We start from the raw sequence: 288,358 nt of genomic DNA, 5'->3' as shown, positions 1-288,358 counted from the left end.
CTCATTTTCTGCATCTTTTAGAGCATTAATGAGCATATCCATGGTTCCAGAGTCATCCTTGGAATAGTAGTCACTTATGTATGTAATGATAGCATAAAAGTCAAGGCACAACTGAATGTCCATGTTTCCATTCCATGTAGATATCCATTCAGCATTGTAGCTGTTGACCATAATTTTCAGCAACATCTCTTTTATAGAAAGGCATGTATCCACGATTGTTGACAGATAAAGCATTTTCATATTCTTCCAATTTGGAGCATACATCAGAAAACTTTTCAATTGAAAAGTTAGCTTGTTCAAGCATAAATTCAATTCTCTTTTCTAACAGCTCATCAATTTTAATTTTGTTGTTTGCCATTGCATCATGTACAGCTTTGATTTGAATAACATCTGCCATGCCATTTTCCTTGATTTTTCCTTGAAAATGATGATGTAAATTAGCTGGAACAGAACAGTGTTTGTTGTTGTTATATTCTGCATTTTGAATAATCTGGCTTATTCTCCATTTGTCTTTGTCAAGATTAACAAGTGTTTGTAGTTCTTTCTGTTTGTGTGAACACACTTTTTTCATCTTATCATCATCCTCTAGGATCTCTTTTACGGCATCTAAGACTGTTTTGTACCTTGTCATTTTTGAGTTTTTCTCTTCTTCACTGTTAAAAGCATAATTAGAGGGTGAACTTATCATAGTTTTTCTTGTTGGAAACTTAGGAAAGTTGAATCTGCAAGTTGTTCCATACTTTCGGCAGGCTTTATTAGTATGGTGATGAACTTGCACTTCTTTCACTATTTCAGACACAGAGGAATCTCTCAGTGACACAGATATAGCATGATCCGCTATCATTGCCATAGAATCTTTGTGTTGATCAGACAGTTCACTGTTGGATCTTATCAGTGTTTTGGCTTGTTTGAAATGTTCAACATGCTGTTTTGGAATCTGGGTTACTTTGTTCCAGTCCACCCATAAAAACTCCATGTGTATGTGGAGCTCCTCTGAACTGGAATTCAATTCTGTAGTTGTAGTGGTCAATTGGCAGCAGTGCATGTTTGCTCATAACACTATGCTTAATGAACATTTTTAGCCGATGATTGAAGTTTAAAGTTGAGTTTAACAAGTTTGTTCTAATCATAGACTAAGTTGTGACCATCTAATATGGATGTAAAGTTTTCAGGCCACCTTATATCAGCACAAGACAATGTAAAGAACATGTCAAAAGGTCCAAGATTTTCAACTTTTGCGTTCAGCTCATATCTTGCCTTTTGCCAGTATTTGGGAGTGTTTTTTATTCCATCAAGAACCATGTGTGGATCATCTAATGTGTAGGTTAATTGACCACTACTAGAGAGTCTCTTGTTTCCTCTTTGAAAGGCCAAACTGATATTGTTGTTGATTTGTTTCTTTTCAGTATAGGCTTTAGCTGCAAAGATATAAGCTGGATCATTTGCAAATCTGGGGTCATAATTCATTGCCCTTTGAGTGAAGTAAAATGGATCTCTGAGCTTAACTTGTCTTTCCTCATCTTTATCATTTCTCCCATTAGGAAAATGAGTTGGAAATGATAAAGCTTCCCAGTTTTCAGGAAAATCTGTAGGAATTTTTCCCTCTCCTGGGGCTAAGACAAGAGGTTTGTAATCATCAACTTTATTTTTAGCGCTGATTTCTGGCATATTTTCCCCAAAGCAACTGCTGGAGTTATAATTGAATTAGTGCTTCCTGATGGAGTCTTTTTCAATGAATTCTTTTTCTTCTTTATTTTCCTGTTCATCTTGGCCATCTGACACTTTCTCATTGCCTCCACTAGGGTTCTGGTCACTGTTATCTTGATTGTCACACTTAGGCTCAAACAATTCTTTTTCAAATGAATCCATATCACTGAAAGCCTCTTCTGCATGAAGATTTTTTTTACTGGCATCTTTTTCACTTTCTGATGAGAAGAGAAAGTTCTCATCATCTGCCTCATGACATTTCTTTGTGTATTCTTCAAGATTTGCATTTACATCCTGATAGAAACGATTTCCCATGCTTTTCATTCTTTCAATGCATTTAATGATTTTTTTACAGTTAACATATTCCTGCTTATGAGTGTTTTTCATGCTCTTTTTTCTTTTCAGCTGCACTGGTATAACATGAGCCTCTTTTGGAGTTCGAGGGAGGTGTTCAATTGTGTCGCTTATTTCCTCTTCTGGTATAGGCACATTGACAGCTTTGTCAATCATTGCATTTCACCTACTTTTTGGCAAAAGTTTTATCTTTTGAAAGATTAGGTTCCGAGCAAGCAGCTGGTTTTCCAAATCTTTTAATTTCAACTCGGGATGATTGCTGATGTCTACTAATTGTACATTGTTTTGATTGGACATCGGAGCCATTTTGCCTTTTATCATATATGTATGGCAAGTGAAACAAATAAAGTCAGAACTTTGATCATCAGGAGAGATAGGTTTGTGAGGACGGGGCATTTTCTTTCTTATTATTGGTCCAAGGCATTTCTCTTTATATCCGGGATGATGATCTTCTAGCTCAGATTCCCAATCACTTCTTAAGGCATGAACACCATTCTTGTATAACTTGCGGTGACATGAAATGCATATGTATGTCCTACCATCTCGAATTGATTCAAGAAATGCTTGTTTCCGTTTGAATGCTGAATCAGCACTTTTCAGTCTACCTTTTTGTTTTTCATCTCCACGTTTCAACTTGAATGACTGTTCATCCTTTTGTCTCTCTGTCTCTCTTTCATTTTGCTTTTCTTCTGCCCTTTTTTGCTTAAAAGCTGTTTCATTTTTTTGTCTTTTACAATCTCTTTCTTTTAGTTTGTATTTCTTTTGCCCTTTTTTGCTTAAAAGCTGTTTCATTTTTTTGTCTTTTACAATCTCTTTCACTTTGATTTTCTTCTGCCCTTTTTTGCTTAAAAGCTGTTTTATTTTTTTGTCTCTCAGATTCTCTTTGCTTATGTTTTTCTTCTGCTAGTTTTTGTTTAAACAGAGTTTCATTCTTCTGTCTCTCAGATTCTCTTTGCTTGTGTTTTTCTTCTGCTAGTTTTTGTTTAAACATAGTTTCATTCTTCTGTCTCTCAGATTCTCTTTGCTTGTGTTTTTCTTCTGCTAGTTTCTGTTTAAACAGAGTTTCATTCTTCTGACTCTCAGATTCTCTTTGCTTATGTTTTTCTTCTGCTAGTTTCTGTTTAAACAGAGTTTCATTCTTCTGTCTCTCAGATTCTCTTTGCTTATGTTTTTCTTCTGCTAGTTTCTGTTTAAACAAAGTTTCATTCTTCTGACTCTTTGAAACTCTTTCACTTTGCTTTTCTTCTGCCCTTTTTTGCTTAAAAGCTGTTTTATTTTTCTGTCTCTCAGATTCTCTTTGCTTATGTTTTTCTTCTGCTAGTTTTTGTTTAAACAAAGTTTCATTCTTCTGTCTCTCAGATTCTCTTTGCTTATGTTTTTCTTCTGCTAGTTTCTGTTTAAACAAAGTTTCATTCTTCTGACTCTTTGAAACTCTTTCACTTTGCTTTTCCTTTGATCTTTTTTGCCGAAAGGATTGTTCATTTTTTTGCCTCTCTGATTCTCTCTGGTTTTGTTTTACTGCTGCAGATTTCTGTTTGTACAGACTTTCATTTTCATGTCTTTTTGCTTCACGATAGTTTTTCTTATTTATTTGTACTTTTGTTTTTCTCCTTGACATTGATTCACTTTTCAATTTCTCAAGATCATAATGGTTTCTGCATGTGGATTTTTGTTGCAAATGTCTAATGATTCTTTTAAATGCTCTGTTGCAGCCAATGCACTTTTCCAAATTTTCTTTGGTTGTGAGTTTGTTAGATAAGTCATCACTTTGAATTCTTTGTCCTAGGTTCACAGAGCAGGCCTTAATAAAGATTCTTGTTCCATGAATATCAGTATATGCGCCCAAGCCATTCCTTGGCTGTGGTTGGAGTTTGGATTCAGAAGAGTTTGCAGCTGATGAATTCTGTTCTGAGTTTTCAGACGAAATGCTGATTGTTTCTGTGGAAGATGAAAGTTTTGTCTGTTCATCAACTCTTGAGCCAAGTTGAATGAAGCAGCTTTTCACATTGTGACTGTAGATTCTTGTTTCAAAGTCATCTGTATATTGGCTAATATAATTTTTAGACTTGTTATCAGATATTAAGGTGGATATTTTTTTTGAAGATTTGGCATCAGATGCTTTTTGTATAACTTCACTTGAAACATTTGAAATGCTGTCTGGCTCAGTTTTTCCATCATTGAACCAACTACTAATATCTTTTGGCAAATTGGAAAAAGAATGTTGATTTTTTTTAGGAGGATGAGTGATGAAAATGAAATCCTCCTCACCAGAGTCTTCTGACAAAACATTAATTGTAGTCTTAACTTTTTTGTGTGTGTTACTTGGTACAAGTTGTGTACTTGAGCTCTTTTCAGGAGCATCAACAATTGAAGCCGTTTTAATAAAAATAGTAGAGTGTTGTGTTGTAGTGTTTGATGATCGATTTTGGATTGCTCCGAGTTCAGAAACTTTCTCAAAAATGTAAACATAATTGAGAACAGAGAAAACTGAATTTTCTGCTATTCTCTCAGGAAACTTGGCATCCTCACATTTATACCATCCTCCAGCACACTCCAGCAAAGAATAGTAGTGTCCACTATAGAATAGTCCTTGGTGATTGATGACAGCTATTAGTTTGTAATTTCGCGATTTCAAATGAACCCTTTACAAAATGATTCATTTTTTTAAGAGCATTGTTGAACCTTAAAAGTTCAATGCACAAGTATGGTCCAGACTCTGCGAACTGTTTATGAACAGTAAAGTTCTGTTCAGATGGATTTGAACATTTACTGCAGCGCTTATTTACAGTGCTTGTACTGAAATAGTGATTTATCATTTCTTGGAGTCTTACTGGTGTTATTTCTTTTTCATTCTCAAGAGGCAGATGAAGAGAAAACGATCTGTCACTTATTGGGTCTTGAACACAAGAAGAACAGTGAGAAGTTCTTAGTGCATGAAACTGATTTTTCATGGTGAATCTGAAGGGATTTTGGTGTGAGGGGTAACACCGTTGAATGAGAGTATCCATGAATTCCTTGGCATCTTGCTGTGTGCCTACTGCAAAGTCCCCACCAATCAATTTCCGAATTTTAGCAGCACTTTTTATTTCTGAAGTTCCTTGAGCAAGAAAAATATCTTTCAATTCACATTTGAGAGAATGACTAGTCATAGCTTGCACAATATGGTTTCTAATTGAGTAAGTTCTTCGTAGAACTTGAATTATGCTGTTGCAGAAGCAAGCGTTTCTATCATCTCCATTTGCTGTGTTTATGAGAAGGAGTGATTGGAGAGCCATTATTAACTGGAGTTGAAGTTGTTCCTTGAAGACGAGTAAGAATATGATGTTTACATCCACGTCAAAAAGTAGTGAGCCCTCAATCGGTCGTTTGTTTTACCTTATGCGTATCCCCCGCGACTAAAAGTTTGTCTCATGATGCAACGGCCCAATAGAAGCGTTTCATTTCGTTTTTAGACGTGCACGTGACTCTATAGTTCACTATGTCGGTCTGTCTGTCGGTCGGTCGGTCTGTCGGGTATCACTTTGCGTATTTCTGTACTTTTTGAACTGTTTTGATGTACATAAAAGTTTTAAAGTACATTACTTTTTGAAAGTTTATTTTTTTCTGAGAGCACGCGACTTATGGCTGTTGGCCTTGTTATTCTTTGTCTCTCTCTCTCTCTCAACTACCGACCGTCGAACAAGCAGGACGTATTTGTTTTACTTACCGTTGTTTGTTAACTCAAGAAACTTTGCGTATCCTGTACATGTACAGAAGAAACTATATTATCGCAATATATTATGTGTATATAATTACGGAGCCAAGTATAAGAAGCTACTAATGATATTTGGACCCAATGCATGCTCTCACAACACAGTATAGTGGGTAAGTTGGATCTCACTAAAGTTGTGTCCCCGACGTGATCTAACGAGAGTGCTTGGAATATTTAAATTTTTTTTTTTATCGTTGTTGCAAGATTACTTTGAGTTGTCGTTGTTTGATACGTGAATTGAATTATGGCGAGACCTTCTCCGGTAAGAGATACACCGATCAAAATGGCCTCTAAAATAGATGAGGCACCACCTGTGGCGGCTGCTGTAAGTTTAAAATTGCCGCCATTTTGGCCGAATGACCCACTTATTTGGTTTGCGCTGAAGAAGGAACAATGATTAATTTTAAAATGTCGAGCGGCGAAAACCAGTGGGCCTACAAATTAAGTTGAGTTAGATAATTATTTATTAACGATTAAAGCGAATGTACGTTTTCGCCGAATAGAGGTTTTCAAAAATTGTTTTACATTATATAAACATATACAAATAAACTTTATTATTCACAGTTGCTTCTTTGTATTAATTAATACTGTAATTACAAAAAATATAAAGGTTGTAATGTTTGTACTGTACTATTTCAATCGACTCTGACGGTGACAGTTTCAATAAAGTATTACATCGCAATGTTTACTGTGTTTAGTGGTATATTATTTGTAAAACATGAAAACAATTAATAATGTTACATACAAAACACAAATTAAGTTTGTTTAAATTTAATTCAAACAATTGGTCTCAAGTTTCCCTTTCGGAAGTAATTCCCAGTGAGCTAATTTTAGTTGAGTACATAAATCACCGTGTCTATTTATTCGTTCCATGTATTATTGTCCTGCGGTATGTACATTTAAAATCGCCAGTTTTTTAACGCTGAAATTATTATGTATTCGAGAACTAGCACGACCTAGATGGTATGCGAGCGAATTTAAGGGTGAATAAACCCGACTCATATGGTTCGTTGCCACTATGTTACAGCGGCTCCAAGCACAATTACCAAGACCTACTGGCAATTATTTTTTTCAGTTTAGAGTTACGTTACAGCTCAGTTTGGTTAGCGTTAGACTTAAATACTTAAAGTATATGTTTCAATCCTGAGTTTTGGCATCAATTAGTGAATCGTTTAATAATTAATTTTTCATAATTATTGTTGATGCCAACGCTTTTTCGATCAAGAATATCACTTGGATGTCATTACATCTACCTATTTACACTAATATAGTTAAACATCGTATACTGTATTTTTCTAGCAAAACAGTTAAATCTTCGATCAACTAAAGCTGAAGTATAGTCATTGTCCCAGGGACCATTCTATAGTCACCACCACCGGATAGCTATTCTTCATTAGAGCTTCAATGAATGGATGACTAGTTTGGAGCAGGAACGCTAGTAGATCAAATCCAGTACCGTTCTGATTTGACGATCATTCGGAAAATTACCTCATGACAGTGTAAGTCCCCGAATACAGACTGGTATCATAACACTAGTAAGTTATTGTGAAGGGAAGATTGCGTGATTGTAGTTGAGCAGTAACGTAGATAAATCTTTGTTGAAGTGAAACTCATGAACCGTGTAATCCAAATGTATGTTTAGTTATAACATTGAGTAGAAATAAAAATAATTTTATATAATAGCTGATACATACCCGGATGAGGTAACATGATATGAGTGCCTCCATTGTTGTCACCACTTGCAACCAGATTTCCAGTCAGAACTTCTTCTAGTTTATCGTTAGACTGCACTGACATTTGTCTAATTTCATACCAATATCGCTTGACATCAGAATCAAGATCAGTCCACCCTGACCAACTAACAGAAATGTTTCCCTGAAAATTGAAATGTAAATACTTACTAAATAAAAAGAATGATTGATTCACTACACTAATTATGTAATAAAGTGTGTATTTGTGGTGTGTGTCAGGGTGACATTAAACAATACCTGTTTTGTGATATCTTCTCCACAGTTAAATGTTTGCGAAGAACAAGATGACGTGACTGCGCAATGAGCTGGATCAATGAAGTCAAAAACATAATTCCCGGTTCGTCTGAGAGTGCGTCCATTGTAATAACGATTGGACCGTCCGTTTGTGTCACGGTTCTCAACAGTTACATAACCACCATTTTCTACATCTATATCAATTGTGATTCTACAAAAAAACATAAATATAAATTACCAAATCAGTCTCACACACAAACAAGAAAATACATAGCTTACGTTAAAATAAATATGATATTTGGTAAAGGAAGGTTTTTTGTTGAATGGGCCATTTTAAGGTCACATAACACTTATTCAGTTTGACCAAAAATGGGATCGGAAAAAGAATATATATATATATATATATATATATATCTGATAAAACCGTAGTTTCAACAGTAACAACCAGAAGCACATTGTTCAGAAGTGTGTTTGAATGTTCAAAATTTGAAAAAAGGAGTTTTTTTGCCGATATTCGTTAACAAGATAAATTGTGTCGTCTGCTTGTCAATATTTACCTATCACCTGTAGTTAGTGTCCATCCTGTTAAATCCAACGTATCCACACCGCTACATTGGTAGACGCTCTGTTGTGGAGCAGTTTTATCGGCTGGATCACTGCATGGAATTCTGGCAACCTCTTTAGAATTGGTATTACCTAAGGCGTTTTTATAAACATGATTCAAAAAATAAAAGCAACACTGTTTCAGTTAAAATTCCAAATGTAGGGTCAAACCACACATAACCATGAATTACAGTATACTAGATGGTACGCGAGCGAAGCGAGCGTACCATCTAAATTAGCACCCTGGTAATTACTCCCGAAAGCGAAACTTGTCAAAAAATGAGTCCACATTTTTTATTTGGACTCATTTAAACAAACCCAATTTTGGGATGGGGAAGAGGATAGGTACAACGAGGAACAATTTTTAAATATATTCTTATCCACTAGGTCGTGCCTACAGTTGGTTATCGAATACACAGTAATTCCAGCGAGAAAAAACTGAAAATTTCAAATGCACGTACCAAAGGACTATAATACATTGTCGTTTACAGAAGCGAATAAATAGACACAATGATGTATGTAGTCAACCAAAATTAGCACCCTGGGAATTACTTCCGATAGAGAAACTTGTCACAAAATGAGTCCAAATTTTGTATTTGGACTCATTTAAACAAACCCAATTTGTGTTTTGTATGTAACATTAGGGTTGAGGGATGGGGAAGAGGATAGGTACAACGAATTTTTCTAGCCCGCTACGTCACAATAGATGACTCATTTATAAGTTGAAAACAAGCAGCAGTTATAGTACTAAAGACAGACGTTTTTGCTAAAAAGGTCCCAGCTGCTGGACCCCAAAAAAAAATCTATGAGGGCTCACGATTGAACGATTTTGGATTCTTGCCCTTTGATTGGTTGACGCGAATCAACAGATTGTGGAAGAATTTCCACTTGTACCAACTTTTAATTATTAATTAATGCAAGCGTTGAGGAGCAACTGTCAGTAATAAAGTTTATTTGTATATTATATGTTTATAATCTAACAGTAGGGCCTAATCACACTTACAGTAATAAAATTAATTTGTATATTTTGTTTATATTATATCTAACAGTACCAACACTCACAGTAAGAAATTTGCGATTCAAAAGTGGTTAATACCTATTTACAGTATTGTATAGCATTGCAATACTATTTGTGTTTATTCTTCAATGGCCCATAAATTTACCTACTTGTGTTAAACCATGGAGGTAGGCCTATACCTCTATGGTTAAACCAAATAATTTGGAATGTTCCATTAATCGCAAATCAATACATTTGTACAGACGTATATTAAATCTATCAAAATTGTATTTGTTTAAGACAATCGGCCTGTCTTTAACATTATGATGCTGTACTCGAGCTGTTCAACCGGTTTTCAACTATTTATAACAATTGTCGTAGGAGGAGATGTGAAAATGCGAAGCATCCTCGTATTATTGTGTGCGGGTATTTTTTAAGATTGACATCCATTAGACAGTGTATACCACGATCGGAAAACACCCCTATTTGGGGCAAATCGTTGGACCTAAATTTGTTTTAATTGTCAATACTAATTATCTACCTCAATTTCATTAGTAAACAGGGTTTACCATCAACTAAAAATTCTAGAAGAAAGGCGCGATTTAGCGAATTTTCCCCTTACGTAAATGTATATATAGATAACATATCCTACATTTACATTGTCACTTTAGTTTTTCTTTTCATGACTTAGATTGTGAACTCCACATAAGTAGGATAATATAAATCGTGTGTTGTTTAAATGTATATTAACAATATGGAGGTTATTATTATTTTACCTACCTTTATTATATATTGTCGCTACAGTGACACCTCTAATCATTCCAAGCGCAAAGCCGGATATATACGATGGACGTACTACGTTTGTTGGTTGAATGTAAGAACTTCTCCAGTCATTCTCTATATTCGTTAAGGTTAACTGTCCAACGAAAGATGTATGTCCATTATCTACACATTGAAGATCTATAGTTCCACCAGATGTATCATGAATCTTTGAAAGACAGTAGTCCATGGTGGGATCTGCAAACGATGTCACTGTTGAAGAAATATGCATTAAAGTGAAGGTTATGGTTCAATTTATGTTTAAAAATTAAACAAGATGTTCAATCTTCCCAGAGGTAGGGGTTCATGAAAAAGTACAAACTTAAACGGTCTTGTGTCACATGACAACCTTTAAAATTGAGTCTCGGGGCCTAATGTGAAATTATATTAAATGCATGACTTTGTGATTACAACAAATTGTTTTTGCCAGATAAACTGACGGTAAATCAACGTAGGACGTTTTTGCAAATACATTTCTTGAATAGTCTTACTTGTTCTACAGTCAGATCCGGAAAAGCCAGTTGTACATGTACAACTCTTCTCTCCATCTGGACATGTGCCTGGATAGCAAAGTGTGCTGCTGCTTCTCCATGAACAATTTTCTATCAACATTATAGATTAAAAATTGGAGTGGTTCTAGCGGTAGTGGTTGTGACTTGTTTTATTGGATTATTATTGGTTCAATATCAAGGTAATAATAGAGGTTGAATTAATTTAGGGTTGTCATCTAGAATGTGTTTACCAATAGAGAAAACACATGAAACATAATCGTAATATTATTAGAGTTATCGAATTTCGATGACGTCACACTCATAATTAGGATATAGCATATCTAGACGATGTAAGCCTACAGATTAAAAAATAATAAAAACAGTACCTTCACAAAATGTATTCTTATTTAGGTATGCTTGTCCATTTTGCGTTCCATAGTCACCATTACATTTCGTACATACTTGATTAGAAGATGTTGTACAATGTCTTACATCACAATTAGGTATACCGGTACATTCTGTAAACATACAAACACAAATCGAATATCATAATGATTAAACATGGAATGGATGGCAAACCAGCTTAACTAGAAACAGCCTGTTGTGTTTTAAAATAGCTATTACTAATAATGCTTAGTTCCCACTAGAGACGCAACACAATTACCTAACGCAACGCAAGTGAATTGACCTATCACAAGCAATGGATTATTCGAACTGTCGGTTGTCATTGGTTAACACAATTTCGTTGCGTTTACGTCCTTGCGTTACGTTCTAGTGGGAACCAAGCTTGAGCAAAATGTTGACGTACAGTTTGTCTGTGTGCGGTTGTCTGACGATTTATTTTCGATTTGCATTAACGCACGATAACACATTTTTCTGAGCTAAAATTGATTACTTAATTACCTACCTGAACATGGTGTTACGGATGATGACAAAAAATATTCGCTGTCACATGATGAGCAACTGCAACTACGGGGTTTTAAGTTAAACGATAGAGATTGACAGTTATCAATGGAACAATCTGTTAACAAAAATATTAACAATAATAATCATAATAATTTACATTAGTAACAAAGCACTCTCAGTTGAAGCACAATATAGTATTAGAATATAAATGAAAATATATACTACAAAAACAATAAACTATCCTGGCATGAATTAGAAAACACAAATAACAAAATAATGAGAACAATTCCACAGTTTTGATGAAGTTATTCGGTGTGTGCGTGTGCGGTGGTTGTGCGCGCGTGTGTGTGTGTGATGCGTTTAGTATTTTTGTTTAACATTTAATTAATTTGATGGAATGTATTAATAAGTAAAATAATCACAATATCTCTGCAATTGTTGACGTTTTGTAAAGATAATTCATATGTATTACTTTAAAACATTAAACATGGTCATTCCTTGTCATACACGTAAGTTCTATGATTCATTATCATTAGAAAACAAATGTACTACCAGTTCGCGTCGTATGTTCATACCGTAGACGCGGTTGGAACTGGAATGGAATCGAATGGAATGGAATTAACCACTAACGCAACAACAATCCAGAGGCGGATCCAGGGGGCGCACCCTGTGGTCTCTAGGCAGTAAAATAGTTTTTTGTTAGTTGTGACCTTAACCTATGACCTTTTCCCCTCAAATTCGAACTCGTCCGAGATTTTTGGTCATAGATCATTGTTGCCAAATTTGGTGAGAATCGGATAAAAACTGTGGCCTCCAGGCTGTTCACAGACACACACACAAACACACACACAAACACACACACACACACACACAAACATACAGGGGTGAAAACATAACCTCCTTGGCGGAGGTAATAATAATATAGTACACTAACTAACTGTAGTAACTGTGTACTGTAGTATACAACCATGGTTGGGCTGAGTTGGTGTGGACTCTCTACAGTCTAACCACTAATCTAACAATCCATTAACCACCAACGTAACAACAGTTTAACCACTAACGTAACAATCTTCATTAACCACTAACGTAACAATCTTCATTAACCACTAACGTAACAAAACTTAACCACTAACGTAACAGCCTCTTTCCTATTTTAAATCATCTGTCTGTCTGTCCGAGTGCCCGTTGTAAACATAAGACATAACACACTATTTTCAGTATTGCAGCCTTATTGTGATGAAAGATGTTCCATTTCCATGCTTATCTGCCTGTCTAATCTCATCCTACACTACGGAAGCTTAAATTGACCTTCCGAGATTCCAAGTTACTGAGATAATTATCTTGGAAACACGGAATAAAGAAATCGATATGATGGAATTCCAAAATAAATTAACTCAGAAAGACGGAATTCTCAGATAGTTTATCTCGGAAAGACGGAATTCTTAGATAGTTTATCTCGGAAAGACGGAATTCTCCGATAGTTTATCTCGGAAAGACGGAATTCTCAGATAGTTTATCTGGAGAAGACGAAATTCCAAGATAACGTATATCGGAAAGATGGAATTCCAAGATAACGTATCTCGGAAAGATGGAATTCCAAGATAACGTATCTCGGAAAGATGGAATTCTATGATAAATTTTCTCGAAAAGATGGAATTCCAAGACAACGAATCTTGGAAAGATGGAATTCCAAGGTAAAGTATCTCGGAAAGACGGAATTCTCAGATAGTTTATCTCGGCAAGACGGAATTCCACGATAGCATGTCTGAACTTGCGCGCTCTTCCGAAGATCACACCATGATGTCATGTGACGTGCGGCGATCAGCAAGCGCGCGATTACTTCTCTGGCTATCCCCCTCATCATCAGCCCTGGCTCTATATCGAGTACAACAAAAAAGAAAGATGGAGGAGGAAGAAGCTGCCAAGTTTAAAATGTTACTTGAAAGAAATGGCCTGTGTGAGGTCCATTTTGTTAAAAAAAAACCCGGCGTGAAGTTGGTTACTTATTCCTTATTCGATATTCAATTTTTTGTGTTAAGTTGGTTACTTATTCGACATTCACATTCACATGTATGGGGCGCAAAAAGTGTAATAATTTAATTCAATGATTTTATCCTTACGGCTTGGACTAACTAGGGCTATGATTTATAGGGCTAAAATTACGTTATAAACGGCATGGACCGGGATGGCTATACATGGGTTGGGGCGAGTAGGGTCCAGTCATTTCAGAAATATACCACTTGCTCCTGTCCATGCCGTCTAGCTTCCATTTTACGACATTTTAAAACGTTACTACAATTTAACGTTTTTTTTTTAAATACAATATAACCGCATGATTTATAGGGCTATAATTACGTTATAAACGGCATGGACCGGAATGACGATACATGGGTTGAGTCGAGTAGGGTCTAGTCATTTCAGAAAAATACCACTTTCCCCGGTCCATGCTGTCTAGCTGCCATTTTACGCCATTTTAAACGTTACTACAATTTAACTTTTTTTAAAAATAAAAAATGCAATATAAACGCATGATTTATAGGGCTATAATTACGTTATAAACGACATGGACCGGGATGACGATACATGGGTTGGGGCGAGTAGGGTCCAGTTATTTCAGAAAAATACAACTTGCCCCGGTCCATGCCGTCTAGCTGCCCTTTTACGCCATTTTAATACGTTACTAAAATTTAACTTTTGAAAAAAAAATGCAATATAAACGTATGATTTATAGGGCTATAATTAAGTTATAAACGGCATGGACCGGGATGACGATACATGGGTTGGGGCAAGTAGGGTCCAGTCATTTCAGAAAAATACCACTTGCCCCGGTCCATGCCGTCTAGCTGTCATTTTACGCCATTTTAAAACGTTACTTGTATACAATTTAACGTTTTTACTAAAAAGGAATATAAACGTATGATTTATAAGGCTATAATTACGTTATTTTTCTGAAATGACTGGACCCTACTTGCCCAAACCCATGTATCGTCATCCCGGTTCATGCCGTTTATAACAAAATTATAGCCCTATAAATTATACGTTTATAATGCTTTTTTTATTTAAAAAAATAGTTAAATTGTAGTAACGTTTTAATATTGCATAAAATGACAGCTAGACGCCATGGACTGGGGCAAGTGGTATTTTTCTGAAATGACTGGACCCTACTCGCCCCAACCTATGAATCGTTATCCCGGTCCATGCCGTTTATAACGTAATTATAGCCCTATAAATCATGCGGTTATATTGCATTTTTTATAAAAAAGTTAAATTGTAGTAACGTTTTAAAATGGTGTAAAATGGCAGCTAGACGGCATGGACCGGGGCAAGTGGTATGTTTCTGAAATGACTGGACCCTACTTGCTCCAACCCATGTATCGTCATCCCGGTTCATGCCGTTTATAACGTAATTATAGCCCGATAATTCATTCGTTTATATTGCATTTTTTATTTAAAAAAACCTTAAATTGTAGTAACGTTTTAAAATGGCAGCTAGACGGCATGGACCGGGGCAAGTGGTATTTTTCTGAAATGACTTGACCCTATTCGCCCCAACCCATGTATCGTCATACCGGTCCATGCCGTTTATAACGTAATTATAGCCCTATAAATCATGCGTTTATATTGCATTTTTTATTTTAAAAAAAGTTAAATTGTAGTAACGTTTTAAAATGGCGTAAAATGGCAGCTAAACGGCATGGACCGGGGCAAGTAGTATTTTTCTGAAATGACTGGACCCTACTCGCCCCAACCAATGTATCGTAATACCGATCCATGCCGTTTATAACGTAATTATAGCCCTATAAATCATACGTTTATATTGCATTTTTTATATAAAAAAAAGTGAAATTGTAGTAACGTTTTAAAATGGCGTAAAATGGCAGCTAGACGGCATGGACCGGGGCAAGTGGTATATTTCTGAAATGACTGGACCCAACTCGCCCCAACCTATGTATCGTCATCTCGATTCATGCCGTTTATAACGTAATTATAGCCCTATAAATCATACGTTTATAGTGCATTTTTTATTTAAAAAAAAAATTAAATTGTAGTAACGTTTTAAAATGGCGTAAAATTGCAGCTAGACGGCATAGACTGAGGCAAGTGGTATTTTACTAAAATGTCTGGACCCTACTCGCCCCAACCCATGTATCGTCATCCCGGTCTATGCCGTTTATAACGTAATTATAGCCCTATAAATCATGCGTTTATATTGCATTTTTTATTTTAAAAAAAGTTAAATTGTAGTAACGTTTTAAAATGGCGTAAAATGGCAGCTAGACGGCATGGACCGGGGCATGTGGTATTTTTCTGAATTGACTAGACCCTACTTGCCCCAACCCATGTATCGTCATTCCGGTCCATGCTGTGTATAACGTAATTATAGCCCTATAAATCATGCGGTTATATTGTATTTTTAAAAAAACGCGTTAAATTGTAGTAACGTTTTAAAATGTCGTAAAATGGAAGCTAGACGGCATGGACAGGAGCAAGTGGTATATTTCTGAAATGACTGGACCCTACTCGCCCCAACCCATGTATAGTCATCCCGGTCCATGCCGTTTATAACGTAATTTTAGCCCTATAAATCATAGCCCTAGTTAGTCCAAGCCGTAAGGATAAAATAATTTAATTAAATAATTACATTTTTGGCGCCCCATACATGTGAATGTGAATGTCGAATAAGTAACCAACTTCACACAAAAAATTCCGTCTTTCCGAGATAAACTATCTAAGAATTCTGTTTTTCCGAGATAAACTATCTGATAATTCCATATTTCCGAGATAAACTATCTGAGAATTCCGTCTTTCCGAGATAAACTATTAAAGAATTCCGTCTTTCCGAGATAAACTATCTGAGAATTCGGTATTTCCGAGATAAACTATCTGAGAATTCTGTCTTTCCGAGATAAACTATCTAAGAATTCCGTCTTTCCGAGATAAACTATCTAAGAATTCCGTCTTTCCGAGATAAACTATCTGAGAATTCCGTCATATCGATTGCTTTATTCCGTGTTTCTAAGATAATTATCTCAGTAACTCGGAATCTCCGAAGGTCATTTTATGTTTGCCATCCATGTTGTCTTTAGTTTTCCTTTTAGTCTTTTGGTCTTTCTCTGAGCCTCTCCGAGTGAGATCTTAGCCATTTAAACGGATCAGGTGACCATACCATGTTAGCCTTCTTTTCTTTACTTTCTTACGCCACTCAATTTCTTTTGTATAAATATTCATTTTTTATTTTCTCCGGCCACCTTATACCTATTATTCTCTTTATATTAGGAATTTTCTTTGAAAGACATCGATTTCGCTCTGTAGTGATACTGTCATTGTCCACAGTTCACAATTATACAAAAAGATGCTTGTAATGTTTACGCTAAAGACTCTCATTTTCAGGTTTATTGTTATTTTTCTATTTTGGAGTATGTGATTTATCTTGCTGAAAGCTGCTAATGCGAGACGTTTTCTGTTATTTACATACTCTCTGGTTCCCAACTTGCTTCCAAGGAATTTGCAGTTTCGCCAGTCTTCATTTCCTTTCCATTTTACTGTAAAATCTTCTGTTTCTGATGGGTTAACTTTTAGATTATAGTCTTGTAGATAGCGTGGAATGTCTGTATTTAATTCATTTATGTATTCTTGTGAGGTAAATAAGAAGGATATGTCATCTGCATATTGAATGTTTAATGTGAATTCGGGTGTATATTGTTTTGTTGTTGCTCTTGTTCATATTTTTGTAGTATATGTGCTAGATATGTAATGAAAAGGATGTCTAATAATACTCTAACTTTCAATGACGTGTCACGGTGTCATCTTTGTTTGCATAAAAGTTTAGGCTTTGATGATTTTCTGTTAAACATTTAGTTTTTTTCATTTTTTTTCGTTAATAAAAATCGAGGAAGACCCGGTATTTTTGCTGAAAACTTTTCTTCACGATCGATCGAAAGTGAGTGTAACACACAAGCAAAAAAAAAATATAAATCAACGCGGGATATGCTGGTATTTATAGCGGGACGCTACCTATTTTTGACTGTTAAACAGGCCAAAATAGTATTTATCTTTAAATATAATGCATTTTGCGACTTTAAATTAGATCAAAAAAATGTAAGGATAGTGTATTTAACTTAAACCCATAGCATATCATACAGGAAGAGCATATGCATAACCTGAACAAATTGCTTAGGGCAAAACAAATTAATTGTTTACACAAATTAAAATCGCAAATTATCACTGACGCAAGGCTACTTACATAGTGTCTTACATACATAGCCAATTTCAGTGTCACATTCCATATCATTCCATCGGGCGTCAGCATTTTGCATCCTAGCACAATCAGGATCGGCAAAAATGCCGTTCCCAGTAGGTTCACCTGGACCCCAATAACTACAAAAAAAAAAATGAATATGATATTCAGCATAACTGCTGTTCATTCTGAAAAGTTTATACACTGTGTAAGTATCCTATACCACCTATAAAAAGAAACATACAAAAAGAAAACAATAGGCCACTGTTATATCTTAAACCAGATCGAACAAGGTTTACATTTTGTAAATGTCTAATTCATTATGAAATAAGGTACACCTGGAGAATTACCACCCGGACAAATACCCTCCCCTCAGACGTTTTTATGTAGACCACACACATATGTAAACCAGACACTTACGAATAAGATGATGATGATCCATCTGCCCAACGATAATTACCGTCATCATCTTCGAAAAATCCAATCCATGTATCAGAACTTATCAAACTGGAAATAAAACTCTGAAAAACATAACACAACGAATAAGAAACAGAACCGAATATGAAATCCAAATAATCCTAAAGCCCTTAATTATTTATAGAAGCATAGGTGATTTCGCAAATACTAGAATATGTGGAGTTATCAGTACAGAATGTTACTGGATATTTCGTAAAGAACTATTGAACAAGTATTTTGTTGTAGCATTGTGTAGATTGTTGTCGGTGTCCATTACTTACGTTTTCATTCGATGAATGTATAGATACAATGTTAACATTAGATCCCTGTCCTTCACAGTCGCTTCTAGCTGATCCCCACTTCTCATGTGATGCAATGTGTCTGTAGCAATATGAACCATAACCATTCCATCCAGACGGGCAAACAGATTTGCAATCTAATGTTTAAAATATCTTTTGTATCATCTTCACTATTTATAATTGTAATTTCCAAAGAAGATACACGCTTTCATTCATTCATTAATTAAATTAATTACAATAACAATAACAGTAACAGAACAATATAACAGCAATATATTAGAAATAGGAGTTAAAAAGGTATAAACCTTAAATTAAAAGAAAAAAACATGAAATAAAGATTAACATTTAAAGACAAGTTTATAAAAGAACTGTTAGACAATATTAACTTAAATATTTTGACCAGGATAAACCGAAATTTTGTTTCCATTGAGGTGCAAACAAAACAATTACTTTCCTTATTTCCTGTACACATATTAATACATCTATATAACGCTCTTATCTTGTCACATCTTCAATATGGAAACATTGTATGGGGAAATGAATACTCAACACATATTGAAAAACTACATAAGTTACAAAAATTAATAGTTAGAATAATAACGAACTCGAAGAGAGATACTAGATCACGTCCCTTATTTAAACAATTTAACCTACTCACAATTTATGATTTAAATAAGTTACAGGCAGTATGTTTTATGACTCATATCATCCTCGACAATTACCTTCTCCCTTGTGTGAAATCCTTGATCAAAGTAAAAAAGTGAACGCGCAAAAACCGTTAGAAATTCAACGAAAATGTGCATACCATTCTCCAGACTTGCAATAGATTCATATTCATTCACGGACCAAATACTTTAAACGCGCTCTATAAAACCAATAGAATAAAATATCTATACTCTGTTAAAAAAGAAACTAAAAAAATGATATTGAGTACATACTAAAAAAAAGATGAGAAAATAAACAAAAACATTATGCCTATTATATGCCTACTGATGTAAAATTGTAAATTGTAATAATTGAAATTGTAAATTGTAATTGTGAATTGTGAATAAAGACTTAAATGGTGTTTACCAACTTTCTTAATAATTGGTTATCCGCACTTGGCGGATAACCCCTTGTTATTGTCAGGATCTTTTTTTTTTCTTTTTTTTCTATATTCTTCTTTCTTTCCACGAATTTTATTTGCAGCGTAGGCCTATATCTAATTCTGGCCGTCATAAAAATTAAAATATTTTGAACTCATGCGAAAGATAGTTGATTGACGTAGACAATATTAAAATCTTAGTGGAAATGTAAGCGAGATGCGCTCTGTTGAATGTGATGAGCAATAATGAAAGAGACAAAAATCCTATATTTTACATTCGTGTGGCCAGACGATGATGTCATAACATCCGAGAGGTAAACATTCTGCATGAATTCATATCTACAACTTATCTTCTTACATAATAAGTTTTAAAAAATGGGGGTCACCTGTGATACTGAAGAGTTATAATAGATTCAAAATTGGCATTATTTTGACAATATTTTTAACTTTTTCAACTGAAATGCGCGCAAATGGTCTAAATCAACGTGTTCGTATGACGTCATTTTAATTTGAAATGATGTCAATCTTATTTAAAATGACTAGGAAAGGCTGTAAAATCATAATTCAAGAGAAAGACACATGATTTTCATGCTCCGTGCGCACCTTACGCGTAAATGTTTCGCGCGCGTGGGAATTTTTGACATGCTTATCATAAAACAAAAATTGCTTGTCATAAAAATTAAAATATTTCTAACTCATGCGAAAGACAGTTGATTGACCTAGACAATATCAGTGTAGATGCACTCTATTAAATGTGATGAGCTATGACGAAAGATACAATAATAATCAACAAAAATCACCAAAACACCAGCAAATAAGGTGGGGTTCTGATCTAATACAATTTCACTTTACAAACACACCGCATAAAAAAAAACAAATGACCATTAAAAAAACAAGAAAAACAAAGAAGATTTGAGGGACAAATCCCTAGAGGTCTTGTAGTTGTATCAGCGCCCTCAATAGCTGAATGGAGAGAAACACGCAATGCTATCCAGAGAAGCATTCGTTCAGCAAAGAAAATGTTTTATGATAAATCAATGCGAGGCCTTAAAAATAATGATCCGGCAACATGGCATCACAGTGTACGTAAACTGTGCAATCTAAAAAATCGAACCATGCTAAAATTCCCTGGCCACTTAAATCAAGATCTTGCAAATGATATCAATAATCACTTTGCATCTGTGTGCCGACAGCTTCCCCCAGTTGATGTAAATGCTCTTCCTGCATATTTGCCTTCACCTGAACCCCCGCCAAAAATTTTTCCTGGACAAGTCAGACGATTGGTTAATAAACTAAAGTCAAAGAAGTCTAGTCACCCTGATGACTTGCCAATTAAACTTATAAAAGAATTCGCCTTTGAAATTGCTACCCCACTTGCCCATATTTTTAATTGTTGTCTTAATGAAGGTGTATTTCCCGAGTTATGGAAGTTAGCAACAGCCATTCCTGTTCCAAAAGTTTCTAATGTGACATCATTTCAAGACCTCAGGCCAATTTCACTTACCCCCATCTTTGCCAAGTTGTTTGAGTCATTCCTTACTGATTGGGTGACTAGTGACATTCATCAACATTTAGATATTAAACAATTTGGTTGCCGTAAAGGCTCATCTACTAGCCATTATCTTGTGGACATGATTCAGTCTGTAATTAGTGATATTGAAAAAGGTGATTCTTTTGTGGATATTTGTGCCGTTGATTTTACGAAGGCCTTCGACCGAATTGACCATACGGTCATTGTTAGAAAGCTTGTCGACATCGGAGTGAGAACATCTATTATTCCCACCATCTGTAGCTTTCTGACGGATCGTAAAATAAATACTAAACTTGGTTCATCCTTTTCCCCTTATGCCAACATCACATGTGGGATTCCACAGGGTACAAAGCTTGGGCCAATTTTGTTTCTTATATTAGTCAATGATATCTCTATGGAAGGCTGCAGATGGTGGAAGTATGTTGATGATCTCACTCTTGGTGACACTGTTAAACATGGTAATGCCCCTAAACTTCAATCTTGTCTTGATGACCTTACTGAGTGGTGTGATACAAATCACATGGTCCCTAAACCCTCTAAGTGTCATATCATGAGAGTTAATTTTTTGAAAAGAAATATTCCCCCTCCTAATTATTACCTTAGCGGTACAACACTTAATGTTGTTTCGTATATGAAGCTCCTTGGACTTATAATCCAGGATGACTTGAAATGGGATAATAATGTCAGTGACATGGTAAAAAGAGCATCCAAAAGGTTGTATACGTTATATATCCTTAGAAGGGCCAATGTACCAGTTCATGATATGATATCCGTTTATGTTTGTTATATTCGCCCAATCTTAGAATACGCCTGCCCTGTGTGGCATGGAAGCATCAATAAGGCCCAAATATCGACCATTGAAAGAGTGCAAAAGAGAGTTTTACGTATTATTCTGGGTCCCGCTTTCCGTACGTATGATTCAGCTCTTGAGCTTACTGATATGACCACTCTCGCATCCAGACGAGAGACGTTGATTCAAAAATTTGGAGAAAGGCTCTTGAAATCGGAATTGTACAGAACTATTTTGCCCGACTACCGCATTATTAATAGAGAGCTTAGATCAACCACGGTAGATAAACCCCTAATTAATATACCTGTTTGCAGAACTAACCGTCTCAAGACTTCGCCTGCCCTTACCATAAGTAGAATCCTTAATTCAAACAGTACCTGATCACGCTGAAGATGGCTATGTTATAAATATTTACATATATTGGCCTATGCATTTGTATATAAATTTTGTAATCTTTTTAACATAACATAATTTTATTTTTTTAACTGATTTTTTCAAATTTTTTAATGTTTTGTATAAATTTTTGTATTTTTTTTAATGTTTCTGTTTCCATATATTTATATATATATTTTTGTAAATCAACAATTTCAGCCTTCGGGCTGCATGTTTTTTATTGTATAAACCTGAATAAATAAATAAATAAATAAATAAATAAAATAAATACAAAATCCTAAATTTTGTATTCGCGTCGCCATACGGTGACGTCACAATGTCCGGTAAGCCATATTAATGCATGATCCGATATTTACAACTCACAGAATATGCAATAAAAATAACTTTCACCGTTTAGTTTAGAAACTACGACTGTTTAAAAAAAGGTAAAATTTTGACGAATTTTTGAACTTTTTCATCAAAAACGCACATAAATTATCCAACTCGACGTGCCCGTATGACGTCATTTTAAGTCGAAAATGTTTAGAAATTGGTAAAATTACTAGAAAAGGGTGGAAAAACATAAATCACGCATAAATGCACCGCACGCGTAAAAAAATGCGCACGCATGGGAATTTTTGACATGCTTAAAATGACATGAAGCGCGTAGAAAGTTGATTAGAAATTGATTTTTGAAATTTTAAACGCGCGTGCGCGCGTAAATTCGTTTGAAGCATTCCATTTTTTCCCACAGTCAGTTAGCGCAAGATAAGCGCAACTTTTGTTAAGTTTCAATTTAAATTGTTTTATGGTTTTTGATCTATATTCAATACGCGAAATTCGTAAAAACGCGCGTATGTCATGTTGCGCAACTCTGGCGTCATTCACAATAGGAGGTGCACAATTTCACGTGAATGCCCACATGTTGACAAAGTTATAAAATGTTATGTTTACACGTTTTTGAGTTACGCGAGACACAAAATTGACAGAAAGAAAGAACTAGACATGTAACTCGTCACTTTGACGAGTTACTTATCCGCACGACAAACGCCACGTGCTCGTCATACGACGTTGAAATTTTGCACACAGAAAAAGACTATGGAATTATGACCTGAACTGAAGAATATGATATGTTGTTATTGCTGAATTCTGTTAATTTGTGTCATATAGTATACACAGTACAATCTGTATACATATCACATACAGTGTAGAATAGGTGAAATTATGGGACCCGCTATTTATTCAAATTTTTAACATGTTTCAAAATGAAAAACTAAGATAGTAGTTTCGGAAGGAAATTAGGGAGGTTTCGCAATCTTACGAATACGATAACGAAAACGGATACGTCACACACACGTATTCGTTTTTCGTAAATCTGTAAAAATCTGTTTCGCATGGCAACGAAATATTGAGTGCGCCGTCCAAAATATGACTGCGGTAAATTTGAGCGAAGCCAGGTACGTGTTGCTTGGTGCTTGGCTGCCTAGGCCTAGCGTAACATCAAAGCGAGTGAGAACTTTAAAAACTGCTATTTATCAAAATTGACCTGACATTTTAGTAAATTACTTTAGTAAATTACTTTCAATAAAAGTATAATTATATTATAATCATGAATCATTCCTGATTCAAATGCAAAATGTGCAAAATAGATCAAAAACTATACTCGTTTTGTAGTTACGAATATGAAATGGGGATCAGCTCAAAAGTTTCACAAATGTGTGACGTATCCGTTTTCGTTATCGTATTCGTAAGGTTGCAAAACCTCCCTTTATCTCAGCAACAACATATTAACGTGTTGAAGAAATTTGAATACGTGAACTATTGATGCGCGCTCTTTTAAATGTAATGAACTATGACGCAAAAGATGAAAATACGACTTTTTTTTTATTTAACTGGCCATATGATGACGTCACAACATCTGATTGGCAAAATGTTCACATGAATTCGTATCTACAATCCAATAGCTTCCTGAAAACATTATAATCATGATTATCACTTTTTATTGTGACGAGCTATAACAGATTAAAAGTTACTGTAAAGATGAATATAAGTGACCCACGCTATTTACATTTTTAGACCTGATGACGTCATAAAAATTACAATATTTTTAATTCATGCGAAAGATAGTTGATTGACCTAGACAAAATCAAAATCGGGGTAAAAATGAAAAACAGATAAGTGAAGACGCGCTCTATTAAATGTGATGAGCTATGACGAAAGATACAAAAATCTTATATTTAATATTCGCGTGGACAAACGATGACGTCACAATGTCCGGTTAGCCATTTTAAAGCATGATCCGATATCTACAACTCATCAACTTCCAGAACATGTAATAAAAATAACTTTCACCGTTTAGTTTAGAAACTACGACTGTTTAAAAAAGGCATGAATTTGACGAATTTTTGAACTTTTTCATCAAAAACACGCGCAAATTGTACAATTCGACGTGCTCGTATGACGTAATTTTAAGTCGAAATGGTTCCATATTTGGTAAAATTACTATAAAAGGCTGGTCAAATATGATTTACGCAAAACATTGACGTATTTCACGCTTTGTGTACACCGCGCGCACAAAAATTTGCGCATGCGTGGGAATTTTTGACATGCTTAAAATGACATGAAACGCGTAGAAAGGTTATTAGAAATTAATTTTGCGCATTTTGAAACTTTAAATGCGCGTGCACGCGTAACTTCTTGTAAAACATGCCAGTTTTAATCCACAAAAAGTTTGCCCTTGATATGACTTAAATTTTCACAAAGTGTCAAAAAAAATTATGCTTGGTTTTTAATCTATGATCAATCATTGAAATTCATAAAATCGCACGTAAGTCATGTTGCGCAACTCTGACGTATTTAAACTGCTGCACAACTTCATATGAATGTTCATATGTTGACAAAGTTAAACACATTTTAGAGATACAGGAGACACAAAAAAATTAATAAAAGAAATTGATCCAGGACAGTAACAAGGAGTTATTCGCTCAATGCGGATAACTAATAATACAGAAAAAAAAAAGATGATTTCATACAGTTACAAGGAGTTATCCGCTGAATGCGGATAACTAAAAAAAGATCGTGACAATAACAAGGGGTTATCCGCCAAGTGCGGATAACCAAGAAGATGAAGAAAAAGATATTTACAATCACAAGGGTTATCCGCAACTAAGTTGCGGATAAAAAAAAAAGATCGTGACAATAACAAGGGGTTATCCGCCACGTGCGGATAACAAAAAAAATGATCGTGACAATAACAAGGGGTTATCCGCCAAGTGCGGATAACCAATTAAAAAAAAATATCCTGACAATAACAAGGGGTTATCCGCCAAGTGCGGATAACCAATTAAGGAAGTAAACACCATTTAAAACAATATATTAGGCCTATATGAATAATGTCAGTGTTTCTACCGTTCTCTTATGGTAGTTGCATAGAATTTATCGTGTGGATTTTTTAGATGGATTGAAATGTACACATTTTGTGTTATAGTCATGTTGATCACTAACTTTGTTAAAGTTAACATTTAAGTACGGTGTAGTAGGTCAAGTTAAGTATAATCGTATAAACAGTATTCAATTTAATTTTAACAACTCTATCTTTAACTTTAATTGTTGTTTATGTGTATTGTCCTACATTATATTTTGGCCCTTCATTAAGTATATACAAAACCATATTAACTATTGACTTGTAATTTATTTTTAACTTGTAGATTAACATGATGAACATGAAAATGATGTTAAATAAAAGCAAAATATAACAGTTTTCCAGCGTATTCATTAAAAAATGATGCTTGTCTATACAAAAACTTTTGTCTTGCACAAACTTGTTAAATAACTGTATTAACAATATTTTCACTCAAATAGTAGGCTCTCAGAAAAAATTAGAGATCATTAAGTACCGTTTTGTTAGAGTGTTATTTATTATTATAATTAATTGACTTACCAACAAGCAGGCATCTCAGTGTAATTACAATAAAACCGAGCAGCAGTAATTGCCTTGCCATAGTTAATAACATCACTAATATTGTTTCACTGTTTCTACTCGTAATCTCGAAAGGCTCTGTTATAAGTCCATAGTTCTTGATAACCGCCAATCTTGTTGACACTTTGTGTTTAATCAGCGACGATGGACTTTTAACATTAATAATGTCTTTTTAACAACAAATACAAAATTGATACAGATTACAAAATCGTGAACTATTAGTTTAATGAAAATGAGTATAATATATTTGTCTCAATTTTAACTGGAAGAACACATCCACGACAGACACAGCACTGTTCCATGCAAAGTAGGACAAATACAGTATTTCTACTCACAAGTAATATGAAACTGCTTTTAATTGTTTTTGTTTACGTTTGTTTGTGTGTGGGTGTTTTTCCTATTATTTTAATACATTCGCATTTTTAGTCTCGTGTAAACGCGACTCTACAGCTCACTCCGTTGGTCGGTTGGTCGGTCGGTCTGTCGGTGGGTTGTTCGGTAAACACTAACTCAATGTGTGCACACGACTGCAGCCATGTATATGGCCTTGTTAAATAGAGAATATATAATTATTTTACTAAAACAAGAAAAAGTAGGTCCACAATTGAAGTGATTCATCATAGGCAGATGAAAGAAGGAGTTTTGCATCAACGACTAAATTATGTATAGTAGCTGATATTGTTACATATAGGTAAAAGAGAAAGAAATATTGGCGATTTAAACTCTGTGCGACAGACAGAAGAATCACAGTGATTCAAGCGAGTCGACTGGCGATTTGGTATAATATCATATCGTGAATAAACCTAGCGAAAGAAAGTTAATTAGGAGCATTATTATCTCAATGATAGACTTCAAAAAGACTAAATAAAATCAGGCTTGATGGAGGGCATTATGCTAATAGCCCCAATACGATTTACATTAAAACAAAAAATAGAGAAATTAGTCAAAAGATAACTTAAATAAACGAGTTTTTAATAATTATTTGAATGTTTTTGACATGCTTAACATTACATGAAACGCGTAGAAAGTTGATTAGAAATTGATTTTTCCCATTTTGAATTTTTAAACGCGCGTGTGCGCGTAACTTTTTATGAAGTATTCCATTTTTAATACATAGAAAGTTTGCACTAGATATGACTTAAATTTTTACCAAGTGTTTTAATCTATCATCAATCATTGAAATTCATAAAATCGCGCGTAACTTACGCTGCGCAAATCGCATTGGACCGACAACCTTATTACGACATCTTCAGATAGAGGTCAATCTTCTGATAAAGTTATACAATGTTATGTTGAGAAGATTTAGAGATACACGCGCAACAAAATTCGTGGAAAGAAAGAAGAACATAGAAAAAAAAAAGATCGTGACAATAACAAGGGGTTATCCGCCAAGTGCGGATAACCAAAAAAAGGATCGTGACAATAACAAGGGGTTACCCGCCAAGTGCGGATAACCAAAAGAAAAAAAAAAAAAAAGATCGTGACGCCAAGTGCGGATAACCAAAAAAAAGATCGTGACAATAACAAGGGATTATCCGCCACGTGCGGATAACCAAATAAAAAAAAAATATCCTGACAATAACAAGGGGTTATCCGCCAAGTGCGGATAACCAATTAAGGAAGTAAACACCATTTAAAACAATATATTAGGCCTATATGAATAATGTCAGTGTTTCTACAGTTCTCTTATGGTAGTTGCATAGAATTTATCGTGTGGATTTTTTAGATGGATTGAAATGTACACATTTTGTGTTATAGTCATGTTGATCACTAACTTTGTTAAAGTTAACATTTAAGTACGGTGTAGTAGGTCAAGTTAAGTATAATCGTATGAACAGTATTCAATTTAATTTTAACAACTCTTTAACTTTAATTGTTGTTTATGTGTATTTTGGCCCTTCATTAAGTATATACAAAACCATATTAACTATTGACTTGTAATTTATTTTTAACTTGTAGATTAACATGATGAACATGAAAATGATGTTAAATAAGAGCAAAATATAACAGTTTTCCAGCGTATTCATTAAAAAATGATGCTTGTCTATAAAAAAACTTGTGTCTTGCACAAACTTTTTAAATAACTATATTAACAATATTTTCACTCAAATGGTAGGCTCTCAGAAAAAATTAGGAATCATTAAGTACCGTTTTGTTAGAGTGTTATTTATTATTATAATTAATTGACTTACCAACAAGCAGGCATCTCAGTGTAATTACAATAAAACCGAGCAGCAGTAATTGCCTTGCCATAGTTAATAACATCACTAATATTGTTTCACTGTTTCTACTCGTAATCTCGAAAGGCTCTGTTATAAGTCCATAGTTCTTGATAACCGCCAATCTTGTTGACACTTTGTGTTTAATCAGCGACGATGGACTTTAAAATTAATAATGTCTTTTTAACAGGTTACAAACAAACACAAAATTGATACAGATTACAAAATCGTGAACTATTAGTTTAATGAAAATGAGTATAATTATATTTGTCTCAATTTTAACTGGAAGAACACATCCACGGCAGACACAGCACTGTTCCATGCAAACTAGGACAAATACAGTATTTCTACTCACAAGTAATATGAAACTGCTTTTAATTGTTTTTGTTTACGTTTGTTTGTGTGTGGGTGTTTTTCCTATTATTTTAATACATTCACATTTTTAGTCTCGTGCAAACGCGACTCTACAGCTCACTCGATTAAGTGCAAATTGTCCCTTCTAAGAACTATTGTAAAGGAATTACTTAAATAAGCAAAATATTTTTTCATTTCTGAAGATATTGGTTCGTCCAATGATTTCAGAACTTCTTTTTCGTATTTTTCATCCACATATTTAAAATATTTTGAAATTGAGTAATAATTTGAGGCCCTATTTACCAACCAGGGTTTCATGAATTTGTAGCATTCGGACCTAAAAAACTGATAGTGACAACTCTTGTCATGTGTAAATACTCGTTTGTCCTGATTTTCTCGCATTCCTCAGAATCTAAAGTCTCAATTTTGTTAGACAAGTAAAACCCGGCTAATGCCTCTGACAATAGCTTATGTGGAAATCGGTAAGTATCCACAAGACTATCTGGAATAATAAGATTTTCTTTGTAAATAAATCTTATTTTCAGTGATAAGTCAACTACAGTTTCATCTCTTCCTAGTTCTTTAAATAGTGTGTCATCAAAATTAAGTACATTTTTCTGTAAATTAATGTAACTAATGTTTCCTAGTATTAAAATTGCATTTTCGTAGTCAGTTGGGATTTGGTCAAATGTTGATATCGGTTTTGTAGTAGATTTATCACTTCTGTTAATAGACTGATTTATTACAGACCGAAACATTTCTTTTAAATATTGTTTCAAATCTTTTGGAATTACTGGCTTGTATTGCCATAAAGTACACATTTTAAGTAACAAAAATGGTGATGAAAACAGTTCAAATATGTTTTTGTGATCACCACCCCAAACTCGTTTATCATGAGAATCAAGTTTAAATGTTTTGATCAATGACTGACCCAGATCAGGCTTATCAATAAATTTGAAATACCTGGTAATATAATGCTTTATACTTTCTGAAGCGAATCCTTATACTTTTACATGTACGTCATAATATGTATGTGCAGTAAATCCCGGTCGTGAAGTAAGAATAACTGTGCTGTTTTCCAGTTCTTCACTTTTTGATATTATTGTAATGTCAACCCCAGAGTTTAACTCATCGAATCCATCTACTAGAACAACTAATTCTTTGGCGTGTCTTCGATAAAACGTCTTATAGTTTCATCCCCTATATAGATACCCGTTTTTTCACAAAATGTATTCAGCTTAACAGTAGTATTTACAATTATATCTGTAATTGTTTGTCTCTGGCGTTTACAAAAAATAATATTTTACCAGCAAACGTATCATCAGAATCGGTTGCCCAGTTATAAGATATATATCGAAGTAATGCTGTCTTACCAATTCCCCCATTTCCGATCATCAATACTTTACATGAGTCTCTGGATTTTATAATGCCCAGTAAATCTTTGAATGTATACGTTTCAATTTTTTCTATAGTGGTATGTAGTATTGGATTGGTGAACAGCTGCGAAATATTATAACTGATCTCCGTATAGTTTACGTTCCACGTTGGTGGTCTTACTTTGTGGTTTTTTAATTTGTGTTTCTGGTGTGCTGTTAGATAGTTGCGAATAATCTCATCTGAAATCAAGAATGGAAAGATTATAAACTGTGCCTACCATCTATTAAAATAAATATAATATACATTAGAAACAATAAAATTAACATCGGGCCTACTTACCATGTCTTAATTCATGGTTGGAAATGTAGTGCACTATTAATATATGAATGCGACTGTCGTGAAGACCAGAGCTATGCCTACTATAAAAAAGCAAACAAAACATTTTAATTTCATGACCTAATTTTATTAATTACAACTATTTTATTTAAGGTTGCAAACAAACAAAAGTACGGTACCTTCCAAACTAAAGAATACAGTTCCCAACCAACATACGATTTTGTTTTGCGGTTTAAGATCACCTTCGTTTGTCGTAAATTAATGTTTGCCCTTTTCCTATTGGTAATGTGAATTAATTTTCAGAAACGTTTTGGAAATAACTTTAATCAATCTTTTTTTAAAGGGGGAGACTATTTTTAGCGACCAGCCATAACGGCTATGTCTCTAGGAAACACTTCCCATTGTTATAAAAATGTTTTAAAACACTTACCTTTAACTTTAAATATCCAGTTATCTTGAATCAACACTGTAGGTTACAAAATTAGAGTAAATATATAAATTGTAAACCATAAACCCGTGTTGCTTAACCACACCATAGCAATGTCTACTTCAACAACTCAACGATATAGCCGTCACTTATCATCGAGAACATTTTCAATTTGTCTTTATGTTATAGGCCTAAGTACAATTTTTCATGAAGCATACCGTTTCACAGTTACTTGGGCCTACTACTAATAATTCTTGATCACACGTCTATTTGATTTTATTGAATGGTATTTACTACAGTTACCCGTCCCTTTCATATTGTAAAAGTTCAAAGTAACAGCATTTAGTGTTCGTATAATCGGCCGATTAATTTTTGATCTCCAGTGGATTAATTTACGTTTATTAATACCTATTTTAAATAAAAATAATCGAATGTGAGTTTAAAACGGACAAAACAAAATAAATGTCTAATCTCCAAACATAATTATTTAGTCTCATAAAATTTACCATATTATGTAATCGTAACCTGACTAGAAATTTCCAAGAGTCCATTGGCAGCCCTCTATCCCCTGGCCCATTTCGTTCACTTCACACATTTCAATTCAAAGAGATAGAAGGTGGATACAAAATATTAATTTAAAAACTGTTTTAGTGAAACTTTTTTCTATCTTAATGTTTTAATCTTTTTATTTAACTTTTATGTATTTCATATTGTAATATACAATCACAATTAATTGATTTCAGTAAAATAATTTTAATTTTAAGCTTTGAACTTTGACTCATGATTAATTATAATAATAATAATATATACTAATAATAATAATAATTATACATACCATCATCAAATATTTTTCCTTTTGCAATTTTTCCAAGACAATCCGCAAACATTTTTATTTGCCCTGGATTATCTGTTAGCCGTGAGTCAAGTCAAGTCGAAGCACTAGGTCCCAAACATTTTTAAAATCATATTCGCTTAGTTCGTACTTATCAATAAGTTTTATGAGAGCTCCTTTGTGAATATGTACCATGGCTTTAAACAGTCGCTTACGAAACGATGAAAACTTAGTTTTAGTATACTGAACATTATTGTCCATCTTATACCCTCTTACCAACTTTTCAGCACCCCTAAGATCGGTAAGTTTCGTAATCTCTAACAAAAGGTTAACTTTAGTAGGTGAGATTAAACCTTGGCTTTTAAGATCATTGAATAAGTCATCACCACTGATTTCTGTATTGTCAAAGTGACTTCTACCTAATTGTTCAAAGAGGCAGAATCGTAACCATAGGCATCTAGGCTTTTCACCGTCAACATAGCATTTACTGAGATCAGCTATCAAGCTTTGAAACTTCCCATTAATATCATCTGCAAAGCGTAAATTACATTACTGTACATTAATTTCACTTCTATACCAATTGAGTTAAAATAATCATGGAGGAATAAGTTTAATTCGTCCATGCTATGTTAAACTTTGGATTTGTGTTGTATATCGTAAGATACATAACCAAACAAACGTTGAACTTTGTTTAGACTATTGATTAATCAACGAATGTGACAAAATATAGCGTAGTTAGGCCTACTGTCACCCATCGACCCATCGTATCGTTTATTTTGTGATATATTTTGTAGAGATAGTAGTATAAAATACATACCATTACCAAGTAGAATGTCTTTTGCAGTTTGACTGAGACGGTCTGCAAACCTTTGTATTTTCTCTGGTTCATCTTCGAGCTGTTTGGCAATCTCCAGACGAAGCACTACGTCTCAAATATTTGTATAGTTATATCGGCCTATTTTGTAGCAAGCAATAACTTTTCGCAATTCACCTCGACTGACATTTTCCATTGCTTTAAACAGTCGCTTGCGATAAGATGACAACTTCGGTGCAACTGTGTTCTGAGTGTCATTGTCATTCATATACCTTTTAACAAGATCTTTAGCCTTCTTATTTCCAAATAGTTCCGTAATCTCTAATAGTAAGTTAATATTAGTAGGTGAGATGGAACCTTTTTTTTCCAGTTTATTGAATAAATCATGTCCGATAAGATCTGGATCTGTAATAGCACCCTTAGCTAAGTGATCAAATAGGATGCATTTTAACTGAAGGCGCATGATGTCGCCGTCGTAGCAGTCACTGAGATTAGCTGTCAATATATTTAACCTTTCTTTTGTTGCAGAATCTGCCATTTTTTCTATTCTTGGATTATTAGAGTGATGTTTAATATCTAAGATGACAGCAACATCAAAACTATAATGAAAAAGGTTATTTGGAATGAATTCGTATTTATACAGTAACGTAGGCACAGTGGAATTGTATCTCCCCAAACATGTTGGGTGCTACCACCAAACGGCGGTCATTCGTCTGTCCACGACGCCACGGGGACTACTGAGGTCGACCAATAGGCTACACCAAGGTAGTCCTACTGCTCTTTCGAAATTTTAGATAATCTTGTTGCCTTTTATAAAACACAGGGGCCAACTTTACAATTTGTTTCAAGTCTTTAAAAGACAGATATAATAATATTATAGTTATACCATGGAGGTATAATACCTCCATGGTTATACCCATATTATCACTGACCTATTGCAGTTTATTGGAAATACAGCCTTATAAATTAAAATTCCATTTTCTTCAATACATTATAATATTCAGGAATCAACAGTATTTCGTATAACTCTAAAACCCAGTTGCATTAACGTACTATATTAGATTCTGTAAACTTTAGGATACTGGACGTATGTCAATGTTTTCTATAATGTACTGATTTATACTTTACCAGTTGTTGTTTCTTCTGGTGAACAGTAATGGTAGGCTGAAAAATCAATGAGTTTAATGACAACAATGGTTGCTGTAGCCTACACTGAACCGTAACATCTCAGTGCTTCTAGTGTCTGTTAAATTCAAGAGTTTGCATCAAAACCTGGGTAGACACTAATATACTTGTCGTGCTAAGTACATTATCTGGGAATAGTCTATACAGGCCCGTAGCCAGGGGGGTTTTTATAGTTCGGGCGAACCCCCCCCCCCCCCCCCCCCCTTTACAGCGAACCACCCTTAACCGACTGCAAACCCCCATCCCGACATGCCCAATACCTCACCCTCATCTCTGATAATCCACCAAATAAGTGCCCCACACAGTACAAAAGGTTATTCGTAAATTGAAAAATTCGTAAACTCGTTCGTGAATAACTTGATACATTCTTCGCTGTATGAGCGTACGTCGAGCGATACGTGTCTGTAAATTTCCAAGAGTTGCAAATGAATTTTCACCTGAAATCCCTGGATGTAACATGATATTGACGCGTGTATCGCACTCATACAGTGAGCTGGTACGTGCACGAACGATTCGTACAAAGGACACCGCCAGACAACCGCGTACCTATATTGTTTAGATCACGGCCAGTCAGCATGCATAAAGTATACCATAAATCTTCTAATTGTAACCCTGGGTTATTATTCTTTTTTACTGTTTTTTAGTAGTGGGTTACTATTACTAATCCTAAATTAGGCACTTGAAAATAGTAACTCACTTTAACTATTTCATTCAGCAAATCATAGCAAAATAATAAAACAGTACGAATAAACAAATTTGTTTGAACTCTAACTTTATTTTATAAACTCAAAAACACTCAATCCTCCCCCACTCCTGAGATCAACATGCATTATCTCCTTATTTTCAAAATACGGCTGCATCATAAATGACCAGTCTTCAATTCATAATGTAATTTTGTCAATAGTTTTTGTGATTCTAATATTAACCCATGGGTTACTATTAGAGTAGTGAATTATTATTATAGATTGACTTATAAGGTTGGTTACTATTAGAAAGATTTACGGTATAGCCTTCCGACGTACATAAAAAATGGAACGCTGCGGTTATTTATGTGTGGCTACGAAGTATAGTGTATCATCATCATAGAGGATTATAGTGAATATTAATATATTACCCTATAATATCTATGGTATCATATACTGTAGTTTATATTATTATAGCATCCGATTATTTTTTTCTAGGGCTACCAGCCGATACGTACTGAACTGTATCAATACCATACCACCTATTTACGTTGATTAGTAATTAATTTCCTCAAATTGCTGTGAAAATACAAGTAGAGCTATAATAAGCATTGAATTTGCCTTCTTTCACTCAAAGTGTGCTTTTTTCGGGGATTCCCCTAGGCGTAGGCCTACGTTCACATTGAACTTGAACGTAGAACAAAATACCGAGTGAATGATCAAACAATCGGCGGTTAAATAGTCCACGTGTGTGAGGAGGAGGAAGAAGTGCGAATACGATCGTTTTGCTCATTGGTAGCATGCTGCATGAGAGTGTCTTTTCCGACCAATTAGAGGTGCCATTTATCATGAATGTTATGTGCGAGAGTGCCATTTCCGGCCATCTAGGGGTGTCATTAAACAAAGTTTTCCCCCTCAAGGGTGGGGGGAGGGGGGAAATGTCCTGAATACTTAGTGTCCGACTTACCTACTTACTAACCTGTTTCAGTGTCTTAGATAATAAATTTACGTAAAGTGTTTATTGTAGATATGAAAAGTGGTAAAAAAAGAATAACAAATGCTTGGTAAATTGTAGATAACAGTCCGATGAAATCTACTAAAAATAGTATACTTGTGTTATAAATATAATACAATATTGTGTGTATAAATGTGGATGGGCGTTTATTAGATGGTATTTGGAGGGGGTGGGGGTTGAGTGGCGATAATTATTTTAAGTGATGTTTTATTGAGGAGGTGTTCCGGGCATTTATTCAAATAAATACCATCCTAATTGGTATAATTAATACATTATTCCGCGACACGGTGAGCCGTTTTGGCCTAAGAAGGAAGACGTTTTAGACGGCTTGCAACATGGGCTGAAGTATCCCAGGGTCCTGACGGGACACAGATAGCGCACAGTATACATAAAGTCCTGGCAGCTTCTCAACAACTCAGCTATCGGGGTTTCATTTGATTTCAAACAAAAGACATCAATGACATCAATTCTCTCGATGTCATTTTATATAATTATTTCCCACAATTTACTCCTATGTTTTACGAATATATTTAATTTGATCTTTATGTAATTACTATACCTTCACACGCGCGGTCCGAAAACAAACAAAAAACCAAAATGGCTATCGCCACCAAACACCAACGGCCAACTTAGTTGAAACAGGGAGTTGTTTTATAACTCCCTGGTTGAAACCAACGATGCAGGGAACTTGCAAGGTGATTAAAACACCTTACCGTGAACCCGGAAATAACTTCTACCGCGCGTAGAGTTAAAATTTACCGATTGAAATCAGAAAATTTCTTATAAAACCCTTTATAATATCTTCCTAAGATAGAAATATGGAACAATAGCGTCGATGTGAAAACTAATGTTATCAAATCTACGTTTCGCGGTACATCTGAGATAGATAAGGTAGGTATCCATGGCGGAGATTTGTACCGAAGTTTTTGCATTGTGCTCGCCTATGTCAGAATTAACCATAATTTATATATAGATTTAGTGACTACACACATAATCAGCAGCTGATTGCCAGCGGAGCTAGTAGAAGTATTCGTAAAACACTTAAAGCCCCCTTCCCTACGTTTTTTAGATCTAATTTAAGATCACAAACTATATTTGATGTAAAAATAATACTATATGGTCCTATTGCGATAACTTTTTTCGTCTTTAAACGGTTAAAAATGTGAAAAATAAGTCGATTCTAATAATTATAGCGGCCCGCTATAAATCCCAAAATGCATTGCGCGCGGATTGATATTTTTGTTTTTCAACTGTAATTCGCCCACTTTTCGATCGATCGTGAGGTCAAAACAAATGGAACACTCCTAACTTTTTAGCGAAAATACCGGGTTTTCCCCAATTTGTATCAACGGAGTCTGGCAAAAATAGAAAGACAATTAATGCAGCAACTATACAACGTCAGGCTAGGTATATAGCTAGCGTACGATGTTCGTACGTTACCGATGTTTACCAGCTAGGCCTACAAAACTAAGCCTAGCTAGGCTAGGCCTAAGACCGTCCACGAGAGGTCGATCGCCGCGAGCTACTTAGGTAGTGCATTGTTTCTCACTTTTTATCATAATTTACCATAAAACGTACATTTAAGACATGGAATGACATGGTTTAATGTTTTTAAAGTGATATATATGTATTATTTTCCAGAAAACGTCCAAAATTGCAGGGAAGGGGTCTTTAAGCACTACATAAAACGAAAAATGGGGCCCTTGTTGTGCCAACGTTTTTTGTATTTTGTCTTAATTATTACTTTGACGGATGCAACCCGAGTTTTTAATTTTCAACCGGGACTTGACTACCAATATGATGTTGATACAGCTACGCATTTAACTAATGTGGGACGAATGGATGCAAAGGCAAAGGTAGTATATTGTATAATTTGTAAGAAAAAAAACTGTTGTAGGCGTAGGTTCGAATCATGTTTAGATCTTCTTAGGTTACGAGGTACAAATACAATTTTAATGTTGAATCATAATGGAATCTTGTGTTGTTAAAATCGGATTGTCCATGTTTTATCATGATAGAATTTTATCATTATGGTTATATAATACTTTTGTTTGTTAGCAAATTTAATTTGTTTTGTTGTTTCTCAGATTGGTTTTCAGTGGATTGGAGAAACAGACGATGACTGCCATGAAATACACCTCCAAGTCAAATCGTATTCCGTGTCATACAAGAGCAACACAGGTATGCCTACAGTACACAGTTTTTTTACACTTTTCGTCAAGAAGAATGTTGGCAACGAACATAGAGCCAAGTTTGACACGTTGCACCTTGTGTGTGTGCGTGCTCTTACGTTTCATGTACGCACTTGACATGAGTCTTCTGTATCCTAGTGGAAACCAATTAACAGTGTGTCCACACCAGGGAATCGTGAAATTACAATTCACTCTTTCCTGGTGTGTCTAATTATTAGTAGGCCTATTACTATTTTTTTTTCTTGTTTCTTTTTAAAAGTTTCTGACGATGAGATGGAAATTGATTTTGAAAAATGGTGAGTTGGAAGAAGAACCTACTTTATTTCCTTTCATATTTTAAGTTTTACTAAATTCTACCGTTTGGCATGTAAGACCTATTTGAAATTAATTGCTAATAAAATATTGCTTTGCCTACTAGGCCTATACGTATAATGTTTAATGTGCGGCTCATAGGCCTAGACTTTTAAAGAAGAATTAGAGAACAATTTATTATTATTTATTGTTATTAAATTAACTAGGTTTTCCTTTATTATGGATCACAATGGTGATGTTTTGCGAGTCATTCACGAAGAGGATGATGATATGAAATCAGTTAACATCAAGAAAGGTTTGGCTGGAGTTATTGCTACCAGACTTCACCATGAACATTTTGTAAGTACAGTATGCTACTACAAGTAACACATTTAGTGCAGAGTAGAGACAGTATTTAAGTAGAATATTATTATTAATTTTCTAAATAAATTGACCTCACTTGAGAAAACAAATGATGAAATGTGGGCATCGTAAACAAGGCAATTGACAAACAAAAAAATGAATATTTTAAAGATGTATTGTCCCCCAAAAACATGAAAAATGAAGATTAATTAAATCAGACTTTGAATATGTTATTTTGTAGTTTTAATAAAGTTAATCACTTCCATAGAAAAAGAAACGAAAAAGATCATGTTTTCACTTATAAAATGACAAAATAAATGGTTAAATTCAACCAAAAATACATTGGCTGGCAGCCAATTTGACCATTTTTTGCTTTAAATTACATTTTTTTAGGTAAATACATTTTTTTTCGATCCAATTTTTGGTCAAAGTGGATAACTATTATGTTACATTAAAATAGAATATTCAACAAAAAAATTTTTAAGAATTATTTTTTCAGGGGGACAATACATCTTTAACAGAATCTAAAAAAGTTTGGATTCTGTCCAATCAACGAGGTGATTGATGTGACGTCAACAACTTTATTAATAATTGTTTTAAAAAGTGTAAATTTATCACCTACGACAGCGAGACGAGGCCTTCCTATATTTTAGAAGTTGAAGTTACTGTATAAAATTGTACGAAATTACAGAAAAAAAGCACATGAAAATTATTAGAGACGTACTCATGAGGCCTTAGGCTAGACCTTGGCTAGGCTAGACAACAATAGGACAAACTGCTGTCCATTACTTGGCGCCTAAGCTGAGTTTGGTATAGGCCTAGGGCCCAGTAGGAGTAGACCAACTAGGCTAGTAGGTAGAAATTTGATTTTCGCCAGGTATGGCTAGGTTGGTACACAGCTGTACCACGGAGGTCAATATAATATTAATCTTGATTTTACGTGCCAAAAATTCTTCAACTTTTTATGACTAGCCTAGCCTATAGGGCCTAGCCTAGGCCTAATTTATTTTTATTTTTTTTACTTTTATTTTATTCAATCTCATTCAACAGCGCCGCGGGAAACCCCTTACAGAATAGAATAACATACAATATATATATATATATATATATATATCTAAAGAACTATACAATACAAAGTTATACACTTTTACTAATTTTATAACAAAAACAATTTAGGTTAGGCCATAAAGCAGTAAATTCTAACGTTTCATCTCGTTCCGATGTCATGGATCTACAATTTCTTTACATATTTAGAATAATAATTTTATAAATAACAACATCTCCATAATCGTGTTAGACAATTTTGAGAAATGACTGTTTTATTTTGGTACTTTATTTTAATATACACCGCGTGAGTGATTTGGTCGGGCCGAACGTTACATGTTCAAATTATCCTCAACGTCTTAAAAACTGTACCACGTGATCGTATTTCACCAATCATGCTCTGGTTACAGATGAGGGAATCCCCAAAACTCACACACGGCAACGTCACACGTGGACAAAAATATTCAATCATGAATGGAGTAACTAGACGTGGAAGAAAAGGATTTCCCCACCGAACAAATGCTACTGTAAACGAAGAAATGATGCATCTTATGATCATCCTATTGTATTGAAATAGTCTCCTGCTGATATAGGAAATGGGATTTTTAGAATGTTACCACTTAAACCAGTGTGCTATATTAATATTCGTACAGAAAGGCTAGCCTAGGCTAGCTAGCTACGTCTTTAGGCTCTAGCCTAAAGGCTTAAGGTAGCACACTACTCTCAAGATGGCATAGGCTAGGTAGGCCCAGCAACAGCACAGTACAGTTAGGCCTGCTACTAAACTATAACTATGGGCTATTATTAAGTTAAAACGGTGACAAACGGAATACAAAGACACAGGTGAGGATAGCATAATTTTAGTACATTTTGAGCAAAGACAATAAATACACATTAAGATTAATATATTGATTGTTATTTATTATTATTAATAATTACTGTTGTTTAATTCTGTTATTGTTTGAAATAATTAATTTGGTCTGGCCTAGTAGGCCTAAGCAGGCTTTCCCTATATACTGTACCTAGGCTATCCTATTTAGTATTTTATTATGCATTCATTCATCCTCGGACCAGGCCTAGTATTCATACATCAGCCCGGTATTATTTTTATTTATAAATGCTTCATTTTAATTTAAAATAATATATCTCATTTCAACTGTATCTTTTCAATTCAACAATGCTTAACATGTTCACTGATTCTGGTAAGTTTTGGATCATTTTTTAATGTAGAGATGAGAAATGCCAAATGATTTATGTTTTGATGTAATTATGTACAATAGTAGTAAAATTAGTAATGAAAGTTAAAAATAGTAATGAATGCAATAAATAGCTGAAAAACATCCATTACTTTAAAAATGTTTTAAATGCCAGGTTGCATTGTCAATAAACACTATATAGTAATGTAAAGTGTGTGGTAGAGTAAGTAAAGTTGAGAATGTTTCAACATTTCTGTTTATGGTTTACCACAAATCTGAACTAATTTTTAAATATAAACCAAAAAGATTCATTGTAATTTAATAATATTCAGTTTAACTAAAATATTAAGTAATCGATATAAATTAGATAATCTATTCTTGATTATTTGTTACAGAAATGATACCAGCTTCAAAACAATTGTCATCATCTTGAATTTTTCATAAACTTCACAACCATCAACTGGCTGAATGTAAAATACTTACTGCAAATGTTGCTGAATCTCTGTTGATCACATTTTATTTCAACAGCACAATATTTAATTGTACCTACCTACCATGTAGTATGTACATACTGTATATGAAGGATATTCTACATAGTAATTATTACTACATAGTTAAGGTATATTTGCTATTTCCATTGTACACTGGCCATGCCGCACCTGAAATTGACAACTTTTCTACTTGACTACTAGTTATGCTGGTACAACATATCTAGAGAAGAGTAGGATTATATACATTGTATATTGGGCAACATGTAGGGTTGTAAAAAAACACAAATCCAAAAGAAACAAAAAATAAAAAATAAATGAAAATACATGTACCATGAGGTACATGTGTACACAAGGTATTTGTTTTTATATTGTGTGTATATATGTCCAGTTCATATCATTATCAACAATAATTCTCTCCACAAGAGTTACATTTATGTTATCAATATAACAACAGTAAAAATGGGATGGCAGGCCTACTTATCTGGTGTTTCACAGAAAAAAGGGGTTGTTTTTATGGAAGCTCCTGGCCTAAATTGGCACTAAAAACTCCCAAAAAATGCAATATTTAAGTTACAATAAATAAGTTATTGCATAATCATTTATTTTTTGTGTTGAAAATTTACTCGGGTGTCACTAACCTACTAGCATCCATTGCATGAATATAAATATTATTATGGCAAGTCACTTTCTAAGAAATCACGTAGACTTACGTACTCCTCAAAACAAATAAAACATCAAAATTATCTATAAAATTAGCAAATTCTCAGCTGGTGCAGCACATCTTCCTATATAAAAACAAATCATCAAGCTGGTTTCAAAAGGTTGTTTATCAACCCTCTCATGTAGTTGAACAGAAAAGGGATAGTATTTATGCAGGCGCCTTTTACGGTTTGAGTCGAGTTCACACAATATTGGCACTAAAAACAAAAAAAGTGCAATGTAAGTTACAATCATATTATTATTGCATAATAATTTCTTTTGCGTTGAAACTTCACTTGTGTGTCACTAACTCACTAGGATACCCATTGCATGAATATAAATACATAGTGAGGGTTGATTATCAAGATATAACTGCTCAAAAAACAACTAAAAAATATTAAAATTATCTATAAAATTGGCCAAATCTCAGTTTTTGCATCTTCATAAATAAAAACTTCCTGAAGCTGACAAGTTAAAACTTTAAATGTTGGTTAACAACCCTCTCAAATAGTTGGGCAAAAAATTTAAATAGGGTATGTCAATTAGTTACGAAGATATTGTGTCTTAAAAATCTTGAAAAGTGCATTTACAACTAAATAATTGTAATTTTTTAGTTTTTCTCACATACAAAATACTTATTTTTAAAATTTAAAATTTTGGATAAGACAATTGCATTTGGACAAATACTTTTAAGGATATTGGCCCATAAAAGTACCTCCAGACCTCAAAAAGTGCCTTTTTTGCAGTAGTGGGGTACCTTTGAGAGGCCATTCCTCAAAAGTGTACAGGTATTTCATGGAGAAGTTTTGATATAGTATGGGTAACATATTCATTTCACAATATCAACTTTCAAAATGTAGATCCAAGAGGTGGGAACGAAATCCATGTTCTAGGCATCTTTTGAGCTACTGCTTATGGCCTAATAATAACGGTCAATTATTTATGGTAGATTATGCTCTAAAATTATTACCTTCATGTTTCATTTTGATGACATCATCATGTTAAAAATTAAAATAAAAAATGTGTCTCACAATTTCTTCGTCTACACTGTACTGGTATATAATAATATACAGTGTATTCGGTAAAAATAATGTGTACTGTATGACACAAAATAGACACTTTGTCACTGTAAACATTCACTTCATGTGTACATCAATGAGTGTACACCTATATTTTCGCTGCTTGTCTTTCTAATAAATATTTCATGAACCTGTCTTTTGTACTGATTATATTGCATATCTAATTGGAGCTTATTCTTTCTGGATTATATGACATCAAGGCTTGTTATCATTTCAAGACAACTTTGGCTGCTTTTTGCATTTTTCTGTAAGTTCTTCCTAGCCTGAAGTGTTTCTTCGCTCGGTCAATAAAGCTACCAGACTGCTGGCTTTCAAGCCTGTTTCTTCCTGAACAATAGTTATTTATCAAGATTAAACTTGGAACATCCTGCCTAGATTACTAGGCCTATTGTCCAGTACTTTCTTTGTTTTACTGAACAATGATGACAAAGCCAACCAGGAAGTTTGCCACCCAAGCCTACATGGCTTTTGCTGTAGGACTAATTGTTCTAGCTAATGTTTCTTCATGTCAGTTTGACTTTCAACTGATTTTAAACGACTCTGTGAACAAACATTCACTGCCTAAATTCAAGCTAAAGTTTGGAAAATCGCCTACTGCATACTACTCTAATCATACCGCTTGTCTTAACATTCTACTTCTTGCTGCTGGAGATGTTGAATACAATCCTGGACCAGATGAAACTGAACATTCTACTATTACGATTTCGGATACCAAAGCTCATTCAGGTTTGAAAATAGCTTATGTTAATGTTAACAGTCTTACTAGTAAGCATCATGAGCTTTTAAATCTATTGCAGAACAATCTTCTACATGTATTATGTCTCTCTGAGACCAAGCTATGTTCAGCCATTCATTCAACAGAAATCAGTATACCTGGCTATACAATGATCAGGCGAGACCGAACAAGACACGGTGGTGGTGTGGCAATGTATCTTCTAGATTCAATTGTTTTTGAAGAGATCAGTCAACCTGAAAATGCTAGCATCGAGTCAGTTGCTATATTAATCAAACCTCCATCTGGCAGTTCCATTCTCTTAACCACTATCTACAGACCTCCTAGTGCTCCAGTTGAGTTTTTTACGGACCTAGAGTCCTGTCTTCATCTCTGGTCAGACAAATCAAGTAATTTAATTGCAATTGGTGACTTTAACATTAACACTCAAACTCGATCAACTAACCATAACCATCTTAATGATATTATGGATATTTTTGGTCTTAAACAGTTAATTTTAACTCCTACAAGGATCACTGAAACTTCTGAATCAACAATTGATCTTATTTATAACAAACTGTGAGTATTTACATCTTCACACTTCTGTCTTTCCTTGTGGCTTTAGTGATCACGAATATGTATACACCTGCTTATCATCAAAAACACCAAAGATGAATCACTACACCAAAACGTTTTTAACGAAATTAATTTTTTAAATGAGCTTCAACACCAGAATTGGCAAGATCTCTACAACTTAACGAATGTCGATGCTGCACTCACGTTTTGGACCTCCAAATTCTCGCATATTTGCGACAAGTTTGCCCCTTATGTCACTAGACGTTTTAAAAGGACATTGCCGAAATGGCTCAATAATAGACATGACATTTTTGATATGTTTCACCAAAGAGATGCTTTAAAAGTCAAAGCTTATAAAACCAAAAACGATATTGACTTTAAAAACTACCGTAAAATTAGAAATTCTGTAACTAAACTATGTCGAGATGCTAAAGCAATTTACTATAAGTCTTTCTTAAATAACAACAAAGGTAATACTAAAAAAATCTGGAATGGCCTGAAAGATCTTCTTCCTTCTAAATCTAATACCTTCCCTCCGTCTTTTTCAATTAATGGTTCAGACATCTCTGATCATTTAATTATTGCCGACTCTTTCAACTCTTTCTTCACTAACAATGCTGTTAAGCTTTCTTCTCTTATTGACGCCTCTAATTGTCCTGACCCGTCTTCTTATCTGTCTTTTTGCAACTCTTTCTTTTCTCTGAGCTGCATCGATGAAGACTTTGTCCAAACTGAATTAACATCCATCAATCCCTATACTTCTACCGGACCTGATTTAATTGATGGTAAATTTCTTAAAGCTGCTTCTGCTATTATTGCTCCTCATCTTACCTTTATCTTTAATCTTTCTATCAATTCTAATTGCTTTCCCTCTGCCTGGAAAACATCTAAAGTTATTCCTATCTTTAAATCAGGCAAAAGAAATGACCTTAACAACTACCGGCCTATCTCTATCCTTCCCCTTTGCTCCAAAATTATTGAAAAATCTATTTCCCAACAAATCTATTCTTACCTTGACTCTAATAACTTAATATCTACTTCTCAATCTGGATTTCGTCCCCAACATTCTACCCTTACTGCTCTTACCAACACATATGATAACTGGCTTCACAATATCAATAATAAGAAACTTACTGGCACTATCTTTATCGATCTCAAAAAAGCTTTCGACACTATTGACCATAATATTCTTCTTGCTAAATTACCCTACTATGGATTTTCTCCTTCAACTATCTCTTGGCTCCGATCTTATCTTTCTAATCGCTCTCAACAAGTTCTTTTTGAAAAAACTCTTTCTTCCTCTGGTTTTCTTCCTCAAGGCTCCACTCTTGGTCCTCTTCTCTTTTCCATCTACATTAACGACCTTTCATCTTCTCTAATCTCTCATAACTCTAATCTACATGTTGACATGTATGCTGACGATACCATCATCTACTATTCTAACTCCTCTTCTAAACTTATTGAACAGAATCTTAATAATGCTCTAATTCATCTCTCTACCTGGCTAAAATCTAACAGACTAACACTCAATATCTCAAAAACTAAATCTATGCTCATTGGCTCTTCTCAAAAACTTAAATCTAACTCTATCACCCTTACTCTTAATGATTCTCCAATTCAATCTGTTACTTCTCATAAACACCTTGGAATCATAATTGACAATACTCTAATCTTCCCTCTGTAAAAAACTCAATTCTATTATCTACTTACTCAAACGTACCTCTAAATTTACAAACAAATCTTCTCTTCATCTTCTGTACAATTCACTTTTCCTTTCTAGACTTGACTACTGCTGCTCTGTCTGGGGTTCTAAACCTTCTTCTACCACTAAACTTAAAAAAATCCAGAATAAAGCTATCCGTCTACTACTCGATCTATCTCCCACTACACATCTCTCTCCTCATCACTTTTCCAGTGCTAAGACTCTCCCCTTCCATGAACGATACCTCTTTCAGCTTGCATGTCTATCTTTCAAAGCTCTACATCACTCTGCTCCTCTTACTATCTGTCAGCTTTTAACTAAAGTAACTTCCAACGGCTGTATGAACACCAGGCAAATTACTAAAGGAGATCTTCTTATCCCTCGTCCTTACCTTGAAATCTTTAAACTTTCTTTTAGTTTCAATGCTCCTTCTTTCTTTAATTCTCTACCTTTAAGCATTCGTAACTCTTACAATTTCTCCTCCTTTAAATCTCTTTTGAAAAAACACCTGTTTCTCTCTCTCTCTGATTTTATTTCTTTTTTTCCTTCTTTCATTGTTGGCTTTCTGTATATTTTTATATATATATATATATATATTTATTTTTTATATCTTTGTTAATTTTGTGTTTTTATAGTTTATTTTGTATTTACTGTTTGTTTGAGGGTCCCTAATGATCAGCTGATGCTGGATGGACCACCCTCATAAAATATTGTTGAAATAAAAATAAAATAAAAATAAATAGGATGGCATAATCATTTTTGGCGTTCACATTTTAACGTATGTTCATATTTTAAGATATGCTTATGTTGCGTTTGCGCAGATAACCCGAACTCGAGTTCAAATCTAGTTCATTTTATTTTCAAAACAGAATGTTCCAGATGGTTCATCCACCTGGTCATTTAACTCGACAGAGCGTGACCATACAGGTGATCATCATGCAAATTATACAGTGTATCAAAATAGTGCAGGTGATTTGCATATAAGAAAGAAAAGAACAGCTCACGTACGGCCAAAGAAAATCAACTTCTATCACAATAAGGTATGTAAATATGTAGATAATATTATCATCATCCAGTTAATTGTCTGCCCTGATAAGATGTTTGCCCTGCGATTAGGAAGCTAGTTACATGTTGATATCGGTTTTAATAAATAGCCTATAATATAACAGTGATAACATTAGGGTAATTACACAAGGGGTTGTCAATTTTGTTTACAGATATTGTTAACAACTTTAGTACAGCCATTGTATAGTTAACTTTTGCATACATATTTAATGAATTTTAAAATATAATTAAATCACACTATAATTTGTTTTCTAGACCTAGTTCATTAATATTCAAATGCATTCATGTTCTTAATTTTCTATTCCTTTCATATGAACAATTTAACTAAACTGAATCATTCTTTTTTTGTTAGGAAGTCTATATTAAATCTGGCATGACTGTTCCTCATTTAATAGAAATAAGTGAAGAGATACCATTTGGTGGACGAGACCGTAGTAAACAACTTTCTTTTAAATTGTCGTTAGTATTATTCATAGTGAATTATACCAAATTGTTTGACCAGTTTTTATCTAAGCTCCATTAATTTAATATAAAAAACTAGCTCTAGATTAGATCAATCCTCTAAAAAAAAACAAAAATACAGGCTCCTCTGTTTGTTAAGTTATGCATGGGCAGAGGGTACAGTGTTTTCTTTTATTTTGCAATAATACCAAATAATATCATATTTTATTATAGTGAAGGTGCTGGAACCAAAGTCTTTGAGCCTTTAGAAAAGACAAAGCAACAGAAGTCATGTAAGTAAACTTATTCTTTTCACAGCTTGGGGTAGCCTACAAATATTTTCAAACGCTCTTTCATCTTTGCAACATGTGTCATTTACATTCTTTTAATACTATTTAATTTCTGTGAAGAAGTTTATTTGCAATTTAAAATTATGCTTTCATAAAAATTTAATTAATCAATAAATACATCAATATTGCTATTTGTATACAAATTTGTTTATTGTAATTTCTATGGAAATATAAATGTTTTTACCTTCTTTAGTACCGGATATGAGTGTTTATGCAAACAGTAAATGCAATTCCTTCTATGATACATATGTCAAGACCATACAATTTAATAGATGATACAATAGAAGTCAAAGAAGTAAGAACCTTTTTTTCCTATTTGAAGTATAATAACAGAATTTGACACAAATGATGATCAGAGGAAAGTGAATGTATATAAAATGATGAAGTTAGTGTAAGAGATGTTTGAGATGACAAAAACATTAATTGTTATAGTACAATGTATTTTATGTTTTCAGGGTTTTGATTTTGATGATGAGTATGTACCTGAAGAAGAAACCATGACACATATCAGAGGAAATCTGACCTGTCTTAGAGAAAACAACAATGCAAAACGTAATTATTACACATCATTATTACAGTAGTTTTAAGTAGAGATTTTATCCAACTTTGAATTAAGATATAATTCATGTAGGCCTGTCAATCTTGTTATTTTTTCTCAGTTTCAAGTAAGATTAGCATGTGTTATGGTGGACTTTGCATGGCATTAGAGAGGTTATCATACAAACAAATAAAACAACTTGGTCATCCGTATTTTGACACACCGCTAAGGTATTTGCAATCTGATAAAAAACATATTGATTAATACTTTGTTGCTACCTACATAAGGAATTTTGGAAGAATATTTAACTTGCATTAATAAGCCTCTGGATTCTGTACTCACTTGTGAATCTGTGCACTATTTATTAATAATTATCTAACATCCAATGAGTACATTTCTCAAGTGTGTCCAATACAAATGTATAATTCATGTAAACGCTTGACATTATTCATTTTTTAAATTTGGTAGTAATTATACAAATACTTATACAATGTTTTTTTAAAATTTCAATCATGTTGAATAAATACATTACAATATTTTCCCTGTTAATTAATTTAAAAAAAAATGATTCTATTGATTGCAAAAAAGAAAGATAAATGTACTAAAAATGTGACTTAACTATAATTACAGTACCCACCACGTATAATATGAGCCTTATGTTTATTTGTTTTTAGTAATACTCAAGATGAAATGAATAGGAACTTTCTATTGGATGGCATTACTGGGATTCATGCCAACTACAACCATGACCTGTTAAATGACCTCGTTCTCACCTCCCCCAATCGGAATCCAGAGTTGATGATTTCGTGTACCATTCTTTCAAACCATAAAGTCACAGGTATTATACATAATAAAACATAGAAATAAAGTAGAAGAAAATAAACAACTCAATTCGCATGGGCCTTCAACTTTCTCCTTAATTAGGTGATCATTTAGAATAAAATGATCAACTTAGTCCTAATAAGCTTTTCAGCGTGATCACTCATCCATGACGTCATTTATACGCCATTTTGTGAAATCACATTATGAATCATATCTCCATAATTCATTATCACATATTAATGAAATTCACTACACGTAAACTTCAGGTCAAGTGTAAAAATATTAGCAAATAAAAACGCACGCGCACGTAGGGTCATGCGCGTGAAATCGCACGTTAAAAATTTAAAAAGCTCAAAATTACGTTTTGATCAATTTAGAGCATGAATTAGTTTTTGCGCGTGCTTACATAGAAAGCGTAAAAAATACAAATTTTTTGTACAAATTGCATTCTACTCATCTTCCTTGGTACATTCACCAAATTTAAGTCCATTTCGACTTAAAATAGTGCTATACGAGCACGTTAAAAATGACAAAATGCGCACATTAATTGTACAAAAGTGCTAAAAATGGTAAAAAATAAGGCCTTTTTAAAATGAATATAACTCTTCAGAATGGAAGGTGACCCCCAATTTTTTTAACTTATTATGGTAGCCAATGAGTTGTAGATATAAATGTATATACACATTAGACGTACAAAATGGTATGACGTCATCATTTGGCCACATGAATTTTTAAAATAGGGTTTTTTCCCCTTTTGTCATTGACCACCATATTCAACAGAGCGCAACTCGCTTATCTGTGATCGATTTTCTTTAAATTTTAAATATACTTACCTCAACCAATTATGTTACTTATGAGTTTCCAATATTTTTATTTGGATGATGTTATCACGTCTTAAAATTTAAATAACGGTGGTTACGTAATTTCACCTACAAGGTATATTTGAATAACTTACAGCTCTTCTGAATTGGTTATCCACAACGAAGTTGCTGGATAACCCCTTGTGATTGTACGAAATCATATTCTTCTTCTTTTTAGGTGATCATTTAGAATAAAATGATCACCTATTGTTATTGTATAAAATCTTTATTATTTTTTTTTTTCTTTTTATTGTTTCTGTACACTATTTTGTGTAACAATTATCTCAAAAAGTTTAATGTCAATGATTACAAAAATTTCAGAATATCTTTCAAATAATATAACTTAATCCTAATAAGCTTTCCAGCGTGATCACTCATCCGTGACGACATTTATACGCCATTTTGCGAAATCACATTATCAATCATATCTCCATAATTCATTATCACTTATTAATGAAATTTACTACACGTAAACTTCAGATCAAGGGTAAAAATATTAGCAAATAAAAACGCACGCGCACGTAGGTTCATGCGCGTGATATCGCGCGTTAAAAATTTAAAACGCTCAAAATTAAGTTTTGATCAATTTAGAGCATGAATTAGGCCATTTGCGTGTTTCAAAAAATTACTGCGCAAAATGCGTTTTTGCGCGCGCGATACTTAAAAAGCGTAAAAAATATGAATTTTTTTTACAAATCTTATTCTACTCACCATCCTTAGTACATTCACCAAATTTGAGTCAGTTCCGACTTAAAATAACGCTATACGAGCACGTTAATAATGACAAAATGCGCACATTAATTTTACAAAAGTTCTGAAAATGGTGAAAAATAGGTCTTTTTTTAAATGAAAATAATTCTTCAGAATGCAAGATGACCCCCGATTTTTTTAACTTATTCTGGAAGCCATTGAGTTGTAGATATGAATTCATGTACACATTTTACGTACAAAATGTTTTGACGTCATCAAATGGCCACTTGAATTTAAAAATTAGGATTTGTTATCTTTTTGTGTAGATTATCACATTCAACAGCGCATCTTGGTTATGTGTGCTCGAATTTCGCACAACTTTCAGTATGTGCTTGCTTAATTAATTATCTTTATCATGAGTTGACACTATCTTCATTTTAATGACGTCATCACGCGTAAAAACTTGAATAACGTAGGCCGTGTAATTTCACCTTCGCAGTAAATTTGAATATCTTACAGCTCTTCAGAATTGAAGGTTACCTTGATGATTATAATTTATTATGAAAGCTGATGAAATGTAGATATTAATTCATATAAAAATTAAGCCTATCGGATGTTGTGATGTTAACATATGGCCAGTTGAAGTGAAAAAGTAGTTTTTTCATATTTTTCGTCAAAGTTATACACAATTCAAAGAGCGCGCACAGCGCTTCTACGTGCCAAATTTTTTTCCAAATCTTATATTTTTTTGCTCAATTAATTATCTTTCGAAATTGTCATTTTAAAGTTTAGTTTGATAACGTCATCATGCCAAAAAATTAGAACATGTGTGTCCCGTAATTTCACCTATGCTACACTGTATATAGATATACAGTATATACTGTACATATTGTATATGGCATATAGGCACAACTCAGCACTATAAGCATATAATGGGATGGCATACATCAACATTTTCCGATCGTATGTTAACGTACGTGCATGTTTAAAAAAAATTAATTTCAGTAAAATGATAAAAATGATCACCTATAATTCGTCAAAGTGACGAATTAAATTCTAGTTTTTTCTTATTCTTCTTTCTTGAACGAGTAATCTTTCTTCGGATTTTCTTCAGCAGGTGCTCATATGGCTCGATGTGTAGTGCAACCGCCTTTGGTATCAGAGGTACCGGGTTCGAATCCCATCAGGCGAAAACAATTAAGTAAAAGGATTTATTTGGTTATTACACCGAAAGGGCAGTTTTAATTTTGAATAGGATACTTTTTGGAAAAGTCATAAATGAAAAGTACTTGAATGCGCAAGATACGTTTTGTTGCGGGCGGATAACCAAACTCGTCCTCAAGTGACGAGTTCCATGTCTAGTTAAAGTTGACCTTGATGTTTATAACTTATTATGAGAGCTGGTGAAATGTAGATATGAATTATTATAAAATCTTTCGTCAAAGTTATACAATTTTTAAAGAGCGTGCACCGCCCTTCTACGTGCCAAATTTTCTTCCAATTGTTATATTTTATTGCTCAATTCATTATCTTTCGATATTGTTATCCACAAGTTTATTTTGATAATGTCATCAGTGCCGAAAAATTAGAACATGATACGTGTCCGTAATTTCACCAATGCTACACTGTATATAGATATACAGTATATACTGTACATAATGTATATGGCATATATTAGGCACAGCACTATAGTATAGACGTATAATAGGATGGCATACATCAACATTTTCTGATTGTATGTTAACATACGTGCATGTTTAAAAAATATTAATGTCAATAAAATTATAAAAATATATATTCGTCAAAGTGACGAATTAAATTCTAGTTATAATTTGTTATTTTTTTTTTTTTATTTTAGAAAATGATTCGAGCAGTTGAAGAGTTAGCAATTACAAATTCAAAATACAGAGGTACGTCATTGTTTTTCATACTAATATTTTATATAAACCATTAAAAATGACTACAGTAGTAATGACTGCATTAAAACCAAGTTATTTGTGTTAAGTTTGTTATCTGACAATTTTCTTATCTTAACCATAGTACAACGTAATCTAATTGCGTGACAAATACATTTATTAATGATACTACGTGACATAGGGGTATTTATATTGTGTATCTTTTTTAGATAAACTTTCAACTTGCATTGTATTGTATCTTAGCATTAAGTACAACATATCTAATCGGGTTAAAAAAAGCATTAAAGAGGAGTGCAAAATATTGTGCAATCTATTTTTTTTTTAAATAAACTTATACGGTGCAAAATATTGTAATGTTATATTTCAAATATTATATTGTAAATATTATTTGTGCTAGACTTTTATGAATTTTAGCAGAGGATAAATTTGATTAAACCAATTAATTTCAATCTTAGACTCTCCGGAGGAAATACGATTACGGGAATTGGCTACCTTCATTATTGGTGCAATTGCTAAAATTCTTAAAGGAGAGGGTCGAGATGATGAGGCTGAAGAAATAGTTGAGAAAATACATCAGAAAGTTGGAATATTTGGTAAATTTCTAAATTTAAATTTAGTAATATACACTCACATACTGGAGCTCTGTATGTTGTGATCGCAAGCTTCATTGTTGTAAAATCACATTCATAATGTCAACAATAATTCTTTTTATTTCATTTGACAATAATTTTTTTTTAAATCTTTTTTTCCTCCTAGTCTCTTGATAATGATCTAAAATCACATTTAAAGTGAAAATAGGGGATTGTTAAGCAATCTATATTTAATTCTGAAAGAGAATGAGGTTTAATGTGAGACTTTCCTTTGAATCATGTTTTTTAATATTGTGTGCCTTCTTTTCATGAATATTGAAGAAACTTTAATACAAACAAGAATTGGACCAATCAATAGTATTAAAAAAAGAGTCAAACCCATCATCATAAAAATCATTTATTTATTTAATTTTATTCTGATACCCTTCAAAATATATGGATTATCATTTACTGAAGTAAAGAATGAATAAATGAATACCACATTATATTATACAATGGCATTATATGAATAAATTATTTTATATAATTAAATTATTTACCTAAAGACCCATGGCATCATCGACGAAGAAGATCAACAATCTCACATGTCAAGTTACAGCGTTACGAAAGAGATGTTGTAGTCTTACTCGGAGCTTTAGGAAACGCAGCTCATCCAAAATCAGCCGATTACATCTTGAGTTTTACAAATTCAACAGAAACACCTAAATACTTCCAAGAGTCGGGGTTGTATGCACTTGAGAATATCCATACACCAGAGGTGAGATTCAGTTGTTAATGGCAAAACAATAGACAGTATTACAATTTAATAATCAAGCTCCAAACTGTACTTTCGCAAACTTTTAAAATATTATGGTACTTACTGTAATTTAAGTCAAGAAATGGAGCTGTAGCTTGGTGGTTAACATGCTTGCTTTCCAATCGCAATCCAGACCTCGTTCAACTCCACTCGTAAGCCGCAAATGAGACTTAGTTAGTTTATAAGCATGATAAATTATAAAATAGTTTATCCATCATGTAACTGGCGAGTTACTCGTTGTTGGATGCGTATGAAATAAAAAAAAAAAGGGAAAAAAAAGTACATAACCTTTCTGTTACCTTTTATTGGTGCATTGTTGTATACCACAGTTCTTAATTTAATTTTAAATAGTAAGAAGTACTAAAATGTTACCATACTTGTACGATCTGACATCACAGTACAGCATTGATATGATACTCAGATTTGAGCTCAATGCATTCTCCCCATATTTCTATTGGTTCAAAACTGTAATTCAATCAGAGACTACCATATGTGAGTTTTGTGTATTTGTTTCTAAATTTGAACAGTTACAGTATACATATGATGTAGTGACAGTTTCACCGTAGAACTCTATAATGAATTTAGTTGGTGCCAATTTTTCAAAATGCATCGTAATATCTTCAGATTGCAATACCCTTGTTTGTTTAGGCTGCTGATGCACTTGTTAAGGCATGGAAAATGGAAGAAAACCCAAACTTTAAATGAACCTACAAGAAACTTTGTGAAAAGAACCCTGTGGCATCTAACCTAATACTATCGTAAGTAAATGATCAGTTAGACCGGTTTCTTTTTATTTTTTAGTTGTACAATTTTATTTTCTTGTGTATCAGTGCCATGCTGAGATCGTTAGAAATGATGCTATACAAATGATTGATTATGAAATTATTTATAGCATCATTTCTGCCAAGGAAATGATTTTTTTCAAAATTATTTTGCATTGTTTATATTGAATATTCAGTAAATTCAAATTTTGTAGGACAGAGACTGATTTTAGCGACAGTCTTGTCAAAATGCAACCCGGTCAATCACTTAACCGGACAGGGTATGTTCATAGCAGAGGTAAACGATCTGCTAGAAATGCATTTGATTTGTCAATACCAGAGGTGAATCATTTAACAGATGGTACAGAAGGGGACGAACATATTGGTGGCAATTATGGTGGGACAGTAAGCAGTGCAATGGATATAGTCTCATGTATTAAATTATTCTGATTTAAATTACTTACTTGTAATATAGCCAAAAATCATATAGTAAGCTGGAAAACAGTAAGTTGTTTGTAAAGAAAGCATCATTATAACATGTTGGTTTATATCCTTTTTAAAATAATTTGACAATAAAGGAGAACAGTACATGTTAATACAATATGATCTGAACAAGTAACACTTAATTGATTTGGAGGAGTATGAAAATATCATACATTAAATATTTCCTATAATATAATCCAAAGGCAAATTACTGAAAATAATGACAATGCTGTGGGTTTTTGTTTTATATTTTATAAATTTATCTAGTGGAAAAAAAAAAGATTATTGCCATGTTTTTATTTACCCCCAGATCCTCAAGAAACCAAATGGGTAAACGATATATCTTTGACTGGATATTTTAAGCTTTTAGTCAAGATGTTTGAACCAAACGAGAATTTTGCAGTGGCATATCAAGAATCTCATCTCCATTTGGAATCATTGTATAATTTGAATGTACTAGAGGCAAGCAAATCACTTTTTCACTTTCTTGGGGTACAGATAAATAATGGTTTAACACTTGTTGTATTGCCTCTATTGTTTTAATCTTGAGTCTATTGCCAGGCTAAGCCTAGTGTATACTATTGTGCTAATACTGGTTTTGGTTAAGATATTTTTATTAGTTTTTAGAATCTAAAAACTTAATCTTTTTTAACTTTAATCATATTTCTGTTTAAGGATTACGGAGTCACTGCTTTACCAAACGCCATAAAACGACTGGATCAGTTACTATCATGGTTTTTACCAGAACTAATAAATGCCCTAAATAAAGTTATAAGCTCATTAAATATGGGAGTTGATGAATCCGCTTTAGAGCTTGTAGATTGTTACAAGACCCTGTTAGACGATATAACGGTAAGAAAATGTCAAACTAGTAAGTGTATTGTACATTTTTAGGTTTTGATTTATATATTATGGTTATTCAGCAAATATTAATATTACATTGGCAAATTCACCTAACACACACAATATCACACAGCTACCCAACGTAAACTTGGTCACATAATATTTACAGTATCAGGATAGGCAGATAGTACAGTATATCAATATTGACTTGATACAGCCCATACTATATCCCTTGACTTTATCTTGAGATATAGTATATAGTCTCCTTGTGATAAAATTTGAATCTGTGTCCGAATAAAAACCAAGTCAATAGTACTATATACTGTATGCCTAATGTGTCTTATTGATTGAATTAGTGGACTATTCCCTAGTAGTAGGGAATATTTTTGTAAACATTTTGAACATTTTTGCCAAGCGACGTTGACTGAAGCGTTCGGAAATCAACTTGTTGTGCGCGCCGCCTATAACTGTTCTATTCCGCGTCTAAAATTGGAGCACTGCCTTTTTTAATAACATAGCTTCCCGGCCTAGCATTCGTCAATGATTTACGATGGATAACTTGAATAAAAGTAGGTGTGTTATAAAACAAATAGTTTTGTATTCGTTGAATGGGGAGAATATTTCATTAGTTAAAAATTGACTGCTCTATTTAACTCGGTTCCGCCTCGTTAAATAGAGCAGTCAATTTGTTCAACTCATGAAATATTCTCACCATTCAACTCATTAACATTAATTATTTGTATGATTGCCGTAAGGCTGAAAACCATATTCAAATCAAAACAATCAGGATCTTACTGACTTACTGTACTAATTTCATTGTTTCAGAAAATGTCAGTTGCTGATATTATTGATGAACTTTGAGTTATAGATCTTAACGCTGTTCCTGATGAGATTTCAGTTGCTATCTGCATTATACGAAATGGAGATCAACTTATTGCCGATACTAAGGCGGACCTTATACAATTTCTTGAGGTAAAATACCAAATTAAAAATATTTTTTAAATAGGTAGTTCAATTCTTTACTATATATATACTGTATATATATATATATAAAAAAATCAAGATCAAATAAGTTAAAACTGCCTCAATATAAGTTTATTTTTACGACATGTTTCGGGCATAGCCCATCATCAGGTGAAGAGAATTGTAACAAAGGATAACATATATAAGTTACAAAATTACATAATAAAACAAATCAGCCAATCAAAGATGTTAACAAACAAAAGGCATAGTTATAAAGGCACGCCTCCAAAAGCTATGGGGTACAAAGCAGAAATGGTTGCTTATAAAGCAGGAAATTTTAGCTCTGCTAACTTTTCTGGCTGTTTACTTTATCGTTTGATTTAGCTTTTCGCTTTTTTTTTTGTATCTCCATTGAGATCCAGCCAACCCACAGCATTGTCATTTTTTTCAGTAATTTGCCTTTGGATTACTGAAAAAAATGACAATGCTGTGGGTATCAGTGGCTGGATCTCAATGGAGATACAAAAAAAAAAGTGAAAAGCTAAATCAAAACGATAAAGTAAACAGCCAGAAAAGTTAGCAGAGCTTTCGGGCAACACTAGCCCTTCATCAGTGCAAGTGATGATATATTTGACTAATTAAACACTCATGCTTGTCTAGTATTTCTATGTTTATTTTATTATTTATTAACACAATTTAAATAATTATATGTATTGAATATTTGTAGGACTATATAGGAGATGTGCTTGTTGAAATTCCATGGGATGTACAGCAAATTTACCAAACAGTGAAAGCTATGAAAGATGCTGTACACAAGTTCCACGACAATCCTAAAGAAGCTATAGCTGATCTATTAGAGATGTCAGACAAGTATGTATTAAAAACATACCTATTTTACTAGTACAGTACATTACTAGTAGATATTGTGGTTTTTGTATATAACTACCAAACTACTAAAACTTTTTAAGCATTTTAAATATCCAGGTTTTCATCAGAAGGGATGTTGAACCCACAAATGTGAAAACACATCACCCACAAATGTGAAAACAACCACAAATGTGAAAACACATCACCCACAAATATGAAAACAACCACAAACGTGAAAACGCATCACCCACAAATTTGAAAACAACCACAAATGTAAAAACGCATCACCCACAAATGTGAAAACAGCGCCCACAAATGTGAAAAAAAGAGAGATGTTGTCGCCCACAAATGTAAAAAAAAATCCAAATCAAATTTAGTGCTAGACCCAAACAATTTTAATCGAGTTAATGTTAATGTATATACATTGTATTGAGTTGTTTCAATAATTGTGTGTTCACGATACGTCTGTTAGGGTCGTCGTTAACGCGTTGGATTATTACAATTTACTGCTCGTGCGCGCGATATTTGCATGTTAACTCGTTGGTGGTTTAATGTACGTATAGTTCAAGACGATATTTGCTGCGCGCATGCACGATACTTTCTTCCAGATCAAGGCCATGTTATATCATTGTTGCTTGTAGTTGTGTAGTTGTTAACTGGTTGACTTACTATTATGTACGTATAGTTCCAAGTCGATGCAAAAAACATAGAACATGGTAATATTCCAACGCGTTAATGACGACCCTAACAGACGTATCGTGAACACACAATTATTGAAACAACTCAATACACATGATATAATGTATTTACTTGATCAAACTTGTTTGAGTCTAGCACTAAATTTGATTTGATTTTTTTTTTACATTTGTGGGCGATGGTCGTTTTCACATTTGTGGGCGCTGTTTTATTACATTTGTGGGTGATGCGTTTTCACATTTGTGGTTGTTTTCACATTTGTGGGCGTTTTCACATTTGTGGGTTCAACAAGGGAATATTAAAGTCATTTAACAATACTTAATCTGATTTAGAAATGTTTTAAGTATAGAAATTAATATTGTTGTAGAACCAAGCAAGCATTGTATAAGTTTACAAAGTCAAAATCAAGAATTAGAAAAAGAATCGCTAGTTTGAAAGGTAAGAAGTTTCAAGTAATTCAGATAAACAAAATCCTCTTTCTAAACCAAATGGTCAAGTACTAGTGCGGATTTCGTCTGCGACAAACCAACATGCTCTCTGACTGTGTCAAAGACTATCTTGCAATGCGTCAATATACTATATGCACTGCATAACAGTTATTTATGGAAACCAGGCCTTATGTAGCATTTCCTGTGAGTTAATTTCTATTTTATGTTTAAAGGTCTGCAACCAGAATGGTACAACAGTATTGGTAAAGTTGTAGAAGTAAAGAAAGCATTAATAAAAGACATCGATGAAAAGATTAAAACAGATTTAGAAGATTGGGCAAATGAGGTAATGTGTAATTTCTAAATAATAATAATATTATTAATGATATGATATTGATATACATATCTATATATAAATTATGGTTAATTCTGACATAGGCGAGCACAATGCAAAAACTTTGGTACAAATCTCCGCCTTGGATAGCTACCTTATCTATCTCAGATGTACCGCGAAACGTAGATTTGATAACATTAGTGTTCAGATCAACGCTATTGTTCCATATTTCTATCTTAGGAAGATATTATAAAGAGTTTTTTAACAACATTTATGATTTCAACAGTAGATTTTCTACTCAATTTCAATTCTTCGCGGTCAAGTAATTTCCGGGTTTATGATGAGTTCACCTGCAGCAACATGGTTTCAACATTTATACACAAGGGAGCAGTTAAAATAATAGATTTGACCCTAAAGGTGACTGGAAACTGGCACTTTCCATCAATCAATACAGTGTCCCTTTGGAAGACGGAAGAAAAAACAGATAGTAGGACTGGAGCTTAAGTTGGCCATTAGTCATAGCCATTTTAGTTTTTTGTTTATTTTAGGAACGAACCGCGCATGTGAAAGGTACAGTAGTTAAAAAATAAAAATTATACTGCAAATTAATAAAGATCAAATTAAGTATACGCCATAAAGAATCGGAATATATTGTGGGGAATAGTATTATAAAATTACAAGATTTGATGATAAGACATTAATCGAGTGAAATCCCGATAGCTGAGTTTTATTATGTAAGCTGGCAGGAATAACTGTAGGCTATCTGTGTCCCGTTAGGACCGAGATGTCTGCCCATGTTGCAAGCCGTAATGTTTTCTTTCTTGGTCTTATTAGGATGATATTTATTTGAATAAAAGCCTCTCCAATAAAACATCACTTTGAATAATAATCCCCCTCCCTCCCCCCCCCCCCCCCCCCCCACCACCAACCCAACTATCTAATGAACGTCCATCTCATCCACATTTATAATAACACAATTATACTATTTGTAGTAGAATTCATCGCACTTTTATCTACCATTTACCAAGCATTTGTTATTCTTTTTTACCACTTTTCATATCTATTAGAGGATTTCATTTGATTATAAATGTTACCATATTATTAAAACTAAAAAATCTATCCCTCAAATAAGCACCTCCCTCAAATGAACTCTGCCTCCCCACCTCCGCCCTATAAGGGCCCTACCAAACAATTAAGACTATACTTTAAAACGTTATTAATCATCTAAGACACTGTGAAACAGGATAGTTTAGTTTTACAAATGTCAAGCATTTTCAATAATGGTAACCATCGTCTACACTTCCTAGAGGGGTAGCGAGCGAAGCGAGCTTACCCTCTAGTAAATAACAATTACAATACAAGACTTGTTAAATTAACTTATTATAAAATAGATTTTTTGGTCTAACAAATTAAAAAATAAAATGTGGATTATACAATATTTGTTTTAAGCAATGTCTTCACTGTTTACACATTTATTATTATAATTTAGAATGTTCAGCAACGAAAGATCTTGAATCTTGTAAGAGATGCATTACACCAGATCAATGAAACACTTACAAAAGTCACAGACATTTCAAATCCTTTCAAGGAAGCTCTGAGTCATGTTACATCTCGGATGGAACACCTAAACGAAACAGTTGTAAACATCTTACAAAGAGTGTAAGACTTTCTAACATATTAAATATCATTGGAATAATGTATGCTGTACATATATAAATTGTACTGTAAAATACAAAAATTAATTGGTGGTTATGTGCATTTTGCAGTTCTTTGTGACTGTTGGCACAAGTTGGGTATTTATCATTACATGGCCACATTGTTGGAGCCAAGGGTGGAGGTAGAAATGGATCCTGTGCCGGCAGCCCTCTAGTCAGTACTGTTGCGTAAATGATAATAACCTCCTTTGACTAAAAAAACATTGCTCCTCATCTAACGACCATAGCCACCCCACAAATAAGATCCTGAATCCACCACTGGGCCAACATGATTGTTCTTGTTAGTGATTCCATACTTTTTAAATAATGTTTAATAAACAGTACAACATTTTTATAACAGCATTGACAAAGGAAGATTTGAAATCGAAGAGATATTTGGTGTTCGATTTGATGCAAAGTTTCCACGAGTATTCCGTGAAGGATCTGATATTTGTCCAGATGATGGCTTTTATCCCACCACAAACTCTGATAGATTCAGCGACTATGGAATCGACCTAATAATTGGAAAGAGTGAACAAGTAAAATTGAAAATAATGTTACTATTTTAATAAATTCTTTTTAAATCAATAGTAAACTTATGTGAGGATAAATATTTAATTAATAATACTTTTTAATAATGCTTTTTATTATGATAAGCAAAATGTTATTGTATGGTATTTTTTAAATGAACAAATAACAAAGAAAAAATAACGGTTGTCGACTATACCACCACAAAAGATCATTAATTAACCTTCCACTTGATATTTTAAAATCTAATATTAAAATTCATCCTGACGGATGACTGCAATTGCTATTAATGTAATGCTAGTTTTTTTTATAGATTGTTGCTCCATTTTCTGGCTTCCTTACGCTGTTAAGTGAAGAAAAAATTGAAATTGAAATCTCTGGTGGATCATTATCTGACACTATTTTAACAATTGACAACATAATTCCACAGCAATGGGTATCAGACGACCCAATTATGGTATGTATAGTGATTTTAAAATATTAAAATGTAATGAACAATTTTTTTTAAAAGCCACACTACTCAGCATTTTTTATACATTCTTTGTATATTCTTTTCTTTAAGAAAATATTTTGATACGAAACATTTGATTGCTACCAACAGAATGTGCTATACTGTTTTCATATGAAAAATCATTTTACTTAATTTATTCAATTTTAGGTCTACAGCATTCAATTCCTACAGCTTTTCTGATATTCCAATGTGCTCAGTTATGGAAGCAATTGAGCTTTTGAAAGAAACAAACTTAAACAGAAAGTTATTGATACGTTGATTGACTTTAAGGTAAACAAGAAATAATAGTTTTATATATAAAGTGAAAAGGTGTTATTGATGTTTATAATTTAAAAATATCAAATTTAAGATTACTTTACCAATGTAAATGCATATGTGCTTATTTTTATAACCCAGTCTGAAATTGATGGACTTAAGAACTTTCTACCAAATCACTTAACTAATGATTATCTGAGAACACTTCTACAAGAAAGAGGCTTACCTACAGGGGGTAGTCGGGAAGAGCTATTGGCCAGATTTAGTCAGCCAGATCCCAGTAAGTTTATTGATATTTTTTTCCTTAATTTTACTTATTTTTATCCATTCTAACACCTTAGTTTTTAGATAATATGACAATTAAAACAATAAGAAATGCATTTGCATTGGGCTGGGAGAATACATCATAGCTAATATTATATTATTTCCTTTTGGTAAGCAAATTTGAAACAAACTAATTAATTGTTTACTACTTTTTTTTCTACCAAGAATTCAATCTATTGATGCCTCTCTTTTCTTCCAGTTTTATCATTTCTTTCAGTTGTATCAGAATAAAATTGTTTTGCTATATTTATATTCAGATAAAGATGTCACATTGATTCTATGATTATATCAACAGTAATATGCATAATAGTACTTTAAAAAAATAAGTAAAACACTCTTTAATGTTAAACAGAAATTTCAAAAGAAATAGTTATCGTAGAAAGTGGATGGAAACAATTTGGAATGGAACTTATTATTGGGACACTTTTATTTATAAAATGCCTAGGTAGGTTATTTTTATTTGATTGAACGTTGTGGGGTCATATGATATAAAATAAATGTGATGTAGCACACTCGAGCATGCCTTGTCATTATGGAATACTGCAATTTTGTTTTGCATGTTCTTTTTTGTTACACAGTGAGTGAGCAAACGCTCACATGTTAGGCTGTTGTTGACATTATATTTAACTACGGTATGATGATACAGGTTAGTTGCTATTTCTAACAATGGTTATTCAAATTTTAACAATGGATTTACATTTTTTGTAACCTACAGTAAGTAAATAATTATCTTCACATAAAACTTTTGTTATGACCAGGAACCACATTTATTTATTTTTATGCTTAATTTTAACAGATATTCGGCTGGTTTAGAAAATGGTGAACTATACATAGATATGAAGTGTCAGCTGTGTTCAGTCTCTGATCATGATGATTGTGAGCCTGTCAAAGACATACTAAAGACATACTAACAGACATGCTCATTCCAATACCATTCCGTTATCCTAATGGGGCTTTTGGATGGAAAGATAGTAAGTCAATTTATTTAATACCATAGCAAACAAAATGTTATTTTTACTCTGAGTATAAACTATATAAATTTGTGATAGCACACTGTATAGTTTGATATGCATTCATAAAACCTGATATTTCATTATTTGCCATTATTTTAAAAAATCCATAGCTAAAAACTGAAAATTCTTTTTTTTTTTAGAAATGAATTTGCATATATTTAATATAATTATGTTCATTTGATTTATAATTGTTCTTTTTTACATTGCAGTAAATATTAAAAAATATTTTGCGCGATCCGCCATGCAGTGGTTATTTAGCACAACAGAAATTCTCAAAGACGGCGCCATCATATATATAAAAGATAAAGTGGTAAAGTTCTGGCAGGGTCAGCTGGATAATGGAGTGGAGTTTATTAATGGTTATTTGAACATTGAATGGAAGCTTGATTTATCTACAATGTCTGTCAAAATAACTGATGAAGAAGCAAAAGAACAAGGTGGGTTTTTAACAGATGAGATTTTACTCAATATTATTATTAAACATTATAGTACACCTGATTGTTTTGCAGTGCAATTTGATTGGTTGATTACGTATTACATGTCATTCAGCACTAGCTCATTTTGAGAATGTTTGCCATGCGGCATTGTTGACTGATATGTGTTCAAAAACAACTTGTGTGTTATGTTTCGTACACGTTAAAGACACTAACAACAGTACACAGGTATAATAGATACGACTCAGTCAGGTGTGGATTCCAAGTGACCGAGGCATTTATTAACAACAGCCTATTATACTATTCTACCCATAATATCAATGCCCGTAGACCAATCACCCATGTCTTAATACACGACATTTCTCCCTTTTTAATTTGGAAACCTATTTTCACATTTTATATATTTTTTTTTTTTTTACAGATTTTCAATACATTTTATTAAAACTAACAATACACCAAAATATTTACGCAGAACTTATACACTGGATAGTCGAATAGACCAATGAAAGTTAGTTATTACATATGTACAACCGATCAGAATACTACAGTAAATACTGCAAAGATGACTGTCTATAGAGTTATGTTTTAAAATGACAAAGTAAAGTCAATCATGCTGCTTATACAAACACTACTACAAAAACATTATCATTCAATATTTTAACCGATCTGGCGCTTTGCGCACTCTGGTTGACCTTCTTAACACACTTGGTTCAGTAGCAACATTACTTTTGACATTATCATTTACACAATTTTCTTTAGTCTGTTCAGTAACATTACTTTTGACATTATCACTTATACAATTTTCTTTAATCTTTCTACTCAAAATTTCTTCTACTCTCTTATCTACATATTCCGTATCCATATCCTCCCCTTCTTTATTTTCAAAATCTACATTTACACCTCTATCTTTAATTTGATCAACATGTCTTTTCCAAACCATTTTATTTCCAACATCAATTTTATAGTTTAGAGGACCCTCCTGGTTTACAACAACACCAGGGACCCACTTAGTTTGTTCTATATAATTTCGCACATAAACCAAATCGTTTATTTCGTATAAACGCAACTTTCGATCTCGTTTATGCATGGCTTTGTGTAAACTATTTCTCACCGAATCATTAATATTGGGTCGAAGGATATCTAATCTAGTTCTTATAGAACGGTTCAAAAACAACTTTGCAGGCGTCTCTTTAGTCAAAGAGTGTTCTGCATTTCTATAAGAAAGCAAAAACCTGTCTAATTTAGTTTGCGGATCACCTAAATCATTTCGAGCAGCCCTTAATCCTTGTTTTAACGATTGAACAAAACGCTCTGCTTGTCCATTCGTACTAGGATGATAAGGTGCAGATAATTTGTGACTAATACCATTCATAGCCATAAAACTCTTAAATTCCCCAGACGTAAACTGTGGTCCATTATCAGACACTAGAACTTGGGGCAAACCATTTCTACTAAACAAAGTTCTTAATACCCCAATAGTTTTCTGTGAAGTTGTCGATTGCATAATAAAAACATCAGGCCATTTTGAAAAAGCGTCCACCACAATAAGATATGTAAGACCCTCAAATGGACCCGCGAAATCTACATGTACACGTTCACCAGGGTTAGAAACAGGTAACCAAGGATGCATAGGCGCGATGGTAGGATTATTTTGTATACGCTGACATGAGTCACACTTTTTCGCAGTTTCCTCAATTTGCGCATCTAACAACGGCCACCAGAAATGAGACCGCGCTAACCCTTTCATTTTAACAACCCCAATATGGCCTACATGCAATTCCTCTAAAACCTGTTGTCGCAATTTTGGTGGAACCCCCTTCAATAGTCAGTTCGTTTCGTCTGTTAAAATAAGGTTTCAAACTCTCATCGCTTTGGGGCCAACTTCCATCCATAAGATAACGCATTACTCTAGATAATATTACATCTTTACTTGTATTATTTCTTATTTCGGCGCTAGTTACCGGAAGAATCTTACTAGAACCAATATGCGCAACCGAAATTTCGCTATGACGTGGGGAACCCTCAACCGGTAATCGGGATAAACAATCCGCGTTCGCATTCGCTTGACTGTTCCTAAATTTAATATTATAATCAAACCCAGACAAATAAAGAGCCCATCGCTGGATTCGCTCAGCAGCCAAAACTGGTAACCCTTTCTTCGGACCAAATATAGTAGTTAGGGGCTTATTGTCAGTTATCAAAATAAACTTTCGGCCATAGATATAGGAACAAAACTTTTTGCAAGCATACACGATAGCCAAGGCTTCTCTTTCTAGTTGCGGATAATTTCTTTCGGTCTTATTTAATGCACGAGATGCAAATTTAATAGGCCTTTCTTTCCCATTTACAATGTGGGATAAAACAGCACCTACCCCCTCACCTGAAGCATCCGTAGCTACTGTTAAAGGCAAATTGGGATCATAGTGAACCAAAAACCCCGAATGTCTTAGCATTTCCTTTGATTTCACCCATGCATTTCTAGCCAATTCTGTCCACTTAAATTCTTTACCCTTTTCTAACATATTAGTTAAAGGTGATAATATTAATATTGTGGCTAATTGAGGTACAAATGAACGGTAATAATTCACCATTCCCAGATACGATCTTAAAGTAGTAATGTCGGAAGGCAACGGCATTTGCAAAATATGATCAATTTTGTCTACGGATTTATGAACACCATGTTTATCAACACAATGTCCCAGATATTCAACAGACTGCTTCATAAATTCGCACTTTTCCCGTTTTAGTCTCAATCCATAATCCTGCAAACGGACAAGGACCCTCTCTAAATTACTAAGGTGCTCTTGATCGTCTTTCCCTGTGACTAAGATGTCGTCAAGGTACACTTGTACCCCCGGGAGATCCTTCAAGATCACATTCATTGCGTTTTGCCAAATTGCTGGCGCGGACGTTATGCCAAAAACCAATCGATTTTGCTGAAACAAGCCCTTTTCAGTAATAATTGTGAGTACCTTTTTAGACTCATCGGACAACTCCATCTGATTGTAGGCTTGTGCCAGATCTAATTTGGTAAAGGTTTCACCACCCGCAAGATTAGACAGAATGTCGTCAACATTAATGTTAGGTGGGGCAACAGATTGTAGCACTGGATTAATTGTTGGCTTATAATTTCCACATAATCTAACAGACCCATCCTTTTTTCGAACGGTTACTATACCACTGGCCCACTGACTATGCGTCACTGGTGTCAGAACCCCAATGTTGACCAATCTATCTAACTCATTATCAACGTCAGACCTTAAGGCATAGGGAACCCGGTATGCTTTGCTAATAAAACATCAGCTTTAATACGCTTTAAAAGTCCCAGTTCCCCTTTAAACAGACCCTCATGCTTATCCAAGAGTTGTTTAAGAGCATCCTTACATTCCAATTTATTAACATAATTAGTGTGAAAACATTCTTGCCAATTTAACTTAATAACATTTAACCAGTCTCGCCCTAAAAGAGAATGTTTAGTATTAGCAACAACATACATGGATAAATAATGACATTGTGATTCATATACCACTTTAACACTGATTTTACCAAGGGGTTTTACAATCTCCCCCGTAAAACTAGTAAATGTTCGAGAACTCTCTTGCAAACGTTTATACTTAAAATGTTCTTTATAAGCCTGTTCAGATATCAAAGTTACTGCAGAACCAGTGTCCAATTCAAACTGAAAGTTCCGGTCATCCACATTCATATTAACACAAATAGCATCTGATGATTTAGTTGTTGTAAAAATAGGCAAAGGTAATGTAGTTTCAATATCACTATCGCTGTCATCCATCTCTACCGTACATACACCTTGTGACCTTTTGTAGCACACACGACTGATATGTCCAACTTTTTGACACACGTTACACTTCTTGTCTTTAAACCAACAATTTTGTTGATCATGTGATTTTCTTCCACACCGGTTACACATCTTACGTTCTTTATTCCCCTTTTTATGTTTATTGTTATTATTACTTCTACGCTCGCCGCTTCCATGTTTACCACCACTAGAGTATGCACTAATTGTATACACCTCTGTATTTATAGCAGACTCTCTCAGATACTTGGACTCATCCTTAGCACTTTCTCTCGCTAAAGCAACTTCTACTGCTTCATTAAAACTCAACTCAGCCGCACCTGCCTTTTCCATTAATTTCAATGACGTATTTTGGTCCCTCATCCCGCTTATAAACCTATCACGTAGTTGCTCGTCCAGCTTCTCGCCAAACTTGCAATTCAAACTTAAATGTTTCAAAGCAACTATGTATTCAGAAGTCTTTTCATCGGGACGTTGATTACGCTGAATAAACTTATGCCTTTCAGCAATGGTAATTATCGGCTTAGTAAAATGTTTCTTAAGTGTAGACTTTAATTCATCATATGGAATATCTTTGGGCGCCTTTGGGCTAACCAAGTCCCTCAAAATACCGTAGTACTTACGACCTATCGCGTTCAGGAAAATGGCTACCACTCTAGCTCCAACAGTACCACCTGCATCATCTGCATCCGGCTGTCCACGTAGGCCTAGTCCAATCGCCTCCACATAAATTTCAAACCGCTCCAAATAACAGTCAAAATTCTCGGCTTCATTATACTGCTCAAACATCGGCATATAATGGTCTTTAACGGCCATCCTCGTCGCCAAATGTTATGTTTCGTACACGTTAAAGACACTAACAACAGTACACAGGTATAATAGATACGACTCAGTCAGGTGTGGATTCCAAGTGACCGAGGCATTTATTAACAACAGCCTATTATACTATTCTACCCATAATATCAATGCGCGTAGACCAATCACCCATGTCTTAATACACGACATTGTGCGTGTCGTCTACAACTGTTCTCCGCGTCCTAAGTTGGAGCAATGCTTTTTTGAATGGCCTAACATTTGTCAACTCATGAAATATTTTCACCATCCAACTCATAAACATTCATTATTTGTATAATATCGTATTTAAATCCCATAAAGTGCACACTCTATGTATGTATTTTTAGATTTTAAATTATGATTATTGATTATCAGCATTTTATACTGTTAAAAAACTTATATTAGCAATTATCTGTCTTCCTTTGCAAACCTTCATGAAGTCTGATATTTTTCTATTCACGTCCAGATGAAAGAACTAGCAGAAGAACCAAGGCAGCTTTTAAGCTGAAGAAAGTTGCAAATACTATCAATGAATGCCCAGCAGTGAAAGGTAAAGTTAAAAAAAATTGTAATGTAAACCTTAATTGAGCATGTGTAGATGCTGAATTTAAAGCACAAAATGTAAAGTGACGATATGCCGTAAAACCGTCTCCAATACGAGCGTTATACTTCAATGTAAGATACAACTTTTACATTTTGTTTTTAGAACTTCTTGGTGAAATTGTTCCAGACCTTAGCATTAATGGTAGTCTTAGAGCAGTTGGACAAGGTTTAACAGGTAACTTATATTTGGAAATGTTTTCACACCACACTAAATTTATAGTCAAGTAATACAAGCATACAAGGAAGGATTTCCATAAAGCGGTCCGACTGTTTATTTGAAAATAGATATAAAAACATAATTTTTATATTGAACACGTTCCTGTTTCTGCTCCCAACAATTTTTTTTTTAATCAGTTGGTGGTCTGATTTGATTTGATTTATTTCGGCATCAGTACATAAAAAAATCACAGACATAATTAAAAATAGCATATATAAAAAACCATGAATAAAACAAGAAGGATGCCAAGGATAACTCATAAAAGTCCTCTACGGACTTGTTTCCAATGAGGTCCTTTGAAAGAACAGCAAAAAAGACATACAATGAAACATAATAATTAATAAAAAAACTAACAATAAGACTATCAAATATAGAAGTAGCGCTTATTAAATAGTTTCTAATGCAAGTGTACGTTCCTGTAGATACTTTTTAACTTTACTTTTAAAAATCGTCATGCAGTGCACACCAATCGTCATGCAGTCAAATATTGCGTAATTTATACCGCCACCTATCGACAAAATCGAATATCACGTGACGTTTATTAGACGGTTGTAAAACTAAGGCCATCGACTTTAAGATTTATTTTATGCTTGACATACTGGACTTATTTTAACCGCTACACATCTCTGTGAATGCTCTGTTTTTTATATATACAATAATTTATTATGCGAGACACAAGCGCGACTAGGAGGCCATTGCAATTATTGAATTCCATAAAAGAAGAAGAGATAAAGAAATAAATAGTCTTAGTTTTACAACCGTCTAATAAACGTCACGTGATATTCGATTTTGTCGATAGGTGGCGGTATAAATTACGCAATATTTGACTGCATGACGATTGGTGTGTACTGCATGACGATTGGTGTGTACTGCATGACCATTGGTGTGTACTGCATGACCATTGGTGTGTACTGCATGACGATTGGTGTGTACTGCATGATGTTTGGTGTGTACTGCATGATGTTTGGTGTGTACTGCATGACGATTGGTGTGTACTGCATGGTGTTTGGTGTGTACTCCATGACGATTGGTGTGTACTGCATGACGATTGGTGTGTACTGCATGACGATTGGTGTGTACTGCATGATAAATGTGAACTGAAGGCAGAGGAGGTGTTCCATAGTTCAACCCTGGTGTTTTGAACTCCAGAGTTGTTTGATTTTACCTTTCACACCAAAACACTGGGACATCAACTCCGGAGTGTCTCCAGAGTTTTGCTTTTGGTGTGAAAAGGGTACTAGTCCTGCTGCAAAGAATGTTGAGGTAATTTATGCACATCTATATATAAATTATGGTTAATTCTGACATAGGCGAGCACAATGCAAAAACTTCGGTACAAATCTATCTCAGATGTACCGCGAAACATAGATTTGATAACATTAGTTTTCACATCGACGCTATTGTTCCACTTTTGTCTTTTACAACGACAAAATTTAGCGTTACCTATCGAAATTTGTGGATATCACAGGGTTATTTTCACACACTCGCGCTGTTGTTCAACTGGCTTCCGGGTCCGTCACTTCCGGCAAAATGGCCGTTGGTGGCGCCATTCAATATTAAATAAAAAAATATTTTAGTGGTTCAACTGAAATTAATTTGTTTTAGATATTTAACTAATCAATTATATTGATTAAAGGCATTTACTTTATGTGAACTACAATTTGTTTTAGTAATTTAACTTTTATTGAAGGCCTTTACTTTTATGTGAACTACAATGTGATTTTAGTGATCGAGAACTAAAATTGGTTTTTGTAATTTCACTATTATTGAAGGCCTTTATTAATTTTACGTGAACTACAATGTGATTTTAGTGATTCAACTGAATCGTGAACTACAATTTATTTGTTTTAGATATTCAAATATCAATTATAAAGGCCTTTACTTTACGTGAAATACAATTTGTTTTAGTAATTTAACTAATTATTTATGCTATTTATTAATCATTTTATCAAATTTAGGTGCGATTCAATGTTACTATTATAGTAACATTGAATCGCACCTAAATTTGATAAAATGATTAATAAATAGCATAATAGCATAGGAGGTCAGGCCTACTAGGGAAACACCTTTACTGTTTATCGATTATTTCTGTTGCTTTCTCTATTTATATTTATAAAGTGTCTACTACGACCGAAATATAAGTAGGCTACGAAAGTTGTTATTTGATAATTTTGTTCCAAAATTAACAAGATGCTGTTGTCATGATATATTGTGATAAAAATGTTAAAGCCCGCTCACTGTCACCCACGTTGATATATGCTTTTGGTCTCTTGGTACGGTCACGTTATAGAGACTGTTTCAGTGATTGATGACCCCTATTAACGGTTTCCTCCTGTGTGTAAAGTTCAGATAATATATATAATAATAAAATATGTCTATTATACGTATACTGTTCTTTACAATTATATTATTTGCATTAATACCAATTGTTGTAATACCAATTGTTCAAAGTTTTTACATCATTACAGAGAGAATTAATGTACATTTTGTTTACAAATAAATAAATCTATTGAGTAACTTTTCCCCTTACGTTCCTAACCACCGATTGCTGTCAAGTGTCCATACATCATTAATCGGACAGGGGACGTAATCAATCATAATTGGTATACATTTCGCATCTTACCAAACTTATTTTCAGTACAGGTTCAAATCTCACACACACATTCGGCGGAAGACCGAATATAATAATTAGCCTATATTGTTCTCTATTCGTACATTTTTTAAACTCTAATTTGCTATATTACCCTGGAAGCGATATGTTTGGCGTACCTAATTTATGGACCACCATGAAACATCACAAAATAAACATACATTACTCATCAGTCATATGCATAGGTGTCACCCGGGCTTCAATTTCCAGAGGCGTTGGTCATGTTTTCGAGGACCATTCGAGTACACCCACTAGAGGGTGCGCGAGCGAACCCTCTAGTGGTTATTAATGGGTTATTTTTTCCCAGCAGAAACAGTCCCCTAGTATACCAGCAATGGGACAAAGACAAATCAGCCAAGGTTATCCATCAAAAGTGGAAAAACCTTGATGGAAAAACTGTAAAACATATTTGTCTTTATTCAACTCTAAGGTTTAAGGTGTATTTATATAACCTGAGTTTATCTTTCCATAGAAAATGGTGTGACAGCTTTCCTTGTTAAAATTATGAATATGACCATCAAAGATTTTGAGGCTACAGTTGACTTGCATAATATTATTTCAACTAAGTTACAATATATTTTAAAACAGTTTACCAACCAATACAAAGATGAGTTTAGTTAGTTGTATAAAACAAATGTGAAGCCGGAAGTATGGGAAATATATTATATGTGCCATTATGGTTTTCTGTTAGGACGGGTCACGTCGGTACCATGCCGGCATCAACCAGATCTGCTCAAGACCTAGTAATATTACTAGGAACATTCCATGCAATATGAGGCAGGCTTTGTGTGAGAACGAAAGCCGTCTGCCTTGATTTAGTAAGTCAACCTCTATGTTTTTTTACTTCACTATAAATCATTAATTAAATAAATTGAATCATTTGTTATTGTGCCATATTTTAATAATATAATCACCAATTTTTAACATGAAATTGTTGTGCTACATATGTGAATCTCAATCTGAAATTTTGACGAGAATATTCATTTTAGTAAAATTAAGTTATAAAATCTGAAATCAACATTTGATATACCCTGCCTTATTTTTTAATTGTTACTTTGTTATTTAAGGGTTTAAGCTACATGGAAGAGTTGAACCAAGTGTATGTTTTGATGCATTTTTTAAAAACGGTACAGCAAATGTAAGTATGTTTTTATTTCTGTTATGTCTGATATAATCCTCATCCTCATATCACGCTTCATTGCTTGTCAGATCTGAAAGGTGATGGTTTGTCTACAAAAAGTTTACAGCTTTCAACCCCCTCCCTATCTAATTTCAAGTACACTGGATCCGCCGCTTTTACAATTTTTGTTTGAGGACATTTGTAGGCATATGTCTGCTCACAGCGCTTGCAATTTCTAGTTTATTCTTCGGTCAGCTGCTGGATATTTGCTAAAGGAAGTTTTGTTTTGATGTCATACTGTCTGAAGCTCTGTCTACACTATCAAACTTTATGTGCTGTGCCCATATATGAACATAGCGATGTCATATCACTACCATCTTTTTTTTCTCTCTTTCGTGGGTTTAGCCCACTTTTATTCATTATTCCATTCCATGACAAAGATATACAAAGATTACATATTTTAAAAAAGTGTTTATAACATCTATGTACAATAATATGGTTAAAAGAGATATCTTTTTAAAACATAACATAATTGGATATCTTTTATTACATAACATAATTGGTTATATTGGCACATACCCTCTTATAAAATTTGGCTAACGTATTGAAGCGTTGTTTTTTTTTTCTATATTTCTTTCCTTCTTTTTCATCTTTCTGTTTTATAGTAAAATACAATAAGTGTATAAAAGTTACTTTTGAATTCTTTTTAATTTTTCTCAATATAGAAGAAAGAAAAAGAAAGAAAGAGAAAAGAAAAATTGAGTTTTCATTTCGATTTTATGAAATGTGATTCATTAATTTATCTTTTACTTTAGCCCATTATTTACATTACAAGCATATTGGTTAGCTAATAAGTTTCTGAGTTCTACTCGGAACAAGCTCCAAATCATTGTTGAGCTTTTTGTATACTTTTTTGAAGATTTGATATATTTGTAAATACAGAAGGTTAACAATGAGATTAATTCATTTACATTTTTAATTTTTGTTCCAGTAGCTATTTCTATCTAGTTATTAACTGTTTCGTTAAGTGTATAGCAGTCTTGAATCATGGAATTTAAATTATTCCATGCAAGTTGAACACTTTTACACTTTAATAGCATGTGTTTGTCTGTTTCTGGTTCAGTTTGACAGTAGTCCCATAACTTTGTAGAAGATAGCTTCCATGCCTTCATACAGTGTGCCATCTTTATGCATATCACTACCATAATTGGGCACATCACAATTTTTTTGTCAAACTAATTTGATAGTGTAGACAGAGCTTATTATTATTATATTATATTAAAGACACCTTCCCTACAATTTGTGACGTTTTGTAAAAATAATACATATATATTACTTTAAAAACATTAAACCAGGTCATTCCTTGTCTTAAATGTACGTTTTATGGTAAATTATGATAAAAAGTGAGAAACAATGCACTACCTAAGTAGCTCGCGGCGAGTGACCTGTTGTGGACGGTCTTTAGGCCTAGCCTAGCTAGGCTTAGTTTTGTAGGCCTAGCTGGTAAACATCGGTAACGTACGAACATCGTACGCTAGCTATATACCTAGCCTGACGTTGTATAGTTGCTGCAATAATTGTTTTTCTATGTAAATAGATTATAGTGTATGCTGAAAAATCTGTAATGCCTTGCCCTATTTATGAAAATGAACTTGTTCTTGTTATTGAACTTGTAATTTTTGTTTGTGGATACAATTATGAAGTTCATCAACAGTTAAATATCAGTTCTCATCCACACAGTTCATCATCTGACATCATCATCTTCCTATACTGTGCAGAACCTCATTTGAGTATAGTCGCACATGGGTTGGTCACAAATATGCAGCTGGGCTTCAATTCTTTTTATATTTTTTTAGTTTGAACATTTTTCTGCATATACTAAGATATTGTGATTTGTAAATATTCTGAATTGATTTCACTGTCTCATTCTTTGTCAAATTAAAACTAATTTTTGTTCTGTTATTTTCTCAAAGGCTGAACTTAATGTTTCTGGCGAGGCAAATGTCTTTGGCCGTTTAACAATTGGGCATAATTTATATATTGGAATGGAAGCAAACGGAGAAATAGTATCAGTTAATTTGCCAACCAGAGTTGATATGAGATTATTCAAAATACTAACTCTAAGGTAAAGATACTTTTTTATAACATATAGCAGAAATGAGCACTAACTGTTTTCATTTTTATTTTTAGTTTTGTTTTTTAGACCGCACCGCATATGGTGAGTGCCACCGATCCAAAGATACATGGTCAACAAATAAATAAATAAAATAACATAAAAACCTTTTTTTATTTGAAATTTCAACCATTGTTTTCAGTTTTGTTATATTAGATGGTTTTGTAAACAGTTTGGTTTACACTTAGCTCAGGCACAACACATTAGCAATAAACATGTTTTAACAATCAGCTAAGGTTCTACTTAAATCAAGGCAAACAAATCATGGTATTGTACAATATATTACAAAAAATATCTTTGTATATCTACTGCACAAAGAATAACATTTAAGCAAATCTAACTCATACTGTTTTACATATGATGTTTGTTGTTAGTTTGAGCTGACGAGAACAAACAAAGCAATTTTGTTTTTATCACTCCAGTGTTACTGTTGGTGTCGAGCTTGAACTCGCAAGGCAGGAGGCAAATGGTATAATTCAAATAGGCAAAAGAATATTGCGAGTGGTAATTTGGAGGCATAATGTATGGAAATATGACATTCTTTACAGAAATGAAAGTCTTTATGATATGACTTTCGACATTGCTTCAATTGAGCCAAGTTTTGATAAGGTACGAGAAATTTACAGAATACATTGGCTCTTATCTAATTTTTTCATTCATTCACATTTATTTAGTCACTAGCAATTATACCCGCCCCAAGGCGGGTTTCAAAATTAGTTTAAAGCCTTCTCAGTACATAACATCCGACGACAGTATCTCCCTATACTCGCCAAGCTCCACCACTCTTCAATAAAACCACACACTCTCTTTTAAAAACAAATTCAATTCAACTTTAGCTTGAAAATGAGAGGGGTATACATAGCTATGATAGGCCTATAGTTTAAGTATGTTGTAAACTGTGTAAATGAATAGGTGTCATATTGGCTGATAATTAAAATATCTCATTTTGATAATGCGGTTCCCCAGCCTTCTTTCTCCTCTTACAATCCTTTACCAGCGAGGTCTGTATTTGTCGTTTCATATACTCCAAGCCACTCTGCACTGAGATGTCCGAGATCAGATAAAATCTTTTCAGAAATTGTATTTGAAAATATGTTGTGATTAATGTTACTATTCTGATCTTGTTTTCTAGTTGGTCTAGATATATATTGAATAAAATGAGTGAGACATGTTACATCTTTGAGCAGATTAATATTAAAATCCTTGATTTCACTTGATCGATATGTAGTTTACCCCAGTAATATATTTGAGTGAAAAACTGAGATAATAAACACTGAATCAAGCTGGCGTACGTAACCCAGTTTGCTACCCCAAACTTATAGTGTATAGTTATATAGTTATAATATATTATTATTAGTTATAATTCAAAGCACAACACATACTTAATTAATTGATGGTTTTTTTTCCATGAGTTAATATACTCTATTTGCACTTATGTTATTTGATTGGATAAACTATTTATAAAAATTAATGTTAATCTAATTTATCAGTTATATCATTAGTAGTAATATATTATTATATTTGTTTTAATACTGCTGTATAAAATTCTTATAGTTCTTTGACAACAATAACCAAAATGCAGCAATAAAAACTCAAGCAGAATCTACAGGCTGCATTGTGAAGCAAGTTATTGGGCGTGACTACACTGATCCCGCATTTGAACTAGTGTTCCTTGCACATGATAGTCAGAGTGAATTGGTTTACACGTTAGATATTGGAACAGTGCCTGGTGGAAGTGATGTCGTCTCAGATATGGAGCTTGGAGGCACTGTAACAACTGCAAACATAGTAAGATTATTCAAATTTTAGTTTTATTTCACATTATTCATTTTTTTCTAATGAAAAAAGAAACACAAATGTTATTTCAAATCAAAGGTGTACTGGGTTTGGTCTACTAGCATTCCTGCTCCCAACTAGTCATCAAGGTATTAACAAATTTCAATATTTATAATTATGTTTTAGTATTAAATTTCTTATAAGAGTATAGGCTAAATAATAACAAGAAAAGCAAAAAGATTATGGAGTTTAAATATAAATTTCAAGTGATCAAAGTTATTACTTTCAAATTCAGAGACTGTGTGTATATTTTAGTATTACTTAATTACAGGACATGACAAGTGGAGTGCCGTTACATTTTACTGTGAAAGCCATAAATAGCGAAGGTTTAGTGTCAAGAACGACATGTAACATTCATACCTATGACATCACTCTCCCTGTCGGTCGACTGACCCCTAGGTTTTTAACTACAAGTCGTCCAGATATTCTTCGATGTTCTACGTTGGTGTTTGATGATTCGGAAACTACAAGTTTGAAAGAGGCCGTTGGATTTGGTCCTGGAGAATGGGGAGAGCAATCAATCCCAATACATCTACCGGACCTGATTTAATTGATGGTAAATTTCTTAAAGCTGCTTCTGCTATTATTGCTCCTCATCTTACCTTTATCTTTAATCTTTCTATCAATTCTAATTGCTTTCCCTCTGCCTGGAAAACATCTAAAGTTATTCCTATCTTTAAATCAGGCAAAAGAAATGACCTTAACAACTACCGGCCTATCTCTATCCTTCCCCTTTGCTCCAAAATTATTGAAAAATCTATTTCCCAACAAACCTATTCTTACCTTGACTCTAATAACTTAATATCTACTTCTCAATCTGGATTTCGTCCCCAACATTCTACCCTTACTGCTCTTACCAACACATATGATAACTGGCTTCACAATATCAATAATAAGAAACTTACTGGCACTATCTTTATCGATCTCAAAAAAGCTTTCGACACTATTGACCATAATGTTCTTCTTGCTAAATTACCCTACTATGGATTTTCTCCTTCAACTATCTCTTGGCTCCGATCTTATCTTTCTAATCGTTCTCAACAAGTTCTTTTTGAAAAAACTCTTTCTTCCTCTGGTTTTCTTTCTACTGGAGTTCCTCAAGGCTCCACTCTTGGTCCTCTTCTCTTTTCCATCTACATTAACGACCTTTCATCTTCTCTAATCTCTCATAACTCTAATCTACATGTTGACATGTATGCTGACGATACCATCATCTACTATTCTAACTCCTCTTCTAAACTTATTGAACAGAATCTTAATAATGCTCTAATTCATCTCTCTACCTGGCTAAAATCTAACAGACTAACACTCAATATCTCAAAAACTAAATCTATGCTCATTGGCTCTTCTCAAAAACCTAAATCTAACTCTATCACCCTTACTCTTAATGATTCTCCAATTCAATCTGTTACTTCTCATAAACACCTTGGAATCATAATTGACAATACTCTAACCTGGAAATCTCACATATCTTCCCTCTGTAAAAAACTCAATTCTATTATCTACTTACTCAAACGTACCTCTAAATTTACAAACAAATCTTCTCTTCATCTTCTGTACAATTCACTTTTCCTTTCTAGACTTGACTACTGCTGCTCTGTCTGGGGTTCTAAACCTTCTTCTACCACTAAACTTCAGAAAAATCCAGAATAAAGCTATCTCCCACTACACATCTCTCTCCTCATCACTTTTCCAGTGCTAAGACTCTCCCCTTCCATGAACGATACCTCTTTCAGCTTGCATGTCTATCTTTCAAAGCTCTACATCACTCTGCTCCTCTTACTATCTGTCAGCTTTTAACTAAAGTAACTTCCAACGGCCGTATGAACACTAGGCAAATTACTAAAGGAGATCTTCTTATCCCTCATCCTTAACTTGAAATCTTTAAACTTTCTTTTAGTTTCAATGCTCCTTCTTTCTTTAATTCTCTACCTTTAAGCATTCGTAACTCTTACAATTTCTCCTCCTTTAAATCTCTTTTGAAAAAACACCTGTTTCTCTCTCTCTGATTTTATTTCTTTTTTTCCTTCTTTCATTGTTGACGCCAGAAGAATGGGAAGGCAGATGTGTGGAGGAAACGTTCCTATCGGAGAGGGAGAGGGCGCTGCACTGTGGCGACCAGAATTCTGGCAAATTTGTCTATAAGATTGTTCTTTTTCTCACTTTATGCACCCATTATATATATATACTTTTCTGTCTGTACGTTTTTATAGATGTTTTTAGGAACTTATATATGCGTCTGTCTTTTTCTGAGTTGTTTGTACACGCCGATTTCTGTATCAAATATGTCTAGGCCTAGGCCTGTATCAATTGCAATATCCTACGCCAGGAATGAACTATTGCGGCTCAGGCGTCACGATAACCCGAAACCTGAAGGCTATTGTCAGTTTCCACGGGAAGTCAAGTTGAGGAAAAGGGGTAAAGGTGGAGGTATTCGAAAGCGCCGAAAGAGGAGTATGTTTTTATATAAATAAAGCATGGTGTAGTAACTGGAGGATACGTGAACAACTCTGTACGCCGGATATAGAATTACTGACCATAAGTGCAAGACCCTTCTATCTACCACGAGAGTTTTCTCAAATTTTCCTTACAGTGTGCTACATACACCCAAATGCAAATATTGATAATGCGAGTGAGACTATTTCCAGTACTGTTCACCGGTATGAAACAATGGCACCGGACGCTCCACAAATAATTCTAGGAGACTTCAACAAATGCACTTTGAAGGATGTGCTACCTACTTATGAACAAGCAATCTCTGTAGAAACAAGAGGCAGTGCTACGCTGGACTTATGCTACTGCAATGTGAAAAAAGCATACACAAGCAAAATCTGTTCAAAATTGGAAATTCTGATCATAACAATATACATATTATGCCAAAATACAAGACAAAATTAAAACAGTCAAAACCAGTAGTTATACAACAGCAGTTGTGGAGTACAGAGGTGGTTGAAAAGTTGCGTGGCTGTCTAGCATGTACTGATTGGGATATTATGCTCGATGACGATGATACTCTTGATGTAAGGGTATCTACAATCTCAGCATACATATCCTTTTGTGTTGATATGGTTATACCTAAAGTAACAAAAAAGATGTATGCAAATGAAAAACCATGGATCTCTAACCAACTAAGGAAACTGTTACACGATAAGCGTATAGCGCATAGAGGAAAAGATACTCCTAAAGTCAAGGAAATTCAAAAGGAAATAAACAAGTGTATAAAAAATAGCAAACTGAAATACAAAAAAACACTAGAAAATAAATTTAAAGACAAAAATCCTAAAGCAGCATGGAAAGCAATTAAAACACTAACTGGCTACAAAGAAACCATATTGCGTGTACATAGAAGTGAGAACTTCGCTAATGACTTAAACAACTTTTTCTGTCGTTTTGAATCCGAGATATTAGTTACCAAAAATGAAAATGAAGACACAGAAGTCCGCGAAAATGAGACTTCATTAGTAAACAATGCAGTCATAAATGTAGTTGATGTGCGTAATGTATTCGCCAAAGTAAAGCCTGGTAAAAGTACTGGCCCTGATGGAATTGGAAATCGTGTTATTAAATACTGCAACCAAGAGTTGGCACCGATATATAACAAACTTTTTAATGAGAGTTTAGCAAGTGGTACAGTGCCCAATCAATGGAAAACGGCCTGTATCTCAACAATTCCTAAGATAAAAAATCCCAAGGAACTTAATGACTATAGGCCAATAGCTATCACATCCAATGTTGGTAAGTGCCTAGAAAAGATTGTACTTAGGCAGTTGCTTGATCAGACGAAATTTTTTCTCGATCCTCTCCAATTTGCCTATCAGAGTAATAGAAGTGTTGAAGATGCTGTGCTCTTCCACTTACATAATATTTACCAACATTTAGATGTGCCTAAATCATATGTAAGATGTTTGTATATAGATTTTTCTAGTGCTTTTAATACCGTTGAACCTGGTTCATTAGTACGCAAACTTAAAGAAATGAACGTAAACGACACATTGACTTCATGGATATATAATTTCTTAACAAAAAGGTTCCAGTATGTTAAACTAAACGGTATTTTATCTGATAAAAGAACTGTTAGCATTGGCACGCCACAAGGGTCTGTTATCTCCCCAATGTTGTTTTCACTGTTCACCAGCAGTTTCAGAGCCAATTCAAATGAATGTTGTATAGTAAAATATGCAGATGACACAGTCATCACTGGATACATTACTGGCAATGATGAAACAAGCTATAGACAACTAGGATGTGATTTTTATCACTGGTGCTGCAATAACAACCTGAAACTAAACATAAAGAAAACAAAAGAAATGCAAATTGATTTTAGGAAAATTAAAGAACCCTTAGAACCTCTGATTATAAATGAAAATGAGATTGAAGTAGTAAATGAGTACAAATATCTGGGTTGTATAATTGACAATAAGCTAAATTGGATAAATAATGTAAATAAAGCCACATGCAAAGCCAACCAAAGGATGTTTATTTTAAGAAAAATGAAGTACCTACAAATTGACAAAACTATACTTAAATTGTTTTATAACTCTGTAATTCTCAGTGTAATACTTTTTTGTAATGTTTGTTTTTATGGTAATACAATGCAAAAAGATAAAATTAAACTTAATCGAATAGGAAATAGAGCAATTAGACTAGTAGGAGAGCACTTACCTGATGATGAATCCTTGTATAAAGAAAATGTGTTAAAAAAAAAAGTAAAAAGTATCATTGATGATGAAACACATCCTCTTCACAAACAATTTGCTCTCATGAATTCTGGCATAAGACTACGTGCACTTAATACCAAAACAAAACGGTTTAGGTGCTCGTTTGTACCTAATGCTACACTTATATAACTCCAGAGTACAAAGATAAAATGTAACCGCTTTTGTTTATTTTTATAGCTCACGCATGTATTTTTAATGCTTTTATATAAACTTTAAGTCATCGTTAGTGCAATATAATAATAAATCATATAATATAATTAAATAATAATAATTTTTATCTAATTTTAACAATTTTTAGCCTCTTAACTTTTTGTGTGTGTTTTTGTAAATTGTATTTTATATTTTTGTATTTTGCCAGTTTTCAAATCACATTTCTGTTTTTTAAATGAACAATAAAGTATATATGACTATGACTATGACTATGACTATCAAACAATCGGTAATGTTTTTAAGTGTTACTAAACACTACAAAATTTGTAACTCTTTTATATGCTTATTTTATTTTTAACATTGTTTATATGTATGTATAAGTGCAAAATGATATCAACTCGAATAGAGTGTCATAAAAGTATACACTGTTCTTGCATAGAGTAGTTGCGGTAGCTATCACAATGCTGTTTAGCATGTAAGCATGTGCAGTTTCCTACAATCTACCAAGGCAATATAACAACAGGACATTGAGCTTTCCTTGCCAATATAGAAATAGGAACTCGTAGCAGTCCTTTGATCTTATGTCTGGTTGTGACAAATACCAACAGTTTGTATGCATGTATATTCTTTCTGCAGCGTGCGGTGTCTGTTAAGGGTGTGGAACTGATCGTATCGCAGCCACAGATAAACCCTTTGATCTCAAAAGCTCAGCATCCTGTGCTGTACAGTGCATTCTTACTGTATAACAGTGACAAATCATACTTACAGATAAGATATTAATACATGTGTGTTTTTGCCTCTTATAGGACAATCATTGATGGCAAAGGCTCAATGACTGTGTTCAATGGTCATATACCACTGGTAGATGAAAGATGGACTAGAGCGAATAGGTACATTGCATGTAAGTCACCCAAATTCATTATACAGCTGTTACTAAAAGCAGCATATTGTTAGATTTTTTTCACTACTGATGTGAAAACTAAAAAGCAACTCTATTTCTAAAGACTTAATTGTTATAGGACATTTTGAAATCTTTTGAAATGTGCCTAAAAATATGATAATACAAAATTCATACACAGCTGCCTTGTATGTGCTCATGAAATAATATTTTCAACAAGTACTGTAATTTCAGTATCCCTAAAAACTCATAATCCTATATCGATAAACCATGTCGAGTCGAGTGGCCAAGCGGTTAAGACAGTGCCGCAAACCATAGCTATACAATCGACACAGATTGAAGTCACTCCTTGACCCATTGTTCTGGTGGTAGGACTTCTTCTTTGAGTACTTTAAACTGAAAGTCCAGTGTCCACATCTGGCCTGTTCATCTTTCGGAAGAGTCGAAGGTTACCCTGGCCCACCCCAGTGTACTGGTCCATTCAGCCACTGCCGTTCGATGGCAGCACTCGAAACGAAGTCACAGGTTAGTACCCCACATTTATATTTAATAAATAAATCTAACTGCCTTTCAGCAAATTGGGATGGAATCCATGACGATGAAACAGGAATATTTGGGTACACATGGTCAATTGGTTATTACCCCTGTGATGACATCATACATCATCATCATGACCCTCATGCTCACCTGTTTGATGAATCAGAATGGACACATATTGGACTGGTCAATGGCCTCATGCTACCAGGTACATATCTGTATTTTTATATGAATTGAAGCTTGTATACTGTATATATATTTATATAACTTTTTACATACATTTGTAGATATTGAATTTCATTTTTTTTTAACATGCCTTGAGCACTCTTGAGTGGTATTATCCATATTATTTTTATTATTATATTAATAATAATAATTATAATAATAATTTATTGGAAACTTCACTTTTACAACAGTGGCACACTTTGATGATAAAGGTGCGTCCAAATAATAACATACAAGAATAAGTAAAACTAGAATTTAATTCGTCACTTTGACGAATTATAGGTGATCATTTTTATAATTTTATTGACATTAATATTAATAAACATGCACGTATGTTAACATACAATCGGAAAATGTTGATGTATGCCATCCTATTATACGCTTATAGTGCTGAGTTTTGCCTATTTATATGCCATATACATTATGTACAGTATATACTGTACATCTATATACAGTGTAGCATTGGTGAAATTACGGACACACATCATGATCTAACTTTTTGGTACTGATGACATTATGAAAATAAACTTGTGGATACCAATATCGAAAGATAATGAATTGAGCAATAAAATATAACAATTGGAAGAAAATTTGGCACGTACAAGCGCGGTGAGCGCCTTTTGAAATTTGTATAACTTTGACGAAAGAGATGAAAAAACTACTTTTTTGCTTCAACTGGCCATATGATAACTTCATAACATTCAATAGGCTTAATTTGTATATGCATTCATATCTACATTTCACCAGCTCTCATAATAAGTTATAAACATCAAGGTCAACTTTAATTCAGAAGAGCTGTAAGGAATTCAACTATACGTTGTAGGTGAAATTACGTAACCACCGTTATTCAAATTTTAAGACGTGATGACGTCATCGAAATGAAAATATTGGCAACTCATGAGTAACATCATTGGTTGAGGTAGAATATATTTAAAATAAAAAAAAAATCGAGCACAGATAAGCGAGTTACGCTCTGTTGAATATGGTGGTCTATGACAAAATGGGAAAAAACCCTATTTTAAAATTCATGTGGCCAAATGATGACGTCATACCATTTTGTATGTCTAATGGGTATATACATTTATATCTACAACTCATTAACTTCCATAATAAGTTTAAAAAAATGGGGGTCATCTTCCATTCTGAAGAGTTATATTCATTTTAAAAAGGCCTTATTTTTTACCATTTTTAGCACTTTTGTACAATTAATGTGCGCATTTTGTCATTTTGAACGTGCTCGTATAGCGTTATTTTAAGTCGGAATGGACTCAAATTTAGTGAATGTACTAAGTAAGATGACTAGGATGCAATTTGTACAAAAAATTGGTATTTTTTAAGCTTTCTATGTATGCACGCGCAAAAACACGTTTTTGCGCAGTAATTTTTAAAAACATGCAAATGGCCTAATTTATGCTCTAAATTGATCAAAACGTAATTTTGAGCTTTTTAAATTTTTAACGCGCGATTTCACGCAAATGACCTTGAAACGCGCAAGTTTTTATTTGCTAATATTTTTACCTTTACCTGAAGTTTACGTGTAGTAAATTTCATTAATATGTGATAATGAATTATGGAAATATGATTCATAATGTGATTTCACAAAATGGCGTATAAATGACGTCACGGTTGAGTGATCACGCTGAAAAGCTTATTATGACTAAGTTACAGTATTTGAAAGACATTGTGAAATTTTGGTAATCATTGACATTTAACTTTTTGAGATATTTGTTACACAAAAAGTGTACAGAAAGAATAAAAAAAATAAAAAAAAAAATAAATAAAGATTTCATACAATAACAATAGGTGATCATTTTATTCTAAATGATCACCTAATTATAACTTTTTTTTATCCAAATTTTCCTTATTCATTATAAAATTCTTCATCGAAAAACAAAGCATGAAAAGGAAATTAAGAGATGAAAAGGAAACAGAAAAAGATGAGCTTGATAATTATTTCCTACAAATTTACAAGAACAAATGTAAACTAGAATTTAATTCGTCACTTTGACGAATTATAGGTGATCATTTTTATCATTTTACTGAAATAAATTTTTTTTAAACATGCACGTACGTTAACATACGATCGGAAAATGTTGATGTATGCCATCCTATTATATGCTTATAGTGCTGAGTTGTGCCTATATGCCATATACAATATGTACAGTATATACTGTATATCTATATACAGTGTAGCATAGGTGAAATTACGGGACACACATGTTCTAATTTTTTGGCATGATGACGTTATCAAACTAAACTTTAAGATGACAATTTCGAAAGATAATTAATTCAGCAAAAAAATATAAGATTTGGAAAAAAATTTGGCACGTAGAAGCACTGTGCGCGCTCTTTGAATTGTGTATAACTTTGACGAAAAATATGAAAAAACTACTTTTTCACTTCAACTGGCCATATGTTAAAGTCACAACATCCGATAGGCTTAATTTTTATATGAATTAATATCTACATTTCATCAGCTTTCATAATAAATTATAATCATCAAGGTAACCTTCAATTCTGAAGAGCTGTAAGATATTCAAATTTACTGCGAAGGTGAAATTACACGGCCTATGTTATTCAAGTTTTTACGCGTGATGACGTCATTAAAATGAAGATAGTGTCAACTCATGATAAAGATAATTAATTAAGCAAGCACATACTAAAATTTGTGCGAAAATCGGGTTCAAATAACGGAGATGCGCTCTATTGAATGTGATAACCCACACAAAAAGATAAAAATTACTAATTTTTTAATTCAAGTGGCCATTTGATGACGTCATACCATTTTGTACGTCTAATGTGTATATACATTTATATCTACAACTTATTGGCTTCCATATTCAGTTAAAAAAATTGGGGGTCATCTTCCATTCTGAAGAGTTATATTCATTTTAAAAAGGCCCTACTTTTTACCATTTTTAGCACTTTTGTACAATTAATGTGCGCATTTTGTCATTTTTAACATGCTCGTATAGCGTTATTTTAAGTCGGAATGGACTCAAATTTGGTGAATGTACTAAGGAAGATGAGTAGAATGCAATTTGTTCAAAAAAATGGTATTTTTTTACGCTTTCTATGTACGCACGCGCAAAAACGTGTTTTGCGCAGTAATTTTTTAAAACACGCATATGGCCTAATTCATGCTCTAAATTGATCAAAACTTAATTTGGAGCATTTTAATTTTTTAACGCGTAATTTCACGCGCATGACCTTGAAACGCGCAAGTTTTTATTTGCTAATATTTTTACCCTTGACCTGAAGTTTACATGTAGTGAATTTTATTGATATGTAATAAAGAGTTATGGAGATATGATTGATAGAGTGATTTCACAAAATCGCGTATTAATGACGTCACGGTTGAGTGATCACACTGAAAAGCTTATTATGGCTAAGTTAAAGTATTTAAAAGACATTGTCAAAAATTTGTGATCATTGACATTTAACTTTTTGAGATAATTGTTACACAAATTTGTACAGAGAGAAATAAATAATAAGAAAGAGAAGAATAAAGATTTCATACAATAACAATAGGTGATCATTTTATTCTAAATGATCACCTAAAAAGACTAGAATTTAATTTGTCACTTTGACGAATTATAGGTGATCATTTTTATCATTTTACCGAAATTAATTTTTTTTAAACATGTACGTATGTTAACATACGATCGGAAAATGTTGATGTATGCCATCCTATTATACACTTATAGTGCTGAGTTGTGCCTATTATATGCCATGTACAAGATGTACAGTATATACTGTATATCTATATACAGTGTAGCATAGGTGAAATTACGGGACACACATCATGTTCTAATTTTTTGGTATGATGGAATTATCAAAATAAACTCGAAGATGACAATTTCGAAAGATAATGAATTGAGCAAATAAATATAAGAATTGGAAGAAAATTTGGCACGTAGAAGTGCAATACGCGCTCTTTGAAATTTGTATAACTTTTACGAAAGATATGAAAAAACTACATTTTAACTTCAACTGGCCATATGATAACGTCACAACATCCGATAGGCTTATTTTTTATATGAATACATATCTACATTTCACTAGCTCTCATAATAAGTTATAAACATCAAGGTCAACTTTAATTCAGAAGAGCTGTAAGGTATTCAAATTTACCTTGTAGGCGAAATTACGTAACCACTGTTATTTAAATTTTAAGACGTGATGACGTCATCCAAATGAATATCTTGGTAATTCATAAGTAACATAATTGGTTGAGGTAGAATATTTCAAAAATTAAAAGAAAATCGATCACAGATAAGCGAGTTGCGCTCTGTTGAATATAGTGTTCTATGACAAAAGGGAAAAAACCCTATTTTAAAAATTCATGTGGCCATATGATGACGTCATACCATTTTGTACGTCTAATGTGTATAAACATTTATATCTACAACTCATTGGCTTCCATAATAAGTTAAAAAAAATGGGGGTCACCTTCCATTCTGAAGAGTTATATTCATTTTAAAAAGGCCTTATTTTTTACCATTTTTAGCACTTTTGTACAATTAATGTGCGCATTTTGTCATTTTTGACGTGCTCGTAAAGCACTATTTTAAGTCGAAATGGACTCAAATTTGGTGAATGTACTAAGGACGATGAGTAGAATGCAATTTGTACAAAAAATAGGTATTTTTTACGCTTTCTATGTACGCACGCGCAAAAACGTGTTTTTGCGCAGTAATTTTTTTAAACACGCAAATGGCCTAATTCATGCTCTAAATTGATCAAAACATAATTTTGAGCTTTTTAAATTTTTAACGCGCGATTTCACGCGCATGACCCTACGTGCGCGTGCATTTTTATTTGCTAATATTTTTACCCTTGACCTGAAGTTTACGTGTAGTGAATTTTACTAATATGTGATAACGAATTATGGAGATATGATTGATAATGTGATTTCACAAAATCGCGTATAAATGACGTCACGGATGAGTGATCACGCTGAAAAGCTTATTAGGACTAAGTTACAGTATTTGAAAGACATTGTGAAATTTCGGTAATCATTGACATTTAACTTTTTGAGATATTTGTTACACAAAAAGTGTACAGAAAGAAGAAAAATATTTTAATGCAAGTACAATAACAATAGGTGATCATTTCATTCTAAATGATCACCTAATTATTAACTTAAAAATGAATGAATGAAACACAAAACATAACTCTTACAAAAACAAAAAAATAAATACTTTAAATCAAAATAAATAAATAAAACAAACTTAAGAGGAATCAAAATAAATAAAAATGTTTAGATACACACAAAATAAATAATAAATTTAATTTCATGGTATGAATCAAAATAAAGAGTATAACGGTGTGTGTAATACTCAACACTAAAGCATAATAAATAAAATAAAAAGACAAAGATTCTAAACAGAAATCAAAATGACACACAAAAGTTGAAAAGTAATTCAAAACACAACAGCATTGACATTACAAGTTTAAAAGAGCACAACGTTTCTTCCATAAAGATTTAGCCAATGATTTACAGAATTTGTCTATTAAAGACTTAATAATATTATCAAATAAATCATGGTCATTGCCTAGAATAAGAAGGGTTTTGTTGAATAAATCTAAATTTTGAAAATAGTCAAAGAGATAAAGAAGATTACATTCCAAAAGTTCTTGTTGGAATTTAGCAATTTGGTTTTTTCTCTCTTCTTCTAGAGTGGTACATGTTAGGAGAAAGTGCATAATGGTTTCTTCTTCATTTCTGTTGCACAATTTACAACAACAATTCAATTCAATTCAATTCAACTAAACATTTATTTTTTCCTTCAATAAAATTAGGTAATCATAACAAATTCAAGTAAAATATAAAACATGTCAATTGATGATAAAAAAAAAGTATACAGGTATCAATAAAAGGAAGTAGGCAGTGCCCAAGAAGATACAAATCTTGTGGCGGGCCAGCCTATTTACAGACACAGGTAAGACGGTCGAAAATTCAAAAATACAGGACGTAAGGACAGGGACATAACAAGACAGCAAAAGGAGGAAAAAAAACAACGATCAGAATGACAGCAAATCATATCCTGACCAAGAACTGACAAATGAAACTCGAAAAAATTGCCGGAATAAAAAAGAGAGATCAATACTTTGCAATAAGGTATTTCTTAAGTTTGGAAGAAAACGTTTTTATTGAAATAGAGTTGCCGATGTCAGGAGGTAAATTATTCCATAAATTGGAGCCGGAAAATCTTATGTTATGTTGAAAATAATTAGTGCGATGTTTCGGTATATGGATCTTAAATTGGTTTCTTGTACAGTACGAGTGACGAACAGAATTTGGGATGAAAAAATTACACAGATGCTTAGGAAGAAGGAAATGTATTGATGAGTACACGAATATAAATTGTTGAAAAATATTAATGTCAAAAATATTAAGGAGATTCAAGTTAGAAAACAAATGAGACAAATGAGACCGGGGTGGAACGCCAGATATAATGCGAGTAGCCTTTTTTTGTATAATGTGAAGTTTGTTGAGATTGGATGGGTAAGTATTTGCCCATACAATGTTACAATAGCTCAGATAGGGAAAAATTAAAGAACAGTAAATAATACGGAGGATATTTGGGGGAATGAACGAAGAAAGTCTAAACATGACACCGAGGCTCTTGGAAGTTTTGTTCTCGATTTCTTTAATGTGAGTTTTCCAAGTTAGACCACTATCGAGATAAACACCTAGAAACTTTGCGCTTTCAACACATGGAATATCATAATTGTCAATCAGAATCTTATATGGCGTAGTATTGATAAATCTGTATTTTTGGGGACTCCGGAAAAGAATAAAGCTGCACTTTTTATAATTGATAGATAACTTATTACTAGAAAAATAGATGGACATGTGTTTTAAGTTGGTGTTAAGGTCATCAAAAAGAGATTGGATATTAGGGGAAGAATAGAACACGGTTGTGTCGTCAGCATAGAGAAAAAACGAGAGAAGATTAGAGCATCGGTATAAATCATTAATGTATAAAATAAATAAAAGTGGACCTAAAAGAGAACCTTGGGGGACACCGCATGTGACTGATGAAAAATGAGATAGGTGGTTTGAGTATCTAGTACATTGAGAACGATTTGCTAAGTAACTTTTAAACAAATTTAATGCAGGCCCTCGAATACCATAATGGGATAACTTAAATAAAAGAATATCATGATCGATAGTGTCAAAAGCTTTGGAAAGATCAATAAAGAGTCCAATAGCGAAATCATTGCGTTCAAAAGCGTCCACAATTTTGTTAGTAAGGTCAATAAGAGCCATGGATGTATTATATTTTTTACGAAAGCCGAATTGTTGAGAGTATAAAATATCGTATTTGGTAATAAAATTAAAAGTTCTGTCGTAAATAATTCTTTCTAGGGCTTTTGAGAAAACAGGTAAAATAGAAATAGGGCGATGGTTCGTTAAGTCAGATTTACTGCCAGATTTAAAGATGGGTGTTACACGAGCTATCTTCAATCTGCTTGGGAAAATTCCCTTAGTTAAAGAAATGTTAAAAATATGGCATAAAGGGAGGGAGATAAGTTCAGTAACTTGCTTGATGACATTCGCATGTAGGTCGTCAATACCGGGGGACTTATTACTCTTGAATGAACGCAAAATTTTAATAACTTCGTCCTCATCGACCGGGGATAAAAAAATAGAATGAATATTTGGGTTAGGAAGAAATTCTTTATACGATGTGTTTGTCTTGGGTATTTGGTTAGCTAAGGTGGGACCAATTTCAGTAAAAAATGAATTAAAAGTGTTACATGCAAGGCACAAACAGAAGATAGGCAATACAAAGGATAAGTTATATAATCTAATCTACGTTTTATTCTTCAAACAGAAAAGCAAAAGATAACAAAATCAATTAAAATGATTATAAAGATAAAGATTAATTAATAATATAAAATAATTATCAAAGTATAAGATGGTGGTAACACACAATCAAAATACATAAAGCAATTCAAGACTTACAAATATAGCTGAGCCCAAGGCTAATATAAAGCTTTACTTCAGTTGTTCAAAACAGTCAAACAGACTTCTAGATACTTCAATAGACTTTAACAGCATTTAGTTTAGCTATCTCAGTATTCGTATTAGGACTGATTAAATATGGTTAATGCACCACTATTTATATTCTTATGCAGGATATATGGGGTGATCATAATGATCTCATCAAATAACTTAAAGATGATGAAATTGGTTTTAAGATGAAATTCAAATGACATCATCATCTTAGTATGAAGTTGTTGTAACAATTTCCTTATATGGAATATCAAACAAGTGTCTCTGACAACTTGAGTTATGAGCAGTCTCATGGGTACAATTACTAACAACCTGGTTACTGAACTTTAGTCTAGTCTACAGCCAATACATATATATATATATATACAGTATAATACTATGGTAAAGTGATAATAATATAATGGTATAAATGTATCTCCTAACACACCCCTCCTTAAAGAAAAAGTTTGGATACAAACTTTTTATATACATTACAGTAAAATGTAAAAATTGTATTCAAAATCATAGAAATATATTTTATTCTTTAAAAACACCTGTGTACAACATTATAATATCAAGTTCACAGTTCTTCTGCTGAATTCACATTTTGTTAATTGTTTATTTTTTAAAGTTCCTTGAAAAATGTTCTCAACATGATCTTGCTAAGTATCACTGTAGACAATAACTTCATTTATGTAGCCCTCGCAGCCATTGATGTCTGCAATCACACTATTCAGGAGGCGTTGAAATGTGGCTGGTGCATTCCGCATTCCAAACAGCATTCGCTTGTATTGGTAGAGTCCGTCATTAGTGACAAAGGCTGATATGTCCTTCACACGTTCGATGAGAGAAACTTGCCAATATCCTTTGAGTAGATCAAATTTGCCCAATTTGTAGAGACAATCATTAATGTGTCTCAATGGGTATGAATCCGCCTTTGGAACTACATTCACCTTTCGAAAGTCTGTATATAATCGGTAAGAACCATCAGGCTTTAAAACCAACACACATGGTGAACTCCACTGACTAGAACTTGGTTCTATAATATCGTTTTGGAGCATATACTCAATATCTTGTTTTAGATAGTTCTGCTGTATTATATTAAGATGATAAGGATGTTCTTTAAGCAGCTTAGCATCATCGTCATTATTGATTTGTACAGGTACATCAGGAAATGAACTATTATGTTCAAGCACCAATTTTGTTAGTACTGTCCTTTCAGCATCTGTTAAATGAACAAACTTAGCATCCAAATTAGCAAGGACCTCAGAATGTTGAAGTCTCAAACAACTCTCAGCATTAAGATCATAGTTACCACCATTATTATTTTGGACATTTAAGTTTAAGTCACTCTCTACCTTAGTGGCAGGGGTGATAGAAATTAGTTCAGTAGCGCTTAGAACAGAAGTCAAGTTATCTTCAGAATTTGCGCATAAAACAGAAGTCAAGTTATCTTCAGAAATAGTGCATATAGCAGAAGTCAAGTTATCTTCTGATATGACATTTTTATAAATATTAGAGTCATCAACCTGCTCAGCAATCAATTTCTCCTTAGTCAAACATACACGAGGCATAATGCCAGTAAACAAAGTATCGTCAGAGGGAGAATTAAACTCAGAGGCAAGGAATGTATCCCCTAAAATAACCTCATCAATTTGCTGGCTAATAGAATGCGTAATAGCACACACAGGGAACATACTAGGATCTGGGGTGGTTTCGTCCACTTTTACCATAGTCCCAGCTAAATCATTCCCTAAAACAAAGGTGACGCCCATAAATGGAAGTTCCTTTAGAACCCCAACTACTACAGGTCCGTTTATAAAATCGGACTTAATAACAATATTGTGCAATGGTACGTTAAAGTACCCTAATTCAATTCCTTGCAAAAAGACATCATCCCCAGTAGAGGACCTATCAGATAATGGCAAAATACCTTCTAAAAGCAAGGATTGAGAAGCACCTGTATCCCTAAGGATCCTAATTGGCTTGAGGTTTAAATCATCTCCAATTAAAGACACAAAACCATCGGACATGAAAGGAGAGTACCCATCAAGAACAGAGTCCGATACCAAATTTTTAAAAATTTCATTTTTATGTTTCTTGACCAAGACCAACCCAGAAGGTTTACTTTTTCCTTCCTTTCGTTTTAAGGCAAAACATTCGGACATAATGTGCCCTGGCTTTTTGCAATAATTGCAAATAGTACTTGGAGATGGAAATTGTTGGTCAGATTTGTTAGGAGTGTGGGTTGGTTTAGGCGAAGTAGAAGAAGTATCACTTTGAGAACTAGCATTAGGCTGGACTTTGTTTCCAGAAGACATGACTGACTGTGACTGGGGCTTTTGAATGAATGCTTGTTTATGCGTTAAGGCATAGTCATCAGCCAGTCGAGCAGCTTGACTTAAGGTCTCAGCTTTTTGCTCATCTAAATAAGTCCTCACATCAGGAGTAATACATGATTTAAACTCTTCTATCAAAATTAGTTGTCTAAGCCTATCATAATCTTTATTTGTTTGTTTAGATGCACACCAACGATCAAATAACCGTTCTTTGGTTTGTGCGAATTCAAGGTGTGTTTGGTTAGTTTGCCGTTGTTTATTTCGGAATTGTTGCCTATAGGCCTCTGGGACTAATTCATACCCCTTTAAGATGAGTTCTTTAACTACATCATATGATGAACTTTGCTCAATTGATAAATCAGTATAAATTTCTCTAGCTTTACCAGTTAGTACACTTTGTAAAAGCAAGGTCCAGTGTTCTTTAGGCCATTTAAGATTTGCGGCAATTTTCTCGAAATGTAAAAAGAATTTATCTACTTCCTTCTCCTGAAAAGGTGGCACTAGTCTAATATGTTTAGTTACATCAAATTTTGGATTGGAAGTAGGTTGACTAATTCCACTAGCTAGCTCTAATTCGCGTAATTTTAATTTAAAATCTCTTTCCTCTCTTTCAAATTCCAATTCCATTCTTCGAATTTCAATTTCTTTCATATTTTGTAATTCAATTTCTCTCAATTTAGCATCAAGGCTTGAATCAACTTGGGAAGACATAACACTACTATCAAAAATGTCTTCCTCAACCAAATAAGTTAATAAACGACTTTTAATGTCATTCTTTCGCATAGAGGAATCAACGTCCTTTAGACCTAGGTGCGTAGCTAGTTTGAGTAAATCATCTTTTTTCAAACTATTAAATACCTCTTGGGTAGGGTCGGCAAAAAATGTTTCTGGTTCAAAGACCATTGTAACAGTTACTAATTTCACAAACAAATATTTAAAATAATAAAAATTTAACTAGGTATAAAACTGTAAACCTATTCAAAATGAAAGTTAAATTTCAAGTTCTTCCCGGATGACCCCCCACTTTCTGTTACATGCAAGGCACAAACAGAAGATAGGCAATACAAAGGATAAGTTATATAATCTAATCTACGTTTTATTCTTCAAACAGAAAAGCAAAAGATAACAAAATCAATTAAAATGATTATAAAGATAAAGATTAATTAATAATATAAAATAATTATCAAAGTATAAGATGGTGGTAACACACAATCAAAATACATAAAGCAATTCAAGACTTACAAATATAGCTGAGCCCAAGGCTAATATAAAGCTTTACTTCAGTTGTTCAAAACAGTCAAACAGACTTCTAGATACTTCAATAGACTTTAACAGCATTTAGTTTAGCTATCTCAGTATTCGTATTAGGACTGATTAAATATGGTTAATGCACCACTATTTATATTCTTATGCAGGATATATGGGGTGATCATAATGATCTCATCAAATAACTTAAAGATGATGAAATTGGTTTTAAGATGAAATTCAAATGACATCATCATCTTAGTATGAAGTTGTTGTAACAATTTCCTTATATGGAATATCAAACAAGTGTCTCTGACAACTTGAGTTATGAGCAGTCTCATGGGTACAATTACTAACAACCTGGTTACTGAACTTTAGTCTAGTCTACAGCCAATACATATATATATATATACAGTATAATACTATGGTAAAGTGATAATAATATAATGGTATAAATGTATCTCCTAACAAAAGAGTTTGCAATCTTGGTGGGATCATTTGACATTTCACCATTGCAGTTAAAAAAAGTATTACTTTGTTTGTTAGAGGTTTGTTTTATAAGGGAATTAATAGTTTTCCAAGTGGCCCTGATGTCATTTTTATGTTTAATAAAAGTATTTTTAAAATAATTTGATTTCGCAGTTTTGATAAGACAATTGATTCGGTTGCGACATTGTTTATATTTTGTTTCATTTTTCGCAGAGGGACGATGAAGAAAGTTTGAGTATAATTTTTGCCTATATTTAATGGACTTAAGAAGAGAGTCGGTCATCCAGGTCTTGAGTTTAGTTTTAGTTTTTTTGATAGTTTTGTATGGAAATGTTTTATTGTAAAGTAACGAAAAGGTATGTTCAAATTTGTTGTATGCATCATCTGGGTTTTGGGTATTTAGAATGTCAATCCATTGTTCGCTAGACAATTCTTGACGGAATTTATCAATAGTGATTTGGTTAATGCATCTAAATCTAAATGATTCATCCCTATCTGAGCTACGTACATCACAGGAAAAATACGAAATATTAAAAACGGGAAGATGGTCCGAAATATCACTAAATAATAGTCCACTAATACTAGGGAAATCAAATTTATTAGTTATAATATTGTCAATCAGTGAGAAAGAGGACTTGGTGATTCTGGATGGTCTATAAATAAGGGGGAGAAAATAATTACTAAACAGAGAGTTGACAAATTGCCAAGCTTCATTATTAGATTCATTTTTTAATATATCAATATTGAAGTCACCAAGAATATAATTAATTTTGTTTTCATTGGATAATTTGGCCAACCATTAGCATTAGGGTCATTTGACCATTTAGATGTTTTTCTTTCAAGGAGAAGGGTGTTTGATCGCAGCTTAAATTTTAAAGATGCTCCTTCAAAGTCAATTTTATCAAGTAGATACTGTTCAAGTTTTGGTTCATTTTTTATATACATATAATGTTCAATTGACGTTTTACATTTACCGTCTTCAACCCAATGCGAGAGAGCTAGATTTTTCATAATTATTTTTGTATTGGAAGCCCAGTTGGCATCAAAGTTATCATTACAATTTCGAATATCAGAAAAAATATCATGTGTACCACAATTATCAATGATATTTCGAACACACAATGGAATTTTAAATGGTAGATCATTAAAGTTCTCTGTCACTTTAACTAGTGTTTTCAGTAATATCCTAGGCCAACGTTCATCTTCCATCTTTCAAATTCTTTCCATATAATTAATTCTATTTACATTTTGAATATATGAAATTTTTGACCACCCAAGTTCCCCATAAAGAGTAGCACAAGGGGTATTCCGAGAGGCCTTAAGGATAAACCTTGCCATTTGTAATTGTAGTCTTTCAATTCTTTCACAATCACTTTTGCTACCAACCCTAAGTACTACCATAATTTATTGATGGGAGTGAAATTGTTCGCCAGAGGATATCACCAAAATATACTCAATTAAAATTGTTTAAATTACCAATTATGGCTTTTATATAGCCTATGAGTCGGTTATATTTTTGTATAATATATTCTACATGGCTATGGTCATTTGCATCTTTTGTTTATCTATTTTCTTACCTACAACAAGTACATTTGATTTAGTTGGGTTAAATTGCATTTTCCAATCAATGGCAAATTTTGCAGTTAGCTGTAACATGTGAGTCATTTGTTGCTCATTTTCAGCTAATAGCACAGTATCATCTGCCCAGAAAAGGGCTCCTTGCCATATGTTATTAATATGAACTCCTATATCATTTAATTTTAGAATTTTTGTGAGCTCATTGATAAATATACAAAACAGAATAGGAGATAGCACACATCCCTGTCTAACTCCTTGTTTAATTATTATTATTATTATCTTAAATGTATTTTTATATACTGTAAATGTTATTGTTGCCTGAATGAAAACAAATTTAACAATAAATTTAATAAATAATAGATATAATTTGACAATAAAGTTGAATTAAATTTACTAATAATTATTAAATATGAAGTTGAATGAAGTTTAATAGATATTTAAGAGATATTGTATTTATTTTTACTGTGTGTTATATCTTATATAACCAAAAGCACAGGAAGAAATTAACAAAAAAACTACACTATACTCATTTTTAGATTAAATACAAGAAACATGAAATATTTCATAATTTGATAGATAAGATATAAATATTAATAATACTGTATCAATTAATATTTCTTAATTATTTGTATTTCAGATTATGATTATTACATCACAGTAAGAGGACTAAATAAAGTTGAATTTGGCGGTCCACTCTCTTTGACCGTTTGCCATTCAATTCCTCTTGTTATTGACAACACGTTCCCATTTGTTAACGATATATTTGACATTGAATACAATGAGGTGTTGGAAGAAGTATCGGTGTCTTATAATGTAAGGTGTGTATTATGTAACTGCATGAAAAAGGTTTTAAAAATAAATTTTAAAGAGAATTTATACTTAAAAGATATATTTCCCCTTGAAAAAATATATTTTTAAAATGTTTTTGTTGACAATGCCATTTGACTTATTTGCCCACCAGCCACACATCTTTCTTGTATATATATATATATATATATATAAACAAATCAGGCAAAGAACATTAATTCTAAACCGCCCGGTGATATACTGAAATTTAATTAATTAATTTGAAACGATAAAGATGAGGAAATCTGTGAGAATGAGAAAAAGTCGCCCCAACCGAGACTCGAACTCGGACCGCCTGCTTGATATGCAGATGTCCTAACCATTAGACCACTGGGGCTTTCATGGTATTGTTCGAACTCGATTGGATAGCGACTCTTTAACATTCTCGGCGTGGTACGGCGGAACAGCACTAGTCCTCAGTTGTACGCACGCGCACCAGAGATCAAATTGATACGCCCTCATCTTACAGTATTTTTATTCACGAGGCGGGATCTCCAAAGAGATACTTTTATATATATAAACAAATCAGGCAAAGAACATTAATTCTAAACCGCCCGGTGATATACTGAAATTTAATTAATTAATTTGAAACGATAAAGATGAGGAAATCTGTGAGAATGAGAAAAAGTCGCCCCAACCGAGACTCGAACTCGGACCGCCTGCTTGATATGCAGATGTCCTAACCATTAGACCACTGGGGCTTTCATGGTATTGTTCGAACTCGATTGGATAGCGACTCTTTAACATTCTCGGCGTGGTACGGCGGAACAGCACTAGTCCTCAGTTGTACGCACGCGCACCAGAGATCAAATTGATACGCCCTCATCTTACAGTATTTTTATTCACGAGGCGGGATCTCCGAAGAGATACTTTTATATATATAAACAAATCAGGCAAAGAACATTAATTCTAAACCGCCCGGTGATATACTGAAATTTAATTAATTAATTTGAAACGATAAAGATGAGGAAATCTGTGAGAATGAGAAAAAGTCGCCCCAACCGAGACTCGAACTCGGACCGCCTGCTTGATATGCAGATGTCCTAACCATTAGACCACTGGGGCTTTCATGGTATTGTTCGAACTCGATTGGATAGCGACTCTTTAACATTCTCGGCGTGGTACGGCGGAACAGCACTAGTCCTCAGTTGTACGCACGCGCACCAGAGATCAAATTGATACGCCCTCATCTTACAGTATTTTTATTCACGAGGCGGGATCTCCGAAGAGATACTTTTATATATATAAACAAATCAGGCAAAGAACATTAATTCTAAACCGCCCGGTGATATACTGAAATTTAATTAATTAATTTGAAACGATAAAGATGAGGAAATCTGTGAGAATGAGAAAAAGTCGCCCCAACCGACACTCGAACTCGGGCCGCCTGCTTGATATGCAGATGTCCTAACCATTAGACCACTGGGGCTTTCATGGTATTGTTCGAACTCGATTGGATAGCGACTCTTTAACATTCTCGGCGTGGTACGGCGGAACAGCACTAGTCCTCAGTTGTACGCACGCGCACCAGAGATCAAATTGATACGCCCTCATCTTACAGTATTTTTATTCACGAGGCGGGATCTCCGAAAAGATACTTTTATATATATAAACAAATCAGGCAAAGAACATTAATTCTAAACCACCCGGTGATATACTGAAATTTAATTAATTAATTTGAAACGATAAAGATGAGGAAATCTGTGAGAATGAGAAAAAGTCGCCCCAACCGACACTCGAACTCGGGCCGCCTGCTTGATATGCAGATGTCCTAACCATTAGACCACTGGGGCTTTCATGGTATTGTTCGAACTCGATTGGATAGCGACTCTTTAACATTCTCGGCGTGGTACGGCGGAACAGCACTAGTCCTCAGTTGTACGCACGCGCACCAGAGATCAAATTGATACGCCCTCATCTTACAGTATTTTTATTCACGAGGCGGGATCTCCGAAAAGATACTTTTATATATATAAACAAATCAGGCAAAGAACATTAATTCTAAACCACCCGGTGATATACTGAAATTTAATTAATTAATTTGAAACGATAAAGATGAGGAAATCTGTGAGAATGAGAAAAAGACCACTGGGGCTTTCATGGTATTGTTCGAACTCGATTGGATAGCGACTCTTTAACATTCTCGGCGTGGTACGGCGGAACAGCAACTTTTCAACACATAATACAAATGCTTGTGACCGCATACCTCTAGTCCTCACGTATCATCCTATGAATAAGAAGGTTATTAACATTGTCCGCGATAACTTTTCAACACATAATACAAATGCTTGTGACCGCATACCTCTAGTCCTCACGTATCATCCTATGAATAAGAAGGTTATTAACATTGTCCGCGATAACTTTTCAACACATAATACAAATGCTTGTGACCGCATACCTCTAGTCCTCACGTATCATCCTATGAATAAGAAGGTTATTAACATTGTCCGCGATAACTTTTCAACACATAATACAAATGCTTGTGACCGCATACCTCTAGTCCTCACGTATCATCCTATGAATAAGAAGGTTATTAACATTGTCCGCGATAACTTTTCAATTTTGACAGAAGATAAATCCGCTACAAAAGATATTTTTCAAGAACCACCCATGATAGCTTACAGACGTGATCAAAGCATTAAAGACACTTTAGTTAAATCTAAATTACAAAACAAAGGTAATGAATTAACTGGAACATTCAAATGTAATAGAAATAGATGTTCGACATGTAATTACGTTTCATGTTCAAACCAAATAGTAGGACCTTCTGGTAATTATGTTATCACAGATCATATTACGTGCACCACTAGAAATCTAGTTTATTGTATTTCGTGTACTAAATGTAATATGCTTTATATTGGTGAAACTAAACGCAGGTTAGGTGATAGGTTTGTAGAACATTTAAGGTCTATTAAACTTAAGACTCCCGGATTACCTGTAGCCACCCATTTTTGTAATAATGAGCATTCCCTTTCGGATATTACAATTTCTGGTGTTAAGGTATGTAATGGTTCTGAGACATCTCGTAGAATTATAGAAGAAAGAATAATTGTAAAGCTTGGCACTCTTGCCCCTACCGGCATAAATGTACAATTTAGATCTTTTAAACATTAATTTTGCCAGAGACATTCACATATTAACAATTATTTACACTTGAAGCTTTTTTCTTTGTTTTAAATTTCCTGCTTTATAAGCAACCATTTCTGCTTTGTACCCCATAGCTTTTGGAGGTGTGCCTTTATAACTATGCCTTTTGTTTGTTAACATCTTTGATTGGCTGATTTGTTTTATTATGTAATTTTGTGACTTATATATGTTATCCTTTGTTACAATTCTCTTCACCTGATGATGGGCTATGCCCGAAACATGTCGTAAAAATAAATCTATATTGAGGCAGTTTTAACCTATTTGATCTTGATTTTTTTCTATATCCTGCCTATGCAGCTCTTTGATTTATATATATATATATATATCCAATCGAGTTCGAACAATACCATGAAAGCCCCAGTGGTCTAATGGTTAGGACATCTGCATATCAAGCAGGCGGTCCGAGTTCGAGTCTCGGTTGGGGCGACTTTTTCTCATTCTCACAGATTTCCTCATCTTTATCGTTTCAAATTAATTAATTAAATTTCAGTATATCACCGGGCGGTTTAGAATTAATGTTCTTTGCCTGATTTGTTTATATATATAAAAGTATCTCTTCGGAGATCCCGCCTCGTGAATAAAAATACTGTAAGATGAGGGCGTATCAATTTGATCTCTGGTGCGCGTGCGTACAACTGAGGACTAGTGCTGTTCCGCCGTACCACGCCGAGAATGTTAAAGAGTCGCTATCCAATCGAGTTCGAAAAATACCATGAAAGCCCCAGTGGTCTAATGGTTAGGACATCTGCATATCAAGCAGGCGGTCCGAGTTCGAGTCTCGGTTGGGGCGACTTTTTCTCATTCTCACAGATTTCCTCATCTTTATCGTTTCAAATTAATTAATTAAATTTCAGTATATCACCGGGCGGTTTAGAATTAATGTTCTTTGCCTGATTTGTTTATATATATAAAAGTATCTCTTCGGAGATCCCGCCTCGTGAATAAAAATACTGTAAGATGAGGGCGTATCAATTTGATCTCTGGTGCGCGTGCGTACAACTGAGGACTAGTGCTGTTCCGCCGTACCACGCCGAGAATGTTAAAGAGTCGCTATCCAATCGAGTTCGAACAATACCATGAAAGCCCCAGTGGTCTAATGGTTAGGACATCTGCATATCAAGCAGGCGGTCCGAGTTCGAGTCTCGGTTGGGGCGACTTTTTCTCATTCTCACAGATTTCCTCATCTTTATCGTTTCAAATTAATTAATTAAATTTCAGTATATCACCGGGCGGTTTAGAATTAATGTTCTTTGCCTGATTTGTTTATATATATAAAAGTATCTCTTCGGAGATCCCGCCTCGTGAATAAAAATACTGTAAGATGAGGGCGTATCAATTTGATCTCTGGTGCGCGTGCGTACAACTGAGGACTAGTGCTGTTCCGCCGTACCACGCCGAGAATGTTAAAGAGTTGCTATCCAATCGAGTTCGAACAATACCATGAAAGCCCCAGTGGTCTAATGGTTAGGACATCTGCATATCAAGCAGGCGGTCCGAGTTCGAGTCTCGGTTGGGGCGACTTTTTCTCATTCTCACAGATTTCCTCATCTTTATCGTTTCAAATTAATTAATTAAATTTCAGTATATCACCGGGCGGTTTAGAATTAATGTTCTTTGCCTGATTTGTTTATATATATAAAAGTATCTCTTCGGAGATCCCGCCTCGTGAATAAAAATACTGTAAGATGAGGGCGTATCAATTTGATCTCTGGTGCCTGTGCGTACAACTGAGGACTAGTGCTGTTCCGCCGTACCACGCCGAGAATGTTAAAGAGTCGCTATCCAATCGAGTTCGAACAATACCATGAAAGCCCCAGTGGTCTAATGGTTAGGACATCTGCATATCAAGCAGGCGGTCCGAGTTCGAGTCTCGGTTGGGGCGACTTTTTCTCATTCTCACAGATTTCCTCATCTTTATCGTTTCAAATATATATATATATATATATATATCCAATCGAGTTCGAACAATACCATGAAAGCCCCAGTGGTCTAATGGTTAGGACATCTGCATATCAAGCAGGCGGTCCGAGTTCGAGTCTCGGTTGGGGCGACTTTTTCTCATTCTCACAGATTTCCTCATCTTTATCGTTTCAAATTAATTAATTAAATTTCAGTATATCACCGGGCGGTTTAGAATTAATGTTCTTTGCCTGATTTGTTTATATATATAAAAGTATCTCTTCGGAGATCCCGCCTCGTGAATAAAAATACTGAAAGATGAGGGCGTATCAATTTGATCTCTGGTGCGCATGCGTGCAACTGAGGACTAGTGCTGTTCCGCCGTACCACGCCGAGAATGGTAAAGAGTCGCTATCCAATCTAGTTTGAACAATACTATGAAAGCCCCAGTGGTCTGATGGTTAGGACATCTGCATATCAAGCAGGCGGTCCGAGTTCGAGTCTCGGTTGGGGCGACTTTTTCTCATTCTCACAGATTTCCTCATCTTTATCGTTTCAAATTAATTAATTAAATTTCAGTATATCACCGGGCGGTTTAGAATTAATGTTCTTTGCCTGATTTGTTTATATATATAAAAGTATCTCTTCAGAGATCCCTCCTCGTGAATAAAAATACTGAAAGATGAGGGCGTATCAATTTGATCTCTGGTGCGCGTGCGTACAACTGAGGACTAGTGCTGTTCCGCTGTACCACGCCGAGAATGTTAAAGAGTCGCTATCCAATTGAGTTCGAACAATACCATGAAAGCCCCAGTGGTCTAATGGTTAGGACATCTGCATATCAAGCAGGCGGTCCGAGTTCGAGTCTCGGTTGGGGCGACTTTTTCTCATTCTCACAGATTTCCTCATCTTTATCGTTTCAAATTAATTAATTAAATTTCAGTATATCACCGGGCGGTTTAGAATTAATGTTCTTTGCCTGCTTTGTTTATATATATAAAAGTATCTCTTCGGAGATCCCGCCTCGTGAATAAAAATACTGAAAGATGAGGGCGTATCAATTTGATCTCTGGTGCGCGTGCGTACAACTGAGGACTAGTGCTGTTCCGCCGTACCACGCCGAGAATGTTAAAGAGTCGCTATCCAATCGAGTTCGAACAATACCATGAAAGCCCCAGTGGTCTAATGGTTAGGACATCTGCATATCAAGCAGGCGGTCCGAGTTCGAGTCTCGGTTGGGGCGACTTTTTCTCATTCTCACAGATTTCCTCATCTTTATCGTTTCAAATTAATTAATTAAATTTCAGTATATCACCGGGCGGTTTAGAATTAATGTTCTTTGCCTGATTTGTGTATATATATATATATGTTGGTTCGGTGGGGTTTGCTATGTTTTTTTGGAGGTTTGCGGGGTTTAGCAATACCCTATTTTTCCCGCCAAATTGGACGCCATATTGGATTCTGGCATGATGATGTCATCGTATCGACTTGATTTATCAACTACTATGATAAGTAGTTATTAAAGTAAGCCTCAGCTAATTTCAATCATCATAACACAACTCCAAGTTAAAAAAAACGTGAATTGGTTTTCCCTATCCCCTATATATAGGTATTTGTGTGTTAATAGGAATTTGTGTGTGTTATATAGGCCAAAATTTAAAAGTGCCGTAAAAAATTTTCCCCAAGACCCTGGGATGGGGATTTTTTTTCTGACATTCTATATGGTATACTCTATCAGAAAAAACCAAAAACAAATTTTCCTATACTTTTTTCCCGCAAATGTGTATATTAACTGTTCTGCACCCAGGCTATATTGGAAAAGTTGACTATGCTTTGAATATATTAGCATTTTAATTTATTTGTTATTATTTTATCTCCGTAACCATTTTAATTACTTTTAATTTAGTGAGGCGTTTGCAGAATTTGAAATCATCCATGAATCTGAATCTGTTGGACCGAACGCTACGTTTTTTGAATGGCATCACTTCCACCTGAAAGATGGCGATGACTTGTTCATCGAACTAGACGTTGTCAACCAAGCTGGCCTCTCGGTAACGCAAAGGTCAGATGGTTTCAGAGTTGACCTTACACCACCGATCATGACATTTATTGGGGATGGAAGTACACCAGGAGAAGACATAGAATTTCAGGTTAGTTATGATTTATAGTTTTTATGTAGATGATGTGAATCAAATTATTATGCTTGAACAAACTCACATGCACATGTCTGCATGTTTAATAAACATTAGTATAGGCCAATAATTGTCACCATAAAACTTAAAATGTCAACAGGGTTTGTAGACTGATGCAAGTCATGTTGAGAAATAAGACCTAAATACATGGAACATGGTGCAGTACTTTGAAACTCCCAGAGATAAAGTTTAATACTCTTAAGCTCTGTCTACACTATCAAACTTTATGTGACAAAAAAAAGGGATGTGCCAAAATATGGACATGACGATGTCATATCACTACCATATTTGAGAATATCACTACCATATTTGCGCACATCACACTTTTTTTGTCCAACTAGTTTGATAGTGTAGGCAGAGCTTTACTGTTTGTTTATGATCTCATAATTTGTTTTCCTCAGTCAAATGACACATTGATATCCGCAAACTGGAATTTCCACGACCCAGAGTCCGACATGAACCACTACAAATTCTCAGTTTCGGAAACCTACGGAGGAACCACACACCAAATATTTCCAAGTAAGTGAAATGTTGAAATGATTTCTAGATGTCCAATTAACTTAGCAAATAGTGCTATGGATGGTGATATAATTCAAATATGGCGGGAATAACCTGTTTCGTGCAGCTTAACTTTGCCTGAATTGCCCACAGGTGTGTACAACATATTTCCTTCCCTCCTTCACTTTGTGTCTGGCAGCTGTAGCCAAACAGAGTTTTCATTTATTCTTTTTATTTTCATTTTATTCTCCAAGTGCAACAATGATAGAAGATGTAAAGGTACACTGGAGTAACCCCTCAAATGAATTTAATTGTCTTGATCATATTGTTTTTAGAAAATTATTTTAGACGTTTAAGTAACATTTTACTTTATTTCAGGTCCTCATGCTCACCCAGCATTTATAGAAGTGCCTCAAACCCAAGACGCCCATACAGAATACGATCTGACATTGAAAGAGAGCGGTCTGTACAACACCCGCATTTCTGGAGTGAATAACGCAGGTTTGACATCACCACATGAGACCAATGGTGTCATCATAGATCCGTCTCCACCTTTGGTAAGTTGTTTGTTACATTTAGTTAAAATTCCTTATTAAGAATATCTATGAATATTCATATGCTGCAGGATTACTGTAACAATGTTGACAATAAGGTTTAATACTTTAGGTGACTAAAATGTCTGTTAGTTGTCAGTTTTTAAGTTGTCAGTTGTTAGTGTGTAAGTTTTTCATCCAATTACATTTCAGCTGTCCAGCATCAAGGTTGGTGTCATGGATCCCGGTGAATCTGAAGAGTTTTTATTTGGATATGTTTGGCAAAGTGATCCATAAGGAATCAGAGCTACATGGATGCTGAGAGCGGTATTATATCGTATTGGGCTGCGATAGGAACTCAACCAGGTAACTGTTACTATTTAGTAGTTTAATTATGTTGTATTTGGAAAAAATGGGGCTTTTGATTTTGAGGTTTACAGAACTCATTGAAGTTATGAACAGTCTAAAAGTATTTAAAGCAACTTCTTCAATAACTGCTGTCTAAAAAGCTTAACTGGACGTACTTCTCTCTTCTGTTGTCAAAGTAAATTCTCTAATAACTGCAAATTATTGTAACAGTCTAACAAATGTATCTGGACGTACTTCTCTCTTCTGTTGTCAAAGTAAATTCTCTAATAACTGCAAATTATTGTAACAGTCTAACAAATGTATCTGGACGTACTTCTCTCTTCAGTAGTCAAAGTAAATTCTCTAATAATTGCAAATTACTGTAACAGTCTAAAAATCTTAACTGCTTAATTTTGTAGGTTCAAGTGATGTACAAGATTTCACAAGTATGGGTCCGGATGAATCAGCTTACATCAGTGGGCTAAATCTTACACTCACCGATGCAAGCACATGTTCAGATTTTGAGTTCTTGGATTCCTGCCAGCCAGTTTATTACCTTACTGTCAAGGCAGAGAACGGGGCGCAATCTTTCAGCGAGCCAGCTATTTCGTCACCTATACGAGTTGTTGAAGCTGACAAAATTGGTAAGCATTATACCTTATCAATTCATTTAATTTTAGAAAATTGACAAGGTTCTGTAAATTTACAAAATGTATTTATGACCAAATATTAGGTTGAATTTAGTCCTAAAACCTTTATTGTGGTTAGGTGAACGTCAAAGTACTGTAGTATTGCCTCAGAGAGCAATGTTAATTGGTCAGGTGTTTAGCCTTACTCTTAATAATTGAAGTTGCTCAGTACATTGAGAACACTTGGGAAGAATTATCAAGTAACTCTCAGTTAATTTAGTTTAATTTGTTTTAATCAGTGTTCTCAATGTCTGAATACTCTAGGTGTACTTTGACTATCACATGCCTGAATGCCTGTCAGTATACCGTGCGAGAGTGATGTGACACTTTGTAATTGTTTTTGTTAGTTTTTCATTTATCTGTTTTTGTAATATATCTAGGACTTGGAGCAAACATAATTCCTAATTATGTTTTTTATGCAAATGACAATAAATGGAAGTAATTTTGCACTGATGAATGAATATACATCTTATATATTACCAGTAATGATGTTATAATCAATATTGTAGGAATGGTTTGGGATGGAACAGAAACTGAAATTTTTGATGGTGTATTAATCAAAGCTCATGACATTGACTCACAGATGCAAAAGACAGAACTGTGTGTAATGTTCCATGGATTTGAGGTAGGCCTAACAAATTATTCATGATTGTATATATAACCTATATAACCTATCTATAAACCTTGTAGACATTGAAATATCTTTCTATAGACATACAAATATTGTTTAAACCGTATAGACATAGAAATATTGTTTGAACCGTGTAGACATAGAAATATTGTTTGAACCGTGTAGACATAGAAATATTATTTGAACCGTCTAGTCATACAAATATTGTTTAAACCGTATAGACATAGAAATATTGTTTGAACCGTGTAGACATTGAAATATTGTTTGAACCGTGTAGACATAGAAATATTGTTTGAACCGTGTAGACATTGAAATATTGTTTGAACCGTGTAGACATTGAAATATTGTTTGAACCGTGTAGACATAGAAATATTGTATGAACCGTGTAGACATAGAAATATTGTATGAACCGTGTAGACATAGAAATATTGTATGAACCGTGTAGACATAGAAATATTGTATGAACCGTGTAGACATAGAAATATTGTTTGAACCGTGTAGACATAGAAATATTGTTTGAACCATGTAGACATAGAAATATTGTATGAACCGTGTAGACATAGAAATATTGTATGAACCATGTAGACATAGAAATATTGTATGAACCATGTAGACATAGAAATATTGTATGAACCATGTAGACATTGAAATATTGTTTGAACCGTGTAGACATAGAAATATTGTATGAACCATGTAGACATAGAAATATTGTATGAACCGTGTAGACATAGAAATATTGTTTGAACCGTGTAGACATAGAAATATTGTATGAACCATGTAGACATAGAAATATTGTATGAACCATGTAGACATAGAAATATTGTATGAACCATGTAGACATAGAAATATTGTTTGAACCGTGTAGACATAGAAATATTGTATGAACCATGTAGACATAGAAATATTGTATGAACCATGTAGACATAGAAATATTGTATGAACCATGTAGACATTGAAATATTGTATGAACCATGTAGACATAGAAATATTGTATGAACCGTGTAGACATAGAAATATTGTATGAACCATGTAGACATTGAAATATTGTATGAACCATGTAGACATAGAAATATTGTATGAACCATGTAGACATAGAAATATTGTATGAACCATGTAGACATTGAAATATTGTTTGAACCGTGTAGACATTGAAATATTGTATGAACCGTGTAGACATAGAAATATTGTATGAACCATGTAGACATAGAAATATTGTATGAACCATGTAGACATAGAAATATTGTATGAACCATGTAGACATAGAAATATTGTTTGAACCGTGTAGACATAGAAATATTGTATGAACCATGTAGACATAGAAATATTGTATGAACCGTGTAGACATAGAAATATTGTTTGAACCGTGTAGACATTGAAATATTGTATGAACCATGTAGACATTGAAATATTGTATGAACCGTGTAGACATAGAAATATTGTATGAACCGTGTAGACATAGAAATATTGTATGAACCGTGTAGACATTGAAATATTGTTTGAACCATGTAGACATAGAAATATTGTATGAACCATGTAGACATAGAAATATTGTATGAACCGTGTAGACATAGAAATATTGTATGAACCGTGTAGACATAGAAATATTGTATGAACCATGTAGACATTGAAATATTGTTTGAACCATGTAGACATAGAAATATTGTATGAACCATGTAGACATAGAAATATTGTTTGAACCATGTAGACATAGAAATATTGTTTGAACCGTGTAGACATAGAAATATTGTATGAACCGTGTAGACATAGAAATATTGTTTGAACCATGTAGACATTGAAATATTGTATGAACCATGTAGACATGGAAATATTGTATGAACCGTGTAGACATAGAAATATTGTTTGAACCGTGTAGACATTGAAATATTGTTTGAACCGTGTAGACATAGAAATATTGTTTGAACCATGTAGACATAGAAATATTGTTTGAACCATGTAGACATTGAAATATTGTATGAACCATGTAGACATGGAAATATTGTTTGAACTGTTCAGACAGAAATTGTATCTCCTTTTTACTTTCTTTTCTTCAGAGTCAACTTGATGGCCTTACGTCATTTGAATGGGCAGTTGGTACAGAGCCTCGTTTGGACAATGTTCAACCGTTTTCTGATTTTGGACTTGTCCTTTACAAAGACCCAAACAAGGCAGGAACAGGTAATTGTCACTGTTTTTGTCCTACTACTCATCGTTTTTTAATTAAATTAGTTAAAAAAAAGTAATCATAGTGCGTTTGTTTTTTGCCTAGCTCTCCCAGGTTCAGGACATGGTTACACTACCCTCGCCCTAGAACATGGTGTTACTTATTACACAACAGTTCGTGCCATTACTGGTGCTGGCAATGTCCTAGAGGCAGCTTCTGATGGTGTTATAGTTGATCAAACTCCTGCAAAAATCCATTCTCTGACATTTGGACTTCCTGGTGAAAACGATACTGAGGTATTACTGCTCAAACATTTATTGTTCTTTTTGTTAAAATTTATTTCTGTTTTACCAGGCTTCATGTAACCATATGAAAGTCTATAGTGCCATGTAGAAATTATATATTTTTCTCAAAATTTGGTAAACTTTCATGCTTAATGAGAGAACATTTGTGCTGCTGAAGAAAATGGTGCAGGTACAAGTTGTCTTAAAATCTTATTTGTGTTAGCTAATCATTGGGTTCTATTCATTAGCAAATCATGTACTTCAAATTCATGTAAACATTCTTTGACTGTATAATAATTTGCAATGTAATCATACTGTATGCAAATATATTTTAAAGACTGCCAGGCTCAAGATGCTATTTGCCAGACCTCACTGACAACTGTTGTAGTTGCATGGCAACCGTTTACTGAATTGGAATCCTATATAACAAGGTAAATTTAAACTAGTATTGATGCTTGTATATATGGAACATTAAATATACAGTATAAAACATATACATTCTAATTTTTATTTCCCAGTTACGACATTGCCATTGGATCTGAGGTTGGAAAGTCAGATATAATGGAATTTAAGTCGATTTCTACAGATGAGACATACTACAAAGTTTCGGGATTAGACTTAAGTGAAATTCGTCAGGTAATTCTTTAAATATTGCATTCAAGATTTTCCAATCTATCTTATCTTTTTATATTCTTCCTGTGCATACCAATGTTGTATTTTTTTCGTTCCTAAGGTTTTTGTTATGGTCAAAGGAAACAATGCAGCCAGCTTGTCAACAGTTGGCTTTTCAAACAGCGTCTTCATAAGCAGAGTTTCTAGCGGCCGTCAACCACTCCGGAGCCCAATAGTAAATGATGTGTAAGACCCAACAAACTTGTTAAAGTTGAATATCAAGTCATAATTTTATGATGTACAAATACGTTTGATAATATTGCTAATTAATTTTATTTTCTATAGTGATTATCAATCTGAGGCCAATGAAATACGAGCATCGTGGGACTTTAGCGGAGACACTTGTCCAATTGTAAACTATGAATGGGCTATTAAACGAATCGATGGGATGGTTATACAGGATTTTATTGATGTTAAAAGTGAGTTATCCTTGCATTTTTAATTCTATTTATTTGTTGTATACTGTAGTTATTGTTTGTTAATGTACTTTACTGAAGATAGATATGGCTGATTGAAATTGAGAATTTCAGCATTCGGCATAAAGTTGTAGTTTATTCAACACAAAACTCAACTTAACTGCCTAACGTAAACGCAACATAAGCATAACTGGAATCATGTCACACATGATAACCATCACTAATTACAATCAGTACCTTTTAGACGCTTTATATTTTCAGTACTGTTCAGTTGCTCGAAAATCTACCAGACCTGTGATAACGTTTTACTAATTACCCATAATTTATATTTTCAGCGAAAACTATGGCAGTAAATGAAGCTGTAGTAATGGCAGACGGACAGACGTTTTACAGCATTGTCCGTGCCACAAACATGTTGGGCCATACTCAAGTTGTCAGAACAGACGGCTTAACACTGAGATTACAACCAATACTGCCTGGACACGTGTATGATGGAAGCATTATAGGATTCGACCTGAATGAACAAGCTTCGATTACAACACTCTCAGCCAAATGGGATGGGTTTGGTGTTGACGATCAGGAAAAGAAAGTTGTTATTCAAGATGGTGAGTTTTTTAAATTTCAATTAAAATCCACAAAAGATAATCAGATAAATATAATTAAATTTATTGGAAATATAAAAGAACAGAGTACTTTATTGAAAGTGTGTATGGTTGATTAGACTGTTCCATTTAATTTGTGGGGATTTAGTAATACAAATAGCTTTTCTATGTCTAATCGGGTTAGTTTCTTAGTAAGTAAGAGTAATGTTTATTTTACAATCAACGTAAATACAGAATATGAATGAATATAAATATTCTATCTTTTAAAAATAATTTTTGTTTCATTTATATAGGGTATACATATGCAGCCAATGATAAGCAGTTAATCGAGTATTACAGTGTTGCTATTGGAAACGACCGCCTGTATCCTAAGACACGTGACAACATCGTGCCATTTACAAACGTAGAGTTGAACACCGTGTGGACATTTACCGACTTGCTGTTAGATGAAAGGGCTACTTATTACGTAACAGTCCGGGCTTACGGAGGGCAGTTAGCTTATGCTGAAATTACATCAAATGGTATACAAGTCGGCAAAGGATTAGGAGTTGAAGGTAAGTAGGCCTAAACATTCCTTTGTAGACATTTTTTTTAGTATTCTTTGTGGGACTATGCTGCTGCTTGTATACCATATTTTGTACTAGTCTACATATTTTAACATCTTGTGCATCTAGATTGCTAGAACCTTGAACCTTGTGTAAATTTTCTGTAGTATGGTTGAAGTAACTAATATACAAAGAGCGTCTTCACAGGCATTCCTCAGCTTACAATCTGCTACTTCAAGACTTATTTTGAACTCATCTGAATGTCCCTATAATACGAGATAGTGCATACCATACCAATTACTGTTGTAGTTCAAATTTGAAAATTTATTCAACTTGTCATCTTGTACTATATGTTATTATACAGGCTTCTAGTCTTCTGAAGCTTTATATTATATGTAACGCGTTCATTTCTGTAAAGGTGGAGAAATTGAAACAAAGCTGTTCATCAGCCAAGATACAGGAACATCGTTTTCTTGGTCTAACTTCATATCAGACCAACCAATGTTCTTTTACATGTACGGCATTTCAAGTAAACCAGAGGCTACTAATATTGAATGTGATATCTTAAAGGTGCAGGTTTGTAAATGCATCAATACATTACAATAATAGTAATATTAACTAAGTGTAAGTATCATTATTTCTTTCAAGAGATTTACAATAATTTGTCTAATTGATTAATGAAATGCGAAGTTGAAATGTTTATGAAAAGTGAAGTCAAATTGTTTATTTATACTGTTGTGAACAGCGGTGCGGGAACGATTTTTGAAGTGGGGGTCAGGAGTGTATCCTTGATTTTAAAATAGGGGATGGGGGCTTAAACACCAAATACTTGAGCCACAGGCCCATGGTGGGGCTTTTGGTAAAGCGATTTTTGGTAAATGCTACTCTCGAACATAAAATTCATGATAAAATGGCACCTCTTACTAGTCTAGTTGGCCCAGAAATTACACCCTACACGAAAAAAAATAAATAAAAAATCATGAGCGGGCAGTGTGCTCGCATTGATTCTTGGAACTTCCCCGGTCCGTAATGGAAATGGCGCTCAAAGTCGTATTCACAGCAGAATAGGTCGAAGGGATTTCTGAACTGATTTCCAGACAGTCGGGCCAAAGTGCTCTCCCTTTGTGCAGCATTGTACGGAGCAGCTACTGGTACGGAGGAGTGTCTATTTTTTTTATTATCTAATTTTGGCGCAAAGCAATCGCTACCCCTGTATTATCAAAATACAAAAGGCATCTTCTTAGATGATGACAAAATATGAACAAAGCAGAACCAAATAACACAGCGACCATATTATTTTCAGAGACCAAGTTACTTGAAATTTCATAACAGACAGTCATACATACTTTTTGCATTAAAATGATTTTTAGCCTATCGTAAAGGCTGTTTGTATGGTTGAGCGAAAAGAGCTAGGGGGGTGTCAAAATGCTACATTTGACCCCCCGTGATTCATGATTTATTTTGAGAGGTGTGAAGTTAAATAGTGTTGTAATAATATGTGTACTTAATTTGCACAAAGTGGTGTAAATTTTAGTTATTTCCTGAATGGTTTCAGAAGACTTGATCCATACAAAAAAGAGGGACCACACAAGAGATGCTTGCTGTCTGTTACAGCCCAGAATAGATTGGAAATGCGATGAAAATTACCAATTTATTTTTTATGTTATCACCAGAATTTGGTTCTTATTTATCACAGATGGCAAAGAGTGAATGTGTATCTGAGGCATGTAAAGAGGTAGAGTCATTGTTTGATGTTGCCACTGTCACTAATACTGGCAAGGATACGTATGCAGAAGAGACACATCTGAGTTTGCAGCACAATCACAACTATTATATTGTTGTATTTGGTGAGTTTCTTTGTATTGGTTCTTTTATCTTATTTAATTTTACACTAGATATGTGCGCTTAACAAATATTATTATTTAATTTATTATTTAGTTTATTTACTAAAAACCTGGTGAACCTCACCTCAACTATGAAAATAGTAGACAGAAATTGTATATGATATTACAAAAGATGACCCTTTTCCATTGAAATATGAAATCTTAAGTACAATCATCTTCCTGTACTCATCACCACAATCTACCTGTACAATTTTCATTCTATGCTCTAAATTTCATTTCTTCTAAGGAAACGACGAAGCGGGACAGTGCAACAAAACCAGCAGATCTTTCAAAGTTGATTTAACAAAACCAATCGAAGGACGAATTTGGCTTGAAAACAACCCCCATGTTCCTACAGATTTTGTAAGTTATCTTTATATTAATAGTTTAATCCTATTCAATTATATGTCTCAATGATTCGTCTTTGGTAACAAATAGAAAATTTAGATACTTGCATATAAAGTATATCAAATCCATTACAAATTATTTGTTGTTTCTATTTCTAGCCTGCTTGGTTTACTGCTAACAGGGTTAACGATTCACTGGAGCAAGTTCAATGATCCAGAAAGCCAGATTGGTTATTACGAGATAGAACTACTGGTGGCGGCATCATGTAAAGCTGTAGTCTGGGCTCCAGACGGAGTTTTGTAAAAATATAAATATTTTTGCACATATGGCGTTTCATACGTGTATTACTTGAGTTTGGATACTCCGTCTGGGGAAACACGCATAAGTCACGTGGTTTGACACCAAGAATTCTTGGTGCATAAATTATCCAGTTGACTAGTTTCAGCCGCATGCCATTGGCTACTCACTCGTACGTCGTTTTAATATTCATATTTCAGAATTTCAAAGACTCAACATCTAAGACGATGCGCATGCACTATGTTACGTTTAGACAATGTGTACTTGAGTACATTGATGAAAATTTTTGAAGGCTAGAAATGATTTTATATGCCTAGTAAGTAGTAAACATTTGATGAGATTTTTCCCAAGAACATGAAAACTCGTCTTGATATGATAGGCTAGCTTCTCCGCCAAACAAACATTGAATGGATCATTTATTTAATTCCCACCCAGACCCTGTCCTGTTCTGTGTGGTGGTGTAGCCCTGTTGTGTGCCCGTCGGTGGTGGTATGTACCTTATTGGCGTTTTATTTGGCAGGTCGTACGTACAAGTTGAGTAGCCCTACAAAGGAGGCCTAGGCCAGGACTAAACAATTAATAAACAAAACAACTTGGCAACACGATTTTATATTTCAACAGTTGTTCAGTCTCGATCGTACATTCAGCACTGTACGTACGTACTCGATCTTTTTCATTTTGAAACAAAATGATCATTGGTTGATTCGAAATCCATATTTACATACCGCCCGCCCCATATAGCCAAATACGGTATGATAACCTACGTCATTCTTATCGGACGTTTGCGGTCTGCAAATCGATTTCTATACGTGTTTCACAAGTCTGTATTTTCAGACAAAAATCGCGGTCGAAATGAAAACAAATAAATAAAAAAAAAAGACAATAAATACAGACTTGGGGCAAGTCTAGTAAAGCTGGTGAAGTTGAAGTACTAACAACAGTCATAGAAAAAGTCAAGCCTTTCAACTTACAGTTTCTATGGGTTAAGTCTTAAGGTAAGATAACAATAAAAGTGAAAAACCGTTATATAACTCCCACAGTTTTAACTCAAAATACCAAATATAATTAGAATATGTATACATTGCTTTGTGCAATGTTCTTTTTATTTATATCTTCATATTTTAAATTCACTGTAATTTTGTATTGATGTCTCACATTTCATGTATACCCAGATCTAAACTTCTACTTTGTACCTATTTTGTTTTTTTTGTCTTTTACTTTATTTTATCTTTCATTCTTTTTTCTTTTGCTTCCTCTTTCTTTGTTTCCTTTTGTTTTTATCATTTTTATTTTCTTTTTTCTTCTTTAATTTTCATTCTTTTTCTGATTTTGTATACAATTAAAATAAAACTTCCTTTTAATGTTAAATGTTAGGTAGTAGGAATATTATCATTTTAATGTTAACATTTAATCATTTTTTTTCTATTACAGTTATTAACTCCATATTTTGTGATCTGACTGCAACAAATAAAGCAGGTTCATATGTCACCACGACATCGTCTCCAATATTCTTTGACGATTCAACACCAACAGCAGGTTTAGTGGTTGACGGACTAGATTTCAGGAAGGATATGCCACACATTAGTTACGTTGATCACATGTCAGGTAAGTTCTAAACTATGAAAATAAGAATTATGTTTATTGAAAGAAAATAAAGTTAATAAAAGCTGAAAAGAAAGAAAATTTCCTAAAATATTATCATTATTCTCAGTTTAATTTAATGTTAGTATCTTGTCTTGTCTTGTATCCCGATAGCATCCACTTTGTTGGCTCTACAAGTTTTCTGTAGCTGGTCTTTTCAAATATTCCATCTTTTTATAGGTTGTCTCAGCGCACTTTTTTTACCTTTGTCTACTTAATTTTCTCTAGCCTTTATATTTTGCCTTTTGCTTCAGTCCAAATTTTTATTTAAATTTCTAGGCTCATTTATATTTCTGCCGAATCCAAACATCGAACCATGTCCTGATCAACATGCAACCTTTGATGATGAATTATGGCAAAGTGTTAACAGCAAGGGTGCAAGGGTGGAATATGGATGGAAATGATTGGAAAATACATTACCACCATGAACAGGTTTGATAAGCTTAAATGATTGATCATTTATTACAAAAATCATATCTTGTATATACTGGACACCAAAGTTTCACTGTTTAAAAGGTTGGCATACCTAACTAGTCTTTCTTATATTTTTTCCTATTTCTAATGATGATATTAGCTTAAACAGAATACAGAAATTCATTGGTCCAAAAGGAAATTTGTTTCGTTGACAAGCTCAAACAATTATAAATATAAAAAGTCATGAATACAAAAAAGTGTGATAAAAAGATCTTATAAAAAATACGAATAAACATCGAACATAGACAACAATTTTAAAAATACTATATCGTAAACATATAAAAATATATATATTAGCAGTATTATATACAGTTAAAACAAATTACATTTTCAATCTATCCATTATATAAATGGCAAGAATTTGGAACAAATGACTTTAGAAGATGATCATGATCTCCTCTTAGTCGATGTAGCCTGATACCAGATCTGTTTAAAATGTACTTATTTAGTGGGTGTGTGTCATTCATAATCATTTTAACTTTATGTAATGTAATTTCATATGGTTGTTGAATAGTTGGTAGGTCAGAGCCAATAATTTTGCCTGCACTTTTCCTAACTCGTTCAAATTTTTCTTTTTTCTCATGTGTTCTGTGTAGCACCTATTATCTCACAATTTGTATCCTCCATTTGTTTTTTTCTTGATGAAATTTATTTGAATGTTACTATTTTTATGTAGATAAAGGTGACTGACCCAGACAACATTGTTCTCACCATGGAGCCCGACATTCAAGAACAGTATGTGTTGGCAGGTGCAGTATCAAGACATGTTGAAATTGGTGAAGGTGGCACTTTTAAGGTAAGAAAAATATCAAGACATATGATATGTACAGAAGGTTTATCCTTTATTGTATTATTATTATTTTAGTGTGATGAAAAACCTGTTTTTAGAATAATTTTTATACTTCTTATTGGTGTCAATGTTTGAGTAAGAGCAGATATTCTGTTTAGGCTCATGCCTATCACTTGCTCCTAGTCAATTATGTAGTTTATTAACATTATTAGATGGATTTAAAAGCTGCTGCCCAAGACATACCAGTAATAACAAGTGTGGTGTTCTGGGATGGACCTGATGGTGTTGTTGGTGACATAATGGTTCCTACTGAAGATCTGGAACCGTGTTCATGTTGTTACGAGGAAACCAATAGTGTAAGTACATTAAAAAATAGTCAGCCTCTCGTCTTGCGTAGTATTATTTTTTAAAGTGAAGTTACTGGAGTTACTGTTAATTATAACACTGTGTAATTCTATACATTATATTTCGTAGTTAAAAATTATTTGTTTATATTTAAGACTGGATGTGATTGTGATTGCTCAGCGGTTGGAGCTACTACAACCCAGCGAATAACTACAACACTGCCACCAACAACCACGGTTCCATGGGAGATAATTGAAGATGAAGAAGACAATGAGTCTGGTAAGGAGCCTATGAAACAGATCGCTGTTCAGCAAGCCTGTGGCTTACAGTTGTATGCAGGTAACATTATTTCTTTCTTTTTCTAAACTAATGTTAAATTTGAAATATTTAAATAAGCTGCATCAGTAATATCTATTGCAGTATTTTCTTTAAATTTAATTTTTTTTATTCAGATAAAGAAATACCATCCGCAACATTATGGTGCCGATTCTACCAGGATGAGGTTGATTATTTATACAGCATATTTGATTTAACCTTTGATCCATCCAGTGATTGGCATCATTATGAGTTTACGTTTAAAGAAGAATATGATCCTGATCCAGCAAAGGTAGGAAAGTAAAGTAGTCACATCATGTCATTATTCCTTTAATAATCACCCCTTGAGTGAAAATGGAACAGTCAAACTATAAATGGTGTTTTATAGACAGAGAATAATGGTAGTTGATCACTGGAAAATACAGTATGCCCAATTCAGTCTTTTACGCTCCTTTTTTATTTATCATTACGGTGTATAGATATTTTTTAATAAGGGAGGCCTAAAGTATAAAAATATATAATAATAATAATAAAATGACAAGGCCATATACATGTCTGCAGTCACATATGCTCAAATTTGAGTTAGTGTTTACCGACCAACCGACCGACATAGTGATCTGTAGAGTCATGTGCACGCGACTAAAAAAAATAAAATATATATAAATTATTAAAATTAATGATTAAATTTCAATAGATTGGATACACAATACAACTGAGTGTGGATGGCAATCTTTTAGGAGATCTTTCTGGCGCACCACGTCTGTCCAACAATACAAAACTAACTCTACAACAACGTGCCGGAATTCACAGACCCGTTTATAATTCCTAAAACCTCAGCTTATTTCACAAATATTAGGTAAGCATTTATATTTAAGAGTATTCCTATAGACACTAGTAACAGTACAAGTGTAAAACTTCAATTGATGGAAACAATATTTTAATTCATCTTTTTTCTCAAGACTGCAATTGCTATTCAATGTTATTTATCTTATATGGCTGTGTAAGGGCTTAACAATGTTTTTTTTCCTTTAAGACTACCTCCTCCAAGTGAAGATCTCTGTAGATATGGAAGCTCTTTTATTAGTGGTCATGCCCCAGCAGTCAAGTTTCTTGCTGGAGTTGGAACACAGATAGACATTGCAGAATAGTTGTTACTTTAGCCTTAGCATTTCAAACAGTACCTTATATTTTAATTATCAGGGGTGGATCCAGGATGGGGCTACTGGGGCCCTCCAACCAAAAAGGAGTGATGTAAAGGTGTAATACCAAATAAATAGGTTGATGACAGAGTAAATTATTTCAACGTTTTTGTAGGTCTTCCTCCCATGCTACCCCTGTTACAGTGAATGTGATAGATACTTCTGTGACCCCCTATGCAAAGCCAGTGACACACAACTTGTTAAATTTACTATTGACAATTTGAAACTTGACGAGATGCGATGGTATAGCGATACAAACGGAACTGATGAATATCTCCCGGCAAAATATTATTTAAGAGGTATGTAAAATGGTTTAACTTATTGTAAATAAACAAAGATGGTTGCTGCGCCTACATACAATTGAAAACAAGTGTTGTTTGTCCGTACCATGTCAAGTTAATGAGTTGCTATCCTATCACATTTTAACCATTCCATGAAAGCCCAAGTGATGTAATGGTAGGGTGTCTGCATATCAAACAGAATATTCCTGGTGGGAATCTTGGATGGGTGGCTTTTTCTCATTATCACAGATTTCGTCTTAAGAATTATTTATTTTTTATTTATGTCTTTAAGCACATGTGGCCAAGGATTGCCAATACTGAACTAATCACTTTCCTATCAGATAGGTGGTAACCCCCTACTCGTCTCAAATGATGAACTGAGTTGTTAAAGTGCACACAGGTTATAATTGTGTACACTGAACCTACGGTTTAGAGTCCTTATCCAAGAAGACTTGTTCCACCAACAGAACTAAGAGCGAGTCGGACTCGAACCCATGCTAATATTGTTGGCTGTTTAAGTATGGTAAATGGCGCCCCTCCTTAACCGCTTGAATCGCTACAGTTTCCAGTATACTGTATCACTATGTGGTTTAGAGTTTCTCTATGCATTTCTGCTTTGTATTCTTGAAATTCTCTCTTAATACTCTTGTTAGCCCTGGTAAAAGAATAATACTATCCGATTGGTATCTTGGTACATCTTTCTGGCTGTTGTACGTTATCTTTATTAGCTTTTTGTTTTGTATTTGTACCTCAATTGCGATCCAGCAACTGATACCCACATCATTGTCATTTTTTCAGTTATTTGGATTTGGATTTATATCAAAATACTTTTTTATCTTAGTTGAGGAAATATTAGCAAATGGAGTAACTACAAATTCTTCATCTGATGGAATCTCAGTTGACACATCGCCACCGGAGTTTGATTACATGAGTTATTATGACGTCAATCTTGATGAGAATCAACCGGTCGCTTCCCAGTCTTCAAACTCTACAATCAAAGCTTCATGGGAATTTCTGGATCAAGAGAGTCTAGTAGTGGTATGAGGTTGTTTATTTTTCACTGTAATAAATGAAACAAAAGATACCCTGAACTGGGATTATATTTAAAGGACAACTTTACCGAGAACCATATTTTGACAACGTATTAGGGATGTACATATGATTCAGAACAATTGCAAGATTTACGATATCGCTGCGCGCTCTCGCTGTCACCGTAAATTGCTATGACGTCAAGTGTGCTAAGCAAAATCTAGTTTTGACTGTTGTTAACATACAAGAGATAAGTGCCCGTCATTTAAATTTCTAATTGCATCAGGCTTAAATTTGCCAAAATTTTTTGTCTGTTATTTTGACAGACACTTCAATATCTAGATAGACAAAAGAAACAAAATTCAACATTTATATTTTTTACGATTTATTTAAATAGTGTGTTTACTAGAAATGTTTGTGCTTTGCTAGACTTTGTCTATTTACCCCCGAGGTAGCTAGAAGTATGACGATGGAATCACTCAACCATATCGTACTCAAAACTTTCCTGTGTGTGGTGTATGATGACAGGTGGGCCAATGCGTCGTCGGTGTGTGGACGTGATTCTGTAGCCTATTGATATGCCTAGAGGGCGAGCTATGCCTAGTAGGCTACTAACGGCAATATCGTAAATCTCGCAATTGTACTGAAATAGTATGTACATCCCTTCAATATGTTTTCAAAATATGGTTCTCGGTAAAGTTGTCCTTTAAGTAAACATTTCACAAAATGAGATGTTTGATTAATTTACTTTTGTTTTATATTATGTTTGTTTATTGTACAGTTTGTATCTTTTTCCACACTGTTTTTTTTTTATTTGTGTTTCATTTTAAAGGGCTATTATTGGGCTATTGGCACTAGTCCAGGTGGCACAGACCTGCAACCTTTTGTTTACATTGGTAATGTAAAAGAAGGAAGGAATGACAACCTAGAGGGAGTTTTAGAGAATCGTGCTTACTACTATGTTACTGTTAAGGCTATTAATGGTGCTGGCCTTGTAAAAATGGAAGAATGTGAAGGTAAAACAACAGAACAGTGTTTTGGGACATCTCCATTAAGGGACAGTCATATTAAAGGGGAAATTCACAAATAAGGTGCAATTTACAAATGAGGGCCAATAGATCTGAGCACTACGACCAAACCTTATTAAAGGAACACGCTTATTAATGGGACATTTTGTTAGGTACAAAAGGTGGATCCCCTGAACAGTGAAAATACTGTTTCAATAAATCACTTTTGTACTAAATTGTTTATAAAATGTAAACTACAATTTGTGTCTTGTGTCCATTAGGTGTCCTGGTTGTATTCAATTATCCAACTGTTGAAGATGTTGAAGAAACTGTATTTTACGTTCAGACTTTGGATGATTTAAATGACGATAAATATGTCAGCTTTGAACAGTCAAGACTAGGTTTAAGTTGGACAACCGCACATGATCCGTCAGTAACTGAATACCGTATGTACACCCTACGTTTTTTGTAGCATTGGGTCAAGTGTTGTCATCAATAATTGATATTCCTATCTTCAATAGAACACTGGCTATAAAGATAAATACCCCTGGTATAGCATTCCTAAGGGGCCCTCGAATGCTGGTAGTTGCATTGGGCTGCTCATACTCTGGGCTTCTTAAGCTCTGGGCCCCTGGATTTAACCAGTGAGCGCTTATATCCACTGAACATAGGTGAACATGAAATTTGATTTCCTGAAAAAAAACAAATGTGCAGTGCACATTTAACATATCTACATGAATGATATGAACACATAGAAAACTTAATTATTCCTTAAATGTTATCCTCTCTCTCTTCCAAAGGCTACTGCGTCGGCAGCTCTCCTGACAAGTCTGATGACATAATTCCATGTATTACCGTATCTAACAATGGTGGTGGAACAGTGGAAATTTACGATGGTAAAGTGTATATAAATGATGAGGAGTACAGTAGTGTCAGTGATTTTAGAACACCAGACGAGAATGGAACAATGCCTGGAAATAAGTTATTGCTAGAACCAGGAAAGTTAGTACAGTAGTATATTTGTTTATTGCAAAGGTGTTACAATTTAGACCCTGAGGTCACTAATGGTCATTATAATAAAGAACATAATCAATAATAAGTGTGGATGAGATGGTCAATTTACACCTGATACAAAAGAACGCCAATGAAAACTGATTCTTCTTGCAAGCAGTGATTAATTTGATTGTCCGGAATCTATTGTCATTATGTGTTTTTCTTGTACTGTTTAATTATAGATTCAAAAACAAGCAAACAACATTTTCATAAATAAATTTCATTGGTTAATTTTCCATATTTCTTATTCTGACTGAAGTGCAAAACTTTTGTAAAAATAAATATATTTTGTTGCAGATGCGTGTTTACAACTCTTTCAATTTGTAATGAAGCTCATACGTGTGTAAACAAGACTGCCAATACAACAAATATATTAGGTAATTTGTTCAATACTTTATTACTAGACCAGATGGCGGGTATATCAGATTTGTTGCGCAGTAGCATTTTAAAGTTTTGGTGGAAAGAAAGTAAGAAAGAAACGGTTCAAAAACAGAATCCAGTTGTTTTGCCATCTCTCATTACATACTTGTAAATAAATTATTGTCGTGTCAATGTTACCAAGAATGGATTTATCTCACGTATTTGTCTTCTTTTTAATAATTGTGTTGTTAAAGATAATTCTATTGATCTCTTTTTTGACCGTTATAATTGTTTTTGTAACAAAATTAGTAAGATTGTATAACTTTGTATTGTTTAGGTCTTAAAATATATCAATTTGATCTCTGGTGCGCGTGCGTACAACTGAGGACTAGTGCTGTTCCGCCGTATCCAATCGAGTTTGAACAATACCATGAAAGCCCCAGTGGTCTAATGGTTAGGACAACTGCATATCAAGCAGGCGGTCCGAGTTCGAGTCTCGGTTGGGCGACTTTTTCTCATTCTCACAGATTTCCTCATCTTTATCGTTTCAAATTAATTAATTAAATTTCAGTATATCACCGGGCGGTTTAGAATTAATGTTCTGTGCCTGATTTGTTTATATATATTTATATATATATATACAGAACAGGCAAAGAACATTAATTCTATATATATTGTATATTTTATTCCATTCTTTAAGGGGCGGGTTTCACGCTGTTGAATGAGATTGAATAAAACAAAAATAAAATAAAATAAAAGTAATACACATTTATTTTAGGTCCTGATGATACAATTATATCCTCTGATGATGGAAGTGGAATATCATTTTCTTGGGGGAAAGATGTCTCTACGATGAACTCTGACCCACCAGTGGATACATTTAGGATAGATATATCATCAATTGGAGGTAAAGCCTCTTCTTTTTCATCTTGAAAACAAAGTGAAGCCACAAAGTGATGCTATAGTGTGATTTCATTTCATTGGTTGTCAAATCTGGGGATTGTATAATAATGATAAAATTCCAACCTACAGTGTACAGTACAATTGATATAGGAGGTTATTCTCCTTCTGGTTTCTAATATTTTTGACTTGTATTGCCCCAAATTTTAAATATAACAATGCTACCTGTATGTAGTTTTCTTCAATTCTTATTCTTACAAGACAATTGTAAACCAGTACAGTGAGAACAAGGCAATCAGGATACTGTAATTGGTCATTTAGTCTAATGTAAATGTGTGTACTGTATACTTTTTATTCATAATTTGATTGTAAACATTTACATATAAACTATAAGCCTAAGTTTCTTTTAAAATGTTAACTTTTGGTCATGTATCATCTATGTTATTTATATTTGTACTACTTATTTAGTCATTGGTTGGAGGTACACACCTAATTGGTGACAGTGGCTTAAACTGCTTTTAGGCTTTCCTAGCAACTAGTGACTGGTATATTTTGTCCTGTTTGTTTAATCTGATTTATATTATACTTTGTAAATGTATATCCTTTGCTAAATAATAATACTAAATATGTATACTGTACTTCTCAAAGTGCAGTAGACTAGATGTTAAACATACAACAAATTTGGGTCTTTGTTGTCAAGTTCTGCAACCAAACAGCCTTCATTGGTCCGGCCAGAATTGCTTGTTGTGTTGTGTTTTATAATGGATTAGAATATATTGCGCATGTTTTCTTTATTGTTTTAAAGGTGTTGACCCTGGTTACTTAATGTCCTTTGGAATTTTATCAAATGATGACATTAACAAAGAGTATACTTCAGAGGCAACTGCAGAATATGTACCGTATATCGTAAACCCATTGTACACAATGGACAGAGTTGAACGCCATCTCAGAAGCAGGTAAACACACACAAAATATATTCTAACCTATTTCTACTGTAGGCCTAATCTACTCAAAGTCTACAGTAGGTAGAAGATCTAGAGTAGTACTAGAGGATAGGTTCTTAACTAGCACAATTAGTGCTAGGTTCCCAATAAAGACAGTACAAGGAGGTAACACAACGCAAGTGATTTGATCAATCATGGATGGAATATTCAAACTGTCGCTTGTCATTGGTCAACTTGCATTGCATATACATTCTTGCATTGCATCTCTAGTGGGAACCAAGCTTTAATGCCACTTACTTTTTGATCATTGGAGGACGAATTAAACAATTTAATAATATTCTTTAATTTGATTTAATAAAATTCTTTGCAGAGTAAAAGCTGTATACGAACCAAGTTTCTACATGTCGCCACTTGGCCAGGAGGAAATGAACGGACCAATACAAATTAGGATGAAATTCAACACCACTTCAGATTGGACAGAACAATATCCAAACCTCATCTATTGGAACAAAGGTAACATATAAACTGGATAATTCACCTTAATAAAAAATTGTATCAAGAATAAAATTCTTTACTGTTTTCGGCCATTAATTTTGTTATACACAAAGTATTTCTTCACTTTGAAATATCTGTAAGCTCAAAAATGAAAGCAATACTAAATATGAAACTTTATTGTGTTAAGACTTTACAAAAATAAAAGGCACTAAAGAAAAATTGTGCTGTTTGAATATTAATCTAGGGTGAGCATCAGAAAGTGATGTACATGTCAAATAAGAGAGCAACATGTAGATGAGAGGGACATGCACGAATTATGTCAATTAGTCGGCAGTTTACAACATTTCAATGATAAAATATGAATTGGTAATTTTAAACGATGCTAAATAAAAACTACAGCTGCTGCTGCTGCTCAACACGGTGGTGGTAGTCGAAATTAGATGATGCACCCCTACACTAACGAAAGTATAAAATGCCAAACTATATATTTTAGTTGTTTTTTTTTGTGAGAGCTTTGTTTTTAATTTTTCTCACAAATAGTGATGTGTATGCAGATAAAATAAAAAAGTGGACATAACAATAAAAAATACATTGCTGCAGAAACACGACAAATTACCTCATATTGCTCACACATTGTTAATTCATTTGTTTCCGTAATTGTGGTGGTATACATGGCAAATTAGTAATGCGACAACTATTAAAATAGATTTGCAACTTGAGTAAATTCTTTTGATCTTCAAGTTAATTTTTAGACCTAATGTTCTCATTGTTATGCAAATTATGTGTGCGCTCGAGAATATTGCGACTCGGAAACCGCATCGTCATATTAACAGTTTGCGAGATTGTTTAGCAACACATTGGATCAAGTTACACTTGAAATACAATTTCAAACTTCACAGGGTGTTAAAAGGAAGATTTTAAACAAATGTTTGGTACTTTGGTACAAAGAGCAATTAATCTAGTTTTAGTAGAACTAGGTCTGCAAAGTACGGTAGTTCTAGACTCGTAGACAATCGACCCGATGGACTACCTCCTAGACTGGGTGTAGACCAATTTAGTAGACATTAATATATATTGTTAGGAATTCCTATTTCCGAAACACCAAATACAGTTTTTCTCTGAGATAATTATGATCTAGAGTTTATTGCTTCTCCAAGATGATGGTCAATGGAAAGATGCTGGCCTTACCTGTACAGAGGAATTGCCTCAGTTTGATGAAGAAAAAGGAGAAATTTCAGTTATGGTAAGTATTTGATTATCGTTTCGTAGAAAAATAAGATTACCTCTCTTTTCCAAACTGTCAATAAAAATAATGTAATTTTCAGATACACCAAAATCTTGCTCGGTTTGTAACATTAATTAAAATTACCTGTCTATGAATACTAAAGGTCTGTGCTACAAGTGTTATGGAAACTGAGACAACTACCAGAAGAAGACGGGATACCGATTTGTATGATTCACAAAGTTATTTTAATAAAGAAACACTTTTTACTATCGCTGTTGTCGACAAGAATGCTGTGAACGATCCACCGGTAATAATAATGCAAGATGTCTTAAAAATACACGAAGATGCAGGTAAGAAACGTTTTGATACTCACAACATTTGTTTTCATAGTTTTCATAAGTAAGCTAAAACGGCCTTGTCAATCTGGTAAATCAAATGTATAGTTGTTATTTATATTACATTTGAAGATTTATCATCTAGCATTTCAAACAAACATACTTCACAAAAATGCAAGAGGTGTCCAATCAATGTTTAGCCATTCCACGAAAGCCCCAGTGGTCTAATGGTAGGATGTTTGCATATCTATATCTGCATAATGTTTCGAGATCGAATCTTAGTTAGGATGCATTTTTCTCATTATAACAGATTTCTTAAACGTTAAACCAGGGGGTAAAGTAAATTTACAAATGAGTTTTGTTTAATTTCAGGAATTCTAGAGTACCAGATACACATCTCTGATTCCGATGATGATCCAGTCGTCTTCGAACTAGACACGAAATATCCAGTAACAGAACTTGGAGAAATTGTCGAGTTAAGTTCAGATGGTTTCTTCAAATTTAAACCTTGTTTGGATTGTTATGGAAAAGCAGTTATATTTATCAAAGGTGGGTGTTCAAGAATTGTTCCTGTTTCTTTGTTAAAAACAGTATTTTTTGTACCATTGTTATATTGTCATTTGTAATTTCATCGCATAAAGAAAAGAAGTTGTCCTTTTCATATTATAATAATAATGCTTTGCAATTATATTAGATAATTTGATATTATATGAATATGAATCTTTGCATACAGTATGTAACTTATTTGATACACTGTTGTTGTCTGTAATTAGTAATTTTGTTCTTTTTATGACTGTATTTATATGTAAAGCCCCTTTGAACATATTCATTAAAAGGGCGCTATATATAAAATGTTGTCACGTATTATTCTATTATGTTGTTTGGGGTGACTTTAATTTAATTTCCAGCATATCACGGATGATGTTTATGTAACTATTATATTATTAATGTAATTCCTTCAACACAAATACTATATATAACATGCCTAATAACTAATCTGATTCAACATCAAGAAATTCTCATCCAAATTAAAAACGCATATTATTGTTAAATCCACTCCAGTGTTGTTAATAAAATGTAAAATGTTCCCAACAAGTTCGTTTTGTTTGTATTGGCTCTACATATGTTTCTATTTTCTTGACTTAAATATAGTTTCCTTTTTATTTTGTTTTTTGACAATGTTCAGCTGTTGAAACTCCAGAGAGTCCATTTATAGAACCACTATCTACTACCAAGAATTTTGAGATCGACATATCATCTGAGCATGATCCTCCAATTGTGTACTTCTGTACAAAGAAAACAGCTGACTCACCAGCTGTCAATCAAAGATTCTATCAGGTAAGAATTTTTCCCATTAGGATGCATATGACACACAACACAAATAAGTTTGAGCAATTGATAAGCTGTCATTGATTGGTAAAATTACTTACATTGCACATCATTGAGTGCCTCCTAGAAACAAATTGACGTAGTTCCCTGCATGGAATATACGCCGTTTAGTTTATGCCCTTGGGTTGTGTCCAAGTGTGAACCAAACGTAATAAGAACTAATACCAGTTTCACACCTATGAAAGGTAATAGCATAGTGTGAAGACAATTTTCTCAAAGATTTAACGGAAATCTTGGGAGATTTTCAAGAAAAAACACAAACTAGAGGCCTGTTTTTTTTCTTTCGAGTTGTTACATGTATTGCCCTGGTATTAAGCTTATTAATCATAGTAATCAAATAGTGCGCAATTGTGCTTTCTCCTGAGATTTCTCACGGTTCCTGTATGAAAGCGTGTAATAAATCTGTAGATCAAATCTGGTTAGTTACAAGTTATGCAGATGTGAAAAGGGTATTATAGACAGTACCACTAACATCCTATTCTGAACTACCCAATTTATAACTAAATGTATTCATACGCCATTGTCTGCTTACAGGTAACGATGGAAGAAAACGCAGACAATAACATTGCTTACAATGATTTGGTTGGCTATGTTGGCGCGTACGATGTTGATTCAGATGACCTGTTAAACCTCAGGTTCCAAACGCCTGCACAAGGACAATTCCATATAAAACCACCGGGAAGAGGTGTACCACCAGCGAATGAAGACTTGTGTCAAATAAAGTATCCTCATTCAAAGGTAAAAAACATCTCATATCTTTAAATGGATTTCATAATAAATAATAATAATAATTTTTAATTACTATAGTGATAAAACATTTTTATTCTACATCCTTTGCTGCCATATTGCTCTAAATACTGAAAATGTGTTTGTTATTATTTATTCATTACTTTTTTCTTTATTCTTTTAGAGTGTAATGACCTGGGTGTGGACAGAGGTTACGTATAAACCCAATTCAGGTTTCTATGGATCTGATTCGCTGTCAGTGTTTGCACTTGACAAAGATGGCTTGAATTCAAAAGTACTTGAGGTAGATATTGCGGTTATGAGAAACCCCTGTTCAATACATGGAATATGTCAAGGTAAATCGTTAAAATATGTTTTTTTAAAGTGCCGGAACATTGCATAACCTGTTAACAAAATAGGCTTAGTAATATACTTTTTTGTGTAGACGGCATGATAGCTGTCTGCCTTCCTTCTTAGCGATATTATTATTTTGTTTAAAGCAATTTAGTTCTGATTTAGTACCATTTTGAATGTCAATTAGGCGGTGCTATAGGATTTTGACCGTGGAGAAGAGCAATATAAACGACACAATCTATAGAATAATTACGACTGTCACATTTATTTTGACCAGCCGTTCTTATTGTATGAGAGAAAATTCTCAACATGATTTTAAAAACTGAACGTTCATTAGAAGTAATCTATTGTTGACAGGCGTGTTTAATGACACAAAGTGTGAAGACCCTAAGCGTAAAAATGGATTTGATGGATACAATTGCTTGTGTGAAATTGGCTGGGAAGGAGACTACTGTGAAAGTGATCGAGATGAATGCCAACTTGACGAACCATGTCTTAGCCCGTATATATGCACAAATGAACCAGGTGGTTTCCGGTGTGCATGTCCACATGGAAAACCAAATTGCGATATGGAAGTGTAAGTAATACTTTAAGAGCATTGTTATATCTAATATTAACATTTCAACAAAACAGCGTAACAATATTAGGCTCCTGTATATTCGGTGTGTTTACTGCATGAAAAACATGAAGAGGTCCTATATCGATGTCTGTGAAGTTGGTTACTAGTTCGTAGTTCCTTATTCAAATTCAATTAAAGGGACAGTCACAAATATTTAAAAAAAACATATTTTAATATGTAATAACTGTCTCATTGAATTGTTATTGCATTTACATGTTAGCCTTGGCATCCACTACTTCTTCCGGTCAAAGTACAATAACATTTTATGCATTTATGCCCTCTACGGCGAATAAGTAACTAGCTTTACGAACGTTATAATGCTTGACCCACTTAATACTTTTTTTTAATCTTTTGGTATGGATCGATGACCCTTGTATAAAATGTTATTGAACTTTGACCGGAAGAAGTAGAGGAGGTCAAGGCTAACATGTTGATGCAATAACAATTCAATGAGACAGTTATTACGTATTAAAATCTGTTTTTTAATTATTTGTGATATAGAATTTTGAATAAGGACTAGGAACTAGTAACCAACTTCACAGACATCCTATATCGTGCACAATTTTCCTGAAAATATCATTCTTAAGATTGCCCAAAAACTAGCTATAGTTTTTAATGTGTTGATCGCCACTATCTTTAGTTATTCAGTAAGCACAACATGTTATTAAAATGTATCAACATTTACATACAGATGGGTGATAAGTTTAATAAGCCTGGTTGTTGGTGCAATTATATTCTGTGGCCTGGCAGGTATTATTTATTGGTATAAGAGAAAGAACAGGTAAGTTGATTTAATACGGTAGCTTTATTAAAGTAATATAAACACAATATACTGTATACGATGTAACTCCCTAGTATCAATATAATAAGGAAAAATGTTTTTAAATAATTAAAATATGCACAATACAAAGGAATTAGTTGTGACAATGGGATAAACTGTAGGTTTATAGAATAAAGTTTTACTTTTTTTAACACGATGTTCATACAATTTATCTAGTAAAATAAACTTTGATGAAAGTGATGAAGATCATAATAATGTACTATCTATGGATAAGTAAGTATTAAACTTGTGATTTTATAAAAAAAAAAACTTTTCATAGGAAAGGCATTAGTATTAGTAGGATCACAGAAATGCTTAAGTATATTACAAGTTATAAGGCATAGAGTCGTATTACTTATTTTGATTTAATAATTAAGTTAAATTATGTATGTTTATATAATAATAATACTATTTTTGTCTCACTAAAACCAAAGCCAAGTTCAGCTGAAAACATTCAATGGCGGCACTATTGAAGAGACTCAAAATGCTGAAACCGCTCTTCAGTCCAATATTGTATGTGTTCCAATAGAAGGAACCGGTGATATGAAGAATACAGTCGATAATACACAAAAGAAAAATGTCACTAAACTAAAGCGAAATCAAGTTTCGCCACAACCACCTAAAACAGAGAACGAAGACGGAGAAAAAAAGTCTCCAACTGACAAATTTAAAAGACCAATGAGTTCTCCAAAAAATCAATTCCTAGCTAATACCGATGTTGATGATGATGCCATAAGTTTAGTGTCTTATGTGATAGATGGTGATAATTTAAGTCACTCAATGGATGGATGTGTGTCTCAGAATGAGCTAAAGGTAGCATTTGCTCCTACTAAAAGATTACCAAAGAAACAAGTCAGAGTTGTTGGTATTGGAAAGGTTTACAATGATGTTGAAGAATTTGTGTATGATGGAGAGGTAGAATCGTCTGGAGAAGCTGAAAAACCTCACATGGCATCTGAAGAACTTCAGAGAACCACTCCAGTTGATTCCATAATCATTGCTGCAACAGAACCTGAAAACGATCAAATAGCATCTGAAGAACTTCAGGGAACCATTCCGTCTTTACCTGGGTTCATTGACGATGATTTGATGACTGAGGATGCTGTTTAGAAACATATACGCCAACGAGAGATGCCAGCTTTCTAGAAACCCAGCTACAGTAATAGTGGATATGTTATCATTTCTAGTCTCATTTATAATAGTTTATTAATAATAAATGAATAAATTTAAACAAATTATGATATATGTGGTGACATTGAATTTATCTCAATTGTCATAATTTAATAACGTAATTACAACATTCCTGTAAAGTTTCATATTGGAATTTTCATATATAACAGTACTGCATTATGTGCAAGTAATATCCGCTGTGCGGCAATTGTATTAGTGTATGTATAAATTCTGATTTATTATGTCTTAAAGGATGGCTCATATGCAACTTAGCCTAAATGTTAAAAATAACTGAATATATTTTAATTGAAACGAGGCAGAAGTTAAGTAAGCTATCTGACTTACAAGTCAACATTAACATAGATGGAGAACCAATCTCTTGTGTAAATAGTGATATGATGTGATATTAGATAATAATCTTTTTCGATAATGTAAAATCTAAGCCTACTGTACAGAACAAAGATATAATCATAAACTGCAGTAGTGTACTGTGAGTAGATAGTAGTTCACTTAACCACACAAAAATATAAAAAAGTATCATACTTTAAATGTATTTAATTCAAATCACTGAAAGCAAATAATACCACTAAGGTGGGTTATATCCAATACGTTTCCACTAAGTAAGATATTTTTATGTATTATTGGTGTGTTAAAATATATATAACTATAAGTGGAATGATATTTAATTGCAATTTTAAAACAATGTATCCATGTATTTGAAGTAAAATACAACAAGAATTCAAACTTTGATATGTCATAATTGTGGAATTGAAATTGAAAAATAAAAAATAATGAATCTGGAAAAGATGATGTGCTTATTAAATAATTTAAATAAAAATGATGTCTAAGACTACCGTATTGTATATTATCACGCTGCTGCTCTAGCCAGCCACGTCCCATGAGGACTACTCATTCATAAGCTAAAGCAAGCAGCGGTTATAGTATCTAAGGCCGACAGTTTTTGCGACTTTGTAAACTCGACTATAATTTATAGATCCCAGCTGCTGGACCCAAAAAACGTATGGGAAAAGAGAGTCTATGAGGGTTCCCCGTTGAATGATTTTGGATTCTCGCCCTTTGATTGGTTGACGCGAATCAACAGACTGGGAAGAATTTTCTTGAAGTCACGTTGTCTCTAGAGGGTATTCAGTTGCATGCCAACAGGTTGAGGTCACACACACAGCACATTAAAGTTCAAAATTGACCATTTTTAAACGGGCACGTGAATCATAATTAAAGAACTATCTTTTATGTGTATGTATTTTTGCGATTAAAAGAAAATCTTTTTAATAATTAATCATACATATATCTGAAGAAAGAGCAATGATTAATTTTAAAATGTCGAGCAGCGTTTTTTGTAAGAAATATTTCTTGTTTTTATACTAGCACTAAACAGACTCAATTTCTGTCACTTTAGTTTATCTTTATTGCTAAAGGTCAAGTCTGGGGGTCAATTCATCAAGACTAGACTGGCCAGTGAGACCCAAAGGTGATATAATAAAGGGACATTTAGGTGTGAACAAATTGTATCCTACTAGAGGGTGAGCTCGCTTCGCTCGCTCCCCTTCTAGGTTCTCGGAATGATAATGACTCGGGTAAAAAGGTTATAGAAGGACGTTCTCCTTGTACGTTTTCTGTCGGTTACCATTATTGAAAAGGCTTGACATTCGTAAAACTAAACCTTCTCTGTTCCACAGTGTCTTAGATGATTAATAACATTTTAAAGTATAGTGTTTATTGTTTGGTAGGGCCCTTATAGGGCGGAGGTGTGGAGGCGGAGTTCATTTGAGGGAGGTGCTTATTCGAGGGATATGTTTAATTTTTTAGTTTTAATAATATGGTAACATTTAAAATCAAATGAAATCCTCTAATAGATATGAAAAGTGGTAAAAAAGAATAACAAATGCTTGGTAAATTGTAGATAACAGTGCGATGAATTCTACTACAAATAGTATAGGCCCTAATTGTGTTATTATAAATATAATACAATAGTGTGTGTATTATAAATGTGGATGGGCGTTTATTAGATAGTTGGGTTGGTGGGGCGGGGGGGGGGGGGGGGTATTATTATTGTGATGTTTTATTGGAGAGGCATTAATTAAAATATATATGATCCTAATAATAAATACATTATTTAATTCAAACATCTTTTGAAACTAACTTCCGCGACAGAATGGGCCGTTTCGGCCTAAGAAAGAAGACATTTTAGACGGCTTGCAACATGGGCAGACATCCCGGTCCTAACGGGACACAAATAGCCTCAGTTATTCCTGTCAGCTTACTCAATCAAACTCGGCTATCGGGATTTCACTCGATTTTAAACAAAATGTCAAATCTCCCTATGTAATTTTAACTACTGTACTTCACACGCGCGGTCCGTTCCTAAAATAAACAAAAAAACTAAAATGGCTATATAGACACTATAACGGTCAACATAGTTGAAACCAGGTTGTTGCAAGGTGAACTCATTGTGAACCCGGAAATTATTTTGGCCGTGGATAATTGAAATTGAGTTGAAAATTTACCGTTGAAATCACAAATTTTGTTAAGATAGAAATATGGAACAATATTGTAATAGTGAAAACTAATGTAATATCAAATTTACATTTCACGGTACATCTGAGATAGATTAGGTAGGTATCCAAGGCAGAGATGTGTACCGAAGTTTTTCCATTGTGCTCGCCTATGTCAGAATAATTTATATATAGATTACAAACAACAACTTTACTATGGATTGTTTTGATCCTAATTCAATAGATTATTATAATATCGGCCTAGATTGACAGTCAAATTGAATTCATAGTAAATACCAGCCAAAATAAATGTTTGATTATTTGACAGTGAATTATTATAATACCGGCCTAAGTTGACAACAAGAACGAAGTCATTATTTATTGAACAAGATTTTACAGATTACCGTCTACATGCATCTCAATAGACCTATACTGTATTATCAGCAAATGTTTTCATAGACTCTCTTCTCCCAGACTTGAATTGGATTGGAAGGACCACTCCATTTAATTTTGGAAGCAATCCGGACCAGGATCCCAATTCTGGACCACTTTTTAAAATTATTTTCAGACCCGCTAGTGTTAATTTTAAATGATAACAATTTTCAAAAGCCAGCGAGCAGTCTTAAAGTAACAAGTAAACTGAAATTGCATTTCATTGCAAGAGTTATAATTTGTGATTTGTAATATTGAAACATAAATTAATATGCGGTTATATAATATGCATGGGCAAGTATAATAACAGCGCACTCTGATAAAAGTACTTTGACAAATTATTAAAATAAAAACAAATTGTATCACGAATAAAATTCGGAACTACTGTATTTACGGCCATTGATTTTTTATACACTATTCATTCACTTTAAAAAATTGAAGCAATAGTACAGTGGATGTGGAACTTTGAACTTTACTTTTGACTGTTCAGACTTTACGAAAATGAAAGACGCAAAGGGAAAATTGTGCTTTGTGAATTAGATGATGCGTGCAAACACATAACAAAAGTATAAAATGCCAAACTATATTATTTTGGGTGTTTTTGGTGGTGTATTATTTATTTGATACATAGAGATGAAATAAAAAGTGGACAAAAATCGAATGAACAACACATTGCTGCGAAAACACGAATGTTTAAGTTTATTCATTTACATTTTATTTTTATTTCACTGATTTTGATATTTTGCAATTGTTTTTGTATGAAAGATTTGTTACCTACTTGCTACTTTGTAATTAAATTGTGGTCTACCAGTAACCCGCACGGTTTGTCTGCCTTATAATAATAATTAAGGAATTAAAAATTAATTAAGGAAGTAGTTCGGCTATCTTTCACATAATGCACCCATTTGGATTCGTTTTATTTGTGTGTGTGTGGTTTTTTTTTTTTTTTTGTTAATTTTGCATTTTTTTAATTTCATGTTTTTTTTTTTTGTGTGTGAGGTTTCGTATCTTTTTTGCTAGTTTTGTAATTACACTATGGTCTATTTTTTATTTTTAGCTTTAAGCGGTGATACTCAGTAAGTACACATGTCGCGGATTCGAACTCGAACGTACTAAGCATTCATAATGGCCACTACGGTACGTGATTTACATTTTACAAATTCACTTTCACTGTGTAGTGGAAGTCTCACAGTTGTTGTACAAGAAAGTTCATTAAAATTGTTTTCATGGCTTTTATAACTACAGACGTGTATGTCTGTATTTGGAAAGAGTTTCTGTCAAAAGCGATCAAAAAAATTATCTATACTAGAGGGTGAGCTCGCTTCGCTCGCTCCCTCTCTAGGAAGTGTAGACGATGGTTCTCGGAATGATAATGCCTCGGATAAAAAGTTTTAGAAGGACATTCTGGCCTGGACGATTTCGATCGGTTGCCATTATTTAAATGCTTTTGATATTCGTAAAACTAAACCTACTCACTAACCTGTTTCACAGTGTCTTAGATAATTAATTTACGTATAGTGTTTATTGTAGATATGAAAAGTGGTAAAAAGAATAACAAATGCTTGGTAAATTGTAGATAACAGTCCGATGAAATCTACTAAAAATACAATATTGTGTGTATAAATGTGGATGGGCGTTTATTAGATGGTATTTGGATGGAGTGGGGGCGGGGGGTGGGGGTTGGGGGAGTGGCGATAATTATTTTAATTGATGTTTTATTGGGGAGGTGTTCCGGGCGTTTATTCAAATAAATACCATCCTAATTGGTATAATTAATACATTACTCCGCGACACAGTGAGCCGTTTTGGCCTAAGAAGGAAGACGTTTTAGACGGCTTTCAACAAATCTGAACCAGGCAGCGTACAGATAAGACGTGTCTCGATTACTCTCTCTCGTGAACTGGTTTTTCGCCAGTGTTTTTCAACTTAATCGACACCGATCCAGAATAATAAACAACATATGGAACAGTAAGATCTGGATCTACGCTCAGCCTGTATTTTAACTATTTTATCTGAAATTTTTAATCGTTTTTATCCAGGTTTAATCCTCGTAAGTCCATACTACGACGAGGCGGACCCAGGCAACGATCAAAGGCGGTGCCCAGTCTGGGCGGTGATTTCATCCTAAGCCTAGCTCGACTTTTTGCTGTTTTTTTAGCCCAATATTGATCACCTCGATCTAAGTATCAACGACATCATAAATACTTTTTAAAGAAGTTTTATATGGATATGCACAGTTTTTCGATGTATTTTGGTGTATTTTTATTCCGTTTTTATCCAGTTTTCATTTGATTTGCTTCGTTGCGTTTGGCGGGAAGTTTTAATCAGCTGACCAACACTTGTTTACCTGTTTGATTGACATTGCTAAGCTCCTGGATAACATTCAACAACTGATAAGGTAATTAAATCACTCTTAATAATGGCAGCGATTACTACAAATGTTCTTATTTTTTTTAGCCTTCTAGTGAGAATTAACTTTACATCCCGCCCAACGTTAAACTCGGACATTTTTTCTACGTTAAACCCCAGCATATATGATAGCTGGGCAATTCTACCGAAGAGACATACGGATAACCTGAATATAATGTCTCCCTTATGGACATTGTACGGATCTTCTAAACCGTATCCAGTTTGCCGCTTAAACTTAAAGCCCCCTTCCCTACGTTTTTTAGATCTAATTTAAGATCACAAACTATATTTAATGTAAAAATAATACTACTGTATATGGTCCTATTGCGATAACTTTTTTCGTCTTTAAACGATTAAAAATGTGAAAAATAAGTCGATTCCAATAATTATAGTGGCTCGCTATAAATCCCAAAATGCATTGCGCGCGGATTGATATTTTTGTTTTCACCTGTAATTCGCCCGCTTTTCGATCGATCGTGAGGCCAAAACAAATGGAAGACTCCTAACTTTTCAGCGAAAATACCGGGTTTTCCCCAATTTGTATCAACGGAGTCTGGCAAAAATAGAAAGACAATTAATGCAGCAACTATACAACGTCAGGCTAGGTATATAGCTAGCGTACGATGTTCGTACGTTACCGATGTTTACCAGCTAGGCCTACAAAACTAAGCCTAGCTAGGCTAGGCCTAAGACCGTCCACGAGAGGTCGATCTTAGGTAGTGCATTGTTTCTCACTTTTTATCATAATTTACCATAAAACGTACATTTAAGACAAGGAATGACATGGTTTAATGTTTTTAAAGTGATATATATGTATTATTTTCCTAAAAACGTCCAAAATTGCAGGGAAGGGGTCTTTAAAAAACCAAGTTTCCTGATGGTACTTATTATTATCGCTGGAGACGTTTCTCCGAACCCAGGACCAATCAGAAACCCATGTTCAATTTGTAAAAAAACCGATTGCGAAAACGCACAGGGCAATGAAATGCACTGAATGTAAATGTAACTACCATATCAAGTGCGGAAGAATAACTAAAATTGTATATGATAAGCAACGGAACTCGAAAGATACTGCATGACCATTGGTGTGTACTGCATGACCATTGGTGTGTACTGCATGACCATTGGTGTGTACTGCATGACCATTGGTGTGTACTGCATGATAAATGTGAACTGAAGGCAGAGGAGGCGTTCCATAATGTCAAGAATGCCTCTTCAATCAGCTTCCGAATGATGAATGCATCAGTGACAATAATATTCTTGACGAATTTATTGCCGACGCAAATAATGTGAATGAAACCCGACAAGATGGACATAGGCCTACATGTACAGAAGACATTTACGAGCATTTGAGCGAGGAATTCAACGTGTTTAACAAAGGCCTACATTTTATTCACCTTAATGCAATTCATTAGTTAATAAAATGTCTGAACTAAGGCACATCGCATCGAAGATCAAAGCTACTGTTATATCCATCAGCGAGTCGTGGCTGGACGAATCCATCACCGATAACGAGATCAAAATGGATGGATATACAGTGCTCAGGAAGGACAGAAACCGGTCTGGTGGTGGAGTTTGTATCTACGTAAAAAACGCGCCTTCACACGTAGAAATGATCTGGATATCGCCGGTTTTGAACCAATTTGGATAAATATATATCTGCCTCGTTCAAAGGAAATTGTGATTGGTACATGCTAACGCCCACCAAAACAGAATGTAACTTTATTTCAGAACAACTTTGAAGAAACTGTATCAAAAATCAAAGAGAGTAGTGAAATTTATATTCTTGGTGACTTTAACATATGTAATTATTTTCTCAATAAGATTGATGAAAATAAAGACAACCCTAAAAAATTATGGAAAACCCTCAAACAGCTCGGATACGAGAAGGAATGTAAAACAAACACTAAAATATTTCTCGATGACAATGGTAAAAAAACTTTCTGTCCAAAAGGCGTTGCCTCTCGTTTTAACGAGTTTTTCACGAATGTTGCGTCAACACTCGTCAAAAAACTCCCAAAATGCATAGGCTTATTCACCACGTCCACTAACGATCTTCATAAATACTACGTAAAATTAAAAGGTAAAATGTTTAAGCTAGAGCCTGTTACCATAGAATTTGTTAAAAATCAACTCGAAAGCCTAAATGTAAACAAAAGCGTCGGTCTAGATAATATTCCCTCAAGATTTTTACGTGACGGTGCGATAATCTTGGCTGAACCGATAGCTCATATCATTAACATTTCGTTTAAAACTAATTGTTTTCCTCAGGATCTAAAAACAGCTAAAGTTACCCCACTATTTAAGAAAAATACTAGAACAAGTGTTGAGAATTATCGGCCGATTAGTATTCTGCCTACGGTATCAAAGATTCTTTAATCTGTAGCTATACAAGTTGAAAGGTATCTTTCCAAAAATAATATACTTTATGCCTATCAATCCGGTTTTCGGCAGGCCCATTCAACTGAAAGCAACCTCATAAATCTCATCGACGGTTTAAAAAACAATAAGTCCAAAGGCCTTCTTACTGGAATGGTTCTAATCGACTTACAAAAAGCTTTCGATACCGTCGATCATGTGATTTTAATTAACAAGCTAAAATGCATGCATGTGTACTGACTGGTTTCAATCTTATCTCGCTAACCGTACACAAGTTGTCAGTGTGAATGGTACCTGCTCTGAACCTCTTATAGTTACTCATGATGTACCGCAAGGTAGCATCTTGGGCCTATTCTTTTTCTATGTTATTTAAATGATATTGCTTCTTGTATTGATTCTGATGTTCAATTATTGCTATATGCTGATGATTCTACGATTCTGTATTCTCATCACGATGCCACCAAAATCGCTCATAAATTAAGTACTGTCCTAGCTAAGTGCCAGGACTGGTTAACTGAAAACAAATTATCTTTACATGTTGGCAAAATCGAAAGTATTATCTTTGGTAGCAGAGCGAAGCTTAACAAAGTTAAAGAGTTTTCTGTGGAATTAATGGGCCGTAGAATCAAAAGTACTAAGCAAGTTAAATATTTGGGTATTGATTTAGACCAATATGTATCATGTGATATTATTGCAACTAGTGTTATCAGTAAAGTTAAGTCAAGGTTGAAGTTTTTACATAGGCAAAGTTCGTGCTTGAATAAAAAATGTCGTAAACTATTAAGCACTGCTTTAATACAATGTACATTTGACTATTCTGCCTCGGCATGGTACGGCGGTGTCAATAAGAATCTTATAAATTACAAACTGCCCAAAACAAGATGGCACGTTTCATTTTAAATTTGGTCCGAGGTCTCACATAGGTGCCAAGAGCTTTCCGATCTTGGGTTTCTTAATGTCAGAATCAGAAATAAGTTTTTAAGATTAAATTATGTTCACAAAATTCGCTATAACTTTAATACGCCTGGTTCCATAATTATTGAGAGATGTTTTTTATATTCCCTGAGAATACTGCGTAATAATTATTTTTTTAGATCTTCCAAATTCTAAACGAAAATTGTTTTCAAACCATTAGGCTATTACATTGAATACAAGTACTTACTTAAATTCAACTGTAGATTGAGATGGAACTTTTCTCCGAATGCGTTGAAAGAATAGTAGTGGTGGCTACAACTGATCGTTTGTTTATTCCCGCCCGCGTCGAGTTACAGACGTTACTCATATCCAGAAACTGTAATACAAAAATAAAGATTGTTTATTCTGTGGAAGCTGTACACGGTTGTTCTTCTCTTAGACCAACAAGTAGTAAACTATTAAACAGTGTAAATAAATCAATTAAGGTGGCAACAATCGATTTATTAATGCTGCTAAATTGTTTGCGCATTTTTTTTTTCCGAAACCGCTGTATGGTACTTGCTCACATTTGGCACACTAATGTTTATTGAGGGGTCCCACAAGATAGGCTATATCCCTTCATAAAAATTAAGGATAAACACTAAACAAGGGCAAAAAATAACAGTAATTTCGCAAGTTGTTACGTTACGTATCAACTACGCAACCTCCTCTGTTGTGTACCGCCATGGCCTGATCTACAAATACCATTTTTTCCGTACGAGAGTTCCTCCATCGGTTCGTTTCGGACTCAATCGACTCTTCGGTAAGCCACCGATGCTCAAGAGACAAAATTAAACGTGAGCAGCTTTTTTGCACGAGTGACATATTTATACATTACTATACTAGGCCTATATACTATACTCACTGTAAATACAGTATAATAATAAATATTAACAGTAGTACTGAACCTCATAGCTTTAGTAACGGTAAGAGCATTATTATTATTGGGTGTAATAATAATAGGCCTAGAATTGTAATAATATAATACTGTATAGTAGGCAGCCACAAACCAATGTTTGTACCATCAGATTCATAAACAGTAAACACACACACACAGCAGCAGCATTTATTTTGTTAAAGATATATTGTCCCCCTAAAAAATATTTTTTTAAATTTTTTTGTTGAATATGTTATTTTAATGTCACATAATAGTTATTCACCCTCACAAAAAATTGGGTCTGAAAAAAATTTATTTATCTGAGAAAAATATAATTTAAAGCAAAAAATGGTCAAATTGTCTATTCAAAGTTCGATTTTAAAAATCTTTATTTTTCATGATTTTGGGGGACAATACATCTTTAATGTTAGTCGTCACAAGCAAGGCCTAGCCCTACGTACGTGTGTTTCAAAATGTAGTAAATTTTCATCTACAGTACTACTTTTTATTTTAATAAAAAGTAGTAGGTTAAAGAATTTATATGTACAGTAACACTAACAGATGTTTGTATCAAGAAAATTACAATTTTCTTCAGTTCAGGTTTTTAAGTGTGAACATTTGAAAAAAATGTATACATACATAGACCTAGTACTATTTTATGATTTTCCAAAACAAATTACATATACACATAATAAACAATAATATTAGTTGTAGGCCTATAATTTATTATAAATACTGCATTGTTAATACATAGAAAATAAGGTACTCCCTAAACACATACATATATTTTATTTAGAATTCTTGTTCATTGCTGTCTATTGTTAATCACTTTGTGGTACAGTATAAATTTATAATTTGTTAATCTACTGTATACACGGCCTTCAAGATCTATAAAAAATAAATAAGTCCAAATAAAATATTAGTACATTTGGCAAACTCTCTGTTATTTTTTTTTTCAACGTAGAAAAGTACTGAATTGAAAGAAATGTTTACTCATACAAGAAATTTGATTCAAATAAAATTATTACAAGATGTTAGTTGTATCAGTTATTTTTGTATTTTTAGGATTTTAATTGACCTAATTTATTTTACTGATATTCATAATTTGATTTATTAATATGATATACTGTAATAATAATAGGATTTAGACTATATTATTTTTTATGTATTTGTTTTATTCTTATAAATATAATAAATTTCCATTTTAAGTGAGCCAATACAATTTCTTGAATCTAGACTCTTGGAAAATATAAGTTTTTAATTTTAACGAAATATTATCCCCTGAAAAAAAAAAACAATTTTTGTAAACATTTTATTGTTGAATATGTTATTTTAATGTCACATATTAGTTATTCACTTTGACCAAAAATTGGATTGGCAACTTAAAAAAGTATTTACCGGAAAAAACTGTTTATTTTGGTTTTGTTTATAATTGAAATCATTTTTTTTTTATTGAATTGAGTAACTTAATTAAAACTCCAAAATGGCCTATTATTAAAAGTCTGAAATTTGTATTGTTCATGATTGGGGATAATACATCTTTAACGTAAAATTTCCATCAGCCTACTATATAAATATTAATTTAATATTATTTTAAAAAGTATAAAAAACATACACTGTGCATAGGAATTCCTACTGTCATTTCAAATTCAGAGGTATATACATGGCATAGGCCTACACAAGCTTTGCTAGGCTATCTACAATACCATAACTTATAAGAAAGAGCCTCTCGTTCGTGAGTAAAGGTCGTTCAACTTCAAAAAAATAATATCTGATACGGCCTACTAATGGGTCGTAGACCTAGGCCTAAATATCTTTAAAATGCTTGGGACCACAGGCTGGCCGATATGTCTAGCGCCCTCGGACCACAGGCTGGCCAAAAAAGAATCACAGAGACGGGCTGTGTGTTTTCATGTTAGCGCCCTCGGGACCACAGGCTGGCCAAATGTCTAGCGCCCTCGGACCACAGGCTGGCCAAAAAAGAACCACAGGCTGGCCGTGTGTTTGACGACCCCTTTAGGAATCGCTACGCTCTGTCGGCGACAGCAGTCGGCGACACGGTGTAGCGATTTTATGGAAACCAGGCTATAATAGCTGATATACTTCCTAAATATACCGTACTTAACACAACCCTCTAAATAATCTCTCTCAACTATTTAAAAAAAGACATGCTATTGATAGACCTCGAACCCAGGGTTCCAGTTTCATAGATTAGTTTAGTATATGATTATATTTTTTCTTGTACTGTAGGTCAAACTATATCTACGTTACACAAATGTTTACTACTGATTGTTAAACAATTAATATATCATTATTTCTTCAGAAATAACAATAATTAAATCTGAATACTAGTCGAACGGCGTTTTTAGTAAGAAATGTTTTTGTTTATTTATAGATTTCATAAATAAATTCATAACCATATTAGTTATAGGCCTACATCATTATCATATATATTTATATAATATAAATAATAATTATAAATATCCTTATGATAAATTATCAAATTATTGTTTACTTTAATAATAACGACTCCCGTGAAAATACAAAAATACTTTTTTACAAAGTAATTATGGAATACAGGAAACTAATTTTTCTGGGGAATTTTGTAATTATTTAACAAATTTACACTGAATATTTATTATTTTTTATAGGTTGATGCAATAATCTTGTTACATATCCCGTAGCGTAGCGTAACGTGATGTGTGGTTTTATTACATTCTATGATAGGCCATATATCATTAAAAACAGTATACATGACATGGACATTCACAATATGCATTGCTACTTACAAGGCCAATTTTTGAAAATGTTAGGTACGGAGAAAAACAAATTATTTCATCATTGAGGACGCTAACACATTAGAAAATCTGGCCAAAATGAAAACTTTTTAAAATCAATTTTTAAACTTAATTTTAACTTGTTGATGTTACACTAATATCGATCTACTACTACACTGTAGTATAGGAGTTATACCGGTACTAAATACATCTACGTACATTGAGGCCGACTAGCCTACATAGCATGTGGCCTATAGCTGGGCTAGAAGAAGTCAGTACAGGTCGTACGTTTTTCCGCGGCCGATTTAGATTTAATTTACAGTGTTTTGAGCATTGACGCTTGCGTTAATTAATGTTAATTAGCGTTTACTATTCCATTAAAAAAATAATAAATAAATATTTTCTGTTGAGTACAATGGAAGACATCAATGAGTTATTTAATAGCGCCCTCAATACCATTTTACAATGTACAGGAAAATAGTACATGTTGATTGAAATCGAATTAACTCAAATAATTAAATTACTTGCTGTATATATAAGCCTAAGTATGTTATAATCCTTTATCTTGGATCGATCAACTTTAAATTAAGTTATTCAATACAATCAGTTTAAGCAATTTCCGAATCCATACATACTTTATTCTCGGCCATTGCTTACGTCACAATCAGTTCACTAGTGGTCATCCCTAGCAATATCAAGGCAGCATGTTATGGTCAACTATATCTACAATCATAGGCGGGTTGAGAGTTTTAGTCCGCTCCCACTTTTAAGTGGATAAAAGGAGCCCCATCCCACAATCCAAACATTATGGATCCACCCAAGACGTTACGTTACTCATTTGGCGTAACGAACGACGTAAACACGACACGTCGCGACCGTAAAGTCTACACAAGAGTCACATACAGTATTGGAAATTTACACGCCCCCGTTCACATGGGTACAATTCGCACAAGTGCAATCCATGGCGACAGCAATCACAATCCGCAATGCTCAATAACCGTGACGGGAGGTAATCGACCTAAACACTGTGATCACAGTCGGAATGCTGAACAGTAGTACTACATTGATTATTCCGCAACAGTAACAAGGTTGCAGGATAGTAGTAGGGTGAAGGGTTCTGGTAGTAGGAGGAGTGTAGGAGGACCAAAGAAAAGGAACATTTTGATGTGATACTCTCGGATCATACTGACAATAAACGATGTACCTGTACATATGGGCTGCGTTTGCCATGTTTGTGGTCTCAATCATAGTAAGTTTATTTTTTTAAATAATTATCATCATTCCATACTATTAATGTACTAGATATTACCCTGATATTACGTAATATTAAACAAGAGTGTATTGTATATCCACTATCATATTGGTTTAATGTCATGTATTTACTTTATGTAAATTATGAATCGAGTGTATTGAAATAAGTAAAATATATTGTTAATGTTATTATTATGTTTTACAAGTGAAACCTGCTGCAAGGTCAGTTTTCCCAACACATTTATACAAAATAGGCTTACAGTAACAAAACAATAACATGATGGATGCACCCTCATTCACAATCTTTTCATAGGGTGTATTGTCTTCATTCATCCAATTTATCGTTACAAAATCCTGCTGGTCTGTCTTATTGGTCTTCTTCTTCTCTTCTCTTATACACCACCTCCAGTCACATTTACTATCTTGTTCTTAACAAATATGGGGTTTTTTTCAGTTAGCAGATCGGTATTAAGTAAAATTAGGTGTTGTACTTAACCTAAAGATCTACATTTACATTTATTAAATTACGAAGTTTATTGTTAAATTATTGTAAGATACTTACTTCTAGAGATTCGTTTAGGTTCAATGTTGTTTCCCTCCGGGATATCAATAACTTGTAAGGGAGGGGGCCGGAGGAGAGAGACGGGGTGGTGATTCAATATTGTTTCCGTCTAAGTTTTTCTTTACTGTGAGATCGTGGGTACAAACTTATTTCCTTTAAAATATTCTCGTAAAAACCTATAATAATTTCGTATTGCCGCTCTTGACTCGCCCATGCAGCTCACATCACAGCAGGAATGTGTTGTTATTTATCGTTGGTTATCAGATATTACATGGGTCAAGTGACTTTATGAAATGCATCTCTACCATTTTTTGTAATAAAGCAAATCTATTTATGATTATACCTGTTTATGTTAATTGAAATTAATTATAACAGCACTACAAAACTAAATCATTTCAATCACTTTATCTAGGTTTGATTTTGTGTTTTTTTTTCCCAAGCTTCCAACCTGTATAGATTAATGGAAAATACCGGTTTCCATTCAACTTACGGTCAAATCTGGTATTGTAACAACTTTCCTGTTGTGTATATATACAACAAAGTAGCTAAACGTATAATGAAAAGTGTAGGCCTACATGTTGGATTTTTTAAAATCTAACACCAAACTTTAACATCAGCAGCCAATCAGATGGCCAGCTTTTGAACAATGTATAGATACTTTTTTCTGTTATAAATCTTTAAATACCTAAAGATTTCCCTAAAGTTGGTTATTAGTAACCAAAATAATGCACTGTGTAATGTGGACCATCGTACATCTTTTATTCATACACTTGCCATTCCACCAACCAATACAAGTTCCTTTGGAAGTTTGAATACAACAATCTATTCATACCCAGCTTATTTTATGCCATAGGTCTCTTGCACCTCCATTTTTTGTAGTGTCAAATTACAATAAATCACAGCCTAATTACATTTACTGGTAGTATCGAGTGCCAATAATTAACTATTATGTCAACCAGACCTCTGACGGGGTCCGAGGTTCATGTGTAACGTTTCTGTTTTAAACACAAAAGCAGTGTTTCATAAACGTCAAATGGTAATGTTCTAGAGATCTGTTCATTTAGCATAAAAGTACAACAAACAATTACTAATGTTGTTGTTTATGCATTATGTTTGAAACATCTCGATAGCCTATAAACATCCATGAAAATGAAATTTTGTGGTTTACAGGAAGATTGTTTTTCAAAATAACAATTATAGTGACCAAATATAGAATAGAACCATTCAATTCGTCGACGAACCTGTAAAGCGTTGTCGAACAAACTAAAATACGATTTTTTTTGTATCTTTTGTCTATTACTAAGCTTACATAATTCGTGTTGTTATATAGTTTTAAAGTAGGAATTAGATGGCACCAATATGGCGAGAACAATCAACACAATACTTATACCACGCAATACCTATTGGAACTTAAAAGTATATTAGACCTAAATTGTTATTAAAGACTGAAGTTGTGAGTTGTAAGCATCCCAAGGCCTGTTGAAGTTACCTGGGTCATATTTATTTTATTCATCTCATTTTGTATCAAAGCAGATGATCTTTCTTATTAAACCAACAGTATGTGTCTTATTGAGGCTAGGTGTCAATTACAAATTTAATTAATATGGTATTACTACTCCTCGTGGCTAAAATATGTAACTTACTCAAATTGATCAGGTGTGTCGTATTAAGATGTAACATGGCCTTACTGCTGGCGTATTATTAGACTTAGAGGTCTATATAATATAAATGTGGTTAGCAGGGGGTTAGCATGCGTACCAAAGCTGGTTCTCTGGTTTTAAATCTAGGTATAATACTAGGATTGTCTGTGTTTCCAAAATGTATGTGGTCAACAAACATACATACCAAAGTTGGAGTTGGAGTTTGTTTAACGCTAGGTCTAGAATTTGCTTGAAGCCAAAACAGCACCGCAATTTTAACATGGAGTATGAATGTACTGATATGTGTGCTGAAATTGAAGAGAATAGTTAGGCACTATATATGGAGAAACTATGACATTTTTTCTAATAATATATCAACAGAAAATCGAAAAATATAATTAGGTTTTAGAATTAGGCCAATAGCTAGTGATGTGGGTTCTCCATCACACATCAGGTTTTACCAAAACAAGTCACTGACTTGATTATACTACTTGTGCAACAGACGATACATGTAAAACTGTTGTACAGCTGTAATCCGTGTCCTCGAATTCACCTTACTATAGAATTATATTTCCATTAATCAAACGCACGATTATCTTTATAATTGTCTATAAAGATGACTCATAACGTAAAATGATGTAGCTTGTACATTAAGATTGATTTATGATCTTTTTATAATTTTTCCTGATGTTAATGCCCTTGACAATACTATCACCCCTTGCAAATTAATCTCTGAATATTAAGCGTCATAGTCGAAAATATGTAGATGGGAAAATACGGTACATTTTCCTGTTTTCAACAGCGATCAATGTCAATGTGTGTATTGGTAAAAACCTCGTTATGGAAATTTTCTCTCTGTGAGTGGTGTCTAATGTAAATCAAATGTGTTGGTGTAATCTTTCCCCACTACATAGTCTAGAGATGGTGCAATTGTAAATATATATACCAATAGGCCTACTAATATAGAATGACAGACCTGGGGTTTCGGTTCGGGTAAGACCAACTATTCTTGGTAGCAGAAACAATACATATTAAAATGCCTTTTACCAGGAGAAATAACAAGAATTATTGAGAGTAGTACGTGGCAGCCGACAAATGTTCAACGCATAGTTTTAAATTTTAACAGGCCTGTCTACTTTTGGAGAAAGTGACCCAGGTTTTGTCTTTAGTTGCATGTAATAATATTACTTCCAAGTAGTGGCATTTAAATGTGTGAATACATTACTGTGATTTTGAACTTTTACAATTTTGCACAATTACAGACGGATATGAGGAGCCAATGATGTTTAAGCCTTAACCCCATTGCTTTTTAGTTGAGATGTGAAGTTTGAAATCACACAAAATTGACTTTTATTGTACTATTATATTTGAATTGCTACTTTAACATAACATATTATGTTCATCCTTATTTATATTTACAGCAGTGATTGGTTGCTATCCGTGTTGTAGACCTATCCCGTAATTTAATTAGATGCTCAGTCAGCGGTTTATTTTAAATTGGAATGAACGTTTGAACTGAACAATAACAATCTTTTTTCCATCTCATTAGCCTTCGTCCAACTAAGACGAAACTCAATGCTGTAAATGTAACGCAAAATAAATTGGCGAATCAAAATGCGATGTAGCATCTGAACTGTCGTTGTGATTGGTCAATTTACTTACTTTTACGCGTTCGTTCGTTCTTTCGTTGCGTCCTAACCCTAGGTTTTAAATAATATATTAGAATTTCGACATTTCGCTCTTATTCTTTGTTTTGCTACGTGTTCTTCTTTAGTGAGATTGTGGCGAGTAATGTATTAATGTCACATTTTAAATCTTGACCGGTTCACCGGTAACCTAATCTGGACACATGACTTGTGAATTTAACTATCTGGATTTGAGTTTCTTGCCTTAATGCCAACACGTATGATTAAATTACCAACTGTATGTATTTTATATCGATGTGGTTAAGATTTCATATACATACATATCCATATATAATCACTTTAAACATTTATGGGTAATAATGCTTAATCAAATTAGTGAATATTATTCTTGATTTGTCAGCATTATATAAAATGTCATGTATACTGCATAAAACTGTCACACTAATTATATTTAATACGGTAATATTCGATCGATTCGGATTTTGTCACACACAGACATCGTTTCTAAAATTACGAGACAAGCCGAATAAATTCAAAAAGTACCACATTAAAATAAAAATCTCGCTCGTCTAAAAACACTGCACATTTGCTTTAATATTCTCCAGAAGTATGCAAATATTTGATCCTTTTCATAACCAGGTAAATCTCAACATAAAAAGTATAGTAATATTAAATAATTATTATAATTAGGCCTAATATTATTATTTTATTATTATAATTTACTTACTTACTATACTTACTTACTTACTTACTTACTTCATTAGCTAAGACTAGAGTAGCTCCAAGTAGTAAAATAACAAATTCAACGAGAAGAAATTACAAATTACGTTAATTTATAAGATTATTACTGGATATCCTTTTTGTAAGAACCAACAATTGTAACGGTACAAAAACTAATCTCACAATAACGTATTAATATGGTATATAGCAGTTATAAATAAATAAACTGAGTAAGATGAAACCCTTTTTACTTAAAAAAAAACATAGAGGCCTAAGGACAAAACGTTTGTATTTTAAAATTCGTTTAAAATTGCGTAAAACAAGAGGTAAACTATAGGCCTATTATTATTAATATTCATTTAAAAAAAAAGTGTTTCACTTTGAATTGAATTCATCGTTTAAGCAAAACCTTCTGTTTTCAAGATTGGGTGAGAATTGCAATCCTTGTGGACAATAACCCTGCAACCATCAATGAATGTTAGGAAATGTTAATGCCTTGTAGGGAATACGATTTTTATATTCAGTCGCGGTCATTGGTTGAGATTGCATAAAAATAAATCTTCTCCTCTTCCCAAGTGTTTTAACTAAATACCATATTAATACTTCACATACACAAAATATATATGAAATTGTCCATTATTATTATTGCGTAAAGAAGATTATTTCAACGGTTTCATACCAGTCTATAGGTTTAATACAATGTAGTAAAAGTTTAGTGAGTAACAAATTGAGTGAATACTATAATTAAAACCCAATATTAGGAAGTGGTAATTACTTTACCTAGAGTAAAACAAATGATTGCAGATGATTGTTGTTATTAAAATGTTATTTATAAAATGACTTCGGATTCGGCTTCGGATAAAATACAAAATAAAGTTTACAATAATGTATAAACGTACAATACACTCAGCGTTCATCTTAAATCCTGAGTTAAAATCAAGTTAAATATTATATTTGCATTTTCTCACGCACATAGTAACATATTGTTAGGTCCAGTGAGAGAACCTCAACAGGTTCCAGTCTACTCAATACAGGTCCCACTACCATTGGAAAAATTCAAAATCTGACCCAATAAATATCCAGATTACTCTTCGGAGGTAAATTCAATGTTTCATTCTAAACCTTGACCTAAAGATGGTTAGATATGATTTTAAAATTCCCCAGCTGAAGCGATATTGGAACAAACCACTGATTTATGTCTGAAGCGAATACCCTTACAAGCCGCATCACACATTTGGGACCAACAATCAGCATCACACATTTCGCATCACACATTTGGGACCAAAATATTTTCACTTTATGAACAATATTGACCTACTTCACCGAAAATACTAAATTCATCTTGTTTTAAAAAAAATGAATTTTTTACGAAAGATGAGGGAGCAGCCAAAATATAGAATGTTGAGGGTATTTCAATAAAACAATCATATTTAGTGCGGAAGTTATATGGTTTCGTTAAGGTGAAGTCTACCACTTTGACAAGATACGTTATTTTGTCTGTCTGGTGTAAAAAGTCTGAACTGAGTACTTATAGTAATAGAATTAGCCTATATGCTATAAGTAGAAAAATTACTAGAAATTAACAATGCCATATGGATAGCTGGATCTCAAATAAGCAAAAAGCTAGCTTAATCAAAATGGTAAAGTAAAGCAGCCAGAATTAAGTGCCAGGAAATGTTTTCAATGATATTATTATATTTAACACATTTTATCGTAATTGTCTAATTGAATTTTTTTTTTATTTTTATTTTGGATAATTATTTTTTTATATAACTGTTTTAAATTTAAATGTCTATAGTAGATTCGTATTAGTTAAGTATAGTTTTATATATTTTGTCATTTTTAAGAGGGCCCCTGAATATCAGCTGGCCTGCGGGTTCAGCTGGAAGGCTTACCCTCTATAAATAAAGTTGAAATAAAAATAAAATAAAAAATTAACTATGTAGACATTAACCGAGTATTAAAGTAATTCTGAAACAAATGAAAACCTGAATTGGATTTGAGTACGGCGCCGCTAATTGAGCACGAACAACCAGATGAATGAAGAAATATAATATAAAACAGAAAGGGGAGAATATTATAGAGAAATGAAATAGGAGTAGAAATGACGCCCAGTTCCTTGGAGATGTACTGTATACCTCGAGCACTGAGTGAAATGTAAGCTTTCCAGATATATTATTGACGTTATTATAGGAGATTTAGGTGAAATAGCCGGTACAGTATAGGACTCAGAAGAGAAGACAATCGACAGTAAACTTACTGGTGGAGTCAGTAAAATAATGAGAATACTGTTAGCAAAAAAGAAAACGTAATCCAGGGTCGTATATACAGTACTGTATCAAAATACTTTTTAAAGTTGTATACGTATCCTATGACAATACATTTTCCACGGGGAAATAACTTTCTTTCGGTCAAAAAATAACTAGCGTCATATAATAGGTTAGTAGTCCACATGAGTTATGGTTATTGACATGTTGATGATGTGTCAAGCTTTATTTAACATTTCATATTTTACCTGTCTTTTACGGAAATATCGTAGAGTAGGCCTAAACCTCGAAGTAACAAAACATTCATCACATTTACTTTTTAAAGAATATTCATTGGCCATTGATAGAAGGCCTAAATATACCGACTCATTGTGAAGTACAATGCACAATACATGTCCATACTATAATTATAATCGTATTTTGTGCAACATTTAGAAAACGGCAATACATTTTTATGGTCGGATATAATCAAACCGTAACCTAGTTTACCCGTAACCTAGTTAAACCATAACATAGTTATGTTTGTAAAAGTGTTAATACGGATATAACCAATGCTCTGATTCACAGTAGACTTTAGTACCTTCCTTTATGACGATTCACCAAAATCGAAAAGTGCGTAAATGGCTTATATTGTACAGTACTTTAATAATGTAGTTTTGGTATTTAGAAAAATGTGTTTTCCCATCCTGTAATCATAATGCTTGCTGGATTTGGATGTGTAGCAAAAACACTCTACACCATTGTGATCCTGATTGTAATGGCAGTCTTCAGTACAAAGTAACACAACGGACCATCTGTTTTCAAATAATTGATTATATAAATCGTACATGGAAGCATTCAGGAAAAGGGTCAAATTAAAATAATCCGTGTATTACAAAAATTTAACTTCGAGTCTGTTAAGCCGTATATCAAAATGAATTTATTCAGCTGCGACACAAATCACCAACTTCTCTTCCGTGTATGAAAATTGCAACAGCCCTAATCCAATAGCGATTCACATAACACGCGATCATACATACACAGGATAAATTGTAGATTTCAACGCTGAGATTTACCCTGGCACCTTTAATAATCCCTCTAATCCCGTAGGATTAAGTTATCTATAGCTTCTGCTTCTGAGTAAATAATATCAATTATATATTTTTAAAAGTTATCGATAAGTTGGCCGTCACCTTTCATTCGAATAGGTCTTAGTTCCGGCTGTCACAATTTACAAGTTTATAGGATAATGGAACGCTGTTAAATTATCCTTTTGATAAAGTCCCATGATAGTCTTGTCCTATTCATTGCAAATAATATAGAAACGAGAGAATTCGAATACGCAATTAAAGGACAAATATAAAATAATCGACCATCCGTTAAGGTCTGACTTATTGTATGTAATAATAACTGCTATGATGGGTTGTACTTAGCAACTTCTACACAATAGTATTTGAAATATACACGATAGCTTGTCATGGCCTCGATTAGTCCAATAACGACACATATACTGTATAGTAAACTAAAAGCTTGAGTAGTTATTATTTTGAGTAGCCTACTATTACTAGTACAGTAGTTATAATAGCCTATAACTTGATGTAAGAGAAAACGCGGACTCAATAATCCTGCATAGGTAGTGTAGTGTGGATAAAATAATAATAATAATAAATAAGTATTATGTATAAACATAATAATATTATATAACAATATTAATTGTGTTATGAACATTTAAGGTTGAATAAATTGTGATCGAAAATAAAAAAATACATCCCCCTTTGGATCTAACCCTACCCAACTTTCTAACTTGCTGTAAACGTCGTCAAAAGGAGTCTTACAGATCATTACAAGTGCATTGATAATTTAGTTGCCAATTGAAAAAAAAAATGAAACATGTAATGGTTTACATTTTCAGACACTTTATTTGATGGTAGCTTAAAGAATAAACTAAAGTACATAACTGACGTAATCAAATTAAAATGAAAACCTATGAACTTGTTCTGCTAGCGGGTAGCATGTTGACGTCATCAGGTGAATGAATAAAGATAATGGGCAACACGGGCGAATGGCGCCCGATAGATAATTCTGAACGTCCAATTTGCACCTGGATCCAGTAAATTAAACATAATAATCAGCTATACTTTCGTCATTTGCTGTAAATGTATAATGTGCTGACAAGGCGTGCGTGCTTATTTTTCTTCCCTGTTGGTATCATATCATCATTTTCGGAGTTCGGAGTAATCGGGTGACACAATTTTAGGACACCGGATCAAGTTAATGTTCACGATAATTTACGAGACAAAGATGGTGTTCAGACGGAGTGCAACAATATCAGTTGTGTACATATATATTTGGGTTGAAAAAAATAACTTCTAGAAAATTGAGGGAAAAAATAATAATAGTAACAATCAGGAATCTTTATTTTAACCATGGATAAATTTAACAGAGGTTAAAGAGGTATTTTTCCCCTGAAACAAATTTGTTAAATATGCCATTTTAATTTTACATAGGTAAAAGATCGAAAAGATCGAAAAGAAATGTATTTACCTGAAAAAACTGTTAAAGCAAAACATAGTCAAATTGGCTGTTAGCCAATAGGTTTTGGTTGTAATTTATTTTGTAAAGTTTTTTTCTACAGTGATTTGCTTTATTAAAACTACAAAATAACCTATTCAAAGTATGATTTATTTTATTCTTCATTTTTAACATTTTTTGTTGGAAGACAATACATCTTTAATACGGAACGGTAGCTAATGAGCAAGGTCTGGCTTCCCACCCCAAAAATAGTGTAAGGGTAATTTTTCTAAATGTTTCTCGTTGGAAACGCGAAATGCATTTGTAATGTAACCCAAAATATACAGGCTTGTCCAGGCTGAAATAAAGTTACCGGGATGTGGTTTGTAGGTCTACTAGATCCCAATTTACTCAAATTGAAGGAAAAGATGCAGCCGATTCCGGTACTGTGTCATGTCTAACTAAAGATGTGGGTTGTTGTACCACATTCTTCAGATGAAGTACATTTACCAATATTTATCTTTCGTGCAGTCACAACCACGACGTATTTATTCATTTTACATAGGCCTACTGGTTTTAATTTAAATGTCTATAAAATACCTATGCTATATACTTGTATTGTACCTTGACAAATTTCTTAGGTCTATGGGCCTGCATGACCACATTTTTGGCCTAAAAATTACCCAAAGTCCAAGTTTATCATAACTGATTTTACTTTTATATATAGGCTTACAAAATAATAAAGTTTTAATTTATTTTTTTTAGGACTGTGCACACCCTCCGGCGCCACCATCATCAGAAGGTAATTGTATAGTTCTTTTAAAAATTCCAATTCACTAACTATTCTGACCGATTGTTGTTTAAGATCTATTATTATCAAATGATTGGTTTACAAACTAGTTAAGTGATTGACTGACATTTTATTAGTCAACTGCCTGGCCTTTTTAACAAAAATCAAATGGATGTAAACTAAAACTTCGACACTGTGTAACGGACTTAATTGCTAGAATCTTGTAATCAAAATATCTATAATGACTCTTTCAGAATACTCTAAGAAACCTGATGATAGCGAAAAAGACGGTATGGGTGCTATATTAGAAGACAATGCATTTATAAATACAGGTAGGCTATGTTAGATAGCAATCCATATTTGAAAAAAACAGACAAGGATCAGTTACGCCCCAGTAATGTTCCAACGCCAAAATATAATGTGAAAGCGAACCGATTACTTCCGGAATTGTCTTTAATCGGGATATTGTATTGCCGTTTAACTAGTGTCCTTTTGAACCGATTTGTTGCTTTTTTCTCTGTATATGTTTGTAATTTTGTATACCCTTCTACAACACTGTTGTAATGCTAGTGCGATAGATGCAATGTCAAATGTTGGTTTGCACTAGGAAGATGTGACCCACAGACATAAGCGCAACGCAAGCGAACTGTCACTTTCATTGGTCAACTCGCTTGTTTTGCGTTTACGTCCTTGCGATTGATCCTAGTGGCAACCAAGTTTAACTGGTTATTCTATTTTCTCATTAAATCAGTTATTATATATCATCATTAATGTAATGTTTATTTTTATGTATTTTCAGCAATAGCAGACGGTTTAGAAGAACCATTCTTAATAGAAGGCGATATTTATGTACCCCCACTTAAAGCAAGGGTAAGTCATTATTACACCGTGCTCTCGTCGCTAACCAGAGTTCCGAGCTAATGATACTATAGAATGACAGGTATGAATGAAACCTACGAAAGCCTAATCCTGCCAGATGAATAGCTATGTTGAAACTTCCGACATAGTACAGTAATTGAATAATAGTTATACATATGTGGCAGGTTTAGGCTTTCGTAATACCAATGACTAAACTGACGACAACAATAAATGGTTATTAAGCTTGAAACAAGCAGAGGAAAATCTCAACAAAATCGAATTCCACAGTGAAACGGGTATTGAAACTAAGCCCTATCCTTATTCCTGGGTGGAAGCTGTTTTAGTAATATGAATATGGGTCAAATAAGATGTGAAGTACGGTATAGAAACGCGGGCAATAAACTCATAATGCAATATATACCACCAGTAGTATCTGACATCACACACGCAAGGTTAATATCATAATTGAAAGTATAGTTGGAGAATTGCAGAGATGATGAATTAAACATAAATGTCAGTGGTAATACGTTTGTTAAAAGGTCAAGGATAAGTACTGTTGAATACTAAAAATATTAAATACACTAATCATGAATATTTGTTTATATAATAATAACTAATTATTTATAATCACTTGGCCGCTTAACAAGATATATTCGGAATAAAAAGGTTATGATGCTAGCTCTCAACCCGCGCACTCATAGTATTGAGTGAACTCTCTGAATGGTGAACTCTCTCAATAGTATATATGAAATTATATCAATGCGTAAAAACATTTAAAAACTACTGTTTGTTCATAATAGCACTAACTGCTATACTTATAAGAAATTGATAATAAACATTTTTAAACAAAATACGAAGTTTAAGTAACGATTATCGCTGTATGAAGCATAATGAAAGTTGAGTTATATAATCAAATAAGAAAACAAAATAGGCGTAAAATGGTAGTGATGCCTTGAAGTTCAGTAACCATCCATTTTTAAACAATTAAATTATATCCAGATATGTCAGGAAATCCCAAAAGATTAGATAAAATACTTAAACTCCACTTAAGAATGTAGAATGTGATGGTATTCCGATAGTTCAATCTGTTGTCAATTTATTAACACAACTGCGTATCTACAAACCGATTATTTTGAAATGAATAATTATTGTTGCAAGAGCTAAAGGTATCCGTTGTAGTTTGTACGTTAGTACTTACAAGCTCAAAAGATAAATTTCAAAATGTTGTCCTTGTGCTTAAAAGGATTTATGTAAGTGTTAGGTGTTTGAATGGCGAAGTTAAAAGTAATAGGCCTCTGCCTCGTGCACTTCACAGAATGAAATGTATATAGTGCCTTTGTAAAGGTAACGATTCAAGTGAAATTAATTACATACCTTAAAATAACGGGTGGATTTAGGGGTTTGAGGGAAAGTATTATAAGGAGCAGACTCTGCCAATATAATGTATATAACTAAGTATTTAATTAGGTGGTCAGGGTGGTGGTGTTGGATAGAACTGCATTGGATCTGTTGAAAAGTTACGTCTATTAACGTTTTAGAAGTCTACATAAACCGACCCACCTTAACAAAGAATAGGAAAATCAAGAACATGAAGTACTTGCACAAAAATTAAATTGAACAGATTTCAAAGTTCGTTTAAGCATGGAGGGAAAAAGAAAAGGAGATCTATGAAACCTGGTTTAACTGAGTAAAATTCACTTATTGATTCTGCAGCAATCCATTATCAGAACCCATATTACTGTAGTTGAGCTTGAGTAGTAGTGGTTATTACCGGTAAATTGCATGATTAGTACTTCTCTTTCGAACATTAACATTTCCTTGGCGCCGACAGTATAATAATTAAAATTTAGGCCTATGTCTTATATCTTTAGAAATGTTCCAATTTATCAAAAGATAACATTTTAAATATTAAACTTTATTTTCTCGTAAAACAAACCAATTTCATTTGGAAATGTACAACCTGGAATTATTTTGTAAGATATTGTTTAAATATAGATACGTTTCCAAATTCTGTAAGAAATGTGTTTAGGCTAAATAATTTGGAAAGCAGAAGGAACCATTAAAACCGAAGCTATTAAGCATTAAATGACTTTTCATAGACTATATGGAATCGCTGACCAATTATTCCTAATCCTATTCAGGTAAGTTTATGGAGACTCTTTCGTGTAGCCAAATACACTATAAGATTATTAGTAAAATCATTATTAAACCCACGCAAAACAGAAGACCAATATAAAAATGAAGCAAAACCTTGAATTTCCATTGAAACAAAGTAAACTTATGGCCTCTTCCAATAGATTATACAAATCCAACTTTGCAGACTTTTGAAGATCGGTCTATTGCACATTTTTGTCAAATATTTATTTAGTAGTGTAAAATAAAATCCATCCAACAATTTGATTTGGTTGAAAAAAAGATTTAAGTATTTATATGTATTGAAAAGATATTTATAGGTGAACACACACATCAACTTTTGGGATAGCAATGACCTTCTAGTAGGATATCATTTCACTTATATAATAGGATTGTCATTGTAGTTTTGCGTCAGGGAGTTGAGTAATTAGATGTTTTGCTCTACTCTGAGGTAATTTGTACTTTATACTAAGTACATTTGAGAATACTTGCGAAAAAAATCGCAAAGTAGTTCTCGGGTGGGACTCGAACCCACGACCTCCAGATCACTAGCCTGTCGTTCATACCTCTAGACCACCGAGCTTGCGCACATCTAATTACTTATATAATACTTACGAATTTGTTTTTAGAAAAAAATGATGACTAAGTTTTACTTGATTTAAAATTAAATTTATCCTGAGAATTTGCTCGATAACAAGAATCTACCTAATCTTACGAAGAAAAAAACTATGGATTATGCCTATTTGACTAATACTCATCAAGTACTTTATTTATATTATAATATTAAACCTTTTTTATTTATTCTTTTTTATTAAACTTAATTTGACTAAGGGTAAATAACACATTATGCCTATTTTGTTTTACACAAGCTTAGATATGCATTCTGACAAGTGTGTGGTTAAATTCACTATTATCTAGAATAATGAATTGACTACCACTGAATAAAAACGTAGGATTGTAACGAAATAGACAACATGTCTTAATAAACCAGAATTTCTAGGCTCGAGTGGCTTAATAATACAGGCTTTGTCATTAGTTACGTAGATCCAGACCATTGGGGAAAAACTTTCAAGTACACCGACACTCATGCATCATGACCTTGTGTACTTTCAGACCGACAAAGTTATGAATGAAATTATTTAATACTTGGCTGACCCCCAAGTAACAGTTCAGTAGCCTAAAGTGGCGTAAGCCTCCTAAGGAGATGGTAATACTGAACATATTATAGCTGAGCTAAGGGTTCCCATAACATCTACAAAATACATTATATTGTGTAACGCAATAATGATAGAGGTCTAGTGTAGGGCTTTAACTAATTATAAGCAAAGACATGAGACTTATAATACACATGTGAAATAGAGGTATGACTGAACCATGTCTAAGTGATTCTCACCCTAACCTCTTTCGTAGTATTATTGTATCATAGTTCCCATAACATCTACAAAATACATTATATTGTGTAACGCAATAATGATAGAGGTCTAGTGTAGGGCTTTAACTAATTATAAGCAAAGACATGAGACTTATAATACACATGTGAAATAGAGGTATGACTGAACCATGTCTAAGTGATTCTCACCCTAACCTCTTTCGTAGTATTATTGTATCATAGTATTTGAGGGATACAAGACTGAGAATCGGAATCTAGGTTTGAAATGTGTCCCTCCTATCATAGGTAAACCTGCCCAATACAAAAGAATGGCAATCAGCCACTGATAAAAACAATACCTTTAAAAAATCAATAACATTGACTCTATTTATTGGATTTATGAAAATTAAATAATCTAGGTCTGCGTTTGATAAATTTGTTTACATATTTGATAAATGCTAAACAAGATTAAGGAATATTTAAGTCAATGTCATTAATACTTAAGACATCGTGCTTTAAACAAAGTACAGTCAAGTAAACAGTTACTCAACTTTAAAATTGAATCCCGTAGTGGTTCAGGATAATTATGTCTTGTCTTTCATAATAAGGTTGTTTACACATTTTGTCTGTGAACAATATTTGTGATCTGAACGATTTCAAAGGTGAATAGATGTTATCAGTATTAATGTATAAAATAGAGTGTTTAAGACAATCTTCTAACATATTATTTGTCTTCCTCAGTGTTTATGTCAATTTGTTAAACAACAAATTAAGAACATAGCCAGATGCGGGATGTCTTTAAATTTGTTTTAAAGCAAAGCCAACTTAAATATTAATTAAAATATCTTATCCTAATATTCATCTGTCTACATATTTGTTTTGCTAAATTTGATTTTTGGAAAGTTAAACCAAATATATGTCACTGGATTTAACTATCGTGCGTTTTTAAACAACTAACTAAGCAAGCTAACTTAACAATTAACACGTTTGATCATTATTCCTCAAAGCAACAGCAATATCATAACAAGACATTTGTTCCAATTAACAGACGTGTCTTAACCTTCTAAATGTTGAAAATAACATAACAAGCGATTTATACATTAAAAATGTTTTACATAATTCCCAACTTATTATTACTTATAATACGGTAATTATAAATAATAATTTACGTTGACGATGCTGAGTTTTTGAGATATAATGTACTTTTAAATACGTGATTTTTTCCGTAATAGACATTACACGACATATCAATAAATTCCATAAACAATTACATTAAATCATATCTTAAACTAAAAGTAGGAAATATCAATCCGAAATTTCTATTTTGATTAATTTTATCGTCGTAAAGTTTTCTCATGTGAATGTAAAGCCCACCCATGTGTGTTGCTTTAACATTTTCAGAAAGTTCTTTCTGAAATAAACACTTATACATGATAAGCAAATTGCATAAACATATCTTTCACAAAACAATATATAATGACGACTTATATAAATTATTTTTATGCCGCCTTTTCTTTTATTCTGGTACGTGAACGCAAGTGACTCCTCAACTGGTTTTCACATTTTTTCACATTTTTTAATAACCGCAATGAGTTCAGGGGAAATTCATTTATTTCTATATAACACTTAAGTTTGATTCATTCAACAATTACGTTTAACCACACATCTAAAAGAAGGAAATACCAATTAAATGAAATCCACGTTAAAGAACACATTGCAGAAATGACATGTTAAACACCCAATAGGCCTATTGCTTTTAAATAACAAAATTATCTATTTTCGTAGATTTGACCTTACAAATTAATTTAAGTGACCTTTCAATCTATTAGCGAATATTATATTTCCACCTTGTCAATCAGACGATTAAAGGATGTCACAATAAGTTAAAAACAAGGTGGTGGAAGTACTTTAAGTAGACTATTGTGATCGCAATTATTTCACATCTGCAGCCCTAATAATTATAACGCCCATTGTATTGGAACTCCCATCATAGGCCTACGTCATGTACACCAATACCTACTTACTACCGTACTGTATCATACAACCACTACTCCAATCACCAAACTAGCAAAAAAACAACCTCCGTTACATGCACACACAAACAAATCATGTTTGCCGCCAACACCACCACATTTGAACATTCAACATCCACTAGTTTATTGTGATCTTACATATTTCCCATATCTTCATTTAAGTTTCTTAAGGTAACAATAGGTTCTCATTTTTAAAACTGTCATCAATGTATGGAATGTAAACAACATGAGCTCTCACACTATGATTGGTCGTGGTCTAGACGAACCCATGCACAATAATCCTAGAAATATGAATCTATTTGCCGTTATCTCCCACGTGGCGGCCTGTTTGATATCTCCCTGAGCAAACCTCTATGAAAATAGCTGTAGGCCAATAACTTCAGCGTCATGTTAAGTTAGGGCTATGTTTACCCTGGAGATTTAAGCTACTGTAATTGTATCATGCACCCTAGAGTAGATAAGACATTTAGGGAACACATCATCGCCGGGGCCCGTGTCAGGTAGAGTTAGTGTTAGACCTAGGCCTGGAAAGTATAAAACGTCAAAGTTACAGTAATTAGAAATAATATATCGCCTATGGTGAAGAATCTTTGAAACTGAAACTTTCATAATGTTGGCTAAAGACACGTAACAATTGTAGAAGTTGACTCTAATTGACATTTCATGAAAATGGTTTTTTGTGACTTGCTATAGCTTGTTATTCACGATGTAGTTTATTATACACAGAAGTCTGCAAAATCATTGACTTTCAACCAAAATGGTCTAGGCATGGATTGAGCAAAAAGTGATCACACTTTAGGAGGTTGTATTTAACGGATAATACATGGCAAGCAAGTCAATGTATTTTATGAATATGATATAATAAATGGAATTGAACTGTTTCTGCACAATAGGCCTAACAGTGAGGAGCTGAAACCAAAATTGTTTTTTGGAATAATTTACCACCTCTTATCGTCGACTCTATCTCTAAGAGAACCCTTTCTTTTTAAATTTAAAAATTACCTCGTCGCAAAGTAGTAGGTAGTTTAACCTAATGTAATAACATGTCTGGTGACTCCCTAGAAGGTGAAAAAAGATGCTGGATATACGGTGGATAATTTTTGCTATAGCATGAAATAAGAATCTGAAGTTTAATAAAAAATACCAGTTATATTACCTATATTTAGTCATCTGATAACATTTTTTACCACACCGTTTATTTTTCATAGCTTTTAAAAATGCCTCTCTATTTACAAAATTTGTGTACAAAAGAATAGAGATTTTACTGTGTAATTTGAACTATCCCCCATTGATAAGAAAGTGCTTATTTTCAACAAGCTTGTGTAACACAAATAAAATCCCAAAAATTATGAAACATAGGGGAAACTATAGATAATCGATAATTATTGGAATGTATGATCAATAGAAATTTTTTGCCCGCACCTGGCCTTTAAATGGAATGAAATGAATCTTCTAAAATGATATGAAAATACTTATCTACGATACCATATTTCATGTTAAATGATTTTAACATGTAAAAATAAGTTGACGTTTGATTATTTTTATTAAAGGTGATAATTTCCCTTTGGGAATCGTCCTACTATTTACGACTTAATAGAAAATAAGGAAATTCAAATGAGTTAAGCCAAAATGTTATTACATTTTGCTAAATTGTTATAATTTTACACGTGTCATCGCCATTCAGCTAGCCTGACTCACACGTTCATCGAACACGTATACCCGCACGGCGCCAGTGAGAGGAGATGAGAGCTTATATATTGAAAACATGCAGTGAATGGGGAAATTCATTTTAACATTGTGTTTTGACACGTGACTCCCTATAGACGATATTTCCAGTGGGAAAAATAGGGCATGTTACATACGCCTAATAAAAATGAATACATTCTTAAGAATTAACCTATGGAAACAATATGTTGTATCTTAATTATTGTCTTCGACAACGAGCATATCGATAAAGTAGACTAAAAGTCACGACGTGAAAATTCTATTTCAGTAGCAAAAACTTGCTTGTTATACATTCATAGCAAAGTACAACATACATGTATAAATGTCTCTGCATAAATATTCCTTTTATAAAATCCAAAAATTTTAAATTTACGTAAAATGGAGACAGTAATACGTACCATAGTTTAAATTAATTCACTCCACATACGTCACTTTCACTTCACTGAAGTTACAAAAGTGATCTTTAATTGTAAAAAAAAATTAATATTATTCTAACTGGCAGAAACCTTTCCACGACTAAAACTAATCTTAAATTAATTACATTTGACTTCAATCAGCCTGCTCCAAATTACAATGATCCTCTGTAAATAATAAAAGATTATGAGATATGACGGTTGAAAATTAACTGGAATATTTTAGTAAAGTTTGTCTGCGTTGAAAATAATCTAAAGTATATACAAAACTAGATCATAAATTACCAATAACGACACAATGTGTCATCACTGATGTAAGCGTAATGAGTTCATGTTTTGTCGCCCAAAACATGAATAAGGATGAATAAAATTAGTTGGTGACTTAGTGACTTTGAAGGGGCCAATTTTATTCACAGAAAAAAATACTGATCCTTCAAAATAAATTTTCTCAAAGTCGTCTGACAGAAAATAAAGTTCCAGTTAAATATAATAATAATAATAATAATATGTTTTTTCCTGTGAAAAAAATAGGGAACTTTCGCCGATGAGCTATATGGTCTAATGGTTAGAACATCTGCATATCAGCAGAAGGTCCGGGATCGTATCTCGGTTGGGGCGACCTATTCTCACAGATTTGCCCCTCTTATCGTTTTGAAATAATTAATTACATTTCTGTATATCACCGGGCAGGTTAGAATGTTCTATGCCTAACAACCAATTTTCAATTACAATATTTTACAGGCACGGCGCAATGCAGTGAGAGAACAAAGAAAACTTTGGCCCGGTGCAGTTGTACCGTATGTCTTAGATTCAGATAAATTTAGTAAGTATTTTATTTTTTTAATGATATTATAATGGATAGACAGATATTAACGTTTTATTTTCACCATTTTTGTAATATACGTTTCTTTACCACTTCATTTACGTTATATTGTTATACAAAAGCAACTGTTGGGAAATACGTTTACTTACAAGATACATTACTATCGTGTAGTACACTGTCCCTGGTCCTGCTTGAGTGTATCACCAAAAACAGCAACTGCTATATCCTTCGTAGAGTTACCAAGTTATTAGTGTTTTTAAGGTGATTTTGGGGGTGAATTTTGTTGAGGTTGAAGTTGCCTTCAATGGATCAAGTATCTCGCGTAGTATGTGCTTAAGTGTCTTTATGGTTATATCGCTAACCATGATTTTTATTGATTTTAACCACCGTAGATATTTTGATAAAGTTATTTTTAAACACTGATACAAGAACCAATACTCTTCATTAAATCAGTTTCCACGTACTGTACTTGGAAAGATATTCCTGATGCAATTAAAGACCATATTATTTTATTTAGCGTTGATAGTGCTTGCACTGTGGCAATCCTCTGGTGCTCCTCATGTTAATTTTATGTTCGGTTTACCTGGAAATTGAATAAATTAAATTTAAACAAAACTCCAGATACAGACAATGGGTACGAATCTTTAAAAAAAATTGAGGGCGCTACTTTCCTATGTTTATAATTATACATAACTTATCAATGTTGCCTTGTAATATTCCTAGCGTATTTAAGTCTTCAAAACGCAAGTTAAATTTTCAAAAAAGGGTTGTTAAAATATTTAAGTTTTCGGATATATGTCGGGTATAGGCCTAGTAACAATTTAAAATGCGTTGTAATTTATCTATAGGGTTGTTTTACGATTTATCTATAGGATTTACTTAATTGTATTACTGATATTTTGTACAAGCTTTTTTACAATTCACACTCAACGCGCCAACATTAGTTACGTCATCGCTCTATCAGTTCTGTCTATTGGTTGCTACATTTACATCGGACCTTTCAACACGATAACAACAATTTAAAAATCAACCTGTAGTGTGCGCCGTTTATTTTCAACTCCGTGTTCAAACATTTATTGGAGCTTTTTTAAAAATGTATTAGGGGCTTACGCACCTTTGCTCTCCCTCGTGGCTAATTCAACAGTGGTTAATTTCCCTCAGATCACCCACATCCTACCAGGTCTTAGGTATACTTTTAAAGGAAACTAGATAAAGTAGTTCCTTGCTTCACCACACCAACAACTTTTATCGCTCTACCCCATATTTATAGTGCTTCCATTCAGTTTTAATCAACAGAAACCTGTTATCAACATATTGTTGGCATACATACTAATTATTACTAATTGATGTAGTACAGCACTGAGATGTTGTTTTTGAAAAGTAATTTGTTCGAAGGTAGTCGATGGGAGACCAAAAATAATTGTCCACAGACTTCAATAAAAATAGATGTTTTGCATTTAATATTTTACCGTAAGTATTACGCGATGATGTACGTACAACGCAAGAGACAGACTGTCGTTTTTAATCTCAAATTACTCGCGTTACGAGCACGTTCATTTCTTGTTGCATCATAGTGTGAACCAAACGTTAACATCATTCATCACGTGAACAGGAAATAGGCTACTTTACAATTAGATTGATTAGAACCCCCTAACCTTAATTTGACCCTATCACATGACACATCACAACTTGTGAGCAAATAATATTGTTAATTTTTTATCACAATTCACATTATAATTAGCTTGTTATACATTTAACTATGATTCATATATGTTTAATTACATCATTCTCTAACATGCCTCGAAATTAATTTAAATAATGTTATGTTTGTGTTATTCAAATTAAACGTGCATAGAATATGTAATAAGCCTAATAATGTATAAACGTGTCTGTCTAGGCTTCTCTATCTTTCGGGCAACAAAACTAGTGTAACTATTAAACAACGTGAAATAAACTATTAACAAATCATATGTTTATTTACAATGCTATGTAATAAATGTATGCAGCATTTTGTAAATGCAAATGTGCTTTATCCATTAATGATCACAAAATTAGCCATTAAAACTTAAAGGCCAGGTACGGGCAAACAATTTCTATTGATCATACATTTCAATAATTATCGATCTATAGTTTCCCCTATGTTTCATAACTTTTTGGACTTTATTTGTGTTACACGAGCTTGTTGAAAATAAGCACTTTCTTATCAGTGGGGGAATAGTTCAAATTACACAGTAAAATCTCTATTCTTTTGTACACAAATGTTGTAGGCCTAAATAGAGAGGTATTTTTTAAAAACTATGAAAAATAAACGGTGTGGTAGAAAATGTTATCAGATGACTAAATATAGGCCTTTTCAGCTTCCAAGGAGTCACCAGACATGTTATTACAACTACTGAAAAAAGTCTTCCTGGTTTTTATATCAGAATTTTTTTTTAAGGGTAATTCATGTTTTTTCGTCTTGATTTCTATTACAAATATTTGATTTATGTACAATTAACCAGATATTATATTTAAAATTCATGCCTGTACCTGAGCTTTAAAACTTTACAGGTACAGTGCTACAATTCACCATGAAAACCACCTTATTATACATTATTGATTGACAGGACTAATAGATTATGGCTTGTCATCTCTGAGCTGTCGTAATAAACCGATAATCTTTCTCTACAGACTTTCAGTAATTATTTTATTTAACATTGGTGTACTCAGGGGAATCCTTTCAAGAAGGGGTTTGACGAGATATAGATTTAGTGTTTAGTGTCAATTTACTCGTTTTTCAAAATCATAATAACTGTAAGGGGGAGAGAGAGAGAGGGGGTGGGTGTTCAGTATGATGACAGATACTGACATTGTTCAATAGGCTACATGCCAAGAACGTTTTAGTTAAGTAATGGCAAGCAGCACGGAACATTTTTAGTATTATAAATAATATCATTTGGTAAATACATCACAACTAATAACATTGAAACGGTTGCATGCTGACATGGTTGTTAAAATACTTTTGCGCCTAATGCATGCTGTTGTGATTAGGCCTACAGGTACATAGGACAGGTACAGATTGACGGATTGAAAGGGGTGGAGTGATGAGTCTGTTTTTATTGTATGATATCTGCCAATAAGCTTTATTCCTCCGGTGTATTACTTTAATAATGCAATAATTTTCACTTTATTATTAATATTAACAGAAAGAACTGTCCTTGACTCTTGTGTAAAGTCACAAGAAACAAGTGACTTTTTTGTTATTCACAATTAAATTTTTTATTCAATAATTTTGTCATAACTTTATAGTCGTTCGGGAACGTAAATAGGCAATAGACATGGGACTTATAGTCGCCATTGGCTAACAAGATAGTACATTAAAAAACTATAAGAAACATAAAACAGTCTTATAGTTTGACATTTCGTATTTTGAAGAACTAGCGGTGACAGGTGGGGTCGGTTTCTTTTAAGTGTACTGATTGATGGATAAAACTTTGTTAAGTGTGTAAAATATAATGCCACAAAATAAAGCATTTACTCTCAATTATAATGTCGATGTACTGTTACTTAGCGTGTCGTGTGATATCGACTCACCGTGGTCAAACATTGTTCGGCCACGGTATACCGGTAGGTTTTGATGTCAATGTTAATGCACCCGATTCGGCAGCTGTCACTAGATATATTCTAACTGACTATCGCAAGTCACTAGATGTCACTAGATAGATTCTAACTGACTATCGCAAGTCACTAGATGTCACTAGATATATTCTAACTGACTATCGCAAGTCATCTAGAAACACGTCTACCTTTATTAAATACTTGTATATGTTAGTAGGTTCTATCTAATCTAATAAAGGTAAATATGTGTATATTCTTCTAGCGATACCTAAAGTAATGCACCGGAAACCAGAGACCAAGATATTGTATGTTTATACGTTAGACCCACAGTCAGCTAGGCCTGAATTGGGCAACTATTATCATATAAACATATAAAAAATGCAAGGTGATTATTGGTCCACTGGTCAATAGTGAGAAATGTTTGTTTAAATCCCAATCTGATGATGTTATTTAGAAAACTGAAGTAGTTTTACATTAAATCACATTAAACTAAATTATGATGTATTATTCAGATGTATTATTATAAACTGTTTAAGGAAAGAATATATAACTATACTAATATATATCCCAACTAGAGGGTAAGATTTGTCTCAGTTGGATCTTTTACTAAGTCAAATTGAGGGGGAAAATGAATAATTTGAACCCAAAATACATATTTCTATTTTCATCATAAACAAAATTAACGATACTACATTTACGACACCGTACAGCTTAAAATAATGTTGTTTTTTAAATTTCGATTTGTTGGCGTTATATGCTCCGCTAAAAGATTCTTAGATTCTACCAGTATACTAATAGAGATACAATACACCTTCATAAATTATGTGATGCAAAAGGAAAACTAACGAGGAAACAATTAATTTACTTGCTTTCAGTTTCTGTTATTCGTAGCAAAACACGTTTATTTAAAATTTAAGTAAAAAGTTTGCATTATATCGTATTGAGAGCATCAATAGACAGAGGCCACTTCCTCCCTAGATGACAGAAGGGCCTTATATACAATAGTCACGTGTCAGTTGTGCGTACTCGAGGGTTATCGCCGACAAATACTAACACCACTTGACATCCTAGATATAGTTTTGGGACTGGCCTTGTTAAGGTGTACAACTGTTAGCCAGTATGGCTTCGTTATGCTTCAGTTTTGCAGAATGAATTGTGCTGCTTCTGCCTTTTAAACGCCTTTTGGGCATATATTTTCTTTCAATTGATAAGGAAAAACAATACAAAAAATGAAAATAAACAATAATAATAAAAAACAATTTGATTGAAAGGGCAGAAGCTAAAAGTAGTTTTGTACAGTAGTAGAACAGACAAATATTTTAATATAATATAATATAACTGAAAATGGTAGTAGTAAAAAACATATACTAAAGGTACGTCCAGGTTTAGAGAGTTAAGAAAAAAATATTCGTTTAGTTTATTTGCACGCCGTTTTGCCGTGATAATTTCAGGAAAGTTCATTTAGGCTAGCCTATATATGCACATGTATATGAAGTTTTAAAGGGACAATTACAACATAATTATAATATACTATATGTCTATGTTCTTTCTGTCGATTAAAATAATCTCTTTGATATACCGCTTATTCCAAATACGCTTGTATTAGGAATGCATTTTAATATAGGAAATAAGAGAGTAAATATATATCAATAATCATAACCGCTTCATGTTGACTCATCAGCGAGTAGACGGTAAATTGAAACGTCTCTGTAGACATATTTGCACTTTTAAAGAGTTTGAGGCAAAGTGATTCTGATTAACACACATTAAGAAAACTGATGGATGTACGGTATGTGAATAAATTTATCGAGAAATTAGTAATAAATCAATTAATTCGAATATGTAAATAACAATAAATATACAGAAATAGCTATTATCTCTACCCATACGCATTACTCCAACACAAATGGACGAATCACGCCATTCAAATGTATGCTAGACCTATATAATTAATTTAAGTGGTATATAGGTTTATTTACAGTACGGACTGAGATGTTTAGGAAGTGACAGTATTAGGCCTAGTTGAATTAAACTCACCGGCCAGTCCCTCTGTCCAATGTCAAATAAGGAGCTTTTCTGATAAATTTCAAACTAACGATGAATAAGAAAACGCCTAAATATGTTGAGAAACATACCGGGAGACATATTCCAAAACTACATTGTATAGCTTATAGCAAACTTTATAATAATGGTCGCACTTTGTAATGCTTATCGCACTTTGTAATAAACGTATGCCGCACTTTGTAACACGTTTGCGTGCCACACTTTTATTTCATCCTATAAAGAAAAGTTATATATTATACAACATTGATCTACTACTATACTATAATTAATCAAACTAGAAGGGTGTTGGTAAATATACAGAAATATGATCAAGTAATCAACATAATAATAATCAAGTAAAAAGTAGTAGCCTAAATTACATACAATACAAACAATTTGATCAAACGGTAAAATTAGGTAGGCTACGTTTAGCATATTGAAATTAGGTTAGTTTTTCATTGGTGGCAACCTATATGACGACACTTACAAAATGGAGTATCTTGACTTATCAGACGGTAAATGACTAATCTAATGACTGAAGTTGCGAAGGCGTCTTATTGGCTGACCTGGGAATAACGTTTAATGACTGACCTGGAAATGTTGTCTGACCTGAAATTATTTTGTTAGTGAAAGAAGAAAATATGAAGATACATTTTCTGTACAGATACGAGCACTACGACATATTAAGTCAATTTGTATATTAAAATCACAACAATGATGTGCAGCGTCTGTACATTCTCGTACTGTATACTTGTTAACTGGTAATACACACTGTGTCAATGACAGTTTTAGTGTTGATTGTTCTGAATAATATCAACTCTTTTTGCATTGAAGCTGTTCAATATTACTATTTCATTATTATTTTAAAGAAAAGTTTTACGTAATTATGTTATAGGAATGTGACAGCCATGCCTAATGGATTCTGACATGTTTGTGTCACGTTTTCACCTTTACACAGGGGAACCTAAAGAAAGGAAGTTGAATGTGTTCATGAATGAACTTGATATTATCCGTGTTAATAAACGACTGTCAATGTTGACTGAGCAGCAAGACATTTCCATCGAAATACGAAATACAATTTTTAATATACAGCATACTATATGCACACAATTTATCAAAACAGATTATGTATATACGTGAGAAATGTGAACTGAACGAACGAAAATGTGTTTTGATAGCCCAATGAAAGATGACAAAACAATACTTTTTTTTTGTTTATAAACTTCGTGTTTTTTTATTTATCGAGCTATTTTTGCAAGTTGAATTCCACGTACAGTATTTACACTTACGTGTCTTATTTCTTACAACCCAATTAATTTTAATAATTGAAATTAATTAGTTTAATTAATCACGGATTTGTAATCACAAATGAATGCTTTCATGTTTGTGGAATTGGAGAAATGGAGAATATTTAATTTTTTAAACAAATTAAACACAAATAGAATTGTTTGTAATATGTGGTTGCAATGATAGAATTGTGGACAATGTCGTTTAGTTCAAATAGTAATTGTAATGTATTTTCTTACAGCAATAGACGAAAGAAAACTTATAGTAAACGCCATGGAAAGGTACCATGAAACAACATGCATTCAATTCAGGCCTAGAACAAATGAAAAAGATTACATTCTTATATCAAGGAAAGTCGGGTGAGTAGGCCTAATGTTCTATTATCTATACAAATTTAAAATAATAAAATCTAAGCAATTTACGTTGAGTGATCATTACAATATCAATCAGCAGTTTATAGCAAGCAATCAAAATTGCTCTTTTTGACTTGATCAAATCTCCTGTCATTAAAATAATAACATCCGCGGGAAACGGTTTTACAAGTCTGATAAAGTCTTGTAGTTACTAACGATGGCGAATTTAGACTTTTAAATTGGTTAACCATGTTTTATATTATTAAAATAATGAATTATGCCCGCGCCGTAATTAATTGATCAGAATTCTGTAGGCCTATAAGATTAAAAAGCAAAGAGGTTTACTTTGGTGGTACCGACAAGTAGCAATTGGGAGCAATTTCTCTTCAACAAGAGAAAATTAACTAAACATCTAGATGCTAAAGTAAGATTCACATGGGGTTCAGTAGTGTGTATACAATACATAGCCACTGCCATCAGGGTTTCGTTTTCATAAATCAATTACTTCCAATTGCGAAGAGGAACCGACAGGATATATATTGAAAAAAAACACATTTATATCAACTCGTTTTTGTTTTAAATCTATTTAGGTGTTGGTCGCAAATTGGTCGACAAGGAGGTGTTCAATATATATCACTTGGTTTAGCATGCCATATGAAAGGAGGAACCATTATTCATGAATTAATGCACTCTTTAGGTTTTCGACACGAACATTCTCGACCAGATAGGGACGGTTATGTCAACATTTACTGGGAAAACGTTGTAAACTGTAAGTGATATTATATTCTTTGGTTATTAATTTATGTTTCCGTGTATATGTACTTGTATATATTTAGACCTCGGATCTCGTCACCTTATAATTATCACTTAAGTACGTGGTACAGTATCGGTGATTGGAATAAGCGAAAATGTGTTACAATCATTTGCATAGTGATTACAAAGCAATGTTTTGTTTCAGCTACGTAACATTTTTAAATATTATACGGGAACGCAATGGTCTCTAAAGCGTTGTCTACACTCTACACTTAATGTGACAAAAACAAATGTGATGTGCCCATATATGGACACGATGACATCATATCACTACCATATTTGAGCACAGCACACTTTTTTTTGCCAAACTAGTTTGATAGTACAGACAGAGCTTAAGCATGAACATACACTTGAACATACTTTGTTGTTCGGTATTACTTACTGCGATGTACAAGTGTGCCATCCAATATTAACCTATAATAAGACATTTTACTGAATACCAAAATTATTCATTTGTCCATCATCATCATCATAAAATAACAAAAATTCTTGAAGATTGTCAAATATTAGTACTAACAATAACAAACATATAAACAAAGATTAATATATAATACACACACATTATTGTACACACTAGTTTTGCAAGTTGAATTCCACGTGCAGTATTTACACTTACGTGTCTTCTTTCTTAAAACCCAATTAGGCCTAATATTAAAATTAAAAAATCGACAAAATAGTTACCGATGACGAGCAGAAAGACTACCATTTAAATGATAACATAAGTAATGGACACAATGACGCCGGTATAATATCGAATACGAAGATGACTTATGATATCACGACAAAGCCATCTAACGTTGACGCCGATTCTGATGCTGTACTGATAAAAGTGTTGATGATCGATATAGGCCTAGTCTGTTTATATATGCCTAAGGTATCCAATTTCCTATCATTAAGGTTTCACGTTCAGTATTCGATCAACACGAAAAAAATGTGATAATAATATCCTTGCACGTAAACATTGCGTTATATTATGCGTAATTTAATTCGACAAATTCTTATTTAAACAAAAAATATTTCTTGCAAAAAAACGCCGCTTGAATTTTGACGTAACAGTTTTAATTATTGTTCTTTTTTCATTCAATAATGCTTTTTTATTGATATTCTATTTATTTTAATAAAAAATACTGATTTATTATCAATTATTTTTCTTTAACAATCAATAGTCTGGAATGAACGAAGTCCAAATTGTCTGAAACTAAACTAAAGTACTGTACATATTCCAGGATAGAGGCGTACTCCTAAGGCCGTAGTGACCCACATACCCCAACATTCCAGCGAACAAATTTATAATCAAACAATTTTCACGCTGCTGCTCTAGCCCGCTACGTCACAAGAGATAAATCATTCAGATATAAAGCATAGCAGCAGTTATAGTACTAGACACTGACATTTTTGCGAAAAATGAGTCTCGACTATAATTTATAGGTATCACCTGTTGAATCCAAAAAACGTCTGGGAAAGAGTCTAATGACAAATCCCAAAGCATTTCTGGTATTTATGAGTCCCATGATATTACTATAATTCGCTGTCAGATAATCATTGAATTATTATCAAACCAGTCCATTGAAGTTTTTGTTTGTAATAGGATACTTGAAGTATCTAGGCGTGATGAAGTGACCCCCAGACTTGACCTTAGCAATAACAATAAGCGAGCAGCGTTTTTTGTAAGAAATATTCTTGTTCATATATACACACCATTCGCCAAAAATATTTACCATATAGAAAGGATTGTTTTAACAATGATAAATTGACAGCCAAAACGATAACATTGTTTATTGAACAGGTCTGAAAGGCCTTATACATCTCATAGACTTTTTTCTTCCAGACGTGCTTTGAGTTTTGCGCATCCACAGTTCAAGCTTCCAAATACCCATTTTTTAACCGTGATACATGACCTAATGCTTCCGTTCTCTTGCATATAAATGCGCGGCGCTTGAAAAAAAAAACTCATCGCTCACCATAACATTAAATAAAGGATATTGACTCGCATTCCATTTTATAATCCCATGGGACTACAATATGTGGCCCTATGCGTATTAATAATGTGTACACAATTATAAAGCTTGGTGTTTGATTTCATTTTAATTAGTATCGATATTCATTATTCCAGTCGCTATGGTATGTTATAGCAAATTTCATCTAAAAATATTTAGAAACTGAACCTAATTGGCATGTGAATTCTATATCGTTGGATATGTAGACCATTGAAAGGTTCTCGTACTGACCTATGAAACTGACCATAGCCTGAGGACTGCATACTTTTGAATTAGCTTGTTTAGTTTACTGTAGTATCACTAAAATATCAAGGAAATGTTTTTAGAAACTGAAAAAAAAAATCAGTCGCAGCAGGACGCTTACACAACATGCATTACAAGTGTTTGACAGTTTTGTCAAACTCAAATTGTCAATCAATTACAAGATATGAGAATGACCATTTTCCAATAAATCAAAGTTTTTTTAAATTAAAATTCGTTGACAGACTAATAAGTTGTTACTTTAAAACGTGGACCAGTTAGGACTAACGGTTTCATTAGCAATACGCCTACGAAAAGCAGGCTAGTACCTTGGAAAATACTGTAGGCCTACACTATGTTATTCCTGGTTTATGTTTTTGAACACGTACTGCAAAACGTGGCACTAAGATAATCTAGCAAGCTATAAAGCTATAGACGAATTTGATTAGACACGAGTCTAACTACAACATACACAGTTGAATGTACTGTATACATTGATATATGTTTTAATGACAACGTAACTGAGCACCAAAATTGCCAGTTGACTCGAGCAGTATATTAATATTACCGGTCTGGAACATTAATCATACATAAGTGTGACCGAGTTCTAGAATATCGTGACGACTAGAACCTTTTTTACGAATACATTATCAAGATCTTTCATGAATACATTCTTTCTTAAATTACAATCTTACAAGATACGTATAGATGTCTCCTATTTGGCTCCTGCATCTAGTCAAAATGAAGAAATATGTAGGAGCATGTATATCGATTAAACAGTAATATAACATTGACCAATGGCGTTTTTGCAATCTGCGCTTTTAACAGTATTTTAACATTGGCCTATGGCATTTTAGAAATCTGCTTTTTAAATAGTATTGTAACATTGGCCCTATAGCGGTTTTTTATGTATTTTTCTCTGTAGTTTTAGTAGTCTTAATTTATGCCAAGCAAAATGAATTTCTATTTTAATGGACCAATATAATTTCTTGAACTCCGAAACGAAATCTGGAAAACGTTATCGATTACACGGTGCTATATTGTAATATTTTATAGATTATGATTTACTTTGTGTTTTGGTACCTCGCGAATGATGAATATAACTTAATGCTAATCTGTATTTAAACATGAGATATTCGTATAATAAAAAAAATTCAAACACATATCAACTAATTACTTTGATGCTTTTCCAGCTCAGCGAAGTAATTTTCATAAATACAGCGCAGATGCAGTAAATCTAGTTGGAACCCCGTATGATTATTCATCCATCATGCATTATCCACTACACGCCTTCTCCAAGAATGGAAAGATCACAATTGGACCACGCTATCCTCACAATGAAGACATTGGGTGGGTGACAGACTTCAGTGACACGGATATTTATCGACTGAATAACTTATATAAATGTGGAGGTAAGCTGTTTAGGATAACTTGAGGGAAATAAGCAATGGTCCTTTCCCGACCAGCAGGTAAATCCAGTCAATTAAATCAAATGCATTTCAGTGCATTTCGCACCCCTTTGGTACACCACCTTTTGGCAATACAATTTGGTTTATTGGCTTATTTATTTTTGTACAGTACATTTTACGGAAACTAATAAGATTTCGCCGAATATATTTTTAATAATTTAACAAAATAAATTGCAATGCCATAAAATTGAGTCATAGGCTGATGTCTCTCGTAAGCATATGAGAGGTTTTCAAACTTAAGTGTCCCTCAATGTCCGCCGAATTGAAGTGTGCCGAAGTCACGCAAAATAAGGTTCTATATTATTATTATGAACTATTAAATTATGTGACTTCAAATTTATATTTACAAAACTTTCAAAAAACAATTAAATCAGGATTATAATTTGAGGTAAAATGGTTAATAAAACACTAAAAATAAAATAATAACACTCCATCAAAGTTAAGTATTGTACTTTTTGCTCTTTGGTTTCTTTTTTTGTACAATCCGTTTCCTTATAAATGTTTTTTTGTTCTTTTATTTTCTCTTTATACTTTTATTTAGCCTTCAGGCTAACATAATGTATGTAATGTATGTAAGAACCGTCCAGAAGAACGTGTGCCGCCGATTTAAAGGCGTATGTTCAATAAAGTATTATTATTATTAATATGTGACCACGGGAACGTATTGACAATTTCAACTGAATTGACGTTACATGTAGCACTACAACTTGAGAAACAAAGCAACATTAGGCCTACATCATTAGAGATCTATTTGTTTTCTGTCTTAAAACTTCTGTTGCAGTGTTTGACTACACCTAAGATCCCGTCTGTGCAAAGCACCAATAACTGCAACGCGAATCACATGGAAAGAACTCTAAAACTCGACTTTAATTCGAATTGAAATATTGAGGATTTTGTAGACTTAATTTAGGTCCAACTGCCACCAAAACATCCTAATTACTGTGACACATACCGGTAACGTATAAGCTTTATTAGGACCTACATACCGTCAAGGGTAAACCACAGAAGGAAACTCCCTCGTGGCGTTTCTAGAGTGACCGGACGCGAGGGGCATTTGATAAAAATACTCAAGTACTTAAAGATGATGATTACACTATGTACTAAAACGGAAACATAAGTTGAAGCTAAGATTAGGAAATGATTTAGCAAACTAAATCATTGATATCCATTCACGTTGTAGCTTTAATAAGTTACATAATAAATTAGTTACGACTAATGTTGAAGAATGAATGTAGCTAAATTATAAACACTTATTACTAAATACTTAGTGACATACATGTATGAACTCACTAGCCGCTGTAGGCTAATTATAAACGTTACTTGTTTTTTATTCTGTTAATAGGTCAGTTTCGAAAAATATCCCAGAACATACGTTACAAAAGATGGTATCGACACGCATCATACATTTATTTTATATTTAAATCATGCAAAGTACAGATCTTGAAAAAACTGATACGAATAATAATGGACAAATTAGATAATAGTGACCGTTCCCTTCGGATGGGATGTTACGCCGTTGGTACATAGTGCACGTTACCTTAACGAATGCGTTACCGATCGAAAAGAGTAGGAATGTTGCTGGTCATGCACTGCACTGCACTGATGGCTGCCGTAGGTCCGTAGAGGGCCTAATCCTGATCATAAATACTTTTAATTACAATTTTTATCTTATCATGAAGATTCTTTAATCTAGGTTATCCATTTTAGACTAACATGGATGAGTGATATTTTCTCGTTATTTTATTTTTTGTAGTCATCGCTATCCCGATACAATTGCAAAAAAAACCCTTTTCAATTGCTTTAGATTTCACTCTTCTATTCGATGTATGTATTTTGTGTATAATGTCCTAGTGATGCCTGATTGCTTAATGCTACAAACAGCAAAATAATATCGTGTCTTATACAATGCTGGTGTATATCACTAACTTAAATTATTATATACACATCGTATTTTCTTGTGTACTTAGCAACTGCTTTTCATTTCGAGATAAAACAGCAAGTAGTCCTAATACCGTACTTCACTGACAACGAGTGTTGCCAAATTTATATCTGATTAGAAGAGAAAAAAGAAAAGAAAAACTCTTAGATCGGTTGGTCGGTCGGTTGGTCGGTCGGTTGGTCGGTAAACACTAACTTGAGCACGCGACTGCAGCAATGTATATGGCCTTGTTTATTTACTATTTGTATCTTGTAATAGAATGCTTTGATACGGACCAGCAACAATGTCCAACTTGGGCCATGCAGGGCGAATGTAAGCGAAATCGTCATTGGATGAGGAAGTTTTGTCCTTTCAGTTGCGACACCTGTCCTTATTCACATGACACTGGAAATGGTAAGATATCTCACATTTACTGGTAACGTATACTTACGATACCATTGCCACTATGACAGTTACTGGGAAAGATAGTAACAAGTGTGTAAACTCTTCCAAAGTAAAAAATGTATTTCTCTTGTAGATTTTTAAGTATACAGTAGTACAGTAAGGACAATATTTTATTGAATAGGAGGGATAAATTATAAAAAAGCAAAGCTTGTGAATGTTTAAATATTAGAATCACGAAGAAGTTTGTTCATTCTATACATTGAAGAATTGCAGAGAGATTTGTTTAAACTGCAATGACAAATCACATTGATTATGCCAAATTAAATTTTAAGAACGTACAATGCATCATTTGTTTTATTGAACATACAAAAATAAAAGTGGTAACCGTACGTCATCCAAGGAATCGTGATAAATGCAAATTACCAAGTGTAATCAACAATGTGATGTGAACCTCTTGCGGATTTGTAAACTTTTAAGAAGCATTTTTGTTTGAAAATGTCAACCTCAAAAAAGCATTATGGCATTGATTTCCACCTTTTTAGGTACGGTAGAGATTTCCAACTTTATTTTCTGAAGTGTTTTCAATCACCTTCAGAAAAACTAAATGTCGCCATGGTTTTTTTTTTACTAGTCCTGATAGCTTATATTAATTGGGCAAAATAATTGGAACGATAGTTTCAATTTAAGCATAAATGGAAACCTGCGACTAGAAAGACCAGCAGAAATACACGGCAAATAACGTTCATTCCTAATTACCAAGAGCATTGCCAACACGTGTAATTCATAAAAGTAATATTCTAAGCTTACTTTTCGTTTTAGCTTGTAACATCTGGTTGTCATTGACCGAGTTTTAAATAGAACTTAAGATATTGGAAATTGACGAAACTTAAGTAAACTCAATTATAATTACTATTAATTACGGTAAATTCTAAAAATGAAACTTCATAACATTATATACAGTTTCTACCGCTGCATTTAAATAATGTGGAATGTGTAATTTTGATTTTAATTCTAGAAGATTCAGAATTTTCTCTTAATTGTCACAATTAATGTTTCAGTGTGTAAGGATATCTCACCATCATGTCGAGCGTGGGTTACAAATGGAGAGTGTAAAAAGAATAAAGATTATATGCATGCAAACTGCAAACGAAGTTGTGGACTTTGCGTCAATCCTGAGGGAGTCCGACCAGGAGGTATTTTTAATACGTCTTAATACTTTAAACAATTTGTTTTATATTTATATATTTCGTAAAGTATGTATTTTCTGTCATTGAATATGTTTTGTCTTGAATATTTAGTGTTTTTTCTTAAATCAGATCACATTCTTTTAAACTTTGTTTTTTTATGTTTAGCTATAGAAGACACAATTGTAAATGAATTATGCACTAAAATATTTTGCATGATTTTGTATAAACAGTTTACATAGTTATTTATTATTTATATCACAATGCATTTAATAGATCACTTTTAGTATTATCTTTTGGGAATGTTATTTTACAATTAGGTTGTCATGACAACAATACGCTATGTGCCGATTGGGCAGTTACAGGCGAATGTCCGCGCAACCCTGCCTATATGCACGAAAAGTGTCGCAAGAGCTGCCGTAGATGTGACTGGCACATTAAAACTGTGTCAATGAAGGGTAAGACGCAGAATCTTGACGTAATTTGCAACTTATCGTGAACTGACGCGCATGTGTACATGGAATATGATTACTTAGCTAGGGAAGTAGACCTAGATTAGTTGAAGATGCGATGGAATCTGCTCGTCTGAGGAAATCCCACTTAAAAACAACATTCGCACGTCTTTTGCAGATTTGACAGCAGGAAAAAAAATGGTCGTCACGAATGTACAGTATTCTTTATAATTAGATTTTCCAATTTCTCACGAGATTTCATTAGCTTCAGTAATGTTCCAGCTGATACAAGAACTTATTAAGAAAAAACACAACATTAGTTACATCCGAATGAGTCACTTTGTAATAGACAATGTTTTGCCAATGTCTCACAGATGGCCGTCACATTAGGAAAATGCAATTCTATTCCTACTTCATTTATCAAAAAACTTAACACAAATTAATTTTCTAAATTGCATGAACAACACATTAAATTATTAGTATACATTGCCTAGATTCGTTTACCCTATACGCTATCATATTAGTGCACTTTCACGACTAGAACATGCCTTATAACGAACACTCCTGTCTTCAGACTGTAGGGATTATCACCCAAATTGCGAACGTTGGGCAAAAACTGGAGAATGCCACGTAAATAAATGGATGCTCGGCTACTGTAAACTTAGCTGCCAGCACTGCGCAGAAGACTTGAAGAAGAACTTATTCCCACTACCAGACAGTGACAAGATGAATTCGAAGAACGATGTAGGGGGACTGGTGTCGAAGGTCAACAGAGCTAAAGATGAAAAGAAAACATATGATCCAAAAGGTACAAAGTCTTGAAGAACGCTACACGCCTGATCATAACAACTCTTCTCATGCAATTCTTCGTACTAAATGCCTGAATCAACGGTCTTGAGATCTTACTCAGAAGCCTGCTTCTTGTCTGGATACCTGCCGCATATCATTAGTCACACTGCATGTTTGCATCGATCCACAAATTCACCATGCACTATCACATTATCAATACTATTTATTAACTTCATTTTCAATTTTAATAAATTCATCTCTAACCTTGTGTGTGTCATTTTTATAATTATTTCAAATTCTGTATGTGGTATATTACTTTGAATCCGAAAAGTGCTTGATCGGGAATGTTGGTTTGTGAGTTCCAATTTCCCTCTACAGAGAAATGCAACTTTAACCTACCAATAATACAGTAATAATAATCAATGAGAGTAGGTATTATGCGAACAGGCTAAGTCTGACCACCCACATGAAAACTAGAACAGGGATCATAAGATTGTATGAAGGAATTATTCTTCATCCATGGTATTTAAGATCGGTTTGGAATATACATGGATATTGAGCAAGTGAACAAAATTATATGCAACACGTGAACTAACTTTAGTTGAAAGATATATTGTCCCCAAAAACATGAAAAATAAAGATAAAGAAAATCATAATTTGAATGGGCCATTTTGCAGTTTTAATAAAGTTATTCACTTCCAAAGAAAAAAATAATAAAATATAATTATTTCACACAATAAAAGGTTAGCAATTTGATAATTTTTGGCTTTAAATTACAGTTTTTCAGGTAAATAATTTGTTTTTCAATCCAATTTTGGTGAATAACTACTATGTCATTAAAATGTTTTCAGGGGGATAATAATATCTTTAATCACAGATGTGTACTACATCTAAATGAGCTATATCAATTTGTTACAGTGATGATCATCGACTTACTGATTTTAAACTAATGAATAAATGAAATTTGCATTCAACATTTTAACCACATTTAAATGCAATACAAAATAATAATATAATTTTACAAATGTTTTATCAGTAAAAATATGCATAATTATGATATATTGAATTGAAATGTGTCGTATGCATTGCATTACTTAGAGCGCATGTTTTTTAATCTGATATTTTTTCTCACAGAACAACAGTTTACAGCTTGTAAAATGGGAGAAAGAAAAAACTATGGAATTGAACGAAAGAAATATGTTTTCAATTAAATTTTTGCACTGTATTATCTATTATATTGACAAAAAGAAACTTCATAATATGATTAGTTATAAACAAGGAATCGTTAACTCTGTCTCATGATAAATAACTAATATAATATTGTTGATAGGATGCAGGGATAAAAACAAAAAGTGTGCAACATGGGCCAAACAAGGAGAATGTAAAGACAATCAAGGATGGATGCACAATAACTGTCCAGTTAGTTGTGACACGTGTGGAATTCCCGACCCAACAATTGGTAAGTAATGTTTTGGTTTATTACAATTTTAAAATTCCAACAGTATTGCTAAAAACTAAGGTACATTATAAACCAAAAAGTTTCTTCTGGCTAACCAGCTAGAATTTTTCAGTTGATATGTTGTTAGGGTGACGGTTTGTTAACGACTGTTAGGAATTAAGCAACATTCACATTCGTTTCGTGAAAATGAAGAAGGCGTCGTTATTAATGGAAAAAAATCGCATAAAGAATTGAACGGAGCTGGTGCGAAATGCTTTTATTGTGGATAAGCAAATAAACAAGTGGATGATGTTGATGATGTCTTAATTTTGTTGATTCTCACTTAAGTTGTCAAATGTTATATGGTTTATCTTACGTGAAGGCACGTATGGAGTATAAAAAACGTTTACACACACCGTGTGCACACCATAACAAAAAAACACTGGTATGTGTGTAAACTCCGGAGTTTTGCTAGACGATGTGAAATGAGTATTGTATTGCAGCTAACCCGGTTGAACAATTGTTAAACTGCCTCATATGATCTCAAAGTTAATTTCTTCTTACACTACTAGTGACATTAGTAATTCTTCCTTCCGAATCATCTCTCAGTGATTCCTTAAATAAAATCAGATAAAATGTCATATTTCACTATCATTAGGATGCGCTATACAGTACTACCATTAAGATTATGACTAGCCAAGTTAAAGTTATTCATTTCGGACACATTAATAATTTCATAATGATAACTGGAATTTCAAGTATTTCACTCGGCCTATCGTCTGCACCGGGTAATTCTGTCCGATTCTCAGTGCTGCATTTTCTACATACAATATTTGCTCAGTATCATAGGAAATGTTGGCAACATCATGTGTATCACATGTAGGATATGGGTTAAGTTATGTATAATGATACTATTTGGTCAGATGTTTGCCCTACTCAGACAAGAATTCTCAATTTAAAAAGTTTACATTAAAGTATACATTCAACACCCTGACGCAAAGCTACTCCACAGTAGTTCCAAACAATTGCAATCCTGTTGGTGCAGTACCCGCTGCTTACTAGGGTTTTACTCTAATCTAGCCATCAGCGCAGGCTGGTTTAGAGGTATGAAAGCCAGGCCGTGGCCGATCTGGAGTCCGTGGGTTCGAATCTCACCCCAGAATTACTTACGTCAGAATATGGAAAACATTTGACAAATTACTCAAAAACCCTGACGCAAAGCTACTGTTACAAACATTTAAAATCATGATATGATACTAGGATGGGAAACACAATTGTTTATGTTGTACAATATTACCAAATATTCCTGATACCAGAGAAATCGATAATCGGGCGGTAATTCTATGGTTTTTAACTTGAAGGTGGTGAGTTGCACGTTAGCATGTATGTGTTGTGTTTGTCTGTTGTTGAGGTGTAATGGCATCCAACAGGAAACACGAATTAAGTAAACCATAATCACCTTATGATTAAAAAATGCCGATAAAATATCTACCGCTACACCTTTACCACGCAAAACACTGCAAAACGTTTAGGTGTATGGTTATTTTCCTTTTATTAAACAGTTAATTTTTTTTCAACAGCTTGTGAAGATAGACATAGTAGGTGTTTAGAATGGGCAAAGGATGGCAATTGTATGACAAACCAAGAATACATGAGGAAAACATGTCCTTCCAGTTGTATGGTGTGCAAAGCGGACATCTTTCCTTTGGGTTAGTATGACGATTGGTTAATAGCATGCAACAACAGCCAGCAGTATCATGTCAGCTAACGGTGACTTTTGTCCCACATGGGCTACACTGCGTGAGACTGAGGTTATTTGGGTTAGGTGTAAGTTAATGCTAGGTATAAATGTTCCATGTTGCCGACAGCAGACACGATACTGCACTTATTATCAATAGATAATTCGCGCAGAAAGTACGTTGTTCGGTGGTAATATAGGCCTATACCAGGAACTCATTATATACACGAGCTTTGACTACAATGGTACACACAAGGAAATACAAAGAACATCGAGTTTTTGATGTACCGTATGATTCAGGTAGGTTACACAGAAAGTTCCCAAAAATCTAAATCATTTAATCAAAGTACAAGTCTTCATAAAAATGTCATGTGAACTCATCTTTCATCGAGCATTTGTCTATAAAATAATATTGATATAAAGGTCAAACTATGGAACTGGTACTTATTATACCTAACCTTATTTTTCTATCCGTGTAAATGTACCTCAATAAAGCTCTCGTCTAATCGGTATGACATTTTCTAGATAGGCCAAGAAAAAGACTATTATTACCCACTATAACTACAAAAAAAAGTAGCAAGGATTCATCTCAATACGAAAAGAAATAGAACTTTTTATGTCTTAACATTCCACTCGTATTTCTTCCTTCTAAATCGTTGTTAAAATATTCGCGTCGCTTCATCGGTGTGCTCAAAGTGTAGCCTAAAGTGTCTGGAGGTACCGTACGCTGTATTAAGGTTTCAAATCCTCAAAAGACCACATTTCTGTTATCTGTTTAATGTAGTAAACTAAATCTCTCAGGATTAGAATACTATTTCCATCCTGTAATTTGCGTGTTATTCACTGTCTCTTCTAGATATTTCGGAGCCTTATTCACTGGCACTCTAGGTCACCTCCCCAGGCCTGGGAAGTTAGGGCACTGGGGGAATTTCCCCATTTCCAATTTGGCAGTCTACAGTTAACTTTAATCATGCCGAGGTTAAAGATAAATAAAATTAAGTGTGTTTACGTTTTACGGAAAGATAAGTTCATGATTAAAATATGATAATGACAGACGTTAATCTGAGTTGTTGATAAATCGAATTCCTCATGATTTTAGCTTCAGATGAACTAATGTACTAAATGTTGCTATAATGGTATGGAAATAAGACTATTGAATCAGAACCATTTTAAATTGTGACTCAATGTGAACCCTTGAAGTAAAATAAATATACATTTTAAATGTTAAAACATTGATGTTATAGGATTAAACAAAAAAGAACAATATACACTATAGTATATATTTTCTTTACAATACTTACTAGTCTTACAATACAAGTTCAGAATTTTAATTACGCGTAGGCCTATAGATTTTACTTTATTCCAACAAGAATGAATGCTTTGCGGTGTAAATAAAGATTTTCCGATGGAGCAGTTGAATCCTTCCTGAACACACTGGAAGGATTAAATAATATCTTAAATAATACAGGGATTAATACACAATCAGGCCATTACTGGAACATCGTATTTGAGCCAAGTATATCCGAATGTAATGGTATGTTAGGGTTAAGAAAGACAATCGATTAACTTGCTACAGTATTAGTATTTCAGATAGAACATTCATATAACAAAACATACAAAACAAAACAAAAATTCAACCAGAAAATCAACCTCTTCCACAATCAACACCTAAAAGATAGATTTGAAACAACGCTGCTGAAGGTTGGATTGTGGATTTACCTTTCAGACCATGGGTAAAGTTATATAAAATCAAGTTTAAATGAATGCTCAAGAAGGTTTCTGGTTTATGTTGTCTAATTTCCAGGTTTACTTTATTTATGTGACTTGCACTACCGTAAGGAAGCCATCGTTACCTGTTAAATTAGATCAGATTAAGATCGAATTAATCGTAAATGGCATTTAATCTGTGTTTTCCTTTTCGGCAAATATCAGTGGGTGTGATGATAGCTAATGGACCGATTTATTCGACTATAGACAATTAGTTTAAACTAATTGCTCCCTGATTCAATCACATTGGCACAGAAAGATTTGATAAGAACCCGTGGGCCTAATGGTTAAAATGTATTTCTCTTAAACCGTTTAGGCCTAAGTTATTCAAACTATTAAACAAATAATAATTTCTGTCTTCTTCTGTCTACACTATCAAAATAGTTTGAAAAAAAAGTGTGATGTGCCCAAATATGGTATGCTCAAATATGGTATGATATGACATCATTATATATAAATATACATAAGCGCACATCACATAAAGTTTGATAGTGTAGACAGAGCTTTAGTGCGGTAGTTATAGTATATCCCCCACATATTGAAATATATATTTAAATATATTTTCAAACTCTGGGGATACGGTTGTCATTTCTTATCACATGGTATAACTGGAGGTTTTTGGTTAGATTTAATGTAGACTTTACAATTTGTGGAAGTTTCCAAATATCTGTGCGTTTTAAATTTAATTGAAAGATACTGTCTGGTTATTTCTTAAGATTCCAAAATTCCAATAGTAGTAATCTATATATAAATATACGTAAGGGCAAAATTCGGTAAATCGCGCGTTATTTCTAGAATGTTTACTCGATGGTATGGTTCGTACTTTCGGTACTGATTTTAACCACCTGATGTAACCCTGTTTACTAATTAAATTGAGTTCGATAATTAGTTATTGACGATTAAAACGAATTTAGGTTCAACGATTTGCCTCAAATAGGGGTGTTTTCCGATCGTGGTATACACTGTCTAATGCATGTCCGTCTTGAAAAATACCCGCAAACGATAATACGAGGATGATTCGCATTTTCCTATCTCCTCCTACGATAATTGTTTTTAATGGCTGAAAACCGGTTGAACAGCTCGAGTACAGCATCATAATGTTGAAGACCGGCCGATTTTCCTTAAAAAATACTATTTCGATAGATTTAATATACGTTTATACAAATGTATTGATTTGCGATGAATGGAACAAATTATTTTGTTTAACCATGCTTGCATACCTCCATGGTTTAACACAAGTAGGTAAATTTATGGGCCCTTGGAGAATAAACATAATAGTATTGTAATGCTATACAATACTGTAAATAGGTATTAACCACTTTTAACCAATATTAGATTTTATTAAAAAGAAAGACTCCTGTTAGAATTGCAGGAAATATTAACGTTTATAATAATGTCCAAGTCAATGAACAACCATTTCTGAAATATTATATACTGTAACTTTAAAAAGGATCAACCAACAATGTTGAAGACCGGCCGATTTTCCTTAAAAAATACTATTTCGATAGATTTAATATACGTTTATACAAATGTATTGATTTGCGATGAATGGAACAAATTATTTTGTTTAACCATGCTTGCATACCTCCATGGTTTAACACAAGTAGGTAAATTTATGGGCCCTTGGAGAATAAACATAATAGTATTGTAATGCTATACAATACTGTAAATAGGTATTAACCACTTTTGATCGCCATTTGAATCGCAAATTTCTTATTGTGTGTGTTGGTACTGTTATATATAATATAAACAAATATACTAATACACTTTATTACTGTGAGTGTGGGTAGCCCCTACTTTTAGATTATAAACACATAATAACATAATACTTTATAACTGACAGTTGCTTCTCAACGTTTGTATTAATTAATAATTACACAAAATATAAACGTCTTGGTGGTGTATCGTTACATGTACTTTACTACTTCAATCGACTATGACAGTGACAATTTTAACAAAGTTATTAAATCGGAAATGTTTTACTTTATTTAGTGGTATATTATTTATAGGCCTATAAAAAAAAATATTTCGTTACTGAGTGGATAATAAAGAAAAATAAAGAATAATTTAATATAAAGAATATATTTAAAAATTGTTCCTCTTTGTAACTATCCTCATCCCCAATCCTCAACCCTAATGTTAGATACAAAACACAAATTGGGTTTGTTTAAATGAGTCCAAATCAAAAATTTGGACTCATTTTGTGACAAGTTTCTCTTTCGGAAGTAATTTCCAGGGTGCTAATTTTGGTTGACTACATAAATCATTGTGTCTATTTATTTGTTTCTGTAAAAGACAATGTTTTATAGTCATGTGGTACGTACATTTGAAATCGCCAGTTTTTTACGCTGAAATTACTATGTATTCGAGAACCATCTGTGGGGACGACCTACTGTAGATGGTACGCGAGCGAAGCGATTATCTATTTTAATTTTTGTTTCGCATTCTATGGCAAGCGTTTATTAAAAAGAATACTTACTTGCAGCATCGGTAACCCTACTTTTAATAAAATATTTTCTTTCTGTCTTAAATTCAATTACCATTGTATACAAAACATAATTGTAAATTATCATTTAATCAATTTAATTATTAGAGTGTGCAGACCGACATTCATATTGTAGCCAATGGGCAGAGAGTGGACAATGCGAAGGCACAATTGGATGGATGAGATTACATTGCCCGGTCAGTTGTAATGCTTGTGTAGTAGCTGGAACAAATATCCGTAGGTGGTTCATACTTTCTTTAGTTTAAGTTGGTGAGTATTTCGGAAATCAGCGATCCTCACTTCTGTCAACTTAGGTTGCGTTTACATCCCTGCGGTGTATCTCTAGTAGAAACCAATCAGTAAACATGTAATTTTATATTACTTTTCTTGGCTACGGTTAATTGTTTCGTATAACGCCAAAACTATTTTTGTTAGTTAGTTCTTCCTCATCAAATCCTTCAGCTCAAGAATCATTCAGGTCCCCATCTAAATAACATGATCATGGTTGTTCCGTCGTGTAAACTGCGACTGGAGTTTAAAACTGAAATTTTTATGTTGGCACATTCAAGACAGAGTGAAATTTTACTGTCAATATAGATAATAGTGTACAGTAGTAAATAAATCCTAGACGCCGAACTTATTTTGTTGTTTAATTGTATTTTTTCATACGATTTTTACATACATTCTTTATTTGTTTTAATATTTACTAGGATGCACTGATTCTGACAAGAAGTGTACAGAATGGGCAAAAAATGGGGAGTGCACAAACAACGCAGACTGGATGGTTCGCAAATGCAAGTTAAGTTGCAAGCAATGCGTCACAGATAACTATGCCCTTTCATTGCCAGATCCGTCACCTACGCCTCACGACATTGGTAAGTTCATGAATCCTGTTCCTAGCAGTTACAGGAGTGGGTGGTACTGTTCTGTGTCTACAGTAATGCCATTGTTTTGGGGTTGTTATTTCGGTGTACTGATTCATCGTTGTGGACAGACGGATGAGAGACGTTTGGTAGTAGCTCGAAAAGAAGGGGAGACCGCAAAAAGGATCTTCACAGTAATGGAAGATGTTATAGTGACCTTACGACAATCCCATGTAACTAGTGTAATGAATGTTGCCAAAATTAGTGAAAACGTGTTTCATTCATTTCAACATAAAACAATCAGCCAAGTTATTCAAATATTAAAAGTAAAAAAACAGCATATTTGAATTACGTTTTAATTTTGTTAAATCTTATTGTTGAAGTTTCTTTTTTTTTCAAATAACATTATTTTCTCATGTAAATTTTCTCCATAATCAAAAAAGTTTAATTTGTTTAACGCAAACATTATTCCCTAGAAACAGTATGATAATGTATATATTTCACAATTTTATTTTTTACGCGAAGGGAAATTATGTTTAAATATGTTAAGAATGTCTACAATTATAATAATATATATTAAATTTCAAGCAAACAACATTAATGTTCTGTACGCTCAAGACTTTTGTAAAAAAAAAAGCACGCCCGAAAGCTCAAACAAAATCCTTAGTTATTAAAAGTATCACTTGAACTTATTAGTAGTTTAATTTGAACATAAATAATTTGGCTGACATTTCACATTGTGAATCAAACTAAATGAACTTGTCTCTATTGCTTTCCTTTGAAACATAATTGTCTACAATTCTTTCTTGGCTTAGGCCAACTACTCATGTTGTTATTGTTTCAGACTGCGAGGATACAACACATAAATGTGTTGGCTGGGCTAAGAAAGGAGACTGTGAGAAGAACCCAAAATGGATGAAGCCAAACTGCCCTCTAAGTTGTAACAGTTGTAGTATTATTCCAACACTTGTAGCAGGTAATAGAAATAATATTGTAATGATTGTAACCATTTATTTAATTAATAATTTTAATATTATTTAACACCTTTGATGGGAAAAGATGACAAAAAAGCAAAAAACAAACACATTGTACTGAAATAATCAAAAAGTAATTTTAAACAATTATCTACCAGTACTTTTATTTGTGGCGTCCAATTTCATTATTTTTTCAACAAAAATGGTTTTCTTGATAGCATGAATATTTTCCAGAGTGATAGTATTATCTGATAATAAAACAAACTCCGACAAAAACGTTATTATTCTTATTTCTGAATAAATAAAGCTCGATATTGGATTGCCTTCCTCTGGAGTTTTATATTATCATATCAAACTTATTAGTGGATCCTCTGGTATAGTATTATGTGTAGAGATAGTGTACAAAAATTAAATTTATTCAAACAATGAACTTCAAGCATTTCCTTTGTTCATAAATGCTAATTCAACAATTGGCAACAGTTTGTACAATATAATTATTTGGCCTGCATCGTAAATAAGCAGTTCAAAAACAATCTTATGATTATTTTACTCCTGTTAATCAATGTTAATATAAGAAGGCAGTACAGTTTTTAAATAAATTAAAATAAACACACATACTTCTTACATAATATTACATTTAAAAAAAATAAATGTTGGCAAAATACGCATTTTATTTGGTAACACATAATGTGAAATAAATTCCATCATTAAATATATTTTTTTTTTAAACCTGACTTTTGTATCTCGTGTTTATTCTCCATAAATGTTATGTTTCCCTAAAGGTTGTAGGGATGTACAGAGGAAATGCCCAATGTGGGCAGAGAAGGGCGACTGTCTAACCAACCCTAATTTCATGTTTCCAAACTGCCCATTGAGCTGCAATAGCTGCAATGATACAAGCTATGATCCAGGTAATAATGAGAAAGAGGTGCATACGAGGAATGGAATGATGGTACTGTAATGTTGATAATGAGAAAGAGGTACAGACAATGAATGAAAGGATGGTAATGTTAATAAGGAGAAAAGGGTGCAGAGTAAGAATGAAATGATGGTAATGTTGATAATGAGAAAGAGGTGCAGAGGAAGAATGGAATGATGGTAATGTTAATAATAAGAAAAAGGTGCAGATGAGGAATAGAATGATGCTAATGTTGATAATGAGAAAGAGGTGCAGAGGAAGAATGGAATGATGCTAATGTTGATAATGAGAAAGAGGTGCAGAGGAAGAATGGAATGATGCTAATGAGAAAGAGGTGCAGAGGAAGAATGGAATGATGCTAATGTTGATAATGAGAAAGATGTGCAAAGGAAGAATGGAATGATGCTAATGTTGATAATGAGAAAGAGGTGCAGAGGAAGAATGGAATGATGGTAATGTTGATAATGAGAAAGAGGTGCAGAGGAAGAATGGAATGATGGTAATGTTGATAATGAGAAAGAGGTGCAGAGGAAGAATGAAATGATGCTAATGTTGATAATGAGAAAGAGGTGCAGAGGAAGAATGGAATGATGGTGATTTTGATAATGAGAAAGAGGTGCAGAGGAAGAATGGAATGATGCTAATGTTGATAATGAGAAAGAGGCGCAGACAGTAAATGAAATGATGGTAATGTTCATAATGAGAAAGAATTGCAGATGAGGAATGATTGATAATGAGAAAAAGGAATGAGGAAAGGGTGCAGTTAGTAAATGAAATGATGGTAATGTTGATAATGAGAAAGAGGTGCAAAGGAATGAAATGATGGTAATGTTGATAGAGAAAAGCTGAAGACAATGAATGGAATGATGGTAATGTTGAAAATGAGAAAAAGGTGCAGAGGAGGAATGAAATGATGGTATTGTTGATAATGTTAAAAAGGTACAGACAGTAAATGAAATGATGGTAATGTGATAATGGGAAAAAAGGTACAGACAGTAAATGAAATGATGGTAATGTTGATAATAGGAAAAATTGGTGCAGAGGAGGAATAAAATGTTGGTGATGATGAAATCTTCATAATAATTATTGTGAAAATGATGAAGATGCTGACAATAATTAAGGGAATAGAAAAGTGACAAATAATTTCTACTGAACTACACACTAAACAATGTTAGTTGTTATAGTGTTGTATTTGGGATACAAGTTTCTTTAAATTAAAGTAAGTAAAAACATTTATATTCATCTCAGGTTGTATTGACAAAACTAGACGATGTAAGGCCTTATCTGACAAAGGTGATTGCCAATCAAATAGAAAATGGATGAAAAAGAACTGTCCTCTTACATGTAATACTTGTACAGATGTTAAAGGGAAAGCTTCTAAGCCAAGTAAGTTTTTAGAAATGTTCATAAATAGCACATAATAGGATGCTGACTAAAGAGTTGTAAAAACCACTCTATAGTTTGGTATATTTGTATATAAGTAATATCTATTCAATAAAATAAAATCCTACTTTCTTTCTTTCTTTTCTCTTTTCAAACATTATGCTTAAACCAATTTGTAGTAAATTAGACTAGTAATAAATCTCTTTTAGATGGCTGTAATAATTTCATGAGCCAAATACTGGTCAGTAGAGAAGGTTTGTGGAACACAACACAAGCATTTAGGCCTGATACTTGTCAATCCATGTTGATAGTTGGTGCTTGGAAGTTGGAATGTCAATGAGAGTTCAACTTTTCTAATTTAATTAAATTGTGTCCATAATCATCAATGGGGAAGTCTTCAAAGATTTGTGGAACCACACGTTTTGTGTATACTGACATCCTCATGGTAATTGCCTTTGGCAAATCACTTGCCCATCCTTGTTCAGGACATGGGTATACTTAACACACTGCTAGTCATTATTCCATTCCCATGTGGCATGTGTTTTTTCAGATACTAATTACTATTTACAAGTTAATTGAAGACTCTTCAGACAAGTCTCAGATACTTATAGACAGTTTCTTTCTTTAAAAGTATATTCACTATTTAGTAGTAGCAAATTTAACGGGTTGAACAGCTTCACTGAAATGAATCACCAAGTATAATTAATTAATATACTTTCTTTACCTTAATCCCATTATATACAATTACTGTATCATCTAGAGTGTAGAGCAAACAACTATTATTAATAAATAAAGTTCAGTTCCATGCTATAGTTACTGGTATCTAGTGTATATATATTGCATATTATCAAATATAATTTAATATTATTTTACCAATTTATTTTAGTGTTTCAAATTCAAATATAATGTTCACTAATCTAGTAGATCTTTTAAATAATGAATAACTATTTCTTGCTGATGAAGCACTTGTATTATTATAAAGAAATACAGAAAGTCATCGGTTCATTTTTTTCTGATAACTTGAAAGTGCCATCCAGCAGTGAAGGTGCTAGTAATACGCCTAGCATTTGTTTTGCCCAATCCAGCAGTTAAATTTCAATATCATAAAATGTTCTATTTTATTCAATACAACAAGCTATCAGGTCTCCCATTAGGTCAAATTTCCATGGTATTGCACTAGTGCCTACATCGAAAAATAATTTAAGGGGTATTTGGATCATTTGTACTGGGTTGAGGTGAGTATTGTCACTAAATCAACTACATGTACCATAAGGCCTTAGTTTCAAACTAAAGGTTACAACCAACCCTTGCATTTTTTGTCACTCAGATTTGAATAGTCACTATTGCTTGAAATACAATTTGACTTGGCACAATGTGTGATAATCCTAGTACAATCTATTTCAGCTAACAAAACCAGAAAGTCTAGAAGTGTGGAAGGTATTTTGGAAAAGCATGGTTTGAAGAAGCATGCCACTACAATGCATTGTGGTCAATTACTAGTACTATCAGAGATTAAACGTTCTTAAATTATAATTGCCTTTTTGTTTAATCTTTAAAACAGATTTGATTTGAATTTTTGTTGAATTGAATTAATATATTATATTATGATTTTCTTTTAGCACAAGTATTTATCATCATAAAATCATAAATGTACTTTTAATTTGTTAAAAAACAAATGTCTTCTTCTTTCCCTATTCAGGGAATTAATTTATACTCAATCATTCTTACAAATACAATGCACTTGAGCACTATTGATTTAATGTATGCCATTATACAACCTGCAAATAAAATTACAACCACCATATTGTTGTGATTACATTATACACATTCAGCAACTAGTTACTGCTATGCAGTCACTTTTTTTATTAATTAAAATTAATTAATTACATTGCACATTGAACAGCATGTTGATTTACAGTAGCCTGTAATAATATTAACAATGTTATTTTCTGGTTTATAACTGTTGTTGACATTGATAGGGTGACTTTTGGTGATATTTCCAATACCTTTGATTTGCATGCTATATATATATAACTTAGTTCTCTAGTATTTTAAATAATCTCAGTCTTTTTTGCAGTGGCATATGGTTACTGTGATTGATAACAAAATTGTTAGAACCAATGTGTGTAAAATCAATGTGTCAAACGAATGTGTGTCAAACGAATGTGTGTCAAACCAATGCGTGTCAAACCAATGCGTGTCAAACCAATGCGTGTCAAACCAATGCGTGTCAAACCAATGCGTGTCAAACCAATGCGTGTAGAACCAATGCGTGTCAAACCAATGCGTGTCAAACCAATGCGTGTCAAACCAATGCGTGTCAAACCAATGCGTGTCAAACCAATGCGTGTCAAACCAATGCGTGTCAAACCAATGCGTGTCAAACCAATCAGTGTCAAACCAATGCGTGTCAAACCAATGCGTGTCAAACCAATGCGTGTCAAACCAATGCGTGTCAAACCAATGCGTGTAGAACCAATGTGTGTCAAAACAATGCGTGTCAAACCAATGTGTATCAAACCAATGCGTGTAAAAGAAATGTGTGTAAAACCAATGAGTATACAACCAATGTGTGTAGAACCAATACATGTAAAACCAATGTGTGTAAAACCAATGTGTGTAAAACCAATGTGTGTAAAACCAATGTGTGTAAAACCATGTGTAAAACCAATGTGTGTTAAAACAACTCTAGAAAGAATCAATGTGAACAAAACCAAAGTGTGTACAATCAATATGTGTAATGTGTGTAGAGTGAACAATGCACGTAAAACCAAGGTGTTTCAAACCAATTTGTGCAATGTGCAAAACCAATGTGTGTAAAACCACTGTGTTTTAAAACACAATGTGTAAAAATACTGTGTGTACAACCAATGTGTTTAAAATCAGTATGTGTAAAACTTGTGTGTGTAGAACCAATTTGTGTAGAACCAATCAATGTATGCAACCAATGTGTGTAGAACCAATGTGTGCAAAACCATTCATGTTTGTGGGTGTAACCAATGTGTGTAGAACCAATCAATGTATGTAACCAATGTGTGTAGAACCAATGTGTGCAAAACCATTCATGTTTGTGGGTGTAACCAATTTGTGTAGAACCAATCAATGTATGTAACCAATGTGTGTAGAACCAATGTGTGCAAAACCATTCATGTTTGTGGGTGTAACCAATGTGTGTAGAACCAATGTGTGTGAAACCAGATTGAAATGTTCAAGATGTGTGCAAAACCAATGCTTGTAAAACCAATGAGTGTAAAATCAATGCATGTACAACTAATGTGTTTTAAAACCTGTGTGTAAAAACTACTGTGTAAAACATGTACGTATGTAAAAAAGCAATGTTTTGACCATTAGAAAAGAGCCTTTACACAGTGACATACCTGACTTTTTAAAAAGAACATAACACAAACTAAAATTACATAAGCATAGAAATTCATAAACGGCAAATTCATTTATTTGACCTTCAGTTCACTCTCTATGTTTCTTATGTTTCAATTGTTTAAAAAAACTGAATTGCCAAGAATTGTTAAAAGGTTAAACAGCTGTAAACATCAATACTAGATTTTTATCTAAAAACACTTAAACAAAAAAAAAAAATGTATGTATATTTATTTGCAAGATAAGATATAAACAGATTACTCATATCTTTAGAGAATTCTTAGAAGACGTTTAAGTCTCTTTCCCTGGTTTGTTCCCATAAAAATGTTTATAAACCACTAATTCTGTTTATTAAATGCAATTGAATATTGAGTCACAGTGTAAAACCAGGCAGAAGAGTGGGATAATGTTACACCCTATTTAAAACATAATTTATTATACAAAATATTGTATAAATACAAAGTCTTATTGTCAAGCTAAATGTGACTCAATGTGTTATTGAATAGATTTATAATTGCTTGGAGACTAGGTCAATTCAGAGCATATTAATAATATAGAAAAATAAATACTAATTGCATTTGAATGTCTGAGAAAGTTATGTTTAAACACTATGTTCATGTGTTCGGTTTGTTTTAATTTGCTTCATATAATATAGTAGTAGACAAAGTTGTTCTGCTTAATTTAAAGTATGAGTGGGCCACCAATTATGATGAAATAAGTACAGTATTATTTTTCTAAAGATATAGTCTTTACAAAATAAATAAGAAGCAAATCGTGCAAACACTATACAAATTTATCTGTTGATGAATGTGTGATAATTTAGCATTGTTTCAATCCAACTCTTCAATCCCTGTTAAACACAGCCCTGCCATTGACATGTGCTATCTTCACTTCATTTAAAAATGTTCATCTTAAATGTCAGTATGAATTTTGTTTTTGTTTTTATGCATTTCACTAATCTAACTTTGTTTTCTTGTGTCCAGAATGCAATGATAGTTTTGCATACTGTCCAGTCTGGGCCAAAGATGGAGGATGCTCATCGCAGCCAGAGTGGATGGGAAGAAACTGTCGTTTGAGTTGCAACACATGTACAGTTAAATACAATGGGAGTATGGGTATGTTAAACCAAATAAAGCTGAACATTCAATTTAAAGCAAAACTGCTCGGCTCCAAACTGTTATGAAAGGTGGCAGCATATGAGACGAGAAGTCTAGCCAATAGAATATCAAACTTTTATTAATCACCTTTAATGTAAAATATTTCATAGCATCTCAACCAAGCGATTTTTGAAGTGGGGTTCAGTGGTGTATTATTGATTTTTAAATAGGGGAATTGGGGCTTACACCAAATAATTGAGCCACATATATGAGCAATGCATAACAGATCAAGCGATCATATTTTCAGAGACCAAAGTTACCTCAAAACGGAGTGTCGTACATTCTTTTTGCATTAAAATGTTCAATATCAGCCTATAGTAAAGGCTGTTTTGAACTTGCCTGTTTGTATTTTTGAGCGAAAAGAGCTAAGGCACGACGTTGAAAAGAAATATCTTTAAAATTTGTGGGGGGTCAAAATTTGAGATCAGTTGCTCTCCCTGACCCACCACCCCCTCCCCTCCCCCGTTCCCACGCCGCTGAGGGCCTCTAAATTTCCAGGCACTGTAATTATATTTTAATAATGTTCAGTTCTTTCTTTCATCCCTTATGCTTTGAATAAAGTATTCATTTGTAATTACATTTCAGAATGCATAGATGGTTCTAAAGAATGCCAATTTTGGGCTCTGAAAGGGAGATGTACGAATGATGTTAAAGAAATTCCTTATCAGTGTCCAAGGAGCTGTCAATTGTGTTCAAATCCTAAAGACAATGGTAATTTTTTAGTGGGGTTTCTGTAATTGTTCCGTAATTGTAATATCTACTGCACACATTTAACGACGCCTTTCTCATATATACATAATACAGTTTCTGTCAAAAGAAATGGTAATGGTGTTGGGCAATTTATTTAGGCTTAGAAGATGTTTTAATGTGTTATATGTGTTAAGTTCGAGCTCTCTGTTTAGTTTTAGTATTAGAACTATGCATAGAATATAAATCTCTGGAAAATGTTGTCCTGGTCATCCTAGTAGTTTTTTCCCCTATTTCTGACTGTAGTAACTAAAATCACACAACACCTGTCTTTTCTTTACAGAATGTAAAAATTACAGTAAAAGATGCAAGGTGTGGGCCACAACCAACTGGTGCAAGGCAAACCCAGCATTTATGAGCCGATTCTGTGGACACAGTTGTCGAACTTGTACAAAAATTAAGAAAGCTAGAAAGAAATCGGGCAGACATAATCAAATATAAAATTCTTTCTGCTTTCAGGATGTGGTTGTTTTGGCAATTTTTATTCTCTATTCATGTTTATTAACTTTTTTCATATAATATCAACATACCTGCCAAACCCTGGGTTTAAAAATCTTTTGAATTTTTAGAATCTGGAGATTTTAAACAAAAAATTGGGAGATTTCAAGAATAACCAATAACGATGCAAAATACTAAAAAAAGACTAATATTTGCTGCCCTCAATCTGTTGGATAGTTGGCCGTTGGTGGAATTCAATTCACTTTGAAAATGGCTTTTGTTTATTTTTTTGTGAAATACACACTAATAATCAAAATCAATCAAATTTATCAGGGAATTTTGTAGGACATTTGTGAAACCAGGGGAAATATATGATAAAATCAGAAAATCGCAATAGTGTAACAAGTTGGGTCAATACAACCTCTGTAGCAATAGCATAGTTATTTTAAAGTATCAATTGAACGAGCACCCACGCTCTTTTACTATCCTTGCTGTATTTTTACCATACTTATTTGTGGCTTTCTATATTTGTGACAACAAGGAAGTTTCCTTCAAGTATGTTATTATCAAGCAATAATTACTTTTAACTATGTTAAATATTAACAATAGTCATGAAAAAGTTTACACTTACAGGCTAGGTTTTACTAGCATAGGCCTAATTAAAAGTTTGTACTGTTCACAGTTCATAATACACAATGTTAAACATATACCAAAATACAACCACTTGCCTATAATACATAGCATATCATTTATTTACATTCACTATTTATACATGGACAAATTCACTGGTAAAACACATTTTCAAAAAATATTAAAAAGCACAGATAAGCAAATGGCAGACAAATCATTCATCATTGTCACCTGACTGAGTCACCTGACAATACATTAGCTTCTCTCTTGAGCGCCATATATTACAAGCTACAGTGTATACAGGGAATACATCTGTTTTATCTGTAATTCACAAATAATTTTGATTTTTCTAAAATTTTATTATACAAGCAAAATATAGACATCTTACTCATTGTAAGTGAACGTTAGCAGGTTTAATAGAAAGGAAGGTTTAATTGAGGGGGAGTTTTAAAAGAGAAGATATGGTTTAAAGTAGGGGTAGGTTTAAAGGAGATTTAGGAGGAGGGTATACAAGTTAAAAACAAGACAAATGTAAACACCTCTTATCACAGCCAATCCCTGTGAGGACTGAGATTCACATACTACAAAAATGTATTTCTTTGTGATTTATTTACAAACAACCTATGCCCGCTACGTTAAAACCATGGATTAAGGAATAGAAGGATATGCATCAGTTTGAGATCAAACCTTCCATGACTCTAACCGACAGAGCAGTTTTGATTTGATTAGGCCCGGTGATTGGCTGTGATATGGATGACATAACCACTAGCCAATCACCAGGCACTACAATTTAAATATAATCATAATTAAGGAGATTCATGAAGAAACCAATGCTTAGCCATATATTAAAAACATGTTTGTTGTACTGCACACCACTGCACACAGTTATGACATACATGGTCAGATGCATTATTTAATATTCTATAGATTAACACAATTTTTTATTTCAGGAGGTTGCAAGACAATATGCAACTTTAAATTATAAAATTGCATATTTCAATAATATTACCAACTACTTAAAATTACGGTCGTAAGAAAGTGAACTTTTTGTAGTCCGATTGTGATGAAATTTAAAAAAAAATTTCTCAGCAGTATCTTGTTGTTGTAAATCATCGACGCAGACATCTCAATAAAAAAAAAATCAGACTGCGCATACGATTTCTACATGGCTACGTTTTGTTCTCAAAAAATGTAACAGTTGATTAGCAGCATCCTATAGAGGGCCGCGGTTAGAGACACAGAGTTCAAATAGCATGTTTGTTTGATTGGCAGCAGTGCTTTAGTATAGGCGAGCGCGTTGGAAAATTGTTTGATGTCACCATTGATGCGTATCCTTCTATTCCTTAATCCATGTTAAAACTACCATCTGCTGGTTCTTTAGCAACTTTTTCCATGGCCAATAATAGCACAGTTGGTATTTTATTGCAATGAACTTTTCACCTAAAACCATAGATTATATTTATTTTCTTGCTCCAACCATGCAGTGCTTTGAATGGTATTGTTAGGATATAAGTTACATAAGTTTTTAATTGGGCCACCATGTGTCTCAACACAGCTGGCTGTGTCAACCATAATGAAACTGCCCTCCATCAGCTTCTATTTTTAAGAAATAACATGAAACCATCAAAAAACATTTAAATACATATTTTGTATGAATTCTTATACAAGTTATCACCTTTTAAAAATGTGTACATTGCTTGTGTGTATTGTAATTTATATATTATCATCAGTAATTATTACTGTTTTACATTTAAGTTTTATTAATATTTTATATTATAAATTATTTTGTTTATGGTATTTTCTATTGTTGCGTCCATATTTTAAGTATTTAAGTTAAGTTTGTACATTATTCACATTTTGTTCATATTATAAGCTGATGTGTTTTAATTTGTTTCTATATGTGGTCAAGTGATAAATAAAATTTGCAAATGATAAAATAGAACTATTTTTTCCAGTGATTTTTATTAACAGTTAATCTTTTGAAAGCTTATGAACAAAGTAAGATTTTCATACTTTGAATACAAAGGATTGCAATGACACTTAAGATATGCTTAGAAAATAGAGACCTATATTCACACCTACAGAATTATTCCTTAGGTATGGACTTGGTAGGATAAGACTAGTGTGAACCACCTGCTATATGAAACAATACTCATAATATTGGTTGACTTATAATATTCGCTGAATACATACATACGTTTCTAAGTACTTTACACAGTATTTATATTGCACTTTATACAGTGCAGTGGACTAGTAACTGTAGATACAGATAGAGATACAGAAAACTTTTTATTGTCCAAATAAACTGGAAATTGCATTGCTTACTTATACAAAAACGGATATAAAAATATAGTATAAAAATGTAGTATTATTACAATAAATATAAAAATATAATATAACAACAATGAATAATATAATAATACAATCTTAAAATTACAGTTCATAAAAATTTTAATTAAAAATTAAGAATATTACTATTAAAAAGTGTCTTATTATTTCATTATCAATTTTTTTTTTTATTGTTATGTGCCATTACCAAAAATTATTGTAGTTAAATTTTCATCGTTAAAGATGGGAGAAAAAATTTTTGAACAAAAACGGTACAATACCTTGTGGTACTTCCATGTTTGTACAAATAATGTCCGATTCTGATATTATGATTTACCCTAACAAACTTAAGAAGATCAACGAGGAATTTAAAAACAAACAAAATTATTTGAATTTTCTAGTGTAAAAACACTCTAGGATATGGATGGATATTTTAAAGTACATATATATATATATAACTTTTACTTAAGGGTCCCTTTGTGTCGAATTGCCACCAATGTTAACAACGACAACATGTGCAGAGACGGATCAGTACACCAGAATAACCTCTAACATACCCTACACCAGGTTCTTTAAAGTGCACAGGATTTTAGTATCTGCAAAAAGAAAATCCTTCCGTCTTGAAGAAGATGTATCTCAATGTTGAGTGCTACAAAAACATTGGACATGCAAAATGATTGTATTCTATTCAAAGATAATAACTACAGACCCTAAACTCAAAACAAAACTGAAAGTATACACCAAGAATCATTTCAGAAGCTTTTATGAATTTCTTGATGATAGCGATGGATGACACATTCAAGGGGAATGGAAGTTATAATAAATAGCATTTCATTACTGTAGTAGGAGTAGCATTCAGATGTCAGAACTTTCGCCGGCATACAGCTACACAAAGAAAAGACCATATAAAATTTATTTTTTTTTGGACATAACAGTCAAATATATAGGACAGCTACAAGCAACTTTTGAGTGAGGTACCTTAGATGGTATGTATTCTACTACCGTACATATTTTTATTTTATAAAGAAATAGCTACGAGATACTATTTGCAAATTAAGCATTTCATTTTGTATTATTAGACGCACAAGAAATCAAGTTTTCCCAAACATCGAAAATCTTTTGAAATAGAAATAGAAAAAATGAATCTTATGACCCACACCTATTGCTAACTTCAAACATGGCAACATTCAATGAAGAAGTTAAATAATGCAAAATGAAAAATAATCAAAAAAATCATCAAGGCTTGACTACTTTTAAATGGTAAAAAAAAAGCTGAATTTACCACAGATGATTTAGCAAAATATTTAAGAATGTTAGCAAAAAGCAAAACTGAGTTAAATAAAGCAAAGAAAGTCAATTTTGATATCTTGGTGAAGAGAAGACTAGAGGAAAGAATTTAGATATTCAAAGAGCAACTTTACCCACTAGAGACGAAAAACACAATGGTTTATCTTGATACAATAAAGAGCACACTACAAATTAATTTGCATGTGGACCAACACGTTGTAACCTTCTTATTGATAAGCATAAGCATTTGCCATTTCCATCCATTTGAACGCTGCAACGACATCCCATTTGAACCAGGTATAGACACGGTGTTCAAATTAATGGAAGTAAAAGTTTCCAAAATGCAACACCATAGAGCCGATATGCTGTCTCACACTGGACAAGATGAGTATCACACTCAGCGTTTAATACAATCGATGAGTGAAGTGATACTTTGGAATGCGACGCTCTCTGGTAACTCTGGTGTAGCCCCACATGGTTTTCATGATAAGAGGACTTACCTAAAGATTCATTTTTAACAACTGCATTGTTTATTCAACAAGCAAATCGTTAGTTTGATTTAATTCAATTTAGGCCAATCATCCTTTAGTAATGGCATTAAGCATATTAAATAAGAAGTATAATGAAGCTATATCATTCCTGGAGGCATTTGCAATATGTTCATACAGTAGGATCATTAAGACTTAAAAGAATGGAAGCCAATACAAACGGGTTGAGTTCTTCAACCTTCGTACTAGAAGTTCAACACAAACTCAGCCAAAGATTGAAGTTCCCATTAACATCCCGATTGACACAGGATTGCTTGGAAAATCTCTGTTTACCAAATCACTACAGTTTAAATTCCCTCTGAAAATAATTGCAAAAACACAATATTTGAAAACAGTATCTACTGGTGGTAGCTAAAATCAGGACGATAGTGAATTTCTAGTTGATCTTTTGAATTGTTCTATTCTGCAACATGATGAGGTCGGCCATTGTATTCATATATCAATCACATGTACACGACGCAGATAATTCTGAGCTTAACAGCTTATATTAATTAAATGGATAATGTGTATCTAAATTTTCAATTCAAAACTGCAATCAGGACACCAGATTCCATTGATACATTGACGCCTACTGGGCATAGTTTGATTAACGAAGCTGAAATGATCTTTAAAGAAATTAAGAATCATTCCTTTAAGAAAAATATGTAAAATGAAAAATATTTAAACTTGCTGAAATCAATGACTACGCTTCCTTTGGTGGAAAGAAGCTAGAAAAATGAACGAAGGTCCATAACTTTGGCCTCAATGCAGCAGTGGCAAACACGAATTTGGAGAGGCTGCTGCAAACTTCTATAAGATATAGATTTTTATGTCGACAATGGACTGTCCAAAAGAGATGCTACCTTGTCTTGCCTTTGTGCAATGGCAGCTGGTTAAAAACTACATATTAAAGTTGAGTTTTAATTCCAAAGAGGCCCATACCGTTTTATTTATTAATTATTAAACAACACCTGTGAGAGTAGTATTTGATGGAAAGGCAAGGTTTTAACGTTTCAATGATTATTTAGAGATTATAAGAGAGAAAATGTGGTACACTGGTATTTATTGTTGCCCACCACGAAAATGAAGTTGGTATAATCGCTGAATTCAGTAAAATATTCCAGACTGAGACTCTGAAGAAATTAAAGTTCAATTCAGAAAGTGGCAATTCAACATTGAGAAGGTGTGTGACGAATCAGAAAATCATTACTGCTTTGGGAGCAGAAGAGTTGTAATAACTTTTGTAGAATTTGCTAGAGAATATGAAAGCCTCTTCGATCGCTGGTAACGATTACACCCAACTAAGTCTGTCGAAACTCTAAATCTCAAAGATGTGAACAGAACTATTGAAATTGAAAAGAAAGGTTCAGATATGGATTAGAGAATTTAAGGAGAGAAAATCAAACCTGTAATTAAATTTTTAAGGGGGTTCCAGAAGCATCTATAAACGACTCTTATGAAGATAAAATAGCCCACGACGTAACCGGTTAAAAGGCAGCGCAAAATAACCAGTTAAAAACACCAATTCAAATCGGTGTTAGAACACTGTTTAACCGGTTATTGCTGAGCAATTTTTAGCTGCAACATGAAATAACGGTTATTTGATTGACAGTTGTGACAGATGCCGTCGCGTCCTGACCTTTTGTGTTGTTTTTGTACCATGTGTGTTTTCCTCGTGGTTTGACAGTGGAACGAAGAAGTAGTAAAATCAAAATGTGGATGGATGAAATAACCAGATATGTGATTCAGTTGTGGGGAGAGGAAAAAGTACGGGGAAGGATGGCAGGTAACAGAAAGGATTCTCAAATATATAAAAACATTGTTGCGAACAACACAGATCACGAACAAGTTAAAAAATTTGAGGTGTCAATACACGCTCGCGAAAGACAAGAACAGCCGTTCTGGTAAGGGACGTATGACGTCGCCCATTTATGAGGATTTAAATCGTATACTAGGCGATCGGGCGCTACACGACCCTCCCCATGTTATTGAAGGTGGCAGGAGAATTAATGTTGTTATCGATGGTAAGTAGACTTTACAAAAAAAAAAACAAGATATTTTTTTATCTAGTACAGTACGGGTCTTTCGCCCTTTTGGAGAAACAATGGGCTCTAACCTGCTAGCCCCCTGCTAGTTAGTAAAACTGTCGTAAGCGGAATAGGCAGGTAATCAATATACTAAAGGAAAACCAAACATCTATATTAATTTTGAAAATAGCAAAATAGATTAAATCAGTGCAGTATACAGTAGTTATTTGAAGAAGTCCTTGATGACTCAATAAGTGTTGTAGCCTGTACTAATGGAGCCTATGAAAGATTAATTTTTAGGTCCCTAAAGGTTTAGTAATAATACTAGCACTTTATCGATATCACTGCATGCCATTTGGCACAAAGAATGCTAGCTCAAAGATTCCAAAGGCTCATCAATGTAATTATCAAGGATCAACTGATACGATGATGATATAATTATCTATACTGACACTTGGGAAGATCACCTATATACTGAATGAATTAATTAAATCTTAACTCTCTTTTTATATTTCACCGACACTGAGTGACAGGAATAAATATATAGGAATGTCATATTTATCAACTTATAAACATATTAAGGTATATCCACCTTGAGTATGAAAGATTCTCCTGAATGAATTAATTAAATCTGGACAATTAATTTCAAACAATCTTACATTACTATACGATACAATAAAAGTAACTCTCTTTTAATATTTCACCGACAGGAATAAGAATGTCATATTTATCAACTTTGATATATTAACCTTGACTATGAAAGATCCTCATGAATGAATCAAGGAAATATGGACATTATTCTCAAAAAATCTCACCTTTCTTTATGATACAATAAAAGTAACTCTCTTTTTATATTTCACCGACACTGACTGGAATAAATATATAGGAATGTCATATTTATCAAATTTGCAAACATTTTAAGGTCGTATATCAACCTTGAGTATGAAAGATATTTCTGAATGAATTAATTAAATCTGGACATTTAATTTCAAACAATCTTACATTACTATACGACACAATAAAAGTAACTCTCTTTTTATATTTCACCAACACTGAGTGACAGGAATAAATATATAGGAATGTCATATTTATCAACTTATAAACATATTAAGGTATATCCACCTTGAGTATGAAAGATTCTCCTGAATGAATTAATTAAATCTGGACAATTAATTTCAAACAATCTTACATTACTATACGATACAATAAAAGTAACTCTCTTTTAATATTTCACCGACAGGAATAAGAATGTCATATTTATCAACTTTGATATATTAACCTTGAGTATGAAAGATCCTCATGAATGAATCAAGGAAATATGGACATTATTCTCAAAAAATCTCACCTTTCTTTATGATACAATAAAAGTAACTCTCTTTTTATATTTCACCGACACTGACCGGAATAAATATATAGGAATGTCATATTTATCAAATTTGCAAACATTTTAGGTATATCAACCTTGAGTATGAAAGATATTTCTGAATGAATTAATTAAATCTGGACATTTAATTTCAAACAATCTTACATTACTATACGACACAATAAAAGTAACTCTCTTTTAATATTTCACCGACAGGAATAAGAATGTCATATTTATCAACTTTGATATATTAACCTTGAGTATGAAAGATCCTCATGAATGAATCAAGGAAATATGGACATTATTCTCAAAAAATCTCACCTTTCTTTATGATACAATAAAAGTAACTCTCTTTTTATATTTCACCGACACTGACCGGAATAAATATATAGGAATGTCATATTATCAACTTGTAAACATTTTAGGTATATCAACTTGAGTATGAAAGAGACTCCTGAATGAATTAATTAAATCTGGACATTTAATCTCACAAAATCTGACATTACTTTACGAAACAATAAAAGTAACTCTCTTTTTATATTTCACCGACACTGACCAGAATAAATATATAGGAATGTCATATTTATCAACTTATAAACATATTAAGGTATATCCACCTTGAGTATGAAAGATTCTCCTGAATGAATTAATTAAATCTGGACATTTAATTTCAAACAATCTGACATTACTATACGAAACAATAAAAGTAACTCTCTTTTAATATTTCACCGACAGGAATAAGAATGTCATATTTATCAACTTTGATATATTAACCTTGAGTATGAAAGATCCTCATGAATGAATCAAGGAAATATGGACATTTATTCTCAAAAAATCTCACCTTTCTTTATGATACAATAAAAGCAACTCTCTTTTTATATTTCACCGACACTGACTGGAATAAATATATAGGAATGTCATATTTATCAACTTGCAAACATATTATGGTATATCCACCTTGAGTATGAAAGATATTCATGAATGAATGAATTAAATCTGGACATTTAATTTCAAACAATCTTACATTACTATACGATACAATAAAAATAACTCTTTTATTATATTTCACCAACACTGAGTGACAGGAATAAACATATAGGAATGTCACATTTATCAACTTATAAACATATTAAAGGTATATCTACCTTGAGTATGAAAGATTCTCCTGAATGAATTAATGAAATCTTACATTTAATTTCAAACAATTTCACATTACTTTACGAAACAATAAAAGTAACTCTCTTTTAATATTTCACCGATAGGAATAAGAATGTCATATTTATCAACTTGGATATATTAACCTTGAGTATGAAAGATCCTCATGAATGAATCAAGGAAATATGGACATTTATTCTCAAAAAATCTCACCTTTCTTTATGATACAATAAAAGCAACTCTCTTTTTATATTTCACCGACACTGACCGGAATAAATATATAGGAATGTCATATTTATCAACATGTAAACATTTTAAGGTATATCCACCTTGAGTATGAAAGATATTCCTGAATGAATTAATTAAATCTGGACATTTAATTTCAAACAATCTCACATTACTATACGATACAATAAAAGTAACTCTCTTTTTATCTTTCACCGACACCGACCGGAACAAATATATAGGAATGTCACATTTATCAACTTGTAAACATTTTAAGGTATATCCACCTTGAGTATGAAAGATTCTCCTGAATGAATTAATGAAATCTGGATATTTAATTTCACAAAATCTGACATTACTTTACGAAAAAATAAAAGTAAAACTCTTTTTTTATTTCACCGACAGGAATAAGAATGTCATATTTATCAACTTGGGTATATTAACCTTGAGTATGAAAGAAATAAATTCTCATGAATGAATCAAGGAAATATGGACATTTAATCTCAAAAAATCTCACAATACTTTATGATACAATAAAAGTAACTCTCTTTTTATATTTCACCGACACTGACCGGAACAAATATATAGGAATGTCACATTTATCAACTTATAAACATATTAAGGTATATCCACCTTGAGTATGAAAGATTCTCCTGAATGAATTAATGAAATCTTACATTTAATTTCAAACAATCTCACATTACTTTACGAAACAATAAAAGTAACTCTCTTTTAATATTTCACCGACAGGAATAAGAATGTCATATTTATCAACTTGGGTATATTAACCTTGAGTATGAAAGATTCTCATGAATGAATCAAGGAAATATGGACATTTTTTTAAAAATCTCACAATATTTTATGATACAATAAAAGTAACTCTCTTTTTATATTTCACCGACACTGACCAGAATAAAGATATAAGAATGTCATATTTATCAACTTGCAAACATTTTTAAGGTATATCCACCTTGAGTATGAAAGATTCTCCTGAATGAATTAATTAAATCTGGAAATTTAATTTCACAAAATCTTACATCACTTTACGATACAATAAAAGTAACTCTTTTATTATATTTCACCAACACTGAGTGACAGGAATAAATATATCTAGGAATGTCACTTTTATCAACTTATAAACATATTAAGGTATATCCACCTTGAGTATGAAAGATATTCATGAATGAATTAATTAAATCTGGACATTTAATTTCAAACAATCTCACATTACTATATGATACAATAAAAGTAACTCATTTATTATTTCACCAACACCAAGTGACAGGAATAAATATATAGGAATGTCATATTTATCATATGTATAAACGTATAAACATATTAAGGTATATCCACCTTGAGTATGAAAGATATTCCTGAATGAATTAATTAAATCTGGACATTTAATTTCACAAAATCTTACTTTATGAAACAATAAAAGTAACTCTATTTTAAAATTTCAACAACACTGAGTGACAGGAATAAACATAGGAATGTCGTATTTATCAACTTTACGAAACAATAAAAGCAACGATTTAAAAAAAAATGTTTCACGGACAATGTGTGACAGGAATAAATATATAGGAATGTTATATTATCAACTTGCAAACATTTTTAAGGTATCCACCTTGAGTATGAAAGATTCTCCTGAATGAATTAATGAAATCTGGACATTTAATTTCACAAAATCTCACATTACTATACGAAACAATAAAAGTAACTCTCTTTTTATATTTCACTGACACTGAGTGACAGGAATAAATATATAGGAATGTCATATTATCAACTTATAAACATTGCAAGGTATATCAACTTGAGTATGAAAGATTCTCATGAATGAATTAACAGAGAATTCCACTGAGTCAATTTGTGTCCTAGAAGCATGTATTGATGATGTAAATTTGTGAAAGTTTCTTAAATGAGGATAATACATTAAAGCTAGTACATGCCCTAGTAAGATCGAGATTGGACTATTGCAACAGATTGCCTCAAACACCTATAATAAAATTAATAGTGCTACCCATCTTGTCCTCCGTTGTTTCCATTGGCTCCCTGTGGAACAGTGTATTGTTTTCAAAGTTCTTTTATTTGTTTTTAAATCCATTCATCATTTATCCTCACCCTATATTTCAGAGCTAATTAAGTTTCATTCGGCAACCTGTACTTGTTTCCTCTGGTCAACATCTGACTCAACCACTCTTGAGTATCCATGGTGTAGGAATAGGGGAGCAATCTTTTGTGATTGCTGCTCCAAAATTGTGGAACTATTTGCCATTGGTCATTCATGAGTATTCCTCCGTTTCGATCTTCAAAGCTCACTTAAAGACTTGTTTCGTTCTGTGTGAATTTATTATTTGCATTGCATTTTGTTTGTTTGTTAGGCAGGATAGTCAAATGCTCACATCATTATGACACTTGTGAATAAATAGCTGATGGGAAGCCTCATCAAGGCCTTGTGTACCGATCAAAAAAAACATTACCGTTTGATGTAATGAATGGTACATGGCAGAAATGAGGCGGATTCTTGAGCAAGAACGGAATTGGAACACTGAGATCAGTTCAGGTTACTGACTCATTGATGACATAGATAATGACCCGGATTATATTCCGGCGCCATCAATCTCAGAAGAAGAAGTTACCCGTGAAGAGGAGCCACAATCACCACCACAAGAAGACAGACATCCAGTCAATCAGGAGCAGCGACCATCCATTTCAGGTGACAGACAGCCTGTAATTCATGAAGAGGATCTACAACCCATCCCAGGAGATGGACCTTCCAAGAAGTCACATAGCTAGTCATCAGGAAGCGGAACTACCACACAAGAGAAAATCGGACCAGAATTATATTAGCTTTGATAGACGTACAATGTAAAGTAGTGAAAGGTTCAGTAGAAGTAGCGATTATCGAAGGTTTGCAACGAGACTTCTGTTAGGACATGACTTAGATGCTCATTGTGGTAACGTTATAGCGAAGGATTTATGTGTTTTGACCAGAGCGCAAGCACATAAAGAGTGTCGTACATGCGCTATATGTCAAATGATGAACAAATCTAAGCGCAAGCGTAAAAATCCATTGATTTCCTATGCCCATAATAGACACGCCATTTAAGAGAATAGGCATTGATATCGTAGGGCCGTTAATAGAAAGAACACAGAAATGAAACAGATACTTATTGACTATTTGTGATTATGCCACTAGATACCCTGAGGCGATTCCTCTTTCCAACATAAGAGCTGAAACGGTAGTTAAGGCATTGATCACTGTTTTCTCGAGGACAGGCATACCTCAAGAAATAGTTCATGATCAGGGTACCAACTTCATGTCAAAGATCATGAAGGACTTATGTAGTAGAGTGCATATAACTCAACTTAAAACAAGTGCTTACCATCCCCAGACTAATGATAGGTGAAGAACATGCAGTGGGAGCCGTAAATTATTGGCAAGAGAAGAACGGTATTCAGTAGCAGAAAAAGAGTGTCTTGCTATTGTATGGGCTATTGGTAAATTAAGATATTATCTATATATATGGTAAAAAGTTTGTTGCATTTACTGATCATAAATCTCGTTTTATATTTCACCTACACTGACCAGAATAACTATATAGGAATGTCATATTTATCAACGTATAAACATATTGAGGTATATCAACCTTGAGTATGAAAGATTCTCATGAATGAATTAACAGAGAATTCCACTGAGTCAATTTGTATCCTAGAAGCATGTATTGATGTTAAAAAAAAGGTGTGATTCAGGATATGATGCAAGAGATCCTGATGGGAGGATCATCAAGGCCTTGTGCACCGATCAAAAAAAACATTTTAAAACCGTTTAATGTAATGACAGAAATGAGGCGGATTCAGATTACTCAAAGTATTGGACACAAAGGCTTACAGAAATTACTACCAAAAAAAGTGAGACTTTCAAAGAATAGAAAAATAACATGCAAGGTTATCATTGGGGTTAGCTGTCACTTTAAGCCTGGTTTCCTGTCAACGTAAAAACTCGATTTTTACTACGACTAAGTCGATTTTTCATGAGAGCATATGTTTTTACAGGAAACCGGTCAACGCCTTTGTTTACGCAAAAACGATGTGGCTGACGGTGATATCGCCGTCGCTGGCTGCTGAGCAGGAAACCGCTAACGTCTGATGCGTTTGTTACGACGATTTTACACGAAATTACAGGAAACTGATGATTTTCTACATTTTGGATGTTTACGTCGCTTATGCTATGTAACGTTACATCACTCCCGAAATTAAAAGACGTTTACTACATAATCTTAAATATAAAATAAAATTAATGACAAAAAAAGGTTGACGTTTCGATACCATCATAGAACCATTTTCCAGAGCAAGTGAAAACAAAACAATAATAATTATGTACACTATAAGCATCCAAGTTGGTGACAGGATATGCAAATGAGGCTAATTAGCTAATTAGCTCCAACTGAATTAAATAAATAAACAATTTTGCTTTGAATTGAATTGTACGGTTCCTGTAATATTTGTTCTGAATTTCTCGAAAATAAAATGGTAACAACCAATGCAAAATAAATAAATGATTATAACCAAGGCTCCCTGATTAATATACTGTAGCATGGAGGAATTTCCCTCCATGATTATAGCATGGAGGAGTAAGATTATACTGATAGTATATACCCTGGTTTAGTTACTTTACAACCTGCGAAAATCAAGTATAAAGACGCCGCTTGTAGAGAGGCGCGACAAAGAGATAGCGGTTTGGGAATATCAAAAGAACGGCCAGAGCGGACATAACAATGTATATATTCCTTGCATTGATGATAACATCGGGCTTCATTCTCAAGAAAAATGCTGACATCGAAAGAAGTAATTTTATTTGACTTGGTCCAAAATTACAGATGTCTTTACGACAAAGAAGTTAAACCATACAAAAATGACAAGAGGGAGAAGAAAATGTGTGGGAGGCGATATCGGAATGGGTTGGTTGGCCCGCAGCTGAATGCCTACACATTTACAATACAAGAAGGACCGCTTTTGTGAGGTAGGCATCGTAACTATTTGTCATATTATTTATGTATTAAGTCAGGAAACAAGCATGCACCAAAGGCCATGCATATACTGATACAGGAGGACGACAAAAACCGGCAAAGAGTCAACAGCCAGTGAATTGTGCAAACTTTGCAGAGATAGACATGTTGGTCATATGCAATGAATATTGGCAGCTAGGTGACTATACAATCACTTCAGAAGGATTTCTTGTTGTGAAACATATAATGTCATTTGGAACATGCATCCAAAACACACATTCATCAGCCATCAACGACTCGAAAACGGCTGTTGCAGATGCCACAAATGATGGTGAACAAACTTGTTTTCTTTTTTTTTTAAAAATGGGGTTTTTGCAAAGGCTGCCAGGAAGTGAAAGAACATTGAAAGAGTTGGAATTGAAGAAAGTATTTTGGAGAAAGAGGCAGCTAATGGTGGACACAAATTCTTGAGTAAAAAACGTCCGGAAACAGGCACGCACCAAAGGCCATGCATATACTGACACAGAAGGACGAAAAAAACCGGCAGAGTCCACAGCCAGTGAATTGTGCAAACTTTGCAGAGATAGACAGGTTGGTCATATGCAATGAATATTGGCAGCTACCGGTAGGTGACTATACACTTCAGAAGAAATCTTTGTCAAATTATAGTTTCCAGCTCTAATCAATAATTATAATCTTGCATGAAATTTAAACATGATTTTCTCAAATACCAATTTTGAATAATTTCTTGGTCTATTATAAAAATTTAAAAAAAAATTGTAAAAACTGTAATCAAATAAAATGTAATAGTTAATTATATCTCAAGCGTAGGTTATAATAGTAAACAACGATTATTTATTTACCTGACGTTTCGCCCACTATCAGTTGGCTTTCTCAAATAGATAAACAAAAATATATAAGTAAACATCCAATTGTTACAAAATGTTTCCAACTTGTTTGTCTAAATATATAGAACATGCATAGATAGGCTCAAACTATGGTAAAGTTTAAAAGCACATCAAACAGCCCTCACCACATTTCTTTTTCTAGGCAAAGATTTAGGATCAATCAGATCTGTCTCCCATAGAGAGGCAAATGAGGCCAGCCAGCCAGAAACATGACATAAATGCTTGTGGCTGATGGTAGTTGAAGTCAGTGGTAATTGGAAGATGTTGTACTTGTACTGCTTGACAACATTACCTCGAAACATGTGGCTGATGGTAAGAGTAGTTGAAGTCAGTGGTAATTGGATCTGTAAGATTGTGTCTTGTAAAAATAAAGTCATCCACGTTGGACCGTCCCATAGCTAAAGAGGCAGAAGAGAATGGATGAAATGACTTATTGGATACAAATAAAAATTTAATTAATAACTTTATCTTTAGTTGATTATTAGTATATTTTAATGTTATAGCTCATCGGAATGAACAGTGACCCATGTGACTGATTATGGAAACTATTGAATAGTTGTAGATATAAATTCATAAAAAAATGTTGTCTATCTGATGTCATGACATCCTCATATGGCCAGTTGAATTCAAAATGTCAGAATTTCATTTATTTCGTAAAAGTTCATCGTGTTTAAAAGAGAGAACATCTCACTTTTACGTGCCCAAAATTGGTGTAACCGTGTACTCTGTAAATAGACATAATTCATCACTGCAAACATTTACTTCATGACATAGAATGGCATAATCATTTTCGGATAATCCGAACTCGTCACAGTGAACAGTTTCTTCAGACAATTTTCTTTCAGAATCAGTTCTAATCAACCTAATTCAACTTTTCAATATATTTTCTATGTTCAAGAATCACTTACTTTCAAGGTGTATGATCTATGTGCATCTAATCTTCACAACCTTTTACCAATATCAGTGCTCATAAATTTCATGCAAGATTGACAATTTTCACATGATACATAACGTGCGCGTACAAGTTTAAAAAGGATTTCAACAATTTCTGTGCACAAATTTAAGACACATGAACTAATGGCATGTAGTATTGTTACAGTACTTACTACATTCATTTATCTTTTTTTTGCAATTCTTCTATATTCTCTTCTTCATTAGACACTTTTTCAGAACCATTCTGCATTAAGATGAGACCAGTAATTATCAACATTGAACCTATCCACCATTTTATACCAAGTGGCTCTCCAAACAATAAATGTCCTATAAATGCCTGCAATAGTTAAATTACAGTAGAATGTTATTATTCAACAGCTCTTACAGTACATTTTGTTTGTTCATCATGTACAGCACTACATACAAGTATTTTGTACAATAGGAAATATAAAAAAACAATGTATTTTCCCCCAAATAATTTTGTTTTTTTATTTAAAAATAATAAAATTTGATAATTATTCATGTTGCATTCATTTTTGGATAAAATATTTTTGTGCAATGTAAACCATAATAATTCAATCTATTGGCTGTGGTTATGTGTTTTCCAAATTTACATGAGAAGCACTGCTGTACTGTAGGTATAACGAAATAATTTTATAAAATAATAACACTAAATAATGTTGATAAATTACAGTATTGATTTAACATTGGAAATTGAATAGGCCTACATCAGTTTTGCTAAAATTGATCAAAATTATGGTGCAGTATTGATCCAAAACATGGAAAATGGAATTTAATGTGGGGAAGTGCTCATTTTTTATTTGATTTGATATAACAACCCACACTACAATAATGAATGGTAAAACACTAAAGAACACATACAAAAAAGAACTTGGGAGTGTGGATCCAATTGGACTTGGGAGCAATGTGCTACAGCAGTTAAAAAAACAAACATATATAGAGAAGTAAAGAAATAATATTGGTAGTTAACTAACAACCCACTATAGAATCCCAATCTAAGAGGCAAACAATAAAACTAGGTGGATAGACAAGCTCAGGCAGATTATGAAATCAAATTAATGATAAATTTCTCTAAGCATCAATCACCATAGAGCCGAAGCCCTGTAGGGCCGCACCGCATGACTTGGCTGAAAACAGAGGCCCTCATCACTGTATATCATGGAGCTCGAGAGACAGTGAGAGCAGTCTCCGTGTCAAGTTACCTACTGCACTCTAGTTCCTCGCCGACCTGGATCATCTACAGCACCTAGACGTAATCCGCCTGTTACAGCTATTCCTTTGACCTTGGCCGCTGCACAGAGGGTCAACTGCCTGCAGGTCACTGACATCGAGTTGTTCGGTACCGTGGACCTCTTTTACGTAATGAATGAATGATTTGAATTGGCATGCACCAGATCACAAGCATGAGAATTGATTGTACTCAATGTTTTATTAATCTACAATAGAGATACAGTACTTTGCATAAATCCAACTTACAGAAAAGAAAAAATTAGATGCACTGTTTGTAACAGTTGCCTGTACAGATGATCTTGAAAGTTGTAAAGATTTTACAAACAATGTCCACATCAATGCATTGAAGAGAAAGATTCCAAAAAATGATAAAGCTTGTAAGTAAAAGGAAATCTGAAAAAAAAAGTAATAGATTGGATTTAACATCGTTATTTGAAAGCAAAAGCAGCCTTTCTGCATTATGTTTTTAATATTAATTTGCTGACCATGTAGCAGGCAATTTATTATTTTATATTGGCACAGTGCATCTAGTTCCCTAGTCTAGGACCTGGGTCAGATTTGTATGCATTTAATTTAGGAGAGAATATCTCAACTGTTATAGGATAATTTGACCCCAAGGAACAACATTGGATATGTGCCAAATTTGCTATCCGGGGCGAACATGCCCAAAACCGGGGTCAAAGGTTAAAAATGTGTGGTTCTTATATCTCGACAACCACTTGTCGTACAGATTTGGTTTTGGGAACAAATTGTTCAAAATATACATATTTATATTCGGTCTAACACAACTTTTAGCGAAAAAATGACCGGAAATGCTTTTACTGACCTTTGACCCAAAAATGACCAAAAAAACACATTTTCGGGTTAAATTATTCTTTAAAATGCAAATGGACAAACTGTATGGTATCAAATGAAAGCATACATAATGTGCTACCCACTGCTACCCAACTTGTATTGAAAATATTTAATTATGAAGCTAATTGTATGGAAAATGTGCATATTTTGATTAACTTTATAGAAAAAATGAATATTTGGTAGCGTAATTGTTATGTTTATGATTAAGTGTTTGGAAAAACTATTTGGTATCAAATGAAAGCCCATAAAATATTCTATCCATTTCTACCCAACTTGTATTAAAAATCTGTATTTATGATGCTAATTTTGTTAAAAATGTGCATATTTTATTATTTTTTTACAAAAATGAGTATATTAAATAGTGTAAATTTATTTTGGTTTATTTATAATATTAAATAATTCAAATGTTCTTTTGGTGTCAAATTGTTCAGAATATACATATTTATATTCAGTCTAATACAACTTTTAGTGAAAAAATAATTTAACCAGAAAATGTGTTTTTGGTCATTTTGGGGTCAAAGGTCAGTAGAAGCATTTCCGGTAATTTTTTCGATAAAAGTTGTGTTAGACTGAATATAAATATGTATATTCTGAACAATTTGACACCAAAAGAACATTTGAATTATTTAATATTATAAATAAACCAAACTAAATTTACACTATTTAATATACTCATTTTTGTAAAAAAATAATAAAATATGCACATTTTTGACCCGGTTTTGGGCATGTTCGCCCCGGATAGCAAATTTGGCACATATCCCATGTTGTTCCTTGGGGTCAAATTATCCTATAACAGTTGAGATATTCTCTCCTAAATTAAATGCATACAAATCTGACCCAGGTCCTAGACTACCCTGCTCATCATTTCAACCAGCGGTTTGAAAATACTAATCCATAATTATGGATTAGTCTTTTCAAACCGCTAGTTAATTAATTAATTCATCTCATCTTTACTCACTGCTGTTTTTATTGAGTACAAGGATTAGGTCGACTCGCCAACATCTCAACATTACCTGTTTTTTTAGTAAGTAGCTAGTACTGTAGGTGAATTCGATACAACTCGGCCCTAAACCGTCTCGGCCAAAGTCAAGTCGGCCCCTAGTCAAGTCGGCCCCAAGTCAAGTCGGCCACACATCAACTCGGCCACACGTCAACTTGACCTCAAGTCAACTCGGCCTCACGTCAACTCGGCCAAAAACTAATCGGTCAACTCGGTCACAATAAAGTATGGAACGCAAAAAGCGAAGCGAATTGATAAAATAATAAAATAAGTTTAAATATATTATTTTTTATAAACATTTTTATTTTACTGTAATCTAATAATATCTACTGTATCTAGGCCTAGGCTAGGCCTATATCTAAGAATATTTCGATTCATTCTGGGAAAATCCTTGTATCAAAATATATAGGCTAGGCCTACATAAACAACATATAGGCCTAGGCCTACTGAGACTAACAATAACATCACAACTAATAATATTTAAATAAATTAAGCACTTTTTGTGTTCCATACTTTAATATGGCCGAATTGACCGATTAGTATATAGCCGAGTTGATGTGAGGCCGAGTTGGCTTGAGGCCGAGTTGACATGGGGCCGACTTGACTTTGGCCGAGACGGTTTTGGGCCGAGTTGACCTGCACCCACTGTAGGTAGATGATGAGTGGCCGACAGATAATATGACCGTTTCCTGTCTGGTGAAAAGAATTGTCAACTTTGCCGATAGAAAACAAGGAATCATTAGATGCAGGGTTGACTGTGCTGGTAATATAAAATACTAATTTATGTGCATGAACCATGTCTAGGAAATTGAAATTTATATGTACATGCTTAACCATGCCAATTGTCTCATCAGTTCAACATTACATTGTGGGCAATCATAATTCATATATTTTCAGCTGAGTCAGCCTTAATTAATATTAATTAATTATAATAATTATTATTATTAATATAATTAATATAATAAACATCATCTCAATTTAGGGTAGTCTTCTTCTTCTTCTTCTTTGGAATACTTACTGCTTAACGATCCTTAATTTAAGGATCAAAACAAGCAGGGTTTGTGCGCATGCGGGGGTCTTTTTGATATATTTAGTCTTTATAGTCTAGGCCTAGCCTATATAGCCTAGGCCCTACTAGGCCTAAATTTTATACTATAGTATTAGGAAAGTCAGTTATAAAATACCGTTTGGCAAATTGTCTCATCTTCTAGGGCTGGGCTTATTTTATCCCCTTGTCCTTGATGAAAGTCAAGCCAGGCATCAATGACATACATCAATGCGGTGGAACCGGCTTCTCTCCCGCGAGTGCAAATCTCCATCAGGACGTCAGAATTTAATGCCAACTTGGCACAAACTGAACCCAATGCTGCACATAGACCAGCGAAAACGGGCAGCAAAGCTCCTATCATAATATTAAGTACTTGTACTTGTTACAATTGCAAATATTAAGCTATTATATTAAGTATTAGGCCTACTGTATTATAAAACTAGGTAGGCCGAGCTAGGCCCTACAACTACTGGATCATGTCATGATCGTCGTGGAGGTGGTATCGTCGTGCAACCATCGTGGGCCGGGTTCTTTGCTGATGCACGCCGCCGCCCGTGTATACTGTATTTGAATAGTATCAGAAGTACAGACGGTAGACAGAAACCCAAATCAAAAATAATCTACATTGCTGCATGGCGACTGGATCCATAGACTACAAAACCTTTTATTATTATACTGTATTTAATATTATTCAGCTGTCGCACAGTTCTGTTTTTATAGATCACAACAAGACACGATTCTACTCGGTGTATTGATGAGAAGAACAATTTTCGTCTGGCCTAATATTATTTATAATATAATTATAACAAATTCGTTTTTCTTGAGTAAATCACAGGCTATAGCCTACTAGGCCTAGAGCTTTATTAGTACAATACACATACTACATACTACAAGCCCAAAACCACTTGATTGAGGTAAGGAAGTTTATGTTTACATAAAAAAAATATTACTTTTAATATTATTATTAAATATTAGTATTACTAATTAGGAATTAAAGGAAATATGAACCACAATGAACCACACCATTAAACGTCAGTGTGCTCTCTGCGGGTTGAATGAAGCTGAATGTTTTCCGGACCCTCTAGACTAGTGGAGTCAACTCTATCCCGGAGATACGACGTGCAAACAAACGGTTTTTGTGGTACAACACCACGGTCCTACTAACTAAACACCACCAGCAGATACCTGTCACGACAAATATGGTCCGGGCCAAAATCGGTCCGGCCGGACCAGTATTGGCTCTAAAACGTAGTCCGCCACTGCCAAAATCGGTCCGGGGGTTTTCTTTTGTCGATTTTATTAAAATTCTAGGCCTACGACTTGTTTTAAGTGGTTTTTGTCTAGAAAAAATATCCAATAGTGAGTATTACTTAGATATCTCCTTCAATAAATGCTCAAAATTAACATATTTTTCACAAAAACAAAGACCTTGTCCAACAACGGATTTCGTCCAAATTTCAGACTGTCCCACGTTCATGTGAATGTGTATGGGACGCCTATTGCCTTTTACACCTGCTATTCTTACACAGTGATATTATGAGTGCAATGAACAAGTACGTTTATACATTTGTTTAACAAGATAGAAGATATATTTAGTGTCAATTATGGAAATAAAAAACGAAAATTGTTTTTCCTGATTTTAAAACTATAAAACAAAAAGGGTTCAAATATAAGGTTGCACAATTAATGAATCATAGATCAAAGTTATATTAGCGTTATAAAATATATAATGAATTTCTTAATCTATTAGTAGGCTTATACTGTACTTTTTAGGGCATAACATTTTGCGACAGAAATAGGTTATTTTGCTTAAAATACCCTTTTTTGCTTAAAATAATAATTGTACGATATTTTGTGCTGTTCGTTATTTTTGTTGCTGCTGAAAAAGATTGTTCTGAATTCTATCTTGTCAAAAAGTCTATAATGTATTCTACCCTGGCCGATTCCAGTGTACTGTAACAGTATTCATGTTTTTACTCGGGGGTACCCGAGTCTAAGACTCACTAACCTTATCCATCTGGACATTATTGAGTAAAAAGTGCGATTTATAAAGTACTACTCCTCCCTTATTCGTTGTAGTATTGAGCTGGGATTTGGCATGATTATACTACAGAGACATGTCCTCAAAGCTATAGAGCCGGATTTTTTATTTGTTAATTAATTTGTTATGTTGTTATATGCAGCTTCTTGGCGTAGTGGTTATCACGTCTGCTTAACACGCAGAAGCTCCCCGGTTCGAGCCAGGGTGAAACAATTTTTTTTAAACTTTATGGTGAAAAGCACTGTATACGCAATATGATATACAGTATATCTTATTTTTATTATTTTTTTAAATACTTATTCTGTGTAACCGGTAATTATCACTTTTACACATGTTTATTTTGCTTTGTGCTTATTACCATATTTATTTGTAATTTAAATGAATTAAAAAACTTTGTGTAACCCACATTTTTGGTGTAAGAGGTTTCGTAGTGTAGTGGTTATCAAGTCTGCTTAACACGCAGAAAGTCCCCGGTTCGAGCCCTGGCGAAACCTATTTTTCTTAAACTTTATGGTGAAATACTGTATACGTAATATGATATAGAGTATATCTCGTTTTATTACTTTGGGTACCTGAGTCTAGGACTCTCTCATCTTTTCCTCTTCTTCTTCCATCCAGACACTATTGAGTAAAAAGTGCGATTTATAAAGTACTATACTCCTCCCTTATTCGTTGTAGTATTGAGCTGGGATTTGGCATGAATATACTACAGGGACATGTCCTCAAAGCTATAGAGCCGGATTTTTTAATTTCAAACCGGATACAGCCATATCACGTCTCGAAGATAGTACCGTATAGCCGTAATTTGGTAGCGAGGTTATTGATGTGTATGTGACGTTACATCCGGTCTTATGACGTCATTACAGCTTCTTTTGCTGTACCCCGAGTATCGCACATTCGTGCTTGTTTTTTTCTCTTTTGTGGTTAACCACCACCTTTATTCATTCAATCTTTCATATGTATTATATTCACATTTCATTTTCGTATGTTAAATTTCCATTTTTCGTTATTTTCTGATTTTTACACTTTTAACCTTTATACATAGGCCTACTAGTGTTGATTATGCATACAAATAACCATAAAAACTTATCCAGACTTCATTTTGTACATGATATAGTACATTTTAAAAATACAGTATATTTTGGAAATGTATGTCATGTCACTACATAAATACACTTTAATTATGGATGCCACTTATAAGTTACAACTGTGTGTTCATTTCTTTTAAAATAAGTTTAAACTGAATCTAGGGATTCTGGCATACAGGTTTTTTAAACTCAGTTAGAATTTTGATTGTGTATACTGTATGACGTACATGGCAATTAAGTACATTGATTTTTTATTTGACAGTTACATCCTAACAGGAGTTCTTTGAACAAGCTACTGCTGTTATCTAACTTTTTAAATATATTGTCAATTTTATTCCACAGTATGTGATTACTACAATAATAAAACATATGTTTTTCATCTTCAATGACTCCACAATTGTTACTATACAGTTTTAGATTTATAGGTACGATTCTATTTAGTAATTTTTAATATTCATGTTAGTAGTAATTAATGGTAGCAGGACGATTCGGCCCTGAGACGATTTGGCTGGGGACGATTTGGCCCGGGACTATTCGGCCCTGAGACGATTTGGCACACTTGTGCTTATCGGCTTTGATATGCATTTTATAAGTATTTTCCCCCAAACTTTAATTTCAGAGAGACTATGAGGATAAAGATGCAAAAAAGCAAACATTTTGAAAAAATTGTCGAAAATGATCATTTTTTAGCTTAGCACGAAAAAACAAAGTTTTAAACCTTTAAAAACTTGATAAATACCACACAAAATGTGAGTGAGACATTTCGTCCCACAAAGTGGGACGTTTTGGCCGAATCTGTGCGTTTATACAAATTTATCTGTTTTTGTCTATTTTTTTTTATTGGTCTAATGTAAACCTACTCAATTCATGTATTCTTCGTAATACACTGGGACATAGGTAATGACCTGTGTACTACTATAAGCTTTTACATTTATTTGCTATGTGGTGCATATAGGCATAACATTATTTCCTGATAGTGTTTACTTTATAGATAATTCTATTGTCTGCTTTGTGAACTTAATCAAGCCTTGTCTGGATTAAGAGGTTACTAGATAGAACCAGGGAAGCCTTGTCTGATAGAACTAATCAATATCATTGTTACGAATATTCATGTATCTTAATTCAAGGTTACAGTTTGATTGGAAAATATTCTGCATTATAAAAATAGTACCGGTAGGCATACACAAAGCCACAGGGCTACCAACTGGGCTACAGTAATAGTATTCTTGAGTGCCTAGGAAATGCTATGGCCATGGACCTAGATTCCGGCTTGGACAGTGCACATTGAACACACAAGCTAGTATTCTAAGTTTAATTGTTTTTGGAACATTCTACACTAAACTTCTAATTTGAGTTTTAGACAGTAAGCTTGGATTGGAACAAAAGTCTTCTCAGCTAGTGTTCCATGGAGAACACAGAATATCTCACCTGTTGTATCTAGCCTTTTCTCGTCTGACTAAATTTCTTATAAAAATTGTTTTGAATGGATTGTTTTTATATTTCAGCAGCCAAAAATTTACTGTCAAGAAACCTACTTGTAATGTACGATGGCCGAAAGTTCTTCATTGAAACCTGCAGATGACAAACAACTGAAAACGGAAACATGTAGTCAACCACACGACATCCTTTGTTCGCTGGATAACATGCGAAAACGTGGAGACCTTACAGATACCATCATCCACATACACAAGAGAACCTTCCATGCACATCGTGCAATATTGGCTTGCAGTAGCGAGTATTTCCGTGCAATGTTTACTAGTAATCTTTCTGAAAGCATCAATGGCGTTGTACACTTTAACAACCAAATTGATCCTCACATTTTCTCACTTTTGCTTGACTATTCATACACAACAGAGTTAACAGTGACTGATTCAAATGCACAAGCTTTGTTAGAAACAGCATGTCATTTGCAATATAATAAGGTGATCGATGCATGTTGTAACTTCTTAATACAAAATCTGGATCCACCAAATTGCTTAGGAATACAGAAATTCTCTGAGAGGCTTTCACTGTGGAATTTGTATAAGAAGGCACAACAATATGCACTGGATTATTTCATGGAGGTTGTTAAACATGATGAATATCATCAACTAACACTGCAGGAGTTACAGCAGTATCTGTCAAATGATGAAATAAACATCGATAGAGAAGAGTCCATTTACAAAGCAATATTTGCCTGGATTAGATCCAATGATAACCAGGAACTGCTACCATCTCTTCTGTCTTGCGTCCGTCTGCCTTTCACAAGACCAGACTTTCTACTTGAACAGCTTGACAATCCGCTCATTAAACAAAACCCAGAATGTGCTGACATGCTGAGAAGTGCCAGAAATAACCAGCTACGTTTACGAGAAAAATACCTTTGTGATTCCACTCTCATTCCTCGTTATTCCACCAAATCCGAAGTAGTTGTGGTAATGGGTGGCAGCTGCTCTCATGATCGTGATGTGTTTTATTACAATCCGTCAACCGATCGTTGGGGTATTCTTACAAGACTACCTAATTTGGATATATTTGATTTCGCAGTTGGGACTTTAAACAATTGTATTTACATTTCTGGTGGAATAAAGTCTAAAATCGTCAGTAATGAAGTGTATTGTTATGATGTCGATAAAGCAAATTGGCATTCATGCAAGAATTTTCACATGCCACGTACCCAGCATTCGTCCATTGGTGTCAATGGGTTTCTCTATATAATTGGAGATAACAGGATGGTTGATATGGTTGAAAGATTTTCTCCTGCTGAAAATCTATGGGAAGTTGTTAATCCATTACCAGTTGCAGTATCTTCTCCTGTCGTCGTTTCAAACAAACATAAAATATATGTGACGGGTGGTAGTGCTTGTAGTCAGTTGAATCAGTTTCAAAACATCCAGTGTTACGATACAACCAATGACACATGGACAGTGATAAGAGCAGTAAGCATTCCAAGAAAGCGGTTCCCAGCAATAGTTATCGATGACATCATGTATATACTGAGTGGGTATGGCGTTAACGGAATGCAAGTTTATGACATCAAATCCGATAGTCTATTGCCACCAATGTTGTTGCCAAATAAGGAGCAAAATTTGTTTGGGGCTGTAGCTGTGAGAGACAAGATATATGCTGCCATCATAAACAAACATAAACAACGACAATGTGATCTTCAATTGTTCGATCCACGAATAAAAGAGTGGCAGAAAAAAACAACAATGCCAAGTGCTGTTGGAGTGGACGGACATTGCCTAAGCATCTATAAGTACTTAGGCCCGCCATTTTCAAGCAAGTAAACCAGCCAATGGTAGGCAGGATGCGATATATTTTTTTCGTACATAAGTTGAGGACCCCTCATGAAACGTCACAAAATAAACATAAATATTCATTAGTCATATCCATAAGGTGTGACATAAGAATTGAGCTAGCTACAATTCGCTAATGCAAACGCTTTCTCTCGAGCCGTCTGTTTAGTCGAGTGGATCAGACTATGTACTTTACATGTAGATGTATGAGGTTCGAATTCCATGAACTTCTTTTTACTTTATAGTAAGAGAGAGATTATTAGAGGGTTAGGTTTAGTATTAGGAAGTAGTTTGGCTGTCTTTCACATAAGGGGTCCCCAACTTATGTACAAAAAAAAAAATCGCAGACAGAATACAGCAACCCCACCCCTTACACAATTCTTAATGTTCTTATTACATTTGTTTTCATAACATATACATTTTGTGCATCCTGTGCTTCAAAATAATTTGTATACATGTGTACAAAATTACAGTCACTTAATTATAAGTTTACAGTATGTCTCCGCCATTCAAACTGCTTATTTTTTCAAGTTTAATTGATTATAAATTTAGAAAAAATTCAGGGGTGCTGTTGCGGTTTGCATGTGGGGTATATTGCATTCAAAGAAGCAATAAAACCTCCAGTATGGAGTCATCAAAGTGTTAGTATATAAGAAGTTTTAGAGGTTTAATGTCAAAAATGGAGGGGAGATGTAAGGGGAACATTTTCAAGGACATGTGCAAGTGATTGTATTTAATAAAATGCATTCCAAAATCAGGCTTTTAAGAAACCAGACTGGTGGACTTAAAATGAACTATATAGATATTCCAAACCACCTATTGTATGCATACAGTGGTTGTCTTAAACTGAACATAGGCTTGTATTACTGTTTCAGATTTGTTTATATAATTGAATGTACAATATTATAATTTCAGAGGATTACTTATTAAAAGATTGTATTACCGTATATAGTGTTTAATATAGACCTGTCGTTTTCACAACAAGCAACTCGACTATGGAACTATCAAGTAAAAAATAATTCTATGCATGTTCATATGTTGCAGAGTGTGCGCAGAATTAATTTTCTACTAGAAAGGCACATAGTTGATTGGTGCATCATGTGACAACAAAAGGTCGCAATTCTTTAGAACCTATACAAAAAAGTCACGATATGAAATGCATATATTTTACAAATAATATAGTTATCGCTGTTACATAGCCACAGTAAGCTATATCATACTACTGTACTGCTTTTTGATTTCTAGAATATTGCTACATGATTTTAATGGAGCTGGTTTCCTTCCTTATATATTATGTAGTTTTATTGACGGCTATATTAAATAGAGTATGTTTTATTTTTGGTATCATACTGCTTATTGAGTTCTATCAAAAATATTTTTATTTTAGTGGAGCTGGTTTCCTTGTTCAAGTACTAACATGTAGTGTATTGACCAAAACAGTGTTAATCCAGGAATCATATTGAACATTGTTTAATAAAGGTCAAACATTGTTTGGAGATACTTTATTTTAATAAAAATGCTATTATGCTATTTAAAATAGCATATTTACAGTAATATCATATTGTACTAATTGCTAATTTAAAAATTATACCGAAATAGCCACACTATTTTTATCTTTGTGTTCAAGTATATTTACAAACTTATGATAAATTGTATTAATACAGTAATTATTTTTGAGAAATGAACCCAAACCAATACAGTAACAGAAAGGGGACAATAGTTTTTGAGTGATATCAGAGGCTAAATTTAGGTACATACTCTCTTCTGATATCATAGCGACTAATATCAACAAATTAATGTTGATAAGAATTGAAAAATGATGGCCTGATATTAAGATCAAATTTTGTTATAATACAATATACGTCTGTAGTGTACAACTAATATTTAAAATAATATAAATTCCATAGTTGCAATTTTGGGAATCATATATACATGGTTTTTGTATTTAAACTGGATGTCAAAATGTGTGTTCAATACCTACTTTAAAACAATACAAAGTGCATGGTAGTAAATATGGAGAAAGCCGATAGTATTATAAAATTGTTATTTATACAAAGGATTAAAATTCTAGAAATATCGGTCTGGTAGAATGAACCATCATTTTTTAGATTTGTAAGCTAAAGTGTATGTTACTTAATAAATGTTTATGAGTTGGATAGTGAGAATATTTCATGAGTTGAAAAATTGACTGCTCTATTTTTAACGAGGCGGAGACAAGTTTAAAATAGATCGGTCAATTTTTCAACTCGTGAAATATTCTCACCAACTTATAAACATTCATTCATTCATTGTTTTATAACACCTATTTTTATTCAAGTTATCGATCTTAAACCATTGACAAATGCTAGGTCGAGAAGGTAGGCCATTAAAATAGGCAGTGCTTCAACTTAAGACGCGAAGTAGAACAGTTATAGACTGTGTGCACAACAAGTTTATTTCAACAAGTCAACGTCATGTGGCAAAAATTGTCACAATTTTTACAGAAAGCTGTTTATTATATCACTTTTTCTTTAGATAGGGCTAATATCAAATGACAGTTGATGTGTAATTGACCAATCAAATTGTAAGAATACAATCAGGTGTGTTATAAAAGGTATAAACTATTCAAAATGACATGACAGTGAACATTTTCATTGATAATTGAACATTTTCCCTGCATGATGGTAACATGAAGAACACTTTACTTACGAGTCCACGATAGTATACTGTACATATGATTTGGATGGTGAGATTACTGTATTTCATTGGTTGAAAGATGAACTACTCTATTTATTATTTAATTATTATTTAAACCAATCTGTAAGTGGCGGATCTGTTTCTGCTGTTTTTTCTGGTTTTAAAAATAAAATAAAAAAAATAAAATTATCAACAATACCGAGCCGGGTGAAATAGGGCAGTCAATCTCTCAACGAATGAAAAATTGTCACCATTCAACGAATATATCATTTGTTTTATAACACTACTTTTCTGAGCTAAACTTTTACTCAATTATTGATTAATTGAATCATCATCGAAGGCTATTAAAAAAAAGCGGTGCTCCCATTTTGGATGCATAGTACTGCTACAGTATTAATAAAGCGCTATGGTTGAAATATATTTTTTATTTTTAAAATGTCGTAATTGATACAAATTGAAATGTTGATTCATATATTATTTGTAAGCTATAATTGTGTTCAGTTTAATGCTTTTAGTTTATGTGGTGCTAACAACAACACTTCAAGCTTATGTTTTTGCCATACAATTTTATATTTTAAATATTTTTTTTGCCATAAAATGATATTTTGTTATATAAATTAAAATATTAAAAAATAAAAAGTCATAGTACAGCATATTGATTTTGTATTGCCTTGTGTTTGTTGCTTTGAATTTGAAACATAAATTACTTTTCGGATCAATTGGTAATGGAAAGCATCATTATTCCAGCCGACTTTTATTTATCTATCATCAATGTAGTTTAAAATACAGTAAACTCTCCCATTTCCATAGCAATATACTAATAATATTCTAGAGAGTCGTAGACAACAACCAAGTGATGCGAACAGGACTGCCCAAATGAAAAGTGTTCAAAAATATTATTTAGTATATTTATAAAACTAATAAACTAAAATTTTATGAACAAATAAAATGAATTTCTTGGTAAAAGCCTTGAATATTTTTGCATATAAGTATCATATATTAAGAACGTGTTCTTGCTTTAAAGCTCAGGTACAGGCATGAATTTTAAATGTAATATCTGGTTAATTGTACATAAATCAAATATTTGTAACAGAAATCAAGACGAAAAAACATGAATTTTCCTTAATATGGTCAAATACAAAATTGGGCAAAATTCTGCCATAAAAACCAGGAAGACTTTTTTTTAGTAGTTAGGTAGTTAACCTAATGTAATAAGATGTCTGGTGACTCCCTAGAAGGTGAAAAAAGATGGTGGATATACGGTGGATAATTTTTGCTATTGCATGAAAATAAAAATCTGAAGTTGAATAAAAATACCAGAAATGTAAAATTCAAGTTATATTACCTATATTTAGTCACCTGATAACATTTTTTACCACACCGTTTAGTTTTCATAGCTTTTTAAAATGCCTCTCTATTTACAAAATGTGTGTACAAAAGAATAGAGATTTTACTGTGTAATTTGAACTATCCCCCCACTGATAAGAAAGTGCTTATTTTCAACAAGCTTGTGTAACACAAATAAAATCCCAAAAATTATGAAACATAGGGGAAACTATAGATCGATAATTATTGGAATGTATGATCAATAGACATTTTTTGCCCGCACCTGGCCTTTAAAACAATTTAGCATGCTGCCATGCAACAAAATGTATCATGCATTTCACAAAACCAATTTTATTGACAAATATATTGTTTTGTTCCAACAGAACTCATTTTGTTGTTTAGTAACGTTTTTATAACTCTTTAAAATACAAAATGGTGTATTCAAAATTTAATTTGATCAAATTGAGACTAAACATTAAAAGTTAAATGGTCAAAAGATGTAGTAATGTATAGACAACAGACAAGCTGATTGCTACTCTTTGAATTCCTCTGCTAGAAAACATATACATAACTGTTAGTTTCCGATTTATTTTTATAGACATTTTAGGGTTTGAAGTCAAAAACTAAAAAGAATGTAAATGGGGTAAGGACACGTACCAGTGATTGTATTAATTTAATAAATGCAAAAAAACAGGCTTTCATTAACGAAAGCGATTGATGATTCATCATTTTTTTAGGATATTAATCAATTAGTTTGCTTAGTACATTCACTTTTCAGGGGCGGATCCAGGGGTGTGCACTCCCCTTTTGACAATTAAAATCAAATTATGAGCTACTTTTGACAGACTATTAATATTGTATGTTAGTGTATATTGCCACCGTTTATTCAATTCTGGTTCTGCCCAGGTTTTTCCAAATCATACCATCTATGATGGTTGAGGCTCTGTTGTGTGTGGTTTTCACAAGACTCCTTCCTCCCTGTGACGTGACCGCATATTCAACAACACACTCAATAATTTATACAGGAAAACATGCACTGGACTATTTTAAATCTTTATTAAAGTATTGCTTATATACATTTAAGTGTTTGACACTAAAAAAACAATAAATCAAGACTGCAGTTCAGATAATTTTCAAAATACAAATCTCAAAAAACATTTACTTTTAAGTAATAAACTATTCATAAAACTTGATAATCAATAGATTTGCATGACCTACAGTACATCAAATAGCTCTCCATATTTCAAGTTGTATAGTTTATTTTCAATATCTAGCTTAATTTTAAGCAATGGATAGCAATTTATTTATTTATAAATAACCAAAACAATATACAAATATGTATAATTTCATTTCAGATTTAACTTCAGAATATGATAGTTGCCTTTTTGAATGGGCTAACTAAATTTGATGTCGAATTAACCATTTAAATTGGCGCCAACCTGTATTAAAAATGTAGTAAGAAAATAGGTAAATGACAATGTTTTTAATGGCTAGGCCTGTGTTTTATTTAGCACTTGTCTAGTAGTGGTACAGTAGGTAAGGCCTAGTCTAACTTACTGGCAATCACCTAGGATTCGGTAGCTCTCTTAAGCCTGTTTTCCTGTCCACGTTATTTGACGCTATCGTCGTTGATCATTAACAGTTTAACGACGATCGTTTGAAAACGATCAAGTTGAAATGATAACGATATCGAGTACCTTTTCCTGTAAATCGTTAACATTTCAATGTTTACGTAGAAGATCGCCGATTATTGTTAATGATAGCGTTGAATAACGTCGACAGGAAAACAGGCTTTAATTGTCTGGAATTGATTTCTATATTGGGAATACACTGCATTGCTTCACAGTCAAGACTGCTTAACACAAGCAAAGGGTATCTTTAAGGGGGTCAAGCTCAATTAGCATCACCTAGTTTTTTTACGCCTGTTACTATCTGTATTGTCTTTGCATATGTGTGTATATTCCAGCATCTGTTATTTTTTTACTTCTTTTATACAGTACATGATTCAAGTAAGGTAAGTATGGATTATTATCTACACTTTACATCTTTCTATTTACATACCACTTTTGTTTGCATAGTGTTTATTCATCACCTTTTAACAATACATGTTCACTGCAATTTAGACAATCAGTTAATATGAAAAAAAATTAAATGTAGCTAAGAACCTTTAGTTGACCTTCGACCTTCATCCAATGATATAGTTGGAAGTTTTATAGAGGCACCTTTCAATAATGATGAGATGGCTAAAAAGTAAAGGAAGAAAGAAAACATTACTTAGTAACAAAACATTTAACATTTGTTCTTAATGTAAAATGCAAAGCTCTGATATCTAAACAAACAAAATGAAAGCACATTTGAAAGAAAGTATTTATATAAGTAATTGTTCTTGACACAATAATGAGATAATAATATTCGTTCAATTGTTTTGGTTCATTGGTTTCAATTTCAAATTTGGATGATGAGGAAGTCTTTTAAATGTACATATAAGTAGCTATGTATAGTTAAAAAAAGACAGTTTTTTTAAAAATTATATTACACACTTTAAAATGCAAAATGAAAAAATAGGCCCTGGGAATTATGCGATAACTGCTGCAGCCCGTGATTTTACAGTAGTAGCCTTATCCTGGCATAGGCTAACCGGTAGTACAATACATTACAATAATAGTACTTTATTGTATCATTATGAAAATATTGATTTACAGATATTGACAACTCTATAGTTATGTTATTTTCACTAATGGAATTAAATACAGTCACCTTTGTGGTTTAGCTTATTTTGTGTTCAAACACAAAAATAAACTGATAAACATCTGATATACCTCTCTTGTAATCCTGTATAAACTAGGAGTATACTATTGTATTTGTATATTGTTTATTATAACACCTAAATAAATTCCTGTCATTTGATTGGACGATTGTGGGTCACATGGTGTGCAATAGTACAACATAGTAAGTAAGTAAATAGTAAACACCACCGCGAGATATGCAACAGCAGCAGATATTTGTGTACGATTTGGACATATATGTACTGTACTAATTTCATTCAAAAAGGCATTTAAATTAGCTTTAGATCGTTTTTAGGATTTTGATTAATTAATGGGGACATGCCTACAAGACGTGGAATTGTTGGAAAAACCATAATTAGCCTAGATAAGTTCCAATTGTCTGTCGAAGTTTTGCCTTTCAGCCAAGCTAGTACTAGTAGGCTACTAGGTCTAGCCTAGGCCATGCTCTATTAGGCTAGGCCTAGTCTAGGCGTTTTAGCCTTGCTAGGCCTAAGATTGTTTGGTCGTTTGTTGACATAATTAACACTAAAGTAGGTGTGTTTATAAAATCCATATAAATATAACATTTAATATAATATTAAAAACCAAATGTTACTGTTTTTAATCAATGTGAATGAAATGTAGGCCTTTGGCTAGGGCTACCTTACCTTATTTGATTCAAATGACAAGAATCTATTTAGATGTTATATAAAAACAAATAATGAATGTTTTATATTCGTGTAATGGTACAAATAATGGCATGAGGTGAATGATGAAAGGTTATATATCAACGAGGCGACAGCCAAGTTGATATTATTTGTACCATTATTTGTACCATTACACGAATATAAAACATTCATTATTTGTTTTATATAACATCTAAATAGATTCTTGTCATTTGAATCAAATAAGGTAAGGTATTACACTTATTATTATTACAAATACACTCATAAACATTCATTATTTGTATATTATTACACCTAAATAGATTCCTGTAATTTGATTATGGGTCATATGATAGATTAAGTGCCCTATTTTTATGCTTAATGTCCAGCTCAATTAAGAAACTCTAGCAAACATTAAACAAAACATTTACTTTTTTCCCACTATCAAAACAACCGACACCCTCCCCTACAAAACGTTCCACTGGCCCTGAGTTATTTTTGCAAGTTCCACATACCTTCATCTCCACGTTTGGGATCTTCACATGTGCTTCTCTCCAAAGCTAGGTCTTCCAACTGATGTGTGTAGAAGCCATTAAAGTCCAGACGATGGATGATGTTCATCATATTGTGCTCGCAGTTGGTGGTACTGTAGATGCTTAGCTTATCCAGGAGCTCAATCAGTAGAGTTGAGAAATTGGTGTCAAAGTTAGAAATCGTTCGTTTGAACTCTTCACTGGCGATCAACTGATCTACATGCTCAGATACAACCTGTGTGAAAGTCACAAAAAAGTATATTATATCCGAAGAGATTATCGTAGGTCAAAAAGTGTTTCAACATACAAGAGGGCCCATCGAATATGACTGTACCAATTGGCCAATCACATACACCAGTTTGAAGTCACGTCTCATACTTAGTCATGCACCACTGTCATGGTTGGTTGATAACCTCTAGTGGTAGGAATTTTTCAGTGAAGGAAGAAAGGATAGTATAGTGGAAAGTAGAAGAAGGCTTGCTAGAATTGTAAGATAAGCTGTAAATGAACCATGTATATGGCTAGCCAGTTTAATTGGTGTACAGGATCTTGTGAACTGTTGTAACAAACCATGTATATGGCTAGCCAGTTTAATTGGTGTACAGGATCTTGTGAACTGTTGTAATGAACCATGTATATGGCTACCCAGTTTAATTGGTGTACAGGATCTTGTGAACCATGTATATGGCTACCCAGTTTAATTGGTGTACAGGATCTTGTGAACCATGTATATGGCTAGCCAGTTTAATTGGTGTACAGGATCTTGTGAACTGTTGTAACGAACCATGTATATGGCTAGCCAGTTTAATTGGTGTACAGGATCTTGTGAACTGTTGTAATGAACCATGTATAAGGCTACCCAGTTTAATTGGTGTACAGGATCTTGTGAACCATGTATATGGCTAGCCAGTTTAATTGGTGTACAGGATCTTGTGAACCATGTATATGGCTACCCAGTTTAATTGGTGTACAGGATCTTGTGAACTGTTGTAACGAACCATGTATATATGGCTAGCCAGTTTAATTGGTGTACAGGATCTTGTGAACCATGTATATGGCTAGCCAGTTTAATTGGTGAACAGGATCTTGTGAACTGTTGTCTGGAGTTTTTTATATTTTAGGTTATTATTTTTATATACTGAAAATAATATTTATATTATACATTCTTTATACACCATTACACAAATTCTTGGTAGTCGATACATACAAACTAACCTTAGTTGTAGTTTGTTTCTTTGCTTTTGATTCATCTGTGTCTTTAGATCCTTTTCTATCTTTTCTTCGTGTAGACTCTGTAGTTGACAACTGAGCTACCTGAGCTTCAACATTCATACTTTGAGTGAATCGCTGTAAAATATGTACTTTATTAAAAATATGGAAGATGTGCAAAATGAGAATAGAATCTGAATACAGACACTCCCCTGAATACAGACACTCCCCTGAATATAGACACTCCCCTGAATACAGACACTCCCCTGAATACAGACACTCCCCTAAATACAGACACTCCCCTGAATACAGACACTCCCCTGAATATAGACCCTTCCCTTGAATAGACACTCCCCTGAATACAGACACTCCCCTGAATACAGACACTCCCCTGAATACAGACACTCCCCTGAATACAGACACTCCCCTGAATATAGACACTCCCCTGAATATAGACCCTTCCCTTGAATACAGACACTCCCCTGAATACAGACACTCCCCTGAATACAGGCACTCACATGAATACAGACACTCCCCTGAATACAGGCACTCACATGAATACATACACTCCCCTGAATACAAGCACTCACATGAATACAGGCACTCTCCTGAATACAGACACTCCCCTGAATACAGACACTCCCCTGAATATAGACACTCACCTGAATACAGACACTTCCCTGAATTCAGGCACTCTCCTGAATATAGACACTCACCAGAATATAGACACTCACCTGAATACAGACACTCCCCTGAATTCAGGCACTCTCCTGAATATAGACACTCACCTGAATACAGACACTCACCTGAATTCAGGCACTCTCCTGAATATAGACACTCACCTGAATATAGACACTCACCTGAATACAGACACTCACCTGAATTCAGGCACTCTCCTGAATATAGACACTCCCCTGAATTCAGGCACTCCCCTGAATATAGACACTCACCTGAATTCAGGCACTCCCCTGAATATAGACACTCACCTGAATGCAGTTGCTGAAGGTAACACAAACAAGCATGAGTTTACTGACTATCTTGAGTAAATCAGGATTTGTTAGCATACAGTCTTTCAAACATTTGTCCAAGAAGTCTGTGTGATGTTCTAAGACATCATCAATATTAGACACCTAAGCAAGAAGATATCACACAAATTATTATCAGTCAAGGTGCTAAATGATTCAATTGGGAGTTGAATACACAATAAGAAAATAATTCTGGAATATTCTAATGACAGAATTAATGTTGAAGTGATGAATCCTAATATGATGTCATATATTACACTTTTTTAGATTTTTAATAGAGGGTTAACGCAGGGCATGCTCAAAAAAATATTTTGTGATATAGTCCAAACCATGAGGTAAGTCAAACAAAATGTTAATAGAGGATCTTGATCACACATACACACTTATGTAAGAATCTTCATTCATAATTACATATACTTATTTATACTTGATTGTATTTTGAATGAATAAATTATCTAAACATTTTTTTCTAAACACAATATAGAAATGTAGTTTGCATGTTAATCTTTATCATTAACTTACACTTCTAAAATTCTCCAACATCAATAACCAATTGGGTTCAATGACCTCAAACATCATGTAGTACTGGAGATTCTGAACAAGATGCAACATTCGCTGACGGAGAGCAAACCCTGCTGCATACCACTTGGAAGAATGCAGAGAGAACTTCTTGGCACTCTTGTTGCTAAGCCAAACACTGCATATGGTACGTTCAACATGCTTGCAATAGAACAGATGACGAAATAACATCTGGTATTTTGTCAATGCCTGTAATAGCAAACAAAAATCATCATATATAGCGGATCTACTCCACCATATTTTGTAATGGGCCTAGAAATGTAAGTGGTTAATATTAGTTGAATAATAGTTTACAGCCATAGGTATGTTGTAAAACAAATAATGAATGTTTATGAGTGGAATGAATAGAAAATGTTAAGTTTAAAGATTGACTGGTCTATTCAAAAAGGCATATGCTGTAGTCAAGTAATAATAAAATAATGAATATTTATATTCGTCTGCCTTGTTAAAGATGTATTGTCCCTTTGACTAATTCCAAAAAAATGTTTAAAAAAATATTCGAAAAAAAGTGCGTCATTTTGAAGTATCATATAGTTATTAACTTTCACCAAAAAATAAGTCGAAAAAAAAATCATTTAACTGAAATACAGAAAAAATAACTTTGACTTCCAGTCAAAGTTTTCGATCAAAACATATCTCATAATGCAACGCGCTTGTTTGGCTACTCTGTATGCATAATCATAAAATTTCCTCGAGATCTGTGTGAAAACACCTTCTCAACCGTGACGAGTTGTAAACAATCCTAATTAGTATCATGCATAATGCATACTCGTGGTTTGAAATCTTTGTTTACTTTAGCTCGCGACGATTTTCCAGACGAAATGTAATTAAATTAATTTACCTGTTAATTACGTAAACAAATTTTCAACTTAAAGTGAATAACTTTAATATTACTTTGATATGGCCAATTTAAATTTAGAATAATTCGACCTTCATTTTTTTGTGTTTCAAGGGACAATACATCTTTAAATAGAGAAGTCAATCTTTCAACTTAAAATGTTCTCTCCATTTCACTCATTATTTTTTTTACAACATACATTGATGTGAATATTCTCAGCATCGATTCATTATTTGTATAATATTTCACAGTTCTCAAAACTATGTGTATCGCGATGCACTAAACAAAATGATCAACTAAATGCTCTTCTACACTATCAAACTTTATGTGACAAAAATATGGTACCAAATATGGTAGTGAAATGACTTCATTATGTCCATATATGGGCAGATCACATTTCACATAAGTTTGATAGTGTAGATAGAGCTCAAGTTTACCCTAGTACACAGAAATTGTTCTGTTTTTTAAATCATCATCTGTATTTGCCATTCATACCATTATTATTGACATTTGAAGTATGACAATCCTCATTGTGACCTTTATTAAACTAATTAATCATGACAATAAGTTAACAGAGTAAAGCTATATAATGTAAGTTAAAAACTCATTATGACAATGATTGAGGTACTAAACTCTGAGACAGAGTACAAGCTTATGTAGCATGAATTCCATCTTACCTTTCGACTCAAAATAAGTGATTCAGGCCACCTTACAATGTAATCAAATGAGAATGCCTCAAGACCAGATATATGGATTTCAGTAGGGTCCATCTCTTGAAAGACAACTAACAGTAAAAACAAACAAGACCATTGCAATATTATATCTTATGATTTGTTTAAAACATTTTTCAATACATAATTATTTAGAATGTTTTAAAACAGCCGAAATTGTTTCCTATAGTATGAACAGTGTATCTGATCACATTCTGCCAAGCTCATACATTATGACACAGGCTATCCTGGATAAAGGATATTTCTGAGAAAAAACTATCTAAGCCTCAAACAAGATTTATTTTTATGGATATAAAACATACCATAAACCTTGTATCAAGACATGGGTTTGTTTCTCTTTAATTACACTTTATCTAGGAAAACCATTTCAGAGGCTTGAACAAACATGGCACTATGCTTGCTGCTGACTGAAAGATATACAAACACAAACACCTCTAACCTTTTTCTTGTTTCGACTCAATAGATAGAATTCGCAATAGTTGGGTGATCAGGTCGTAAGGTAGAAGAATTGGTCTGTAAAACAAAGGTTTGTAATAATAGCATATGTTTAAAATCCTAATATTTATAAGAATCATGATTTTATATTTGATCAAAGCAGCACGAGTTCATGAGTAAGACGTGCTTCCTGTGGAGCTCCTGGATTACACTCCTGTGTATGCTAATTTTCAGTGAATAAGTGATGCCGAAACAAAAGACGGCGAAGGCTGTTAAGCCCGTCGACCAAGCCAACGATGTGAACACGGATGATGAATGCACATACTTTGAAACGTATGTTCGTTCTACAGTTAAATCGATATTGGGTGAACAAAGACAAATGAAACTGGATTTAAAAGATAGTATTGACCTAAACTACCAGAGAATTTCAACAATTGAAAGTAAGAACAAAGAAACCAAAAGCCAGGTTGAAGCTCATCAAAGCGAGATCAGCAAACTAAAAGATGGTCTCAACAAATCTGAGCGTTTTTCAAGAAGAAACAACATTCGACTTGTCGGTTTTGAACAGGCTTCAAGGGAAAATTGTTTACTCTTGGCTGATGACATCACAGCACATTTGACTCTAAACATAAACTTAAACGAGCACATCGCGACGGAAGATCTCAAAACAGTAAGCCACCTCACAGACAGACAGACAAAAGTTCTTCACACAAAACATATGCAATGTCTGGAATAAATTACCGTCAATGGTCATAGATTCCGATTCAATCAACCGATTCAAGTCAAGGCTGGAAAAACACTTGTCTACTTCTTTCTGCAAGTTTGCCTCCTATAGTAGACTTGATAATATATAGAAACACGTCGAGGGACACACAAGCTACGTCTTTGTAAGTCTCAACATCAAGTAAATCAAGTTTTTATCTTACACGGGCATCACTGCTCAAGCCTTCATCAAAACTTAATTTCAAGGCTCATATGAAGGACGCAACGACAAACAACATTGGGTAGAAAGGTTGTGAAGCAATAATGGGCTTTTTAATCTGGAAATAGATATGATAACCAGGATGCAAGGGATGCAGAGATTAAGAATCAGATAATTCATGGCGGACGAAATAAAAAGTTTTGCAGACAAGCTCTACAGGAGGACATGTCTTTGGATAATATTTGTTAAATTGGCTAGAACGTGAAGCGCATGGGATGGAGGACATTCATCAACCAAATGGTACGGTAAATAAATTTACTTATTCAAATAACAAGGCAGGGAAAGACACGACAACGACATGAAAGTACACATAGACATTCAGCAAATCGTAATTGTTTTTATTGTGGTCAAAATTTTCCTCACAATGGTGTTTGTCCGGCTAAGCAGTAAGCAATGCAATTATTGTCATGAATTTGGACATTTTGTTCGTTGTTGCTGTAACTTAAAGAGAAAAGTTTCCAGCAATGCAAGTCGACGACAGGATTCTGTTAAAGCAGGTGTTAAACATGTGTATGTAGATGATCATGGTTGTAGTGACGATTACTTAACCTGACTATTATAAACAAATATCGAAACATCAAAACATATTTAATGGCATGGGTAAATATACCGTCTTTTTCACGCATGCTTTTCGTGACTTTGAGGGACCTAACTGATCGAAAGGTGAAGAGTTCATTCATTATGAAATAACGCGTAATTAAAAGGAAAAAAAATCGTTTAATTGTATTATCCCTAAATATATCATTATCATGTAATATATTATAAATTAACATTGTGACGCCTTATGTATCCCATGCAGAGAAAAGCCAATAAATAGGAATGACTAATCTGATTCAAGACAATAGGCAATGTTAGGCGTTTTCTTTAATATGAAAACCTTATTGTTTCTTAATAATACTACAATTGTATGAATAGGATGGGAGTTTTTGTGAGAGATTTTTGTGGACACATTCGAAATAAATTTCATGATGAAAACACCTTACACTACTAGATCCAGATTATACGTTTACGCAGCAATTCGACGCTTGCCGATAAAGCTTGTACTGGCCGGCCCAGTAAATTTAGAGACGAACACTTGACAATTATAAACAACGAAATGGATGCCAGCTCAGAATTGAATTCAAGTAAGCTGCGGGATATATTGGAAGAGAAAACAGGCTGTACATTTTCAGACAGATCCGTAAGACAACGACGTAGGAGACTGGAATGGGTTTGCGAAGGTGCAAGATATTGCCAATGAATAAGAGCAAAGAATCGGATTGATCGATTTGATTTTGCAGTGAAATGTATAAGAAATGCCGAACAGTTCAAACGCGTTATCTTTACAGGCGAATGTACAATTGAACTTGAATTGAACAACCGAAACCTAGGACAACATTACACATATGGGCAGGAATTTCTACAGAGGGAGCGACGCCAATCATCATATTTGACGGTATAATGAGGAAAGAATTTTATGTGGACACGATTTTAGATAAAGTATTACGTCCGTATGTTTCAGCTAAGTTCACAGATAACAAATTCTGTTTCATGAAGGACAATGATCCCAAACATACTTCGCAGTACGCTGCCGATTATTTCAAAATAGAAAACATATATTGGTGGAAAACCCCGGCGGATTCCCCAGACCATAATCCAATTAAGTTAATTAATCATTTCATGTTTTTGAAAGTAAACTTTTTTTTAATAGTACAATACAAAAAAATGTATGTATGAAATGAATGATAAAATGAAAGACACTATTGTAACACTATTCTGTACTGTCGTGTGAATGCATGAAAAGAGGAGATGTAGTGATTAGCCATGTCACACTTGAAAACTATAGTCTAGTATAGCGCCCTCTCTAGAGTGGTAGGTATAGGACCATAGAATATTTCAAGGTATTGTTGCGGCGGAATAATTGCATATTGCTTGCCCGGTGAGGCGAAGCGTCGTCTAGCGTGGTTTGCGAAATGTTGGGCACTCAATCTCTCGACATCATTGCGTTGAGTCATTATTTCCCACAGCCAATTGTGCGGTAAATCTAGGAGCCAATTGTGCGGGACATCTAGGAGTGATTGTTTAGAGCTTATTTATCGTGGGGCGCAGTGTGCATTGGTCGCACCTAACTGTATAAGCCTGGCCTTTTATAAGAATTGGTAGAACCATGATGCTCATATTATTGTAGTTCAGTTATAAATCGACGGACTGGGGTGAGCGCAGTATCGCGGATTGAAACTCCCGACAAGGCTCACAGCTGAACGTGCATCTAATTCGTCGTCTCCTATGATAGTCTAAGCAGCCTTTGCCAGTGGACATTTGTCGTCTACGTTCAAGTACATGAGGTTACACTTAACAATTTGTAAATGGTACAACCGGAGGAAGTCTGAAAGCCACAGCCATTTTAACCATGTTAACCACTGGAAGAAGAGACAGCTAGCGTGTGGAACTGTAGCTGACACTTCGAAAAGATAACTTGGTGTTGTAAATCCACAGTATCAGAATAATAAGCAGTAGTATATGTCACAGTTGATAATGTTTTTAAAAGGTTAAAAATTTAAAAGGTTTTAGACCGCTAGAGGGCGACAAATTAATTAAAATTATTTAAATGAATATGCAAAGCAAGGGGTACACAGTAGAGTATGCCACGTAGTAGGGCGTTGCCTTGATGAGAATTGGAGTTGTGCCCAGGTCTCCAAGTAGAGAGAAGTAAGAAGTTACCGTAGCTGATATGATCAAGGATCAGGCTAGGAACTTGTAAGGGGCAAGCTCGAAGTGGCTGCTGAAGCAGTAAGCAACGTCCTAGTAGTATTTATTTAAATTGTATTACTCTTGTATAATTGGTTAGGCAGTCATTAAACTATATACAGTGCCTGGATTTGTGACAGGCCATATACTATGCCGATCCGAGGGACGTCGTAGCTCGTAATTTATGTGTATATAGTATATTGCTATTTTGTGTTATTTCATATGTAACAATTATTATCTAGCAAGTTGTTGGGATGATTATATTGTAGGTAGCCTCAGGAGCTGGGAAGCCATAAACTTTAACGGTTATAGTTTGGGGGCTCTTAAGGTGAAGATCCAAGAATAAAGAAATTGGAAGCATACCGATGGCGTGTTGTGTCTTTTGTTACTGACTCGAAGTACCATGTTACAGTATATTTCTATATTATTTGAATTGCATTGGGTAATAACAGTTGATTGTTGACACTTAAGTCACATAAGTGTTGGGAAGGTACCACACTGGAGCTAGTATTTACTCTGTAAGCCCTGAGTGGCAATTAGTGTAAAGTTGTTGAGAAGGGTAATATTATTGCAGACACCCTGGTAGTTGGAGACGGGTTACGTCGTAATATATTAGTCCGGATTTATAACAAATTTAATGTTATTGATAAGAACCATACTGTAAGAGTCCTGGTAATTGGAGACAGGTCATACTTAAGTAAATTTATTATCCATAGGGTTAAACTATTGCCCTAAATTGTGGTCATTCTCTTGTTTGAGGTCCATGGTTTTTGTGTTTGTATCGTTTTGTGTTTGTTCGTGTTTTATAAGAAATTGATCAGAGAGGAATAAACTTGATTTTGCATTCGAGACATGTTGTATGAGACTCCCTTTTGTTGTATACCTAAGACAGAAGCTAGACCTTCGGTCCAAATTGTTCATTCGTAATTTTCAGGGTGACAAGCCACATACGCAACTATGTATGCTATCTAGGAATAGTCTTGATTGAATAAAAACGGTTGCTGCCTCCGTGGCATAGAAGCCTCTACACAGCCTAAGAATGAACTAAAAAATACCTACTTGAGGTCATCTTTGAAAGGATCTGCATTTGCTTCACTGGTTCTGATGGCCAATTCCACCAGTGACTCCAACCTTGATGGCATTATTTCTTCCATGCCTTTCTTCATTTCATCTTCTGTGATGTCCATAAAGTGAACAAAGAAATCACCTTGCTCCATCAGGAAATATCGCTTGATGGATCTAAATACAAGAGATAATCCAGAATTATGTACCTGAGATGCAGAAATGAGGTATGCTAGAGTAAATGGCATAAAAAACCATCAGAATGTACCTGGGTAAATGATGAATTCGGCATTCAGAAATATCCCAGTTAAACAAATATGGGTTCGTTTTCCTCTTGCACTGTAAAAGGCTTCTATTTCCAACCTTTTTATACTGTTTATGGCTTAGGATTGATTTTTAAATTTAATTTCAAACCATAATATAAAATAAACAGAGATGAAAAACTGAAAATGAAAATTTATATTTTGTTCACAATTCACCCAACGAGGGCCAGTGTTTAATTCACAGAGCACAGGAGAACAGGATCGGTCAAACAACCCCTAAACCGGTGACATCATACACAATAAGTTGGATTTTTCTTGGATTACCGGTTAGCGATTGAGATAGCAAAAGCTCTCTATTTCCAATATCACCACCACAATACATAGAGAATAATGGATATCAGACTTTTTTATTACACCTTTCCACTAATCATAATTGATCCGTCCACCTTGATTTAAAAGACCACCCACACTTAAAAACCCCTTGGGTATGATATTTGTTGTTACCAGGCTAGCTAGGAGTAAGGTCTAGGCCTTTGACGAACTAAAATTGTTTTTCTCTTTTTATAAAAAGGTGTTGTGTAATCCCTCTGGTTAATTTAATGGTCTGAGTTAATAGAATAAAACTCAGGTCTTAAAATTGAGTTTTCTCGATCTAAAAAGGGTGGATTTTGGGTTTTCCAGATCTAGAAACTCAAATAAAATGGCATACCTGAGCCTTGCCATTAACTCTCGTTCTTGCATGAGTAGATCAATCAGTTCTTGACTGGCATGACTAAAAGTCTTCTCAATCTGATCAACATACTCACGCTCATTTAATGTGTACAAAATTTCTTCAGCAATAGGACATGCTGGACTGCGCCCTGAAATAATGTTTAAACAATTATCTGTCAATCCTTAAAATCTCTAATATTTAAACGACTTTTATAAAATGCTGACCAAAAAAGCGTAGGTTTTCTTTTTTATTTGGCAATTAAGCATTAAAAAAATATATTTTTCATTTCTTTTTTGAATAATTATTTCTTTAATAATCAACTATTCGAAAATCATCTAGGCTTTGACCTATTGGATTTCTTTGTTGAGTTGAAATTACATGCGTGATTTTTATATATCATTATTATTTAAGATTTTTATCCAGTAGCAAGTATTTTCATTAACACAAATAACTAAAACCAAAAATATCTGATCAAGCCTCTATTTCAATTGATGATTTTCTTGTTATTTTTGGTTTTTTTAGGCCTTACAGTGTAGTAAAAAAACAAAAATGTGAGGAATAACCTGCGTATTGCAGCCTACTGGGCTGAATAGCACACATGTGTTGATGACCCAAACAACAAATAATAATGGATAAAATAATGGTATTTATTTACCACACTGTCTGATGACATTGAGGTATTTTCCTGTGCTAAGTATCTTGTTTGCAACCGTCTGAAGGAAGACAGGAATTCTATCCCTACAAATGGTATAGCGTTGTTCCCAATACGCATCATTATATTCCCATTGCAATTTCTCTTTATGAACTGAATCGTTTTCTTCCACCATAAACTAAAAAAAATATAAGAATTACTGTTTTTGATGAGGTGATTCAATCACATATCTCAGAACAATTAATATTAGTTAAACCAACTAAACTACTGTACTATTTTCTCATTTCTCCGCCGGGTATAATCTGCATTTTTTTATTCTTGGGTATAAGTCCACCCCCAAACTTGACGTAATTTCATGTCAGTATGGTAGTTTCAAAATGTGTTCATGTTTGGCTAGGCTCACGATTTTTACTTTCCAAGTTGGGCCCTCTGTAAAATAGCATTTTCATCAACAAGCTTAGAAATATAGCTTATTGTGTCCTCAAGCAGATACACAGTAGCCCAGTACAGACTGAAACGATGACGCGGCAGAATTAATACAGCACTATACCAATGAAAAATAAACTTATTTTCTTCTTTCTCATATAATACATCAACTTTTTCTTCATCAATTTCACCAATTGTACAGTACAAATTGTACAGCATATTATAGTTTTCATCTCTTCTAAAATGTGTCCATAAAAAGTTACCCATGCTGTAATACAGGTTTATGCTAATATGTATAATAATTGACAATTTACCAACCTCACAATAGGGATCCCGTATAATTCCCTTGTAAATCCATTTTTCAAGTATCTCAAAGTATGGAGCACATGCTGATTGGGTGAGGTAAAGGCACAGATCCTGGGCTTTGGCATCACTGTAAAATAATCACATGGAATTTGAATATAAAAGATACATTTCAGAATCATCAATGTTATTACCTCTATATAAATGCAGCATACACAGTTCCCAATGCATTATGGATTAAATGCTATTTTTCACATCTAGTAGCTTGATCTTGAATAACAATGTTCAGGGCTAAATCATAGTGGCCGAATTTATACAAATTAAAAATATCTTCTTTTCAAAACTCAATATCGAGATTTGAAAAAAAATAATCTACTGTTCAGACCTTTTTTCTGTCAGAGAAAGTAACATTTTCTGAGAATTAGCGACCTGGTCTGTGCTCTACTCCAGACCATTTTCTAGTAACGTTAGATTTGTGGTACACAAAGTGTTTTCAAAAGGAATTTTTAGGAGATAATTATTAAATCAATAACTTTTTAAAGTGACTTTATATTTGTAATTACCCAATCATTGCTGTTGTTTTCTCATGCAGTAAGCTTAGAACGGATCCACCTGAACAAGCACCTCTCTCAATACAGCTTGCTATTGATGCTAGAATATCGAGTGTCTGCATGCAAGGCTGCAGATAGAACCATAGCCTTTGAAGAGGCAGGTTCTCTAACAGGTATTGGTATTCTAATTGAGCAATAAGGATGAAATATTCCTGGGAAAAAAAACCAAAGGAATCTATATATTAATGTTACTAAATTTTTTCGCGTAATTTCACGTATCTCCTCCGAAACCGCTGAATGGTACATGCTCACATTTGGTACACTAATGTTTCTTGATATGTCTTACATAATAGGCTATATCACTTTCCTGAATTTTATGGATAAACACTAAAACAAATCCATGGAACATAATGTATTTCGAATTCACAATTAGATCAGTGACTAAAACGCGTGGCCATTGATATCAATGCTCAGTACAGTGGATTTTGAATCTGCAAAGACTGTGTGGGTAACTGCTTGGACATTTAAAATTTTAAAAATACATTATTTAATAAAATATTAAAGGCTGAACTAACTAACTAACAGCTGAAACATAACCGAGATGGCAGACGTTTCTGAACCATGCCTGACAGAACTTTTTTCAGTACAGTACAGTACAACTATTTCAAATATGGCAATTTTCTTGGTTTTGGTACACAGAATTCTGGCCGTATTACTACAGCTAACATCGGATAGTAATGTTGCCATAAGTGATCATGTTTTATTCTTTTCTATATGAGTTTTTGACCTTTAAAATAACATTACATTTTGCGTAGAATTTTAAATTTGTGTTTAATTTATCGAAAAAACAATAATAAATAATAATAGCTTACCTTAATCAGCGTCCTAATTGCTTTAGAGAGGGCATGGTTTACAACACCATACTCAAACGCCACCTTATCCTCAACGAATCTCATGATAGTGGAGTAGTTGGAACACATTGGTAAGATTCTATAAACTAGCTCTTGAAGCGAGACATCAAGTGTTGGGTCAACATTAAACTCGCGTGGTGTCGCACTACCTGGAGATGGTTTCACAAAAATGTAACGCCCCTCACTCCCCTACAAAATTTGATATCAATAATAAAGTCAATACAAAATGATGCCATGACACCATCATAATTAACTTAAAACAAGTCTTTCCTTTTACGTAGCAAAAAACATCTCAAGTAACATGCCATATGTGTGTAAAAATATTATATTATTATTATACAGTATAATAATTATTATTAACAATAGAACCTGGACAAGATTAACTATTAGTATTGTTACTGTATGTTAGATGCTTGTGACAGTCCTTTAATTCTTCGAAAATATATGGTGTTTGATTTAAGTACAGGTTCACTAGTCAATGGACAGTATAACACATGACAACCATCCCCATTAACTGAGTCTCCAAAATTAAGGGAAGGCAAACATTTTGGGCTTTTACAGTATTTGATAATTAATTTTTTTCTATAAAAGTTACCTTCAAAACCATGAGGAGATCTTGAACAATTGCTAACTCTTGTACAGCAAGTGGTTGATTACCAAGTGGAACACTAGTTTGCGTTGTACCCTTTGCAGATACCACAAACTCATCTGTCAAATGAGGGCGCTCATAGGCCCACGCAGGAATTACCGGTAGATTAATAGATGCTGAAATTGGAATCGAAATAACTTTTGCCATGACATACAGTAGTAACACCTCAATATATATGTTGGAACGAAATAAAATGAAACAACAAAGTTTGAATAGATAGTACAGTATAATATACATATTAAAACACATACAATTTTTCTTGGTTTGGCGTTCTCTCATCATCCTACGAAGGGACTCTGAAGTCTGTACTGGACTACTGGTACTGGCAAATGATAGCAGCTGGTTTCTTAACTCTGACACTTCCCTGTCTGACATCTTGGATCCTGATTGGGGTAGCTGCATTTTATCCATTGGTGTTTCCATCTTCTTGGCATTTTTCTCCAGCGTTTTAACAACAGCTCTATCATCAGATATCTTTGAAAGAAGAGAGACAAGGACATCCAAGTCACGAACACTGCAAAGCAAATGTTTTATTTTATTGTAAACAGCTATAAATAAAACAAGTATTTCAAATCTGTGCTGAAATCTTGCAAAATCTCTTCAAATTCTGTAGTTTTATAAGGTCTTAAAGTAATTTCTACAATTTATTGAAGTGTAACAGAAATAAGTAGAGATGACATTTCCTTTTCCCCAATGCCCTTCCCCCTATTTTGAATATTGCAATGCAAAAGATAGGGCATTAAGTTCAGCACTTCATTTTAGAATTGTTAGCCCCTTTGCCCTCCTTATTTCAAAATCTTGGATCCACCACTGTAACTTATTATTTAAGCCCCAATCTCCAGTAACTAATTAGGGAGCTATTAGCTTTGGGGATTGTCAGACAGACAAAAGACTGTGCACATGCATAAAGCTCAGTATACACTCTGTTCCATTCTTTGTCCACTGTCCCAAAATAAAAACCCATTTGAATGAAATGCGACAGAATTCAGCCACTGCAAACTTATTACGAGTTCACACAGAATTCTCACAAAAAGAACAGATTACTAAACATACTGTACAGGCCTATAAATGTACACTCACTTTTTAGATTTAAGTTCATCATATTTTTTAAGGAAATCATGAGGGGTTCTAGTGAATTCAGCAATTTTCCTTTTTGCTCCATGAACAGACACTTGAGTTGAGATGTATGGTGTTCTATTCTTTAACAATAAGTCTGTGAACACTTCAGGACCTTCATCTCCTTTGGTTCTATTAGGTAAAAGGCAATGCAGTTACAATGAATAAAAATTGTAATGACTGAAAACAAAAATCAATAATGCTTAATCTATTATTAGGTCATGTAAAAAAAGAGAGTCGTTGATCCCTACATCCGCATATATAGTATTAGTACTAATGATTTTTTTTTACTTGCCAATGAACTGGAAGGCAAAATTAACTGGGAAAGTAAGTCCCATTTAAAAGCATATTTTTCTCTTTTATTTCATACGCATCTAACAGCAAGTAACTTGCCAATTACAGGATGGATAAGCTATTTTTTATAATTTATCGTGCTTATAAAGTCTCATTTGAGGCTTCAGGAGTGGGGTTGAAAGAGTCATGGGTTACAACCCTGGCACTAGGTCAGGAATGAACCCTGGACCTTGGGATTGGAAGGCAAGCATGTTAACCACCAAGCTACAGCTCCACTAAATTGTGTGTATACGGTAGTAATTTACAAACATTTGAATACTTGGTATTGTAAGTCAACAAAACATACTTACGATAAACAACTTTTTACGTGGCCTTATAACAACAATTCTTAAAATATTACTGGTAGTAATGAATATTCTCTCAAAGGTTTTATTGGTATTCGCAGCATTAACTTATATAAAATTAACCAACACTAAAATATTTTTATCAATTTGACTTGACCTTGATTGGTTTCAAAATAAAGAATTATGATGTGTTGTGTTTGCTGTTGTGCAAAAACCTACAAATAACAGTACAATGACAAAAGAAATAATAATATAACATGCATACTTTTAGATTCTTACCCCAAAAGTTTAATAAGTTCACTAACATGGTGATGCACACGAAACTCACTCATTCTAAGTACTATGAGGACCTAAAAATAACAAAATAAGGTCTTATCTTTTTAAAGCTCAGGTACAGGCATGAATCTTAAATATAATATCTGGTTAATTGCACATAAATCAAATATTTGTAAATCAAGACGAAAAAACATGAATTTCCCTTAATATGGTCAAATACAAAATTTGGCAAAATTCTGCCATAAAAATCAGGAAGACTTTTTTTCAGTAGTTAGGTAGTTTAACCCAATGTAATAACATGTCTGGTGACTCCCTAGAAGGTAAAAAAAGATGGTGGATATATGGTGGATAATTTTTGCTATAGCATGAAAATAAAAATCTGAAGTTGAATAAAAATACCAGAAATGTAAAATTCAAGTTATATTACCTATATTTAGTAATCTGATAACATTTTTTACCACACCGTTTATTATTTATAGCTTTTTAAAATGCCTCTCTATTTACAAAATTTGTGTACAAAAGAATAGAGATTTTACTGTGTAATTTGAACACTGATAAGAAAGTGCTTTTTTTCAACAAGCTCGTGTAACACAAATAAAATCCCAAAAATTATGAAACATAGGGGAAACTATAATCGATAATTATTGGAATTCTTTCTTTCTTTATTCGTAATTTTGGCCTTCGGCCCATATTACATAACATGAATCAATATTTAGGAGGTCATTTCTTAAACTAAAGCATTTTCTAAAACATTAAAATTAAATTATTTCTCTTGATTTGGGCATTCCTTAAGTTAAAACTTTTTTCCAAGTCTTAATTCTCTTTTATTTCTAAATACATAATGTATGAATGTATGATCAATAGAAATTTTTTGCCCATACCTGGCCTTTAAGACGAATTATATCCTGTAAAATAAAAAAAACAATTTAAATATAAAAATATTCACACGCCAAAAGCATACCTTTGCGGCATCAAATCGGTAAGTAAGCAAGTGAATGGGTATAAGTAAGCCAAAAAAATGGGTACAAGTAAGCCAAATAATGGGTACGAGTAAGCCAAATACTTACTTAGACACAGGGGTACGAGTTTGCATATGGGTACGGGTTGGTTTGTGTACGGATTAGCCAAAGTGGGTACGAGTTGACCAATTATTTGGGTACGAGTTAGCCAAGTCGGGTACGAGTTGGCATGGGTACGAGTTAGCATGGGTACGGGTTGACCAGCCTAGCCTAGGCCTAGGCTAGAGTTGTCCTCTCTAGCCTAGCTAGCTAGTGTAGCCTTAGCCCTACTAGGCCTAGTACTAGCCTAGGCCTAGGCTAGCTAGGCCTAGCCTACTAGGCCTACCTAGGCCTAGGCCTAGGCTAGTACTAACTAGTCTAAGTAGAGTACTGCACTTTCGCACCCAATTAAAAACAGTATTCACCCGCTGCTAGGAATTCACTATTGCAAACCTTACTGAAAAAAATGATATAGAAAGCCTGGGTATCCAAAAGCCTTAAATCAAAGTAATTGAATAGAAAAAAATTAAAACATTTTTTTTATTTTTTTATTTTTCCCGCACACACAACACGGACGACAACATTACTTCTGTGCCTGACCTCGCATCATAACTCCATGACCCATTGACACAAAATGTTTTGATATTTACGCTTAGGTCTGCTTTATTTATTCATTCTATAACAATAATAATAGGAATAATAAACATGCTATGTAATTTTTTTTTAATATATAAAATTTATTCCAATTATTTATTTATATTCATAACTTGATTTATGTATTAATAATGCCTGCCATTTTATGTGAAATCGCCATGTTTTTTGTTGGATGCAGAGTGGTTCTTTCTGTCTGCTGCGAGGCTTAACATAAACCTAATTTCTTTTATAATGTTATTGTAATATCTAAATAATTTAACTATAAGCAAGCAAAAGGGTAATTCAAGAATTATATCTTAAACTTCGGTTTGCAGAACAGGTAGGTAGCTACATTACAAAGCGTTTTGATGTTTTGAAGAACCTTCGACCTTAATTAACTTCTAGATTCGAGCCTAGCATATTTTGTGAGGACGTACCTTTTGAAATAACTAACAAACGCTTCTTGATCACCAGTTTTTATAGAAAATAGTTCGGTTACTGCATTCATATTATTATGCAATCTTACTAAAATGCATCTGTTTCAGCCGATGGTTATCATTAATATAGTTAAAGTTGTGGATTGCAAATGCGAGTCGATCCCCAATGTTTGACCATGAAAATTCCAATCAGTGTGCGCCGTAATTCGGTTACGTTTACCGGTAATTTTCGTTTTTTTGATAGCCAAAAATCGCTTGTGAACAAATCGATTTATACGGCAATTTAAACTGCTACTGTACTTTCGCGCCTCAATCTCTTGAGCTTAACCCAATTTAAAAACATTTTTGTACAGCAATGATGGTGAGTGACCGTTATGGCCATGCCCAGCGATTTCAATTTAGGTGCTAATGTAGAGCTGGTTATTTTAAGACTGGAAATTTGGTTAAATTAATGAAAGAAATGGAGATATATAATACGGAAATAACTAATTATTAGTAAATAAAAACTAGGCAACAAATTATAATTTGGCATAAATTTATGGAAATCCCTGGTTAACCGATTCTCCACGATAAGCGCTTAAAGCGCTCATGAGGTTAAAAGTCAAGGTCATTTGTCGTATTCGATTTAGACTTTCACCGTTGAGTACAGTTTTTCCGTTGAGTACTTCTTTAACGGAGTATTTTGAGCGTTGAGATTGTTCTTAACGAAAAAGCTTTCGTTGTCAACGTTTTCTATTCGAATGACTTTCTGTTGAGCACAAATTTACAATTCGAATACAAAAAGTACTCAACGAATCTTTACGTTGACAACGAAAGTTCCCAATCGAATACGACAATTGTAAACAAATTATCAACAAAAAAAAAGTAAATCGAATTTACATTCGCAGTTTGCTATGCATGAATCGTGACAACAAATTATACAAAAGCACTTTTGGTTGCCCTAGCAACCAGGCAGCGCTACCTACTGTCGCGACACGTCGTGACGTCAGCACCGCAGAACTCTGCCAATATCAAGGGAAAGCTCAGATTTGATTGGCTTATGATAACACAAAATGGTGGTTTTGTACAGTAGTTGAGCCTCACAGAATATTCTCTTTTCTCTAAAAGATTTAAACAATAAACGCCTCATATCAAGAAAATACTTTATCACTTCTAATAAGCACAAGGCATCAGGAACTATATTATCTTGGCGTAGGATGATAAACAAATGCCAGGTAATGAGAGGCTCAACTACAAAAACAAGGTTGAATATTATTTTAAACAAAACCTTTACGCGCTATAAAATACAATATTATATCACATTTGTGGTTGAATATAATGGCAATAAAAAATATTTGATCTGATAAAATGATAGGTAAATAAACAAACACTCAAAAGAATTATTATACAAATTACGTCAATGACACAGCATGCTTAGTAACGTATGCGTAGTTGAATCGTGGCAATAACAGAGTCAACTCTCGGTAACCCTACAATAGTATTGTTAAATTAGAAATGGTGATGGGATAAATGACTCGCCTGATTCTGTCAAGTTTAATTTAAAACAAATTTTGTATAACTTTACAATGTCGTGTAAAGGTAAGTCACTTTTTTGATGTAGGGGTGCTTCATGGTATAAATATTTAATAAATGACTTTCAAATCTCAGGAAACTGTTTTCTGACTGACTAAAGAGGGGGTAAACACCTTTTGAAAAAGCCTACAGTATTCCCCTGGGTGATTGTAGTCATTTGTTCGCAGTTTAAAGCAGTATATGTCTCGGTGTTTTTCTTTTATCACTGTTCACTTGTTTTGGCAGCAACCAACCCCCAAAGCTCCTGTTACCCAACCACCACATTTAAATAGCAAATATCGGTTTCGGTTAGCTGTCCTCGTATGCACAACCAACCCAGCAGCTTGTAAAGTACAGTAGTATACTATCCCTCATCTTCTCATTATTTTTTTCCATACAATGTTGATGAACTTGATTATGACTCCAGATGAAACAAAATACTCTCTCTATGACAGGAAAACAAATATTTTGAGTCTGGCCAAATACTGTAGTGTTTAAAAAAAAAAACAGGATCATATTTATATTTATCTGAAGGATACAGTATACATAGAGTATGATGTACCATGTCTTTATTATAGATCACTATTTTATTAACTTTGAATTTTTTTTTATAAATTAATACTAGGAATTGTGTGATTTTTAAAGCAATAAATAAAGAGCCTTGTCTTGAATACGTTTGCAAGTTGCCATTTCTTTTTTTTTTTTTTTACGAAATAACATTTACAGTTTGTTAGTCCTAAGCAACAATTCAAAACCATCCTCAACTCGAGTCCCAATTACCCATAATTCATGTTCAAGCATCTCATCTTCTGTGTTGATGAGGGAGTTTGAACTTCAGTGGATTTGATACCATCATGGCTTCGACAGTAGATGGATTGTTCAGAATTCATTTCTGATAAAAAAAAAATCTTTCTGAAAAAAAAAATCTTTGTTTAAAATACAGTATTATAACTATATGGACTTGTATCTGCTGCCAAATAAATACCGTATTATAATATGGTATTTTCTAAATACTGTATATAATATGGTATTTTCTAAATACCGTATATGTTGTATTTTTGCCATCAGAAATGGTGCTCACAAATATGTATTTTGGCCTACCAAATTTGTGGATAAAATACAGTATTTATAAATTTATACCGTATTTTGTATACCTTTTTCTGCTGCCAATAAAAAATACAGTATTTTTTATTTTCTGTAAACTTTTTATAAAGATAGATATCTAGTCAGTCAGAACAACATCATAACGTTTGCAATTAATCTGTGGTGGGGGGGGGGGGGGGGTGGAATTAAAAGGGAACAAACAGGACAGCCAGATTTATAAAGATAATTTGAGTACGGGGTGCTGACTTGTCAATGAAACAAGTCAATACAAAAATGAGGAGCCTCTGAAAGCAGTACTGTAGGCTACAACATTGCCAGCATAACAAATTCTAAGAGAAAGAATAACTTGTCTTCATTTTGTGGGGATCGAAAGGCAGTTTGGGTAAAATTAATGACAACCACCCGGGGTACTCAAAATACTAAATGAAATATACCGTATTTTGAGGATATGCAGCAGAAAACAGGCCCTATTTATTATTTAAAGTTTTTACTGAAACAATTTCTGATCTTTTGCATTTCAGTTTGTCCAATTATACAAAGCTTGCTATGCATTAGATTAATGCCTGTTGGTATACAGTAACAGTCAATACAATCTATAATTACAAGTGGTGTCTACTCTTGGCTTGCAATTATACTGTGTATGGCACCAATTTCCTTCGTCTTGTACGAACCAAATATCATGTTAACAGGGGATAGCTTTGTGTAATGATTTTTCTTATTCTTTCTTAAAAGCTTATGATTAACCAACTGGTTAATTCTTGTTTTTTATAACCTAGTCTAAATTCAGACTATCATTTGTATGCATACTGATTCTTTGTACGTTTTCCAGTCAATTATCTTCATGTCAGGAAATGCTCTACATGTAATAATAAGATTAATGTGATTTTGTAAACTGTCTATTGTAGACAAAAATTCAATAGGAATTTTTATTGTACTTTTCTTCATTTGAGTTACAGTATTTTCCGATTGACTATATAATTAAGTCAAAGCTTGCCAAAATTAGGTGGGGGTGTCGCATTGTACTTCGGTGGTACAAAAAATCATGCTTGAAAAAATGGGCTGGCTGAAATATTTTGACTAGGCCCTACATCAACTTGTGCCTAGATGCTTAGACCATGCAAAAAATTAGAATTTGTAATGTTGGCTACTGTAGTTATAATATGCAAAAAAAAACAAAAACCTAGATCGTTCTTTAATAATATTTTGTAGACTAGAGACAATTAAAACACTGATTTCTTGCGATTTTCTCACAAAAGTAATGCTTAAGACGTACCATGTTATTGGGAAAACAAAAATAACCCATTGTGCTTTCGCGCTTGACTCAAGGCGTACTGTGAAATATGAATTGATCGTGTGTGTCTGAGCCTGAGCAACATGCTTGTTTGTAGCAGGTAAGCCGACGAGATGTTGATTTGATTGGGCCTAGACAAATAATCAAATATGTTTAAATGTATAATACTTTTCAGTAAATGTATTATTATATAAATATGCTTTTAATAATAATGCACAAGTACAGTAGTGTACGCAATTCGTCATTCAGAACAGTGCCACCAATAATATAATTATCTTTTTATTAATAAACACAATTTTTAAACATTTTTTGGAAGTTTTTATAATCCATTTCAAACTTTTTACTTTGATTTTTTTTTTAATCATACAATACACATATTAGTACTGTATTTTTTATTTTAGAAATGTATTTTCACATTGCATCTAAAGGGATCAAATTATTATTTGAATAGATATATCTCTGAAGGTGTTTAAAAAATGCTGTTGTTATTCCAGAAAACTGGTTTAAAAAGGAATAACGTTTATTATTGATTTGTTATTGTTATTTTTAATATTAAATAATGGTATTTATTAATAAATTTGGTGCTTTAGAATTTTTCTATGCAAAAGAGCTATGAAAATGTATACTTTATATTGTGATTACAACAAAACATATGACAATGTAAACAAGACATTTCAAACATTTGATTGTTTTAAAACAAGTATAGTAGAACCTACATTTTACGTGCTTTCAACGCTGTATGGAGAATGCACGTGTGTGGCTTGTATCACAGCCATGGATTGTTAAATTGCACCCGCAATGTAAGAAAAAAGCACGCTATTCATATATTAAATTATGACATGAAAAATAACCGCACCCACAATAGTGCGAGAATGCTTTGTATTTACAATACATACCTATTTCTACAATAATTGTTTCTTAAATTACTGATATCCGGTTAACCAGCTCAAATACAACATCATACTGTTGAACATAAATTTAACAAAGTGGTTGATTGATGATTTGATATTGATATTCCCTTCCATAATAAATCAGTGCATAAATACAATATTTGGGTTTTCTAGAAGTTGTGGATGACATAACAAATTCAGTCTCCATACCTTAGTTGGTACATACATTAAGTGAAGAATTTATGGGCATTTTCGGTCGCCATTTAAAGCGCAGATTTTTACTGTGAGTGTGGGTACACTGTCGGATACATAAACATATTTATACAAATAAACTATACTATTAAAAATTGATTCTCAAACTCGACACATGCTACTGAATTTTTATTGTGGCAGTTTCAACAAAGTATTAAAGGGCAAATGTTTATTGTGTTCAGTGGTACATTATTAAATTAATTAATACATTTCTATACTGAGTAAATAAATAATATATTTAAAAAAATGTTTCCTCTTTGGACCTGCAGCCATTACATCAATCACCATGTCTGTATTTGCTCCATGTGAACTACAGGTATTTAGTCCTGCATAGTCCTTCTGTACACATATAGCCTAGTGAACATTTGAACATTGTCAGTTTTTTTACGCCAAAATGTATTCTTTAGGCACAACCTAGATGGTACCATCTAGTTCAATAAATTTATATAAAAACATTCAAAGACAACAACCAACTTAGATGACATTTCCATTTACACTATATGGAAAAACTGAGATGAATTCTGGTTCGACACTTTACATTTTCAATCAAGAAAATCTTTAAAATATTGCAAACACATGATTTGCGATATGACCATCTTCACGCACTCTAAAACACAAAAACATTGCAAAATACATATACATTAAAAACACCAATCTTTCACATAAGAAATTATAATTGATATTCATAAAAATATTACACTATACTGTAGCCAATAAATTGTTTTTATGTGCTACGCAACGCTCTTAAATATTTATTATTTTATATTATAAGCTGTTTAGCGATCAAAACAAAAGTGAATAAAAAAAATTTTACTTTCTCAGAGTTCGCAAGTGGGATTGTCTACACTGCCATTTTCCCTGACTTGAGTTGATTAGCTTGGAGAAATTCTGTCGCAAATTGCAACAAAACTTTAAACAATAATTACAACATTTCGCCATAGCAAATTACAGGATACTTGGATTATTAAAGTTTTCTAAAATTCAGTAGCAATACTATTTTCTTTCACCAACATTTGTTGTACCCAATACAACTATTAATTATGCATTGCAGTAACGCATTTAATAAACTAGAAAGCCGCTCAGAGAGTGCATAACTCCGCCTACTGTAAAATTCTCCTACATGCAGTGAGATTTCTCCGGAAAAATATATTTTTTTCACTTTATTTAAATTGTAAGTGATGTGAATCATCATTTCCTTTAATCAAAATCAAGAATGTTAGAATAAGTCATTCAGCATTAAAAAGATGCTAGAATTGTGATAGGCCAAGGTGGGGTATTTTACACATTTGCCTACGTTGAGGTATGATAGATTACTGCAAGGTGTTCAACAATTCTAACTTCGTTTTTTGCTTCATATACTACAATATTTCAAACCTATCTGGTACACTTTTTTGGTTAATAAACTTTAAAGAATAAGAACTTTGTCATACTTTTCACAGTTAAAACCCTACTGTTTTATAATTTTCATACAAATAATTTCATGATTGCCATAACCCATGAAGTTATTGTTATTGCCACATCAATCTTATACGTTACAAAATTATTATTATCCACAAATAATAGTTTATATTGTTTAGTATGTTTTTTATAAAAGAGTTTGTACATCCATTCAATTTCTTGCAATTTACGCTTGCACAAAATGAATAACCAATCAAAATAAAATATCTTTTATTTTATTATTTGTATGAAATGAAAGCGAGTGAGAATAGTAACAAAAAAAAGCAATGCAGACATGGTAGGTTTAGGATAACATTTCCGCATCACTTACTGGATAGTGAAGCAAACTGCATAAAATGTTATATTCTATATTTAAGTACGCTTACAAAATGTATGTTTTCTTATTCATACTCTGTTGAAGACATTTTCAACCACATTTCACCACTTACCATGGACAGCAGCTTTGTTTTAAATAATAGTGCACTAAATTCTTCATGTGTTGGCATTGTATGTTTCACAGGACAAACAACAGCTTTACGTCTGATCCAAAGGCAAAGAGAATCAATTTCCGTCACTCAAACTAAGTACAATTGAACTCAAATGTGTTGATAATCTTGATGGGATTCCTCGCGGTCCACCAGTACAGTATTTGCTTGTATCTGCTTGCGTTATATCGTCCCAGTTATAATCTTTAAAATACCTGCAGAATCGGACAAGTTCAGTTAAGACTCATTGTTCTTGCTTTTATTTCAACAAACTACTCTAATTCTCTTTTTGTTCTCTTTTCTTCACCGGTTAAAAAAATACAAAATATTGCTGCCCATGTAGGTAAGCTTATGCCATCAAGATCTTTATGCTAACATATAAAGTCAATATACAGTCAATCTGGTTGCCTTTGTTCCTCTGTCAAATCATTGCTATCTGTCCCTTGTTTCCATACCAAGATTAACAGTGAAAATGTTTTCATCCTTTTTCAATAAAACTGAAATAAATACAAATGTTTGATGTATCTTCCTAAGGATACAACAATCTAATAATATGGTATAAGGTACCCTTCCAAAAAAAGAAGACCAGAGCGCCGACAGGTATCAAACCTCTCCAGCTAGTCCGATATCCCTCCATTACACCATGATTCTTCCAGACAATTTTCCATCCAAATTGTTTCTTTATTTTAGTAACTTTCATTTACCACACTGTATAGCATGTCAACACTACAGCTTTTTAGTTAATCGCTTAGTTTATTGTACCAACTTAGTACAATTGATCAACAGGCATGTGATCTTATAAAACAAATAGTGTAGATAAACCTTACAACACATTTAAACAAGCAATATTTCTTACAAAAAAAGGGGTAGACTTTTTCCAACAGTTTTAATTATAATTTAAGAAATAATTGTATATTATCAATTATTAACGTAAAATTATAGTCTGAAAATGAAATGCTCTATTTAATCATAAAGCAGCAGGGCCTATCGGGTATTAATTAAATACATCACTGTTTTGAGGATGTATATTATGAATGAAACAAATCAAATTTTATTTCAGAACAGAGTCCATGATGTATAGAAAAAAAATACAACTTAAAGATGTATTGTCCCCCCTGAAAAAATAATTCTTGCCAACATTGTGGTTGAATATGTCATTTTAATTAACATATTAATAGTTATCCACTTTGACCAAAAATTGGATTGAAAAAAAAAGTATTTACCTGAAAAAACTGTAAAAGTGATTGATTATTAATTTGTTTGCGAGGTTTTTTGATTAACTTTATTAAAACTACAAAATAACATATTCAAAGTCTGATTTAATTAATCTTCACTTTTCATGTTTTTGGGGGACAATATATCTTTAAACTAAACTATAGTACTGTGCATATTTCGGGGTAGGTGGGGGGCATTACTCCCTAAAGTTGTAGGGACCCACATACCCCAACATTCCAGTAAACAAAATTTCTAATTTCCCAAAACCTTCATCGTACAGCCGACGACAATCTTACTCTCTAATCAACAATTCTTTGTCTATACACACCATTCGCCAAAATTATTTACCATAGAGGAAGAATTTGAAAAATGGTGAATTACTACGGAAAATATTGTTTATTAAACCGGTCTTACAGACTGTAGTACTGTCTGCATAAATCTCGTACACTCTTCTTCCAGACATGCTTTAGGATTTGAGCCCAGCCCAGTTTACAAATTCCCATTTTTTCAGCAAAACAGTAGTAAACTATAGCTTTCGCGTAATACAGTTTCCTAATGCTTCCGTTCCCTTGAATATAAAACTGCCTAAATGCGCGGTGCAAAAAACATACAGAAATTCTGGTCTTACAGTTCTTGCCATTATACAGTACACCATGTATTAAAATCTGAATTTAGGTACAGTCGTACAGTAGTATCATGCAGTGCATCTTGACACTTGATGTTAAATTTGTAATTAATATCTGAGACAAAAAAATCTTTATTAAGGAAATATTTTAAATGCTGTATGGAAAAGTAAAAAATATATTGATAATTAAACAAGATATAACTTGCGTGTCAAAACAGTCCGCTACAGTTTGTCAGTTGTGTGTTACTATGATGTCAATTGGGCTCCTTTCCAGCCACTGGATGGTTTCAAGTGTAGTTTAAGAGACCAGTTGTTAGGAATGAATGACATTGTTTCGTGCCATGTTCATCGTTTTATACTGTTTCCTTTATGCTAATTGATTCTGTAATTTTACGTTGAAGCCAATCTTGTTCTTTAACCTGTTTCTCACAGAAGTGTGTGCAGGAAATATTCTATTACCATGCAGGTATGGTTTTCTGTGGCAATTTGCGAAAACGAAAGCTGCTATATCCCCACCTATTGTGATTAAGATTAACGTATAGAACAATTTTGTTTTATAATAATAATAATAGTTCATTCTTATATAGCGCAAATAAGCAAGCTCTTAATGCACTACAGTACAGCTAAAAATTACCCACGTTCCAGCTTCGTGGCTACTAGGTATTGTTTTTGATCGCAATCCTACGAACTGCATTGTTTTTTGATCGCGATCCTACGAGAGCCATTGTTTGCTAGGCCTAGAGACCTTGAAGGACAACTTGACCGAGGACCATATTAGGGATGTACATATGATTTCAGAACAATCGCGAGATTAAGGTGCATCGCAAAATCTACTTAATGAGTCCAGATAAGCGGGATATTCCTCGACCCTTTCTCACTGGAAGAAGCATTCCACAATGTGTGTGGCTGTATGGTTTTGGTGTTGTCAACATCTTTCTTATGTTCTTTTATTCTTGTCTTGAGTGCCCTACTCGTAAACCATTTCACAATGGGATAGTTGCCGACCTTCTCATGTCTTCCTCTACGGGAGGTGTGCGAGTTTTCTAAGTTACTTTGTACGTTTCTAATTGTCCATGACTGTAGTTTACACTGTTTGAGTGAAGTTGTATTGTCTTGATTTCGATCTGTTTGTCTGAATTGTTTAAGGTTATATTGTTACATCTGTGTAGAAGTGTGCATGGCTTTCCTGAAGGCTTTAGTGTCGCTATTTCCTGTCGGTGTGTGCTGTACTTACAGGCATAGGCAATACTACAGCACACATCGATATCAAACTGAGGCTATGAAAAAGATATGTAGATGACATAATGATAATTCCCAAAGACGCAACACAACCTTTACTACAACACCTAAACAAAATCGACGAAGACATTAATTTTACTTTACGAAGACATATCCACAGCAGATAACTGTATCCAATTCCTGGATTCACTCGTATGATTGATGAAAATAGCAACAATAGTTTTCAGAAAAGCCACACACACCAACCAATGCTATGTCTTTCAAGAAATGAAATGTTCTCGCCATTAGACGAATAGTATACAAAAAATCATCATCTACAGTACTATTCTAAAATAAACTTTTTCAACTGTTCCCATTAATTAATAAAAATCATGCTATTTAAAGCTAATTTAAATGCCTTTTTTGGTAAATAAATTAGTACATCTCTCCAAAAATGTACTTCCAGCACGAAACCAGTCGTAACAATCAATCTTCGTGACGGAAGTACAAAATAGGTGTTTTTCAAAAGCAATAGTATAAAAAAAATATTTTCCAAATGCGAAAAGATTTTTTTTTTCGTACACGAATAAAAGTACAATTGAACGACAGTTCAATAGTGCATACTATTGCACGCAATGTGACCCATAATGACAGGAATTTATTTAGGTGTTATATAAAGCAAATAATGAATGCAGCATAATGTATATCAAACCAGTCAAGTATACAGTTGCAGTATCAAAGCAGTAGACGCATTTGAATTTTTGTGAGTGAATCATAAATTTTTTTAAACTTAAAATAACGTCTAAAATCTAATCTAATATTTTCAAGCTAGGTGAGAGTGGGATAATTATTTTTAGTGATGATTTATTGAGGAGGTGTTCCGGGCATTTATTCAAATAAATACCATCCTAATTGGTATAATTAATACATTATTCCGCGACACAGTGAGCCGTTTTGGCCTAAGAAGGAAGACGTTTTAGACGGCTTGCAACATGGGCAGAAGTATCCCAGGGTCCTGATGGGACACAGATAGCGCACAGTATACATAAAGTCCTGGCAGCTTACTCAACAACTCAGCTATCGGGGTTTCATTCGATTTCAAACAAAAGACATCAATGACATCAATTCTCTCGATGTCATTTTATATAATTATTTCCCACAATTTACTTCTATGTTTTATGAATATATTTAATTTGATCTTTATGTAATTACTATACCTTCACACGCGCGGTCTGAAAACAAACAAAAAACCAAAATGGCTATCGCCACCAAACACCAACGGCCAACTTAGTTGAAACAGGGAGTTGTTTTACAACTCCCTGGTTGAAACCAACCATGCAGGGAACTTGCAAGGTGATTGACACACCTTACCGTGAACCCGGAAATTACGCGCATAGAGTTAAAATTTACCGATTGAAATCAGAAAATTTCTTATAAAACCCTTTATAATATCTTCCTACGATAGAAATATCGAACAATAGCGTCGATGTGAAAACTAATGTTATCAAATCTACGTTTCACGGTACATCTGAGATAGATAAGGTAGGTATCCATGGCGGAGATTTGTACCGAAGTTTTTGCATTGTGCTCGCCTATGTCAGAAATAACCATAATTTATATATAGATTGCAGCTTGCACTGAGTGATATCGATATTACTGCAAGAAGCTTTTGTAATGTCATTGTCAATATATTAATATTGGTACAGTATGTATTTAGGTATTCGGCAAAAAAAAAATTGGAAATTCTTGTGCAAACTTTCATACAAGTATATAGGTATGGCCATCTCAGACAGCTTCGCTCAACGCTATCTCAAGATGTCTTGTCTAGATTCAACTCTGACAGCACCGACGAGTCAAATCCAGACAAGATGAATCGTTGTCGGGCCTTGTCGTATAATGCTGTCTGAGGTGGCCTTTAGTAAAGTGTATAAGGGTATGTTCAGACTCGCGGCGTTAGGTTTGTTATCTAACGCAAGGCGTACGGTAATCAATGGCGCTAAAAGTCAAGGTGTTCAGACACAACAATCAACATTCCAATGCCTTGCATAAAAAACGCTCTGATTCTTGGGTCTAAGCAGATAGAACTATGCATACATTTATGCCGTATACATTGTAATGTTGTTTTTTTGTTATTTCTATTTATACGTTACCTTCAAAATATACTGACTTGTTCTTACTATGGATATTTAATAACACTGAAAACTTTGAAGGAGTACCTGGCTTAAAAAATATTATCTGCTGAGTATGTTACACAAGTAATATTGCTACCTATAGTATTATAATTATGTTTGTATAGTTGGAACAAAGGGCTTTCCAAGAGCGCTCCCTTTTGCGCAGTAGCGATTTAAATATATTTGCTCTAATGTAATAACTGTCAATAAACCCTTATTTTGACATTTTTACCCGGAACAAACATTTTTAGCTTAGAGCAAATTTTACATATCTCAAAAATTGTTGAGCGGATATAGTCGTAGTTGGTGTCACAATACATATTTCTTTTGCCGTGAATGTGAAACTCTATTTTGACCATTGGTGAAGAAAATGACCTTATCAATATCTCAGTGACCACTGGTCAGAGAGTTATAATTTTAGTCTCAGTATTTATTTATTTGCTCTAATAGAACAGAAATACACAAAACTTTTTGCATGGAGCACATTTTATATTTCAATAACTACAGTAATGAATATTGTCATGCTTAATATCAAAATACACTTGTATTGATATCACTCTAACAAACAACTGCTAAAAGTTTACCAAGACTCCATATGACCACTGGTCAAGAAAATGGTCATACAAATATTTAGCAACCAGGTCACAAAGTTTTGGTCTCAAATTAATAGGAATGATTGGTTTCGATCTTATCTGACTGGCCGGACCCAGTGCGTTGAAATCAATGATACTAGTTCTGCTCCCAAGAACTTAGAATGCAAGTTTCACAAGGTTCTATCCTTGGGCCCTTGCTTTTTTCTCTGTATCTTTTCCCTCTGTATCTTTTCCCTCTCACTGAAATTAGTAAAGAAAACAATTACTACCACCTATATATGCTGATGACTTACAGCTATATATCGATTTTAATCCTTCTGAATCTCATGATATAACAAAACGACTTGAAAGCTGTCTCTCTAAAATATCATCCTGGCTATCATCCAACATGCTCTTGCAATACTAAATTCAACATTCCCTCCATTTCTTTTAATTCCTGTACAATTTTTCCATTAAAATTCTTGGGGTTTATTATGATGCATTATTATCCTTCAACAACCATATATGTCATGTTACGAAAACTACTAACTTCCATATATGTAACATTGCTTGCATTCAAAAGTATCTGTCAATTTTATGTTCTCATCTGCTTCTCTTTGTAATTCTCTCCCTCGACATATTACTAAATCAATATCAATCTATTGCTATTTTTTTTAAAGTGTGCATGTGCACAAAATTTTGTGTGCAACATGCAATTTTTACTCCATAGAAAGTTGACCAATGATATGAATTATAATTTTATTACGTTTCATGAAAGAATATTTGTTGGATCTAAGTTTATGATCAGTTATAAAAATTCATAAAATCGCGCGTAACTTACTCTACGCGGCTCTGAAATAATCAAAAAGCTTGGCTGCACATCTACAATTCAAAGTCAATATTTTTACAAAGTTATGTTCACAATTATTAGAGATAGGCTGTCTACAAAAATCGTGGAAAGAAAGAAGATGAAAAAAAAAAGATCAAGACAAGACAATTACAAGGGTTATCCGCAACAGAAGTTGTCAAATGTTTAAATAATGTACGATTGTAAGATACGATTTGATGTAGCAAAATAAAAGTGTGACATCATACAAAATATTTTCTACATAATCAAGTAATAAATAAGTAAATAACTCCGTCTTAAAGCTTGTTTCACACTAGAATATAGTGTTAAAATGTCTAAAATCGTAAATTAACTAAAAAGGGACAATACCAAATGTCGTATATCTAACTGCCATCTTTTGTGCTATGTATATAAAAATTGATTATGGCATTATGAAATTAAGTGCTGAATTCTGTATACCGTAAAACCTTGAAAAGAAGCCCATGGGCTTCTTGTTTTAGGACTCTTCTGTGAAATTACCCTTTGCAACTAAATGAATGCTGTAAATTTTTGAATTGCTACTACAATTTTTCCTTTTACCTACCTGTGAATCCGAAGTCCTCGAAATAATAAATGATCCTGAATGTGTAAATAACTAACTAGAGAAATGTGTGAATGATAATGATTGGTAAATTATAGATAACAGTTCGATGAATTATATAGTATAATTGTGTTATAAATATATTATTATTAATTTATTATTAATCTGCCGTTTTATTGGGGGAGGTGCTGGGCGTTTATTCAGTTTAAACATCTTTTGAAACTAACTTCCGCGATACAGTGGGCCGTTTCGGTCTAAGAAGGAAGACGGCTTGCAACATGGGCAGAAGTGTCCCAGGGTCCTAACAGGACACAGATATCCCACAGTTATTCCTGCCAGCTTACTCAATAACTCCGCTATCGGGGTTTCACTCGATTTCAAACAAAAGTTCTCCCGATGTAATTTTATATACTATTTCCCACAATATACTTTATGAATATATTTAATTTGATCTTTATTAATTTGCAGTATAATTGTTATTTTGCTAACTACTGTGCCTTCTCACGGTCCGAAAATAAAAAAAATAAATAAATGGCTATTACCACCAATGGCCAACTTAGTTAAAACCAGGAAGTTGCAAGGTCATGACTCACCGTAACCTGGAAATTATTTCTACCGCGTACAGTTGAAAATCTACCGATGAAATCAGAAATTTTGTTTTAAAACACTTTATCTTCCTAAAATAGACATATGGAACAATATCATAATAGTGCAAACTAATTTATTCAAATCTACGTTTCGCGGTACATCTGAGATAGATGAGGTTTGTAACCAAGACGGAGATTTGTTCTGAAGTTTTTCCATTGTGCTCGTCTATGTCAGAATTAAGCATAATTTATATATAGAAGCTTACTTGTGCATTCCAGACTTTATAATTATTTTGTAAATAAAAATATGTTAAATAATAGCCAATTTGGGTTTATGAAAAAACATTCAACTAGTCTAGCAATGCTTGAATTACTAAGTAACATAAATACATCTTTTTAAAAAGAGGGTAGGGGGGAATCACGATTTTTTTAAACTTTCACACTATGGTGTCAGAGGTCCTCCATTAGAATGTCTAAGAAATTATTTAATAATTGATATTATTTGGGTTGATTGCTTTTGTGCAAATGTTGTTATTCTTTCTTTAATAACTTTATAACTTCAATTCATATTATATTGTATCTGTCCTTGGTCATCTTGAGACAAGTTCTTTGTCTTGTCTTAATCCTAACCTTTAGAATTTGAACAGTCTTATATTATCATTATTACTATTATTATCAAATATTTAATTACTTTCCTTATACTTTTTTTTTGTCTATTGGTTTAATAAATGTTACCAAACATTAACTTTTAAGACATTCCCTGTCAATTTTACATATCATTTGCCGACGATGCAGACAAGAAGAAGATACAAGATGCAATAAAAAAAATTACATTACAGCTTACATTATTAGTCATACCATTACCCCCTTAACCATGTGTTTGTATTGTTTTTTTCGGTTCCTTTGAGATTCGAATAAAAAAATTGAAAAAAGCCCATTTTTCAAGGTTTTACAGTATTTTGTATCATACTTACAAAAAGTATGTACATTCAGTGTAACATAGGAAAAATGATGAGATCTAATTTTAACATGATGATGTCATCAAAATAAAACATAAAAACAATTTTGGGAAATAATTGTATATTATTATAAAATATACAACAGGATCAGCCTTAAGAAAGAGTAAAAGTAAAAGCAATCAAAAGTTATTTATTTAATGGCAATAAATGCACAAATAAAGTACGGGAAAAAGGTGATTCATGAGACTTGCCTGACTTTAAACAGTTAAATTCATTATATTAATGTCAAATGAACGCTAGAATATCTATCCTTAATCATGTTTGTGGTTCTAAAATATTGTAAATTATTACTTCTGCAACTCAAAACTATTATTCAAATTTCAAATCGATCTAGGTGTGTTGGTGGGAGTTGGGGTGTATATCGGAAAGTGATATATACAGGAGTAATGAGGTGCCGAAGCCAATCTAAATATAAATGTTAGCTTAAATATTGTTACTGATAGTAATAGTGCTATATCTCTATTGAGTTTTTCATCATTCATATAAAAGCTTATGTCTTAAATGTTTTATTTTGCATACATATTTACTCATTGTAGGTTAAAAAATGGCAATCATTCTACGGCTTCAAGGACTACCATGGTCTGCCACTGCATCAGACATACGACAGTACTTTGTAGGTCTTAGCATCCCTGATGGCGGGGTACATATAGTTGGTGGTGAAGACGGTGATGTCTTTATTGCCTTTGCAAGTGATGAAGATGCTCGTCAAGCCATGAGGCGACAAAAGGAGCCACTAATGGGTGTTCGTGTCATGATTCTGCTCAGTAGCAAATCGGAAATGCAAGAGGTCATTGCAAAAAGCAGACAGGCTCAAGGAAGAGATCCATTCCATAGTGACTCAAATGCATCCAAAGAAAGTTCTGCGACAATAGATATGTCTTCTGCAATGAAACTTGATTCTTCTGCACAATCTGGCTTTGATAGAAGAGATATAAATTTTGCTTCACCAATGTCACCAGATCCATCGCAGGGAGGACGACCAATTGCAGCTGATAATTTCCAAGATCGCAGTAGAATTCCTGATCAAGAAGCTCGAGATAGGAAAGTTGTCACCCCATACAATGATCCTTATAATCAATCAAGAACAGTAGCTCCAGAAAATGGTTCATTTGGTCATACCGAAAACAGGCCAAGAGATCATGACCGAAGAACTCCTCAAACATCATGGCAACGTGATGCAAGAGAAGGCACTTCATCTAATTTTAATGATCCACACCAACCTTTTTACCCTGATCCACCTCGTGGTGCTGACAGCCTTCTTGGTGATGTTCCAGTACATCAAGTTGTATCACAGTCTATAAGAGAACCTCAATCTGACCATAATTGGCCAAAGAATGATGTACGACCAAGACACCCATTTAAACCTGATAGCAGTATTGAAAATCCAATGGATGGACGATCATTCAGTCATCGGGGGACAGAAGACTTTGGACAAAGGCATGGCAGACCAGCTCATCCACAAGATCCATTTGAAGGTGCTGGTAGAGATTTTATTCATGGGAAATATGCACAAGAGCCAGGAAGAGACATTCGTGCCCCAGGAGATTTTGGTCATCCAAAAGGAGTACCACTTTCTGAAGATCCACGTTTACCACATGATGTTGCTTATAGACGTGAGATTGAGGAATCACTGTGTGTGTATCTGCAAGGTTTGCCATTTACTATAAAAGAACATGAAGTTGTTGATTTTTTTCGTGGTTTACGCATTGCTCGAAATGGTATCGGTATTGTTTTAGACCCACAGGGAAGATCAGTTGGAGATGGTTTTGTAAAATTTGTTTCTAAAAGAGATACCGTTGATGCATTAAAAAGACATAAAAACTACATTGGCAACTGCTTTGTGGAAGTAATACCATGTTCAGAAGGTGAGTATCAGACAATGAAGAAGCCTATGTCTGTTCAGTCTATAGATAGGCATGTGTCTGATGGACATCATAGGAGAAGTGGAGAACCATTTCGAAAAGGTGATGGTCACGGTCTACCTTCTCTTCTTGGAATACCAACTCAAGAACCCTTCACTCCTCAAGATAGAGATCATCGAAGGGATATGCCCTTTGGTAGAAGAGATGGTCAAGATACTTTTCACCCAAGAAACAAAGGACCTATTGGTCCCAACTTTCACAGAGATCAGAAAGGGACAATGAGAGACGATTTCAACAGGGAAGGTATAATTGCAGAGGGTAGTAGAGACCACTTCAATCCAGGTCGTAGAGGTAGTTTTGAATCTGGTAGCAGAGATATGTTGATTCCCGGTGATAAAGAAGGTTTTAATCCAGGAAACAGAGAAGAATATTTTCAGGGAAACCGAGACAGATTTCATCCAGGCAGCAGAGAAGGATTTCATCAGGGCAACAGAGAAGGATTTAATCCAGGCAATGGGGAAGGATTTACTCCGGGTAAGAGAGACGAATTTAAGTCAGGCAGTAGAGAAGAATTTAATAGAGACAGAGACCATTTTACTTCCAACAGAGACACAAATTTGAGAGATTCTTTTGGCCCTCTTGATAGACGTCGTGATGAAAGAGGTCTTGGTGGCCAACTTGACAGAGGTCTTGGCGGCCCTCTTGATAACAGCCATGGTATAACTCTTGGAGAATCTTCCCAAAGAGATCCTAGTGGAAATTTTGATATAGGACCTGGTGGACCTCCCAATAGAGGACCCGGTGGACCTCCCAATAGAGGACCTGGTGGACCTCCCAATAGAGGACCTGGTGGACCTTTCATTAGAGGTGGGCCACTTCTAAGATTAGGAGGCGATGAAGAAAGTTTAATGGATGCTGAAATGCCAGATGATATGTATGGAGCAAGTGGCCGGCCAACCATAAGTGGACCTTACTCTAAAGATAGATTCAACCATGATGAATTTAATCGAAACCCAGGTGAATTTCATAATAGACATCAAGGACCATTTGAGAGAGAGCCAGGGCGAAATATTGGTCCTCAAGCTAGAGCACATGATAGTAAATATGAATGGGAACGGGATGGACCAGGTTCACTGCAAAGAGAACGTGGACGGCCACCAGGAAATTTTGACAAGCAACATAGACGACCAGATATGTCCTTCAATAGAGATAGACCACGGTCAGATAATCAATTTGAAAGAGAATTTAAAAGTGGTTATGATGCACAGTCAGACAGAGATAGAAGGCGCACTGACAGACAAACTGAAAAACAAAGAGGCCGATCTGATGACCAAGGTTCAATGGATAAAAGTAGGCAAACGCACAAAGACAAAAGTGAACCAGATGCTCAATCAACATCGTTAGATTCAAGAATCAAATCATCAGAAAGTTCGAGAGACCAAAGTAGAGAAAGAGATAGAAGTACTTCTGGCCGAGAATCTTCTAGAGAAAAACGGGGATCTGACAGAATTAGGTCAAAAGACATAAAAGATAAATCTAGCTCTGGTGATGAGAGAACAAAAGATAGAATAACAAACAGAGATAAAAATATTGTAAATGGACCTTATACAACACGTAGTGATCATGATAGAGAACGAAGAAGGTCGCCATCCAAATCATCTCGTTCACAGCGTGATAGATCTCGTTCTCCAATTCGTAGTCAGTGTGTCGAATTGAAAGGTATACCACCAGATTGTCAGGCTGAAGACATTTACCAGTTTTTCAAAGGATTATCAGTTGCTTCAGAAGGGGTCTTCATTCCATATGATAGCAAAACTGGAAAAGCTGCTGGGCAATGTTATGTTAAGTTTGCTTCAGAGAAAGATGCCCAAAGTGCATGCAAAATAAGTGGTAATAAAATTGGTCATAATGTTATTGAAATCACCAATATTCTGAAAGAAATCATGGATGTTAGAGTTAAAGAATATAAGAAACGATTAATGGATGGCACCACTGAATCTTCACCTAAAGGTACAACTGATCCAGAGCAGCAGAGCCCAATTGAGAAAGCAAACAAACCTGAACTGATTTTTAGGGTAAGGTTGGAGAATGTTCCATATACATGCTCTGTAGAAGAAATTTACCAGTTCCTTCCTGACTGCCAGATTGCACGAAGAGGCATCAATTTTGTTCGACATTTAGATGGAATAAATATAGGTAAACCCAATGGAAGTGTGATTGTGGAGTTTGTAAATGAAGCTGATATTAGTAGATCACTTACAAAAAATGGAAATATGATAAGGGGGAGAAATGTAAAAATATTAAAAATATTTGAGGATGTTCCTACTCAAATTTTACTTCAAAGGCCAAACAATAGAGACTATGATGATAGAAAGAGCAATTCATCAAGAAATGTCCCATTATTACCAAGATTTGGAGGAAGCGGGGGACCAGGTATGCGACCAGGTATGCAACCACCAGGATTATCTTCATTTGGGAAGCCTAGGCTCGATTTTTTGCAGTCCGGGCCCAGGCAGGTCTTTGGTAATCCCCATATGCATGGTGAAGAAAACAATGGTCCAGCGCCAAACATGCAGAAACTTGGTGATAATAACTGTGTCATTGGAATTAGCAATTTGCCTTTAGATGTTGCCATTCCACACATTCTCAAATTTTTCCAGAATTTCTCGCCCATTACAAACTCTGTCAGGCTACATTTCAACAATGCTGGTATGCCAACTGGAGATGCTTTAATTGCATTCCCAACACCAATGCTAGCTAACAATGCTGTGGAAGACCTACATGGCACTATGATTGGAGGAAGAACAATAGGCCTTAAAATGACACAGGTAATTGTTTTATATCTAGTTATATAATTAATTTGTACATGGCATTACATGGCTTGAACTAGTTATGATCACATTTGTGGGTATAGTATATAATATGGTTGCCCACTCATTTGTTCAATTCAATTTATTATGATAAAAAGGCAAATAAACTACAACAGGCAGTCTTTCTCCGCTGGCTGAAAATGAGTGGTCTTAAAGACCTGCATTATACAAAAATGAATGTGGAAATATACCATTGAAGTATAATCCCATGCTACTCAAGTATAATCCCACCTCATAATTTAGGTTATATTTGGATTGGATACTAGACTACTGTAAATCCATTAATTAATTAAACATTTTTCCAATTTTGCATTATGGTTGTTATAAATTACTAAATGTATTACTAAATCTTTCAGCCCCCACCTGGTGTGATGTAAGAAGGTGACTCATTATTCTACCAACAACACCTTCAAACTGATATGCAGCTGTTTTGTCTGTTTAAAAGGAACTTGCAAGACTTTTCACAATAATAATCAATACAGTTTTATAATTGTTTGTAACTACTGTGGAGTAGTTTTGCGTCAGGGTGTTGAGTAATTGGTCAGATGTTTTGCCCTACTCTGACGTAAATTGTACTTCATACTAAGTATATTGAAAATACCTGCGAAAAAAATATGCAAGTAATTCTCGGGTGGGACTCGAACCCACGACCTCCAGATCATTGTTTGTAACTACTGTGGAGTAGCTTTGTTGCAAAGCTACTCCACAGTAGTAATTACAATCCTGTTGGTGCAGTACCCGCTGCTTACTTGGGCTCGAATCTAACCCCTAGCCATCAGCGCATCTAGAGGTATGAACGCCAGGCTAGTGATCTTGAGGTCGTGGGTTGGAGTCCCACCCGAGAATTATTTGCATATTTTTTCTGCAAGTATTGTCTGAATGTACTTAGTATGAAGTACAAATTGCGTCAAAGTAGGGTAAAACATCTGACCAGTACAGTTTTTTTAAACATAAAATATAATTCTACCGCATATCATTTATTTATGCTTATAGGTTCCACCACATCTGTAATGTAATTTAGTAGGTGTCTGCTTTAATGCAGTGGTAAAGAAAAGCAAGCATTAGGGTAACACTTTACTGATTAAATGTGCAACTACACACAAATATAGCAGAAGCTATCATAAGACTGAATGTGTAAGGTTTTGTGTAGAAGTCTTCATTCTCTTGATTTATGATGAATTAACAAAATTTAGCTTACTTCATTACATTCATTTTGACAAACCATCTATTTAATGTAAGGTAAATAGTTTTTTTATTGAACAAACATGATAAACATCTGTTTTTAATTTTAAACCATGAATTCCAACATCATACATTTTTAATTCTTCTAACATATATACTGTAAATACATTTCTTTCATCTTCTTCAAGGTATTTGGTGATGAAGGTTTGTACAAATATGATACAAAATACACACCATACTGCATACTGTACACCACATCTTTCAGCATACAAGTCTAGTGTCGTCAATAATAAAATATTTTACAAATTGTAATGCAAAACAGAATTATCTCCACAAATTTTCTCTCATCCATCATACAAAACATAAAAGTAATGTTATTTTGTAACTTCAAATTGATTGTCTTGAAATACATAGTTGAAATTTGTATTCAAGGATTCATAAACACGATAAAAACAGTTACACGCAACAATACAATATTAAAATATGAAAAGACAGTAAAAGGTTAATATAATAAAATGTTAACTTTATCAAATTGCACTATGATTTTCATGAGAAAACAGCACTTGTCACCAAATATGGAACAATTAAATAATTAAACAGTTCAGTTTATTTGTTAAATTTACATTCTGCAAATTTTTGTTACCTTTGTGGAATTGGAAGAATATTTATATATAAAATAAATATTGGTTTTTTTTTTATGTAATATGTTTTTGTATTCTTTACCTGATTACACAAATGCCATTTTGCATTATCTTGTTTCTGATAATGCTAAACAAGTGAATCAACCCCAATGCTGACACTATGTGTTCAGTATGATATTTGCCAAGCATTTATTTTTTACTCATTGCGAAAAGAAGTGAGAGTAAAATGACATTATATTAGAAATACATTAAAAAGAGGAACAATTACATTATAAGATAAAAAGAATTGACTGATCTTACAATGGATATTGTACATAATTATATTCATAAGACGTCTGCTTGAAAAAGAATAGAGCATAATATTTGATGTCATCTGTGATTAATTGATCAATCATTGTGACTGTACTTTATTTTGGTGTGCTACCTAAAAAACAATTAGGAAAAATAAAGTAAAATGTACAAAATGTTAATATTGCTGATATTTGTAATGTATAGTTAACTTTATTTTGTTATTTTAGTTTTTCCTATATACTGTATGACCTATATATGATGGAAGTGTACCTTCGCCATCTGTATGTGTGTAAAAGAATACATTCAGTAAATTCAGTTTGTACATGAATGAAAGTAGTCACCGTCACTTACTTACTGTGCTACCTAAAAATAAAGTAAAATGTACATAATGTTAATATCTCGGATACATTCATTTTTAATGTAGTTATTTTTGTTGATTGTAGTTTTTCTTCCCATAATTTGGAATTTTAAGCACACATGCAACATAAAATGGATAAAGTGTATATTTAAAAATTCAAAAAAAATTAGTTCTTTCAAAAAGAAAAAATACATTTTGTATATATGAAGAAATCATTTATTTTAAGGACTGTAAAAATAAGCAGAAAAATAAGAAAGAAAGAGAAAAAGTTGTTTTTAAAATACTAAAGCATTATGAGTTTTCCTGCCAAATGCAGTATGTAGCCTACAAGAAAACGTTTACATTTTTTAAAAAGCAAAATGAGTGATTCCAAAAAGGTTTTTTGTGTTACCTTTGTACGTGTAGTCAATAAATGAACATTTACTACCATCTGTTTGTATGTCTGTCCATCCTAATGAAGTATTGGCCATTCATGCATACATACCACGTTATGCTGGGGGTGCTGACTAGGCCTGACAAAGTATAAGTACAGTTTATGAAGACCTGCAGCTCCAATTTTCAAAATTTTCTTCGCTCAGCCCCAACCATATAGCTGGTCCAAGATTTCGTTTCATATTTCGATGTATAATAAGTGCATTTTCCAGGGACCTAACAGCTCTATTTTTCAAATTTTCTTAGCTCTGGCCCAACCATGGTAGGGCTGGTCCTGGAGACTGGAGATAAGTGCAATTTCCAGGCACCTAGCACATAGGAAGTAGTGTTAGTCCCGCATTGCGGCATTTATAATGTTAGCAGCACCCGCAGTGTTCATGTAACAAAACATATCTTGCTAAAATATTACGATGTTGTAAATTTATTTTAAAATGCCTTTGTCACATTTGAATTGGAGGATGAACATATTGCAATTTATAGGACACATTGTAATACAGTATAATTATTAAACTGAAGTGCAGTAAAGTTAAATACAGTACACAGAAGAAGAACTATAAAGACTCATGACTTAGGTAAGCATATATTAACCAACTACAACTCTACCTATAAATAGGTTTCCACCACCCCAGCACATAATGCCTACTTTGCCTGCTCATAAGTACAATATCCTATTTACACTAACCTATTTACACTAACCTTCAAAACATGCTACTTTCAAATTAACAAAAACATTTACATATAATTTTGGTTTAATACTGTACAGAAGATGAAAATAAAACTAGTATCTAAAAATAGTAACAACACTACTACAATTCTAGCTTGCACACTTCACGTTGTTAAACAAAGTAAGGCTAAAGCAGACTAGTCTCCAACCAAAATTAAAATATATACAAATCTATACTCTACATTTTATTCTATTCATATAATTAAACTTTTTTCAATAAATAGTGTGAAAAATAATTGGAATACTATATTTTATGGTTAAAAAATGTTCTGAATACATTTTCAAATATTATTGGTCCAAGGTGATAAATTCAAAATGAATCCTGATTGATACAATTTAAAAGTAACATACTGTATAATATGCAAATATTTACAGTCCTGTAGGCAAGGTGAACTACTTTTAAATAAATACATTTGAACAAGGTGGTAAGATCCCTGCGTTTGCATTCCAAATTTCAATAAACAACCATTTTACAGCGTTACACTTTGGTGAATCATTTGAGAGGTTAATTAATAATTAATTAAATATCTTAATCCTTAAATAAAATGTTATGTAAAACAAATTTGAAATAAAATTATAAAACTTTTTTACAGTCAAATGTAAGGTTTGGGTTATTAGAATTGCCTGTAATTCCTAATAACAGTTGTTTATTATTATTAAACAAGGCATGGAGACATTTTCATAAGCAATATCAAGGTTTCTTTTAAATCAAGGTATTTTTTATGAAGCAAATAATTAACATACTAGAATACTCCTGGATAATTGATAATATTATATTGTATTAATGTATAATAATCCATCTTAAATATGTATTGTCCCCCTCAACAAATTATTATTAAACATTTTTCTGTTGAATATGCAATTTTAATGTCACATAATAGTTATCCACTTTGACCAAAAATTGAAAAAAAAATGTATTTACCTGAAAAAATTCTAATTTAAAAATAGTCAAATTGGCTGCCAACCAATGGATTTTTGGTTGAATTTAACCATTTATATTGTCATTTTATAAAGAGAAAACATTATTTTTTTTGGGTGTTTTTTCTATGGAAGTGATTAACTTTATTAAAACTACAAAATAACCTATTCAAAATCTGATTTAATTAATCTTCATTTTTCATGTTTTTGGGGGACAATACATCTTTAAATTAAAATAGTTATATCTGACCGATACCTAATTTGCCACTACATTACATATATATAATCATCCCTAAAATCATCATATATTTTGTCATTGCTCTAATACTCATCATCCTCATCATCATAATCATCGTCTTCCTCATCATCTTCATCCTCATCCTCCTCCCAATTTTGTACAGTTGTCTTTTCCTGTTGACTTTTACTTGCTTTCTTCTTACCGATAGTAGAGGTCTTGGATTGGCCAGTGGAATTCAGAGATGCTTTTGAGCCAAGGTGAGAATTATGGAGACCATTTCGACTGCCACTCTCTGAACCTCCTAAAGGTCGTAAACTGTTTCTGAATTCCTAAAATTAAAAAAATAATAATATATTAGAAATACACCCACTCATTACTCTATAAAGAAATTATGGCATATTGTGGAAAGCAAGTCCGTTTAAACGCCTTCAAACAGAATGTAATGCTACTGCCACTTTTTAGTTTCCTTTGAAAGAGGTTTTAGACACAGGTTTGTTTTTAGTTTGGAAGTGTGAAGGGGGACTAGTACACCTGGTGTAACTTGTCTGAATTGCAATTATAATCGTCACAGCTATACAAGACAGACTGAAATTATTATTATTTGTGTGATTATGATTTAGTAAATAAAGCTTCTACACATTTCGCCCTTTTATTTTATGGATTTAAACAATGACACATGGCGGAAAAATATACATTGATGTAAACATTGGTGCTACATGGATATGTACAGGTAACCATCTTCATAGATACATCTGGTAGCCATTGACATAAAGTTGGCATTTAGATTATTGCTACTTTTTTAAAGTGTACACATTATTTTTTTTTTTTTAGGATGACATACCACAGACATTGCAATAAATTACACAAAGTAGTCAGTAATGTATACTAGGTCGAACTCCTAGACTTCTTTCTAATGAAGCTGGCCCTGATGTAGTTGCATCTAGCAAGTTGACTTGTTTACACAACTCTACCAAGTACTGATGGTATCTTTCAACCTCGTTGTTTATTCAGTGTTGTGTAGAAAGTAAGTATTTTTAATGACTTGTCCAATCCTACAAGTGGTTGACAGCCAGTGATTGTCATTACTAATCACATAGCGCCAGTCAGTATAATTTGCATCTATATCTTCGTCTGAGGGCATTTGTGGCCTAGTACTCTTTGAAAGCCATTCACTAGCATTCTCCTTAGAAAGGTATTGTATGTTGTGCTAAGTTTGGACATTTTATTTCCTGTTGCCCTCCAAGCATGGCAACCATAGGTAAGTCTACTTCTAACCAGGCCATTAAGAAACATAGTTCTTGTTGATAGATGGATCTTTCTGTTTGAAAGCAATGCTCTTCTGGGCCAAGAATTTGTTTACACTGAGTTTGCTTACCTCTAGATCATCATCGTCACTTATTGAGTTAATACTCTGCCAAGCATTTGTATACACTTCAAGACATTTTGAATGGAATAACATCTCCACTGTTAAAAACTCATGTAAAATTGTCTAAAATATAAGAAAAAAAATTAATAAATAAATCATACACCTTTATAATAATTTAGAGGTAGTTTGAAATATCTTTTAAATGAACATGGATACAGTATCTCAACATGGTTTTCTTAAAGGCAGAAGTCTGATCATTTTTAGTTGGATTAATTTAAAAGATTCGATATTTTCAATAAACACTCTTACATTCTAAAACAGCTTAAAAATGTGTCTAGACTTTACAGGGGTTAGGAATAATGAATACATTGTATATATTTAAAGACCCATTCCTTACAATTTTTGACATTTTGTAAAAACAATGCATATATATTACTTTAAAACGATTAAACCAGGTCATTCCATTTTGCAGGCCCGCCTAGCTGTAAACAGCAGTAATGTACAAACTTTGTATGCTAGCTATAGGCCTAGCCTGATATTGTCTACTATACTTTTTGTCTTTATTACTATTTTTTTTTCTTTTTTGGTTTAACTATTCAAATGTTTCATAAACAATAATTACAGATTCTGTATACATTTTCTGTTTTTAAAATTTTTTATCCTGTTTTAATATTTATACTTTAGTATTTTGGCCTATACATAGTACAGTACTATGCTTTAGATTTTTACTATCTACCCAATAATTTGTTATTATTTTTTAATATTCATATTTGTTTTGTCTACAACACTTAAACATTAATTTAAATTATTTTTTTGAACATCTTTTTACATTATTTTCTGTATAGTTTCTGAACTGAAATTATTATTATAAAGTTTTGTTTTTTATTTGCATATCTTTCAAAAATCATTATGTACCTTAATATCTTGCATCTTCTTCTTTTCAAATGAGTCCATCTGCTCCTCCAGGGCACGGTTTGACCTGGATGCATCAACAGTTGCTTTTTGCAGTTTGGATTCGGCCTAAATAATAGGTCATGGAGTTTAGTTTAAATTATCTCAGAACTCTAAATGCTGACAATTGCAGGAGTCATCCTCCTGTGAAAGCTCACCGATATTTAATGTATAAATTTATTACTTAGACTCCACTACTAATATTGCATTTGTTAGGAAAAAATGTATTCCCCCAACCCAATTTTCATCATCTACTTGGCATATCCATTTCTTACGGATACCTAAGATTGTTTTTAATAGCACTCCATCTAATTTTTTTATATTTTTAATACTTATAGCACCCCTTGTTTGACCATGCTTTCACAAATACTCCCAATATTTCACATTTTTGCAGGTTGTGACTTCTAATATATACTCATCTAAATACATTTTGTGCTAGTCCAAGAACATCTAGTTTTGGAATAGCTGAGTGTAATCTACTGTACATGAAAACAAATATCAGTAATTTTCAATAGTACAGTAATAGTATTTGAAAAAAATGTAAATGTAAAAATGTTCCTTTTATTGATCTTAATGCCACCCAAAAAAATATTTAAATAGATAATTTGGAGTTTTTACAAAAGTATGTAACCATTACTGAATGACGTCAAAATTCTATTCATTTGCATACAGTGTAGTTCAGTGAAAGTTGCGTTAAATCCGTTTTAATCTCGCTTCAAGATTTCCACATATAGGAAACCATAAAAAGTTTAACTTACATCACAACTGTTCATTACTGTTTTTTACAGTACATACTTACATATACCTGTACTAGAAAAAATACATTTACCTGTGACTGAATAAGTGATGTTAAGGTCAACATGCAGAAAATGATCAAGGTTGTACACATTACTATCATCACCCAATATTCTACTACCTGTAAATTTGTATATCTTTAAAATATCTATAAAATTAAATTTGTCTTGAACAACCTCTTCAGATGATGGAGGAAGATCTGGTTTCTTCCTCCACATTGAGAAAAAGATACACATTTGAATGTGTTGGCCCTTACGATGCATTATTCACAAAGCCTGGGGCCATATAAGAAGGGAATAAGGTACACATTTGAATGTGTTGGCCCTTACGATGCACTATTCACAAAGCCTGGGGCCATATAATAAGGGAATAAGATACACATTGGAATGTGTTGACCCTTACGATGCATTATTCACAAAGCCTGGGGCCATATAATAAGGGAATAAGATACACATTGGAATGTGTTGACCCTTACGATGCATTATTCACAAAGCCTGGGGCCATATAAGAAGGGAATAAGGTACACATTTGAATGTGTTGGCCCTTACGATGCACTATTCACAAAGCCTGGGGCCATATAAGAAGGGAATAAGGTATGCATTGGAATGTGTTGGCCCTTACGATGCACTATTCACAAAGCCTGGGGCCATTATAATAAGGGAATAAGATACACATTGGAATGTGTTGGTCCTTACGATGCACTATTCACAAAGCCTAGGGCCATATAAGAAGGGAATAAGGTACACATTTGAATGTGTTGGCCCTTATGATGCACTATTCACAAAGCCTAGGGCCATATAAGAAGGGAATAAGGTATGCATTGTTGGCCCTTACGATGCACTATTCACAAAGCCTAGGGCCATATAAGAAGGGAATAAGGTACACATTTGAATGTGTTGGCCCTTACGATGCACTATTCACAAAGCCTAGGGCCATATAATAAGGGAATAAGATACACATTGGAATGTGTTGACCCTTACGATGCACTATTCACAAAGCCTAGGGCCATATAAGAAGGGAATAAGGTATGCATTGTTGGCCCTTACGATGCACTAATAGAAGAGTCCACTAATTTTGGGATTATGGACATCTAGGGAGGTCACTGGAAATTGCACTTGTATTCTTGGATAGAGGTGGGGTGGGGGGGGGGGGAGCAAATAAATAACCTGTAGATTGATTTTTTTTTCAATTTCTCAAGCCATCCTGCAGCCCTTCAAAAATGTTTTCAAAATTGGGTAAAGTAAAATTTGTATAAATAATGGTTATGGAGCATGGCATTAAAACGCATCCAGCTTTAAAAAACACATAATATGGCACATGATTATAAGGATACAATTTGTTGCCTGTCACCTGGTTTCTTCTGTCGCACTTTCTCTAGTTTCTTCTGTTCATTCAGTTCTTTATCTCGTGCAGAAAAGGATGTTTTCAGATCATCCTATCAAAATAAATATTATATTAATAAATATTATCAAACTATGCTTAGACATTGAATAATATTATCTACTCAAACTAGTAAACCTGTCAATGTCATAAAACTAAAATAAAGAGAATATTTTATCTAGTTAACATAGGGTGCACCGCCTATGGAGCACAAGCAACATTGTGTTGCGGGCAGTAGGTCATCATACGCACAGTGAGCTGTAGACTGTATACGGTTGTTTTCTTTACTCATGAGTCTCAAAATCTAATCTGCCATATAGTAAGTTAATATGTACATTTTGGAAGTGATCCTACTTGGAGAAGCGGTAGAGTAGAACAGTTTGGTTCATGAGGGAAAATCAGAAAAGTCACTACCTTTGCATGTTTGCATGCAGTTCCATAAAGGCTTAATGGTTGAACCACTTTGTATTCAAGTCGTTCAACCATAGCATGCCTGTAATCTTGGACAGCAGACAATTGTTCAGCGAAGCCTGTCATACCAGCTTTTGTTGTCTGCATTTCGTTTTCTGCATACTGCAAAATTGTTTTGGATATGTCGTCACCAGCATCACGTAGCTTAGCAACCTTCCGTGAATATGTTGACATGTTTTGACAGAGAGTTGAGAAGTTTTTTTCTACATTGATGATGCGTTGCTGTGCAAATTTGGACTGATTCTCTCTGCAATTGGAGTTCAGTTTTATTTAGAATCATTAAAAATATATAAATAAAAATAATTACTTTACTTTAGTCTTATATCTACACTAAGTGGGGAAAAATCCTATTTTAGATTGATTTTCCGTTTTTTTTATTATTTGTTGTTGTATAGTATATGGAATATTTATTCTGAAATAAAGTGATCAAATCAAATAAAAAATTAGACAATCATAGTCTGATTGAGGAAATATATATTTCCTTCATGAGACAATGAACAACAGAATAACAATTTCAAATACAAAATACTTTTACCTTGCTCTGAGATCTGATCCTCTTTGTGTCATCTTGAGTAAATAGGCTATAGGCTAGGCCTATGTAGTTAATTGTTTTCTAAATTAAAAAAAGGTAACCAAATCTTTTAATTTATATTTGAAATACTGCAGTCGGACGGCCTACTTACTAGGCCTACTACTACTACATGCACAGTATACGTAGTTTGTCAGAAAGTATATTTTCACTAATGTATTGATTCATTTTTTGAATTGCAAGCAAAAACAAATCCGTGGAGCTAGGCCTAGGCCACACGAATCTGGCATCTTTTATCATGATTGTTACGCGCAGCTCAGGTCACTTCGCCGTTTTGATATGCCTCGAGCCGTCCGTATTTACTGATGCTATAGGCCTAGCCTAGCTAGGACTACTTACTACTAATAAGGCGCGCTAGAGTTAGAGGATAGATAGGCCTAGTGCCTAAACTAACCGGCATACAATAGTATACTGTATCAACCCGTTATAACTTCAGCTTTAATAGACATCTTTATACACGAAACTTACCAAATTACTTAGCGAAAAGAATTTTACCGAAACTGTTGCTTTTTGTATTTGTTTGTTTTTTTTTTCGTCTTTGCGCCCTCTACAGATTTAGAATAGTTGATTGGTTCCTCCAGCATGGTGGATGATGTACAGGTATTGGTTAAAGAGATACAAATTTGTTGTATTGGGATTTTTACCGTTGAGTATAGTTTTTCCGTTAAGTACTTATTTCTATTCGAATGATTTTGTATTGAGTGACTTCCATCTCTGGAATCAGTAGACATGTTTAAATGTGTACTGTCCCCCAAATAAAACCTTGAAGATCATTTAGCTATAATAAGCTTTTGTAGATAATAATGATTTCGCTTATAGAAGGAAACAAATAAACCGTTTTTATTGTTTTATTTGGTAAATATACAATTTTTTTTTGAAATTATAACCTAATAATTTTTTTTCAGGGGACAATATATCTTTAAATTGGATAAAAATATTTGTCTGGCCAATATAAATCCTCTAAAATGTAGCGTTAGTTGTGATTAATTAATAGTATGAATAATCGGCGGTATAAATACGGAGAAAGATTGGTTTTCGGCGTACATTGCGTGTAGGGAGACCAGCTTTGGAACAAGTCAGATGCGTTATAAATAAAGTACAAACGAATTTAACTGATCGATACTGTCGTTATTTTGTACTTGTCGCGTCAGAAGCTTGCCGACATTATACCATATATGGCATTATTTGGCTGTGGAGAAAGAAATAAAAAAATTAGAAATGAGAGAAACGACACAAGAGTTAGCTACCCGCTACTAAAGCTGGTTGGTTCTAATTTGGACGCAACGCAAACATACGTAGGCGCAACAACGCTGAGTTAGTTCACCAATACAAACAACAGTTCGGATGATCCATCGCGTTGTGATTGGTTAAATTACCTGCGATGCACTTACGTCCCCATGTGAGTAACTCTCATGCGCAATACTGTACTGTTTATTAAGAAAGCTGTTTGTTTTGCCCGGCGTGTATTCCGTGATAGATAATCGGGAGCTATTCAATGATCAACAGACAAATAGGATTTTGAAAAATGTACCGTTACGCTAAATCAATTGTTTAGGGTACTGTGATTACATTATAGGATTTTGCATCACTAATAATCCATGATTATAACTTCAGAATAGAACTGAGGTTAACCTATCACTGTATATCTTTTTGAAGAAATAAAACTGAAAAGGAGCGATTAGTGAAGGTAATCCCACGGTATGAAAGTCAACAGCTCTGATTGAAAACCACGTCCTTTCAATATGTATGTATTTTTGTATTCATGGGATGGCTTAGGCTTAGCTTCGTTTTCTTTTCATCAGATAACTTAATGACATAGGGTAGGTGAACTAAAAATAATCGAATTGGAACGGCCTCCTACGCAAGTTTTTAAGACCGGTGGATAGAACTTATTTTGTGAATTTGGTATAGTTTTGTTGGTGGATTAGGGACAAGTCAAGGTCAGGGAGTGGAGTTAAAAATCTTACTTTTGTATAATTTGCCTTTAATTGTTCAAAGAGAAGTTCAAAAAGCCATGGAAAACATGTTTATTCCAATAAACCGATAAACACGCGATCAATTTGAGGATAATCCCACATATTTTACCTGTAAGTGTAATTCAATATCAAATATTGTGATATATTAAAAACTGTTTACTGTTAACATATTTTTTTCAAGATTAGTATATGTGCGAGTCGATTATACACAAAATGATGTTTATGCACAATAAAGGAACATGACGTGTACCAAAATTAATCATAATAGTTTCTTTTTAATTCTAAAATAGTAGCTTTTATTGCGAATGTTTGAAATGAACTGAAATGAATCGGTTTATTTATAATTAGCTTTTCTTTTTAAATGATCTGACCTAACTGGAATGAACACACAAAAGTAAAATGAGGACGACACAACATTCCATGATATAGGGCCTAAGGTCGGGGGAAACTTGCTTGTGCTGAAATGAAACATCTTATTTCGATTGCGTCGATCTTATTTTTAAACTTAGTTTAAGCGGCAACCGTTAGGCCTACGTCAGTTTGTTTTCATTTATCATAGTTTTATCCATTCACAAAGGGTAAAGATACCAAATAGAACAGTTTTGTAACTGTACAAAGATATGCCGCCTGATTTAATCCCTTGTTCTATAAGATAGGAGGACCTGAGTTCCCAAAAGGCTCGAAAACATTCAAACGAGGACTTGTTTTCTCTAATTGTTGATGCGTAACGAAAGGTATGGGAAGTTCTATGTTTCTTTACGCTTTGACTAATATCAATTAGTTTAATTTAGTAAGATAAACTTGTTATGAATCATATCATATCAACAAAATAACGAATGTGGAATGAACCGTCTTCTGATATCTTGTAAAATGTCTGTAAACAACTTTACAATAGGTACTCTGTTTTGTTGTCTTCCACCTGAACCAATTTGAGATATTTTCTTAGCGCGGATGCTACGGCATCAATTTCATCAGCTCAAGATGGTGCAGGCATACCAATCGGCTAGATTGCTTATTGTTTTTGGAAGAAACTTAGGCTTACATTCATAGTTGAATTCACAAATTATAGGCTTAGATATTTTGTTTTGATTGCTAATAATACTAGTAAACTCGTAATTCGATAGTATTTGTAGGCTTTTTTGTAGCAGTATGAACGTGGCAAAATCCCGGTAATTAAATTGGCTAATTACGTTAATGAACGTAATTATGGCGCTGATCATTGCATTTGTACTTATAGGAGTTTACTTTAGTTTTGTATTGTTTAATTCATCACGGATCGTACATGACCTGGGTCAACTACTCAAACAACACCATTAACTTCGCAATTTCATCTTTATTTTATTTATTAAAAAATCCAATGCTGCGGTTAAATACATTAATTGACTATAATACACAAACACGCGAAGATGAGTTATAGATAGAATTAATGGCTATGTTCCAGTTGATTGAATTTAACAATAAAGACTTATCTTACTTTAGACAAACCTTTAGAAAATCTGGCGCCTCACTGTCTGCTATCAGGTAGACAATTTCTATACTTTTCGTTCTATTTTGACTATAGTTATTTTCTTCTTGTGAAATTACTTACAATAGTTTCTGACTTTATTGTGAGTAAATCTCAGTTCCTTTAAAAATCCCATTCAATGAACCAGAACTAGATGTTTTAAAAAGCCAAGCCTAAAAGGTATTCTCTATTGAAATATTGTAAAGGATTTATGGAGGTAAAAAGAGACAGCAAAAATCATTGATTTCTGAAGGTTAACTAATCTATACGACATCAAGTTAGGGCCTACATTTAATCTAAAAAAAACTTTTGAGATGCGTATTTTAATACACATACGCAGCTCAAAAAGTTATCAGGGAGAGTGAAATGATTATCATTTCTCTCTCTCCTAAAGTTATCTTTCAATAAAAGTGAATGAAATGAAATTAATTATAATTATGAAGTTTAGTGTGGTACCGCCCAATGGTTTAGAAGTCAGGTTAACGGCTTGAGTATAGTCGAGACCCGTGAAGAATGTAAATGTGTATTAGCTAATCTTTCAAAACATTTTCCAACTTGATTCCTTGCCATAAAACTATAGTAATTCCGATTATCACCATATATGCATACAAGTTATGAGACAGATGGTTCCAGAAATTGAACGAAGTGTTATGTCATCGTATGTCACAAGTAGTATAAAAAGCTGTAGGCCTATACATTATCCTAGTAACCGTCCGTAAGCCCCATAAGTCTTGATCATAAAGTCATTCTTTTCGACACAACATCATCAGCAATATAAATAGCATAGTTATTGTCATCATCTATATCATCATAATTATTATTATTATAATCAGGTCAGGTTATCTGTCATGTCATCTTTAATAGTAATCAATCCAAGAAGTTATAAATACCCAGTTATAGAGGCATATTATTCAATTGATATGAAGAAGCCACTTATATGATTCTATAATGTTTTG

At 33.5% G+C, this 288,358-nt stretch overlaps 11 protein-coding genes and 1 non-coding gene across 22 annotated transcripts; 7 read left to right on the top strand and 5 right to left on the bottom strand.

Moving 5' to 3' along the window:
- Window positions 1–1,912: 1,912 nt before the first annotated feature.
- On the bottom strand, window positions 1,913–5,336 carry LOC144850404 (uncharacterized). Its single transcript, XM_078707676.1, has 3 exons — window positions 4,786–5,336; window positions 2,796–4,703; window positions 1,913–2,763 (listed from the first exon to the last, which is right to left on the bottom strand). The coding sequence occupies exons 1-3, from the start codon at window positions 5,334–5,336 to the stop codon at window positions 2,691–2,693; spliced, it is 2,532 nt and encodes an 843-aa protein (XP_078563802.1). The 3' UTR covers window positions 1,913–2,690.
- A 62,314-nt stretch (window positions 5,337–67,650) lies between these two features.
- On the bottom strand, window positions 67,651–68,865 carry LOC144850107 (uncharacterized). Its single transcript, XM_078707305.1, has 2 exons — window positions 67,758–68,865; window positions 67,651–67,726 (listed from the first exon to the last, which is right to left on the bottom strand). Exons 1-2 carry the CDS (start codon window positions 68,782–68,784, stop codon window positions 67,707–67,709), a joined length of 1,047 nt encoding a protein of 348 aa, XP_078563431.1. The 5' UTR covers window positions 68,785–68,865; the 3' UTR covers window positions 67,651–67,706.
- Window positions 68,866–72,978: 4,113 nt separating this feature from the next.
- LOC144850528 (uncharacterized) lies at window positions 72,979–77,951 on the top strand. The gene is made up of 6 exons (XM_078707814.1): window positions 72,979–73,090; window positions 73,340–73,410; window positions 75,366–75,517; window positions 75,988–76,174; window positions 77,120–77,353; window positions 77,673–77,951. Exons 3-6 carry the CDS (start codon window positions 75,438–75,440, stop codon window positions 77,949–77,951), a joined length of 780 nt encoding a protein of 259 aa, XP_078563940.1. The 5' UTR covers window positions 72,979–73,090; window positions 73,340–73,410; window positions 75,366–75,437.
- A 28,710-nt stretch (window positions 77,952–106,661) lies between these two features.
- LOC144850524 (uncharacterized) lies at window positions 106,662–113,657 on the top strand. Its single transcript, XM_078707811.1, has 13 exons — window positions 106,662–106,727; window positions 106,917–107,069; window positions 107,471–107,695; window positions 108,250–108,365; window positions 110,423–110,546; window positions 110,638–110,828; window positions 111,162–111,247; window positions 111,335–111,452; window positions 111,550–111,674; window positions 111,774–111,907; window positions 112,240–112,509; window positions 112,800–113,060; window positions 113,470–113,657. The coding sequence occupies exons 2-13, from the start codon at window positions 107,015–107,017 to the stop codon at window positions 113,655–113,657; spliced, it is 1,893 nt and encodes a 630-aa protein (XP_078563937.1). The 5' UTR covers window positions 106,662–106,727; window positions 106,917–107,014.
- A 6,732-nt stretch (window positions 113,658–120,389) lies between these two features.
- On the top strand, window positions 120,390–133,809 carry LOC144850162 (uncharacterized). Of its 3 annotated transcripts, none has more exons than XM_078707382.1 (19): window positions 120,390–120,642; window positions 121,466–121,662; window positions 122,486–122,669; window positions 122,942–123,106; window positions 123,461–123,662; window positions 124,011–124,090; window positions 124,852–124,980; window positions 125,779–125,929; window positions 126,288–126,430; window positions 127,570–127,655; window positions 127,801–127,987; window positions 128,345–128,521; window positions 129,159–129,310; window positions 129,896–130,099; window positions 130,272–130,443; window positions 130,799–131,018; window positions 131,752–131,841; window positions 132,058–132,114; window positions 132,315–133,809. In XM_078707382.1, the coding sequence occupies exons 1-19, from the start codon at window positions 120,579–120,581 to the stop codon at window positions 132,988–132,990; spliced, it is 3,336 nt and encodes a 1,111-aa protein (XP_078563508.1). In that variant the 5' UTR covers window positions 120,390–120,578; the 3' UTR covers window positions 132,991–133,809. The 3 variants fall into 3 exon arrangements, with proteins under 3 accessions (XP_078563508.1, XP_078563510.1, XP_078563509.1); XM_078707384.1 differs by having other exon boundaries at window positions 132,058–132,118; window positions 132,325–132,384; XM_078707383.1 differs by lacking the exon at window positions 120,390–120,642 and having other exon boundaries at window positions 121,473–121,651.
- Window positions 133,810–146,355: 12,546 nt separating this feature from the next.
- Window positions 146,356–200,085, top strand: LOC144849798 (uncharacterized). 4 transcript variants are annotated; one of them, XM_078706859.1, is made up of 23 exons: window positions 146,360–146,640; window positions 156,733–156,769; window positions 157,012–157,089; window positions 157,557–157,627; window positions 166,030–166,111; window positions 173,280–173,397; window positions 173,982–174,160; window positions 177,635–177,853; window positions 180,108–180,242; window positions 181,292–181,426; window positions 181,738–181,875; window positions 182,444–182,677; window positions 183,989–184,117; window positions 185,677–185,805; window positions 190,195–190,323; window positions 190,797–190,961; window positions 191,794–191,925; window positions 192,706–192,834; window positions 194,091–194,228; window positions 195,630–195,662; window positions 198,584–198,715; window positions 199,343–199,468; window positions 199,788–200,085. In XM_078706859.1, the coding sequence occupies exons 1-23, from the start codon at window positions 146,590–146,592 to the stop codon at window positions 199,943–199,945; spliced, it is 2,877 nt and encodes a 958-aa protein (XP_078562985.1). In that variant the 5' UTR covers window positions 146,360–146,589; the 3' UTR covers window positions 199,946–200,085. The 4 variants fall into 4 exon arrangements, with proteins under 4 accessions (XP_078562988.1, XP_078562985.1, XP_078562986.1 ...); XM_078706860.1 differs by lacking the exon at window positions 195,630–195,662 and having other exon boundaries at window positions 146,361–146,640; XM_078706861.1 differs by lacking the exons at window positions 181,738–181,875; window positions 182,444–182,677 and having other exon boundaries at window positions 146,362–146,640.
- LOC144849845 (uncharacterized) lies at window positions 166,364–220,972 on the bottom strand. 4 transcript variants are annotated; one of them, XR_013614005.1, is made up of 5 exons: window positions 220,622–220,972; window positions 217,829–217,975; window positions 216,505–216,668; window positions 215,691–215,796; window positions 166,657–166,694 (listed from the first exon to the last, which is right to left on the bottom strand). XR_013614005.1 is itself a non-coding variant. In XM_078706932.1 (4 exons), exons 1-3 carry the CDS (start codon window positions 220,844–220,846, stop codon window positions 216,510–216,512), a joined length of 531 nt encoding a protein of 176 aa, XP_078563058.1. In that variant the 5' UTR covers window positions 220,847–220,972; the 3' UTR covers window positions 166,364–166,694; window positions 216,505–216,509. The 4 variants fall into 4 exon arrangements, 3 of the variants coding, with proteins under 3 accessions (XP_078563058.1, XP_078563057.1, XP_078563056.1); XM_078706932.1 differs by lacking the exon at window positions 215,691–215,796 and having other exon boundaries at window positions 166,364–166,694; XM_078706931.1 differs by lacking the exons at window positions 166,657–166,694; window positions 215,691–215,796 and adding an exon at window positions 184,594–184,711.
- Window positions 220,973–222,947: 1,975 nt separating this feature from the next.
- Trnav-aac (transfer RNA valine (anticodon AAC)) lies at window positions 222,948–223,020 on the top strand. The gene has a single exon. It is a non-coding gene; the product is annotated as a tRNA-Val (tRNA).
- A 1,626-nt stretch (window positions 223,021–224,646) lies between these two features.
- Window positions 224,647–228,338, top strand: LOC144849648 (kelch-like protein 38). The gene is made up of 2 exons (XM_078706634.1): window positions 224,647–224,726; window positions 225,120–228,338. Exon 2 carries the CDS (start codon window positions 225,162–225,164, stop codon window positions 226,881–226,883), a length of 1,722 nt encoding a protein of 573 aa, XP_078562760.1. The 5' UTR covers window positions 224,647–224,726; window positions 225,120–225,161; the 3' UTR covers window positions 226,884–228,338.
- A 4,522-nt stretch (window positions 228,339–232,860) lies between these two features.
- On the bottom strand, window positions 232,861–252,509 carry LOC144850266 (gamma-tubulin complex component 2-like). 3 transcript variants are annotated; one of them, XM_078707506.1, is made up of 19 exons: window positions 252,399–252,509; window positions 251,824–251,847; window positions 250,946–251,016; window positions 249,993–250,160; window positions 249,164–249,426; window positions 248,859–249,028; window positions 248,225–248,452; window positions 247,365–247,564; window positions 246,817–246,931; window positions 246,076–246,250; window positions 245,418–245,568; window positions 244,443–244,622; window positions 239,679–239,752; window positions 239,186–239,292; window positions 237,614–237,859; window positions 237,053–237,196; window positions 236,073–236,204; window positions 234,840–235,092; window positions 232,861–233,137 (listed from the first exon to the last, which is right to left on the bottom strand). In XM_078707506.1, exons 3-19 carry the CDS (start codon window positions 250,996–250,998, stop codon window positions 233,052–233,054), a joined length of 2,745 nt encoding a protein of 914 aa, XP_078563632.1. In that variant the 5' UTR covers window positions 250,999–251,016; window positions 251,824–251,847; window positions 252,399–252,509; the 3' UTR covers window positions 232,861–233,051. The 3 variants fall into 3 exon arrangements, with proteins under 3 accessions (XP_078563632.1, XP_078563633.1, XP_078563634.1); XM_078707507.1 differs by lacking the exons at window positions 251,824–251,847; window positions 252,399–252,509 and adding an exon at window positions 252,337–252,361; XM_078707508.1 differs by lacking the exons at window positions 251,824–251,847; window positions 252,399–252,509 and having other exon boundaries at window positions 250,972–250,997.
- A 267-nt stretch (window positions 252,510–252,776) lies between these two features.
- On the top strand, window positions 252,777–276,487 carry LOC144850265 (uncharacterized). The gene is made up of 3 exons (XM_078707505.1): window positions 252,777–252,913; window positions 269,391–273,544; window positions 273,943–276,487. Exons 2-3 carry the CDS (start codon window positions 269,399–269,401, stop codon window positions 273,961–273,963), a joined length of 4,167 nt encoding a protein of 1,388 aa, XP_078563631.1. The 5' UTR covers window positions 252,777–252,913; window positions 269,391–269,398; the 3' UTR covers window positions 273,964–276,487.
- A 408-nt stretch (window positions 276,488–276,895) lies between these two features.
- On the bottom strand, window positions 276,896–284,444 carry LOC144850270 (CBY1-interacting BAR domain-containing protein 1-like). Its single transcript, XM_078707511.1, has 8 exons — window positions 284,391–284,444; window positions 283,869–283,946; window positions 283,277–283,580; window positions 282,816–282,917; window positions 281,517–281,522; window positions 280,652–280,756; window positions 279,746–279,859; window positions 276,896–278,699 (listed from the first exon to the last, which is right to left on the bottom strand). Exons 2-8 carry the CDS (start codon window positions 283,898–283,900, stop codon window positions 278,454–278,456), a joined length of 909 nt encoding a protein of 302 aa, XP_078563637.1. The 5' UTR covers window positions 283,901–283,946; window positions 284,391–284,444; the 3' UTR covers window positions 276,896–278,453.
- Window positions 284,445–288,358: the final 3,914 nt, after the last annotated feature.

The sequence above is a fragment of the Antedon bifida genome, chromosome 8 (genome assembly GCF_963402885.1).
Source record: "Antedon bifida chromosome 8, ecAntBifi1.1, whole genome shotgun sequence".
NCBI lineage: Eukaryota > Metazoa > Echinodermata > Crinoidea > Comatulida > Antedonidae > Antedon > Antedon bifida.
The sequence above is the reverse complement of the archived record's forward strand: the minus strand, read 5'-3'. Positions and strand labels throughout refer to the sequence as shown.

What these genes read in the sequence shown, in the direction of transcription:
- LOC144849648 (XM_078706634.1), top strand. Translation starts at nt 225,162, where the DNA reads ATGGCCGAAAGTTCTTCATTGAAACCTGCAGATGACAAACAACTGAAA.
- LOC144850270 (XM_078707511.1), bottom strand. Translation starts at nt 283,900, where the DNA reads ATGACACAAAGAGGATCAGATCTCAGAGCAAG. An exon ending in GGATCAGATCTCAGAGCAAG is followed by an intron (nt 283,581 to 283,868) that starts GTAAAAGTATTT and finishes CTCCAATTGCAG; the next exon opens with AGAGAATCAGTCCAAATTTG. An exon ending in CTGCATGCAAACATGCAAAG is followed by an intron (nt 282,918 to 283,276) that starts GTAGTGACTTTT and finishes TTATTTTGATAG; the next exon opens with GATGATCTGAAAACATCCTT.
- LOC144850266 (XM_078707506.1), bottom strand. Translation starts at nt 250,998, where the DNA reads ATGAGTGAGTTTCGTGTGCATCACCATGTTAGTGAACTTATTAAACTT. An exon ending in GAACTTATTAAACTTTTGGG is followed by an intron (nt 250,161 to 250,945) that starts GTAAGAATCTAA and finishes TTTACCTAATAG; the next exon opens with AACCAAAGGAGATGAAGGTC. An exon ending in TGAGTCGAAACAAGAAAAAG is followed by an intron (nt 239,293 to 239,678) that starts GTTAGAGGTGTT and finishes TTTTACTGTTAG; the next exon opens with TTGTCTTTCAAGAGATGGAC.
- LOC144850524 (XM_078707811.1), top strand. Translation starts at nt 107,015, where the DNA reads ATGGATGCTGAGAGCGGTATTATATCGTATTGGGCTGCGATAGGAACT. An exon ending in TGCGATAGGAACTCAACCAG is followed by an intron (nt 107,070 to 107,470) that starts GTAACTGTTACT and finishes TTAATTTTGTAG; the next exon opens with GTTCAAGTGATGTACAAGAT. An exon ending in ACTTAAGTGAAATTCGTCAG is followed by an intron (nt 111,453 to 111,549) that starts GTAATTCTTTAA and finishes TTCGTTCCTAAG; the next exon opens with GTTTTTGTTATGGTCAAAGG.
- LOC144849798 (XM_078706859.1), top strand. Translation starts at nt 146,590, where the DNA reads ATGTACCTGTACATATGGGCTGCGTTTGCCATGTTTGTGGTCTCAATC. An exon ending in TTCACATGACACTGGAAATG is followed by an intron (nt 180,243 to 181,291) that starts GTAAGATATCTC and finishes TTAATGTTTCAG; the next exon opens with TGTGTAAGGATATCTCACCA. An exon ending in TTCAAATCCTAAAGACAATG is followed by an intron (nt 199,469 to 199,787) that starts GTAATTTTTTAG and finishes TTTTCTTTACAG; the next exon opens with AATGTAAAAATTACAGTAAA.
- LOC144850265 (XM_078707505.1), top strand. Translation starts at nt 269,399, where the DNA reads ATGGCAATCATTCTACGGCTTCAAGGACTACCATGGTCTGCCACTGCA. An exon ending in TAGGCCTTAAAATGACACAG is followed by an intron (nt 273,545 to 273,942) that starts GTAATTGTTTTA and finishes TAAATCTTTCAG; the next exon opens with CCCCCACCTGGTGTGATGTA.
- LOC144850107 (XM_078707305.1), bottom strand. Translation starts at nt 68,784, where the DNA reads ATGGCCGTTAAAGACCATTATATGCCGATGTTTGAGCAGTATAATGAA. An exon ending in AGAACATTTTAAGTATAAAC is followed by an intron (nt 67,727 to 67,757) that starts GTTTGCAAGAGA and finishes AACATTTACTAG; the next exon opens with TTTTACGGGGGAGATTGTAA.
- LOC144850404 (XM_078707676.1), bottom strand. Translation starts at nt 5,336, where the DNA reads ATGGCTCTCCAATCACTCCTTCTCATAAACACAGCAAATGGAGATGAT. An exon ending in AACTTTACTGTTCATAAACA is followed by an intron (nt 4,704 to 4,785) that starts GTTCGCAGAGTC and finishes CATTTTGTAAAG; the next exon opens with GGTTCATTTGAAATCGCGAA. An exon ending in CAAACTAAAAGAAAGAGATT is followed by an intron (nt 2,764 to 2,795) that starts GTAAAAGACAAA and finishes ACAGCTTTTAAG; the next exon opens with CAAAAAAGGGCAGAAGAAAA.
- LOC144850162 (XM_078707382.1), top strand. Translation starts at nt 120,579, where the DNA reads ATGCGATGGTATAGCGATACAAACGGAACTGATGAATATCTCCCGGCA. An exon ending in TCAATCAAAGATTCTATCAG is followed by an intron (nt 129,311 to 129,895) that starts GTAAGAATTTTT and finishes GTCTGCTTACAG; the next exon opens with GTAACGATGGAAGAAAACGC. An exon ending in AATACATGGAATATGTCAAG is followed by an intron (nt 130,444 to 130,798) that starts GTAAATCGTTAA and finishes TATTGTTGACAG; the next exon opens with GCGTGTTTAATGACACAAAG.
- LOC144849845 (XM_078706932.1), bottom strand. Translation starts at nt 220,846, where the DNA reads ATGATAGGAGCTTTGCTGCCCGTTTTCGCTGGTCTATGTGCAGCATTG. An exon ending in ATGAGACAATTTGCCAAACG is followed by an intron (nt 217,976 to 220,621) that starts GTATTTTATAAC and finishes TTTTTTTTTCAG; the next exon opens with ATTTCCTTTTACTTACAAGC. An exon ending in CATCTAATTTTTTCTTTTCT is followed by an intron (nt 216,669 to 217,828) that starts GTAAGTTGGATT and finishes TAACTATTGCAG; the next exon opens with GCATTTATAGGACATTTATT.
- LOC144850528 (XM_078707814.1), top strand. Translation starts at nt 75,438, where the DNA reads ATGGAAGCAAACGGAGAAATAGTATCAGTTAATTTGCCAACCAGAGTT. An exon ending in TTCAAAATACTAACTCTAAG is followed by an intron (nt 75,518 to 75,987) that starts GTAAAGATACTT and finishes TTATCACTCCAG; the next exon opens with TGTTACTGTTGGTGTCGAGC. An exon ending in CTGTAACAACTGCAAACATA is followed by an intron (nt 77,354 to 77,672) that starts GTAAGATTATTC and finishes ACTTAATTACAG; the next exon opens with GACATGACAAGTGGAGTGCC.